This window comes from Copadichromis virginalis, linkage group LG14, assembly GCF_057382275.1.
Source record: "Copadichromis virginalis isolate Kocher_CV1m ecotype Utaka linkage group LG14, C_Virginalis_male_GT1.1, whole genome shotgun sequence".
Lineage (NCBI taxonomy): Eukaryota > Metazoa > Chordata > Actinopteri > Cichliformes > Cichlidae > Copadichromis > Copadichromis virginalis.
Genome location: NC_140631.1, coordinates 35279249 through 35528809, shown reverse-complemented (window position 1 = coordinate 35528809; position 249561 = coordinate 35279249). Strand labels below are relative to the sequence as shown.

General features: G+C 39.2%; 14 protein-coding genes and 1 long non-coding RNA gene across 19 annotated transcripts in view; 4 read left to right on the top strand and 11 right to left on the bottom strand.

The window, feature by feature from the left end:
* The window catches only part of tenm4 (teneurin transmembrane protein 4), a 147307-nt gene extending 147045 nt beyond the window's left edge, over positions 1 to 262 (bottom strand). The window contains exon 1 of the mRNA XM_085430647.1: positions 1 to 262. This exon is cut by the window's left edge and continues 204 nt beyond it. The gene's annotated coding sequence lies outside the window, so the exon portion shown is untranslated.
* Positions 263 to 85681: 85419 nt separating this feature from the next.
* Positions 85682 to 87501, bottom strand: fam181b (family with sequence similarity 181 member B). Its single transcript, XM_085478882.1, has one exon. The coding sequence runs from the start codon at positions 87346 to 87348 to the stop codon at positions 86386 to 86388; it is 963 nt and encodes a 320-aa protein (XP_085335008.1). The 5' UTR covers positions 87349 to 87501; the 3' UTR covers positions 85682 to 86385.
* A 3736-nt stretch (positions 87502 to 91237) lies between these two features.
* Positions 91238 to 101502, bottom strand: prcp (prolylcarboxypeptidase (angiotensinase C)). Its single transcript, XM_085430646.1, has 9 exons — positions 101118 to 101502; positions 98020 to 98160; positions 97837 to 97938; positions 97394 to 97575; positions 96818 to 96975; positions 94370 to 94542; positions 92417 to 92584; positions 92119 to 92306; positions 91238 to 91751 (listed from the first exon to the last, which is right to left on the bottom strand). Exons 1-9 carry the CDS (start codon positions 101289 to 101291, stop codon positions 91529 to 91531), a joined length of 1509 nt encoding a protein of 502 aa, XP_085286772.1. The 5' UTR covers positions 101292 to 101502; the 3' UTR covers positions 91238 to 91528.
* Positions 101503 to 103114: 1612 nt separating this feature from the next.
* rab30 (RAB30, member RAS oncogene family) lies at positions 103115 to 107859 on the bottom strand. 2 transcript variants are annotated; one of them, XM_085430642.1, is made up of 5 exons: positions 107696 to 107859; positions 105569 to 105667; positions 105396 to 105479; positions 105124 to 105307; positions 103115 to 104844 (listed from the first exon to the last, which is right to left on the bottom strand). In XM_085430642.1, exons 1-5 carry the CDS (start codon positions 107735 to 107737, stop codon positions 104594 to 104596), a joined length of 660 nt encoding a protein of 219 aa, XP_085286768.1. In that variant the 5' UTR covers positions 107738 to 107859; the 3' UTR covers positions 103115 to 104593. The 2 variants fall into 2 exon arrangements, with proteins under 2 accessions (XP_085286768.1, XP_085286769.1); XM_085430643.1 differs by having other exon boundaries at positions 105569 to 105662; positions 107696 to 107842.
* Positions 107860 to 108570: 711 nt separating this feature from the next.
* ndufc2 (NADH:ubiquinone oxidoreductase subunit C2) lies at positions 108571 to 111064 on the top strand. Its single transcript, XM_085430645.1, has 3 exons — positions 108571 to 108854; positions 109676 to 109819; positions 110877 to 111064. The coding sequence occupies exons 1-3, from the start codon at positions 108716 to 108718 to the stop codon at positions 110924 to 110926; spliced, it is 333 nt and encodes a 110-aa protein (XP_085286771.1). The 5' UTR covers positions 108571 to 108715; the 3' UTR covers positions 110927 to 111064.
* A 200-nt stretch (positions 111065 to 111264) lies between these two features.
* On the bottom strand, positions 111265 to 111941 carry thrsp (thyroid hormone responsive). The gene has a single exon (XM_085430644.1). It carries the CDS (start codon positions 111825 to 111827, stop codon positions 111408 to 111410), a length of 420 nt encoding a protein of 139 aa, XP_085286770.1. The 5' UTR covers positions 111828 to 111941; the 3' UTR covers positions 111265 to 111407.
* A 1391-nt stretch (positions 111942 to 113332) lies between these two features.
* On the bottom strand, positions 113333 to 115263 carry guca1c (guanylate cyclase activator 1C). Its single transcript, XM_085478881.1, has 4 exons — positions 115003 to 115263; positions 114391 to 114540; positions 114071 to 114158; positions 113333 to 113874 (listed from the first exon to the last, which is right to left on the bottom strand). The coding sequence occupies exons 1-4, from the start codon at positions 115195 to 115197 to the stop codon at positions 113738 to 113740; spliced, it is 570 nt and encodes a 189-aa protein (XP_085335007.1). The 5' UTR covers positions 115198 to 115263; the 3' UTR covers positions 113333 to 113737.
* A 1768-nt stretch (positions 115264 to 117031) lies between these two features.
* On the bottom strand, positions 117032 to 123072 carry c15h3orf52 (chromosome 15 C3orf52 homolog). The gene is made up of 7 exons (XM_085430641.1): positions 122539 to 123072; positions 120838 to 120909; positions 120547 to 120609; positions 120117 to 120249; positions 119777 to 119937; positions 118268 to 118338; positions 117032 to 118167 (listed from the first exon to the last, which is right to left on the bottom strand). The coding sequence occupies exons 1-7, from the start codon at positions 122611 to 122613 to the stop codon at positions 117975 to 117977; spliced, it is 768 nt and encodes a 255-aa protein (XP_085286767.1). The 5' UTR covers positions 122614 to 123072; the 3' UTR covers positions 117032 to 117974.
* Positions 123073 to 124277: 1205 nt separating this feature from the next.
* Positions 124278 to 139760, bottom strand: LOC146694454 (capZ-interacting protein). 2 transcript variants are annotated; one of them, XM_085430639.1, is made up of 6 exons: positions 139521 to 139760; positions 127662 to 127745; positions 127454 to 127519; positions 126830 to 126898; positions 125884 to 126096; positions 124278 to 125358 (listed from the first exon to the last, which is right to left on the bottom strand). In XM_085430639.1, exons 1-6 carry the CDS (start codon positions 139524 to 139526, stop codon positions 124948 to 124950), a joined length of 849 nt encoding a protein of 282 aa, XP_085286765.1. In that variant the 5' UTR covers positions 139527 to 139760; the 3' UTR covers positions 124278 to 124947. The 2 variants fall into 2 exon arrangements, with proteins under 2 accessions (XP_085286765.1, XP_085286764.1); XM_085430638.1 differs by having other exon boundaries at positions 127662 to 127748; positions 139521 to 139757.
* Positions 139761 to 139861: 101 nt separating this feature from the next.
* On the top strand, positions 139862 to 141177 carry LOC146694453 (uncharacterized). Its single transcript, XR_014914889.1, has 2 exons — positions 139862 to 140205; positions 140880 to 141177. It is a non-coding gene; the product is annotated as an uncharacterized LOC146694453 (long non-coding RNA).
* A 6264-nt stretch (positions 141178 to 147441) lies between these two features.
* Positions 147442 to 151497, bottom strand: mlnr (motilin receptor). The gene is made up of 3 exons (XM_085478880.1): positions 151439 to 151497; positions 150255 to 151077; positions 147442 to 147749 (listed from the first exon to the last, which is right to left on the bottom strand). Exons 2-3 carry the CDS (start codon positions 151018 to 151020, stop codon positions 147442 to 147444), a joined length of 1074 nt encoding a protein of 357 aa, XP_085335006.1. The 5' UTR covers positions 151021 to 151077; positions 151439 to 151497.
* A 2811-nt stretch (positions 151498 to 154308) lies between these two features.
* fndc3a (fibronectin type III domain containing 3A) lies at positions 154309 to 203314 on the bottom strand. Of its 3 annotated transcripts, none has more exons than XM_085430635.1 (26): positions 202764 to 203314; positions 195534 to 195677; positions 182113 to 182188; positions 172122 to 172198; positions 171768 to 172014; positions 171261 to 171551; positions 170729 to 170787; positions 169377 to 169543; positions 169200 to 169259; positions 168954 to 169092; positions 168494 to 168547; positions 168271 to 168395; positions 167926 to 168100; positions 166956 to 167042; positions 164668 to 164806; positions 164050 to 164118; positions 163799 to 163917; positions 162651 to 162756; positions 162234 to 162409; positions 161971 to 162084; positions 161739 to 161888; positions 160707 to 161053; positions 159961 to 160170; positions 159500 to 159666; positions 157768 to 157892; positions 154309 to 156814 (listed from the first exon to the last, which is right to left on the bottom strand). In XM_085430635.1, the coding sequence occupies exons 2-26, from the start codon at positions 195642 to 195644 to the stop codon at positions 156491 to 156493; spliced, it is 3714 nt and encodes a 1237-aa protein (XP_085286761.1). In that variant the 5' UTR covers positions 195645 to 195677; positions 202764 to 203314; the 3' UTR covers positions 154309 to 156490. The 3 variants fall into 3 exon arrangements, with proteins under 3 accessions (XP_085286761.1, XP_085286762.1, XP_085286763.1); XM_085430636.1 differs by having other exon boundaries at positions 195534 to 195674; XM_085430637.1 differs by lacking the exons at positions 195534 to 195677; positions 202764 to 203314 and adding an exon at positions 183357 to 184118.
* A 2395-nt stretch (positions 203315 to 205709) lies between these two features.
* Positions 205710 to 217237, top strand: rcbtb2 (regulator of chromosome condensation (RCC1) and BTB (POZ) domain containing protein 2). The gene is made up of 12 exons (XM_085430634.1): positions 205710 to 205932; positions 206880 to 207014; positions 207672 to 207822; positions 208606 to 208772; positions 208852 to 209010; positions 209358 to 209465; positions 209572 to 209714; positions 209971 to 210161; positions 213521 to 213647; positions 215164 to 215303; positions 215411 to 215541; positions 215654 to 217237. The coding sequence occupies exons 2-12, from the start codon at positions 206889 to 206891 to the stop codon at positions 215792 to 215794; spliced, it is 1584 nt and encodes a 527-aa protein (XP_085286760.1). The 5' UTR covers positions 205710 to 205932; positions 206880 to 206888; the 3' UTR covers positions 215795 to 217237.
* A 5003-nt stretch (positions 217238 to 222240) lies between these two features.
* Positions 222241 to 224700, top strand: lpar6a (lysophosphatidic acid receptor 6a). The gene has a single exon (XM_085430633.1). It carries the CDS (start codon positions 223037 to 223039, stop codon positions 224090 to 224092), a length of 1056 nt encoding a protein of 351 aa, XP_085286759.1. The 5' UTR covers positions 222241 to 223036; the 3' UTR covers positions 224093 to 224700.
* A 12051-nt stretch (positions 224701 to 236751) lies between these two features.
* nek3 (NIMA related kinase 3) lies at positions 236752 to 244897 on the bottom strand. The gene is made up of 13 exons (XM_085430632.1): positions 244560 to 244897; positions 244134 to 244227; positions 243924 to 244021; positions 243758 to 243841; positions 241667 to 241734; positions 241499 to 241585; positions 239354 to 239408; positions 239075 to 239284; positions 238764 to 238878; positions 238459 to 238626; positions 238252 to 238371; positions 238040 to 238157; positions 236752 to 237822 (listed from the first exon to the last, which is right to left on the bottom strand). Exons 1-13 carry the CDS (start codon positions 244689 to 244691, stop codon positions 237756 to 237758), a joined length of 1416 nt encoding a protein of 471 aa, XP_085286758.1. The 5' UTR covers positions 244692 to 244897; the 3' UTR covers positions 236752 to 237755.
* Positions 244898 to 249561: the final 4664 nt, after the last annotated feature.

The window sequence follows — 249561 nt, the reverse complement described above, 5'->3', positions numbered from 1 at the left end:
AGGTGCCGCTGCTGTTGCTGCAGCTGCTTACAGTGCTCTCAGAGAAGCAGCACACATGGACGAGAAAGGCAGCCGTCCAAGATGCCCATTTACATGCACAGCCCTAATTGAACGCCTTCAAAATCCTTAGGGAGAAATATGTTAAACAGTCCCCGAACACAGAGTGGGAGATAAGGTGACACGCCAGCCGACGTGCTGGGGAATGGCAAGCTGCGTGGTCCCTCACGATTTACAATTACGAGTTTGGAGAATAGATGAGTGAGCGACTGTGCGTGGTCGCCCCCTTCGGTATGGGCTACTGGCGCTATATCTGCCCGTTTTTCTCCGCGGAAAATCGCTCTAGTAATAACCCTACAGGGGGGGGGGGGGGGGGGGGGGGGTTGTCCTAATGTTATTTACATTCAACACATTGTGTTTCATCCTATTCTCCACCAGACACGGAAAACCTAAGAAACATATTCGATAGATAACAATTTTAAAGGAGACTTCCGAAACATAATTAGGACTTAATAAGTTAGACGTGAATGATGTCCTCCTATTAAGTTTTGGTCAAAGCGCATCGTTTTTAATAATTATAAAGGTCATAATTAAGCAGAATTAGTGTTGCACACTGCAAGTGCGCCCTTCCATATGTGTGCAGGGTGCCAGTTACTGTTACTCAAAATGTCCATGTGTAGTGTTTTATTTTGGAGGGAGATGCTTAACCATTACAAATATAGTCGATGAAACATTAAATAAGGTTGCCTACTACTCGTAAAATCAATGGAATGGGAATAAAGAAACATTAAGTTGCGATTTAAAGGTAAATGGTAGATTTTGTGTTAAGTCGCAATTGCTGCTGATATGATAAAGCTGAATTGTTTCCAATAAAGTCAAAACTACGATGTTTAAAATGGGCTTTCATTAGTAAATGCAACCTAAAATGTACTAATAAAGTTGTACAGCTCAATATTGCAACATTTGAGAATGAGGGTGTTTCCCTCAACCTGTGCTGAAACCGCTGACACTAGAGTTTGGTAGGTTAACGAGGAGACCATCTGTCTTGTTTCATCTGACAAAACTTTTGTCTGGCCAGGTTCTGATCCTAAATCCGCTGCCCCATACTTATCTCAAATTCCTAGTTTCTCCTCCTTGGTTAAAAAGACTGGTCAAGAGTTCCTGGCCCTGGAAGTGTGTTTGGTCACCCAGAGAACAAGAGAGGGGCCATGTGTGGCCTTTAATTCACTGCATTGTCTGCCAAAAGCTAATCTTGGCCAGGCTCAGAGTCTTACTGCTCATGGGCTGTGAATGGATGAGTGAAAAGTTAAATATGCTTTCAAATGTAAAACTGAAGACCAGCCTGGTATTGTGGTTTGTGTCATTGTGGGAATGTGAGATTTGCCGTTGACCCAGGCAACAGGAGGAAAAGTGCCAGTTTCAGTTTGAGATGCTGCATTCAGGCTCATGTTTGCATGCGATAGGCTGTAATTCAGTGGTCATTACATTGATTTTCATGCCGCTTCATGTGTAAAAAAAGAAACTGACGGCTCACAGTGGTAGCCTTTACTCAACCGTCACACAAAATTGATGGCACACTGTATACATCAGACACCCAATCCATGTTGTTCGAGCTCCATGATTTGACCTTCATGATATACTATGTTTGTTTTGGTTAATGCTCATTGCTTTTGTAACATAAAATTCATGGGAAACAAACTTTTTAAAAATCAAATGGACAAGACACGCTCGTAACAACAGGCAGGCAGATCAGTGAAGTGATGATCTTAACAGAGATTTGGTAGAGTAAATAAAGAGGAAGTATCTCTACCAGGAGTTGGTGGAGACCAAAATCTGAGCTAAAAGATACCCAGTACCACACTTACATGTGCCACATTGCCAGACATGTGACTATATTGCTTTTAACTGCTTGGAGGTATTGCAAGGAGGTATTTCTGTAGTCTATTGATACTAGATAGTGGAAAAGGGGTGGGATTAAATAAGCTTATGCTTCTTCCTGCTCCTTTTTGAACATGGACGTTATTTGGAGTTGTGGTTGCTCGTTTTCCTTTTGTTTGCTTTGTTCATTTGTCTCTTTTAATTCTATTTTTTTTATACTTTTTCAACATGTTCAAAATAAAGATTCAATCAATCAATCAATCAATTTTTAAACAACTGTTTGTTAACAACTTTGCCTGAAAATAGCTGCTTTAGCCCCTCCCCCTTTATGCACACTTGCTTCTGATTAGCTGTTCTTGAAAACCACAGCTCTAAGAAGATGAAAAATTGTCTCAAGTGATTGGAGCGGTGTGAAGCCAGATCTTTTAGCTCAGTAGAATTACTTGCACATGTGCTGACTGCAATACTTTAAACTTTCACGTGGAATGTGAGCATTCACTGTGATATGACTAATATATGCATCAAACACATGACTAATGATCTTTGGCAAAACTGGGTTACACCAGCAGCAAATAAATAAATGCTTACATGCACAAATAAAAATAACACAAATAAAAAATATAGGATACAGAATACAACTGATCATGTGAAAATGCAATTTTCTTTAGACTAAGATAAATTAAATGTACATATCTAACATACTAGACTGGTTCTTGTGAAATAAAATTCACATTTATACAAAACAGAGAATATATTCCTTTGCAATGAAGAATTTATTATCACAGCTATGCAGCTTATCTTAACTACAGATGGAGATAGCAATACCTGTTCAGAGGAGTGACAGTCATGTTAATGGCTGTCGACTCTCATAATCTGTGTTATAATTAGAACATGCTGCGCATGTGGTTGGAGACAGAATGTGGTAAATAAATAAATAAATATCTTATGGAAAATCCATATCTCATTGCTGCCATTAGATAGTGGGCTTGTGAAATATGAGATCAATAACTCAGTTGATCTCTTTTAACAACAGAAATTCTGGACTGTTTAAAACCATATAGCATTTGGCGCTGTTATTAATCAATTGCACAACAACTGATTTCAGTCCCTTTGCTAATCACTTGGTTGTCATATAAGCTTGTGAATGTTCAGTCTCCAGCAGTGCATTCTTGTAATATCAAAGAGAAAAATATGTTAGTTTTTGAATTAAGGCTCAGTGCTGTGACTCAAATTATATGCCCCATAAAACTCCTAATTAGGGAATGTTGGGCTATGCTGTCCTCTTACTTTCCTACTTTTCTTCTAATGAACAAAGGGAATCATTAGAAAACACAGCCACGTGGTATGTGCGGTTCTCCACTATTCTTGCATGCTGTAATGCTGTTATAAAGCATCTTATCAGTCACAGCAGAACACATAAATCACAAAATATTCAAGAAATCCTTTTAATTGGACCAAAGCCCTTTTTCTATATTAAAAAAAAAAAAAAAAAAAACCCCAACAAAGCTAAATGAAAACAGTGGTTTGTAAAGACAAGGCTTCCATCACAGTCAATGTGGTGGAAGGCTGTTTAGATTCAATCATTTCATTTTATTTACACTCACAGTAAGTGACTAATTAGTAAATACTTTGCACTAAAACAGTGGCCCTCTGTTGAGCTAATTTGGTTTTATTCTCTTTTGAGGAGAATATGAGGCAGCATATAGTCATAACCTAAACTTCTCTGAACTTGAATGTTTTAGCCATCTTTCTAAATCCTCAGTGTCAACCACCAGGTATAAATTAGTTCTAATTTTAATATTCAGAAGCTTTAGTGCAACCGTAGAAAAAGTTAGCAATTAACAGACTTACGGCATTTTCAGCTTGCTGAATTTAAACCCCAAATTACCCATAAACGTGTCTCTTTTACATTCAGACTCACGGGGCATCAGTGTCACACAAACATACTACAAAAAACACTAGACAATAAACTCTGACTTTGAAGCGATGCCCCCAATGCCACCCATTACCAGTCAAAACTCCCTTTAAAAATTATTTTTTGATCATCAGTTGTTCAATGAACCTTTTTATTTTGGTAAAAGTCAGGGAAAACAAAACTGAACAATCTGACATACTTTGGTTCAAAGCATAAAGCTCATTATCATAAAATAATTATTATAATTTAGAAAATAGGTAGAAAAATTGTGGGATTACTTTGTTTTTCATATTACAGGGTGATATGCCCTCTTGTCGGGCTGGAAAATAAGCAATCAAATACAAAAACGTAATGGCACAAACTCCCAGCTCTGATTCCTGAACCCTTCACAGACAACTTTAGAGTTTATAGGAAAGAAAGCTACTGTACAATATTAGTAGTATAAAGAGGTCACATGCACACATGTAATGATGGCACTAAAACACAACAGCTGCACAGATAATCCAACATTCAATTTTTAAAATTCAGTAAAAAGAGTTTTCATATATTATGAAAAAGAGAGGATGGTAAAATCTGTTCCTACATTTCTTTTTGTGTCACAATCAAAAATCTCGGCTTCCTTCACTTTTCAAGTTGTGATGTACTAAAAGTAGCATCAGTGTGTGACTGCTTACTATTTAAGCTTATTAGGAAGATATACAAAATGTTTTGTTGTTGCAACCACTAAATACTAATTAGATTTGGATTTTATAGCACTGATTGAATTGGTAAGGTTATATTTTATATATATATATATATATATATATATATATATATATATATATATATATATATATATATATATATATATATATATATATATATATATATATATAGTTACGTTTCTGAGTTACGTTCTGCTATACAAACCTGGGGCAACAAGTATGTGAGTTGGAATTTACTGCGATATAGCAACACCATCTCTGTGTAAGAACACAGTTATTTACTCTAAATCACTTTTCCAGTTCACTGGTCTTGATTTGGGTGCACATTTGGACCTAAAATGTTTTCTAAATTACCATCAGAGCAACTTTAGAGTGTGATGAACCTGTCGTTATTCTTTAGTTTTATTCCTAAATTGGCCACTTAAGAGCAACGTGGCCCGCAGACTTTCTAAATTCAAACCATGTTTCAGGCTTGCATTTCAATAGTCCTTATTGCATTGTGATTGCCACTTTCAGAGCGAGTAAAGAAAACAATTTTTAGAACCTTTTCCCATTTTTGATGGTCTTTCAAGATCACTTTGTTGACATCAAGCGAATTACCACTCCCAGTTTGTTTGCTTTCAATTTTAGCAAACCAGTTTGAGGATTTTGTCGTCAAATTACCGAGCCAAACCCAGCTTCAATCACAACTTTCTCGTGCGGCAAACTTTCACTGCAGTTCTCATGCTTGTCAGTTCGAAGCTATTTCCCTCAAACTGTAATAGGATCAGGGCTCTGAACTGCTTCCACATGATTGATGAAAGATTAAAAGGATTGTTGAGATTGAAGGCACATTTAGCTCCCTACTGAGGTCCAATTTCTTGTCCTTGTGCTGGCAGTAGGGCTGCCACCATGCAGATGAGAAGATCACTGCAGTGAATGCCAATAATGTGAAATGGTTGTGCGAAAGTCTTGAGGACATGGCAACAGGGAAAAGCTGGCAATCATTTTAAATCTGACTGTTCCTCAGAGGGTCTAGAGTCAGTAATGGTCATAGAGGTGAAAGAAAAAATAAGAAACTAACGAAAAATCAAGACAACAGTTGTGACTTTAGCTGTTACTGATTGTTTGCTTTCACCCTCAGGAAGCATTTGACAGCTTTTTGACTGAAGACACAAACCAAATTATAAATTTTTCCTACTTCAATCTTTAATAATTGAGAGCACATTTATGTGCTTTAGCTTTGCCCTTCATACACAAATATATTTAGTCATGATTTGCATTATGCAGTATACATGGGTCTGAGTTGTTTTCTGTAATTTTAGTGCCGTTAACGTGAGAATTTTAGAACGCCCAACATTAAACATATTTAAGATGTGTCCACGAAAAGCATTACACGACTGAACCTTCCTACATATTTTCAGCTGTCAGTTATGTTTTCCCACAGGGTATCCATGTCAAGTTGAATGTGACGGAGCTCTGTAATTAGAGGTAATACTAAATTAAGAAGTAGCAGCTGAATGATATGAGGCAGCAAATTGTTATTTTAGTGGGAAGTTCTCAGCTGCATCACACAGTTACGTGGGTTGTGACATACCCCAAAACCCTTAAGTGTCAAGGAGTCATTGCCGTTGGACACACTATTCTAACTGAAGCACTTTTATCGCATTTATTTATGTTTAAAGCTGCAGAATATTTCACCTTATGTCTCCTGTTGTCACAGTATGTTTGATGCGATCAGCACACTAGCTGGCTTATTCATGTGAAACAGAAATGCAAGAAAGGCAAGTTTTGACCTTGAAACTGTGTCATCCTGGTGTCCTGACCCTCTATTCCATGGAGGCATATGATTAGTGGTGACCAACAGCGATAACGACTGCATGTCTGTCAAAATCAAGCTGAAGCTCAGTGCCCTGACTGCTGTCTCATTATGAGCTGAAGTGTGGTGTCAGGGTCTAGGGTCAATTTACCAATTCAGCAGTGCATTAAGTCATTGCCTAAGCTAGCTCGCCTCTACAGTTATTAATATGTTATCCTAAGCATAAAATAGTTGCAACATGTCACCACAGACACCTTCAGAGACAAGCTATTTGGAAAATGTTGGCAGCTGATGCCCTAATGCATGCACATGTGTTGGATGCTGTGCAGCTGATGAATTATAAAGTAGGCTTACGTTGCAATATATTACACACATCTCATACAAGGGTGTACACAGACAAATGTCGTCATAAACCATAAGTAGCGGAGCAATATTTTTTATTTTTTTCGGTTATCCAATTTCCTTCAATTGTTGAAGAAAACTGGAGCCTTGTTGAGTCATCTGCAATTGATCAAAACAATTGAAGGAGACAATCTCCAAGCAGAGTGCCGCCTCTTTCAGATGCAGAGAAGAGGCTCTTGATCAGATCACGGTGTATGGTTTGAATACGATTGTAATCAGCATGTTTTGCGTGGATCCCACTCTGGAGTCCACTCAGAGCTGTCAGCTATTATCAGCCAGCGAGCAGCGGCTGCGGTGTGACCTCATCCACTGCACTGTCCCTCACAAAATGGCTGAGTTATGACTGGCACAGAGGCGAGCTGAGCTGCTCACTTGTAAATGAGTGTGGCGCAAAACAGAGTGTTCATGCGTGTCACGAACAGCCCATCATTACTTTTACAGGGGTTGATTTGAGTCACAGCCCAACATATGGGTTATGATGCCTCAGATCGCAGACACGGTATGCATTATAAGAACAGATGCATTCTAAAAATACAGTGCTGATATAAGACATGAGTCGCACTAGATAATTGAATAGCAACCCTGTTTTTTTTTCTAATCATAACATAATAATACCTGTTATCATAATTGTTTAATGTTATGACATTTTTATTTCAATTTTGATCACCCACCAATGATAATTTGCCCTTGTTTTCATATTTCTGTAATGCAACTAAGTAGCATACATTTGCATGTAAGCACTTTGCAATGCACTGCATGATTCTTTGCTTATACTTGAAGATAAGTGTAAGTATTTTCTATTATAAAATTCTTTTTAAGTACATGCGACAAAATAACGTAATTATACTGAAATGCTTTAGTTTGAAATAACTTTGCTCTAAATATTCAGCATTCATCATAAAAGGTCATGCCTCTGTTTATAGTTGAACTCTCCAGATTATATTTTATAATCCACCAAGGCCACAGATCAGTTGCAAATTTCAGGTTTGTGATCCAAACATTTGGAAAAACTATGTCAGTATAACCAAACCATGTAGCAACATGTTTCAAACATTACTGAGGTCCTCCAAGACCTTGTAGACGATTTCACTGACTGCTTTTTGCTTCTAAATCCAAAAGCATGTTTTCAATAATCACGGGGTATTCAACACCGCATCAGTAAACATCACAAAACACTAAACTCAACAAACCAAGCTTTGCACTTTACACCTAAAGGATTATTAATCCCTCAATTGTGAAAAAAAGAAAAAGAAAAAAAGAAAACCCTTGATCATTGTCATTTTTGAGTTCTAAGGCAGAAATCTACATATAGCATCTCACCAAAAACAGCTATATAACTAAGCTAAATGCATGCAATCCGATTATCCCCATCTCTTTTATCAAAAGTTTCACTTTCTATCATTAAATAGCTGGCTTTGACTTCCACTAGCTGGAATCAATAGATTCAAACACTGCTATTTTATCTACAAACTCTAAGTAGTTTATTGCTTTTTAATGTTTAAATGAACTTGATTTTTTTTTTCCATGTTATTGCTTTTACTGTGTTTAACTCCTTTATGAGAACATTTCACTGTGCTTTTAATGTATTGGTTTTCATTTCTTTAGTTTAAAGTGGTTAACATTTATTCAACTAAGCTTTTTATGGATTGCACTGTCTCACTTCTTCCTTTTGTTTTTGAATTTTTAACATGCCAATTTTGTATTTGAGCTTTACACACACAGGTACGTTATTATATTCTTGACTAGAACAGCCTGAACATAGCTTCTTAGAGCCAGTCTATATCTGGCAGGCTCAGTTATTCTCATAAAGCATTCAGCTAGAAAATATCCCATGAAATTCATATGAGCCTCAATGTGTCTTCTGCCTTTGCTTTAATTCTTTGAAATACCTTTTGCAAAGTTTGTGTTATTCAGCTTGTACTAACGAAAATTAAATGTCAATACTAATATCATAGTGTTACAAGGAAGCTTTTAGCTATATTTGAGTTGTTTTAAAAAAAATTACATTTACTGTTTTTGCACTTGTGTTTGCTAGTTAATCTGTTTTACAAATGGTCCTAGTAACTGCAGTCAGTGACTTTTTCTGCCTGTGCTACTATAAATATGCAGTATCCCCCCCAAAAAAAACAAAACCACACAATTTGGCATGTGTGAGTGTGTAGCAGATTGTGAGTATAATTTTATCACTGCAACCTGCTCCCTTTTATAACTTTCTTCTTCCAAATTGTGAGGGGTCATTGCTAATTGTCACAACTGTTAGCAAATTCTTGAATTCCAACCAAAACTATCCATTAAGAACCTCTGTCCTTTGTTAAGTGGCTCATTATCATCTGAGATGTTAGCAGATCGTGTAAGACTTCTAAGAATTCACTGTGTGTGACTTTAAGATAATGCAATAATAAGACTTGCTTGTAAGGTTTTTAACTGTGAATAACATGTCACCATTTAGACATACACAGTAACATTAAATGTTTTGAATGCAACGATTCAGCAAAGGTATTACCAATCAAAAATGTGACAATGTGACGAAAGTTTGATATTAACAAATTGCATTTTGAGTCATTTAAAAACAGTAATATTTTCAGAAAACTCACTGGGATTTTAAAATGACTGTTTTTTTTAACTTTGAAGAGTTTTGATTTTTGCAAAATAATAATATTAACCTGTAAATGCTACATTTATAACATGACAAAAATCCAAAATGAATCTTTGCTAGAAATCCCCATAAATAGTTTATTCTTTAATTGTCCAGGGAGGTTGTCTTACCTTGCTGCCTGTTGCTTGTTCCCTTGTATTCTGACTACAGATGCTGAATGTTCATTGAACGACATTGCCACCACTTCAACCCACCATAATGCAGTCTGCAATTCAATGGCATACATTAAGGAATTAGATAAGTGTTCTGTCATTAAGCTTCATTCTGTACGGAGTTGAGATTATTTTATTATTAGATCCAATGCAAATTAATGCGAAATCCTTTCTGTGACAACCATTATAGACTGTGGGGTGCACTAGAAAATCCACAGTGACAATACGTTGTATTCTTCTGTGGTTCAGTTTTAGCTTTTAAATGCAAGTGTCAAAGCAAGGTATAGAGCAAGACTGATATTTATATGAAAACTTTGAGACTGGCTGAAAGTATGTATGACTTTATACTTCAGATTTGCTGCATCAAGGTCAAATACTCTAATGAGTCAAATGTTCCTGTGAAAACTAATGAGAGATTGACAGAAAGTGCCATTTTCCTTTATAGAGCAGCTGGTATCATGATTTTGCCTCTGTGCCAATTAACACCGCTGTAAGAACTCTTCTATTTACCATAGACCGGTGAGGACTGTGTTTCTGCCCACTCGCTCATCGCCTCCAGCCAAGATTATGTGAGATGACCCGACATGTCATGTGACCCCATCCAGGGCAGCACCTGTGAGTTTTCTGAGAGAGCGCTGTGCCTGATAGATGAGTCTGAGGTGACGAGCAGCTGATGGAGCGGCTACCAAAGGTCATGATGCTTAGGGAAGCACCATTCTGCTTTCTGATTTTGATTTTGGACCAACACTGCCTTTTTCAAATGCATGACAACCTCTTCCAAAAAGGTCAACCTCTTAAAACCAAACTCATCCTTTGGTTCACCCTCTTCTATTGTAGAGTTCAAATGCAACTTGTTGGTTGCAGCAACATTAGTTTAAAAAGGAAGCCATCTAATTTAGTGCACTGTGTCTGCCAAATTGGGTTGCATCCTGCTTGCACTTAGGTGAAGCTGCTGACTAACAAGGCCCTGCAGGCTGGTTAGCAGCAATAGATGACAGAAGCATGCAGTTCAATTGTGTATTTTTTGTTAGTTGATGGATATTTTTTCTTCATTTTAATTTACCCATCAAGTTTAATTTCCTTGATATAGTTCTACTCACCATTCTGTAGGACTGCTTTCAGTGTTAAAGAAATCTCCATCTCAAAATAGGTCATTTGTAAAGGTGTTTTTCTCCAATTAGACCAATAAAGGCATATTATGTCCTATACGATATGCTGTGGGAGTATGTTCACATTGCTTCTTTGCCACAATCTGCCTTGTTCATACCATATTTTTTCTCTCTGTGTGTGTATGCATGAAAGAACCAGGGAAGTAATGGAATAAAAGGAGAGGGAGACTACAATTGCATGGCAGTGTGCACACCTTGCAGCCCATATGGACACAGGAAACAATTGACCTGAATGCTGTCTGCACTCACCCGTACTCACAACTGAAGATGGTCTTGATAAAATGTCATCTTTGAAATTGTCATGTGGCAAGCTATGGCCCTGTAGCTACACCCCTACTGGAGGAGGCAGATGTGAATACTTTGAAAATAATGCCCTTTGCCAACTCCTGCCGTTAAAATTTGCATCACAGAGAACAGCAGCAAAATGTCAGTGGTCAATCAATTCAAATAATCTTGGCTACGGAATATAAAACACAGCATATACTTGGTGTTGATAGAAAATGTAATGAAATGACCTCTTGTCCCCAAGAAAAAGAGTGAAAACTCATTTGCTTCAGTGAGTCAGTTTTAGGAAGTAAAATTGTGAGGGGCAATTCATCCATGGAAATTAAACATATCCCTGGGGTAGCATATCTAAATATGCAGAGAAAATTGTTTTCTTTTTCCTTTTTCTTTCAGTGTTTTCTAGCATTGCAAGTGGAACAACATGTAGTTATAGGGGAGGCTGCTCTATTTTCATTTGTTCGCATTTTAAAATAAAATCCGACTTGGGGCAGTTGAACATTATTCACAGGATTTACAAAAGCACCATAAGCTATACATGATAACAGTACAGAGCTGTTGAACAAAGCCATTTTACAACAGCCTATTGAATTCTGCCCAAGTTCAGATCCTCAGGTCATTAGGGAGCCCCGCGTGTGGCTGGCTGTGCATTCCAAAGCTAGCTGGGTGCGATTGTTTGGCTCAGTTCTTTACTTCATTAATGCACATGAACTGCTTCCAGGCACCCTTGCCAATGTTAATGAGCGTATTAGTTTGCTCCGAGGCCAGCCACTGTCTTTTGATCAAGTTAATATTGGTCGAAGATACAGGGAACCTAGCGCTAAACAGGACAGAAGGAAGAGGATGATCTCAAATCTGTATCTTCTGTAAGTCAAAGAGTTAGTTTTCTTCACTCTCTTTTTACCACGGCTGCCTTATTAGACCAGGTGATTAAAAATAAGGCAGCTCCGGTGGATTTCTTTGTGCTATAAAGCAGCATTTTGAGTCATTTCCCCTGCAAGTGAATTAAACAAAATGCTTTTTCTATACACCCTTTGGTGAAATAGGAAGCAATCTGTTCTGTTTAATGGTGGCACACTTCATTAGCATGTAATTTGAGCTGAGGTTTTGCAGTCATATCCCAAAGCATGACTTCAGTGCCTCATATGTTTTATATTTGCGCCTTACACCCTAAAGTGCTACCCACAGTGTATCCTCTGAGACTGAAAAATTCACCAGATGAACAGTTGTCCAGTGAACATGTACCAGGCAACACATGCATCTTTCCCCGCAGTCAACAGTTGCCTCGAAGAACTGAAAGAAGGATGTTAGACGCATTTGGTGAAATTATGAGGGTTAAACATACTGATCAAATGAACAAATGGCGGAAAAGTCTGGTGAAATCCATTGTAACTGCTGTCAAATTCAGCTGACTACTGTGATGTTCCTTTGTGTTGTAATTATTATAAGTGAACTGCATAAAATAGGAGGATTCGATATAGTATAAAGAATAAAGTGTACATATGTTGACATTGCAGAAGCTGTTGTCTTATTTGTAAGTTGTTCTCTTATTATTATATGACATGATTAATTACAAATATTTTGAGAGAAAAACACTCCTTTCAGAGGGTGTGAAACACTCAATTCTTTACAATCTGCCCACACACAGTAAATCTCAAAAGAGCAATGTTGCCATAGGTGGGAGCGAAAATGCACCATGAACATTGTGCTGAGTGCTGAGCCAAAATATTGCAGATCCATCTCAGCTACTTAAAAACACATCTCATTAATAAAAGTAAAAAGTGACTGATTAGTCAGATTGCTTTTGATTTATTTTACTCCTACTCACATTCACAGTTGTGTGCGCTCAAGTACACCCACACACACACACCATAAATGTGCTTATAGTGTAGACCACAAAGCAAAACACACTTTTCATATCATAGTAGGGAGTTCAGAACCTACTTGGCTTATAAAGTGTGGCAGTTCACTCAGACAGACAATCTGTCTCCCACACAGTTAGAAATTGGTGAAGGTGCTGGGTGAAATACAGCTATGGTGTTATACTATTGTGGAGGACTGCAAAGTTTACTTTGATCTTTTCTAACTCTTACCACACAAGTTATATGTGGCTTGGCTTGGACAGAAGGTAAATAAGCAAACAGAAGAAATCTAAAGTAAATGATAAAGATGGAAAATATCAATGCACATGGACATTTGGGTGGTTTATTACCTCATGTGTAAAAATCAGTGATGATCAAATTGTGTCCAGAGAGAGAAGAAAAAGCCTGTAACAGAAATAAAATGGTGCAGTAGGGAGTTTGAGTCAAAAGGAGCTGTGGGTGATGATAGATGGGGGTGAAAAAGCATATGAATCTGGCCAGGATCACAGGCATCCATCCTCACCTGTCAGAGAGTGACTAATTTCAAAGAGGGAGCTGGGCACTGGCAAGCTGAGTGCCTCAGGTCAAAAGAGCCACTTGGGTTACAGTGAGGTGCTTCTGTACTGGCTGGAAGATAATGACTGGAAGCTTACATGACATACCATGGACACCACCTTATTACACAGACTGTCCCAGCAATGGATCCACACATCTGATCAATCTCGAGCTAGTACTACACCGTGGCATTGTATAGTACGTGCATCTTCCACAAGGGGATGAGGTGTCTCAGAGTCAAGAGATTATTGAAAAGCTCTTCGGTTTGAGTAACGCAGTCACATTGCTATCCCTAAAGAACGCCAAGTTTTACTGTTCATGCTGGAAAATGGTCACAGCATTCTTTTTGTGTGGTTCAGCAGTTAATAAAACATTAAATATTACTACTAGTGTCATAACCGGCATTTATTAGGACTACTGCTCTCAGCCGTTCTTACTGTACTTGTCGCTAATGCTACTGGAATAAAAATGGGCAAGGGCAAACAGTATTCACCCAGTCTCTTGGAAATATATGAAGAATAAATTAGTCCGCACGTATAGTAATTACTTTACAAAACATTCATTTTCCCAGTCAGATCTCTTTCCGATGTGCTATTCTAAAGCCACTGGGACCTTTTGTTCACTGTCTGTGTAAAAACGAATGCAAAGGCAGAATAATAACATAATGAAGCAACTCCCAACTCATTGAATCAGGGTTCTGTAACAAAACAAAAATCATTTTCAGCACTACTAGAATAACACAGGATAATGATCTCTTATAGTACTGGGTCGTGTGACTGCCATAGTAATAAACTTAAGCACTGGATCAGAGGTTGGGTTGCTCTCTGAACTGCACTGAAATTACATCCCCCTCTTCAGTACCTCCACGGTGTCTGCTATAATAAAAAATTAAATGTGTTTGACCTCTGCTCTCATTATGACGAGTTGCTTGTAATGACGGGCACAGATGAACTAAAATCAGGACTTCATTGCAAACTGAATCAGCATGTTGTTATCTTACAATATATATAAACTGTAATAGTGAATTTGAAACATGCCGTTTATTGTGGGCGAGTTTGCCTTTTCTACAACGTTGCATATCATAGTTTATGTCATGCTCATAACATTAATGTCTGAATTGATCCTTTGGCTCCAGATGAGGCTGCCTGTATTGAAAAACATACTATAAAAGTCTGAGTAAATGACATGGGTCATGGTGTACGGCCAGCACAGAAATCGGTTGAAGGGACAATATGAGCTTAGGTGTCAGCAGCCACTGTGACACAAACGTTAATAATCTGGTTTACAAGGGCATGTGATTGTATGTATGTGTAAAGAAGACACTGTTCCATCATTTAATAGCATGCAATTTCTAAGGCTCAAAGGTCCCACCACATGTCAACCAGAATTTTATGAATCTGAAATGAGGCAATCTGTCTCAGGTTCAGTGTGTACGAAGAAAAATACATGTGTTTGGACCTGAAAATGATTAGATTTGACATTTTGACCTAGTGTTTTACAGATATCAAGTGAAACTGAAGACAGTATCAGGACAGGATGTTGTTTTTAATAGACTGTCAGGATTTTGCTTTCGTGTTTTAATTTGCAGTGTTGAAGTCCTTTATCCCAATCCTTGCTTGGCATTAAAAGTTACACTTCCTGCCATTCGTGTAGACCCATTTTAAAGGATTGACTGGCTCTTCAAAGCATTAACACAATGCACGTCTCGCGTAGCAATCTTTTGTAAATCGTTTCACTGAGTTTACAATTTCTTTCCCCTGGAAAACTCTATGAACCATTTTCTCAGCCATCTATGAACAAAGTCAAAGCGAGCCACAGAATGCATTTGAGTTTTTTAAGATATGTCAGTTCTGAGATATGTTGCAAATAGAAATGCAGACTAATTTTTTATCATTGCAGGAGAATGAGTGTGGAAAATTGCAGGCTTATCAGTATGCCGTTGACACTTAAACTGTGTATTGGTGATTTCAGGTGAGAAATCATCTGTCAGCTGTCATTCTCTGCTAATATATTCTGGAACTTTTTTTTTTTCAGCCTGTTTATTGTGCTATAAAAACCACCTCAGTTCTTGGGACAACTTTACAAAGCAGCAGATTGTAGAGTATTTTCTCTGATGCAGGGTCATAGTTTGCTAAAAACTGTTTTTCCTGCTTCCTTTTTTGTGTCAACACATTGTAACATTTAAATTGCACAAGGAAATATCCCACCTTAAACACAAAAATGAAGCACAGAATCCTTACCACTAAACACTGGGGTCTGACCTTGGTTGAAGACTTCAGTGATCACTCTCTGCCAACAGTCTACAAGGTTTCAGATGGTCATGTCTTCTTCTTAGAGACACAGCCTATTCCCCTTTAGTGGAGTGATTGCAGCCATTCTCAAGGTGTCCTTCTGTCAGGAGCATTCACTGCTGTGTTTTTAAGCCTTTTCTGTCAGGTTCTGCAAATATTAAAGCTGTGTGATATTGATGAAAGCATTACGGTATCGTTTTGAAAGGATATTTCCTTAAGGTGTAAATTACTTCCTCATAATATGAGCTCCAAATTTTACTTTCAAAAATTGTTCAAGCTGTAACCAATTACACTGGTAAAATAGTCTTCATGTGATAAGAGCCTGTGCCCGTTTTTAAAAGCAGATAAGTGAATTGTGAAAACCTGCTGAATGACTGCAAAATTCAAGATACTCTATAAATGCATAATATTACCATGCCATGGATGATATTACCTTACACAATGATACAAAGTATCTCTTCCACTGGGCAGCTAATCTAAATGGAGTTCTGGCACTAGGAAAAAAATGGAGAAACATGAGGAGTTGTCACTGAAAACAGGGTATTGCCGCATTCTTTAACCTATAATTTAAAGAATACAGAAGAACCACAAACAGTAAAGCAAAACTATCTCCATTACACAAGCTTGTTCTTGTTCTCGCTTCTCTGAAGAACAATCCCATAAATACATTTTCTCCAACAGATAACATACCTTTTCCCCCGTCTTCTAAGGTCAAACTCTCATGAGGAGGGTGACTCTACCCAACAAATTGTGTCAGTAGTGAGGTTAGCAAACTCGCGAGGAGAGTGCAGAAGAATTTAGCCTCGGACAGAAAATACAACATCCTTTAAAGCAGCTTAATAAGCTGCCTGCATTCAGGTTGTTCCCGCGGGTGGAAGCCAGGGGCTCATCCTGACATGGGGGAATAGGTCCTGCTTGTCCACTGCCTGGGGAGACGTGTGTAATGCAGAGCGAGCAGCTGAGAAAACATTGCAGTGGAGACAGACCTCTCCAACCTGCACCTACCCAACAGCTGTAATAATAAATGGTCTGATTTAAGATGGTTTAAATCTACCTCTGTGGAACACAAATAAACTTTGACTAGAGGGAAATATCAGTGGAGTAAAGCCTCTGTTAGCTCCTTAAATCACCAAACATTAGAGGAAGTTTTATGAAAGATATTCTAATAAAAAAAAGAAAAAATAATAATAATGATAAAAAAACACTATAACCCAGAATAGAAATAAATTAAATGTGTTTTGATAATTTGATAAAATCATTTGCAATAAAGTGTCACTGCTAATAACCAACATCTCAGCTTAATTAATAGCAACAGAGGAAACACAACATATTGCTGTGTCATAACATTTTTCTACTTGTTTCAGTATATGTTATACAAATAAAGAGTTGCACTGATTTATCAGCAAATGTCAGACCTTAGCCCAAAAAAAGACTATATGAAAAAAATAAATAAGGTAATATGTGATATACTGTAGAAACTAATGTGTGTGTGTCATTAAACCTACACTGTCTAGGGGACGTTTTAATGATTTAACTGAACTCTACTGACTTTTTATCATTACAATCTTTCTCCCTTTCAACCTCACATTGAGATATAATCCAATTCATCACCTCGTTAGATAACCAGCCAGACTCTTCCCAAGCAATAGTCTAATTAAAACACTGGGAAGTCTGATGGTTGTGGTTAGACCAAGTCAGCATCAGACAAATCTAACAGAGGAAGAAGAAAAAAAAAAAAAAAAAAAAAAAAGAAAAAAAAAAAATCACAGAATGATAGTTAAATGAATCGCTGAGAGCAGCAGGACATTTGAGGCACCACCATTAATCATGACGCACAACAATAACTAATATTATTTGCAGAGGCTAAGAATTGAGGGTAAATCACCACAAAAGCTGGTGTTAGCAGCTGGCCTCTGGTGAAGCATCCTGGCGATGCATTACTTTGGATACAAGCAAGCTCTCAACCTGATCAGTTGTCAGCAGACTATTTTGGCATTCACAAATTGAAAGGCTACATTAGGCAGATGGAAAATGGACATAGAAGCAGACTGGTAGGCCAAAGGAAAGAGACTGAATGAAAAACTGTCACTGGGTCCCTTGAAACAGAAAATTACTCACATATCGAGTTCATTTTCATCAAGATGTTCATAGCGAGCGCCACAAACCTTTTAACTCTCCTCTGATCAACGGAGATGACAAAATACTACACACATACTTGTCTGTGAAAATCATGGCATTAAGTGCTCTTTTTGGTAAGTGCATTACTGAACTCTTCAGAGAGTTAAAAGGCAAATTAAATGTGAAAAACCCATAGCACTAGTTTTTAATTATTTTCCATGCAAAATAGATCTTTGGGAATATATTCAGTGCTTTGCTTCCGTGCAGGTTCAGGGAGAGGCATTGGTTATTAAACTGACCAAACAGACATGCACTGAGCAAAGAAGGAGAAATAAATATATGAGCACTGAGGCAAAATGTAATTAAGGGACAGAAAATGGATTTTCACCCTTTGTCTTGATGATCTATTGTTTGCCAACATTTAAGGACTTCTATTTAAACAGCCTGTTAAAGGTCCAGAAGCAAAAGGGACATCCATGAAATGATGTGAATTAATGCAAAATTTGCATATTTCTGTCAGGAGTTGTAAGCCAGAGGTTACTTGAAATGACAACATGAAAGGCAATTCGTGTTTAGGAGAATGACGATGTTAAGAAAATTGATTGCTAGAGGTTCACGTGTCAAATTGTAAAATTTTACTTGAGCAAGTACTTGATATTTGCATAATATTTTCTATATAATTACATTCATTTGTGGGTAATTTTACAGAGGTGATGCTGCTGGTACAAAATGGCGCCGGTGAGGTCGGCTGCCGTGCTGGATGCTCTGCCCTAACTTCTCCAGTTTTTGCAGTTTTTCGTCACTTTTTGCTATATCTGCGATAATCTTGCATGGGCATCATGCAAAACACACAAATCCGCTACAGTAGAGACACTTTGGTTTCTATTGGTCTGCAGTACACGAACATTTCACCATGTTTAACTCCGGACCCAACCTGGCCAAAGGAGATCCTGAGAGAGAACAAAGGACGCGACCCTAAGCGACGGCCTCGAGGTAAAAGAGCCGGCATCAGGAACAGGCTACGGGCTCGCGCACACCGCGCACCCATGCCCAGTATCCTGCTAGCCAATGTTCAATCCATCGAGAACAAGCTTGATGACCTCAGAGCCAGAATCAAGTTCCAGAGAGACATTCGGGACTGCAACCTCCTCTGCTTCACCGAGACTTGGCTGAACCCAGCGATACCAGACCACGCCGTGCAGCCGACGGGGTTCTTTTCGGTTTACCGCATGGACAGGACAATGGAGTCGGGGAAGAAAAGAGGTGGTGGAGTGTGTTTGATGGTGAACAACAGATGGTGCGACAGCACAAACATCTCCCCACTCACACGCTCTTGCTCGCCCAATCTGGAGCTTTTGATCGTTAAGTGTCGCCCTTTCTATCTCCCTCGGGAATTCACTGCGGTCATTGCCTGCACTGTTTACATTCCGCCTCACGCGGACTCGGACACTGCCTTATGTGAGCTACATGAGGCTCTCACACATCAACAAACACTTCACCGAGATGCCGCACTCATTGTTATGGGAGATTTTAACAGAGTGAATCTCAAACGGACATTTCACAACCTTCACCAGCACATCAACTGCCCCACCCGGGGCACGAGGACATTAGACCACTGCTACACCCCGTTCAAGAACTGTTACAAGGCTCAGCCCCTGCCGGCATTTGGAAAATCGGACCATTCCGCCATCTTCCTCATACCTGCTTACAAACAAAGGCTAAAGCAGCAACCACCAATCAGGAGGGAGGTCGCTCGCTGGACGGACCAATCGGTGGCCGCGCTGCAGGACGCACTGGATGACGCAGACTGGGACATGTTTCGGCGCAGCTCTGATGACATCAACATGTTTACGGAAGCGGTTGTGGGATTTATCGGGAAACTAGCGGACGACACAGCAGAAAGAACTATCATCCGAACGTTTCCCAACCAGAAGCCGTGGGTGGATAAAAACATCCGCGACGCTCTGAGATCACGCACCGCTGCCTACAATGAAGGGCTTGTCTCCGGTAATATGGACCTATACAAGGCTGTGTCCTACAACGTGCGCAGCGCGGTCCGAAAGGCAAAGCGGAGCTACGGGGAAAAACTAGAGTCACAGCTACAACAGTGCGACTCTAGGAGCCTGTGGAAAGGACTGCGGACTATAACGGACTATAAACGACCAGCTTCTTCAATGATGAATGCAGATGCTTCACTGGCTGATGAGCTGAACACGTTTTATGCTCGCTTCGACGCCGCAGCAATTAAAACAACAAACGGCTGTGCGCGCTCGGAGTGCACCAGTGAAGAAAATGCATTCGTCATCACAGAGCATGCCGTGAGGAACACCTTCAGGAGGGTGAACACCAGGAAGGCAGCAGGACCAGATGCAATCCCTGGCCGGGTCCTTAGAGCCTGCGCTGATCAACTAGCACCGGTGTTCACGGAGATCTTCAACCTCTCCCTGGCCCAAGCTGTGGTTCCCACGTGCTTCAAACGGTCCATTATTGTCCCTGTTCCAAAGAAACAACAGCCCGCTTGCCACAGTGACTACCGTCCAGTAGCACTGACTTCAATTGTGATGAAGTGTTTTGAAAGACTGATGAGAGATCACATCACTTCTTCACTTCCTCCCACCATCGACTCACTTCAGTTTGCTTACCGGACTAATCGTTCCACAGACGATGCCATATCTCACCTGCTCCACACATCCCTGAGTCACCTGGACACTGGCAGAGGGAATTATGTTAGGATGCTGTTCGTGGACTACAGTTCAGCATTCAACACAATAATTCCCTCTAAGCTTTTCACCAAGTTGACGGATCTAGGACTCAGCTCATCACTGTGTCAGTGGATCCACAACTTCCTCACAGACAGACCCCAATCAGTGAGGGTAGGAAAACAAGTCTCCCCCTCCATCTCACTCAGCACTGGAGTGCCTCAGGGCTGTGTTTTAAGCCCCCTGCTGTACTCACTGTACACTTATGACTGTGTAGCCACATCCGACACCACCTCCATTGTCAAGTTTGCTGACGACACTGCTGTTGTGGGCCTGATCTCCGACAACATCGAGACGGCCTACCTGGAGGAGATTAGGAACCTGGAGACCTGGTGCCAGGAGAATAACCTCCTCCTAAACGTCAGCAAGACTAAGGAGCTGATCGTGGATTTCACTACAAAGCAGGCGAGGAATTACAAACCCCTCATCATCAGTGGCATGCCAGTGGAGAGAGTGGACAGTTTCCGATACCTGGGTGTCCACATCACTCAGGACCTGTCATGGTCCTGTCACATCAACACCCTGGTTAAGAAAGCCCGTCAGCGTCTCTTCTTCCTCAGAAGACTTAGAGACTTCCATCTGCCACTGAAGGTGCTCAAGAACTTCTACTCCTGCACCATCGAGAGCGTCCTGATGTCAAACATCTGCACCTGGTTTGGGAACAGCACCAAGCAGGATAGACGAGATCTGCAAAGGGTGGTGCGCTCGGCAGAACGCATCATTCAATCAGAGCTCCCTGACCTGCTGTCCATCTACACCAAGCGGTGCAAGTCCAAAGCTAGGAAGATTATGATGGACCTCTCCCATCCCAACAATGGACTCTTCTCACTGTTGAGGTCTGGGAAGCGCTTCCGCTCCCTTAAGGCCAAAACAGAGAGAATGAGGAGGAGCTTCTTCCCCCAGGCTATTCGGGGCCTGAACCAGGTGTAGGACTGGACTCTCCCAACACGTCACTATAAGACTGGACTCTCACACACGTCACCACACGCACCACCACACATTTCCTATAATCCTATAATTCCTATAATTTATAATCCTTATCTTTATAATCTCTTCTGCTATTTGCACATTCTTTACTGTAAATTCCTAAGTTAATTTGTAAATTTTTGTAGTAAATTGTAAATATTGTAAAACTTTTCTTCTGTCATTTAATGGTCGGGCATTGTACAGCTACAAGCATTTCACCCCCATGTCATACTGTGTATGGTTGTGTGTGTGTGACAAATAAAATTTGAATTTGAATTTGTTAGCCACTGAGGAGCAACTCCTTAGTGTTGGACCCTCCATAGCTAATCTTATGTGAAACAAAAATCCATCTTAAGATTTTCTGCTTCCCCTGGTTTACGATAATCACCATCGGTATCCAGAGCACATATACCAGAGGTAAGAGGTGGGGGAGAGATGGAGGGAGAGACAAATACAGAGGAAGAGAAGGAACATGAGGGAAAGAGGAATAGTAGAGATACTGACAGCCTTGGAAGTGTAGAAATGGATGGCGGGCAAAGCCTTCCAGCCCTCAGGAAAACAGAAGTGGGATTTTCAGGTGGGTGGTGAAATTGCTTCAGTAAGGTTGGAGACAGGCCTTGCTCACAATTGATGTCCCTCATCTTTGAAACTTTATTCAACTCTGATACTCTATTCAACACTGTCACAGAGTGAACTCAAAGTGCCAGTAAAAAAAAAAAAGTTCGTTATACATAACAGAAATATCTCAAAAAGTCATCCCACAAACACCGGCCAGGTTTGAAATGACAGCACAGATAGACATCGCTGCATATAAGCATAACATTGTTGCATAACAGTGCAAATCATTTTCCCATCATATGAACAGAGATGTGTGCTTTCACACAGTTTTTCATGTATTAGCACCAATTTAAAGCACTCTGTGTATATTTCCAGTACTCCCCTAATACTACTAGATCAGCAGATAAACAAATCAATCATATTGATGCCATATATAGTCAATTGTAATGTAGTCGGGGTTGTCCTACTTCTTAATTCAGACAGTGCTGCCTTAAGCATATCTTGTTCTGCACGACTAGTCTGAGTTATTTAGTGTCTGTGCATGTGACATATTTCAAAGCCACAGGCAGGAGATCTCAGTGTATTGTGTTGAGTCTAAATCCAGAGTTCTTATTACATTTGCAATCTTTGCTGCCACTCTCATGACATTAGTCTACAAGTAAGTGCATATTTTAAACATACGCAGACATTACAATCTATTTGGACAGGCTCTTCGGGTGTGACATGGATAGGAAAGTTCCTCGTGGAATAGAAATTTCAAACGTGAGAATTTGGGCCAAGCCAACAGTTCCTAAATCTGGACAACGATCTGGTTTTCCTTGTCTAGTTCCTCACTTATTCTTTCTCTTCCATCTTAAAAAACCATGATGCCTACCAATATATTACACTCCACACTGCATTACACTATAATGCACTCCATGACAAACATGTTCTTTAAACTAAAAATCTGAAAATAGAGTCGACATTTGTTGTGTCCCTTCTTTCATTTTAACCAAACAACATGTAACCACAATATAGTATTAATATTTGGTCAACATCAAAAGATCCTGTTATATGCATCTAATGATGTATGTCGCATAACGGCCTGTTTTAAACGTTGACAGTCTCAGCTTCACACTGTGCAGCCACTGCAGAGAGGTGGTGCGTGGCTGACACAAGTGTGAGAGACAAATCAGTGTAGTAGTATTAATGGGAGTTGCTCTGACAGGGAGCCTTGCTGACCTTGGTCTTATCTGAGCGACCTCATGCATGATTGATAAATAAAAATGAAACTCAAGATGTCTTCCAAAGCTGGGGAATCTAATCTCATTACGAGCTGGTTCTTTTTGGCAAAAATAAGAACAGACCTGTTTGGTCTTGGCTGGCGAGGCAATAAATTTTGAAGCACTTTTAGGGTTTACACAGGGAGTAGAGATAGAAAATAATATTTCTGCAATGTGTCTTTGTCCCAATGACAACTGGATTCAGTGACAGGCAGCAGAACACAGGTACTAGCTTGTGTCACTTTTTGTTATCCGTATACAAAGTGATGTGGAAAAAGTTATTTCATATGGCATTTTAAACATGCCTCTCCACTTTCCTTGAGAAAATTGTTTACAATAAAGGTTATGAACTATTCAAAAAACAAAACCCCACAGTGTTTATCTTTGACATCACAAGATCCTTTGAAGCTTCAGTTCTGGATTTGATCTGTTAATGTCTCAGCTGCATGAGCTCCAGCGCTTCATGCTGCAGAATAACAGGATTCCTTCTTTGCTTTGTTTTTTGGATGTGACTTGTTACCATTTACAGCTTTAGTTGAAAAACAGCTATTGTTGGAAATTGAGTCTCAGTTAATATATGCTCACGCAACATTAAAGATTATAATAGTAGAGTACAGTGTAGCCCATTTCATAACAGGGAGTATTGTTTTGAACTGTTAATCGATAATGCTCCCAGACTGGAAATGTTTATTCATAGATTCTGGGTTTTTCTTTTTTTCCCCGAAGCTATCTCAGATCTCTGATAACTTCAAAATGAATCACGACACAGCACTGTGTGTGGCTATTAGTAGTCCATGCCTGTGACCTAGCAGAGGGTTTTACCGGGCAAAGGGTAACATAAAACCAGAGGAATTGTTTTCATGTCTCTTTCCATGGTCTGTCTTTGAGGGATGATTATCCGTATAATTACTTCCATGAACACAGAATAAAACCATGTGCCGTATATTATTTCACCAAAGAAGACTGAGGTAAACTTTCTGGAATGGTTACAGCAAGGCTGTTCAGTTATTTTTTTTACCTGTTGTTAGTGAGTTTTAACAACTTCCTAAATGTTAAGCATGTATGTTCAACACCTATATAAGCTTTAAAGTGGTTCAGAATGTACAAATTGGTATTTGAACTTTGGCTGTGGAAAATAATAATAATAATAATCAGGACTGTACGGTGTTTCTCCAACAACAAACCTTGGATTACCCCAGAAATTAAAACCGTCCTCAAGCAGAAGAGGAGGGCCTTCAAATCCAGAAACAAAGAGGAGTTGAAAAGGGTGCAGAGAGAGCTGAGGGGACTGATAAGGAATGGGAAGGAGAGCTACAGGCAGAAGATGGAGAACCAGCTTCAACAAAACAACGTTGGTGAAGTCTGGAGAGGCCTCAGAACCATCTCGGGCCACAAACAGCAGAACTCTCTGCCTGGGAGGGATGTGAGATGGGCAAATGAACTGAATCATTTCTTCAACAGATTTGACTCAGCCATGAGGCAGTCTGCAACATCGGCTGCAGACTCACCCACCCCCACTGCTGCTGTTCCACCTCAGACACTTCACACCTCCTCTATTCACCCTGCTCACTCCCCCCCACCCCCAACAACAGCATCCAATACACACTCAACACAAGGCTCCAGCCTGTCTCTCTCAACCACCCAGGTTAGGAGGGAACTGAGGAGGATTAATGGCAAGAAGGCAGCGGGTCCAGATGGCATCAGCTCGAGGGTCGTCAGGTCCTGCGCGGACCAACTGTGTGGGGTGATGGAGCACCTCTTCAACCTGAGCCTGAGGTTGGGAAGAGTTCCACAGCTCTGGAAAACCTCCTGTGTTGTACCAGTGCCAAAGACTTCACGCCCCAAGGACCTCAACAGCTACAGGCCGGTGGCTCTGACATCCCACCTGATGAAGACCCTGGAGCGGTTGGTCCTGGCTCAGCTTCGGCGCCTAACAAGCTCATCACTGGACCCACTTCAGTTTGCCTACCAGCCTGGCATTGGAGCGGATGATGCCGTCATTCACCTCCTACATCGTTCCCTCGCTCACCTGGAGACCGCTGGAAGCACTGTGAGAATCATGTTCTTTGATTTCTCCAGTGCCTTCAACACCATTCTTCCCTCGGTTCTAAAGGACAAGCTGGTGAACTCTGGAGTGGACCATCACCTCACTACCTGGATCCTGGACTACCTCACCGACCGACCACAGTATGTGAGGACTCAGGGCTGTGTGTCGGACAGGGTCGTCTGCAGTACGGGGGCCCCACAGGGAACGGTTCTGGCTCCGTTCCTCTTCACCATCTACACTGCAGACTTCTCCCACAATTCCACCCAGTGCTTCCTGCAGAAGTTCTCTGATGACTCTGCAATAGTCGGCCTCATCACTGATGGGGACGACAAGGAGTACAGAGGTCTGACCCAAGACTTTGTGGACTGGTGCCAGCTGAACTACCTCCAGATCAACGCCAGTAAAACCAAGGAACTGGTGGTAGACTTCCGCAGGCACAAGCATTCTCCACTGCAACCACTGAACATCCAAGGTATGGACATTGAGGCTGTGGACAGCTACAGATACCTTGGTGTTCATCTGAACAATAGACTGGACTGGACTCATAACTCAGACGCCCTCTACAGGAAAGGGCAGAGCAGGCTGTACCTGCTGCGGAGACTCAGGTCGTTTGGAGTGGAGGGCCCACTCCTGAAGAAATTCTATGACTCTGTTGTGGCTTCTGCTATCTTTTATGGTGTGGTCTGCTGGGGCGGCAGCATCTCTGCTGGGGACAGGAAGAGACTGAACAGGGTGATCCGAAGGGCCAGCTCTGTTCTAGGATGCCCTCTGGACCCAGTGGAGGTGGTGAGTGACAGGAGAACGGCGGCTAAGCTGTCATCCCTGATGGACAACATCTCCCACCCCATGCAGCAGACTGTGACAGCACTGAGCAGCTCCTTCAGTGGGAGACTGCGGCACCCACGGTGTGGGACGGAGAGATTTCGCAGGTCTTTCCTCCCCACTGCTGTCAGACTCCACAACAAAGACTTTAACTGAACAAACACACACATCCACACATGTGCAATAACACTAAGTGCAATAATCTTTTCTGGCATCGTTGTATTTTTACTCAGTTGTATATAGTATTTGTATTCTATTTTTATCTTATTGTATATTTATTTTATTTTATTCTACTGTATATAGTATTTTATTTTATTCTATTCTGTACAGTTGTGTACTGTATTTATTCTTATTGTATTCTAATTTTTGCCTCATAACTTTTGCACTGTCCACTTCCTGCTGTGACAAAACAAATTTCCCACGTGTGGGACTAATAAAGGTTATCTTATCTTATCTTATCTTAATCACACAATTAGCCTCCAAAAGTCCTCCAGCTAATTCTTTTTTTTTTTTTTACTAAGGATATGAATATACTCTGACCAAACCAAAGGAACATTTTGTTTTGCAAGGGAAGAGGGCTGTTTAAGAAAAACAGTGTTTACAGTAGGTGGCACAAGTTACTGTAAAGAGTGCAGATAAATCCATTATGCTTGGCTTAAGTTACCGCTGGCAAAATATCTTGTTTCAGAGATTTACAGGTTAGCAAAACTGTGTGATCACAGCCTATAATGCCATGTAGAATCAAAAGTCACAGCAGAACTTTGGTGTCTTTTGATATCCAAACATAAATCCAGATGAAACAGGAGTTTACACTTGATCTGAGCTTCACAGTGCCCACAGTGGGGAAATGCATGATTTATGTATATATTCCTTCTTTTGCTTCTTGATCTATTTATATAAACACAAAACACACATGTACAAATAGCACAGAGCTACTTATAATTATGCACGTGTTTTCTTCATCATTATTCTGCCCAACACAAAAATTTGCGAACCATTTTAATTTGTATTTTTTTTCTTCTTTGCTTGTATCTTTCTGAGTCACTCCTCTCGTTTTTATTTTGAAAGTTTGTGTTCCTTCCTCGTGTGAGCTTTATGTGTAGGTTGTGAAGTAAGATACTATAAAAGGGCCTCTGCTCTAGGTGGAGATAACGAGCATTCAGACTCATCTTGAATTTTTTTTGACTCTATTGCCGCAGATATTCCCACTTTGCCTCTTTTTTAATGATACATCTCCGTAAAATTACTTTTAGTGGACAGAAAATTGTAACTTTCATTAATAATTAATATGCTGGCTGTCATATAATACACATCATATAAAAAATAATAACTTGGGTAAATATTTGAGTTAACATTTCATCTCCTGCATGAATATGAAATACAGTAGAATCAGAAAGAATAATCTGGTTCTAACTTAAGGTTTATTGTTATATTGTTAATCTATTTTTGCAGATCTAATATAGTGAATGCTTTGCATGCTTCATTTATTTCACGCAGGTATTAAAAAGCTCTGTTTGAGAACCCAGAAATCTTTTCAGTGCTACAGAGAAATTGATACTGCCGACAAAATTAGAACCTCCAAATGTCACCATTTTCAAACAGACAGTAACATTCACAAATATCAAAAACTGAGTATTCAAAGTTTATGGTATAAAAATACCTATCAAACTCCCTGCATGACAACGGTAGAAATAAGTGTTTAATTAAAGACTGAAACATCAAATTCAGAGTTTTTTAAATAATAAAAACTTTTATGACTAATTTTTTTCAGTTATTAGAGTACATTTCTTAATTTAACTGAATAAGTTTGTGGCATGAAGGCACCAAGACTTCCCACATCAATACAAGTTTTCTGCAAGGTAATAATGCTTTCATGTCATTTTAAAACTATACATTCGACATGAAATTGAATAAAAGGAAGATTAACCTGATCGAATGATTAATTAATTAATGACTGTCTGGATAAATTACGTTTTCTGTAGAAACTGAATTGGAAAAATGCATGGTCTATTAATATGTTAAAAGTCTGGAATACTTCTACTTCTAAGTGCATATGTAAACTGCACAATTTAAGCTGAACACAGAATCTTTCCCCCTTCAGCAAATGGCTTTAAAAACAAACTCTGCACATATATTATTCTGCAGCGTGACACCCCAGTGAAGTAAGAATAAGAAAAAAATGATTTTTGCCTGTAGATGTGCAAGCGAGCAAGTTATCAAAAAATGGCTATAAATAATACTTAAAAAATAAGCTCACTTATATATTCGCAAAAGGAAACTATCCACTCAATAGACAATTTGGGTATATTCGCAGCTAATCTCTCATAGTGTGTCTGATCAATATTAGTGACAGAAAAAAAATCATTCTTTGTTCCTGCCTCCATTTTCTTCCCTCAGTGTGCTGCCTGACACAGTAGGGAAAGGCTTCATGAAACATGTGGTGGTATATTTAGCTTTGATGCTGAGCAAAAATACTAGATTAGTGGACTGAATATAGGTGATGCAGTGGTTAGTACTGTTGCCTCAGAGAAAACTGGTCTTGGCTTAGAATCATATGCATATGGGGCTTTTCTCTGCATGTTCTCTATATGACAACTGGGTTCTCTCCAAGTATCCAGCTTCTTCAAACAGTGCAAAGACATGCATGTTGGGGTAATTGATGATTCCATACTGGCTGTAGGTGTGAATGTGAGTGGTGTGAATGTTAGTTTGTCTCTGTGTGCTGGCTCTCTGATACACAGGTGACCTATCTATATAATGACACATGTCTTGTACATGTTGTGGTTCTTTACTGTCACCAGGCAGCAAGTGCCAAGAACAGGGGGTCTGTGGGCTTGTCTTGCTTGTGCTCCTGTTCATTCTATAAACAGCCACAGAGAAACATGATGTTACAACATATGAAAAGCTGAAGTGAAATAAGTGTTAAAAACAATGAAAAGTATCCACAGGTGTCACAATATTGTTTGCAAAAAACTCATTTACAACTTGTGAGCTAATTGAACAATTATAATAATTATAATGATACCACCAGGATTTACTAAATAGACTTTCAAAATATTATTCAGTATGACTCAAAAGATGGAACTGAGCTTATAAGCTCAGGAGGAAAGTGCTTCTAGAGGTCAAGTGTTTTTTCACTTTTTGGGTTTCCATACAACCATGAGACTTTTGCAACAACTGCTATGGCCATCTGCATGTCCCGCTGCATTGGCTTCATATTTCTGACATCCATGCTTTATACTGTCTGTGGAAGTGAATTGACCAGTTACTCCCTTTGCCCACGTCGACGCCTCAGCATCGTAATTCTGCCTTTGGAGTCCAGCCCCCCAAAACCATGAAATGGATAAGTGCTTACAAAAATAGATGGATAAAGTAAATGCACGTTTAACGTTTAATCTATTTTTACAACAAAAATAAAAGATATCTTTGTAATTGTGTAGGGATAACTTCACTGACTAATACCACGTTGCTAGCCAGGTGTTGAGAATCATTGAACAAATGAATGAGTGCACAGGAAATACAGTTTGTTAAGAGATTTTCTACATTATACACTATAATCAAATCTCTATAATACAATATAATCAAGTAGGCCTTATATTCTAACCAAGTATGCCTTACATTTTGTGTGTTCATATATTTTCACATAACCAAGCCTATTGTTGAAGAATTACCTAATCAAGTTTATTGTTAAAGAGAACATAATGCATTCCTTACTTAAGTGTCTGAAATGTTTGAGATGTTTTGACAGCATGATATAATGATGCATTCTTTCCTATAATGTCTGTGATGTCAGATAAAGCATGATATACTACTGTATTTTTAATCCCAGTGTGTGAAAGATCAGATAAGCTGATTTCATGTTTAACCTCTTCCCTGACTGTTAAAAAGAGGAAGTACTATGTAACCCATTTTTGCCTTATAAATAAAGCAGCGAGCCTGTGCTCGGGGTGTGTGTCTTCTCAGAGGCATTCACCCGTGCGGACGTTTTCTAATTACACTCTGAGTCGGTCTGCAGTTGTCTCATTTCTCTTACTTGTGTTCTGAACAAATGTCTACCCCTGACATAGTTATGTCGACAAATGTTTGGACACGGACCCAACTGTCAGAATATTGGTTTTTATATGCCACCTCAATAGATTTAAAATAAAACAAGTTACAGCTGAAGAGCAGAGTCTCAGCTTTAGTGGATGAACAAAAATATTGCGATAATTACAGCCATTTCCCCCAATTTTCAGGGGCTCCAATATAATTGGACCAACTGATATAATCATAGATGTTTTAATACATTGTCAAGAATCCTTGACTGTTGGAAGTTGTTAACATCAAGGATTTTTTTTTCCTTTACTGCAGCTGTCTTTAGCTGTTGTTGGCTTGTCATTCTGTCTTTAGTTCCATCTTCAAAAAATAAAATGTATGAAATTTTGTGAATGACTCAGCCACTGCAGAATTTGATACTTTTTCACCCTCAAAAAAAAAAAAAAAAACTTCCAGGGTTTCTTTTGCAGTATGTTTGTGGTCATTGCTCAGACATTGCTGAACTTCATTGTACATTATAAGCATTGAACAGAAGAGAATGGGCAAAACTGAGGCTGAAAAGTAACACTGTGTGGGAGGACTGAAGTCTCACAAGGTTGCAGATGATATTAACAGCAACAGATTGTTAACATGCCACTTTAATAATAATACCAAGTGGGATTTGTGTTCTGGGATATAATGAATGCTCGAATGCACTCATAGTTCATTCTTTCTATAAATCTGGAGGTTATATCATATGACAAAATAAGAACAATCACCTACTACGAAAACAAGGTTAGCCTACAGTGTAGAGCAGGGGTGTCAAACTCAAATACACAGTGGGCCAAAATTCAAAACTGGAACAAAGTCGCGGGCTAACGTTAATATTTATTGAAATATATTTATTCATCCAGATATAAGAATGAATCTTTTCTTATGGACTCAAACACGTTTTGCTGAAAATCTGAATGTGGAACAAGCAAAGCTTAATACTAAACAAAATATATATTAGCTGTATAATACCAGTAGGCCAGCTCTAATAGTAATTTGGTAGGGCTTCGCGGGCCAAATGTAATTAGGCTGCGGGCCAAACTTGGCCCGCGGGCCAGAGTTTGACACCTATGGTGTAGAGAATTCAAAAATTAATAAGACTTTGAAACAGCAAAAACATTTTTCAAAAGAAGAATGGCAGCTGTTGTGTATAAATGACCAATTATCAACTACATTGGACAAAATGAAAATGATAAAACCAAGGAAATAATTATAACAAAGCTGGACTTCAAATTTGCAGTAATAACCAGTTTATAATGAGAAGAAAATGCTGCAGCTAAGGGTAGACAGCTTTTTTTTCAGGGGTCTGCTCGCATTATCCAACCTAGTCTATCCTTGACTCACCCAAAATTGTTATTTTCACACTGCCAAAAAAGAAAAAAGAAGTGAAAAATTTCAAATGATATTCACATTGTCTCCAACCAGGTCAGATGCAAAGGACTGCAGTTAAACATGGGTGCACCAGCCCTCTCAGAGTATGGGCCAGTGAGGCTTTATAATAACCCTGCCATTGTGCCAATCCCGAAAACTCATCTGTGACGGCCAAATTGGCAGCCCCATCGTGTAGTTAAGTGCCTAGCCCCAGAGTTCGCTGGGTGGTCCATTTACCAGTCAGCCAAAGGTGATTACTTTTAATTAGAACCAAATTTTTGTTAGAGCCAGCTGCACAGATGTTGCTGCTGTATATAAAAACAGCAAAACCAGCAATGTGCAACAGATAAATAATAGAATATTGCCCTCGTGTTAGATGCCTTGGTGATATCTAACCAATGCCAAGTGCCAATTTCTTTTAAAAAAAGAAGCATTTTCACAGCTTTATAAGTTAGCTGTAATTCAACAGGTGTTTCAGGCTGATTGGAAACTTGGATCAGGGAAAAGAGGAACAAAGAGAAAGAAACTAAGACCTAGCTAAAAAAATAAAGGTTTATATAGGTCTTACTTTAGCACAACCACATGTGTTATCCCACCTCTCAGATCATACTACAGGGAACAGGATTAATAAAGTCGTCTCTGTCATTAAATGAGCACAAAGACTATAAAAGTTCAAGATCTAACTGACAAAATTCTCTTCTAAGGTGAACTGAAAAACAATCAAGCACAATTCTGAGCACACAACCTTCAAAAACTTCTTTTTAGTACTTAATATGAGATGTTTTTCTGTGCTTGAAGAAAAAGAAAGTTATTTTATATTGTTTAGCATTGTGTCTCAGCCATATGCACCACTTAGTGTACTTTATCACTTGCATACCAGTTCAGGAGCCTGTCACCTCTATACATGCACTAATTAGAGTGTAAGGCAGTGCTTTCAAGAACAGCAATTTACACTGTGTTCAATGAATCAATGTGATAAGAGTAACATTTGCTACTTAAACACATTTTCAGTGAAAGGTAACACTGCTTTACAAAAGGATCCTATGCAGCTTTGCTAAGCCTCTCATACATGACTGTAAGTCCAGCAGATACAGAGGAAGATTAGGATTCATTTGAATTTGTGTTGCTTATCATATTCTATTCTAGTTGGAATATTAAGTCTAGTATTCACCCCAATTTAGCTCTGTTTTTGGTCTCCACCAAGTCCTAAGGGATATCCCCTTCCAATTAGCAGCAAAAGTGCCACTGTGTTCAAAAGCAAATTCAAAACAATGAGTTGCAATGGGCTATAAAGCACTATAGAAATAATTGTTCACATCTTTGGGGGTCTAAGACCTAATGTAACTGATTTTAAACATCATGAAGATTTTCTAAAGCTCACATTAATAGACCATTTAATTATTATCATCATCTTGTAGACATAGACATAGACATAGAAACTACTTTTAATTTTTATCTCATATAATTGTTAATAGAAATTCTTTCTCCTGTGCTTTGAAAACTCAATCGCATCCCCTGTTTCACATCCAGCAGTATGAGGAGGTAGAATTCAACTTGTGAAATTTAGCAACTTTAAATTCTGTTGCTGCCTGCGGCCTTGAAAACAGAACCTTTGTCATATTTATTTTTTATGTGTTGCAGAAAAATCATGGAATGAGCCTACTATAATTTGCAGAGGCTGTGTGAAAGGCTCTGGAGTGACTGGATAGCTGATATAGCAGCCTATTTTCTCCCTTGTCCTTGGTGCAATCACTTTAAATGGAGGTTTCAGTCAAGTATTTCAGATGTAAATGTGAGGAAGCTACTCATTTGCTAAATTCGTAACGGTTACCTAAACTGAAATGATCATGCAAACTTACAATATGTCTCTTCAACTCACTTAAAATGCATTTGGCACAGCAGGGCAAAAAATATGATTTATCACTTTTGGAAAAGGTCATTGTGTTGCAGTGTAATTTGATGCAGAGTCTTTGACAATACTTTTAATGGCAATTATCTGGTCATCATGAGGGAACTCATCTCACGGTTCAAGACCAATTTAAGATTTCTAAATTAGACATTAAGAGTTTGTCGTCTTATCATTATGTTGACTGCTCTAGAAACAATGTGTGTCCATACTGGCTCAGTAAACTGTCAGTGAAGATTGTAGCTGTATTTGAATTCTGGTTAACAGTATCTTAGCGAGATAGTAGATATTTTTCATCTGGTGGTTCAATGGTCTGACCTTTTAAACAATTGCAATGTTGCATTGTTATGCATTTCTATCAGTAGCACAACAGCGCTGACTAACATTTCTGCACTCAGATTTGTAATAATGCCTGTGCAGTCTTCAGCTTGACTCATTTGAACTTTTAATTTATTAAGTAGAATATATATACTTTTAGTGAAGCAGTAGAGGCAAAAAATAATGACTGACCTTGCAGTATGACCTCACATTTCAATATCAAGTTACTTTTTTCCCAAGAGGAATTGTTTTCACGGGCAAGTACAAAATGGAGACCACTTAAAGTTTTTTCTATTACTATTCTTACTTGAAGATATTTGGATTGCATTGTAATTCCAGCCAGAGTGAGGAAGGGTAACAGGCAGTATACTTGTTGTACTTCTACCAAGGAGGGAAATTTCCATACTGGATTGGTTTAGGCTCAGGTTAACAACTACCTCTGTTGGTCAAAACTGTGCCAGTGGAAACTGTGCTACTATTGGCCAAAGACAAAGGAAGAAGAAAGGGGGAAGGTGTCTTACAAGGCTGCAAGAGCGAAACAAAGGCAGGAATGTGGAGGTAAGTGTAGGGACTTATTATATAGGGGCAATGACTGGCAAAGAGAGAAAGCTGATATGGAAGAGAGAAGAAAAGTGTGTGCAAGAGACCAGGTGGAAGGGAAGCAAAGCCAGGAGCACTGGAGATGGATTCAAACTGTATGCGAACAGTGTTGTGGAGCTGAAGAGAGAGTGTCAGGCAAGATAATGAGTTTGAAACAGGAAATCAAAGATGTGATATTGAATGTTGTCAGCATATATGCACCACAAGCCAGAAGTCAGTTGGAAAAGACAGAGAAACTCTGTTGGATAAAGTGATCGAGAGTGTTCTCAGGGGGAGAAGGTGGTGATTGGAGCAGACTTCAGTGGACATCTGGGTGAAGGGAACAGAGGTGATGAGGTGGTGTTCGGTAGGTATAGTGTTAGGGAGAGAAATTGGAAGGGCAGATCAAAGTGGATTTTGCAAAAAGGTTGGAAAAGGCTGTGTTGAACACATACTTCAAAAAGAGGGAGGAACATGGGTTGATGCATGAGTCAACACACGGGTGGACTATTTCTTATGCAGAAGTTGCAATCTAAATAAGATAAGAGTTTGCAAGGTGGTGTCAGGGAGAATGTAGTGAGGAAGCACTGCATGGTAGTCTGTAGGATGACATCGTGGAGAGGAAATAATGAAGGCACAGATAAAGATTAAGTGGTGGAAATTAAAGAAGGAAGACTGTTGCATACAGTTTAGGTTGAAACAGGTTCTGAGTGGCAGAGAAGAGTGACTGGATGACTGGAAAAGTACAAATGTAGTGCTGAGGGAATCTCCCAGGAAGCCATTTGATGTACTGTAAGAAAAAAGGAAAGAAGGCAAGAACACTTGGTGATGGAATAAGGAGGGATGGAAAGTATTCAAAGGAAGAGGATGATGATGAATGGGTTGACATTCATGTTCAGAGATAACGCTGTGATCTGCAGTGAGAGAGTAAGAGTAGGGAGCAGGTGGAAGAGAGCCTGGAAAGGTGGAGTAATGCTATGGAGAGAAGAGGAATGAAAGTAGTATAAGCAAGACAGACATATGTGTGTCTGTGGTGCATATACATGCACCACAGACAGAAGTAAGGAAGAGAGTCAAAGCATGATTGAGTGGAGACAGGTGTCGGCATAATTTGTGACAAAAGGATGGCAGCAAGAGACAAAGGGAAGATTTACAACATAGTAGTAAAGCCTGTTATGTATTTGATTGAAAATGGTAGCATTGACAAAAAATAAAGCAGGCCAAGCTGTCAAGCAGAGTTGAAGATGTTGATTTTTAGTGGGAGTTAGACAAGATCAGAAATAAGAATATCAGAGGAGCAGACAAAGTTAGAGAGGCAAGTATGAGATGGTCTGGACATGTGCAGAGGAGGCATAGTGAGTATATTGGACAAAGGATGCTGAAGATGGAGCTGCCAGCCATGAGGAAAAGAAGAAGACCACAGAGAAGATTCACGGATTGAGTGAAAGACGACAGAGGTTGATGTGACTGAAGAGGACTGATGATCTGATGCACTCTAGCAGCACCTAAAAGGACCATTTAAAAGATGTTTTCTTTCTTATTATAGAAAAGTCCAACTTTTCTAGGACATAGCATTGCAGACATTTAGAGCTTAAAAAACAGAAAAAGAGAGCTGACAAAAGAAAGAAAAGCAGAACACTTACATAATGCAGAATACTGTATAGCAGATACGTGGTACTTTACCTGGTACAAAGTAACTATACTTCAACACATACTCTTTTATCTGAAATCCAGTCTACACCGCTTAAATTACTCAGTTACTCTGGTGCAGCGTTTGTCAATGTGTTCCTTAAGTGGGAAAATCACAAATCAATTTTTTCCCAATTATAACAAAATACCAAGCATCACAATAAACCAGTCTAAATATGCAAGTGGTCCTTGACAATCTTTTTATGTTTGATTTTTAACAGAAACCAGAATTGTTGTTATTTGGAAAAGCCTATAGGCTGTGTCCTATAGTCCAAAAAATATCTGATTAGAAAACTCATTTTGAAAACTTCTTCCATGCTGTCTGTGATTGTCCTCCAGCAGCTAACCCTTCCAATGACATTCCCAAAATACACAGTAATGATTTGCTCTTTCAGTCCCACAGTCTCTCCAGCACCCACTGGAGTACCTATTTTTCTAACTAAGGCAGCGAGTAGGTTGATTTTCATTGCCTGTTCTTAACTTGTTTCTTTCCTTAAAAAAAAGAAAAATACACCAACACTGCAACGATTTGCACATTGGTTATGATAAAGTACTGCACTGACTGTAGCAAACTTACACCATTACACTGAAATATGCACTGGAAAAAGAAGCAAAACAGAATAATTCGACTCTTGTACCACTTCAGAATTCACACATCTGGCTAAGGGCACGAAAAATAACTTGAGCAGAAACACTTTTCAAACTCATAACAGCAATGAATATTTTCAGGAATTTTTTTCTGGTAACTCCAAAGTCCCTGCTGAGGACATGGTGCACAGTGTCAAATGAAAAGCATGGACGCCAGCAAATTTCAAATTCTTTTTATTGTTGCCCATTTTCTGCTTGCTTGCTTATCAATTTTAGATCACAAACACTATGTACCTTTATTGTCAAGATTTTGCATCTGGAGACCACCCAAAAGAAACCAAACCACACCTGCATCAACTGTGGGTCAGTAAAATAAACACTAAAAGCTAATATTACTGTCATCACTATACAAGTTTTGTGCACCACAACTAAAATCCATAGTTTAGACTTTAAAGAATTAGCAATTAAAAGCAACACAATTGTCACATTGGCTGTACTGTAATCAACTTCAGGGTCCTACAATGTTGAGATAGCAGAACTGCGACGGCCCAACTGTTTGTAAAAATACATCCAAGTGCTACAAAAAAAACAATAGTCATTGTTATTTGCAATATCTCAATTCGTGCTCTGCCATTTGTTTTTTACTCTGTTTTTAATAGATGATATATAAAATGGTGAATGAATATATTGTGTTGTTCCTGTCTAAATGCATTCATGTTGCAAAATATAAAATGGCAACAATATAACCCCCCCTACAAGAATCCCAGCAGTGAGGATCAGTAATATGTTAATCCCATTGAACTCGAGACACTGTTTCATGGGTTTTAAACTTTAAGATGTTTATACTGAGCACAAACACTGCCTTTACAAAGCATGGAACTCAATTCAAGGTCATATTTAGCACACTCGTTTTCCATCAGAATGGCCTATAGTGAATGGATTTGATCCTTTGAATAGTGCTGACTCTATGTGACCCTAACTAAAGAAATAATTTTGCATAATCCTTCATCTTAAACCGTAGGCTAAAGCTTCCAAGATTCTATTTTTACAACTGTTAATTTTCTGTTAGTTGCTAGAGCTCAATCAATGTTGGTAGATGTTTGACATCTTAAGTCATCACTCTAATGAGTGTTGTTAATTAAGGTAATTAAGGAATATCTGCCAGCACCTATTTCTGTACAGTCTGCTATTAAACTTGAAATAAGGATGTAACAAGTAAAACAAAGCATATGTTTAGAAAACCACAAAAATGAAAAGGTTCTTTTATGTAATCAGTTTCAATGACGTGCTTTTTTAAAAAAAACAAAAAAAACAAAAACATTGCAAACTGATTGAAAACACTAGAGATTTGTTCCTGTATTAAGGATATAGCTGCTCTATCTCTGAAGAATGCTGCCAAAAGTGTGTAAAAGAAGTTACAGCTTGTTAAGTTTTGGCTTGACAAGAAAATAACTAACATCTACAAGGCCATACTTCACATATGCAGGACAGTTTACATGCACAATGCTTTTGACCTCTCTTGGCTTGAGCTAGAATATTGATCTTTTCTTCTTGATGACAACCAGGAGTCAGCTGTAATTGATCCAAATCAATTAAAGCGCAAAGTTTCCTGATAGCCATCAGGAAACTTCACGGTGTGAAAGCCAATAGTATCTGAGAATGCACTCGTTTACTGCTCTGCACACATACACAACTCTTAGCTGATGCCAAAGCACTAGCATTGATAAATTATCTATGAGGAGCGCTCCGGTCTGAGCACAAAGGAATAAATAACTGTAGCTTTTTTGTTGATTTTTTTTTTTTTGACTCACCAAATCCGATCCAGGAAATTAGAGATTAGCGCAGCACCTACAAATGCATTTCGCCCTCCTAATGAGGATCCTATAATATTTAATTTTGAAAAATAAGATTAATATTTTTTTATTTGCTTTGGTTTTTTTTTAGAGATGGACAGAAAAAGAGCATGTCTGATATATACGCTCACATCTACACATAGTATGTGCCTTGACCGACCTGTCAGAGACTATAAGAGTGGATGAGAAAAACACAATTAGACATTTTCTTCAGTAAAGGTCACCTTCATAAATATATAGTGCACTAAACACTGTGCAAAATAGGAGCAGTTGTATAACTAAATGACAAACGATCTGACACCTGTAACTCTGACAAGCGTCTCACATGAAACAATAAATGATATTAATAAATTATGTGCTTTTACTACGTCGTGACCTCCTTGTATCCCTCCTTTACAAATACAGTTTATTTTTTAATGGTTACAGACTGCTTCACACACAGTAGCAGTGAAATTTCTCATGATCCGATGAGGCCATTATTTGAAAACAAATCTTTCGTTTTTTTATTAGAAATTAATTTCCTAATTAGTCTGGTTTAGTCTGCAGAAATACACCCTGAAATCTATGACATTATAAAAACAAACTGCAGTTTCTAGTTTCTAAAAGCACAAAACAAAACCTAGTGGTTCACTGCCAGAAAAGGCATACTCTGTTTATCATTGCCAAAAAAATAAACTGTTTTTGGTTCCATGATTCATCTCCGCCATATGTTAATCAGGACTGCATGCACAAACATTTTCACACTTACTAATATTATTACTCTTAGCGCTCAGATTACTGTGGGTTCCCAAGGGACCTCAAGCATCTCAAATATATGATTGGCTAGGATTGATATTTTTTTTAGAAAAAAAAAATAACAACATCTAACTAAGAAATATCTCTCCATTTCCAGCGAGATCATTTGAGTACAAGTAACAACTATGCACTGCACAAACACAGATGCACAATGCAGCAGAAGCATCGGAGACAAAGGCAGACCTCTACAGGCTGTCCATTATCGTTGTTTTTGGCTGGTTTCACACGTCTTCAGGCACAAAATATGTTTACAGGGTCAATCACCTGCCACCTACTCAGTCTGAGTAATTGGAAATGACAACTGTTACATATTGCATCTCCAGCAGAGAGGAAATTTAGTTAGTGCTTCTGTGCTTCAGTAAATACTTATTGCATCAGCAGGGTCCCTTTTCACTTTACATAAGCAGCTGCTCAAATGACCTCAAGATGTTGCTGCAATGAATTTACATTGCAACTTGATCTAATGGTAGCCAATAAAAAAGCTAAGAGGAAATCTTGAATGTGCGAAATGCAGCGAGAAGTGGCTAAGAGTGTCTCTACTTTCAGGAATACTGAAATATTTACAGTACAATAAATGCAGATACTGTCTGAATGTAGAAACATCATACAAGTACGGTGCAGAATTATGGTTTTATATTGCATTCGGAATCTTGTTTGCTTTTAAAATATATAGCCATGTAAGGAATAGCAGTCAGTAAAATCAATATCAACATTCTGCTGCCACTGTAATGAACACTTCAAAGGTTCATACAAGTAAATATTTGAAAGAGCCAGAGTGATTCATAAATAAAAAATAAAAATTAACTTAATGCAGCATTACAGAACCTTAAAATGCCAAATGATGACTGAGTAGTTCAGCATCTCTCTGTGCTGCAAGAGTCTAGCTAGTTCTACTTGTACAACAACAAAAGCTAATCTCAAAGGATGTTATGGGTCCTTCAGCCTGCTTCCCTTAAATAACATAAATAAATAACAGCACCACCCAAAGTGAACAGCAGCGCTACTTGCTTCAATTACTGCTGCAGTAGAAGTAATGAGAAACACTCTTCAAGTGTGGCCAATATACACTATAGGGTAAGAAAGAAAACACATTTTTAAAATCAAACTGAATAAATTTACCAGGTTATCTTTACGGGAATTGATACATAAACAAACACAGAGGCAAACCAGATTTGCATGCTTACTGCAAACAGAAATTACGATGTGTGATGTACAAAATTACAGAATTATTAAACGTAACGTCTAAAAATACTAGGGTGAATGTTATGCGTAGACATGTGTTTGATATGGACATTTATTCATTGCACAAACTCAAAGCTATCTTTGTGCTGCAGCTAATTTTATATAAGGCATCGTAAAATAAGGTCTCTAAAGTAGCACGTGTTTTATAAAAATATACACGATTAAGAGAGGGATCAGATCAGAAATCCAGCATTACAAAACTTGGAGTATCATCAGTATCTTGGAGTATCTCCACTGGACTGCTGCATGTGTCAGTAATATGTCAGTGGTGTGAGCTAGAAGACATCATTTCACTGGTTCTTAATATATCATTAAGTCCTGTCACATAATATCATGTGTCTCTGTGACATCCTGGAGGACTGGTTGTCTTGGGTACATGTCATGCAACTGCCATGTCATACAAGTGAACTTCTATTGCATACTGGGCTGTCCTTTCTCTGAAAATATCTCCTGTTTTTTTGCTTTGTTTTGCCCATTTTCATGTAACCACTTAAACAAGACCACCTACAAGAGAAACTTGAACACTAAATATCTTGAAATCGATTTGTCAGAGGGAATTTTTTTCTCACTGCAATAATGAAAAATGGAAGATCAATCGAGGACTGAAATGGAAGAATGCTTATTGGCATCTGCGGTGAGGAGAACTGAGCATTAAGTATACAATGGCATTTTCCTGCGTATGGTGATTTGACTTTAGTGTTTAGTCATTCAATAAAAGCAGTGTGACATCTCTGCCTGGCTCACGTTCCCTAACACTTACGCCGGATAAAAATAAACAAACTTTAAGATGAATTTACACTGATAGCCTCAAAACAGTTGTCTAAAATGAAGACCTCCTTTTAACTCTCTGAGGCTTATAGATTAGAATCAGGCTTTTAAATAGATCTGTAACTGTTAGATCCACAATAGGATTCATATCTCATCTTATATAAATATTAGCACAAGGCTGATAACATCAGTATAACAAAATGAACCTCAATGGTTGCAGCAAGGTCACAGCAACCCTTTCAGCTGAATTGCTTGTGAAATTTTAAATAGCTCAGTGAAGGGTCAAGCTCCCCTGATCATACCAACAGGAAATGATACAAGTTATGTTCCATTATTTTATTTTAAAAACAAAGCTGCTTTTAGGTTTTGTTTTTTGAACTGTTCCACAACTCATCGTCCACAGCTCTGCCACTTCTCTCAGATGCCAATGGGCATCCAAGCGTGGAGTAACAGTGTCAATCAATACACCACCCAAACTCACAATGTATGCAAGTGCAGAGCTTTATTTTAAAGCTGATTCACTGGAATTAAGACATTCCTGCTGTCATTTTCTTTGACCTGCTTGTCTGCTTTATTATTAAACATACAACACAGTTAGCATTCTTGCAAAAGACTGTGAAAAGTAATTTGTCATCTTTAAACACTGGTGTCAACCCACACTTGAACAAATATACAAAATAAAATGTACACATATACCCTTCATGTATTTATAAAATATGGCTTGCATTATGGTCCTTATCTACAGCTGTTCAATATTTATACCTAGCAGTTAGCCTACGGCACATATTTTGTGCAATGAATCCCAGAATGCAAATGCAAATGTTTTCAGCTATGCCTGAGCATTCCAACAGGCATTGCTGGTCAAACATAAATGAAAAGAAATCAACTAATTTATGCAAATTTTCACATTGTTAGCAGTCTAACGAATTTTAATGCAGGTTATCAATTCTAGAGCGAGGAATTCACAGGAAAATAAGAGGCTTTGGCTTACTAAGCTGCTGTCTGCTGCACAAGCTATCAGTCAAAGAGGATATTAACAGAGTACGGGGACCCTCTTTAATCAAATTTTGTCCAAGGAAGCACAACTAAGATCATCTGCTGTCTCTCTTTCATACCAGCCTTGAAACAGTTAATGAGTTTGTGCACATATAAAACAATTAATGTTTTACCTTCATCACAAAACTGATATCTCTTAATATAAGTCGATGAAACATTTAAATAAGAGGCGATACAACACAGCTGTGAACATGTCCCTGCTCCTTTTTTTTTTGAATATGTCGCTAGCATCAGTTTTATGATATAAAAAGTAAACAACTTAGATGTTATTGATTATATGTCATTTTTAAATGGCGCACAAATCACAGGATCCTAACTTTTTGGAGGCAGGTAAATATTTTGTCTCAGCTGCAGCATTAAAAAAAAAGACAAACAAAAACAAAACTGACTTAACAGGCACAAGTGAGCTTTCCCTCCTAATTGTATTTAAGCTCAGATTTTGCTATGGATAAAGAACTTTATCTTTTTGTAGAAAGAGTTCCCTGAAGTGTAAACAAACAAACAATAATTCATTTTCCAAACAGAAAGTGCTGATTACCTATTTTAATTAGCTCAATTTTTTTTGTCTGACTTCCCTGGTGGCCTTAGGAGCAAAGTCTTTCTTATTTACCCACTAAAGACCAAAAGCATGTAAAGAAGGAAAATGTGTCTTATAAAGTCTGTGGTGCACTGGTCCAGAATATTTAATGTAAATAAAGCTGCCAACCGCTTAATCCCAGGGGAAAATGAAAAGTGACTTAACTGCTGCGGGGGAGAGAAATGGGCCCTCAAGTTGTGACTATGCATGATTATCAAGTGTGATTGAGGTAATGCATTATTGACCTGAAACCGCCTGTATTATTTATGTGGATTAATTATCAGGTTTTTAATGGAAACCATCACTTCATGTTATTGTGATAAACAGGAAAAAAACACTTATTTAAACCCTGAGCTTAGAGATTTGTTTTGTGTAAATATTAACTCATTAGTGCATGAAGATAAGCATCACTGGGTATTAAAGCATAGGTCTGTATACAGTTTTACCAATGCCTATGATTACAGAGCTGCTGAGAACTGAATAAACTTTGCATAAGGTTAAAGCGACAAGCGAAAGAAGCTTTTTATAGTTTAAAATCTTATTAAAATGGCATCTGAGGTAAGGCATTGTTTGTATTTGCTGCTTGTTCTGTTACTCAAGGTGACCTGTACGCTTTAATCTGACCACTCTTGCAAATGAAAAAGTGAAAGCATATGATGGCTAACAACCACAGGCTCAAACAGCAAACTGGAACCGTAACTGCATCAAGTCATAACACATTCTCATATTGCGAAGGAACATCTACGACTTATTTCAAGCTACACTAACCATTCTCTAATCTCTTACAAGTTCAGCAGGTAAATTACATTTATATGAGAATATTTCTGTTGTTTCGTACCACTGACTCTGAAATGATTTCCACAACAAGAGCAGGCCTTACGACACATGCGGTGCAGTGACTGGATTAACTATTTAGCATAATGCAAGGCAGCAACACCCATGGGTAAAATCACTTCTAACAACTGTGTGACCAGACATATCTAGCGAATGGTGAAGCTGCTATGCCAGTGAGTAACATGTTCAACCTGAGATTTATCACTGCTTCTTTGTTTGCAGCTTACCCCTCTGAAGATGATAAGCAGTATCTGAAGAACACTTACCTTGCCCCCCAACGCTTACCTTAACCAACCGTGTGCAGCAGTGAAGAAGCAGCCACTTGAGTCTGGAACGCCCACTCTTGATCTGTAAAGACCTCTGCTTGAATGAAGTATCTAGTAGTATGATACATAACAGGTTAAGATTCATCATGCTGGTATATACTGCAAATCTCTAAGCGAATGCTGCACTTTATATTAAAAAACTTTAGGAAAACAGTGACAATATAAAAAACACACCCCTATTTGTAAGAATTATGAGTAAAACCATGAGTTATTACTTTGTGGTTGTATAACTCTGCCAAGCATTTAAGTTGCAGTTTATATTCATGTCTGTCCAGATGACAGACAGATTTAGTGGCAGATTTTATTAGTGTCCCAATTCACTATGAGACGCAAAATGAAATATGGTCACAATCTCCCCTTCTGCTCTTTAGTTATGGCTTTGAGTAATGGCCAAAAAAGGACTTTGGCAGAACATAAAGAGGTTGCCATGAAGTTGACCTTTGAACTTTTGCATATAAAATTGCTACAACTTTTTTTTGTCCTCTCAGACATTTGTATGCAACTATATTCTCAACGGCATCATATAAGGTGTGAAATCTGGAGTCAAAATGAACTGTTTTATAATCTTGGAGATTATATGTTTTGTTGGAATAAAGCCATATCAGCTTTACTTTAAAACAAAATAAGGCTCTTTGTGCACATTTATCACAGATCTTCTAATATCCAAGATCATAATCAATGCAACATCAGCCACAGCAATAAAAATCAAAAACTCAAGTGTCTCCATTATTGCAAAACACAATATCCTGATTTTCTCACACGTGTATTGCTGCAAACAAAAAGGAAATACTCGTCTGTCTCTCTTTTAACACTGCTCATTGTATATGGTCCCTTCCATTCTTCTCTGAGGACGATATTTCAGTTTTATGTTTTCGGTACTGAGCAGTGAAGTGGGAGGAATGTCTTTGTTTTGCGCTCTAAATAATGAGACTGAACATCTGATTGTGTTGATATTATAAAAACCCTCTGTATGCATTTCTCGTACTGCCAACTTAGGACTGATAAAGTCTCTTTCCTATACTTGTTAAGTGCAACTATGCAAATAATTGTATTTGTCCTTTAAAAGTGTAGCTTTCTCACAGCGTGTGACCTTTCAGTATATGTAAAGCCATTCATCTGTAGCTCTGTGTCCGACACAAGAGTCGAATGATAATGTATTTAACCTGCCAGGCAGAACCTTATATAATAAAACTGAACCACAATACAGGAAGAATCTAAGGGTTCCAGTTATTTTACATTAGATACATTTGTATCCAACCGTGATACTGCTTTTTACTATGTTTCCATTTTTCACAAATAAAGAAGATGCCAGAACATACGCAGCACACATGAAAGTATTTCCAGCTTGGCCCTGCTTCCACATGAAGATTTTAAAGATGCGCTGATGTGTATTGATTGATACACTGTTGTTGTTCACAAAGTCGTGTCCCCTGTGTCTTATGAAAACTGTTCTTAATAAGGACACAGAAGGTGCCATTATTGCTCAATCTGATGGATGAGGTGTTGGCTGGAATGTGAAACTGCCTTGGCCTCCGTTTTGGTTCAAGAAAGTGCTATTCCTCAAGGGGAGACATGCTGTGATTGAAGTATTTACAACAAGACAGAAATGTGATGGCATAGAGAATGTGGGTGACAGTGACGCATGACTGAACAGATTACTGTGTACAGACTGTAGAGCGGCCCTTTGAATTGTGATGCCTCACTTTATTGTGCCGAGGTTAAAAGGCTTACCTCTCAGGGAGCTGCATTACTCTACCCCCTGCTCGTTTTGATATAGCGGTCCACAGAACAAAGGCCATGTCAGCACTGCCAGACAAACCCCCAGTTTGGTAAACTCAAAAATGTACTCTGACAGGACAATGACCAAGACTGATAGAGAGATAGTTTCTTTAACATCTACAGGTCTCCTACTGCATGATAAAACACGTCTGCCTCAAAGCACTCATTATTTTCCACAACAACCAAAAGTCTGTTCGTTTAATACAGCCAGAGGAGAGAAGTGCTCTTGCACAACTTGCTTTAAAAGCAGGAGACGCTACTTAATGCAGTGCAGCACTTTTAGCAAATGCAGATGACTACTTGAATGTGCAGTTTCTCCCCCTCTGTAGTTAATATTAATCATGGTGAGTAGCTTTAGTGTTCTTCATAAAAGCACAGAGGAAAAAAAAGAATGAAAAATTTTGCTGCCTAAATTCATCCAACTCAAAATTCTGCATTTCCCCTTCTGAATTCTTTGTGCACTTAAAAGGATTTAATACAGAATAATGTTTCACAGTCATCACGCAGAGCTGCAAAAAAAAAAACCTTTTACATTTGCATTAGCCAAGTGCAGGAAGTGATCAAGTGACACTGGCTACAGATCGTGGCTCTGTAAATGTTCATACAAATGAAGTGATATGATTCCATGATGTGCACTTCTGCTCCTTCACAGCTCCTCTAAAATACTGCTAACTAACTACATGTACACTTATCTTAGCCTGGGGTCGGTTTCTTGGAGCTAATGACATTATTTTTCACATAAATCCCATTGGTTATTTTCCCTGCATCTTTAGTTTTTAAACCAGGCTTTCAAATGTAAATTCAAATTTATTCAAATTTATTACCTTGATCTTTTGTTCAACAAGAGCAACCTTTTACAATATAGAATGTATGAATTAAATGCAAAAGTAAAAGCAAATTCTGTGCATTAATTAAGAATTAAATCATTGCTCACAGATGCTGAGAGGGAAAATAGTAAAAGCACAACTTTAAAGGTGTAAATCCTCTCATTTCAGGATCCATTGCTACATATATCCATTCTCTTCATCGCTTTCCATAGCGTCACAGAGGGGAGGTATCCTATCCCAGCAGACATCGGGTGAGAGTCATGGTACACCCTGGACGGATTTCTAGTCTATCACAGGGCTAACATGCAAAGACAGACACCTATTTACACTCACATCCACACTTGGACAATTTATGATCTCCTATCATTTGGCTGTAGGAGGAGCATAAGAGAGAAAGAAAATCCATGCAGCAGCAATCTCCACACAGAAAAGCGCCGGCCAACCAGAGAGTTTTAACTCATAACCTGGGGAACTGAGCCCCCCTATCAATTTTTACATATAAAAATGATTTATCGTGCCTCCTTGCTGAGTTTGCTCACGCACTAACTATTAAATCAATCCAACAGATTCTCGGTGAAACTGGATCTGTTGGCTCGCAGAGTGAAATCACAAGGAAAAGAAGGTGATTCTCACTGTTTTGGTCCTTGCATTTGCTGTACATGGATTACTCAAAATGATTATTGCAATCCTTATTCACGCTAAATGGCATGAAACAATTACTATATTGGCTAAATACAATTTGGATAAATACAGGGATACACTCTGCTGTTTTCAAGGCACTTGTTTCCTTACTGAGTTTGACGACAGTAACTAATTAGGCTATATGAAGAAATGGAGTAACAGTTCAGTCTCATCAACACAATCACAGTATCAATGTAAGACAAGAGTAAATATTTCCTGACACTACCTTAATGTCACCATTAACATTGTATTAATACTGAAACAGAGACGAGAGCTGGTGCTAACTGACTAAATATATGTTACACCTGTCTCAGGATGGCTCTGATTTTGCTTCATCTCATGTGTCATAGAGATGTGAACTATAATGCCTTTTATAGTACTGTCCTCTCCTCAAGAATACGAGTGCACCTCTTGTGGATTTTACACAGCTGCAGACACATATCTGTCTGCTCCGTTTTAAGGAAAGCTGATACAGAATGATGTATATATCAGTGTCTGGATATAAATCCCGCTGTCAGTCTCAGCTGTTGTTATCAGTTTATGTCCTGTGAAAATGAAATGGTAACCAGAGATCCTTACTTCTTACACTGATTGTACACACTGTTACGCAGCTGTGAAGTCATCTTTTTCCTTTACTGCAGGGCCCATTTTAAATACACCGACAGTGATAAAAAAGGGCCTGCGGGAGTTGCAACCACTTTCAACATTCACCGAGGCCATGCAGACTGTAACTTGGCCATTGACATAAGCCTTCTACTGGGATGGTTTGTTTTTAAGTTTCACAACCATATCTGCCGTACACATGTATTAGCAGAAATGCATTACATCTATTTTATAAAATAGAACAAAATAAATCACCTGATATAAGTCAGACTCAGCAAGATACTGAATTAATAGACTCCATGGCAACTGATTTATCAAACAGACATCCATGTCTCGTTGACCCGCTTTCTCGCCATCCTTGTATAAAAATAAGTTTTCGTTCAAAAACAGTGGTGTGGTTATTTATCACTATTCTGTGTTATTCAGTGAATTTCAGGAGTTATTTTGTCATTTGTTTTGGCTATGCAGTTTTTTTCTTTTACTCAGTGTTCCTAAGCCTGTGCTTCATAGTGGTAGTGATTTTACACATTTCCCACACCTGTGAACTTTTTTTTTTAGCTTTGAGTGTTATGTGTAAGTTGGAGAGTAATAGTGAAAGTGATAGCGATAAGGATATGAGAGCAAGAGATCAAATTTTCTAGGAGAAAAAAAAGGTAAGAGTCATGTCCCTTTCTCAAACTGTATTAAGTTGTGTGTCTGTATTGGTCTACTAAAGCTACTGTCAGCAGAGAGATTGATATCTCTGCTTCTTCTGCCACAAAAACTCCTTTCTGCATGATAACTGAACAGCACAGTAGTGAAACTCAAGGAAAAACGTTGCTCTTTTATTAGACTTGAAATTGGTCTTTCCCCGTTTCCTCCTATCAAGCTTCATGACAACTTGGTAACTCCTACCAGCTTCCAATAAAATCAGACAAAGTTCTTCTTTCAGTGTATTAAGCATTCTACTCTGCAGAATTACAGTGTTCATTCTGTCTAATCACTAAGTATTTTTTATGTTGCAACAGCAAATTAACTCCAAAAACCTGTCCAGCACAAAACAGCTAACAACATGAGCGCTGATTACAAATCCTGAAACCCCAGCCCACAAAGACAAAACAAATAGCTAATTTAAATATGTCCACCGGCCTCCTCAAAGCCAGCTCCTCATGCAGCGCTGCACTGCTTTTATTTCTTCAGTGTGGTTAAATTGCACCCTGATAGTCCCCTTTTGGCCACTTGCAAGAGTGTAAGTGGTTGAGAAGTAAATGTATCAGTGTGAAACTTGATACAAATCAACTTCAGTTTCAAACGGATTTAAAATTCATGTCAAGGTTTTATGTTCCTCAGGAACATAAAATTCCTGGGGATGTGAAGAAATAACAACAAAAGTATCTGAGTTGAAAAAGGAAACAAGGAGACAGGATGTAAAGAATAGGTTCTTGTTTTAATAATGACACTAAACGCGACAGACAAGCTGCTTTCCCCCAGACAGATATGGTGCACTTTGACAATGGGACTCTCTTACCTTATCCCTGGCCCAGTTGCTGAGTAGAGTCAGCAGCAGTCGTTGGTACCTAAGATAGGAGAACAAGCAAAAGACAAAACATCCACAAAGGTAGAAATCACAGTGGGCCCCACGGAGACTGTTATGCAAGGTCTATCACGTGTGATGAGAGCTGGGTCACTGACCATAACCAGAAGAACAAACAGGAGTTTCCAGAGGATGAGTCCACAGTATCAGAGCTTATAGATGTTATTTTTATTTTTATTTTTCCCCACAGTTCCAACACTTTTAGACTGTTATTGCCAAGTTCTTCCACAACAAACTGAGAGGAAAAACAACCTGAATTGTGGCCTGTGCCATATTTTGCCTGCTCAGAGCAATTTGAAAAGGTATTTTTGGCAACAGCAGCACAGTTGTCACTCTGCTGGCCTGGTTTGCCTCACAATTTGCCACACAACTTTTTGGTGTTCTCCAGAATGAATTTCAAGTTGCACTGTTGACAAAGCAGAGTGAGATCCAGAGTACATGACAAGTGCTCAAGTTCAAGGTGAGATCAGGGTTTCCAGGGAGTGAAGTAAACCAAGTAGTGAGGCACTGATACAAGTTTCCCTCAGCAGACACTGAGCCAAAACCTTAACAACAACAAAATCTGACTGAAAAATAGGTCACAAGACAGACTGGCAATCTTTCCAGGCTGTACCCTGCCTCTCGCCCTATGGTACCTTGAATAGGCTCCAGTCCCCCCATGACACTGATGAGGATAATCGGCAGAGACTGGATGGAAGGATGGAATTTACCAACACTGTTTCCAAGTAGAAGTAAGTAAGTACTGGTTTAACCCTGTAAGGCCAAGTGTACTATATTTGATACATCCGTTTTTGTGATGCATGAGTTTTTCTACATCAATTATTTTGTGTTTCAGGCTTTACAGGGTTAATAAAGACTACCGTGTGTTGTGAAGAGTCATCATAACATGAAGTCACCAAACATAGATCCACTGTGTTTTGGTTCTCTTAAGCAAAAAGCTGCTTCCTTTCTTGTTTTAATCAAGTAAGATGACTCTTCACAATGCAACGCAGTGATCAAAACAATTTAACAGAAGCAGCAATCTTGTACTACTGATGACCATAGTTATGGGTCCAACGAATGATCTTGTCAACTCTGGGGAGAAAACTCAAGATAACACAATCTGTCATGTTACCTTGCGATTTGTCACTGTTCTCTTTTTTTTCCACCCTATTTCTCACATTGTGACAAGCTGACAATGATATTTTTGGCCCCAAGACATATCTCCAGGTAATTGGTTCCTCACCTCTCACCTAATGTGAGGTGTGAGCAGTTACGCCATCACATGCTCAAAAGTTTAAGATGAGCTGCTGCTGGTCAAGATCACCTAATGTCACTAGATTTAAAGCAGGGGTTCCAGAGGCAACTCAAATATAACATTTTCTCCTTTCTTTTTCAAGGGATTACTCTTGCAAGAGCAGAGGCAGACAGGCATACACAGGAATGCATTACCACTCAAGATGAGCCTTCAGAATATATATCCAGTGAGGGTTACCTAGTCAGGGTTACCTAGTCATGTTCTGTTGGAAGAATTTGTTTTGAAAATTCCAGGTAGGAACCAGGATCTGATCAGATCGAATGAGTGTGAATGGCTGTTCTACTCTGATTCTGACTTGCACTACAGGGACTGAATTATGCATTAGCTCTCAACAGGATGCTGTGATATACAACACTGTCTGCCAAAGTCATATCTGGTGGGCCTACCCACCTGATTCAGCCTTCATTTGTTCAAAAGTATTTGCAGAGATACGTGTATTTGCAATATAACCTCTATCTAAAAACAGGGAAGTGCAGATTAGTTATGCTACATTTTAAGAAATCCATCCATTCATCCTTTATGCCGCTTATCGGGGTTAGGGTTGTGAGGGCAACAGTCTAAGCAGAGACTCCCAGATCTCACTCTCCTGGGCTCCTCCAGGTCATCCATAAAACTGTATTATTGGAAAATTGTGCATAAAGTATCAAAAGTAAAAATATGTTATTCTGCAGAAATCATTAATGTGTTCATTGGATTAATATTGCTGCTGTATATGTTTAAGGTTCAGCTCATTTTAAATACCTTAATCATATGTTTGTGGCTATCCTGTGAGGACCACATATTTCAAAATTTTAAAAAAAAATTGATGAATTAGCTGAGTTAAAATATCTACAATAGGGGTTAAAATATGATTGGAAAATGAAGGTGGAAAGTTGGCAAAATAGCTGGTTAAACTCACAGATGCCAATCTGAAAGGACTGCTGAGCCTGCATCTGGTCAACTAGCCTGCTTCATTAGACCAGACATAGTCAGAGCTGCCATCCGCTCTCCATCATCAGACTTTTCCTTGCTGTACTAAAGGAATTTTAAACAGATTTTTTAAACTCCATCTTCTCCAAATCGCACATGGCCAAGGTGGTTAGCAAGAACAAATTCATCTGTCACAATGATAAATTACTGAAGCCAGTCCAGTTGCTAATGCTAGCTGCGTTTCCATACAAAGCCTAGCTCATAACTGATCTAATAGCAGTGAAAGCAGAGCCTGCAGAAGCTTACCTTGTGCTGGTCTCTAATCAATTCACCATGAAAGACCAGACCCAGCCAACACACGTTTATCCACAATGTGCATGCGCAAACCACCAAGGAAAGAAAAAAAATCTGCTGACCTCTCAGCTTGTCCACCTCAAGTTATTGTTAATTGAGAGGGACACAAGGTAAAATAGATTTAGATTTGTGTAATCAGTAGCAAGCAGTGTTTGCTACTGCCTAGAGGACATCCAGGAGGCATTATAATCAGATGCATGAACCACTTCAGCTGGCTCTTTTTAATGCAGAGGAGTAACAGCTTTACTCCTGAATGATGAAGCTCACCAATCAAGCCCAGCCATGATATAGCCTATTTTCTACTGTATGTATTCATTCATTCAGATTCCTTGTGGTCACTACCCAGAGCTCATAGCCAAAGGTAAGGGTAGGAAAGTAGATTGACAGCTTGCTTTCAGAATCAACTCTCTCTTTATCACAGCATACCAGTACAGCATCCACATCAGTGCAGACGCTGCACAAATTACTTTGTCAGTCTCCCATTCCACTCTTACGTCACCTGTAAACAAGACCCTGAGATATTTGCAGTGTATTGCGGCTTAAGGCAGCAGTTGGAACTTCAGAAGTCCAAGTCTGAATGTTCGTCTGAAATGCTGCTTTAACTCAGATTTCTGACTCAAAAACTTGGAGCTGTCCCACCAACTACAAGTTAACAATCCAAGATATTGGCAGTTAACAAAAACAGTAGTAAAATGTAATCTGTGATGCCACTGTTGTGTATTTCTGACTTGCTAAATAAGCTATGCGCAGACAACTGAATTAAAAACCAAGTATTGTGTCGTATTGCTAGTGATGCATGATTTGGTCTACCTTGGTAAGAAGCAAAACACATCCAGTAAATCAAACAGGTTCGATTTACTGCTCTTGATATGGTTGTACAGGGACTAAATGGCCTGTAGCAATGGGCTAGCCACTGACTCCATACTCCTGAACAGCTTCCCCAACAGTATGCCCAGAGTGATATGGTCAAATGTCTTCTTAAAGTCCTCAAAACACATGTTGACCATATACTCTCACACAACCTCGAGAAGATAAAGAACTGGCCCAATTTTCCTTGGTGAGGACACAAATCAAATTGCTCCTCATGGATCTGAAGTGGATCTGAACTTGTCACAGTCTGGCAGAGGCAGACTATAGAGAGTGGAGAGGGTGGACCCAAGTGCGTACACGCAAAATAAAAAGACTTAATATTAACTGAAAACAAGCCGTTTATTGAAGGCTGATTTTAGCAAAGAAAAACTAAAGCAAAGCCAAAACTAAATCATAACCTAAACTGGGTGCGCTAAACATACCAAAACCCAGGAACATGGACTCAAGGTAGGATAGCAGACGGTTGGACAAGGCATGAATGAACACAGACTAAAAGCACACAGGAGGTGATCAGGGGAAGTGGAAACACATGGGGAAAAACAGCTGACACAAATGAACATAATGACATGCAGTAGAAGAGTAAAACTAAACACAATGAACACAGGAACACATGACCTCTTCAAAATAAAACAGGAAACACAATGAGACAGACATGACAACATTAACTTGACAACAAATGACATGCAGACGTGAAACACATAGGACAGGGGAGACTTAATACAGGGGTAGAAAACACAGAGGGAAACTAACAAACAAAGAACTATAATGACAACCTAGGCATGATAGAACGAACTTAGAAAACCTAAAGGACTTAAACATAACAAACTAAAACCAAAATGCTGATCGTGACAGAACTCTCTTCTCCAGCATCCTGGCATACACCTTCCTGAGCAAACTGAGGAGTGTGAGCCCTCTAAAATCGCAAAACACTGTGCAGACCACGCAGTGCCACGTGTCAACAAATCCAGCCCTAGATTTTCAAGAACTATAAGAATAAGAATTACATTCACCCCACGGACCTGGCCATCTGAGAGCTTTTTGACTACTTCAGTGACCTCAGCAACAGTGATGGCTGAGTGTTCTTTCCACTGCCAAATTATATCCTTATTTCAGATGAGCCACACTCCATCTCCACTATATACAGTGTGAAAGGGAAGTTGCTCCCCTTTCCTAAATTACCTCATGGTTTGTCATAATTTCCTCAAGGCTGACTGAAAGCCTTGCTTAATGGCCTCACCAATCTCCTTCTGCACCCAGGTTTCTACTGCTAGGGCCACACTTCAGTTGGCTTGTCGTTATCTGTTAGCTGTCTCCAGAGTCTCACGCCAACTAAGCTAAACAGGATTCCTTTTGTATGAAAGCATCTCAGGTTTAAACCATATGGTTGGGTTGGGGGAGTGTGTGTGTGTGTGTGTGTGGGGGGGGGGGGCTTACCACCATGACAGGCATCAACCACGTTGTGGTTGTACATACAGCAGCTTTGGCAAATGAGCCTTGGCTTTCTCAAGCTCCTTTTAAGAAATGGTAATTGTAAAATTGATTTTTCATGTATTACATGGCATAACTAGAAATTCAATGCATTGCTCTTTCCAATTTGCATTACAGCAGTGCTGCAGAAATGACTGCAATCTGCATCTCATCACTTCCTCTGTAATCCCTTTACAACTGTCTTATATTGGCATCCACTGACCCACTCAGGTCTGCTCTCCTTTCCTCAGACAGTACAGTCTTCACACCCACAGGCAGCATTTCAGCTTGTCTGGCAGTCCTACAGTCAGTCATAAAGTATATACCAGCTACAGAGAATTATAAAAAGCCTCTGGATCCATTCTTAATACCATTATATTCAAGTTAATAACATTCAACACCTTTCATCTGATTACAGTGAAATGTTTAGCTGGTTAAAAAATAGATGCTGGCATTTATTTGGATGTTATTTTGACATGTAACAAAATACATGTACTGTACTCTGAGAAGGACCCACCCCAAAACCCACAGGCCATAAATGATCTGCTTCTACATCTTAGTGCTAGATGCCACAGTACAACACCTGAGGTCCATGCACCAAACGGTCAGAGCTATTTTTGCAGAGTAAGGAGGACACATGATATTAGACAGGGTTTTAACATTGTGGCTGAATATTATATAACTGCTGTTCAATTTATCATACAAAACAGCTGGTTCAGCTGCTGATATCATACCGTAGAATTAAAAGTGTGTTTTTTTTTCAGCCATCAAAAGTAACATTAAAATTCCATTATTATTTCATGTGACTAACTAAAAAAGACCACAGTCTGAATATCCAATAACAATACAGTATGTAAATATTTGCCACAGTATGGTTGACACAGAAACAGTTGGCAGCAAAATGATTATACTCAGTAAATTTAGGAATTTTAACTAGCTGTTGTCCAGCTGTGATAACAGATAGTAGAAAAAAACTTTGGCTGAAGGCATTTTGTCTTCCCCTGCATCCTGCCAGTTTTGTTCCACTGCCCATTTGTCAACAGTGATGTCCAATCGCTCAGTGCCAGGCGGGCAAATCAGCACCTTGTCACTTTCAAAATGGCAATTTGAGTCTCCAGTTTGTGCCTTAAAGCCACTCACTGCCTCAAAACAAGCACTAAATTTAAAACAAGCCAATCCTAAAGTGCAGACTCGCATGCGATCTACAAAACTGACCACATTAGGGCTTTGAGGTGGCTTTGAGATTGAGGACATTTCTTTTCATTTATCAGAAGCAGTGATGCTAAAGTTGAATCAGAAGCCTGAAAAACCTCTGTGGGAACTTATTACAGAGCCTTACAAAATGTCAGCTTCATCTCATAGCAAAATAATCTAGAGCTAGAGGATCTGTCATGGTCAATCAGCCATGTAATAAAAAGAACCTAAGATGAATACAGAGCTCCAGTAGAGTTAATGCACAAAGTGAAGATTTACAATATTCCACATGATGCAAACCCCATCAGAAAGCAGATTGTCTGGTGTTAATTAAGGGCGATGCTGTCCTAGCATTACTGTATCAGTCATTTCACAGAGTCATTTTTATCGCTGTTGCAATTCATGGCTTGTGACTGTTATCATAACTTGTAAATATTCATTGATGTAAGCACGTTCAGTAAAGTTAAAATTAATATCAGCCCAGCAGTTGCACTAAAAAGAAAATCAGTTATCCTGAAGACAGCATGCAAAATTGCCCCGTGGAACAGGTTTTGATCATCTGACAGGTAGCTCGTTAAAAAGTCTCTGGATGTGCTTTATGTTGGAAGCGTTACAACATGTGTAGCTAAAAAAAAGTCCTGTTGTTGGAAAAATATCAAGAACCATGCACAACCATTCGATATTACATTGCTAAGCTCACTGTCTTTTTATATCAGTCTCAAGTGTATGAAAAGAGAGGATCCATCTAACAGTCTTTTCAGTAGTCTTCCTTTGATTGCTTCTGTCTGAACTTCAGACCTATAGCTTTTCCCCCATCCACCCACCCACCTGTATTCATTTTTGAAGCAGCTGGTGTTCATAATGCTCATAGTGATACAGTGAAAATAAAGGTAGCATCATTTTTTACCACCTAATACAGCCCTGTGCTTGCTTTCATGAGTGGTCTCATTTCAGTGAACAGAGCTCCCACACCAAATCGAGTGTGACTTTGTCTTGAATGCTTTCTATTGTTTTTCATGATTTCCCCTTAACTTTGAGATAGCCTTCAATCGCCTCACAGCGCGTAACTCTGTTATTTGCAGCTTAAAGCAGCCTAAAAATCTTCCAACAGGTCTCCCAATATCAATGCTAAAATATTAACACGGACCAAACTTAAAAAGTTCAATCCAAATTTACCAATGAAATCTATCGCCTATAGGCAAGAATAACCTTAAGCAAAACAAATCATCCTTTAATCTTAAAATGCTATTCATGAAAGTCTGGAAAACAAAATTCACATCCAATTCCTTTGTAGCAATGTGACAAATGTACACAATCACAGCACGGTCTTCTTTGTCTTAGGAAATAATGTTAATCACTGCTTAAAATCTTAAATGTGTCCCACACCTTGTCATTATAGATTTTAACATACCTTTGTAATACGTAATTAACACAGGTGAATCAAACAAATCCTGCCTCCCCTTTAGCTTGCTTTGATAAGTATTCTGTGGAGATGGCTGTGTCATCTGGAGTGAAAGCTGTCTTGGGGTAAAGGTGATCTTTGAATATTTCACCTGCTGAAATTAGATTTATGTAAATGTATAATGGGTGCCAAACACTCAGCCGAGCTGTTTATTCATCAAGTGAATTGGCTGAAAATGGATGACGACATGTGCTCTGGCAGTCAGCATGGACCCTTGAAGAGACCAGATGATTGATATTTTCAATCCCACTATATTTGATTAACTTCTGTTCCCCCACTTTAGAGAAAGACATTTGAAATCTCCTCAAATTAATGAAAAAGGAAAGAATACAATTGATTATTTCTGTTTTGTACTAAAATGACCACCAACATTTCATAAGGCTGTGCAATCCATTGCTGACATTAAAGAGCATAGCAAATCTGAGTAGCAGAGGAGAAGTCAATCTCTCCATTTCATCAGCCTGTCAGACTTGTGTCTGCTAGATTGAAAGGATGGAAAAATAAGAGTCCCTCTTCTTCAGAGTTTTCAATTATGTATTATGAAAATGCACAGCCATAATAAAACATCTCTGTCAACACACAGAAATAAAAGACAAATTAAAAAGATTATACCATACTGCCATTGTCCATACTTTTACAGATAAAAGACGTCAAACACCGCAAACAAAGCCCATTTGAAAACTTTATCAAGAAAATATATTTTGGTTGTGTTTCTATTCATATCAGAGAGATTTTGAGAACATTAATTAATCACTGGTAGCATTTTGTTCCAGTGAAGGAAGAAGTGTAACATATTAATTGGAAAAGCCAAAGGTGCCTCTATCTTGTGACAGGTCTCTCCAGGATATCATTTGTGTCACAAGACACTCTTTGATTTTAAAATTGGTTTTTGTTGCTACATAAACTCTGATGACTCTCGACTTCTGCTGCAAAACATTCAGATGGTGTCAGACATGAATGCATGGCTCCATCCTGCCTTCTATCAGGGCTTCTGGCAGTTATTAGTGGTGTAATGGTGTGGGTGATATTTTCTTTGTACACTTTGGACCCTGTAGTACCAACTGAACATCACACAGCCTACCTGAGTATTGCTGCTGACTGTGTTCATCCTTTCATGACCACACTTTACTTATCTCCTGAAGACTGCTTATAGAAGGATAATTCACCATACCAGTGGTTTCTTTAACATGACAATAAGTCAGACACTTTTGGGAATGCTTAAAGCACCTTGTTGAATCAATAACACAAAGAATTATTGTGATTGTGATTATTCTGTTACATACAGCTAAAATGTCCTTGTTCAAATTATGACTACAGTGACATTGTAGGGCATGCAGAGGCATTTGAATGACAGAAACTCGCCCAAGAAAAAACATTATTCATTCGAGTCTCATGTCCCCTGACTGCTTAACCTTGGATCCTAGACTTGAAATCAGCCTGACCTACATAAAGCAAAATATAACAACACATAGACATCAGGATAAAGAGCAGTTGCTTTGTTGTACTTAACTAAAATGCATGTATATGCTGCTACATGATAAAATACAGACCACATTGAAATAATTTGTTGTGTTATTTCAAGAGGTTGGCGAAAAATTCTGTTGAAGAATTACTGTTAAGCTATCCAGTGTTTGAGCTTCTCAGATTTTATCCTTCCTCGTGTGGAGTCCCACATAGCTAACTAATACCACACATCTGCTTTCTTCAAAGGTAAATCCACAATGATCTTTCAAAGATGTCTTTTAAAAACACTCACAGCTGTTTTGAAGGCACTGACAGGATCCTCTAACCATCTAAAAATACATTTGAAAAATCCATTCTTTTTAATCTTTTCCCCAAACAGCAGCAGCATTTTCTTAATCTATCGAAGGAAGGCATGATTTCTATGACCTCACATTACAATTTTTAACTTTTATTATCATCCAGGCTGCATTTTGATCTACTGCTAATCGTTGACATCATTACAGAACAAACCCATATTTGTGTTTCTCTCATCAAAATGAGGAGGAATGTCAAGCTCATTTTATTTTCAATGGAAAAATAAAAACACTTACCTGTGGATGTGATGGAAGGAGTCTACACAAAAACAATGCTGATATTAATGATTCATCTTTGCATATGTAAAATATAAAAAGCCTATTAGCTTTGACATGCTCTTAGATCTAAGCCGCCCAATTGTTTTTCTTCAAGTTTTCGTTAATTAACAAGCTCTTAAGGAAAACAAACTAAAGAGCCACAGCCAGAAATTTGCATATCTGCAAAGTTGAAAGCATCTCGACAACATAAACAATGTGAAGTATGGCTGAAAGGGTTCAGCTTCCTGTCACTCGAAGGCAGTTCAGTTCAGTGATGTGTTTTTAATGATAATTCAGTAATAGCCTACAGTCTATTAAGGTTACGATCTCCACTCTCATTGCAATGCACTTCAAGCTGTTTTCTACATGACAGTCTGAAGTAATGTGCTGATGAATTTCCATTCTATTAAGATGGCTAAATATGGGAGTCGGTATCATTGTCACAGCGCATCGAAGTTTAGAACCCCACACGGGATACAACAGGAGGCAAAAATAAATAAAATGAGGGTAATTTTGAATTCTAAATAATAACAATAATAATCCATCCATTTATTTTATTGTCCAATTCAGGGTTGCTGGAGCCTATCCCAGCTGTCATAGGGCAAACTAGGCCATACAGTGGACAGTTCGCCAGTCAGCGCTAACCACCACCCAGTCAAAATTCAAAACACAGGCTCACCACGGTGGCACGGTGGTTAGCACTGTTGCCGCACAGCAAGAAGGTCCTGAGTTCAATTCCAACATCAGGCCGGGGTCTTTCTGTGTGGAGTTTGCATGTTCTCCCCGTGTTTGCGTGGGTTCCCTCCGGGTACTCCGGCTTCCTCCCACCGTCCAAAGACATGCACTTAGTGGGGATAGGTTAATTGGATAACCCAAATTGTCACTAGGTGTGAATGTGCGAATGAAAGTGAGTACGAATGGTTGTCTGTCCCTGTATGTTGGCCCTGCGACAGACTGGCGACCTGTCCAGGGTGTACCCCGCCTCTCGCCCTATGACAGCTGGGATAGGCTCCAGCGCCCCCCGCGACCCTGAAAAAGGATAAGCGAATGGATGGATGGATGGATGGAGGCTCACCAACATACATTCGGGGGTGGCTGTAGCTCAGGAGGTAGAGCAGGTCATCTACTGATCCGAAGGTTGGTGGTTCAATCCGTGGCTCCTCCAGTCTGCATGCCAAGTATCCTTGGGCAAGATACTAACCCCAAATTGCTCTCCGATGCGTTCATCGGAATATGAATGGTAGTTAGGAAGCACTAAGAAATGCTGTATACAGTGCTTTAAGGACTCCGGGAGAGTAGAAAAGTGCTATATAAGAATAAGTCCATTTACCCCCTGGCCAATCAAATTGATGGCACTATTGCCTCCAAAACTTTTTATATAGGGATGGCCTTATTGGGGCCACTAAGAATAGTGGGGGGGTCACACCAGAAACAGAAGAAGAAGTGTTGGGGCGTAGCAGATGGGAGGGGGTGACAATGGGAAATCATGAAGGATATACAAAATGACACAATACGAATGAAAAAAAGTTGTATATGCAGGAAAATGGCCAGTAGTCCTTCCTCGCCCCTCACCTTGGTGGCACCCATGATTGGTGGACCTTAAAAAAAGACATCAGAAATCATACTTTAAGCCAAATGATTCTTGTCTCCTCTCAGTAAATGATTAAATCTTTATAATGGTACCTCAGGTCAGTACCTAATCGTAGCAGAGAACATCCTACCAAAGTAACACTGGTGTTTGTAAGGTGGTGCTTTGCCCCAGCAAATGTGATTCAGAAAAGGATTCATAGACCCTTTGTGGCATGGTTAAAGTCTCAAAACTAGAACTTTCTGGCCCTAATGAGGCCAGTCTCACTGTGTATGACTATGACCATCCTTGATCTCTGAACACATCACACTTCTGTGTGATCGTGCACATCAGAGTGGAGAGATACTCTAAAAGGAGCCAAAGCACTGGAGCCAAGTCTCCTGCTTGATATGCTTGTTATGGCTGTGCTGTAGAGGTAATCCTTATCAATCACACTGCAAGGGATGGTAGCTCGATGTTTTCATTGCATAATTCTGAATGTCATAACATCAATATTTAATTTTCTGTTTTGAAACTGACAAGTCCAGTGTTACCATCATTGTATCTAATGATTCAGTTCAATGTGGCATTTAATATGTGATGCAGATGCAACACACTGATGAGGATAATGCAGTGATATTTTCTGTGAGCAAGCTATAGCATGTTGTTATAGCATTCATGTATTCAGTGCCAGGTGTTCTTTTTTTTTTTTCAGCAGGGACCTTGAATGAGAACAGCACCGGTGTCCCTTGGATCCAGCCTCATTAAAACATCACTTCGTTAAATTGGAGAGCCACCAGACAGGCCCAGAGTACTGGTGAAGGTCTGTGTGGCCTGCCATGTACAGGTTGCCTGCCTCAGTACATAGCTTGTTGAAGTGCGCTACAGCTTTTAGAAATTCAGATCAAAACCTTGTTCACATGCCTTTGTTATTGTGCAGATCTAAACCCATAGTTCTCATATAATGGAAATTATTATCACAAGGACCTGCAACCGTTCATATATTTTTAAAAATATCATGAAAAACTATGTTGTCGGGGTTTTTTCCAGGAAAAAATATGACGATGTGAGTTCTGATGAGAAAATAAAAAAATGTTTGTTTTTGCTTTTTTTTATTGAGGAAAATTGTACATGTTGAAATTTAAATAGAAAAAAGACTGAACTGACCATCAACACAAGCAGCATATTATAATGAAGGAATTCAAATAGCTATGCTGAACTTGCACAGATGGAATGACAGGGCAGAAAATAGGCTTGTCAAGGTGAATGACAAATCATATTCCTGTGTATAATTCACAGCAAACAAGCACCTGAAGCTTCACAGGAAATTAATATTTTAGTCTTCCAGATTGGCAAAATGTGTGCTTTATCATTACACGGCATTAAAATTCCACATATTCTTTCACTGCAAAATTGCACGATTCCGATCTATTGCGTAAAACCAAATAGGCTGTTTACTTTTTTTAAGAGGAAGCTTCGCCGTATTGGTAGTTAACAGCTTTTTGGTAAATGCACAGATTTAGAGTGACAGCACAATCTGGGCTCTCTGACTGGTGCATCAACGTGCTGTCAGTCAGCCTGTCAGCAGTGCAACAGTGCCATCTATGGTGTTCTATCAAATGAGACTGGTCATCCATGACATAGTAATGACTTGACTGGACTGCACTCAGTTTCCCAATCATTACCATGGCAATGAAGAATGGTTTGTTCATATTAGTAAAATGACTGTTTTTATGCCTGACAAAACCCAATGACATGGAGAGGTGTATGTAATGTGCTGGAACCCCATTATGCCTTGGCAACACATCTTAATAATCACTAGACATTGCCCCTCTCTTTCCAAAAAGGACGTTCACCCTCAGCAGCCTTTATGAAAAGCTGCTATTAACCCCCTGATTACAGGAACCATGAGCTCTTTTTTGTGGACACAGTAAAGGAAATGTGAAACGCTGTAAGGAGACTACAAGTAGTAACGGAGCATAAAATTTTGCAATTTGCATGCTTTGATAGGTAGAGAGAATTGACCACCATTGTCATTCACTTATTTCAAGGTCATGGAGTTCTTTAGGTGAACTTTGTGATAATTGTGCTCATGCAGGCTAAGAAATTGCTTTTACACTCTGGCCCACAAAAGCCATTCAAACCGTGCTCCCATTGGGGAAGGGTGTTTTTAATTAAAACAAAGTTACATAGTTGTGTAATTAAAGTCATAATAATAATGCATTCTTTAATTATGAAGTTCACTTGGAAAGGTCTCACTGATTAGATGCCCAAACATGGATGAGATAACAAGATGTGACATGGAAAGGGGGGGAAAGGCTCTGGAGGTGCTACAAGTATACCAGGAAATATTCTTTCTCTGGGGTTTAAAGGCTTATAAGGATTTGGGGGGATATTAGCGATTCAATTTTAGAAAAGTGTGAAATCCCTCCTCATGTAAATGAAACAATCAATATCAAATTAATAAACCCTTTAAGTGCATACTTCTTAATGATTTGCTGAAATTCAGGAGAAAGAACAGAATTTAAAATCCATATTAATGCATTGTATTAAGCCCCTCCTCACACCTCAGATCCTAGTTTTGAAATCCAATTTGAGGTTTTAATCAGGAATTGCTATGCCTCCATGCCTTAGTAATCATCAGTACAGAACATAAAGCAATTATCAGCAGTTCACACACACTGGCTTCTTGGAAAATCATTCAACAGTGATTACTTAAGAAAAATGGAAAAAGCTTAGCTGATTTAACATCCGTCAATATCACGTTCATGGAAATACAAATGCCAAAAGGTCCTGCACGCAGTTGTGTAATGACAAGCTGAAGACAAAAGCAGGATTCATATCCTACTTGCCAGTGCTCATTTACCTTGGTGACCCACAAGCTCTCTCAATTTATGATGGCAATGAAACCACAAATAATTGCAATATTTGTCTCATAATGGAATTTGGGGGCCATTGGGGGGCAAGGTGTTGCCCACCTCATGGCAGCATGAAACAAATCCTTCAGCAAAGAATGGCTTTGCTTTAATTCAGTCCCATAACATACTGAAACCCAAGCCGGCTTCCAGTGAGGGAAAAGAAGTCCATTAGGCTGCAGCAGATGTATTTTAGCAGCTTGGAAACTCTACCAGAGACATTTTTATAAGCATACATTTTTGCAGTGCATGCTTTCTACCAAATGACCTTCCCTTCGCACTTCGAGTCCAGACTGAGCAGCAGCTTTTACGCTCATATTCATGAGGCCTGTTTTATAGCACTCATAAGGCCACCTTCATCCAGGAGCATAATATGTTTGTGTGAGGGATGTAAAGCACATAATGTGCAATAAAATATGTCCTTTAATGAACATTATAGAAAGATTGAGGCATCTACACAGCCTTAAGTATGGGGCACATAAAATTGGCTAATGGCAACTTCCTGTAAAGCTGCTATTAAGGAAAAGTGATCTGTCTGGTCTTCACTTCTGCACTGCTTTCCATTTGAAAAGCTGGAAATACAAACACGGTGCTTACCAAGCATCATGCAGCCCAATCTCGCATGAATGAGGTCCCCAAAACAAGCTGCTACAAAGGATACCGGGGTAATGCTGTGGTTTGTATACGACTACGAGGCTTTCAAAAGTTTGAATAATAAAACATTAAAACAAAAATAGACTAAAAACACATCAAAAAATCTTCTGCTTAAAAATGTCTTTTACAACTCCACTTTATTCAAAGCTCTCTTTCCAGACCTACTAGAATCTGTTGCGTTGTGTGAATATGGCCTATATTTGATGGATGATAGTGGCGAAGGAGCTGAGAGGACTGCTGGACAGGGCGGACCCTTACACCTGAGCAGCCAGGGATGGCTTGGCCACATGCTGTTCGCATCATTACACAGCCTCAGTTTAGACCTCTGGTGCTGCTCTGATTGATGGGCTCCACCAGGCCAAACAGCCCAATGGAGGCGTTCCATCCAGACTATAGCCCAGCCCATCCATCTTGAGTCCCTAGTAGAGAGTCATGTTACTGTACGTCTTGTCTGGTGCAGGGCTGCTCAGCCTTAATCCTACTCCCTGATTAAATGGGCTGCTGGGTGCACTGAGGGCAGGATTCAGCATTGTACACTAAATTGCCAGTGACAAACCAGGAAGGCTGGATGAATGCAACGCAAAATAATGAAACAAAAAATGTCAGTTTATTGTGATCATTACTTTCACCGTGCAGTTTGTCGTATTAGACGGGGTCTGCATATGCTCTATATATTTACTGGTAATGTGGGTAACCTACAATGTGATGCACGTATCATTGCACGTGATTTTAGACTTATTGATCAATCAAATGTGGGTCAGGACCATTCAGGAGAGCCTCATGGCAGGACTCGGGTTAGAAAAAACAGTTAAAGAGGGAGATTAAATTGTTTACATCTTTATCTTAATACTTTAAATGATTATATTGTCAGTTCAGTATTTGCCATTTAAAAGTGGGATTCACTGCTCCTATGGTCAAATGCATGGGAGACTCTAAAATGCTTGTGATGATAGGAGCGATAAGCATGTTTATTAAAACTAAGCATGCGCTGTACAAACCTTCCTCTCCGTGTTTCCAATTAAGATAGCTTTCAAGCATTAGACATTCTGCTTCAAACAAAGTTAGATGGCCGCATTGTTTAAATAATAACATCTGTGCCTTGTGCAGAGCCAAGTTTGGCCACTCTCTGTGGCTGTTTTTGCCAAAATAAAAAAGGAAATCTTATCTGCAGTTTATATCTATTTCAATACCTCTCTTGTGCTCATTTCTTAACACAGAAGGAGGGAGACAAATTGCCAACTGAAAGCCATTCCCTCGATTTATCCGAAATGACATCTTTAGAATTTCTGACAGTGCACTTAGTGTCCATAGCAGTGCGTGCATCAATGTGCAGCCTGTGAGATCATTTTCAGTATATGACAATTACTGGCACGTCGTTTCTCGATCCACAGGAAAGAAATGGCCATAACAAATGAACGCCTTTACTCCTGCCCCTTTGGATGCTCCACCACTGCAGCCAGATGCGGTAACCAGATGCACACAGCTTGTGTGCTACCTTGCCGCTTCAATAACTCTCATTACGGTAATTGTTGCTTAATGTTTTCATAATCTGCTGCTTACAGGAAACTGTTTTCCTTTCTCTAATACCATAGCTCCCTCCCTATGGTCCTATTCTGAATGCTATGTTAATTTTTTTTTCATGTTTATAATGATTTGGGAACTGTCCCAACTGGCCGGTCTCCCTGATGGAAGAACATCTCAAAGAAAAAGTGCTTCTGGTTTAAATGAGTGAGAGAGCCAACAGAGAAAGGCCGATGGACTCCCTTCTTCTGATATAATGAGCCATGGTTCTCACTTCTTCCCAGCATCTGGACGTTTACTGGGTTTACTTACATTTCAGGTCTGCCATTCCTCACGAGGACTGATTGTCTTCTTAGCCGTACCCATTCTTCCCTGAAGACATACACATGCACATGTACTACAGACACCTCGAGGTACTTCGTTGGAGTGATAATCTGAATATTGGGAGGTAAAGTTGATAACAACAGAGCCAAAAATTGCTTCATTTTAGGTGCAAATTTGCATTCACCCTGGAGGGTTAATTAGTGGGAAATTGCTGTGTAAACCTATTAACGGGTTACTGACTGTTATCACTTTGTCACCCTCACAATCTGTGATTCAAATTTTGAAATACTCCAGATATACTAAAGAAAGAGTGGCTAAGGCTTTTGATTTGCTTCTTTGAGGCAATGTGGAACACATATTGTGTTCAGAGCTATATAGAGGAAAGTTTTAGTGCCACAAGTACGAAACATATGCAGGATCATTTCTTGGGGTTTCTTGGGGTTTTTGAGGTCAGTGCTGATAGTTGTAGTGATTATAGTTTTGCTTAAAAACCAGTGTGGTATTTGAAACCTATGACTGTGTGTCCAAGAGACCTGTGAGTTTGCTATCAGCAATAATTTTGACTGACCAATCAATCTGTGGATCACTCGCTTCTCTCTAATTATCTCACACGTGCATTCTGCCTGCCTGTGACATTTAGCAGGAGCTTTTTCAGTAAGTCACAAGGTGGGCCAAGATGCCATTAGGTGATATGGTTCATTTATTGTAGGGACCCTCATCAGCACATTTTCCTGCCTTGAGGCGTAAAATACAATCCACACTGATTAGCATCAGCCCCATATCAGGAGAAACATAATAGTCCCAGTCTGAAGGTGAAGCTTTTTGAGGGCACACTCTTTGCTCAACATGGGCAATTGTCACAGATTTTATTGCAGTTGGAGGATTATCTCTCAGGCGCTGTGTCCTCAGTGTTGCTCACATGGGTGAATGGAGTTGTTTTGCATTCGTAAAATGTCACTGTATAATTCCATAATTAAATCATTAAGCAACAGCATGTCCTTCATACATTTAGTTTGTACCTTGATGTAGTTTTGCTGTCAAGGTTTATTAATTGATATAAAGACAAATTATAATCAAACCAAAGTGCTTCACCAGACTCAGTAATTGAAATGACCCGGTGCCCTGTTTGCCCTTGGGAACTGGTAGGTTTTTTTAAATAAAAAAGCTCAAAGTTTGTTTTGGCCTACAGCACTGCTAAAAGGCTCCCTGTATTTATATGTCACTCAAATATGGCATTACAGGGAATTTAATGACACAATGTGCCTTTTCTCTCCTACTATGCTCAGCTGGCTTATTCTCAAATGTGATCCATTACAAGATGCAGCGAAACAATCCAATAAAGAAGTTGATTATGTAAGAGAAACCTCCTCCAGCAGTTGTTAGTAGATGTAATGGCTAGGACAGCTAATTAGTTGGGTTGGTTGTCTTTGATTTATATAGTCTTTCCTATCATTCCTTAATCAGCTGAAAGCAATGATCCATGTGCAGACAAAACCCATTCAATTACAAAGCTGCGATCGTGACAGAAATGCCAAGCTCCAAGAGGGGTGTTTAAAACCAACATAGGATTTTCACATTTTCTACATTGATAATTCAGATAATTGAGCTGTAATTAGACACATCACATTGTTTAGAGAGTATCAAGGCAACATGCAAGTGAATCGTTTACTGAGAGCATGAGATCTAAGCGCAACATTATAATTCAGTTATGCAAGTGTCTCTGTTCAAGATGCACAGTAGGTGTGTTTACCAGGGCAAGTCCAGTGTGAATAGCATGGGCAGCACAGTGCATTGATAAACAAACAGATTTAATTATGCCATCGTGGATTTAAGTAAACGAACCTTGAACCGGTAGATGTGTTGAAACTGCATTTGAAAAGTGATGGCTGCTATAGTTTGGTTTAATGACTGTGGGAGGAAATATGCTTCATTGTGAAATGCAGCTGTTTTACATTAATCACTGGCATATGGACAAGTGTCATATTGTAATGATACACAGATCTGCGATCATTATGCTACTACAAATGTAAAGCATACAGAGCACCAGCTGCCTGGGAAGGTCTAAAAGAAGCAGACAGACGGATATCAGTGCGATCAGCGACAAGGGACTAGAAAAGGGACAGAAACCGAAGAGATTTTTTTGACAAAATCAATAAGCAAAAGAGCTACTGTGAGCAGGTCATGACAGACAGATACACACACACACAGCCCCTCTCTTTCTCTCTGTTCCTGATTGTGCAAACATTATTATCACTGTTTGCTGAGACAAGTTTTTCCAATCCCTTTTGAAGTACAAGTACAATACAGCAAAACAATACAAGTTTCATTTTGGAATATTACAAAAGTCAGATGAAAGTAATATTGTCCTTTTCTAAAAGCTTCAAAAGGCTGTTGGAAATGGATAAACTCAAATTTCTTAGCATAATGGAAAACTTTAATATTACATCTGCTCCCAATAATTTTGATAATGGAGATACATATTACATGATTTGTGATTGGATTATATTAAAAACTCAGACAAGTTGACAGTTAAAAACACTGCACTGGGTTTATGCATATTCTTTGCACATCTAAAATGCATAAATATTTTGCAGTAATATTTCATTTTGCTGTTTCTTTTATTCTAAGAGTGTTACTTGGAAAGTTTTTGGACAAAAAAGAGGAAAACCTGCACCCATATGTTCAGAGTTTTTAAATTTCACAGAAAAAACAAACAAAGACTGAGCAAGACTGATTGTGCTGAACCCACTGAGCCCACTGGTGACATATATATCTGAAAAAAGAATAATGTATGCAACAATTGCGTGATTCATTGGTTTTTTTCCCCCCAGATCCTTTGGGTCCTCTGTTTTCAGTTTGCTTTCTCCTTTGGGGAGCTTTAGAATCACATCTGCTTCACTGCGTTAACAACAAAGTGTACGTCTGCTCCCATTGTGACACATACAGTGAGCCCCTGCAGCTGCTGAAGCCAAAGTGACTACAAGCTTTCGTATTATGTGAATGCCATTTAATAGCCTTTAAGAACACTTTAAGGTAGATTTTTATAATATGCCTCAACAACCTCATGATATGCTAAACACTGCAACAAAATAAGTCTAATTGAATACAAGAACAGGCAGTTTATTTGTGCGAGAATCACAAAATAATCAACAATAATATCAGGATATAGCAATTCTGCGATACTTGACATATTGTAAAACAACTCTCAGCACATTATTGTATCTGTGATAAACTATAACAGTAAATGTAAGAAAAAATAAAATAAAATAAAATGACAAGGGATAAGGCTGCAAATTGAGTCTACCATTTTCCCTCTATGAGGTTATTCTTCACTGGAAGTTGTTTTCACCACCACGAGGAAACATAAATACTGAATGAAACTCTGAAAAGTCAAATAGTCAGGGATATCCATTTTTTAAAAATAAAAATGTACCATCGCAAAGTTATCAATGCTGTATTACTAGAAGAAGCAGTACAGTGCATTACCATTTAATTTTTTTGTCCTACATTTAGTATTGCATAAAGTCTTTGCACAGAGGATCATTTTTGCATGTTGATTACAGACAAAAAAAACAAACCCAAAACATTTTCTTATCAAATAGAGATGGCTTGGTGCTGGGCAGACAGCAAAGCGGTCTTCATCATCGTGATAAAGCATCTCCCATTCCCTGCAGCAGGAAGCAGCAAAGCATGGAAGGACCAGCAGACCTTGAGTTCTGTGTGCTCTTCAGAATACAAGGGCACCTCTGACCAGGGGCCAGCCAGCCTGTGAAACAGCAAAACCTCGACAGAAAACTCTTTAACACCGCCACGACTTTTGGCATTTACACCTTTGCACCCCTATTTGGACGTGGAGTATAACGTGTTGTTAAGAATTTGAATATTAACATGAGGATGTCTACTCTGCTGAAGCACAGAATACATATAAATACGTTTACTCATATAATTTACTTCAGTCTTACCATTGTGAATTATTGGTCAGTTCTTTGGGACTGGGTATGGTTTTGGCATGGCTGAAAGAATCATTCAGCCATATAGTCACGATATAATGTACTTTTGCTCATTTTGTATGCGTAAGTTTTATGAAGTATTGATTTGAAAAGAACTACACAATAAAACAACCTGCGTTTGACAGTGCCACGCAGAGCAGAACCCAGCTGAGCCACAAGGCCCTGTACTTTGAGTGAAGGTGTGGTTGCAATCATACACTGGCTAGCGAGCTATATCTGTGCTCTAATCCCATGCAAACACCTTTGATTGAATGTAACAAGTTCCCTCCAGAGGCAATTTCAAGTTCTGCAAAAATCACATGAAATTACCACCTGAGTAATAGTTGACAGAGCATGTGGAGGGAATGTGAGCTTACCAAAAATAGTAAACTCCAACGCTTCATCACAAAACAATACTTTGAAAACCACAAACTGATTATCTCTAATAACGTAATGAGTATCTGAGCGTGGACCCACCCACCCATTTAAAGCTGCACCTCAGAGGCTGTTCCCTTGATCATTCTTTGTCATCCTCTCAGTTGATGAAGCATTATTTGTTCGTGCTATTATTAGTTCACGCTTTCAGCTCCATCAGTAACTCCAAAGCTATTTCACAATAATCTCTGGGATGACATTGAGATGATATTACACAGTGTGTCCCTCACATGCACAGCCTCTGTGGCAAAGCAGTACCAATGCATTACAGTGCGTCTAATACAGCCTGCATGGCACGGTTATCACAGAGATTACATTCATAGACATGAGCTTCATTAAAGTGTAATGTCATGTGCATTTGGAGAATTATTCCAAGTGAAACTATTCACCTCTGATATTGTTTTCACCTTCTAGAGCAGACGAACTCTTGGCCTGCCGCTTTGATCTAAATCTGTGTGGCAAAAGCACCTTTCCTGTTATTATCTTTTCTGTGGATATGCAGTGGAATTGTTCTCTGTCAACTATAGCTGTGTAATTTCTATCAATCATAACAGATGGAGCATCAAGCGAGGCAAGAAGATATGAGAGAAAGGGATCAGGCAAAATCCTAGAAGGACAAGGCCATGTGTATTGGTTTTTATTTTGTTTTTCATTGCATGTCAACCAACTGACACAGTACATTTCTGTAATACGGTTCAGCCTTTCATTGTTATTAATTTACCGTTTCATCTTCAAGCATCTCTCCGAATCTATTTAATTCAGGGAGAGGTATGTTCATTTCCCCTGCCCTCCTTGCATTTATCAGACAAGGAGTGATACCAGCGAATCCCATTGTAGTTTTAAAATAGTCCTTAATTAAAACCCAACACAATTCGATTAAGATGAGCTTAAGATTCATGTATGTTAATTACAAAATTAAAAAGTAAGTAAGCATTATGTGCAAAAAAGCCCTTTTGTCCTATTCTGTTATCACTCATTGTGCTTTGTTCTGGAAACATTAAATGTCACGATAACACCTACACATACGAGACAGTCAATGTGCAAATATCACAACTTCAAGTACAGGATGTGCCACAACAAAGAGCTCCCTGGTGTTATCATTTGGAAAATATCCTCTTTATAAAACTGACATTTACCAACATAACAGCATTTTACTTCCAAATCAGCTAAAACAGTAGTGGAATTCAAATATTTATTCTAGTTTAAAAAGTAAACTGTTTCCTCAGGTAAAAATGTGTTTATAACAGTAAAGTATGTTCAGCCTCACCTTTGACCTTGCCTGCCTGCCAGCCAGAATACACCCACCACAGTGTAGTTATTCTCCTTTATCCATGAATGGCAGCTGCGCAGTGTGTCCACAGTTCACTATATGTTAAATGTCACATTTTGCACTGAAGTGTTGTGTAAATATTCCTGAATAGCATGAATTTAACATGCAGCAAAGGGTGATGTAAAAAGTGACTCGCTGTGAACAGTGAAGTGGTTAAATGAACGCGCCACACTGCCGAGGTCACACGAAAGTGGTACAAAAGCATCTACTGGCCAACAGATGGTGTCCCGCTGCCGATGGTATAAAAGCAGTGGCGGTGATAGACTGCATTTTAATGTAATGTTAGTTCTAGATTGTTATGTTCTTTGCTGCATAAAAATGGCTTTCAGTAGAGCTTTAAATTTGATGTCACACCTGGCTGTAGTGTAAAACTCGTTTTAGTTTCATTCATAATTATGAAATATTTTGCCTCATTTATTAAATGTTTGCAATACACATAGTTGGGCAAAAAGCTTTGTAATGAGATGAGAGATACATTTAAAGAGAAAGAGTTCTCTGCAGTAGTTTAACCGTTGCTCAGATGGAAATTATCCGATTAATAAAAGGTAAGTCGTCAGCATCATTATAATGCTGGCTGCCACTATAATTTTGTTGTACATGTACAATTATCAATATTCTATTCTGTTCTATTTCAAGTAAAGACGCAAAGATTGAAGGAGACAAATCTCACAGGGTTTGTGGACAGTAGATGGCTGTTAGTTGGCTGGCTTTACTGGAATAAAACTATGCTGGAATAATAATATACTGAAGTATAACTAACAGTGTCACCCAGTATTCACTGTAAATTAAATATGCATAGCTAGGCTAATTCAAGCTGCACTAATTAACATATTTAAGACAAACATATTTCCAGATTCCTAAATTCAACAACCTTTAAGAAACTAGAGTTCAAACTACTTTAAATAGATAGAAAAAGAACAAAGGGATTGCACAAATCCACTCTGTTAACCAACTGTCAAACAAAGAAACTCATTATTCTTCTCCTGAAGATCAGGAAAAGTACTCGAACCTGAAATCCATCTTTCTTTATTAGGCTGCTCATCACCCAGTTTCAGGCTCTTTCTCCCTCCTTCAGGATTTTATTAATAGAAACAGTAAAGGATTCCCTTTCAAGCTTCCTTCTTCTCGACATCTAGCTCCAGCTGAAAACAAAGACATGAAATAAATCTGCTCCACCATTAGTGCTTTTTATTTATGTGGATCCAAAACACGTTGGAGTTTTTCTTTCTGCGGTGTGATAAGATTTCCAAAAAAACAGAGACGTTATGAGAAAATGTTGCATTACTTGAAGGTTATGTTGCAAATATGCCCCAATTTTAAGAGCAATGCAAGTGGCCTGGGCCATTAGGTTAATTTAGGATGTTTCTTTAATGCTCCAGTTTTTTTCCCTTAATACTGAAAGACATTTCAATCATTCCTGAACTGGTTCCTATGCATTATTTTGTTAAACTGTTTAAAAGACTTGTCCCCTGGCACGTAGTTTTCCTCCACTTCTTTTAATTCACATTGGGACATACTGCCTAGTTTATAACAACAAACATTGTAAACATAAACCATCATGCAGTCCTTTTTACCTTGAGCTGTTACGCCACTTTGTTTCTGCGTCTATCAGCGATAGACAGACAAATTGAAATTCGTTTCAGCAGCCCACGGCTCTTCTCTTCATATTTGTATTATATTTACCCTTAACATACACCAGCAGCTCTATTCAGCCACTGTTTTGCAATCAATAAAAAGTCCCCAGGAAATTAATTAATAAAGTCAAAGCTGGGGTTGTTTTAAGTTCAGCCTTACCTGACTAGAATTAAGTAGCTTAGGTGAGTCAGAGCTCTCAGTTTGTTCCGTAGATAGAGATGCTGTGGGCAAATATATATTTATGAAGGCAGAAAGAACTCATAATTTGGTGTTAGAGTTCAGTTGGGGAGTCAGAAAAATTTCTGTTGGAGTAAGTGTTTAGCCTATTAATGAGGTGGTTTGTTTTAAAGAAGAAAGCACAAATTCTCAGTAAATTATTTACCATGTTGTTTACCCGGAAATGTTATAAATATACATATTTTCCATTTGTTTGCTTTAAGCCAAGAAATGATAAAGTCTTACATTAAACTTATGAGTTCAATTAGTTGAACTAAATCGGTCACAATACCTGAGACATGATAATCGCTTTATCTTTTGTGACTTATGCCAGCTCAGAACAAGCAGATTTCCACAATAAGAAATATTAATAGATTGTGTTTTATTTATTTATTTATTTGCAGTCTGCCCACAGATCAGACAATGCAGTACAATAATTCTTTCACATTTACAGTATAACTCACACCTGTGCGCCTCAACTAACTCGCGATAGGTGAAAATGCTCGATAAATATGCCACTTTGGACTCTCTGCTGTGTGCTCGTTTATGTCAGCTTTTCTGCATTGACACATTCCTCAGCTTTCTCTCTAATATCTTAAATTAGAGCAGCTCACACTGTGCTATGCTTCCTCCTCTGAACAAAGAGGACACACGCTGACCTTCTCACTGTGTTCACTATCATAACGCAGTCTGAAAAGGTCACAGAAGACTACACTCATACTGATGATATTTGTCCTGATTGATAGAATTAGAGCTTACATGAAGCTAAAATGCTGTAGAGTGCTTAATGAGAAGAGATTACTATAAAAAAGACTGCTATCATGTAGATAAAAATAAAAAAATCAACTGTTCTCCATTAAGAGAATGACTTTTGCAGTTGTATGTTTTGTAAAATGCATTGCTCTGCATGTGAATATTTCACTTGGAAACCAGCAGGTAGACCTCGACTGAAGCGTGAATGTGGCATTGTTTGTATGCAGATTTGCATTTCGGTGTTAATGTCAATAGAACACATTAATGAGTCCTCGTGTTGAGGATCAGAATCTATTGATTGGAGCTCCAATTTGATTAAATATTTGACTCATTAACAGGTTGGGGTTGGAGGTTTATTGATGAATCCATCATTATGCTGCTGCGCATGCAAATCAATCCTTACATTTACTTTTACAGCCAATCATCACACCTTGAACCTAGTGCACAGGTTCATGTGAAGTAGTTGGCTTTGCATAAGCTACAAAGCTGTGCATAATTGTACCATTTTTATAGAGTGCAGGCATTAGAGCAAGAGGTAAAACAGTGGGATGACCCACTAAGTTATACTCGCTTTATCCTGCAGTGGGTTATGAGGGGCTACCATCTATCCCAGCTGATATTGGTCAGTTGGTAGTGTACACCCTGAATCAATCACCAGGCTATTGCAGGGCTGAAGAGCAGAGCGTTACTTGTAACGTGTTACTGTAATCTGATTACTTTTTTCAAGTAACGAGTAAAGAAAGGGATTACTATTGCAAAACGGTAATTAGATTACCGTTACTTTCCCGTAGGAACGCTGTGTTACTGCATTACTAAAACTGTGATTTTTTTTTTTTTGCGAGAATGTCTCATGACAAGGACGTAAGCGAGTGTGACTTTCGTGACAACAGCTGTGTGCAGATCAACAATGGATAATATAATGAGTGCGGGAGAGAGTATGAGCGTGCAGCGTTTAAAGCGTGGAAGTACTGTCCTTACTTTGAGTTTGATTCCATAAAAAGTGACAAAAACATTAGTGTCCGTTGTGCGTGGGAAGAAAACTTCTTTTTACAGAGAAAAAAACCCCTAAACAAGCACCGAGTGCGCAACGACGTAATTGGAAATTCACAGAGAAACTCGCGGATTCTTCCACTGACCGCGGCACACCTGCACCAGGGTAAACCTCTGCCTACCCCGCTCCTGCTTTACAGGTGAAAATAGAGCAAAAGGACCTCTAGTCTTTGACTTTATTTATTTTCTTCTGTGTTTTACTTGCATCTATTTGAAAGAGTGAGTGTAAACACAAAAAATATTTTATTTTATGTGCTGGAATGTGCAGAAAATAGGTTTAAATGTTAAACAAATTTCTTCAAGTCAGAGAATGTTGCATATAATTTAATTTTTGCTTGATGCATAAAGTTAAAAGATTAAAACTGATAAAACAAGTTAAAAAAAAGAGACTTTTCCATTTGATTACATTTTGTATGATGGATTATGCAGAAAAAGTAGAATTGGGCTGAAAGATCTATCACTTTATCACCTATTCAGGTTGTAAATCTTGTTTTTAAAAAGTAACTAAGTAACTAAGTAACTAATTACTTTTGAAAATAAGTGATCAGTAAAGTAACGGGATTACTTTTGGGGGGAAGTAATCAGTATTTAGTTACTGATTATTTTTTTCAAGTAACTTGACCAACACTGCTGAAGAGACAGACAATCAACATTCCTGCCCCTACATTTATGCCAATCAGGGCAGTCAGGGCACACAGACGAAAACTGAGAAAAGGGAAAACGTGAAAGCTCCACACAGACAAAGAGTAATAACAGGTATAATAACATACAGCTAATCTTGTTGGTTTGTGTACTCTGAGTGAGCATATTGTGGGGGTTAAATAGTAGAGTGTACAACAAAGAAGAGGAATACAGTAAAACATGAAAATTCACCTGTAGAGAATGTGAGTGCAGCTAGTCAAACAGCTGTTAGTCATTTGTCTTTGTATGGTCAATGAACCAGTATTGAATGCAGCTGCTCGAGAGGATTTCACCTATTACAAACATCTGCTTTGGAGATGCAAGCCAGCACGGTTTCAGTGAAAGTTTGAGATATTTGCAAACTTCTGAGAGGATGTGATCATGCACATGCATTCCTGCATGGGAAGAAATTCTACTTGTTAGATTTTTCTGCTGAAAACAGAAATAAGATAAATGCTGTTAATTTTATTTTTTCACACACATAGACACACAGAGAGACACAAGCGTCACAGACAAAATAGATTCTCTTGCGATCTGTATTCCACAGCACAGAGCACTTAGAAGCACGTCTTTCCAACATGTAATTGTGTTGTCGGAAACTAGTAATAATTATTGATATCGCTGGAGAATAGGCTGGCATTTGGAAAGCCTAGAATTATTTTTCGGCGGAAGGCTAATGGAACAATTTACCAGACGAGGGAAAATAAGAGAAAAAAATTTCAGCTTGTCTATATGAATTCTCTGGCCCCAGAAATACAATCAGTAGATGCAGACATATCTCATGGGACAGAGATGCTAATGGACCCTTGATATACATACATTACCATATCACAAACGTGAACAAGGACATAAAGAGGCATGGTGTCTTTATAATTTCATTGCTTTATCACTGACTGCATGGAAATAGTGATTGGGTAAATGTTACTGAGTACTGGAAGACACATTGTTACTTTCATATGATGCAAACAGAGCAAAATATCTACAGAACCTTATTGGATATCTAAATGTTGTCAGAATTGATGGAAAACTAACTTATAGGAATGACTTTGGCCAACTTGCTAATAAGGAATAATCTATTCCTTGTGTTTTTGGATGAAAAATTTATTGCATCAGGTGCACTTCACAACAACAGCTGTTTAAGCTTCATTTAAAGATTTGATTTTAAAGCAGGGCCTATGCAGATGGACATTATAGTCCCCAATATCATAAAAGCTTGTTGTGTAACTTCAGTCTCTACTAAACCATTCACTTTCAGTTGGAGTAAAATATCTACTCACAATGGTCAAGAAAAGTGAAATCTTTCCTGCAGCTGTAACACATGCCCAAATTACAAAAACACACTCAAACTCATTATTCAGAGCTTTTTTTTTCTTTCTTTTTTTTTTTAAAATGTTTGCTTCTAAATTGTTGGGCTAAATTGCCTAATTTCTGAAATGTGTTTAACAGTGTAAATTATGTACTTCACCACTAGACTGGAAATATCCTATTACTACCATATTTGTGGCTGTTGCAGTGACCTGATTTTTCCTGAAGGATCGGTAAATTTGATCGTACTTTCCTGAAGGAACTGTTATGCGTCATACCAAAAGATGAAAGATCTTACGAGGGAGATCACAAAGGAAATTGAAACAACATTTGATACCCTGCAACTTCTTATAAATCCTATAAATTATTTGAGCTAATTCCGCTTTCATCTTTCATTGCACTTTTAAAGTTTACAGAACTGTGCGGATTTCAAATGAGACACAACAACGTGTCACAAGAAGGAGTTCTCGCTCTCGCTCTCTCTCTCGCCGTCACTGTCTCTCCATGGGCAAACATCAAACATTTCCAGCAACCAAACAGCAGATAAACAGTTCATTAAAAACAGGGGCATGCCATCACTCACAGAATTGCAGCGCTCTACCTGCACCCAGATGCACAACAAATACCAGACAAGCAAACAGTCCGCTCAGCCAAGCACACGCCTGGACAGAACAATTTCTTGGACATTAGTCAGATCATCTAAACAAATGAGGGGCTCAAAGAAAAAGAGAGAGAGAGCAGGAGAGAGATAGAGAATCTGTCATAACATGAAAGAACAATAACGAGCTGGAATATGATTTATGCTGGCTGGTTCTGAATGATTTATGCTACTACAATACTGTCAATTGATTCGTTAATTTAACACATTTGCATTGTTGTGAAAAAGACAGAACCCGCTATAAAGCGTACAAGTACTGGAGGCTTTTGATGATTATGTTCAGTTTTCACCAGCTTGCAGTACCTTTTTGCTTCAGTTGATTCGTGCCTTGTTTATTTATTTTCTTTCTTTCTTTCTTTTTTTTGTCAAGGGAAGAAAGAAAAACTCGGAGCCATTTAGTGGACAAGAAGACCCAAGGTATTTTGATGCTCTGTAATTGGGTTGGCTTGGAGATAAAGCTGAACAAACGGAGCAGCAGGAGCAGAACAAACAACTGTACGGACCGTGTGATCTTTGGTGACAGAGAGTCTCTCAGGTCAGCTCACAGAGGTGCTTTTTTTCTTTTCTATTGCTGATCTTGAAAAGTGTGAACAAAAGTGATTTGCTTTGACTGCCTTTGTTAACCACATCTGCTTAGTCAAGACAAAATTTGCTCAGCCTGCTCCCAGTGAATGGTTGACTAAATGGATAATTTGGTAGCTGGATAGCCATTAAATGACAACTGGTAGATAGATAGTCATTACCAACATTACATGTCATTTTAGCACTCATTTAACACTTTATATTGTATTTTTTCCATTAAAAAAAAAAAAGAATCTTTTTTGATGTAAATTTAACAGATTAATCAGGTCTAATGCCTTGCTCTGTACAAAAACTAATTTTTTCTTGGCCTGTTGTCCAACTTGTTATCAAATTTCATGGATGTTGCATTTAATAACAAACGGACATACAAAGATTGTAAACTTTGTATTGTCCAGGGAATTAAGCCTTTACATTTTTTAAGTTTTAGGCTTACCCCTTCATGCATGAATTATGACAACCTCAATCAGGATTTTTTCTTAAGTATTTTTATTCATCTTTAGGCATGAACAGATGAAAAAAATACTGAAGAAAAAAAATCCTGATTGAGGTTGCCATAATTCATGCATGACAGGGTTAAATAACAATAATTACAATGACACACATCATACATCTATAGTAACATTAAACCACCAGTGGGTGGCAGGGTGTGGAATGACACATCCTCCTGGTTTATGTGCAAGTATACCATCAACAATGACACAAATACAAGGAAACAGCCTTTGAATAGCTGTCCACTGTAGTGTCCACTATGCATGAAAGGGCTAATGTACTGACTCTTACTATATGCAGGATAATATTAAATTAAAGATCAACAACCGATATTACCAGCTGTAGTGTGGTGACTGTTGAAAGTATAAAGTCTTGAGGTTTGCTGGTCTTCAGCATCAGGTTTCGATGCATGGGTGTTATTGCAGCACTGTTTTATACCAAAAATCCTTTTTCAAGGTTTTGAGAACAGCCAAACGATGCTATGGGAATGATAAGACTAAAATAGATGTCCCCTAGATTTTTCCCGAAGATAAGTCTGGTATCAGTGAGTCTGCTGTCCTTCACCCCCTATTCCTCCCAAAGGGAAGGCTCTGGCAATTATGAGGGAATAAATCTGTGACAGGTAATGGGATTGTCTCTGCTTTTAAAGATTATTATGCTTCTCAGGGGATGTGCAGGTGGTATAATACAACTTGCTCTCCTTAGGATGATAGGCATATCATTTATATCTGCAGATCAGATCATGTCCTCAGTGTGATACAGGGAGCCCAAACAATGTACTCTCAACCTAACATCTTTGACCATTTTCACATGACAGTAGCCAGAGAGAAATTTTCTTTTAGAGGATGTTAAGAGTCATAAGTTGGAGAGATTATTTCTCCGAGGCAGTTAGACACGCTACAACTCAATAACTGAACAGCTCTGTGGGCCTTGTTGGCAGTCAGTTTTGATGATTTCACAAAGTAACATCTATTTTGAGGTGAGAATGTTACTCACGTTCGCACTTTGCATGAAGACAAGCAGAATTTGCACGAAGAAGTGTTATCGTGCCTTGTGCAATGACAGACTTGGCTACATTGCATTACCACAGAGGGTTATACATATCCAGCCTTCAACAGAGGTGTTATGCAACAACCTTGTTTTTCAAATCTGCTACTTAAAGCCAGTAAAGGGATAATAATGGAAGAAAACACAGTTGTTGTTTTTTCTTTGTTCTGTGCTCTAAGGTGTTGGACACAAGCACAAATGGACTGCATTTCAGAGTAAAAACTGAACATGGCTGCAGGGTAAGTGACAACTTGCAGAGTCTCACAGCTAATTCTGTTAATTTTGCAATTGTGCCAATTATAACGAGTGGTCTTTTTATTGCTGAGAAGCTCTGAGTATTAATAACAAGGCCACAGAGGAATTACCTACTATTACTAAATAACTTTATAGCTGTAATCACATTTTGACCACCAGATATTGGTCATTGTGCCAAATCGGTTTGTCACTCCTGCTTTGTGCTGATGTCTGGATTTCAAATTGCCCCAAAAGACGATAATTAAGCATGAAAATGTTTCATTAACATTAGTTTAAACAGTGTTGTTTCTGTTTTGCTTGTCTTTTCCCCTTTGTTAGGAAGTAACAGAACATGTAGAGCCAGCCCATCAGGTAAACAATGTTAGTAAAGACACTTCACAGCTCATGCCGTTGCTGTATCTACATGGAATTTTATTTACACAGAGCTACTGAACATCGACTGCCACCTCAATTCATTTTCATACAGTTAACACCAACCTCTGCCGCACAGTGCTGGAGAACATCAGAGAAATAAAACAAACAGACAAATAAATAAATAACCAATTGTGATTTGTTTTATCTGGGAACACTCGGGTGAGGCAACACACAGAGTCTAGTTGCTTTGGACAGCTGTTTTAAAAGCAACATAGCTAATTGTTTGTACGTTTGAAGCTATCTTTATTCTAGCTGCTGCCCTGCTGTCTGTCTTTGAAGTCATTCGGAGCAATCGTACATCAATTTCAAGTGAATGTCTTATTTAGTTTATAAAGGAGTCTGTATTTCTCCTCATTAAGAGCAATTACAGCAGTTATCAAACTTTGCGTTTATTCCTGTTAACGGTGCATGGGCATGCTTTTTACCCGGAGGAAAATGATGAGATGGCTACGGGAATATGCCAAACCTGTCAAAATGTGTTTGGCGTATTTGGAAATGGCTAATGACCGTGTCTCCTGAGGTGGTGTTGGAGTAGCCCAGCAGTTACACCCTGCTGCTTCTCCCGTTTGCAATTATCAAAGACAGGAAATTAAGAAAGTTTGGGAAGCTAGTACACAGCAGGGAGCATTTGCCCAGTTTGGGTTATAAAATAACAATGTGGTGCTGTTGTTCACATTGTCAAAGATTTGGCGCAGAAGTAAAACTGATGAGTCTTGACCCATCAAGCAGAGTATGTGGTAGGACAACATCAAGAAGGTTTTTTTGATATCCAGTTAGTAAAAAATCTAAAGTACATCCACATCTGTTTTTTCTTTTTTCTTTCAACCTGTCATCCTTTGCTTTTAATAGTGACTGAAATACAGGAGCAGAAACTGACGCAACAAGGGTGACATCAGTAAGTGTTTACTGACCACAAACACATACCTTGAATAATTCAGGGGGCCAAGAGCTGGACAGGCCCTTGTAAAATACCCAGGATATTCATTGTATTAAAGCTTCTGTTTAGCTGTTGTCAAGAGCCACAAAATCTCTAGCTGTGACTCTGATGGAGCGTGACCAACTATGAGTGGGGAAACCTGAGGAAATTGCTTGGCTAAAACATGCTATGGATACTTAGCTCCCCCAAGCGTGACCCGACTTAGATGGATGGATGGGTTGTTCAATGTGAAAGGGACTCAACAAGTAACACACACGCACATAGACGTGTATGTGTGTGTGTGTATATATGGAGTTAATCAGTAGTGCAATATTTTGTGTTTATTCTGTGTTAATTATTAAGACATGAGAAAAAACACCAAGCCATAATTGCATTTACTAAAGTGACGCTATCATTTAGCTTTTCTGCAGCCTCTTGACAGCCCAGGTTTTAAGTGAAAGGTCAAAACAGCAGCAGCAGATATCAAAATCTGTCATCTGAGCAGGGAGTTGATTTTTGATTGATATTTATCAGTGTGAGAGTTTTGTCTTTCAATATGAGTAGCATCTGCTGGCGATGAAGAATTTTGAGGCAGTATTGTCTTTAATCTAGCCAGGACTTTTGTCAGCTGCACAGCTTGCAATTGTTATCACACTGACAAAAACACAGAGATGTAAGCAAGCATACCCACAACACCCTCGAGGTAGAAAACAGTGCGTCAGAGCTACTGAAAATGAATGCAGACTTAAATGGAAAGCGGTGAGACATGACATGCATATGGAAATAAATATACTGTGCTGAAAGCAAACCACTGTTTTGTTTAATCTTACAACATGGACAAAAAGGGGGTCAGGCAGGAATTTCCCATGAGTTAAAATGAATGTTAACTGATCACTTGTCTTTTCGGTAGATATATATTCATTTGTTTTTATTTGCATAAACACTAGTTACCCTCTATTTCTTGATTGACACTCCTCGTATGTGTACGTAAACCTGTTTCTGATTGTAATTCTAACTGCTCCCGCCGGTTGAGCACTTGCAAAATAAGATGTGAGAACTGCAGGGCGTACTGTGAAGAGATCTCTCAGCACTGACCTTGTTTACAATCCTTAAAGAACTTGCAGCATGATGCCCTTGAAAAGATGGGAAGCAGCCTACAACATGCTTTGTGATAAAATAGCATTTCCAAATTTAAGGATTCAAAGTTCAGTTTGTTGCAGGCAAAAGATCTATTTGAAGACTTAGAAAGGAAATCTTTGGAAGAATGAATACATCAGTGGCTCTCTGTACTGGTAATAGAAAGGCACTTGTTGACATTGAAATATAGAGGGGCTTTTAAAGATATAGTACTTTGCATTTGAGAGAAATGTCAAATAAATATGTAATATTTACAAGCAAATAGGGTATAACCTGATACGAGGAGCGATTCTCAGTTAATTTCATCTAGCATTTTTTTTTACATAATTTGTAAAACTTAAAATTATTTTAAGATAACGGTGATGCTTCAGCAACCTACATGGAAAGTCTTACTATTACAGTATTTATTTGCCCTCAGTTGTAAACATGCAATGGTTATTCTGTGAGTGACAAAAGTTGTCATGGAGAGGGGTAAAAAAGGCTCGTGAATATCATCTTCCACAGTGCTTTCAGCCTTGTGGTGTTAACAAGACACGAGGACAAGCTGTGAAAGGTCAGTGAGAGGGCAAACATGGAAGTAGATTCTCAATTTCCAGTGTTGCACAGACGTTATTGTGCACACTGGAAATTGAACTTCTGCAGTAGGGTTTTCTTCAATACAGATTCTGTTGAGTTCATATGTGTGCATGCACTTGACATTATGAGCTCCTGTATTTTTGTTTTTCCTTTTTGCATCAAAGGACCTCACACGCCATGCTAGATAATCTGCTGATTGTTATTTCGTTTACCAAGATATCTGCCTCTTGGTATTCAGGTCAGAACTAACACAGATCTTGTTAATCCCTTTGACAAACATTGCTAGTCCTGTGTGCCACAAATGAAAGCGAGGCTTTCAGCAGTGGCTCCATCATCAGCGGGGTCTAATCTGAATGTATCAGTTGATGTTAACTCAGAGACAGAAAATCCATATGCCTTCTGTGAGCATAGTTTGCTGTATTGCAAGTTGCCAGATATTGTTTTTCCCCACATATGGCAGGGGGTAATGTTGACCAGTTTCCAATAAACCTAACTGGCAGGAGGTAAAACAAAAGACTGGCAGACAATGTTAGCTTCATAGCAGAGGGTGCATTACAATGGATATATGCACCATAATTGTTTATGCTTACAGCATCTTATTGGTGGTGAGTGAGGATTCTTTTAAACCAAAAATGAAAAAAGACCAAGAAATTAAAAAATTACTTTACAACTATTCATTCCAGTGCAGCTTACTAAATCATGACAGATTCATTTTATGAGCAGGTGTGTGCAGAACAACTCAGCATAAGAGGCTAGAATTACATTCATAATGCCATATATCATTGGTGTCTGGATGGGAGTGGTGGACACTGGGTTTTCAACAGAACAATACTGCCATCTAGCGCAATTGCTAAATACCTGCTTACAGACCGAAGACATATTTTTGATTTTGAAAATTGAGAAAATGAGTCCACTGTGGTCAGTAAACTGGGGTTAATTGTGTCCAAACCTTGTACTCGATCTAAGCTGCCAAGAGGTGAATATCTTTTACATGTGTGTACATGTAAAGAGTGTGACAGAGACCAGAGCTGAGACAGATTGTGCATGGTTACTGAAGTAAAAATAAATCAGTAATTGTGCTTAAAAAATATGGGGGCAAAATGAGTAAAGAAAAAAGTTTAAGAACTTTCCTTGACTTCAAATTAATCTCTCGCCTTGCACTGAAATGCCTCAATGTCACGGCAAAACTTTTATTGGGTCCTCGAAAACAATCTTGAGTAATTGCAGTTCTGTCTCTAGTATTTGTGACCCCAGAACAACAAGGATGTTCAAGTTCTATTAAAGAACGCTCAGGTTTGCAGACCCTAGAGTTCCGCTATGGTTTACAGGACCCTCGAAGTCACCATTTTTCATGACACAATTTCATATTAAATCTTGTTTGTTTTTTTTCAACCCCTGTCATTTCATGCAGACTCTAGGGTGATACTTCAAGACAAATGTCTGGGCCGGGTTGAGGTTCGATGTTAGAATGCAAATGAATGAACCTTTAGCAGCCAGCAGAGGGGGTTAACGCTGTATACCATTAAGAGGATTCTGGCATTCAAATCTCCAGAGACCTCCTTTGCAAAGGTTATGCTTTAAAGGGTTTCAAGATTAAATCGCCAGTCAACTTGAACTAAACATATGGGCAAAATGACAATATTTAGATATTTTTCCACCTAATGTTCCAGTGCAGTGGTAGTGCAAAGTAATCAATGTTACATGTTTAGTAATTGTGTTAACTTCAAAATCACAAAGGTAAAGTGAAGCTTTTCATAGGTTTTATTATTTTCTGTCAACAAAATGTAGCACATAGTTTTTCCAAGCATCTGCCCCAGAAGAATTGTAAAAATGCACCATGCAGCAAAGTGTGTGTATTTTTATACAGATTAACTCTGTTATATTTTACAAACATACATCTTCAGTCATGGACGTTTTCTGCTTTGTATCCTCATTTCATCATGATAATTAAACCTCGCCTTCCACAATGAGCACAACCAGACACAGTAATAAAGGCCAGCTTTATTTCCTCTTATTACAATAGCTAGATACATTAAAGGCTTTTCCACAGACAAAAGGGCACAAGTGAAATTCTTCCAGCTGAAAATAACTTCAGAGCTATAAAACTTCATCAAGCAAACACGGCATCAGACATTACTGTTTGAAAATTAAAATTAAAATTAGTAGTCCCTTTTATGTTGCTGCACAGAAATGTTACTAGCAGGAAAAGTGCTCCATTTGTTTTGTCAAACAGTCCTATGATATATAAAAAACAAACAAAAAGAGATGCTTTGTGGACTAAACCAACAAGTATTTGTGCTGCTTGTGTGATTATTTTTGTAAAATATATAAATGTTATAATCTGTAGTCTGATTTGCACATTCTCAAGTGGACAACTTAACTAAAGCAACAGCATAGCCAGAATCAAATGCATTTTCATCGATTGCAATATAAATTGCCTGAGAGAGACGCAATCATATACATGTGTGAAGCTTTTTATCACAAGTGGAAAAACTATGAGTGAAAGAAGCACTTGGTATCCAGTTACTTTTTTTTCCGGAAGTAATTGCATGACACACTTTGTTGAGTAGGGATGATACTACGTGTTTTCCAGTTGCAACACTGCTTTCACAACAAACCTGATATGATAAACTACTGTTAAACATAATTATCTGCATATTATAAGCCAAAAGAATTGTCAGCCTCTCATAGAGATGAATAATTAGCCCTGTTATAACCACCAGTTAAATCGTAGGTGACCTGAGGTATGGGGCAGTCTGCGAAGAAGTTTGGAAAGGCTAAAGTGCACAGCGCATTGTCTTCTATGGGCCCCGTAGCACCCTCAGACTGACAGTAGACAGGAGGCTGGGCTGGGCCTGTACGCATACTCTCCCCTACTTTTTTAGAGGGTCCTGAGCAGCTAGTCCAGGGTTCCGAGTAGAGGAGGCCACCAACTAAATGATGAGTATCGTAGGAAGCTGGATCTGGCCCTCCCAACTCTGGCTGCACCCGGAGAGGCATGCCTTGATAAATATCCTGATCGCTGACCATGTTGCAGTAATCGGGCCCCAAGAGCTCAAAGAACTCTGTAGCCTCTGGATTGCCTCGCTCCAAGTCCTTCAGCGTCATTCCAGATGTTGAACTGACTTTGGAGCAATTAGCAGGCTCGGTAAAGAAAGAAGGGGGCAGGTTGCGATGCCTCAGCGGTGGTTTCTTGGGTTTTTCACCCCTTATATCCTTCACAGGGCTGAAGAGAGCTGCCAAGCTTTTGCTCTGCAAGTTGGCCTGAACACCATCACGCTTAGGTAGAGTTTTGCTCTGCAAAGTGCTTGGCTGAGTCAGTGGAGAACCCTGTCTTTTTACTGGGGCCTCTGCAGCATTTCCTGGTGTTATAATGCCAGTGCACCTTTTGATCTGCTTTTGCAGATACTTCCGGTGGTTGACTTTCCTTTTAGATTTCACTGGCTTGTCCAGAGCTAGCTTGATATTGCTGGAGGCTGAGTCTATGAAACTCAACAAATCCCTCGTCGTCTCTTTGTAGTCCTCATCATTTTCTGTCTCACCCAGGAGACTTCCATCAAGACTTTTTTCCACATCATACTCCATCACAGAGCCAGGGAAGCAGAAATTCATGAACTGAGGGTTCATGATTGCAGTCTGAACAGCCATTACTCTGTTGAGCCCAGCAGCTACACCTGTGGCATCCACTGTGATCCTTGAACCCAAAATTTCTTCACAGCATGCCCTTTTTCCTCTGATAAAAACTTGGTCCTGATGCTGCTCATGAAGTTCCTGTAAACATTCCAGAGTAGAAGTGACGCGCTCTGAGGAAAGTAAGGAGATCTTTCGGGGGGCTGGACAAATGATGTCAGAACATCAAAGAGGAGGGGCAATGGGACCGCTGGACTTAACTCTTTGCTTGTGCCCGACCACCTGCATCTAAGAGGGATTTGTCTGAAATTCCCTGCTGAGCCGAGGACAATAACCTCTGTCAGAACTCTCCCCCTCTAGTTTAACTGTTTGTGTGTGCTCTGAACCAAAAAAGCTTTCATGAAACTCGAGGATATTACTGTTACAGTGAGAAGGGGAAAAAAACATGGTGGATAGAGTACGGAGGCAGAAATGTAATACAAAATGATCTCTGTTAGACTTAAACAACCATATCCTCCTTTGTTACGTTCATGACTATCAAACAAACTACGCTTAAACCCCCCCCAAACAAAGAAAAAATGTAAATAACTTTCAAATCCTCAACTAGCCGACACCATTGTTCACACGTTCCTCTCGTCTTTCTCCAAACACTAAAATAAAAAAGGAAAAATATACTAATATTTTTGTTTCCTGTGTGGATACCCAAATAAAAATGTATTTATAATCTTAATTTTCATTTAGGCACAGGGACAAACAGCTAGCACATCACAACATTACAGTACAGGGAAAGTTTTGGGGGGTTTTTTTGTCTGTGGGAAAATCTAAGCGTCTAAACAGATGCCACTATATGGGAGAATCTTCCCAACTGCTTGCTTGTGTCTTAATCTGCTCATGGCAAAAGTTGATTTCTAGTGCATTCCCAGGCCAGTGGGAATTTCTGCCCTGGCCTGACAACTATTATGGGCTGCCTTTGACATAAAGCCCTACAGGGTCTAAATAGCCTCTATTCTTCGCGCAGCGCTGAAAGGGAGCTTTGTGCCAGAGATTCATTAAATTGCACCTCACAGCCCCTTCGTAAAATGGGTCTCAATAATGAACAGTCGATTTAACTAGAAAAGCTGCCGGAGCTGTTAAATTAAAGGGGAATAAAGTGCAGTTCAGGCTTAGTGTGCCAGAAGAAATGTTGACCTTAAGAAATCCTGGGTATGAAACTTCTGTTGTAAACAATAACGTATTTACAGGAAGTTTCTTGGCCAGCAGTGAATACAATGGAGGATGTGTCCAAGAGCCAGATTGTTAAGTTGCCAGCACTTATCAGAATTTAAGTGGAATTTTTTTTTTTTTTGGAGTGATCAAATTGGCAGCCACTTTTTCACCCTGCTTATATTTTTCAGTATTTCGGTTTACAAGGCAATGCAGCAGTTTCTATCTGGCACATCCTTGAATCACTTTAAAGCTTCATTAATTATTTGAAGTGATGCTGAGGCGCATAACTGAAAAGGTAACAAGTGAAGATCCTTCCTCTTTCAGAAGATCCATTTGAGGTGAAGCGGTGACTCATTAGGGTTTTTGAGACATGAAAAAGTCTAAAGTGGTGGCAAATTCTTTCTTATGGTAATTCCAGGGAGAAAAGGGCCAGTGATACTGATAGCACTAATTATCTGTAGCCACACAACACAAATCAAGAAGAAAAAAATATTAGAACAGCAGGTGGATACAAAACAAAGACTATCTTACTTGTTATACAACTGCCAACTATGTGAAAAAAAACAAGAACTTGTGAAGTGCATGAGCAATTTCATCCGTTTCCATAAATCTTTCAAAATAAATGTCCAAAAAAGTTTACATTTATCTTAAAAACAGGGGGGAAACAGCTGCAGCCTTATCAGGGCATCACATGCATTCAGTGCAGGGGCTTTTAATGCCTGCCCAAACCGATTTTGTCTCCTCTCTTTGCTAACGGCACAGTTTTGGCAAAGTGACATCATCACAGTCATGGCAGCTATATCCCCCTTTTTTTCCAAGTCGGGGGGTCTTGGCTTTTGTGCTGGTGGGTCATTCACATGACAGAGCCTGACGCACAGATCCCGGAAACAAGTTTCTATTGTTGAATAAAGGCTGAGAGGGTGAGAGGGGATGGGGCTGGAGCAGAGCAGCTCAAAAAGTTGTGTGTGTGTGTGTGTGTGTGTGTGTGTGTGTGTGTGTGTGTGTGTGTGTGTGTGTGTGTGTGTGTGTGTGTGTGTGTGTGTCCTTTAATATACCAAGATTTAGAGACAAATTATTAAACCACTGAACTTTAATACGGGAGGAAGATAAATTTCCTAAAACACACAAGTTGTTCCGTATTGCTGAGATATTGTTAAACATTACCACCACACCCTCTGGGCTTCTGGGAATTTACTTATTCAGCAGCACCCAACCCCAAGGGAGTGAGGTGCTCACTACAACGTGATGTGACATGCACAGGCTTAATCTCTTCCTACTGGTGTGTGGTCCCTGTCTGAGCAGGGACATAGTCAGAATTTGGGGTTGACTGAATACTTAAAACAGCTCTGATTGATGGCCAGTGTCAGAGACGTAGAAAATGCTGGCAAAATTAATGACCCCTCAAAGTCCTGAGAAAGGTTTAAGGAGAGCATTTAGTGGCCGAGACCCCATCCTCCCCCATGTTTAGCCATGTTTCTTTCTACCGAGGCGTCTGAAATTCAGTCAAGCCTGTGACAAAACACTGAAAAGTCAGGCTTTGTGTCTCCTGGTTGAAAATCAACCCACATACCAGTCCAGGACATGTTTCCCATCTGCATCACAAGGTCATGTCATGTCAGGGGCTTCTGCTTTAAAAGAAGAGGTTTAAAAAAAAAAAAAAGTATTGGAGAGAGTAGTTCAAAGAAAATTACAAAGCAGGATGACATGTTTTCATTAGCGGCGGTGGAGTTTAGTCTTAGTTCTTTCATGACATTTGAGTCTTTTATCTTGACATTTAAAAAAAAAAGAAGAAAGTAAAAAGCCAGTTCACAGAACTACAGAAAGCTTCTTGGGATCCCAACTGATTCCTGCAACTACTCACCGCCTCACTCTTAACCTTCCATCAACCTTTCTCAACTACTCTGGCACCACAGGAATTGTATTAATAATATTACTTGCAGGGGGGACAAACCAGAGTCTACAGGCTGCCTTGGTGCCACAATTTAGTGCTTTAATGGCAGCCAGTGAATTAATGCGTGTCGAGGGGAATCCCACAGGTTGGTCTGCAGGGGTAAGGTCAGCAGGCAAAACTGCAATAATCTCCCACCACTCACTTTATTGGCCTCCTCCGATTGGGTTTTTATTAAATCTCAAGCACGTGCAATTGTTCTTGAGAGCTGGAAATGAAAGTTAAAGTCCCCAGTCTATCTAAAATATGACAAAGGGTGTGCTCGGCAACAGCACATCTGTAAGTGCTCAAAACATAATATGAAGGCTTAGACGACAGTAAACCTGGAGCTTTTTAATCGGTTTCATTAGAAGCAGTGTTATTTGGGAATTCAAGCGTATTGAGAAAATGATAAAATGCATGGAAGGCAGTGTCCTCCTGTGAACAGCAAACAGATTAAGCTTCATATTACACCAAGTGCAGTGAAAGCCTTCAAAAATGCATTGCCTTTGTATTTGGTGCCAAAATTTTCCTCTGAGACTTTTTAATCTGCATATTACAATAACTTTAAGAGATGCCTGAATAATAACCACAGCAAACTGACAAGCGTGACAAAAAACAAACAAACAGAAACTCTAAATTTGCAATAAACTTGCAATAAATTCCAAAAGAGGAAATTATTTTTAGAAAACTTTACATGAAAGACAAAATGAGAATGATGCAGCTTTTTGATGATTAGGATGATAATGCGATTGCAGAAATAAAGAACCAAAATGTATTTACCCTGCAGCTTTATTTTCAACAGTTTGTACATGACAAACAGGTCAATTGTTTTTGCAGCAACATCAGTACATTTTGTCATCAAGCCCTTCAGATTTTAATGTTTGACCCAAAGAAGCGGAGTGTTTCTAAATTGGTCAGAGAAAAAACAAACTTTGGCATCGTGATAGATAAAGCACCGAGAAAATACCCCACAAAACAATCAAAAACGTGTCGCACAATTTAAAGCTAAATCTTGGACATCATGAATATCCTCGTTGGGTAGAACTGTGCTGCTTTTGGAGACTAGCCGGTTGGTGCAGCTCTATGTGTCTTTTTAGCCTTCTTGATCCACTCCTGAAAATACTTCACCTCTAACGCCCGGGCAGCACGGACTGAAGGTGGATCAAGGTCATTGCTGTAGCGGAGGTCTAAGTGGTGGGCTCCATCGGGAATCATAATGGAAACCAGAGAATGTGAGATGTTGGAAGTCACTCCACCAGATGACCATGGATCGAGTCCTCCATTACTGAAATGTGAAAGCAGAAACAATGTTGATAGCTAGAAATAGTTAAGCCAGGAATTTTCTGCCATGGACACATTAAAGTGTCTTTGTACTCTAATATCTGATAATTCTGTGAATGCACAAGAATACTTTGAAGTGACTGAACCAGTGGCAGTCTTATCTGTCAGTGCTGGGATTAAAGACTGACATATATATATTTTTTCAGAGCCATTTAGGTTTAACATGTATCTTCCCTGCGTGGCTACCCACATGTGGACTTACCTGCAATACAAGGCAGTCAGAATCTGCACTTAACTTACTTTTGCATCCCTAGACAAATCCCGAAATCTCAAGAAATCCCTAAATCTGGTATTTTAAAAGCAATGTTTACCTGAAGATGATGTTGCTGTGAGAGGAGATCTCTTTCCCCCCGTAGACAGTGCCTGCCCAGTCAGCCCGTGGCCTGATACCAAACATGGCTTTGCACTCATCAGAGAAGGCCTGGAAGTTCCACTCCTCTGGTTCAAACATGTCCTGCACGCCATCTGTGCACATGGGCATCACCATCTCCGTGCAGGCCTGGGGACAAGGGATTGAATACATATTCATTGTGACAGGAAAAGCTGCCCACTCACACCTGTGTGCACAGATTTATTCAGCATGACTGAATCCCGCGCTGTTTTATGCACCTGGTAAAACCAGCCGAGGTAGCCAAGGCTGCTGGTTGCTGTCTGTGATGTGTTTAGACAGGGAGAGCTTCCGGTGTAGTTATAGTAAACCTTTGCCGCTTGGGCAACACCTTGCAGCAGCTGGTAGTCAGACACAGTAGAATCGAAGCTGAGGTACTTGCACACCACCTTAAAACATGTTAAAAAAGCCAAACAAGAACACAATTAATTACATTACACCATAAAAGCTTCTTAAAAAACACCCCAAAAAAACCCATCAGCACATCCAAGTTGTTTACAGGACTAAAGATTGCTTTCTTGTAGCCCATAAAGTGTTTTTCCACATAAAAAGTGGTGGCGCCTGATTTGCATATGAAATTCCCCAGAATGAACTTGAATTTATTGTTCTAATCTTGGCACTAGTGGGAAAAAAATCCATTTACTTAAAGCCAATGATCTCAAGAACTTAAAATGTAAAGGTTTTGCTGTCCTAAACTATTTTTGGTGTGACCATAGGTTGGCTTTCAGAATTAATAGCGTGAATGATCAATATTTTAGCTTTAGCTCTTGTCTGATCGCACTTTGTGTTGTTATGGTTGCAGCAGTAGAGTTGGCTGTTGTTCTGGACTCTTTGTGCAGCAGAGAAAGTGGGCTTTCTTGGTTGGAGGTTGGAGGGGAGCTGCACTAGTGTGGAGTCTGTTACTAAGGCCTTTGTCTGCAGGCTGGGGAGGAGTTGGTGGTCGATGGATGAGGAGGGCCACAGACATGTCCAACCAAAGATTTATATTGTGGAAAAAAAAAACACCGCAATAGCTCTAAAGCATCTTCTCCTTACTTTTCAGATAGGATTAGGCTTATACATTCATCTCTGCCAACAGATTTCCCTCCTCTAAGCCCTCAATACCCCGTTCTCACACTCACTCAGATAATCACATTAGCTTTGTCATTAAAAAAGCTCCTCTTTGCACCCACTGCCTAAACCGCTTAAACCACCCATAGGGGTCGCATACATTAAAGGCAAAGAGCCAAAACAACTCCAAATGGCCATTTAGTGTTTATTTCACCTACAATGATGCTTCACAGTCTATTCATTGGCCAAATGGTAAATAACGAAAAATGCCCCACAAGAGAAGTATGCGCGGACCACTCCCAAGGGTATGAACCGCCGCAAACACAGAGTCGGGGGTCAGCAGTGGAGCTTGGTTTATACACGTGACGTGCCAAGGTGACTGGTAGAATACACTTCACTCAAGTCAATCAGCCTCGGGAAAACAGCCGCTGTAATGTCACAAGCTCTTTTACATTAAAACAAATGGCATTTTTTGTCATGTCAACAACACCGCGCGATTAAATAAATAAATAAATACGATGCATTTTTCTTACTGTTAAAGCAATTATTCTTCCCCATCAAGAGTCTTGTTAAGTATTTTTTACAACCCCATTTAAAGGGGACCAGTGAACTTTTGTTCAATGGCCTCACGAGCTGCACTGGGCAAATGACCTCTTTCTGTAGTGCCATGTGAGCGTCCTAACAGGAACACCTCAGAGATCTGACGGAGTGTGCAAATGAAAGCACTATTGGTGCGACAGAAGAAAAGAATAGCGGCTTACTTGTAGCTGCTCATCTAAAGAATACTTTAAATCTAAAAGAAACAAGATCCTTATGAATATTAATGAAGTTACTTGACAGCTGTTGTAAACAAAAGCCTGGAAGACCACAACAAACACTTGTATCACAATCGGCTGAATCGCACATTCATTTCAATTAAGGGCAGGCTGTTGGGCTAAATTAGGCGCTTAACCAAAGACAAACACAATTCAAAGGTGCAATAAAGTAAAAACCATTTGTCATATAAAGGGATAGATAATATAGAGCTTAACCAAAGCCTTTATTTAATTTTGTGACAAATTTAAATAGTGATAACTAGAATACTAATTTGGATCTCAGAGTGTTTTACAGGAGGGTGCTTTTACCTGGATGGGCCAGCGAGGCAGCGGCTGGAGGAAATTAGCTTCATATGGGTAGTCCACCATTGCCAGATTCACCCAGGTCTCTTGAAGCCAACTCTTGAAGGTGAGGACATCATTTTTGTTTTTAAGAGGGGCACACAAACTGAATTCTTCTGACAGCCACTGAAGACCGGACGCTTGAGTAAACAGAGAAAAAAAATCTCAATAACTCTGACTGAGAACCTTCACAGACAATTACGGCATTAGCTCAATAACTCTTCTAATGTGAATGATACTGTTCATTTCACTACTGCATTAACGACACTGGTGTATACTAAAATGAGACAAAATATCTAAGAAAATATCCATCAGTTTAAAGTCAAATCTTGGTTTACTTGACAGATTGGAGACTCATGTAGTCAAATATTATTTAAAATAGGCACAAAAAGCCTCATTATCATACCGTACTGTGAAGAAGTATTTGCCCCCTGTGGTGGGGCGTGGTCTGTGGTGCTGCCACGTCCCCTTCCTGATTTCTTAGGTCTTCGTGTATTTGTTACAATAAATGTTTCAGATCGTCAAACAAATACTAGACAAAGATAACCTTAGTAAATAATACATTTAATTTTTAAGTGATGATTTAAATTCTTAAGGGAATAAAAAGCTATGAACAGCTATGAAGCTATAAACCTACCAGGCCTTATGTAAAATCACAAAATAACTGTCATTAATTACATTTTCTGGCACGCTGTTCAATTTCACTAGCCTCACCAAGTCCTGCCAGATGAACTATGAATTTCGCTTTCTACCAGAAAATCCTAAAGGAGAATGTGCAGCCATTGGTTCACGTCCTGAAGCTCAAGCACACTCAGGTTATGGAGCAGGACAATAGTCCAAATTACACCAGTGAGTCCACCTCTGAAGGGCCAGTCAAAATCCAATTGAGATGCTTTGGCGTGACTTTAAAAATCCTCCAGTGTTGCTGAATTAAAACAATTCTTCACAGAAGAGTGGACCAAAATTCCTCCTGTAAGTTATCACAAAAGTGTGATTGTAGTCCTTGCTGCCAATGGTGACACAACCAGTTATTAGATTTAGGGGGCAAATATTAAACCTAACTTAGAGAGAGCGAAATCAGGAAGGGGGTACATACTTTTTCGCAGCACTGCATTCATAGCTGTGAGGTAAACGTAACCACTTAAAAAATCATTTTCGGTGGAACTCAAAGTGTTTTCAGTCAGTGAGACATTTGCTTGGGGACTGATATAAGAAAAAAAAGAAGAAAAAAAAAACGGCAGCCAAAATTCACACAATAGACCAACCATCATCCATCTGTCTGCTGTTTCTGAATCACTGAACAAAAAAACATTTATTCAGAATATTTCCTCCAAAATCCATTTCAGATGAAAATGACAAATAACAGGCTATCTGAACACTTTCATGCTTCCACTACATAATTGATTTAGCCTTGAGCTAGAAATACTAACAACAAAATCTAACAACAGTGAACCATACCAAGCATGCAGGAAGTTAGAAGCCCCTTCCACAAAAGAATAGTAAATGAGAACCAGTGCCTGTTTATTAACCTTCATGTTTTCTCCTTTGGAAAGTCTCGTCAATAAACTATCTGACCACTAAAATCCATTCATCAAAAAATGTAACATACCAATTTAATATATTCCATTCGCTTCCGCTTGTCCTTTTCAGGGTCGCGGGGGGCGCTGGAGCCTATCCCAGCTGTCATAGGGCGAGAGGCGGGGTACACCCTGGACAGGTCGCCAGTCTGTCGCAGGGCCAACACACAGGGACAGACAACCATTCGCACTCACATTCATTCGCACATTCACACCTAGTGACAATTTGGATTACCCAATTAACCTATCCCCACAAGCTGCATGTCTTTGGACGGTGGGAGGAAGCCGGAGTACCCGGAGAGAACCCACGCAAACACGGGGAGAACATGCAAACTCCACACAGAAAGACCCCGGCCTGATGTTGGAATTGAACTCAGGACCTTCTTGCTGTGCGGCAACAGTGCTAACCACCGTGCCACCGTGCTGCCCCCAATTTAATATATTAAATCATATATGGCTGGATAAGCGCAGGAACAGGGTTTCAGTGTTGACATTGTGGGGTTGCGGTTAACACTGTCGCGTCACAGCAAGAAGGTTTTGGTTCAAATCCAGGCTAGGTCTTCTTGTGTGGTGCCTGGGTTGTTTCTAGATATTCCAGCTTTCTCCCCCAGTCCAGAAACATGCATGGGGTTAACTGGTGATTCTAAATTAATTGTAGGTGTGAGTAGGTGTGCAAATAGCCATCTCTCTCTGTGACAGCCCTGCGACAGAGTAGTGACATGTCCAGGGTGTAGCCAAACCTCTGACCCTATGACAGCTGGAAAAGGCTCTAGCACACCCACGACCCTTAACTGGGTTGAAGAAAATGGATGTTTGGATATTTCTGACAGCAACTTACCTGAGGAAGAAACATTATTTACAGCCTTCCACGACTTTCTGATGTTTGCATCGCAGTTAATGCCACTTTTGGCAAAGTCTTGTGTTACTGTTTTGTAAAAGTCTCCACATGGCACCATACCAGGGAACTGCCATATTGGTGCAGAGGATGCCAGCGCTCTGAAATAGAAGAGGAAGCAAAATCTTTTTTTTTTCTTCTTCCAAATGACTCAAACTGCATATTCACACTCATCCTTAATATTCAGTCTTCACTGTATTTGTGAATATGTTTGCTGGGGGAAAATGGCAATTACAAAAAGGTAAAGAAGTCAAAAGAATGATAAGTCAGGCTCTGCTGCCTAATGTCTTACACACAGCAGACTGCACAGATTAATCATGCTAGCTCAAATAAACATCTGGTGTTAGACATTTGGGAGATGAAGGCAAAACCCATTGAACATGCACTCTGTCTAAAGAATTCTCCCTTTACCTTCCTCTGATAGGTTGAAACAACGCCACAGTTAACATTCATATGATGTATTGGGTACTGAATCAAATTTTTATTTAATGTTTCCTAATAACAGAAATAACATCTTACCCAACAACTACATGGGGGTATTTCATCCTGAACCAGGCAGAGAGCATTCCTCCATAGGATCCTCCAACAGCGATGACGGGGCTGTGCTGAGCACCAGGTAGAGTACCCTTAAGGTTCTGAATTAGTACTGCAAAATCTGCTAGGGCTTGCTCTGAGGTCAGGTAGTTGAGATGTTTGCTGTCCTGCAAATGCAAACAAATAACAACTGAAGTAATGTTCAAAATGAAGTGCCAGCACTGGATATGAGAATTTGTTTCAGCTCATACCCCAGTTTTTAGAAAAAAATGTGTTTGTGACTGCAGAATTATCTACTTCAATTCTTGTTAATGCTGTATTGAAATTATTGGCTTAGAGCCCTGAAAGGAGAAAAATTATGCAACCTTACATATTTAATCAGATTTTAATTAGACTTAGTGCGCGCGTGACTCTGCAGATTCGCTTACACTGTAAGAGTCTTGTCCAAATGGCAGGGACTCTCCATAGTAACGATGTTCTGCAAAAACCAGCATGGCACCTAACTCCTCCGCAATTTCCCACATGAAGCCCTAAAGAGAAAACAACAGGTGCTGAATTAGACTGAGGATTATGCGCAACGCAAATACACTAGAGAACACCTGGGTATTTACAGTGTTGTTGCAGAACCAGGTTATGTCGCCTTCATTTCCAGTATAGAACAAAATAGGTCCTCCAGGCTGCTGCCAGTATTTGTCAGACAGAAGGTATCTCTGTTTGAAGGTGCCATCCTCAAGGAATCCAAAATGGTCAATCTGTGACAATTTTAAAAAGAAAGCAAATAAAATAATCACAATCACAAATAAGATAATCACAAGCATCTGTACTTGGCAACTGTGCGAGAAGCATCTTGAAAAGAGCACCATGAGGTATAGACGGAAACTAGGAAAATATGAAAATAGTGATTAGCATTCAAAGTGGTTTTAAATTGGTAATTTGATCCACAAACTGGCAAAAGAAAACCTTTGGGGGATTGGTCACACTTGTCATCAGACTAAAATGATGGGGATGCAGTCCAGTGAGCAGAGCCTGCTTTGGGGTAGGTGTAATCACTGGATACCTGGCTGTGTGCCAGCTATGATGTTTGGAAATGACAGCTCTGAGGTTGGATTCTGGGGTAATTAGCCCCAATTTGTATTTAAAAATGCTGGAGCCACTTTAAGCGATGCTGCATTAGTTCCACTTAAGATGAGCTCTGAAATATCCTTTCATAAAACCTCAGGGATTCTGGGATATCTTCTCCTTTCAACCATATTTCCTGTATTCTTTATTAAACAAAGGCAGAAAGAAACCAACAACTTCACAGAGAAGACGGCCCCATGAGGCTACTGAGTCGTCCAACCCTTTAAACAGCCCCCCATTCTTACATACAAAATGTTTCGGTTTTGTTTTTCCCCTCGTTCTCGCTCTGTTCCCTCCTCGTTGGATACAAAGGAGGCAGCAATTTTATGAGCCAATGACAGCAAAAAGATTCTGGGGCCACAATGTGTTCATTCAACCCACGACTCCTTCACACTTGGCAGTGCTTTAAGTGTGAGGGGATCATGAGACAGTTAGTTTAAAGGAAAGGTTCAGCAGCTTGGCAGGAAGGTAGTAGTCAGTAGTATTGTGCAACTGAAGTGTAATGTTAGACTTTTTTGGTAAAAGCATTTGAGTTACCTTGTGAGTTTTCATTTATTCCTGCTTTTCTTTTATAAAAGTTACATGTCAATCTCATGTAATGCAGAAAAACCCCCATAAAGAACTGCTCTCTAAATGGCAAAACTAAAGTGGCTGTATATATTAAGACCAAAAGAACCCCTGGTGAGTACTGTATCAATTGCACCCACTCAGTATGCACATCACAAAGCCTATGAGACTGGTTTCATAAGAGAACCCCACCCTGGTAAGTAGTGCCACCATGTGGTGCGACCAAGCAGCAACTTGTTTTTTTGAATTAAAATTCAAACCATGTGCCGCACATCTATGAGATCGCTATGTTAACAACTTGACAAGACAGGAGGCTGCATCTGTTGTCCGGCAAATGGAGACATGAGGGAAACAACTTAAGAACAAGCTCCGCTAAGGTTCATCAAAAGGATGCTAAATGACATTTCCATTCATTGTCTAACGGCAGACTGCAGTCCAGAGGATTTCCTGATGATGAATGCTGGTGCTCTCTTCACATCAAGTTTCAAAGAAAAGGGAATAAAAATCAGCATGGCTTGTTTCTTGTTTCTTGATGTTTCTTTTGTGCTAAAAGAGACTAGCTGCTAGTACTAAAAAGTGGTTTACAGTAAACGGATTTCATTTCTCCTATTTGTCCAGAAGAAGCATACAATCTCTTGTTGCTTGGCTAAATAACCCACATCAGACGGGACAGTGGGTGTCAGAAAGGAGGAAATGGCCCTTATCTTCTTGTCAGCTCGGCTGATTACACAGGATGCTGTGGGTGGGACCAGGTGTGGAGCATTGTCCTCTAACCCAAACACTCTTTAGCACAGACACATTATTTACAGTGTGTACCTACTACTTATTAATACATCTACAAATTTTCTTCTTAGTCTACATGTAGATCATGTTCTTGGCTAACTGGTTGGTTCATTGTTTTATTAAATATTAAAAATACCCACACTAATGTTCACTGTAACAATTCCCTAAAGAATAAAGTGACATCACTACTTTCCTATGTTTTTAGCAATTCATAAAAAGAGGATTTAATTTACTATATTATAAAGCAAACAGTCACATCTGAGAGCCTAGCCATGGCCATTTTTTCTTACGTATTTAAAAATTGCCACAACACTCAAAACTTTTATCAGTATTGTAACTTTCTTATATGGGTTTTGGAATGGGTTTAACTAACTGTCATGCTATTGTAAATATAACCTCATTAAATAGGGGTAAGCACATATGAAACAATTATAATTTGTATTACGTTTGTGTAGCATCTAATAATCAGTGTATCAAAGTATTTGTTTTATGGTCAATAGCGAACAAGTCATAATGATTCTGACTAATCAGAGCACCAAATTGTCCAATACTATTCAGAGGTTTAGCTTCCATAGCCTGACTACAAGGGCAGGAGAATGAGACAAGCAACCTGATGGTTGTTGTGTAGCACTGCATACCTGCTAAATGTAACCTTAATCTCTATAAAGTAAATAGTGGGAACATGTAAAAGCTGAGTGAAGATCTTTCAACCCCCCCTGAGGTAAAATGTTTCACATTCACTGAGCCCTAGAGACCTCTTTAGGCAGGGAGCCAGGAAGGATAGTTACAGATCTGCTGGCAGGAACAGAGCCAATTGTGATTTGGTTTTCCCTTCACTACAGGAAGCCAGATGAAAACACCTATTGTCTGCAAACACAACACATGGACCTTATAGAATTAAGTGCAGTGGGAATTTTAGAAAGAGCAAGTGGTACGATTATTTGCACACTAAACAATCAAGTAACATACTGTAGTGGCATAAAAAGGTGGTCAATGAGAGTAAGCATCATTTGATGAGGTTGTTTGTTTGTTTGTTTGTTTTTAGAAAACTTTGCTTTATCTACAAAGCAGTGGGATCATTTCTCTTTTGCACCATTAAATCCACTCCCAATAAGGCACAATTTGTGTATTTCATGGGGAAGTGAAAGATAAAGAAGTGAAAGAGGAACACAACAGTGTAAAATTGGACAAATAGGTATAAAATAAGACAAAAGGTACATTTTGATCAATTTAAACTCACCTTCTGATCAAAGTAAAATGTTTTATAGCTGACTGGAGGCTCAGTGGAGTAAGGCAGCCCACCCAGCCTGGTAAAAAGTTGCGTTTTGAGAGCGGTCACGTGTAAACAGACAAAACACAACGTTAGGATGCAGGTAGCTGCGGCTCTGTCCAAAACCTTCTCTCCAGTCCTCATTGCTGTAACTGTCACACTCAGCGCACAACAAACTGGTCTTCAGCGCATGATTAACGGGGTTCCATGAGCTGTGTGTCTGTGCCTGCAGTGGGATAATTGAGGAAGACTTGTCCCGATAAAGAAAGGAAGTGAGACTACCCTGTCAGCAGATCCAGAGAGGTGTTGCTGTGCAGCTCGTGTTCTAAATTTAGCATCAGACTTGAGGCTGTCCGGAGATCAAAGTCTAAAAAATGTTTTTAATAAGTTTGATTTAGCTGCAGTCAGCTCGATGTCTTGTGTTTATGGAGCAGACAGCAGATGGTTCCTACTGTAGACAGTTCGCAATGGCTGGTGGGAGTTTGAGTTCTAGTTGGTCACTCAGCGGCTGATGGTTTTAGTATACGTATAGTATAGTTTAGTATAGTTTTCAGTATACGGAATTTACACTAGAAACATTCTAGTAATAATACTACGTATATTTTCTCTCTTAAGAGAGCGTTTCAGATACCTGCCAAACATAATGCGGCTAATTAAGTCAAACATGATGATGATTCCGCACTAGGCACGCTTAAGTACCGTGTGAAATTGCCGGAAATACGTCACAAAATTATACGCTTGACTACCTATAGTTATTCCAATTTCTGAAGAAATATTAATTACTGTAATAGTGGCAAAGTACTCGTTACGTCCTCAAAGTTACGCTACATTGATGGCTACTTCCGGCCGTGCTTCGTCATAATGTCCCGACCTTAAGTTGAACTTCCGGTCGAAAGTTAAAACTAAGAATTTCAGCACTAGTAATGAAAGATACATTTAAATTCTTTAACGTCTTGATGCACGCTCAATCATCCAGGTAAGAAAATCCCTAAAAGTTGATTCTGTGCATCTGGACGTAGAAACATTTCATTATTCAATTAAGTGACTTCTTTAGTCTCAGCTAAATGCAGGCTTCTCCAACCTTATAAACAGTACATTTGCATAATCACTAAAGATAAGATAAGATAAGACTTTATTGATCCCACAATGGGAAACTTTTGCGTCACCTCAGCTCAGGTACAGATATATGAAGAAAATACAAAAATACAAATAAGTACAATCAATGAAAAAAAAAAAAGTAAGATAATACACTATATATAATGGTAGCATACACAGTATGTGATTATGGATATAGTTGGAAATATGGAAGACATAAACTATATAGCTTGGAAGGTCATGGAAGGTCCATTATGCATGAAGTGGTGACCGTGGATGTTCACAGTGTCCAGTGACTTATGACATCGTGATTGAGGAGTTATAGAGTCTAACTGCTGTTGGGATGAATGATCTGCGAAAGCGCTCCTTCCTGCAGCGAGGGTGTTTAAAACTAGCACCACTGAAAACCAATGGGCTCAGGTCAGTTTAATATGCGAATTGTTATGACCATTGATCAAAGACAATAAGGTTGGAGAAAACTATATTAACCTGAGATAGAGAAGTTACTTGAATGAGTAACAAAACATTCTCCTACTGAAAACGATATGTCCAGATGAACAGAATCAACTTTGTCAATTCTTTTCGTTGGGGTGTATTACTCTTAAGTAGTGAAATGATCGGAAACACGTCACAAAGCATGGGCTTGACTAATCAAAATGTCTCACGCTCTAACGAAAATTTAAATACATATATTCACAGTGAAGACTGTACCACACGTACTGGAAAGTAATTGCCTACTAGACAGAAATGTTGCAGTAACTACTACAACCTGTTGTTTTAGCTAGCTGTCGGTTTCTCCCTGCACTGGTCCACCAACCTTCCGGTGAAATTTTCAAAATAAAATGTTCATGAAAAACAACATAAAACACATCTTAAGAGTATTTAGAGGTTTAATGTTATACAGAATATTCCAGGGATCATTTTGTACACATAAAGGAAAAGAAGCACAACATCCCAATGGTGTTTCCTTTGTATTTCCCATAGAGACTTCACAGGAAGATGCAAGGGATTAGTTATAAGCAACTGCTGTTAAAGGCAAAACAAAATGCTCGCTAGTTTTACAAAGGGATTATGGAAAAATACAAAATTATAAAAGCAAAGTGCTAAATTGTACTACTGTACAATAAAAGACAACATGTTATAATAAAAATAAGTGTGCAGTATATGGCATTGTGCAATACAGTACTTTACAGTTATGGCAAATATAGGAAAGATAAATTTAAACACTACAAAAAAAATGGTTAACCATGCTGAACAATTGAGAAAATTTTACAATAAAAGCATATGAAATACAACACGTAATACAAAACTACATTAACATAACCCTCCAAATAATTTCATGGCTAGGCAGCAACAACAGAGGCAGAAATATTTACGCCTATGGGTAAGAAAAACATGACCAAAAAAAAAAAAAAAAATCTAATTTAAATAAACGGCTGACAAAGTCTGCTGATGATGGCCTTTCCAATTGCGTCATACTAAATAAACGGACTAATCACAAGCACTGCAAGTATACTAAAATAATAATAATAATAATAATAATAATAATAATAATGGCGTCACAGAATACTGTAGCATTTATACGTGTTTTTCAGTTTATTTTATTTGACAAACACATTTTAGCAGCAGGTAAAATCATATATTGGGAACTAATATTTCACAGTATGTAACAACAGGTGCAAACAATGATTCAGAAGTAAAATTATAAAAGTTACACAAATTGTACACAAATCTCAGCGCAGAAGAAACTGCAGTGGACAATAAACGATTGTGCAACAGATTTTAGGGTCATTTTTGCAACGTTTTTGTTTACAATTTAATCAAACCTGTTAATCGATGAGATGTACTGTATGTAAACACATTGTTACCATTAATCTATCACCTCCAATGATTCATTATTCTTTTGTAAACTATGTGGGATCTGTAACAAAATACCTGGCAAAGCTTTTCACTCATTTGAATACTGCTGGTGAAAACTGATTTGATGAAAATGGATTCTAAAATCCCAAAAGGAAAAAAAAAACAAAACAACAATCCTGCCATTTCACCGTGAGGATCATAAAACTGAACTTTACTCAGATTCTCGGCTGTATCAGGGAAACACTTTACATCCTGTTGCACTGAGGAAAAACGTTCTCCATAATGGCAGCATCTTAAAATGCTCGGTCCTGGAAGGCCAAACTAAGGTAATAAATTCCATTGTACAGCTTAAAAAAGGCATGGGACTAGAAATGACCAGACTAAGATGTGGCTTTATGCCATCTTAGTGGGACGGAGGCATTGGGGATCAGTCATCTAACCTCTACAGTCAATGGCTACTCTGTTAAAACGGCCCCATGGCTGAGCTTTCTCTAATTGATGTTGCAGCAGCTCAAGTAACTGATGGTTTTACCCTCTCCAGGCATCGGGGCAGTGTCACTGTTATCCAGCTTGTTCTGCTTCGCCTCTCGAATGAGCTCGCAGGCCAGGTCGAGAAAAAGTTTCTCAACGTTGTCAGACTCTTTGGCTGACGTCTCCAGGTACAGCATGCTCTGAGCCTCGGCAAAGTCTTCAGCCCTCTGCCTGAGGACCTCTCTCTTCTCTGCCAGATCTATTTTATTACCTAAAATAAACATACAATGTCCATTTGTCAACAACAGGGGAAACAAAACTAAACAAAAACAAACCACAAGTCTGGCTTGTTGCAGTCTGACTAAACAGTAGTGGGTGTTTAATGAGACAGATGAGAATGGGGAGGGATATGTGCATGCGAGCATGTGTGGGATGCATTTGAGAAGACTGCGTTCTCAAAATGACAAGAATAAAAATAAATAAATCTTACCAAACAATGCTGATGACAAAGATAAGCATGAGTTATTCAAGTACAAAACAAAGTTCTTACCGACTAATATAGTCACCACTTGGTTGTTGGCATACTGCTCGATCTCCCTCAGCCACTCTGGAAGGCACCTGAAGGAGTCCTCACAGGTAATGTCATACGTAAGAATGAGGGCGTTGGCACTACGGTAATAACTCTGAGTAATGGAGCGAAATCTCTCCTGTCCAGCTGTGTCCCATATTTGTAGCTGGAAAACATAATATTGTCAAGAATATAGGCAACTGTCCAAACTGCTACAAAACATAAATGCAAACAAAAATGTAACATTGGCGCACCTTGACCTTCTCCCCTTTGATTTCCACAGTCTTAATCATGAAATCTACTCCAATAGTAGCCCCTTGTCCAGGTGGGAAAAGGCCCTACAATTACAAGCAAAACTTATAATTTAACACTTCTGTACTGTGTAATTCAATAGCTACAGACTCAGACACACAGACAGCATACGAACCTGAGTAAAGCGCCGGACGAGACATGTCTTCCCAACTCCAGCATTTCCTATCAGAACTATTTTGAACAGGTAGTCATAATCTTCCATGCTCATACTAAACTAGAAAATAAAGACAAGGAGAAAAGACAGAGGTGAAGCGCTAACGCTATAACTGTAAAATTGCTAACATTTTTCCCCATGTGCTCCAAGCCACAGACATAAAGTCATGAGACACACACACCAAAGATGCTGATGACACTAAAAACTGTTGTGTAACCATCAGGGCTCAGACAACAAGTAAAATTTGAGCTGAATAAGCTTGGGTGAGTAAGCTGTGCCCTTCAGTGTGTGATCTGAATTCATATTGTGCTCATTAGCGGAATTATACCCGACACTAATTGCACTGAAAAAAATGTATCACAGAGAGACATTTCCTTTTCACTAACTATAATCCTATTTCCACAGAAAACAACTGGGCCTACCTATCAAATGACACAACTAAGAAGCTTTATAGCTTTTCTGTAAATACACAAATTTTAAACAGGGCAGTGGCAGGATCATCTCTCTCTTTAACAAGATTCTGCAAGCAGCTGAGAACTTAGGAGCATACCTGCTGCAGCTTTTTAAAGCAAAATATTTTCCTATTGAGCTATATTTTCGATTTCAGCTGCTCAAGAGTTAGATGCTTTTCATTTCATTAATGTTGTACATATTTTTAGATGTCGTGCACAGGCCACATGCAGGCCAGTTAAGCACCCAGACTCTTTTATAAAGCTATGGTGTTATACGTGTAGAATGTGGCTTGTTATTTTCTTGCTGAAGTAAGAAACATATTCCCTGACCAAAGAAAAAAAAAGTGTTATGGCAGATACTGGACCAAAGCCTCTAAGTATTATTGAGAATCCCGAGATTCTGGCTGATCCACGTCCAGTTTAGGCCAAAAGTCACGGGACTTATGACTTCAAAAGATAATTTAAAATTTGATTTGCCTGACCAAAGAACAGCTTTCCACTTTGCCTCAGTAAATGAAAGTTTTCCTGAGCCCATGCATGGAACCATATCACCATCATTCAATGCTAACCTTGCCCCTCCAGATTATCTGAATCTTACTTTTCCACTATGCTGCAGATGATAGCATTTTAAAGTTATCTGCAACTTTAATTGTTTTTAAGAATTTGCCACTTGAAAGCTTCTGTTAGATGTTTCCTTATACCAGCTGGCCATGGTACTTATTCACTAAAATAGCTGTGAAATGTTACACTGGAAAGCGTAAAATGTGTCTTTCTCAATTAAATATAAGCTTAGTTTGTCCAGTCTCATTTCAATGGAATAGTTTAGATCACTGTAGGAAAACTGGCATTTTTGGTAAGCATATGACACATGTGTTTCAGACAGTGCACTTAAGAAAATAGCAAACATTTATGTTTCACTCCTCCACAAGATCTCATTTTAGATATTTGATATCTTTTATTTTCTTTTTAGCTCCCGTTTTTTGGGGCCGTGCATCACTTGCATGGAGACATGGAGATTCAAACAATACAACCTGCACAAAGCACAAAACGCAAAGATGCAAGAGTTACTTTGGTCGATGCCCACAAAACAGGGCGTGATCTGAAATGTATGTAAACAATGATAATATAGCACAAGTTTAAATTCTGCAATGCGTTTCTATGTGTGCCCCTACGCTAGAATGGAGAACCGGGCCTTTACGTGCGGAGGAACCGAACATATCGCTGTAAAAACAACATTTTAAGGAAACAAACTGTTGCTTGCAGGAAGATGTGAATCTCTGGTTGACAATGCTGGTACAGAGAAGAAGATTTTGAAGGAATAATTTAACCCTTTCTTGTAGTGATTTGAAACACTTCTTTCCGTGTCGCAATCACATCTTCACCAACATCTTATGCCCTGAAAGGTAAGGAAAAAAAACTGCAGCATCTCGCACATTTCGTAATCTGAAGTAGCTTTATACTTCTGGCTAATTATCCTTCATTTTTAATCTGAGTTGAAAGCCATTCGGTCGAAGCTAGCAACGGTAGCAACTAGCGGCTACAGCGTGTGATTCTGGCCATTTTATCTGCAGATGCAGCAAGGAAAAAAAATCAAAGTCTGCCCTCCGCACCGAGTCAAGAGATAATTCATACTTACCAAAAACACGGGGATATCCCCGGACTTAGAACTACTTGGCATGCATAGGTCACCTCTTCAAATGGGCAAAGCCGCTGCTGGGCAGGGCTGTGTATCCTCAGGAGCTCAGCAGCAGCAGCCCGTCTGATAGAGAGACGATGAGGGAGGGGGGGGCTGCCCTCAATGATGTCATCAGTTCACATGCAAAGTAACGCGTTACATGTACTCACTGCATTCAGAAAAGTACTTGATGGAGTGTGTCTTTTCCCAGTGAAGCTTCAAACATTCAAACGGATGCAGACATCCGTGGGCTGGAAAGGAAAGCATTTTTCTATTTTTCCACTGGTTGTTCTGGGTGGATGCAGCAGAATTCATGGGAAAGAAACTCGGAGGGAATTTTAGATATTAATATTTTTGATCTCTCTCTCTCATGCTGCAATTTTGTTCCATTCTACAGAGCTTCTAGTATTTATACTACGTGGACACTGCAGTTTTATAGATTATAATTCTAACAGGGAAACTCACACAGAGCAATGATAAACAAAAGAGTGAAAGTACAAAGCTACAGAGTTTTGCAGTTTCTACAACATTAGTATATTAAAAGCACGTGTCCTCCTCGGTTATTACCTTAAGCTGAATACGGACTATGTTGTTTTTTTATTATTGTTTAATTTTTTCTCTTTTGTTTTTCTGATTCCATTAATCTATTTTCCCATTAAGATGTATTTTATGATATTTCTATATATGATGCTAACGTACACATTAATGTAGTAAATATTTTGAAGCGGACTGAACTGTAATATTAACTATGTGGCACATTTTATTTACAAAGACTTTGGCCTACTGTGACTCATGGGCTTTTGTTGCTAGGAAACAAATAATGCGGAACTCAAGCGCTAGTCGTTGGTTGCGCCCGGACCAGTAGTTCGGTTGCACGCCGTGCCCTTGACTTCCTACGAGAGGTGATAGCCGATGAATAGTAGTAGTAGGTATCTCGGAAATTATTAAATAAGGTCTGAACTAAGGGGCACATTTCTCGCCATGGGCTTTATTCCAGAAGAGGGGAAGTCTCTGCCTCCTCCGGGGCTCGTGAACAGGAATTCACTGTGGCTGGCGGGTGTAGGCTGGGTCTCCGCCGTGCTGCACAACGCAATCAACCACAAGCCGCCAGTGAAATCAGGTTAGCATTTTACCTGTCTTTCAGACTGGTGCACGAACGGACGCTTTCCTTTCAAGCATATGAAACACTTAATTTTAAAAAAGAAATCCGAGTATTTAGTAAATAAATGTTCTCTCAGATTAGTAACTGGTTGTGAGCTGTCCACAGTGGTCGCAGCGTATTTACGTTTCCTTTAGCATTAAAATAGCGATAAATATCAAAAACAGTTAAGAAATTTGGACACCATAAAAACAAGATCTTTCATTATCCAGCACATGACACAGAGGATGATTAAAATAAAGTTTTAAATTGAACAAAAATACATGCATAATTTCCTTGGGGATTAATAAAGTATTCTGATTCTGAAATCTAACTAAACAAAATAAACAAAACTGAAAACTAAATGTTCGTTTGTTAATTTTTTTTTTAAAGAAGTCTAGCGTTAAATTTTGTCGTTATTGTTTCTCCCTATCTGAAAAAGAAAGTAGTATTAACATTGGTTGTGCCACATTGGGTTTTGTTTTGTGTTTCCTGTCGTCTTTGTTTTGGTAATATCTAGCTATGAAGTGTTGATATAAAATGCGCTGTCAAAAAGCTAGGTGCAGTAAGCTAAAGTGTAAGCCTCCACCTATTAATTCAATTTGCTTTTGTTTGCATTTTTTGCAATCCTATTTTTTTAAGAGAAAACCTTATAATGTGCAAGCTTTTGGTTTCTCATAACCACAGTAAGATTTTATTATTGTGCTTTGAAGTATCTTGCAAATATATCTACTTTAGTTTGCTGTATGCTAGTTATATCTGATCAATAAATGTTGCATCGTTTTCCATGTTTTCTCTTTAAGGTGTTCATCGACAGTTTCTGCTGGCAACCATTGGCTGGTTCATTGGCTACCATGTTACCAAATATGAAAATTATACTTATGCTAGACTCGATCGAGACATGAATGAGTATATCAAACTCCACCCGGAAAAATTTGTACCAAAGGGTAAGTTCATTTTTATGTCTTTGCTCTAACCGAAGACACAAGAGCCCAACACTACCTATTCTTTATTATATGAAACCCTTTTTTTTCATTGAAAAAAGAGCTTTTAAACTAACATTCACACACACTTAAGTGGATGCATCAGAAGGCAAGTTTCTCGCCCAAGGATACTTTGACATTCAGAGCCGAAGAATCAGGGATCAAACCACCAACCTCCCGATTAGTAGTACAGCCACAGCCAATGCAGAATTTGTGCTTTGTGAGTGGGCCACCATTCACCGTTCTTCAGCTGATGTAGCTTTCATGATTTTCTTTCAAATTAAATTATACATAATAATCTATTTTCATACATGCCCTTGTTTTCAAAAAACACCAACACAGAACAGGCTCAGCACCACACAGGTGGGAATTATGTTTATGCACACACCACATCGGATTATTTTTTGTTTGTTTGTTGTCTTTGGATGATGTTAAATCCTGTGCAGTGTAGTTGTGAAATAGTTTCTTTAGCGTTTAAGTATGTAATATGTACCCTGTTACAAATTCAAATCCCAGATTGCCTGAAAGCAAGAAAAATAATGCTGTACCTTTTAGAATGTGTATCTACATAATTGAAATGTGTTCAAAATGTTCAAAGCTTGAGAAATCCATAATCTTATTTCTAATATTTCAGTCACCTGTCAGTGGAAAATCAACTTTATATTTGATGGCCACCAAGCTTATCCATACAGTAATGTTACGGGGTGATGCAAATTTATTGCAAATTAAATAAATGTAACAAAAAGTAAAGATTACCTCGCCTGTGAAAATGGCTTCTTTCTGAGTCACATCAGATTTTCAGTAGCATTGATGCTGATAGTTACAGCTCCCATGATCCCACACTACTTTCCGGTGCCATCAAACTAGGCTTGATGTTATTGTTTTGATTGAGAAATGCCACGGGGGAAGAAATTAGACTGTGCAGTGCTGTAGGACATTTACTCCGATTAAATCTTATGAAACGTTGGGTCATGTATGTTTGTAATCAAATTGTTGCTTTTGGTTTCTTTTATCTTACCAGAGCAAAAGACCTTTGCTGAGATTGTTGAGCCTTTCCATCCTGTGCGCTAAGCATCAGTGGCTGAGGAGAGAGGAAACATTCACAGTTGCCGCCTGTGTTGAGCAGCCTTTTTGTGAGAGCATTCTGTCATATATTGTTTGAAATATAGATATGTAAATAAAAAGAATAAACTCAACCCACAAACTCAATTTTGTGACTGACTTTATAAGTGAAAACAAAAAGTTGAATTCTTTACAAACGTAGGAAACTCTGATATTCTTTAACAGGTCATCTTTCTTGTGGTGTTTGTTTATATAAAAGGGATTAGAGCAGGGCGATATGACCAAAAATATTTATCACGAAATTTAAAAAGAGATCATTACAAAAGCAAATTAAGAGACACAATTGATTAATTTTGACAATGTATATTTATTCCTTATTCATTAGGTTTGTCTGGGGTCACTGAATGTAAACATTTCAGACATTTGCAATGGTTGGGTGTCTTAGATGACTCTCTTAAAAACAGATGTCCACATATCTTAGGTTTTGTGACTAATTTGCTATCCCAATAATGTCCATGTATTTCTCAGTGAGAGTCTGCGTCTTCTTGGTGAGGTCACTCATCACAGAAAACAGTCCTCTCACGTGGAAGTGGAAGAGGGCTTCAGGATCTGTGTCCAAGAGAGGCTCCAGGGTCTTGTTTAGTGCTATGTTGTTTTTGGCCTTGTGATCGTCCAGGCGAATTAGGCCACTCTCCACTGTGGTCCGTATGGCTTTGAGCATCAAGTAGTTGCTGAACAGGTCTTTGCAGGTCTCTTCTGCAGCTTCACAGTCCCACACCTCGTCTGAGGGCATGTCTCTCAGCAGGCTTGGCAGAAGAATGGTCTGCTCCATTTCACTGACGGCTGAGCTGTATCGTCTCAGAGCCAGGAACAGGCTGTTTCTCTTGAATTTGGCGTCGGCAGACTGCATGGTTCCCGCTGGATGTGGTCAGTTGTTTGCTTGCTGTCGTGGCAAACAAGTGGAAGCAGTGTGCACTGCAGCGCTGTGAGATGCGAGTTTATATGATGAACCAAGGTGGGTTGAACAGTGCAGTTGTGTAACTGCATCATCCGATACATTTAGAAAGAGGCCGAGAGTTATGTGGAGTCAAACCCTTATCTTTATTTGATTTACACCACCCAGTTCAAAATAGTGGGGGCAGTGTGTACTGAAATGAACCTGCTAATGCTCTGTGTGGTTAATGATTAATGTTGAAAGTATAAAGGAATGTCATGCTTTGATTTCCAAGTACAAAATGAGTTTATGAAGGTACAATAGGCCCAAAATAAAGAACCCTGGATTATTCTGGTATGGTTCTGAAGGCTGTTTTAGAGGCTTTAAACCATTACTTTTCTGTTTCTTTCCCAATAGTTTCTGTGAAACACAAAGACTAATACATCTTAAAAACAAAATCTAGCTTTCTGTTGATTTAAAATGAAGGAATGCAAGAATAAATGGTTCTGTTAGGGCCTGGTTCCCCTTAGAAACTGCATGATTGCTAAATATATTCCACAGATTCTGGGTTTTTCCTGCTCAAGTGGAACTGAAAGCTTTGCAGCCAGTTGGCAGAATTGAGTGTGGTGCCTGAACATGTGTTTTGGTTCTCTCACAAAGATAAATCAATGTTGAAAGCATACTATAACTTTAGGTTATCAGGTGGGATTAAAAAAAAAAAAAGAATACTCTTTTTAATAAATAATAATCAGGATATTCAAATAATCAGCATTTGGCTTTCTTTTCATTTTATTTTGAAATGTGAGTGATACAACAGCTGGCATTGCTGAATTACACCATCAGTCTCACCACACTAACATGCACTAGTTCTTCATCTTTTTCTCACAAGGTGGCATCCTTGAGCTGGTTCAGTTGTCAAGCAGTAAAAATGAAACAATACCTCTAAATGCTGCATCTTATTAAATAACTGTGCTTGTTTGTTTCCTCAGTTTTTAGCTTTTCTAATCTATATATCTTATTTTTATCTATTTTCCTAATTCTCTATTTGAAGCTGGTTGACGCAACAACAATGTGGTAAACTTTGCATGTTACTCTTAAAGTTACTTCATTGATTAAAGGAAATTATTGCAGGTTTTGCAAAATGGAATCTGTCATGTCTATGCCTGGATCTTTGGTAAAAACCAAAGAATCCTTTGCTAGTGTAGGGGGTTATTAAAAAAATAAACAAATGTACTGATTTTAAGGCAACCTTAATTGGAAGATATTTTAAAACTTCGTATTTTTTGTACATAATCACAAATATTTTAGTGTCCATTAGTGTTTTTAACCAATAATGGACTTTTCTTTCAGATTTTACAAACTCGTCAACACAAAACTACCAACAGTCCCTGCGAGTGTTGTAGACTAGACTGTAAATACCCCAATACTCTGTTTATGCTGTAACTATTCAGAAACTGACCATTTGTTTTAGGAGTCTTTAGAATCATTAGTCAGAAATTAGCTCCTTATAAATTAAATAAAAGTGATTCTTTTAACCTTACTTTGCACACTCTGCTGGGCCCATGATGAGACCCTAAAAGCAGTTTTACTTCTTCTTTTTTTCACCAAGCCTCGCCACAATTGGTAAAGTGTTTTTAAAAAAATTAAAAAGTAAACTGTACAATGACTCTGAGGGCACATACAGGTTAACAGAGTTGAGGAAGTTATCTGCTTCATTCTGTTGCTTCATTCTGCATGTTATCTGGTGATATGCAGAGAGATATTTGTGTGCTCCTGCTCTGTCAGTTTGGGTTTTTGCAGTCTGAGGTGGGACTCTGTGCATCGTCAAGTCCATACAGTCTTTAAAGTCTGGGTGATGTCAGTTCTTCGGCTTGTTGTTTACTGACTCAGTTCAGAGCTTTCCTCCGTTGACCCTTGACAATAATTTCCAAGACATGAGTTAGATCCATCATCTTAGTGAGCATATCCATGATGTCAGGGTGCTCCCTTGCTCCACTGATGAACTCTTCCAGCGTCAGCTCACCTGAGAGAGAGAGAAGTGGCACTCTGTGCATTTAAAGCTGTGATTTTATGGAAATAAATCACAAAGCAGAACATTTCACAACTATCAGAATGTTTACTCATGCTTTGTATTCATTTCACTCTGGTCACGGTGACAAAAGCCTTTTATCACTGGTTTCATTCTTGATACCCTTTATACACAATCATGCGTTTGTTACCTTCTCTGTTGACATCAATCTTCTCATATATAAGATGCACAATCTCTTCTGGAGGGATGTTGTAGCTTCTGGTGATGTCTTGAATGGCCTAAAAGAGAGTCATGTAAACAAGGTGATCATTGTATGGCTTTAGTCAGGAGTTAAGAATCAGCCAAATTGAAAACAGAGGTGAATTAGGAAGCCGTTGGATTTAGGTGCTGTGGCTACTTATGTGCGCTTCCAGAGTTAATCTTCAAGGCACCATTCAGAGAATTCTGAGAAGCTCACTACTTTGGATGCAGAAATCTGATTAGGAAGATTTCAGAGAAGGCATACTCTACCTTAAATATAGTTTCCAGTTCATCCTTGTCAATTTTTCCATTTCCATCCTGATCAAAGAGCTTGAAGTACCACTTTAGCTTCTGATTTATTTCTCCTTTCAATAATAAACTAATGCCTGCAATATATTCAACAAAGTCTATGTAGCCATCCTGTAAAATAAAAAAGGGAAAGGAGTGTAAATCTCAGATCATTTACTGAAAAAGCAAAACTTGTTTACTTCAAAGAATAATTACCAAATTCTGAATTAAATAATTAAGTTTTTTATCTTTGCAAACAAGGGCTACAAGTGCAGCTAATTTCAAACTAAGCTATATCAGATATTTAGAGACACTAAATTTAATACTTATAACTTTTTATCCTTTAAGTTGGAACAAACTAAATGATTCAGAGCATAAAATGTATTTTCTTTTGAACTCTTGTAGAAAAGAAAATCTGAGATCTTCATAATAATTGATGCATTCTACAGTATTACATACTGATAAAGACACCATTGAACTATTTGCAAAACTGGTCCCCCCTGATCTGCATTACTCTATACTTCAAGTTTCCTGGTATTCTTCATGTGTTTCTTCCACCCAGTTCATATCCTCCAATATTAAATGTTTTCATACCCCATCCATGTCAAAGGTGACGAAGACCTGGTCCACATAACTGCTGGCCTCCTCTGTCATACCGTTCATTTCGAGCATTGTCTTCAGCTCAAAGAGCGTGATGAGCCCCGAAGGAGATTCCCTCATGAACTTTGTGTACCAGTGGTGCATGTCCTCCTCCAGGATATCATCCAGGTTGGAGCCGTGGGCACCCATTTTCACTCCAGATGATTGGGACTTTTGTCCAAAAACCCGTAGAGAGCTGCTGATAAAAGTGAATCCACAGAGGAAAGTGTAGCACCTACTCTGAGCTCTGAGTAACAACAACCTCCTTAAGCTTTATGTGTCTTGAGGCAACTAAAAGGAGACATAACCCTTTAATAGGATAAGCAGAGAATCTCGCTAAAACGTCAGGGCAAAGCGTGTGCTCTTTGATTGAACTAGTTTCCATTGGCACAAAGGAACTTCCTGCAGGGGTCACTTTCAGAAAAAGCATAGAGCATAACTTTCGGAGAATGGGTTTGTTTTTGGTTCGTTAAGCCATTTGACGGCCATCTATGAATAATTCAAGTATTAAATAAAGCACCAAATACTAGGGATGAACCCATGTTGTGTCTACATATATCAGAAAATTTAGCAAAAAATTATTTGAAATTGTATCTTTAGGTACTGTGTTACTAAAAGCCTATAATAAAAATATATGTTATCTATCTTGTCATCTAAAGATCTGGAAACCTTATCCACGCCTTTATTTCCTCACGTCTTGATTACTGTAACTCTCTCTATTTAGGTGTCTGTCAGTCAAGCCTGTCCCGTCCCAAAGTTTGGTATTATTTATGCCAAATATGTATGCATATGAATGTACGTTTTGATTTTGGGATTTTCTCCTACAAGTCGTGAATAATCAAATCTTGTCATTTCTATGGCTTTCTGCCACCCCAGTGTTTGACGCTTATAGGCTAATTGTGCTTGCATTTCTAACAATGGCGAGCAAAAAGGAGCTGCCTTTGCCAAGACTGATATTTTTAATCATCAGTCAGCTAGACTTCTTCAAGCATAAGTTTAATAATGATGCATTTTCCATGTGAATTTAATCTCAGCATGATCTGAGTTTTTAAGAATACAGAAAAATGTTGCACACACATTATACGCGTTCTTCGAGCACTGTTGACCTGTCACTGAACTCTGTGACTGGTCTCTGATCTACCATGAAGTAAAAAACAAAACAAGGCTATCAAAGCTCAGCGTGCCTGTTAGAGTAAATCTGGCTTTGGATGATTACTGATTCTTAAAATAGCATTCAGAAGAAAAAGCTCCTTTACTACAAGCAAGACATGCAGTTGCTACCTGTTAGACATAGACAGCCAGAATGGTGCCCATGAGCTATCACTGCTGCCAGCATATTTAGTAAAATGTTTACTTAGAGAAAAAAAATCCCCTCCGCGACTCTAAATACAGCACAGAGCAAAGTTGTCCAGTCTGGATCAATAAATTCCGTCTCAACAAAAATGTGCCAATATCTGCAATATTTGGGAATTTCAAAGAGCAAACAGGGCGGTGTGGTTTTATGTCCAGCTGTTGAAAGGTTTTGGATCCCACAGATGCGCTGCTGTTTAAACTTAACCTTTTGACCACCATGTGACTGTCATGCAGGATGGCTGTTTGTGAACATGTAAAACTGTATTTCCCCGCTAGGAAAAAGAAGAACAAGAAATAAAACTCAGCATTTCTTTCCATATAGTGTTATTAGTAATTCGTGTAATACATAATACTTCCTTTTCTCGGGAAGTCTCTTTTGTCGTTTGAGAAAATTGCTGACGTAAAATTTGTTTTAGTGAAATGTGCAGCTGTGTAAATGATGCAATGTAAGTTCCATGGAAGCAACACCACAGTTGTTAAATCACATATAAGTATTTGCATTATTGCATCAGTTGTAAAAAGGGGTTAGCCTTTTAAAGGAATGACTGTAATATCTTTATTTGGGAAACACATTCTTGGAAATTCAACAAGTTAAAGTGAAGAGAACTGAATGTCTGGTGTGGAGCAACTATCCTTGGAAATACAAACATTTATTACAGCTGTCATCTTAGACATACAGACATAATCACTGACACAGTAGCCAAAAAATAAATTAAAAACATACAACATAAACTGTTGCCAAAACCGTTGCAATAACCTGCTCCCTGCTCTGTAGTATTTACAATGTGAATTCCCGTTCTCTGCAAACTGAGCCAGAGAAAGGAATCAAGAGAGAGACAAAATCCCTCAACTGTCCGGTGGAAAATGCTCCCCCTAGTGTTCAACTACCAAAACAAACAGTGAAGGGGAAAACAGGGTCCCAACTATTTGCTTGCCCAATAAAACTGTTCTCGTGCTATAGTACACAAAACAATTTGTGTATAGAGTGCACAGTTTATAAGGGATGCGCAGCCTTTATGTAATAATAAGCAAATGACTCATTTTCCTGTTCATTTCCTATTAAACTGTTGATTGAATTGTGTTTTAGGGCTTTGCAAATGAAGTCGCAAAGCCCAAAAATAACAGCACAGATAAATTCAATACTTCCATTACAAATATACACCAGTTTTCTTATGTACAAATATCACAGTGAGAGTCGAGGAACTTAAAGAACTGACATGTAAATGCAGTAAACTATGAACAGTAAAACACAGTGAAATCTTAAGTACAATATCTCAATGTATTTCTTTCAATAAAAATATGTTTTTTGTGTTTGTTTTCCATTTTTTGTGAGTTTGACTATAGGTTATATTTTAACCTTAAAAAAATATCCCACACACAAACACACACATGACTACCATTACTTGCGGGGTGGCGCAACAATGGTCATGTAGCCTCCTGTGGTAAAGACGTCTCATATGCAGACTCATGAGAAAACAATGACATCGACGTGACATCACGGATGTTTAGTGGCTCATAAAAACTAAAAAGAAACCAAGAACTGGTTTTCTGGTCTCGCTGTAAACTTCTTGTCCTCAGTTTCCTAAAACCATTTTTAGGGAAGCTGGGTCAATGAACATTGGGTCCGATTCAGATTCCTGGTCATAAAGAAACTGTCTGAACACGTTGTACACCATCTCCCTGCTCAGAGTAAAATTCCTCAGCTGATCCTTCTCCTCTTCAGGCATGTGAAATGTCAGCTTGTAGTCAGCAATGACTGAACCGTTCCTGCGGGGGAGGATTAAACATTTCTGAAGTTTAACGCACAAAATTCAGTGGTTTCACCGAAATACACAGTTCATAAATTCTGAGTGTGACGCGTATTTACCTGAAAGCGCGTATCTCTGCGTTGATGAAGTATCGCCCCAGTGCATATGAGGTTTTGAAGAGGTCAGAGAGCTGGGTGGGGCAGAACAAAGCATGCAAGAGAAAGCATTAGCAGGAAATTGTTTTGCCTGGCACTCCCCTACCTACCTTTCTCTCAGCTCAATTTTAATGCTAATTGCTTTTACATTAAAATTTCAGAAGAAGATGAAAGCATAAAGCGCACACACAGGTTTTTGGGGGTTTGTGTAAACCAGGGGTGGGCAACTCCAACTCGAGGGCCGGTGTCCCTGCAGGTTTTAGATGTGTCCTTGAACCAACACAGCTGATTTAAATGGCTAAATTACCTCCTGAACATGTCCTGAAGTTCTCCAGAGGCCTGGTAACGAACTAATCATGTGATTCAGGTGTGTTGACCCAAGGTGAGATCTAAAACCTGCAGGACAATACTGCTCTTTCTTTTTTTGTGTGTGTGTGTGTGCGCCCGTGGGGGGGGGGGATCGTTACTCCACTATTCATAGTGAATGAAACAATAACAATCACTGTGTTTATCTTAAAAACATGCTGTAACCTGAACTGGAATGTTGTCATTCATCTGTTTCGTTTCTTTGGTGCATTGCAGGTGGATTGCACAGAAAACTACTGAGCTGAATACCATGAAACTTTGGCTCATTTTGCTACTATCAGTGTGCAGACATCGGCACATCTTCTATGACATTACCCTCTTTTACAACGTAGCTATTAACTATCCTTGAATTGCCTTATATAACAAGGGCACGTGGACTGCGCCGTGTATACACCAGCTAAGCACCATGGTTGCAAAAGCCAATGCTACACTGTTTGCCTGTAAATCTAATATAGCCACTGTAAAAGATATTTTGTACATTCACTATAAGGACAAACGAATTGGGCCAGATCTCCTAATCTTTGAATTTAGGTGTTTTCAGTCTCATTGCCACAAGTGCAGAAAAATCCAGCACTTGAGAGTCTGCCTTTACAGATATTTGTAAAACAATGAGTTGTTCTAAAAAGCGTAGTGCTGTAATAGGATGCAGTTGCAACAAGCCAGTTTGTGAAATTTATTCCCCTCCCTTAACTCTTAAAGTTTAATTTCCACATTTAACTCTAAGTGGTATTAACTACGTTAATACCACTTAGAGTGACCATCCATAATTTACTTCTTAAAACAGTTTTTAGGAACCGCAACTCAGCCACAGAGGGGTAGACCACAGATACCGGTGGTAACGTTGCAGAGTAGGGTCACCGACTGCTGAGGCGCCGATGTTCTTCTGACTAAATGCAAAGTTCCAAAACCTTCCTTGACCTTAACATTAAATCAAAAACTGCACTCCAGGATCATCACAGTATGGGTTTCCATAGCCGAGCAGGTGTCATCTGTAGATGGCCCAGTGATTTTGTCCATACAGAGTATGTAGCAAGTTCTAAATACAACCAGCTAACACGAACAGATCAAGTACATCGTTTATAAAATATAAGTTATAAGTGGTCCAACCTTTGTTCCTAGTTCTGTAGCCAGTGTTTGGCTTTTATTGGAGGAATTGGTGGCGAGTTCGTCTGTGAAGACCTGGTTTGGCATCTGGAAGCTCCCACGGAAATTCTGAATGACTGCAAACGATGAAGGGTCAAATATGTCATCCTCATCCTGATGGATCGCTGCCCAAAGAGAAATCAGTGAGTGAAAAATTCGAATAGTTAAAAATGCTGCATTGTAGCTCCCTGCAATATTCATGCTTTCACATAACATAAATTATATTTTTTTAAATTTCATTCATTTCCATCTTAATGAATGCGCCACAACGTAGCACTAACAAGTAAAAAAAACATAACCTTACCTGCACATATAGCCAGTGAAGTAAAAATCACTGCAATGATGACAATGAGGATGAATATTATGACCATCCATAATCTAATTTCCCAGAAGACTTTCTCATTCAGCTCTTTCTTTATCCCACGCTTAGTGCAGTCCTAGAACATAATATAAATAATGAAATGGAATACACTTTACAAGGCAGCAGGTTTGTCATTAACTTAGATTTCTAGTCAGTTAATATACAGGCACTCAAACCTTTTCCCAACATGCACCAATTCAGAATACACATATTCATTTTTTCAGTCATTCACATAAAAAAACAAAAGATCAAAATTCATTTTAATTAAATTAAGATGAAAACATAAAAAACTGGGACAAATACCAAAAAATAATGCCTCTTTATTCCAAACCACAAGAGGTAATACCCAAGAAAAAAAAAGCCCCTTTCATACCTTTCCAGATTTTTGAGACTCTACATCACATGAAGATGTCTGCACTCCATTAGTACCATTTCTCTAGCAGGACACAAAAAAAGATGGCATCATCACTTTGCTCACTTCCTTCACTAAATATAGAAGTCAAGAAGGGAAAGTGAGAGGTTTCTTTTCCTTCTACGGTTGCTTTTGTCTTCTGCTCAAAAAATAGAAAGGTCATACTCAAAAATATGTAGTTCTCATTCTGTAATAGAGAATAAAATAATAGTTTAAAATAAATAGAGCACAACTTTAGTGAAAACTGCTTACGGGTTGCAGGAGACTCTCTGCTTCGGTTGGACTGGAATTCGTGTTGGCATCACCATATGTAACACATGTCCCCTAGAGGGTGAAAAATTTGGGGATATTTATAAAAGATACCACAATTCTTGAGCCAGCTCCCTCTTTTTTTAATTTTACAAGGAAAATGGGACAAAGGTGCAGTGATTTATTGAAACATGAGTAAGAATAGAAAGAACATGGAGTACATAAGGGAAGAACAGAGTTTTTACAAATTTGTAAAAGCTTGAAAATCAATATTTGCTATGGCCACCTTAAATCTTTGTCACAACTCTCTTAGGATGCTTTCTTCCCATTTCTTTAAAGGAATAGATCTCCAGGCTTCTTGAAGGATGTTCAGGACTATTCTTTGGATGTTGGCTGCCTTTGTTTAATCCTACCCTGCTTTAATAATGGTGAGGTCCATACTCCAGGGAGGCCAGTCCATGACTGACAGTATTCCATTGTGTGTGTGTTTTCTATCCAGGTACCAGAGTGTTTGGGATAACGGTCACGCTGAAAAATGAAGCCACTGCAAGACAGTTTCCAGATAGTATTGCATGGTGGATCAAAATTGGACTTTTCTGTATTCATTTCTTAAGGACGTGACTTTAAGATAATAATAATCTGCTGTAGGTAGTTTTTATGCCTGCTGTTTCTTGATTGTCCTCCACTTTCCCAGTTTCCTCAATTTAATAAGGACACCCTGCACATCATGCTGAGATATTCCATGTTTTCAGTTAACAGCTCTTTCAGAATCACCTTGTACTATTTCATGCCTGTTAAACTGTGTTATTGTTGGCATTTTTCATAGAGTGTGTTTTAGTGACAGGCTGCTAGAAGCACAAGATGCAGTTTAAAATTGTTGTTGTCTTTAAATATGTTATCTGTAGAGAAAACACTGGTTCATCCCTTGAGTTAGTTGCCTTTTCTATGCTTGAATGATTCATAGGTCAGTGTTAACCCCCCAAAAATCTCTTAAATTAGTTAGGCAGAAGGACTGGATTGAAAATGAGTGGAAAAGCAGCCAATGTCCAAAGAATACTTTGAAAGACCTTCAGAAAATGTGGAGAAGTACTGCTCGAGACAGTTAAGAAATACAAGAAAATCCAGTTCCTTGGAAGCACAATATAAAGAAGTGAAGTGATGACTCAATACTGTGTTGAGCTGTGAGTTTGGGTCATATTTTCCTCACATTTAAAAGCACTTGAATAGAATTACTTTTGTTTTGAAGCTACTTTTCATTGGATTTCAAAAACTGGTTTTTGATCCTTTAAACTAAACTTTCACATCAATGAGTGAAAACAAAGTTGCTCAAGAATTGAGTCTGTATTATGACTGGAATCCTAAGCCATGTTACACCCTCAAGCACACAGGAGGAGCATGTGGGCTCCTTCATTTCATGCTGTTAATGCATTCCTGCTCTTCATACACACAGTATGAAAATACATAATTAACTCGTCCGTCTACATAAGACGTTAGTATAATTTTAGTAGTATTACAGAGTAGAGTATACAGGAAAGAAGGAGCATTTTGTTTTACTTTCTATTCGCACAGAGAGGGCTGGAGGACTTATTACAAGGTGATTAAACATACAGACAGTATTTCATAAAATATCATGACCAATAACGCTATTATTCAAAATAAGAATGCCATTAAACAGAATTTCACATATTTATACCATTTACTCACCCCATGAGCACGTGAAACCGGTGCTCCATCGAATTCAGCTTGGGATTTCAACATTTCCATCTGAATATCAACCATGGTGATCCTGGGCAAGATTCTTTCCAACCCGGAAGTGCCTATGCGCCTCAACTTTTAATGGTAATAAATACAAGCTGACCGCGGTGACATTAACGTCCCAGCTGAGATTCTCAAAGTATATTAACAGTTCCTGAATAACACCAGTCAGTGACTTCACATCGTTACTCAAGACAGCTTCTGGGAAAGCTTTTCTTCAGACGAGCCACGAAATCTTCCTTCCCTGCGTGTCCTTCTCAAGTCTGACAGGTGAGTCTTGAAGTTTCGGTGGAGCGGAGAGGCGGCGCGACTTCGAAACTTGGGAGGAAACATTGGAAGGACTCATGACGTTATAACAGCTGGCCAGCGGCACACCAATGCGTGATTGATAAGCAGCTTCTCTGTTGAATTACGTTACAGAGTTAGATATAATGCAGATGTACCCGTAAGCACTGCTGTTTATGCTTTTCTTTGCAGCCCACGTGATTTTTTTCAGTATTCTTCAATCTGTTGGCAGCTATGCGCTCGAGTGCTTTTTATGATACGTAAGTATTTGCTTAACCAAAGCATGGCTCCACATAACGTTTATTGTTTGGTTTATCTCTTGATGACCCATATATTTACTCTGTCCTTGCAGGAGTGGTTCAGTTTATCAGTGGTTCGGATCATGTGAACTTATGACCTTTCAGAAAGCTGTTTTTTTGTTGTTGTTGTTTCTATTATTGTGATTTGAATTGAACAACGACTTCAAAAACGGTCGATACAAATAAACGAGATATTTACACATTGAAGATAAGTTTTATTCCACTGCTGAAACAGGTTTAGGAATTACTGTAACCTCTTCCGGATTACCACCAGAGGCCGACATACGCATTCTTATGTACACTTGTTAGCAACTCAGTGTTGTTAGACATGGACAAGGCACATGCTGAAGATCAAGCTGAGCATGAGAATAGGGAAGAAATATGATTTAAAGTGACTTTGAACGCGGCATGGTTGTTTGTGCCAGATAAGCTGTCTTTTGGTCCAAAGATAAAAATATCCAGTGAGGTGCAGGCCATATCAAGGCCACTCCACCCCTCACAACCAAAGTATTCAGAGTTACACCATGACACAAAGCTAAAATAATAAGATAAGAAGATAATAAGATGCACCTAATCTAAGTGAAAGTGTCCGGTGAGTATAAGTCACGCCTTTTGTGTCAATAAAGGAGCTTTTTTTTTTTAAAGACATGTCAGATGACATTCTTGGTATTTGTTAATGCTTAAAGGAGTATCCTCTGGCTTTTGTTTTCCATTTATTCTGAGCTTTGTTCAAGCTGAAAATAGAGAAAGCCAATGCAGAAAATTACATTAACTTCACGGACTAATGCTAATCGCCAAGAAGCAGTTTGTCTCATGTTAATTGGTGCAATGACACTATTAGTCAACAGTTTACACACATTAACATTACTGACATGAATTCTAAATAGAAATTGTAAGAGCGCTATATAGGGGCAATTCTGCATTTGGTCAAAGTACAGTTTCCCTTTATTAATGACAGTGTCTTAATATAAACTCTGACTTTTTGGCTAAAAACTCCTCAAGACCCTCCTGTATTCCTTGGAAAACAGTTTTCTTTGGATGTGGTATATTCACTGATACATGACGATCCAACAAAAGGAAAAGAAAAAACAAAACATAAAGGTATTTGTTATGTAAGAAAGAAGCAGTTTATTTTCTTAACATTTCTGTGCATGATTTCACAGTAGCACTGTGATTTCTATATTTTGAAGTATACAAAATAAAAAGACAAGCATAGATCAACATACATTAATAACAAAACAACTAAGTTAAAATTACATACTTTGCTTAAAGTACTTTGGTATGACGTCAAAGCATTTATATATATCTGCTTACATATATATGAACTATCTAATACATTTTTGCCTCTTACCAACCCACAACGTGGTAGCTTTAAACACTTCTGTGGATGTGTCAGGTACTCCTGATATGGAAGTGCACTCTTGACATTTCGACAAAGAAACATTTGCATTAAAAAAGAAAATTATAAAACAGGAGTCTTACAGACTTGGTACGACATGATGGATGTTTCCTGTGCTCAGGGAATACAGCATTAACTGCCATACTCATTTCCATGTGCACAAGCAGCTGCTTCTCATGACTCTCCAGTGTTTTGTTTTGTTTTTTAACTTATCAGCCAGTAGTAGGCGACAGAGGGACTTAAGAGCTGATATAAAGAGATAAAACCTGAATAAAATAACTCTTAAGGAGGAGTATTTCTCTAACAGTTTCTCAGAAAAGCACTGAATAACTTATTCATATATTTGGTATTTTTCATGTAAACATTCACACCCTCTCACTTCCCTCCTTCATCTGCCTCCTGAGGTGTCTCTCCCTGCCTTTCTTCTGCCCTAATGTCACCTTCTTTCTGCTCGGCAGGCTCTGAAGCCTGCTGTTCCTCCTTCGAAGCATCAGAGCTTCGGTCTTGTTCTGCTTCATGCTCCATGTCTTCCCTGTTGTCGTGGTCGCTTTTTGTCATTTCAGCGTTTGCAGTTTCACAGTCCCCTTCCTTGTTTTCAGCTTCTTTAAGACTACATTCAGCTTCCTCTGATGGGCTGTCCAAAACCTGGTTCTTGACCCCATTTTCTTTTGGGCTGCACAGTTCACATGGGGACAGTCCACTCCCGAAGCCTTCCGCCTCCTCTCCAGCTGATCTCCTGTGCTGTCTTGTGGGCAGTCGCCTTTTAAATGACAGTCGTGCGCGGGTCTGTGTGGAAAAAATAAGCAAAAGGATTAATTTTACATCTGTAAGAGTGTGCAGGTTTTCAGCTTTAAATGATGCAAGTAACTGTTTAGGTTTAATCAGCATATGCGTGACAGCACCAAACAAATGACACCCAGGGACTCTAACTAGGCTAAGGGGATTACATCCTCAATCCACCCAGCAGGAGCACACATGAACTACAGGAGCATCTTGCTTGAGCTTATCCAAGGCCGGCCTGTTTAAACAGACGTTGCAGAACCCCCACTGAGAAGCACGTCAGTAGGGATGGGGGGGAAATGTACCTGGCTGTGGTATCACAGCTTATTCGGCAATTAGCGTGAGAAACACGGGGCTTCAATGTGACAGCAACTCATGTTGGTCATTTTGTGACAAAAGTCACACAAAATTCACCACGAAACATAAAAGAAAGTTAAAGGTGTCATGTAAGGTGCATTTTGGCCTTCTGAAAGTTCAAAGTAATAAGATAAAAGTAGCCTAACTATACTATAAGGAGGAAGCACACAGCACCTTGTTGATGCTTGGCAATGGGGTCCCTTCAGGAGGGCTGTCGAAGCTGATGGGTTCCTCCTCTTCACTGGATTGATGCGAGGGTTGCAGGGTGGGAGTCAGAGGGCTCAGGCGGCTGCAGGGCATGGTGGGGGACAGCGGTGCCTGTGGCAGTTTCACCTCTGGAGTCTTTGGTGAAGGCAGCAGAGCAGTGGGTGACAGAGCGAGGTTGGCCTGAAGGGCAGGAGGGAAGATCCTGAAGCCAAGATACTAAAATTCTTCCATGAATTTTAAACTTCAATAACTTATAAACATACCAGAATAACAGTTTACTGAAACACAGAACTTGCTTTATAAGGAGATTAGGTGAAGCAGAAACTAAACTCTAGCATTTCTTTGAACATGTGTAAATAATATTTCCAGTCACAACGTGAGCATCGTTCTTTGAAAACTGAATTTAACTCATTACTTTACAGGCCTACCTACTTGATATTGCTCTGCGTACAACTACAACATTCCGGTTTTAAAATGTCACTGCTATAAGTCTGTCCTTGAAAAATCAAAGTGCTACAAATAGCCGACAAATTAACCCCGCCAACTGATGTCCTACCTGCACCGGAGAGAAAAGAAAGAGGGAGAATCGGCAGCCCTTTTGTCCCATGGCTGCCCACCGTGTGAAATTGCAAACCAAAGGAACTCAAGTAGCAAGTTAAAGCCTCGCCAGAACCTCTGTAGTCTGTGATCCAATTAGCTCATTAATCTGTGCAGATTGCTGCATAAGGCACAAGCCTCTCCCCTTTTACCTCCCTGCATGTGAGCGGCTCAGGCACCAGTGAAAACAGAACAGCGGGTGGCAGTAATGCTTTAAAAAACAGACTCCTGAATACTCACTGCAATAACCCATCATTAGTGAGCTTTGCAGCTTTTTCCCCCCCTCCTTCACCAATGAACCATGTGTTGCACCAACCTGCAGTTTCTCAATGACGGCAGAGTTCTTCAGCTTGACTTTAATGGGATTTGGTGGAACAGCAGATTTCTGCCAGAGAACACAGTTAATGAAAGACAAACATACAGTGGATTCACAACTAATATTTGCTAAAAGCTAATATTTATCAAAAGTTAATATTTACTAAGAGCATTGGTTGATTGTGCTTTAAGGCGCTTTTTCTTATAAAGTAGCCCATTAAGGCATATGTCCTACCAGATGCTAAGAATTGTTATATACATTTAAACATATTTCAGTTTTGTTACTAACAAAATATAAATTTTTATTGTTTTTTATGCTTATGTAACATTTCTGTTGTGCTTTTTATTGGCCCATAACTCAATGATAGATTTGCGTAGTTTGTTTGGCATGTTGTCATTTTACTGGGAGGAAAAACAACAGGCCTTTCCCAATGATTGAGGCAGAAGAAGAAAACCAAAAACACAAATAATAAAATACCACATTTATCAACATTACACTACCCACTATGTTGAAACTGTGAGGCTGCAATGAACATGCACAGTAAACAAATCCAAGTCTGTCTTCTGGGGACTTTCAAGAAGCCAAACGTAACACGCGGGTCAATGAACGAACGCGGTGACTCACATCTGACTCGTCGTTATCATCCGTTTGATTTCGCAACTTCAGGGAACACGGAGGTCGTCTTCGAGGCTACAAATTTAAGGGAAGAGAACGAGCAATGATTCACTAACTGCTTCCTTTAAGAAAGCACATATATTTGAATAATGTTCTGCACGGACATACATGTTTGTAGACTTTTGTTTTGTTATACAGGACAAATAAAATGCATTACCTCGCCATTTGAGTTGGGTATTGGAAGAATATGACCTTTGAACTTTCCGGCCAGCTCAGCCACCGACGGCTTGGATGGAGAATTCTTCTGAAAGAAAGAAAAAAGGAGAAAAAGTGAAAAATACTGTATGAAAACTTAAATATACTGAAAAAAAAAAATAATTAGTTTTAGTATTTCACACACAGACTTCAAAGGTTAATGACAATTCCACAATCGTGACACAAGAACAGTGAATAATATGATAATATTAAGCAATATTTCTATATAGTGTGTATATACTATAACATGAAAAAATCAAAACCTTAAACATAATAGTGCATCAAGACTTTGTCATGGAAACCAAACTGTGGAACTGAAAGGCACTTTTAATTACACCCCCCCCTACTTGTCTAAGCTGAATGTTGTAACAAAGGGGTATAACTTGCTGAACAAACAGAGCTAAAACATCATCCATTTTAATAAACATGGCATGTGCAGAAGGCAGCAGAACACAAATCATGTTCTAAGATTAAATAAAAAAAAAAAAAAAAAATTAAAAAAAAAGAAGTTTTTCGCTTCCTTCTTCTTAACAAGACTCCATCAGCGTGCCGGTTTAGTCAGGTCCTTAGAGGATCTCATCTAGAAAGCACAGGAAGTGAGCCCCCCCCCCCCTCTTTCGCTCGGTCTCTGCAGCTGTTCCACATCACGCTGCAGCCTGTGACAGGAGGGACCTGTCCTCTGCTTCAAACTGTTATCACTTCTTGGCTGCTTTACTTTCAGTCTCTCCCACTATTCCCAAGCTGATTGCTAAACATCCCTCCTCCGCACTTTGCTTTGATGGCCAGTAACTCCACTCTACCGTGGCTTAAGTAATAAGTTTGCTGACTGTGTCAGACCTAAATCTAAATTGAGAAAAACAACATCAGTACTAGTTTTTTTCCCAGGGTCTAGGTGCATGTTATACCAAGTATTGGAACCGTGCATTAGCTGAGCTATTTGTTTGCATAAGTTGGCAGTCGAAGTTATGCCAGGACTGTGCAAATTCCAGTGCATGATGCAGCCTTTTAATGGTTTGCATTATATTCACTGCTTGTGGGACCCCTCCTTGTCTCTTTGTGGCTTTCATATTACATCTCATTACCATCATACTTTTATTGACCACTAAAAAGCTCGTGCCTCTCCTCACATCTGCGATTCCAGTCACATTTCCTGGGTGTGCACTCGCAGTTCACCCGCCTTGCACATTTTGAACTGTGGCCCATGAAAACATGGATCTCCCAGGCTTCATAGATAGACACATTCCACATTTTAATCACACGCCTTATTTTCCTTCCCCCCCCTTGTTCTCAGCATGACCTCACCACCTTGCTCCCTCCACCCAAATACGTAATGGCACCAGCAAGCCTCGCAGTGCCTCTCGTAACATTTCTCTGCATTCTAATCCAGAGCCAGCCCTTTTCCTGAAATCTCTTTTGTCATTCACGATAAATAATAATTACAAGTGACCACCCACTCGTCATGCCATTATTTTGTAACCTCTAATTGTTTAACTATTTCCTGTCCTTCAAAAACAAATGCCTCCTTGAGAACAAAGTCAAAACACGTGCAGGGGACAGGAAGTGGAACTCTTTGTTTTGTATATCTATGCGCTGATGTTTTAGGTGAAGAAAGTCATGATTGCAGTTGGAAAATTGAAACTGCTTATGTGCAGGAAAAAATACTACAAATTATTAAAATATGGAGAAGCAAGTAAAAGTAAAATTGATATATGTAAATGTCAAGAGGGTCTAGGAGTGTTAGTTATTTAACATCTGCACAGCTTCATAAGAACTAATTGGAGGTGCATTATTATTCTTTCATCCTTCTTTTATGTAAGCCCTTATCTTTAATGAGCTTCTTCATGTGGAACGAAAATAAATGTCACGCGCCATAAAAACTCCCGAATTTAATGACACTTAATACGCATTTATATAAGATGATAAATGTAATTCTGTTCATGCATAATGTAAAAATATCCAAGACGTGTATTATCAACACATCAGCAGTTACTTTAAAACTACAGTCTTGCATATATTGAGGTAACACCCAAGACCATGCGACATACTGTCTGTGGACGTAAAAACAGTGGTTTTATTAGGTTTCTCATCAGCTTTGAGTTTCACAACATTTTACAGATACAAAGTCAGCACTCTTATGAAAAATGAAGTGCATCTTAACAACGCCAGTGACAAAAATCTTTTTCCTCTCAGCTCATGAACACATATAGCTTCATCAACTGTGTCACCAAGATGACAAAAAGGCTTCTGGTGGGTTATCACTACTACACATGCTTAACTTTGGTGGGACCCCAAGCTCAGTGGAAGAGTGGGAAACTATGTTTCACTATGAGCAGGGCAAACTATTTCTGGGGCTCTAGGCCTGGGAAAAAGCACCAGAGCTGTGTAGGCTTCCTGGATCACAGCTCTACTCTGTAACCCCCCGGCTCCTAAGAGAGTGTGTCCCTGGACATGCTAGACCACATCTGAAACATACCATAATCTAGCATACAGGGCAATTGAACATATCTAAAAAAGGAAATGCCTTCTAAAATGGTAAATGGCCTGTATTTGTATAGCGCTTTACTAGTCCTTAAGGACCCCAAAGCGCTTTACACATCCAGTCATCCACTCATTCACACACTGGTGACAGCAAGCTACATTGTAGCCACAGCCACCCTGGGGCGCACTGACAGAGGCGAGCCTGCCAGACACTGACGCCACTGGGCCCTCTGACCACCACCAGGCCCTCTGACCACCACCAGTAGGCAACAGGTGAAGTTTCTTGCCCAAGGACACAATGACCGAGACTGTCGGAGCCGGGGCTCGAACCGGCAACCTCCAATTACAAGACAAACTGCCAACTCTTGAGCCACGATTGCCCCATGTGTGACACACACAAAACCAGGCCTAGCTTAAATCCAAGAAAGCTTCCTGGAAATAGCTCATTTAGGTTCGCTTTTGCACAAATTAAAAGTGTTCTTACCATTCAATAGCTGCATTTTGATGCTTTCAGTAAGACTGGCGTTTAATGGATCAGAGGTAAAGTGTATCGTCTTTAAGTAAATGACTGACCGCAATAATATAAGCAGACATATGCACTATAGCCCCCACCCCAGCAAATATCTCCACACTGAACAACCACCAGCTTTGCAGTCTTTTTGACATCTAGTAGAGTTTGTAAAACAATATGAAATTGAAAGGTGTGAAGGAAAGCCACTGATGAAATATACTTCTCAAACATTGTCTAGATGTCTTTGTTTGGCTTTCTATCCAAAGAAGGTTTCGTTCCCCCCCCCCCCCCCCCCCCCCCCGTATCAAGTAGGGGGGGGGGGGGGGGGGGGAGTCATCGATCGAGTGGACAGTGAGAACATCAGGAACTATAGCCACTGAGTAGACAATGTACTGCTCACACCACAGCTTTGTAAGGAGAGGATATCTATGACAGTGTAACATATTTACCATGTAACAATTTAAATAGATTTTAGATAAACATCATGGCTGCTGTAATACTTCCGGAGAACACCATGTAAGAGGATTCACTAAGATTTAGTTTGTTTAAAAAAAAAAAAAAAAAAAAAAAAAAAAAAAAAAAAAAAAAAAAAAAAAAAAAGGTTCAATTTGTCTGGTTTTGTCAGAGTGAACCTGTATAATACTTGGAAACAAAATCCATTCATTGAATTCTATTATTGTAGGATATTTACCTTATAATATAATGTGCGCTATATCAATAAAACTGAGTCTTTGTGGTCATATGGTGACCAGTTTTGACCTGAGATGTAACGTCACCATTTTAGTCATGCTGGGACAGTACTTAATGGATGAGCCGTGTTAATTTCGTTGATTAATTCTTTTAGTCATAGTTTTTATCAACAAGCTTTTTTCCCCCTGACGATAACTAAATAAAAACTAATGCACAAGGACAAAAACTATGATAAAATGTATTCACACTTGCGTAGACATATAAAAACAAGATGAAAATGTTCTGGTCAGACAAAATCCAATCAGAGTTCATCAATTTGTGTAGAAAGGCGGGACGAGTTTGGAAGTGACCCAGAAGTACTCTCCTTGTGCCGTAAGGTTAGACATGAATTTGATCTGCCGCCGACAAATGGAGCGGGAGGAGGCAAGCTCCCATGCTCCCTGTTTCTCATGAATACGTGATAAAATGTCAACACATGGGATGATAATAAGAGTAGACGCATTACACTTTTGATTTAAGGAAAATAAGACGCTTTGTAACTTTTGTAACACTTCGTTTTAGCCAGTCTACAATAATGTTACGATATTTAGTCAACTAAAACTAGAGTAAATGGGGGAAAAAAAAAAAAAAAAAAAAAGGAATTTAGATACTAAATTATGATTATAACTAAATCAAAATTTGCTGCCAAGTTAACACTGCCCGTGAGAACGGAAATATTTGATGCAGTCACATCAAATACTTTAAATCCTCATTTATCTGAGTGTGTGATGTTGGGGCACCCTGATATACAAAGAGCACGGCAAACAGTCAAATATCACTTCTGCTGGGTGGTCACAGGGTTGGGGTCGAACACGAATGCACCTGAAGAGATTTAGGAAAAATGTGGATATTATCTACTAGAGTAATCAATAGATAAAGTGAGAAAATTAGAAAAAGTAAAATTGTACTAACAGTGGGACCAAAACTGGAGACTCCCGTTTGCCATCAGGAAGACGTTTCTATGGTTACCTATGAGGTTTAACAGTGTCTTTAAATAACTAACTGAGAAATTAAGGTGCTACAATTTCTTTAAAATCAATATACTGCGCTAAAAAGATATTTTGAAATTGCTAAGAAAATTATCTACGAATTCCACATTTTCTCTGTGGGCTGTGCTTAGAGACACAAAGGTTATTGCTAACCAGTGCCTTAATTTTTAGGCTGTGGATGGAGACACGAGGTTTACTGTATGACTAGCAGAAGGAGAACAGAGAGACCACAGATCACACAAAACCAGTTATTGTCCGTTCCTGTGATTCCCATTTCCAGAGGCAGGAGAGAAGAAGCACATGATGTTAGTCTGCGTAAATCTTAAACATATCTGCTTGTGCAATTGTCTGAGAGCAAGAAGCCATGTACATAAAGGAGCTGATAAAGGTGCTGTCTGGCGCAGGATCTTTTAACTCTCAATCCTAATAATGTCTAACTGGCGAGCCTCAGGGTGTGGATCGGTGAAAATGAAGATAAATACAGCACACAGCTGTTCAGCAAGACTTTGTTCCATAGGTTCACCAAGCCTAATGGCTTCAGTTTGAGTCTGCAGACTTTTCACAAGTCAGCGTGTTCTGCCAGGGGGAAAACCACCACAGTTAGCAGCTCCCTTCTGCCTACACTTGTTAAGTGGCGAGAGAACAGACAGGCACTTTCTTGCTAGCTGCATTTCCAGGAAAACATGATGTGTTTTTGGACCAGACCTCATCTGAATATGTCAGTTTTCCACTGCCCATTACTGGCACCACCGTTGTGTGTTTTCACTTACGTGTGCTAGTGTTATAAAAGGTCCTGAATCAGAGGGATGAGGTAAATGGACAAACTCATTCACTTGTTGCTGCAGCCTCCGGGGAAATGGGAGGTACTGCAGACACAGCCTAACACTGTCGACTGAGGAGACAAATATTAAATAAGCATCCAGAGAAAAGGAAAACAAATCCAAATGACCCGAGAACAGAAAGCTGCAGATAAAGTTATTTTTCCCAAGAATACCCAGAAGGCCAGAACACATTTTTCTCAAATGTGATAAATGCACCAACAATATCAATATCCCAAGTGACTTTAACTGCGATTTGATTAAGAAATTGTTAATGTGGGAATGCACTGTTTAACAAGAATCTGAGAAACAAAAGCTACCAGAATATGTGAACAGCTCATGGTAGAGATTACAGCTCCCAAACATTTGAACTTATTCAGGAAAACTTTAGTGAGTCTCACAGGGCTCTGGTATTCTCATTCACTCTGATCCAAACAGCACAATGACAAGCCATCAGCATAGTGAATCAGATGGTTGACATTGTGGACTAAAGAACACAGACAGTCACGGGATGACATCATTCAGTGAAGTCACTTTAATTACATGGTACCTGCAGTGTGCCAGAGGATCTGGGATCTGTTCAGGCATAGCGATCATATTTTGGCAATAGCCTGAATAGTGTAGTGATGGAGTAAAGGGATTTGAAGTGGCACATAAGTATGAAACTGGATGTAGACAGTGACATTATATATGCTGCTTGTGAATAAAACATTATTTTTTCCCCATGATTTCTTTCTGTTGGGAATTCAATCTATCCTCCCACTTTTCCACTACTCTACCACTTCCTCTTCCCAACATTTTCTTAACTCCATTCCTGGCACCACAATATTCTGCTAATGAGAGTTGAACTGCATGCGTTTCTAGATCATTTCAAGCAAACTTAAGGCTTTCAGACCGGAGATTGTGCAACAAACAACCACCCTGTACAGCAGGATGTCATTTGTGTTTCAACTGAAAACCTTACAGTTTGACTTTACCCTACTACCACAACCACAGAGACCCGAGTAGTATCTACATGTCACCTGTGTTCTACACTAACTAAGGATAGTTTCAAATCTTATTTAGTGAATTTATAAAAATTTGATTAGGTTTCCAAACAGTATATGTGGACAGGTTAGCCCAGCATCAGCCTGCTACAACGTTTAAACTGAATCATAATTTTACTGGCAGTAGAAAGTCTCTAAAAAGAACATGGTGGCACAGTTTAGGTTTGCTAAGTTTAACTGAACAAACCACAAGACTTTTGATGATTTGGTCTTGTTTTGCAGCCAGATAACATCTTGCTGTCATTGACTCGTACAGCAGCTCCTATGTACACCGCAGTATTCTTGAGTCACATGTGAGGCTATATGTCACACAGCTAAAGGTTGACCGAATCTGGGTCATTCAACAGGACGATCATTTCAAACTTCCCAGAAAATCTGTAATGAAATGGCCAAACATCAGCCTGACAGAAACACGCTGGTGTGATGTTAAGAGCTGTGCATAAACGAATGCCCACAAAACTCAAAGAACATTGTAAAGAAAAGTGGGCCGAAATTCCTCCACAGCGATGCGAGAGACTGATAAAGTCATACAGAAAACAATTTCTTTGAATTTTTGCCACAGCAGAAAAAAGATATTGAATTGTTGGGCCTACATAGATTTTTACAAGACTGCATGAAGTGCTATGAAAACTCTTTTTCACATGACTGTACATGCCCAAACCCACAGGATGCACGTGTCTTCCAAGCTACAACAACCTAAAAATCTCAATACCTTTCACACAGTACATTCAATAATAAAGCAACAATGATGAAATCATAAATATTCAACATCTTAAAGAGGTTGCAAGATTTTCCTTCTTAAGAAAAATGCAAAAGTTGATGTGGGAAAAAGGGCAATTGCAAACTATGTGCATCTTGCAGCATTTATTGCATTTGCACTACTTTCTGCCAAAAAAGGAAATCAAGAGCATGGCTAAATGCCACATTTAGAAGAGGGTGGTTGAAGAGGTGCAGGTAGCATAGGTTAACAGTTCTGCAGGGAGATTTGTAAGAAATGTATAAACTCATGATGATAGTGTTTTTGTAGTTTCCACTTCCTCTGTTTGGCTCACTGTTCTCAAAATCCTTCTGCACGTACCTCACATTTTTTAGACTTTGCGCTGAAAAGTCAGCATGTTTGAGAAGCTGCAGATGTCTAAGACAGCACAAACAGCCCCCCCGGCCTTTACAAACTTAAATGGCTTTGACTGCAATAACTTGTACCCTGTCAGCTCTGTCAAGATGAAGATCTCAAGAACTTGCCTGCAATAACAAAGCTGGGCCAGAAGTTGTGTTGCCAGCATTCAAATTACAATGATTTCTTCATGGTGTACATGCATGCGTTCATGGTGTAATTTTTAAGGGCAAACAACATGCGTGTTTTGCTTCTACATATCAGTGTCCTCTGCGTTATCTCTTCTGTAGTTCCCACCCCACACACAGTATCTCTCTGCTTCACGCATTGCTTTGAACTGTTAGCTCTGACGAAGTCTCGTCCTGATAGCAGAACCTTTTGGTCTGTGTGGGCTGCAAATAACAACATTGTTTAGGAAAAGAACAAAAGTGTTGCAGTAAAACGCAGCAAAAGCATTTAGAGGATTATGGGGCTTAATGAATCATTTGATCGGTCGTAAAGGTGCAAATAGCCTCCTATGACTCGAGGTGCTATAATGAGGGTCGACGTGGAGAAGTAACTTCAAGCAGCAAAGCAGAGAGTAGACATATGCAACACAAGGAGACATAAAATGCCTTACTTTGAATTAAACTTGGGCAATTTCACATCTGATGGGAACAATTAAACTGCTTCAGCCAGCTGCAGAATCAAGCCCATTTGTCAACCAAACACATTGTGTGCATCCCTCAGGCGTGAAAAATATTATAAATTTACCCAGTTCTGATTTTTTCCCCTCCAACTCCATTTTTTAGATCATCTCATCTTTTATTGTTGCAGCTCACTTCTTGCTGAATGAACCGCCACCGACTCCTAGTATGATTATTGTCATACTAAGGAGGATGATTATTGTCTGCAGACAATAATCTTCGTCTCCCTCTCCAGACAATAATCATTGCACTCATTCATACAGTGCATCTGCATCTTCATCTGGGAACATGCACTGCAAACATTATCAGAGAATCTAAGCATTTTTAAGGAGTGCAAGTTACTTTTTTGTAATGAGCATAGTCCAACTCTCATGTCAACAACAGTTAAGTTAGGCCCCCCAAAAAAGTGTTTATTTTCACCCTGTTACTGTTATCCCCAGGGAAACTGCATGCATTGTGAAATAATCAAGAAAAACTGCAAAGAGCAATAAGATTCTGCATGAAATTATTTTGCGATTACATCCTTTTGGAAGTCAAAGCTTTTGTATAACAAAAATAAAGTTAAAATAAGTAATAAGTAATTAGCCTATAGAAAGCATAAGTTAACTACAAGATGCTGGCTGTTTGTCCAAATGTCACCCAACTCATCCCAACAATGCTCAAAACTGTTTTGGAAACATAAGTGAATTTTATTAACTGTAAAAGTCACAAAACATTGAACAGACACCCCACTGTGTGTGCTTTAAACGGAGATATAGCCATAACGACTCCGTGACTCAGAGGATAGGCCACAGTGTCTTCCACTTTCCTTGATCTTAGTGTTTTGCATTCCACTGAGTTTCACGGTCAGTTAGGTGTCTGTTTTATGTTTGCTACAGAGTGGACCATTCATTCGGTGTACTGAAACATGGCACATTAGCACTGGTTAGGAAAACAAGGCAAGGCCCATCAACAGGAATTAAAAAAAAAAAAAAAAAAAAAAACACTGTCCAAATCACACATATATGGGTTTATTTTACCACACATTGTCTAACATTTATGCAAATGAGTGTAGCGTATGTTTAGTGAGATAGTACCTCATTTGCATTTTTAAATGAGAAAGTAATTAACTCGGAAAGTTTCACGGTGATATCTTTGAGATAAACCGTTTTCAGATAAAAACCGAGGGTATATTACCACAGGCATGAGTACATTTATTTTTTGCCAACCATTTTTGAGCTGAAATGTCAGCAGTACATGTCCCAGTTTTATTCCTACCTATCCACTGAAGTATTTTTCCAACACATTCTTGGAGTAACAACCTTTGTTACCTTTGTTTGCAAATTAGCATGAGCTTAGATAAATAATGCCAGAAGTTTCTTCCTGTTAAAAAGGAGTTTTTCCTTCTCCCAGTCACCAAGTGCTTGCTCTTAGGCAGTCGTCTAATTGTTGGGGTTTGTTCTGCATCGTTGTACCATTTTTACCTTGCAGCATTAACCACCTTGAGGCGACTGTTGTTGTGATTTCGAGTTAAATAAAACTGAATTTAAATAAAGCCACAGGTGCATGTGAAAGTAAAAAAGTCACCAAGTTTAATGGTGATCGGGAATATACATGTTTATTTTCTTTCTTTTTTTACTCTTTTCGTCTGTAGTTGTAGTATACAACCTTTGACAATGGACTACATGTACCAGTGACTGCAGCGCTGCGAGCACCATTTAAAAAGACATGTTGTTGTAATGCAAAAGTGGAAAAACTAACTCATTAGCAAATGTCTGGCTGGTACAGACTGAGTTTCTGTGTTATTGGTCTCTTTACTTAGGATTACATAATAAATGTGCATGCCATATGGTTGGCAATGCGATCTCAAATACTCAGTCCTCCAGCTGTGGGGATGTTTTTCCATGAGAGGAAAACCACCACACATGCATATACAGTACTAATTTTCAGGTGTTTGTGCACATACACACAAACACACAGTTAGAGTTCCTAGAAGGGAAACACAAAGTTTAAGAACTTCCATGTGTTAATCTTCTCCTTAGGCTGGCTTGAAGGCGGTGACGTAAATCAACATTTGTGACCGTGACCCATTCTTTGACTATGCTAGAACCACACATTGGCCACCATTAGCATGTGACATCCAAAACTAAGCTAAAGACACTTTGATGACAAATTTCACTTCACTAATTGTGGTAATTGCGGAAAGACCAAATGAGCTCAGTCATCAATAGATCCATGAAACTGCTGACAGGTAATAGCAGAATATCCGGGTCTATATGCTGTTCACAGGCTCCCAAATCAAGTCACACTGGGTTTTTTTAGAGGGTACAGAAAATGCATCAAATGCACATCAAAGCTTTGCTTCAGGATGAAAGTTCAGTTTTTGATTATTTTTTATTTTAACAGTTTCATTTCACTGGAAGTATTTCAAATCATAAATACTTGTTTGTTAAACGCTCTTATCTTTCAAGATTTGAAGGTGGTCCCTATTTGCTACACAAAAAGTCGAATAAACTCGCAAGGTGAACAAGTCGAAAGCAATTCTAAAGAATGTGAGATCGGTTTTGTTCTCCGTCTTCTTCTGTGGTTGGAGAAAAGGGGTATTTCTGCTATTTTCCACATGAGATTAAAAAAACTTAATAATGATGTCTGAGGGAACAGCTTGTTTTGCAGGGAGGAGGCCGGGAACCTGTGAGCACACAGTGCAGGGGAAGACTGAACAGACTTCCTATACCATAAAGAAGAGCTCGTGTTCTTTCTTTTAGCTTCAGCACAAGTGAGTAAAGGAAAGTTTGGGTTCTGAGAAGTGGCAGGAACCCCCAAAAGTCCTTACAGAAGACTTAAAATTAATAAAATAGCAGTTTGAACTGTAAATTTGCCATCGCGGCAAAACAGCATCTGGTGAAAGATGTTCTAAGAGTTCAGTTTCCTTCCTCTACACTGCTGTTGTGTTGTTAAATTGTGACCACAAACCTGTTATTGAAGCATATCAGCCGGAGGCTCAAACACACAGAGCCAAATAGGTTAAAATTGGTGTGTCTTTAGTCTCTATGCTTCAAAAACACACACACACACACACACACACACACACACACACACACACACACACACACACACACACACAAAAAGAAAAATCCAAAAAGTGAGTCTGAGTTTAAAAGCACATCACGCTGCTATCACGTGCTGATTGCTATCACAAACCACACTATATGATCATCTTAGTAAAGACATAGGACACGCTCATAATGAACCATTGGTCAAACATTTGTTAAAACATTGCGCAAACAAGTCCCAGTTCCCCCACAAATATCCCAGTAATAATACTGAGCACAAATAAACTCTCCTATGATGCAATGCCTTAATTTCAACCACACAGTCTCTACACACAACCAGATTAAATGTTAAAAACATCTGGCTGCAGAGCACGGGCTGCATAACGACTGCGCTCGGAGTCATATATATAGTTTCTACCTCCATCCTGTTGAATGTGGAAAAGACCGTCCCCTCCTGCGTAATTCTCTCCTTTTCGGCCTCTTGGAGCGAACTGCTGGGTTGTGAGGAAGGTGAGAGCGGGGAGAAGCGTAGCTCGTAGATAGAAACTCTGTGTTTATATCTGGAGCCAAATCAGCCTCATGGAGGTGGGAGGAGCGGGCAACTTTCACGCGCATTTGGCTCCTTCAACGCCGTCAAGTCAGTCGGATTGAAAATGCCACTTTTCCCAAAGCCTTTCAAAATAAAACGCACTTTGCCGTCACTCAAAATTACTTTTGTCTTGCAGGTTTGGCAGCTGCAGGGTCGGTCCGTGGCATAGGCCGTATAGGCAAATGCTAAGGGCGCCGTCCATCAGGGGGCGCCACGCCAGTGCCACAAATGTTGAAAAAAAAAGAAAAGTTGGTACTATTATTTCTAAATACAAAAAATAATCCCACGTTAATTAAAATGCAAAGTAAAGCTTATTTAATAGAAATATTATTTGTTACAACATTACGCCCCCCCCCCCCCGCACGGTGCGCCCCCTCCCTTCCCGTATCATGGTTCCTTTTGGACGTCACCACATCAAAAAATCAACACAAGATGTCAAAACGGCCAAAACTGTCAGGTGGCCAGGGAAGAAAAAAGAGAAAAGAAGAGGAGGAGAAACGAGAAAAAGACAGAGGTAGGTAACGTTAGCCTACATGAAATTATTTGTCTGAATGTGATAGTAACCTAAATTTTTAGCATTAAGCTAATGTTACATGATTCGCTAATTGCTAATCAATAAATAGCTAGTTAACTGTTTTAACGTCAGTTAATATTGTGGAGGGGGCTAAATTGTTATGGAAAATAATAATGTAACGTTAGGTAATTACAGTACTCCCACCTTTCCCACCATTCCTCATTTGTATTCATCTTTTAAGCAGGTGTTTTTTGTTTACATTGTTATTGCCTTCTGGTTAGCTAACGTTTACCCTGCAGGTCACTTTTCCACCCCTGTATATATTATAGTTGTAAGCCTAGTTGTTAAAGTGCACATCATTAATGTTAATTAAGCAATATCACATGAGAGGGAATGCTGTTTTTTAATATGAGCACTGCTGTGATTCGGTCAAAGATAATCATAACATAACATTCTCATATGATATTATACTGTTACTTTGCATTCTGCTATTCAGCATTTCACTGTAATGATGACAATAAATTGAATCTAATCTAATTTGCATAAGAGTTAACATCATACATATATCTCTTTGGTTTTTCATTTATATTATATCATTTCATTTTATTCCTGGAATCATATGTTTTTATTATTAGACTTTAATACTCAGTGGTGTCACATACTCCTCTCTTCAGATGCACTGTTGAAGTTTCTAAATCCCACCCCTGGGCCATCTACCACATCTACCGCTGCTGCCTCCACTTCAGCAGCACAACCCACCAGTGATGCAGCATCAGCAGCACAACCCAGCCATGATGCAGCAGCATCAAGCGGCCTTCCTGTTGCCTCCACCTCAGCAGCACAACCCACCAGTTTTGCAGCAGCATCAAGCGGTGTTCCTGTTACCTTATTTATATTGTATTTTTAATTTCTTTTATCCAACTTGTTGACACGTTTTATTGTGTTTATGTATGTAAAATTTATTGTATTTCATATATTCATTTTTTATTTTTTGTATTCATTTATTTATTCATATATTTTTTTATCTTGTTAATTATTCTGATTGTGAATTTGCTTTCTTTAAGTAAAAAAAAAAAGGTCAAAGACAAAGCTATTCGGTTTCTTGTGAGTACATACACTACACTGCCGATGTAGGGGGGCGCCACCTAAAATCTTGCCTAGGGCGCCAGATTGGTTAGGGCCGGGCCTGGGCAGCTGCTATTACAAATGAAGCAGATATCCCAAAATAAATTTTGCTATGGACATACTAATAGATGTTTTATTCAAAGAAATGAACTTACCATTTAGTTCCAGAAGGCGACAGCTTTAATCTTGGGGGACAATCGTTTGCTTTTGCCACATGGCAGCTAAGAGTTGCTGTGACAAGGCAGCCAAACTGTACGTTTCAATCCTTTACGTCACAACAGCAGCAGATTATCTGCCAAATGAGTAAACTTATTTATTTACTCTTTTAGATCATAAATATAGTTGTTCTTGAAAATGGAGTACATGCACTATTTTATTGGCGAGAATTACCCATTTAAAGCCTTTATTTTGAAGACAACGTTGTCACGGATGTGGTGTTGTTTTTCTTTATTTTGATGTGGTTAAGCTGCGCTGGTAATCAGGTGGGTGGTATGTATTTTTGCTGTGCATAAGAAACATGTTTGGGTAGAGTTCAGTTCCTTGCTGTAGGTGGTTCTCCCACAGTATCCTGACAAATGTCTCATTAAACCACATGCACTTTTTCACATTGCTATTTAATGGTTGCTTCATTTGGTGTAAATATCCTGCAGGGTCTCTAAAAGTTAACTTGACAACTAATTAGAACAATGTGACAAACTTGAAAACAAATTTTAATATCTTTAATTAAAAGGGTGGTGTTTGGGGGTCATTTCTAGCTTTAAATGTGGACATTTGTAATTCGTTCAACGTGTTTGCATATCTTGTGTTTTCTTGACAATGCGAAGAATTACCATTTCTTTTTTCTATAATGTAAGTCACAGATACTCACATCTAGTAACTTCATTTTTAGTCTGTTGGCTCATTTGGAGTCTTATAAAATATATAGAAGTAACTCTACTATCCTGTCTGTGGCCTGAATGAAGACAGGTCAGTCACTCAAAGGGTTCACACTGCTGAACTGTAAATGCTTTATGGGAATTTCGCGCTTTTTTTTGGCCATGCAAAATTTGATACATGATATGAAACTCATGGCCATTGTCACTCATTCTGTTTTTGTGAAGTGTAATGGATAGATGGTTTTAGAGTTTAGATATATCTTTATGTTCAGCTGTCAAATAGTCAAAATCCAGTTTGACGAGTTGTAGAATTGTTAGAATTATGCATCTGTCATTGATTCAGGTGTGCAGAGCTTTCTAAATTAACTGTAAAGACATAAAGAAGAATGGAACAATTGAAAAATAAATGAAAGTTTATTTAAAGTTATTATTTTATTTGTACTTTTAAAACCATGTATTGTTAAACAATAAACATGAAAATGTTTCTTATATTTATGCGTTGCGTATAAGCTGTGTAATGTGACACTATAGCCTGTACAAAACTCGTCCCACAAGCCTGTAACATCATTTATCTTGTCCCTGCATCACTATCATGCACAAGGGATATATAGAAGTTTTCCATAATTAGTTATGGTATTGTTTATATTTACAAAAAGAGTAATAAGCACTCCGAGCACACTAACCTCCACCGAGGCAGCTCACTCTTTAGGCAGTATCTACTTTTTAAGGGAACAGTATTACATTCATTGGGTTTTCGTTCACACGTTTGGCTTTTGTTATTTGCATTGTTGAAACTCTATTTCAATATGCATGACATCACTTTGAGTACAATAATTTTATTAGTTCTTATTTATGTAGAGATGGTACATTTGCAGCATTCATTTCATTGTTATTAGAACTGGTTACTGTAATGTACATAACAAAGTCACAATAAAATAATGTGATATTTAGAATCCACATATATAATTTCCTATATGCCTGCGTATTGTCAAAACAAACAATGGCATAAAATAGCTCTATATAGCATTACTATCACTTTGACCTTCAGATCAATATTTTGGCCTTGAAAATCAAAGGTCAAGCATGACATGATATTTTAAATCTTTATATAGCACTTCACTTTATTTTAAAAATAACCCCTTTGTAAACTCATTTTGTCTATGCGCTATTTACCAATCTAAACAAGGATGTTAAGAGATCATAAAGAGCACATACAAATATCAGCAATCACTTTTTGACCACTCAAATCCTCAGCATATCCCTTTTCCTTCCCCTCCTCTTGATGCGTTCATAGTCCAGATATAGTGCAAGTTGCAATCACAGTATTGAAACATCTAACTAACTCCAGAAGAGGAGCATCTGTAGTTGTTTAGACATTACACCTTTTTTAACTAATTTCTAATGCAACTTTTCAAACAGCTCAAAAATCAGCAAGAGAGGAAGTTGAGAAATTATTTTCAAAGATAAATAATGCTTAGTAAAGGAGTCTTGCGTGTAATGTTCTGAGTCAGCTTCGAATTTTTAAATAAGATACTGAATCTGATGCGTTGCAGACTGTTTTTGCAATATGTCTTGTAAAACAAGAAATTCAGAGGTTGCATGAAAATGCTGTGCAGTTTAGTACAGGCTGGTTAGTTTGCTATATTGTGATTGAGTTTAAAGTACTGCATTATGTTTGACTACTTACATCTAGTGTGCTATTATTAGGTTACATCAAGGGTGGCAGGAGACATCTCTTTATATTTAAGGAGATGATGCTGATTAGATTCACCCTCTTAATTCTACTTTTTATATGAGTTTTATAGTAGTGTAGGGGGTGGAAATAGTTGATATATTGGCCTATTTTTTTATTTTGTTTAATTAGTTAAAGCCACAAATGTCAGAGTAGCAGCACAGGTCAGCTGATCACAGCATGTACACAAAAATCTACTGGAGCTCACAAAGCAAACTGGTATGTGACTTATTCCTAAATAATTATTTTCCTTACATTGCACGGCTCCGTCTGATCTTAAGGTTATCACACCTGCTAAATCCCACATTAACCCCTGAGCCCCAGGAACATCAGTGCAGTTTGTTAAAGTAAATGATACTATTTTGCAGCACCATAAAGTGGGCTGAATTAGATTTTCTGGCATATTTCACACCCGTGCTCTAAAGTCTCTCAGTTGACCAAATGTTGAATACTTTTTAGACACTTAAATAGACATCAAGTCCATAAGTCTATAAAATTGCAGCCTCTAAATTGCAGGAAACTACCCTAATTTGTAGAAAGAAGGAGAGTATTGACTCTTCTGTATGGAACATGGCTCATTACACAGTGGTGGCTGTTTACAAAAGGCTTTAGAAGATGAGGTGATTAGTAAATTAAGGTTCGTTATCACTGTCATTAAAGCGTCGTGGGAGTGCTTGGTGGTTTGTAAAAGGGAAAGTCGTATTTGTGTTTGTTGTGTTACTGTCACCCAGCTGTGACAACAAGAGCACGAGGGTAGCACTGCCACCCGTCTGGCTCGTCATGGCAGCAAAACATGATTGTGAATGGTTGAATTACCCGAGCCATTTCAGGCTTTTATGTTCACACAAGATAAAATGACTAACACCCCCAAATACTGTTGGTCACCAAATTCCCTCGGCTCTCCATTATAGCAGCTTTCAGAGAGAACATTTTTTGGGTACAGATGATTGACCTCACAGCCAGCTTGGGGTGGCAAAAGCTTTCTCTTTGGGGAGGTGCATGGAGAAAAAGAGATGGCATTAGAGAGCAGTCTACCTAGGAAGAAAGCCAGAAGGAAAGATAATGAGCCCCTGCAGGCTTTGTGGAAAGACTAGTCCTGCAGACCCTGCTCCTAAATAATCTCCATTTTTGCACAGCTTTCCTGCAAAGGTCAGTAGGCATAGGGAGCCAAACAGGAAGTGAATGCATTGCTGATAATTTGTGGAAATGAGGTAAAAAGGGAAGCTGATAAAGATTTCTTACAGGGCGAAGGTGGAAACCAGGAGCCCTTAACTCAAACAACATTGTTTATGTAGTTTAGAACCATCTAAATCTCAGGAAATTGCTGGAAATTGCATATAGCTTTCACACACTGTCTGTCTGAAGAGCAGTATATTCTGGCTCCCCCTTCTGGTGGAAACTACCTTAAATGATGTCTGTCACTGGTATCATGAAATTGCAAATTACAAATGAGGCAGATTCCCCTTACAGCATGCAACATCGAGTTTTACCTTTCATCAGGGGTTGCTCTGGTTTCCTCTGACAGTCCAAAGATATAGATGATAGCTTAATTTGTCATTCTAAATTGAAAATAGATGTTTAAAATATACTTGAGTGTTCTGTTAAATTACTGGTCCTTACCTTTTACCATTTGAGACAGAAAAATGCATTTAGGCTGCTGTAATTCGTTATTACCAGGATGCCCTAAAAACCCCCTGAAAAGCCATCAGCTGATCCAAAATGCTACAGCAAGAGTACTGACAGGGACTAGAAAGAGAGAGCATATTTCTCCTATATTGGCTCCGTGTTAAGTCCAGAATCAATTTTAAAATCCTGATCCTCCTCACATACAAGGTCTTGAATAATCAGGCCCCATCTTATCTTAATGACCTCATAGTACCATATCACCCCATTAGAGCATATGATCTAATTTCTACTTAAAGATGAAATGTCAGGTATTATTCTGTATTAACCATTCAGACAAATCCCTACTTACATATTTGCACAATGTTCGAGGTTTGCTGATGAAGTAGACATCGCAGCCTTAAAAGTGGAATCAGAACAAAGAAATTGTATATGTCTGTGAGTGATTTGAGGCGGTGTAAAGAACACCACAGGGAGGTGTTGACAGCTCCAAACAAACCACTCACATCTACTCTCTTCATTATCAGTAAAGAAAATAACCGACAGAGGAGCTGCGCCTCTTGTTGATCTTTCCCCAGGTGATGGCACGATGGTCTGTGCGATATAAGGTCGTTCAGCTTCAGCTCCTCTGGTTAAAAGATGAATGGTTCTCTGAAAAAAAAAGTGTCATGGGGATGAGTCAGCCCACAGCGACTATGTCTCTTTGTATTTGTACAAACCGAGGGCCGATGATTCATAGGCAAAATCATGACAGTTCCTTTTAGAGAACAAGATGTATGATAGACAGAGCTAAGAATAAAAATGGGTTTATTTTATGCTTAAGACATTGTTCAGGTTGAAATATATAACTTTGACATTACCTTTCTTTCCACAGAGTATGAGGTACAAAAGTGTGCCATTTCTAATCCAAAACCCCAAGAAGAATTGTACAATGTGCCAAGATTATGCAAGTGGAAGCAATAAAAGCAATAAGCTCCGCTACTGCTGACAACCTAATATCTTTTTTCCTCTTTGAAATGCACTTAGAGCAGCCATTACTTTGAATATGGTGATGTGGGGACATTGCCTGCCAGTGTAAATCTAACTCAGGGTCCATTTAATATAATAGCCACGTCATCTTACATGTGATGACCGGCACGTACACAGACCCAAAGCCTCAAGACTCAGGTGGTATCACACACACAGACAGCAAGTGCCCCATTTTCATACTAATCTGCTTTTATCGAATGTATGCTCCATTAACACACACACACACACTCCATACACAATGTCAGATCTGCTCATCTAATAGCCCTCAGCTAATAGGTTTCATTTTTTGTGTTTTTGTTGTTTTTTGTTGTTGTTGTTTTATTAAGATAACAGTTACTCACCATTGATTAAACAAATCTTACAGCAGACTATAGTTAGCTACAATTAAAAATTTCACATGAACATTCAGATGTGGCAACCTTCATTGGTCATTAACAAAGAGAGATTACTCGGTACTTGTGAGCTGAAATGATGTGTGTAATAAAGAGCTAGAAAAACGTGTAGCAGCGCACAATGCAGAGGTAAATACTTCTGCATGAGGGGCGTATGACTAAGGCAGGAAGACTGCAAATGGACTGTAAATTGACAAAAATGATAATGCGACATGGCAGAACATCATCATCGTGTGTCCGTGAACAGAATGTCATTGAGAAGTAAGAAATGTGATTTTTGCATTGAAGCGCAGCAGAGCGCTCAGCCCTGTCACCCCCTGCCTCCACCATGGAAAAAAAACATTTCTCCTCTACAAGCCTTCTCGACTCCTAACCCCCTGAACTTTAAAGAGACCTGCAGATTCCCCCCTGGCAGTGAAGTCAAACAAGCTTGTGAGTGCTCATTATGTGTTGACTCCTCTCAGACCCCTGTAAGGCTTTCATTCAGGGTGGAGATGTGATCTATTACGCAGAGCTGTCTCTGGCCACCGCGGGTTTGCCTGGGCCGCTGGTGCAGCAAGAAGAGCCGCTTGGCCGCGGCCCTGTACTTCCGAGACATCAGGTTATAGACGACGGGGTCAATGGAGGCGCTAAGGTAGCAGAGAACCATGGAGGCCATGTTGAAGTTCTGGCTCAGCATGGCTGTTTCGTAGTCGTCCACCTGGGCGAAGAGGTTTCTGCCGATGTGGTACGGCAGCCAGCAGATGATGAAGGCCAGCACCACCACCACTGAGAGGGAAAGTTTGGAGGGATAAATTAGTTTGATAAAAGTTATATAAGCAGACAGGTATCGCTGGCACTAAGGAACTGTCTCCTATTACAGTTATTTTTAGCTGACTGTGGACTCCTTTAAAAACCAGTTAAAAACATTTTGTTGATGTTATACTGATTTATTTTACACTAATTTATATACAGCTGTCTAACTTCCTGTTTTGTCCTGATGATGAGGTTAATACGCAGGCAAGCGTTAATGACTGCCTGCAGATAAGATTTGCCATAACATTACTGAAGCATTATGGGTCTCCATAAGTCTCAGCACATAACCGAGCGTTCCAGACGAGTGTTGTAAAACATTGCTTTAGATATGCATCCAGTGTTTCTTTAGTAAAAAATAAGGCAATAAAAAAGCACACTGGCACATTATCTGTTTTGGTATCCGGGTGGGTAGAGAGTTTCAGTGTTTATTAGTTAATTATTTTTACAGATATGCCTCCGTTTGTTTTCTGATTCCTGCCCAATACACAAGAGACATGAAGATATTAGCAGGTATGAATAAACTCCTTGAATATTTGTGAATGAATGAGCAAAACTTAAATATGTGATTGGAAAAGGGGAAAAAAAACCCATCTTTAGTTCTAAAAATAGTAAAATTCTCATAACACTCAGCTACTCTGCTTCATTGTGTGGGAGTAGTTGGATCAGATTTTATGAATGGCAGCAATCATTTCAGATTGGTGCACTGATATATCTGACGTGTTACAGCAAAGCCTTTTTTTCAGAAGACCAAAATAGAAATAGTACATACAAATATAGAAAACTCGTGTGGCAAAAAAAGCATCCAACTTACTTGGAGTAATTAAATTGTGTTCATGTTGAGCTCATTTATAACGAGAAGCTGATTAAGAAAATTGGTTTTCGGGATCTTTAAGTATTCTCAGATCTGTGGTCTACGCTTACCCTTGACATTTGTTAATGACCAGCGGCAATTACAGCTAAATCAAAAGAGCTTCTCTCCTTCTTCCCTGAAGTGACTGGAGACTGTAATTGGCTCCAACAATGAAGTCACATTTTTATGTAAGCAGGCCAATTAGAGCGCATATGCAGCAGAAAGCTTTGCCGAGAAGAAAACACGCCACACATCCAGCAAAGAGCAAAGTCAGAAACAGTGGGTGAGGTAATCACTGAGTCACCAGTATTGATCACGAAGCCCCTGCAGAATAAATTACTATAAACTTGTAATGGTGGAGCAATTTCTGTGAAGACCGTGATTGTTTGTTCAATAATAAAAATAGAAGCGGATGTAGCTCACATCGGCCTAAATATTCCTAAATTAACAATGACAGTTATCCATAAATGTAAGACATTAATTGTAGATTTAGTGTGAGACTCCTGAGATGTTAAAAAATGAAAAAAAAACCTTGCATGGAATTTTCCAATAAGGCTGATTCATGCAGGTCCCTCATGGTGACAGTCCAATTTGGGATTCAGTGGATACAAATGGCATTGTGTTTGATGACGTGAGCTCTGCACAGTGTATGCTCAGCTAATGAACTGCATTTATATCCTAATACATACACCATGATTAAACATTTAGTTAATGTGGACAGGCCTGGCCCGGGTCTTTAACTGTAAAACAGTTTCCTGCACAGTCTACCAGAACTGCAAATTAAAGCAAATATATTTGCAGTGGCAGGACGTGATTAGCTCCAGACAAAATAGAGTAATTAACCAGCTGGTATCAACAGCAGCACACATGGAACCAGCTTTTTATTGATCAAGACAGAAGTAAAACAAGAGCAAATGATATATTTTTAAGGTGAAACTACTGGCTTTTAAATCAGTTCACCGACATGTGCGGCAAATGCTGTGGCAAAGGCAGTGCAGGAAAGGAGAAAACCTGAATTCACACGTGTCCAATGTGTCTGCTGTTTGGCCTCAGCAGCAATAAAAAGGGAGACTGATGATATAAACTGATGCCTTCCTGAAAAAAGTGTTGGGTTTTTGTTTGTTTTCTTGTCTGTCCTGAAAGGTTACACTGAATTTGGAAAAAAGAGCAGCTCCCTCCTCCTGTAATCAGCTGTAAAATCAACAAAAAGTTAAGGAGCTGGTCTCATTTAAATGAATTTAGGTGTTTTTAAATGATTTGGAGACAGTTACTTCAGGCTGTTTTGCCCTGTTGTTGGCTCTAGACAATGATTTTTACATGTTTCGTAATTGAAATTCAAACACCTTTATATACTATTGCAGATAAAGCAGAATATGAAGATCATGGAATACATTAAATGCCACCGTTTTGTGCGAAATCAGTGATAATTATTATTTAAACGTTTATCTGCAGATGGCAAATGTGAGACTGAGTCACAGTGCTGGAACAGGTGGCTGTCTAATTCTTAAAAATCTCTCTGATGTACAAAATGTGACACTTTTAGAACCTGTAAAAATGTGCGTGCTCTGCTGGGATTCAGCATACCAGAGATATATACTTTCTGCATTGATGCAAATGTTCTTACTCACCCAGGATCTTGACTGTTTGTCTGTGTGGCCTCTCTCGGGCCAGTGCACAGGGGCCTTGCAGGTCATTTTTGCTCTTCCATAACTTGCACCCGATGGAGCCGTAGAGAAAGATGAGGCAGAGCATTGGGCAGAAAAAGTATGTGGTGGACACCCAGAGCATGATGTGCAGCTTTCCCGAGATGATGGCGTAGTTGGTGTGCTTGCACTGCCCCGTGTTGTAATCTGGGTGTGTTTCGTTGTCATACTCGACCCCTACCAAGAAGAGCGTGGGAGCTGCAGAGACCAAGGCGAAACCCCACAGGGCAAAGATGATGTACTGGACCCTGCGTCTGGTCACCACCGCCTTGCTTCGGAGGGGGAAGCTGATGGCCAGATAGCGTTCGACGCTCAGTGCCGTGATGTGAAGGATCGTGGCCGAAGTGCAGCCCTCAAAGATGTAGTGATATAAGCGGCACACGACTTCCCCAAAAAGCCAGGGCACATACTTCCACAGGCGGTACAGATCAAATGGCAGGCACAGGAAGATGATGAGGTCAGAAACTGCCATGCTGGATAGATAGAGGTTGGTGGTAGTCTTCATGTCCTTGAAGCGCTGGATGATGAGGATGGTCATGGTATTGCCTGTCACCCCGACAATGAAAATAAGGATGCAGATGACAGTGACAGGGATGAGGGTGGAGGTGGGGAACAGGGAACCCTCGTAGTGGTGGTCATCTATGTTGTCCATGTCCTCTGCTCCACCAGCATGAGGTCTTGACCAGGGCATGCCAATTTCATTAGGTGCTGGCACAGTAAAGATCAAAAATCTGGTTTCAGGGACCCACTGACAAGACAAAAATGACATATTAAAGAACCAAACCAAATGCTGTAGACTTTTCATTACTGCAGACATAATATGAATACTGAATTTGGATAAATCATAAATAAACTCACTGCACATAATAAAAATGCCACAACGACACTTGATGGTAATGAAAATGCAGACTGATTTCAAGCATTGCACCACATGTCAATGAAAAATATAAAACTAAACTCTAACAAAAATAAATACAAGATTTACGCAAAACAACATAATAAATAAAGCACTGCAGGTTATAGTAAGTCATGCAAACCAACTAGTACGATGCATTAAACCTTAAAAGGAAACTTAATGGTGTAAAATAGATTTTTGCTGGTGCTGGTACCTCGCAAATGGAGAGATCTTTCAAAGTTGAAACTTTTTGCAGTCCCTGTTGTGGTTCTGTGTGAGCCGAAGGAGAGCAGCGGTGGCAGGAGGTTTGCATTGAAGTGGCAGAGCCTGTCCTGGTGCTCAATAACTGGTTGAGCTGTGAGAGATGAAGAAAGGAGCTCCTCCTCCACAGCACCCTCAGGAGTCCAGGAGTAACAGCATGGGTGTCTGTTGTTTGTGTGTGTGTGCCTGGGTAATCTTTATAATCAAATGACAACAGGACAGATGATGGTAAAAGGCAAAAGACGGAGGATGATATTATTCTGGATTGAACATAAACCCACAAGACATAAACATATAAAAATTGCTCTTAATTCAATGATTCATGCGACAGTCAGTGTGCGTTTGCTGAGCTGTTTGGAAGTAGTGACTGAAAAATATGTTCTTTATCTGCTCCGCTGTCCACCAGCCCCATCTTTCTCTGAGTTAGGTATCATCTCAGGCTTGTTCTAACAAACCTTAAACTTCAACAACGAAGGTGAAGAAGGGACAGCGAAGGGTTTTTCTTCTTTGACTTTTCTGCTTAGTTAGGATTTTTAATAGAAGAATCAAAAGTTTAACTTGGGGTGACCTCCAGAGGGTATTGACCTCAGTTCTTGACTCCACGTCCCACTAATCCATAAGGTTTAGAGACCGTTTCAAGGCTTTGGAGAGTGCTGATAAGTATGAATATTAGAAAACTGCTACCTCTATGTGAATTGAACTGTCCTGATTCTTGTGGAAAATTACATTCCAGAAGTTAATTGCAGACATGAGAGCAGAGGGGTACTTTCACTTCCTGAAACACCGGTTTTCTGATATTTCTTCCAAGCTAACATTTATCCCAACGCTGCTTCGCTCTGTTGGTTCACAGCCACCACATCCATTACAACTCGACGAACCTTTCAGAAAAGAGACACACTGACACAAGGGTGTATTTGTGTGTTTACACTGAGCTGGCCCATGACCAGATGAACCAGTCGGACCTAAGAAAGGGTCAGTGTGAAGCTCTCTCCTCTATCATTGTTTGCGCTGTCACAGGGAGGCCTCGTTTGCTTGTTTTGAAAGGGTTTCCAATCCATCTTTCAACAGCAGCCAATGTTGTCCACAATGCGGCAACCGAGATGAGTAAGCACGCTTTCGCCTTCATTAATTACGCCATTTTTAGTTGTATTGTTTAGGTAGGTTTGTGCAGAGAACAAAAAGTCCCCCATGTCCACAACTTCACACACTACACTGAGCTTCAGTGTCCCTATTATTATATTTTATGATGTTTTATACGATAGAATTATAAACATAAAAAAATCAGGACGTTGAAGAATGTTAATAAACTTGTAATCTTTTAATCTTTTTAATATTTTCTGTTTTTATATTTAGCTGTAAATACCGTCGCCAACCATTTCATTAGAGATGTTAACATCTAATCAGCCAATCACATGCCACAATCTCAATGCATTTTGGCACTGAGGTGCTAAAGTTCAAACTGAGTATCTGAATAGGGGAGAAATGTGATTTTAGTGGTTGAAATGTGGCGTTATTGTTGGCGCCAGATGAGCTGGTCTGTATTTTAAAAACTGCTGGTCTACTGGAATTTTCTCACACAATTACGTCTGGGGTTTACAGAGGATGATAAAAGAAAGAGAAGAGGGTATAAGCAGTGAGTTGCAGCTCTCTGGGCAAAATGCCTTGTCAGAGGTCAGAGGAGAATGGCCAGACTGCTTCTAGCTGACAGGAAGGCCACAGTAAGTCAAATAATCACTTACTACAGCTAAAGTATGCAGAAAAACATCCCTGAATGCACAGCGTGTCACATCTTGAAGGAGATGGGCTACAGCAGCTAAGAATAGAAAAGCTACAATTTACAAAGACTCACAAAGCTGGACGATAAAAGGCTAGAAAAACATCGAATGGTGACGTTTTAGTTTCTGCTGCAACATTCAGGTCAGAATTTGTGCTATGGTGTGGGGAATGTTTTCGTGGCATATTTTGAGTTCCTTAGTGCCAAGTGAGAATCTTTTAAATGCCACAGCCCACCAGAGGTTCACTGATGAGCACACCCTTTTCTTTATAACCACAGTGTAGCTGTAATCTTCTAATGGCTGTTTCCACAGAGACAATGTGCCATGTCACAAACCTCAAACAACCCGAATCTGGTTTTGTGAATGTGAAAAGGAGTTTGTGTACTCAAATTGCCTCACAGTCACCAGACCCCAATTTAATAAAGCTCCTTTGGGATGCATTGAAATAGGAGATCCAACAAATCTGCACCAACTGTGTGATGATGTTAGAATGGGCCAAAATCTCACGAGGATTGTTTCCAGCATTTTGTTGGATCGATGCCACTAAGAATTCAGGCAGTTCAAGGCAAAAGGAGGAGTCTGAACTGTTATTTCGACTGATCGCTCACTCACAAGGTGTTGCTACAGTGGATGGATCCAGGTTTGTTTGGGCTTTTTTCTTTTTGTCCTTTCTGATGCAACCCTCCTAGGGATTGGTGTGTCATCCAGGCCTCTAACCAGTGAATATATTAACCACTACACTATTCAGCCACTAAGGAGGGTATAGCAATCTAAATATAGTCCCTTATAGCTTTTCCCATAATTCTGCTTCTTTTTTGAATGTGGCTAGAACAGCATTGAAATTTAGATTTTCACCCTTACCACCAGAGAAGCAGCAGTTCTTTACTGATCAAATTTTTATAACCATCAGGAGATATAAAGAAGGGTGTTGAGGTGCTCTTTCCCTCCCTCAAACACAAGCCAGTCGTTCAGAAACAAGTGCTGCCAAAGTCATGTTGTGCACAAATAGGTAATCAAACACTCACATGTACAAACTTGAAGCAGGACAAAGAATTATAAATCTTTTATTGTGCATGGATCCTTTGTAGATATCATGACTATACAGATACACTTTAGATACATATCTATGATTATACATTTTTCCCATAACGAACATTGTAAAGTGATATGTCTGGTAGTATGTATAGTATAACAAATTTTCATTTTGGAATGTACGGTGTATGAGGTAACTGCAAACATTAAAATTACATAAAAATGGTCTGTTTTGTGCATATTTTACTCATTTTTGTAGCATTTTGTTAATCTCCCCAGCCAAAGGTAGTAAGCCCCCGGGTGAAGAGGTGTTAAAATGGCACGCTTTGCAATTGCTATCAAAAATAGGAATTTTGAATCTTTTTTCTTCTTTTTTAAATGACAAAGAGGAGACATTTGCAGAATGTCTTAAGGACCAAATCATGTAATTATCCAGGATGTTTTGCAAGGTACCTGCATTTCATTTTGAAAGTTGCAACAGCAGTTATCTGCCCAAAACCAATCACTAGACTCTACAGCCAGATTACCACTGAAAACTCAGCTTAGCAACCTGTTAGAAATACTTAACACACAGAGAAAAGGCAAATTTAGATTCACAGGAAGTACATAACACATTTTGTTTCAGCTTTCAATGATTCATGACAGGATTTTTTTCTTCTTTTAATGTTCTGGAGAGTATTAACTTATATTACTTCAATATCATAAAAAAATATACTTCACACATGTATGACTTGAAAAAACAGAAACCAAAATAAATTTAATACATACAACTACTTTCCATTTCTCTCATGATTATACATGTTTACTAAACACCAAATGAATTTTGCAAAAGTAAAATGAAACACATTGTAGTGTTTTCTAACACTAAAAGAAAACCATAGGAACTGAAGAGAAATTAAGAAAAAAAAAAAAAAATCTCCCAAAGTTTTTTTCCTCTCCAATTAAGGCCTCTGAAACAACTTGTGATATTTTTCCCTCTGGTTTTCTTTTTTTAAATCCTTTTTTTATTTATTTATTTTTTTTTCATTTTTGCTGATTAGCTGTTTCAGTGACATGTCATGTGATTCAACAACTTTTAAAAACACCCAAAACACATGAAGGGCTTTCACAATCTCAAAGTGTGTTCTATAAAATGCATCACAAGACCAAGACGCAGTCAGTCTAGGTTTTCTTTCACTAAGGTGCAAAATCAATTACCGGGGAGAACGAAATAAAACAGAACATACGAGAAAGCATACATTTTTTGTGCTGAACAACAATATCTCAGAGTAAAGCAGCTGCATGATTGTAAAAACAAGCTACAGTATAACTATATGATAGTAAAAATAATTAGAATTCACTGTTAGTTTGGTTTTCGTTTTCTAACTTCATACTGAGCATTTTTCCCCCCTCAAACTTACAGATCTTCACTGTACAAAAATATACTAACATTTCTCCAGTCATTTTTGCATCCTTAAACATTCTTAAACATCAAAAAGGTTGGAAAGTGCTAAATGAACGTCCTACTAATGTGAACAAGGTTAACTCTTCAGATTCTTCTTTCCCTAGACTTCTCGAACAAACTCCAGCATGGGGAATCACGTCCCTTCGTGTGGCCCTGAGGCATTCCCAGCCGTGTACTGCAGTGGCACTAACTACATACAGTAAACACATCTGGACACACCTCACTGTGCAAACACTGGCCCACCAGGTCCCAGGATCAAATAGCACATAGGTTTACACCTACAGACTATTTTTGGAACACATCTATCAAAAAACTGTTTCTTACTGGACACTTAAATGGAAATATAAATGACTATTTCTATACATTTTTATATATATGCGCCACTTCTCCCCAGCCCTTCCCCAAAGCAAACCCTATCCCTATGCTTTCTGAGTTCCTTTTGCACAGGAAGCTAATCGTGATGGATTAGGCATTTGGACTCAACAGATACCACAACCTTGGAGCGGGGAGACAGAGGAAGGAGAGTCAGGAAGGTATCACAGGTGCCAAATGAGACGTTACATCCTCAATTTATAACTTCCATTTAGCGCCCACTCACCCGCCCATCCTCCTGCTGCGCCCCAGTTCGGCTAATGCAATTACTATTCTCCAGTTTCAACGGAGTAAGTACAAAATAAAGAATACAAAACAACAGAGAGACAGAGGGGCAGGGAAGAGTAAAGCTATAACCCTGAAGCTGGGGGGTGCAGACTGCTCATTTAATGACAAAATATTGGATGACAAAAGCGATGAGGATGGCGATGACGGCAAAAACCATGAGGATGAGGAAAGCGCACTGCTCGTCGCTCAGGCTCTGTCTGGCTCGGGTGGACTCTGTGCCGATCCTGGATCCTGAGCTGACCGCGCTGCTGGCCAGCGCCGCATCATTCCGCTGGGAGGAGAGGGTCACCGTGGGGCTGTAGGGACCGCTCAGCTCCGGGGCGTCCTGGCACTGCCTGATAGCACATACTCGGAAACGATAGTCACTGTTGGGCTGCAGGTTCTGAACATGGAAGGTTGTGGCAGAGCCTTTGTAAGCCTGAGAACAGGAGAGAGGAAGAGATTAAAAATAGTATATAAAATTATAGAAAACATGAAGCAAGAAGCTGTACTGAACAATGAAGATGAAAATTCATCTTTCTTACTGCTTCTGAGTAACTTCAGTGACAGAAATAATGAAAATACACTTGTATCTCTTTTAACTTTTATTATTTTTCCAGTTGACAGAGTATTTTTGATTCTTTTCATTAGACTTGTCCTGTTTTTTCGCCTTGGAAGACGTGGAAAGCCATCTGCCTCAGCCGTCTGTCCAGCTGACACACCCACAAGTTTTTAGAGGACCTCGTGAACCTGATCTGCTTGGTTGCCGTAGTGACACTTTCTTTGATTCTCTTTAATGAGTGAACAAACGTTTCATTTGAAGCCTAAACTTTAATTAAGCCCACCACATAAAATCAAAATTAAAAACAATTGCACACAAAATTACAGGAGGAGGATATGAGCAGTGTTATTTAAATACTGGATGTCAAACTAGCAGTGATACAAAAATTACTTTCTTAAATATGGGCTTTGAATCCAAGCCACCAAGACTGACAAAGAGGGAAACAAAGGGGGATGGTAGCCATATATTTCAGCGTCCCGATTCAATTGCCATATACGATGTGGTGAGATTAGCATAAGCCTGCAGAGACCATTATTTCATGTTAACATGGCCACAGGCCATTGAGAGGGATGAATGTGGTGGCAGGGGTTAGACACCTGGTATACCTCATGGATCAATGACCTTTGCATAATGGGCAATTTAAAGCCAGCGGTGAGTAATACAGAGTGCTGCAAAGCCACAGCAAAAGCATCAAGGCCCTGGGATCCATCTGTATCCCACTCTGCATAGAAAAAGGCCACTGTGATGAATGGTGGGTCACATGAAGGTAACACAGAAGGACATAAAACACAAAGGAGGGGTACAAAACCTTAACACGACAACATCTGTACCTGTTTAAAATCTGAATTTCCTATCATACACTGCAAGCTGTAGATTACTGGGTCCCCCTTCATAGGCGGCAGGGCCTCCCACGTGACTTCGCAGGAGTTATCATCCAGACGCTCCACTTTAGGGGCTGGAGGGTGAAGTTGGAAATGAAAGAGGGAAAAAAATGAGCTGTGATGAAGACAAGCAATACAGGCGACTACTTATTTAACTGCTTTAAAATAGACTAATAGAAATGTAAAAAAAACCCCACAAAAAACCCAACTACAAAAAAACAACAAAACATCACTGACAGCATTAGAAAGGTACACACATGCAACACCCTCTGCATCAAAAAAAATTAGGCCAGTGCTAAAATATCAAACACTGCAGTCAATCCACATGGACTCCCATGTTAAATGGCCAGATTTAGAGCATTTAAATACATGTTTAGAGCCTGACACAGTTTCCCCTTGATGGCAACTTTAATGTGAGTGAAATATCTAACCAATAATCAATAAATGCAGTGTTGCTGTGTGCCTGTCCAAGAAGTCTGCAACAAATTGCACTTGAGTTTTGAAGATTAAAATCTGGTATTTTATTAGTGTGTTACTTAACACTAGTTAGCAGCCATGTGTGTTTGCAATTAGCACAGTTTATAACAGTAGCCTGCTTTGCAAACTGATCCAAGTCCTCCCTCAGGTCCAAACACGGTCAATTCTGGCTACTCAACATCTAAAACGCTACCGGTGGTTATATCCAGGCTAAAATGGCTTCATTTAAACACAGGTAAACTGAACTGCTATTTATCTTAGATTCCCTTTGAAGGGTGGTACATTACTGCAATGGAGATGTGTAAAAAGGCTTCTCTGGATTAAAGTAACCAAAACACCATTTGAAGTGAACCCCGCATAATGCATATTCTGCAAAATAACGGGATGTAGCTTTGTTGACAAAATAGTAAGAGACATCAAAGTTCCCAAACACTTTTCAAACATGAAGTAAACTCCCACTTTGAATGCGAGCTTTGGGGGATTTCTGAAAATGGAACTTCTTCAGACACTCCTAGCTTTAATACAAGAGTACTTGCTTTTATATGAACTGTGACTCAAGCTGATGGATAAAAAAAAAAAGTGCATTTTAGAGAACTTAATGTGATTGTTCCCCCATTAGCAGAGTACCTAACTGTGAGTCACGCTGTTCCTTAGGTAGGTGGCAATTTGAGCAAAAACAATAAAAAAATACGTGGTTGTACTGGACTGGTTGAAAGTGGCCTGGTAATGCGTGAAGAGATGGAGCGGCAAGTAGCATTTTAGTCTTTTGTGCCTTTGTGATATCAGACGTTAAACTCAATGCTGAAATGGCTTGTCTAAATTCAAACTGTCTATATTTGAGAGTCCACTTCACTGTGTGGGGAGACCAGCAGTGTTGAGTAACACTGACAATCTGGCACATGACTGCTTGATTCAAAAGAGGTGCCGCACTGAGAATAAAGCCTACATCCTCATTACTGACTTCAACGCGTAGGATCAAAAGAGGCTCTGCAGAGGCTGGCAGAGACCAGACCACAGAGCTGATCTACACGACTTTTGATGAGAGCAGGCGAGTGGATCTCTGGCAGTTTGGTCTAACTCAAATGCAAGTCAAGTTTGGGTCACCTCAGGTTAAAGGATGAGCACACAGTGTCAAGCAGTGTCTGTAAAGATAGTAGGAACTGTTTAATGCTTAGGACAGAAAGAAAAAAATGTGGCACTGTACCTTTCAGAGGAGCTGGAGGAGAACGTGGGGTAGTGAATGTGTAAACATTGGAGAAGGGCCCTTCGCCCGCCTCATTAAAGGCCTGGATGCGGAACGTGTAAGAGGTAGACTCATTAAGCCTCTGGACTTTGTGTGTGTGGCATGGTCCTTTATACAAGGATATAAATCTGCAATGACAGGAACATGGAAAAAGAGAAAGGATTTAATGAGCAAAGGATAAATATTAGAAAAAGCAAATGGCATGAGTGACTTCTCTATCTGAAACTACAGAGTGGCAAAAGGCATATCATCAGTTCCTGTCTCCTTCAGCTTCCAACGCAATTTGTCTGCTGCTTTATTTTCAATCACCCCGCCCTCCTGAATACAGTTATCTGCAGCTTTTGCTCAAACCCCAGTCTCCCTTCTTATTGGTTTATCTCTTGTCAGATCGCTTTCTCCCACCTGAATAATGACCGACTAACCTGCCATTCTTGTCCCCCATGTGCAGCTGATACTGAAGGGCATCTGAGGTGGCTTTGGCTGGGCCGTCACCCCACTTGAGCCTGAGGGTCTGGTGGCTGAAGGCGGTGCACTCCAAGCGGGGGGGCTGTGGGGGCAGGGGCTTTGTCTTCAGCTTAAAGGTGTGACTAAAGGGGCCTGCTCCCAGGCTATTAAGGGCTTGGATTCGAATCCTGAAGAAGAAGAAGAAGACATGACACCAGAGAGCTGGAAAGGTATAGTAAAACACTGCAGTGACAACCAGAGGACCTTTATGTCCTTGATTTTACATTTTCTGTACAAATTCACTAAAAGTTGACAACAAATTCATTCATCTCAGTCCCTCTTAAAATGTTAATCCATGAACTCTGTCAGTATTTCTGTCTCGTTTAGAATAATAAAACACATTCAAATATCCAGCCAACAAAAAAATGTTTGATGTCTCGTCTGGAACCCAACTGCTTTCTAAACAGTTGCCAGCCCTCTTCACAATAGACAAGGTTTACAGATGTAACCAATTACATCTGCCCAAGTTGTCCCCTTTGACATCTTTTGGAACAAAGCATCACAGACCAAGTGACTCTAAAAGCATGGCGTGTCCAATTTGTATCACATGTTATTCCGCATGAGCACAGAGACATAATTTAAAAACTGCTCTTTCTGCCTTACATCTGGAAAGTTCTTAGTGGTGTAGCATAACTACGATGCTACCTTTAAAACTTGCACCAACCTGTAGCTGGTGTCAGGCTGTAGATTTTGGATGACGTGTTTGGTGACCGGACCAACAACAATAGGTTGTCGCTCTCCAATGTCAATCAGGTAGGAATTGATCTCAGAGCCGTGATCGCATGGAGGGTCCCAGCAAATACCCAGGCAGGTGGACGGAGAGTAGACCGGCTGTGGCCGGGACTCACTCTCCTCCTCTTCCTCATCTTCATCCGCATCCACTGGAGTATCGTAACTTCGCAGCTCAGACTCTTTGAGCACGTATATGTTGCTGACAGCAGCAGGCACAGTGCAGGGCGTCAGGCAAAACACTGCCTCGCTGAAGGGACCCACACCAGCCACGTTCACAGCCTATTAACAAGAAACAAGAGTGCGCCCAAGAAGTTGATATCAAGTACCACTTGTGGTGTGGAAGAACACCTGTGCAGCATTAACGTTTGACCACAAGATGGAGTTCCAATGTAAACGTAAACAATTTTACTCTTCAGTCAAGAATATGCTAAAAATTAAATGCACCAAACAACTATCCAAATGATAACATCCACAAAATTGGAGAAAACCTCAAATGATGACATTTAGTAACGCTGCAGAAATTATTACAAGTACTGACATTAAAAAAAAACACACACACAAAAAAAAAAACCACAAAAAGAAAAAAAAAAAAAAAAAAAAACCTGAAAAGAACTATTCCACTCCGGCAGAAAGTGGTGTCTCAAAGGATAAGGGAACTGATGCAGAACTGTTTCAGATATTTCCTACTGTGCTGGCCTAGTCAGCTTTATGTTCTCAAATTAAATTAAAGTTAAAATTATTCATTTTACTGGGAGTCCTTCGGATTATTATGAGATTCTCAGAGAATATATCACACTTAAATAAGGTCATAAGATAGCATAATAGTCTTTATATAGTGAAAGATGATGTATAATTCTGCTTTAGACTTTTATTTTAACCATGGTGAAGACTGAAAAAAAAAAAGGGGGGGGGGGGGGGGGGGCTAGAAATCGAGAAATAAAATCGGAAATAATGAAGCACTCACTTGCACCCGGCAGAAGTAGTTGGTTGCAGGCAGTAGGCCTTTCATTTCATGACTGAGGCCTGGTCCACTATAACAAATCTGCATGCTACCCTCAGCTGCTCCCCACTCCAGACGAAACTCTGTCACCGGAGCTCCATTACAAGGAGGGGCCTAGATCCCAAACAAGAAATGAATGAGTATGATGCATACAACACTCAATTTTGAACACATTACTTGGGGCAGCCAGTCTTACCTCCCAGCTCACAACAACACAGCTGGAGGACTTGCATGTGGTGGAGGGAGCTTTGCACTGCTCAGGGGCCCCGGGGCCAGTCGTAACCTCAAAGCGCTCCGAAAGAGGGCCAAACTTTTCACATGAAAAGAACAGAACTAGTTTATACAACCAGAAATTTCCAAATTACACTTTTAAAATGTATTTATTGAGACTGTTCAAAGCACACTGGGAAAAAATAATTAAATCCCTTACAGTGTTATTCAGTATTATTAGTCTCTCACCCCAGCCTTGTTTGCTGCCTTGAGCCGGAAACTATAGGTTTTGCCAGGCATTAACCCTCCTACAGAACAGTCCAGCTCTGGACCCTGGTAAACCTCTTTGCTTTCCTCAGACTGTGGCCCGCTCATTTCTATACTGTAGCAAGAAACCGGGCTTCCTCCGTCTACCTGAGGGACACCTAGGAAATTTGTACAAACAAGTATTTATAAAGATCAATACACTTTGGGAGAAAAAAAAAGAAGCACTGTCCAAGAAAAATAACAGTGTATAAACAAAGCTAAAATGCACAAACAGCAAAATAATAGTAACTGTACAATCAAAGATTAGTGCTTTGAGGTTTGTTCACAAGACAAATAAATGCATCAACAGAAGCCAGAGATGCATCCCACACAGATCTAAGTTGGAGAGGAATGACTCACCCCAGCGCAGTTGCACCTCCCTGGCTTTGGGCTTGCCCACCAACCGAGGGGGCTGGCATTGCCCCGGGGGCACTGCGGGAGTCTGGACCTGCAGGGTCTCTGACAGCTTGCAAGTAAAGACAACACACCAATTAAGACCCACAGAAAATAACAATTTCACACTCTTTACTCTCTCCTCTTACAAAACACACAGGACACAGATTGTCATTTTCACCGGCTTATCAGACCGACTCAGGCTACAGCAGTCCGGAGAGGAGACGAATGTGAATGCATCGATCAAAGGACACGAGCATACAGAAAAATACGCTGTCTTTATGGGTAAAGTTAGACATACTGCCTCACAAGTGAATTATACACTCAACTTCTGTGACAAAGGGAAAAAAAAAAGCCCATGTGAGTGTTATGTCACATTGCGCTGCACCAAAAAGCAGGAATTCGCCACCATGACTCATGTTTCTTTACCAGCTCCATCTTGAATAAATGCATGCACAAACAGCTGATGAAGAAATTAATGAAGAGCGTCTGTGAACTGAACTAATTAAGAAAAACATTCTCTGACACATGCAGGGAGGGTTAATCGATTAGCAGGCTTTGTCTTGTACTTACACACCAGGAAGCATAGTCTAATATCCAACATAAGCAACTGACTGAATGACAATTTCCTATTAAAACTTGCCATAAATAGATTGCATATCTAGAATCATTTGTGTCAAATTAATGAAATCATCACTGTCTGCTTACTCACAACACTTTGAATAACAGCTCAGAAATGCATCACTCATAACCAAAATAATAATAATAATGATAATAATAATAATAATAATAATAACAACAACAACAGGAAAAGGGGCTAACACCTAGTGTGATTCTGAAAGTTTTTATAAGATAAATAAGTGTCTGTTACATTTTCTAATGTTTCTAACAGTAATCTCAGTCCACGTGTATGCAAATCATTTAAAAAACAAAAACAAAAAAAGCATAACAAAACAAAAAAACGCCCAAAAAACCACAGCCATATCTTACCCTCCCTTTTCTCCCTGCAATCAAATAAATATGTAACTGATGCATCAAACTCTGAATTCCTGTGGTGAAACACAAGGCTATGTGCGCAACCATGTGCACACGTGTACTGACGTTGAATGACTCACCGGGCTCTGCCCCCCCTCGCTCATGCAGTAAACTCGCGTCTGGTAGGAGCAGCCGGGCTTCAAGCCCTCACACACATGTTCCAGAGCTGGCCCCGAGTACACCTGCCCCCACGGTGAGCCTAAGCGGAAAAAACATAACAAAAAACACACACGCACGCACAGACCATTTTAATTACATTAAAATTATTTCAATAAATGAAATCATATATTATTAAATTTGTAAATTATTACTGTCACCATGAGGAACTTACCACTTGTGCCTTCAGAAAGCTCCACAACATACTTAGTGATTTCTGAGCCACCATCATCTTTAGGGGGTTCTAAATTTTAACACAAGCACATAATTAAAATAATTATTTTTCTATATAAATCATTATGTCCCCAAAAGGGTTGACTACTTATCCACCTGAAATATATTAATTCATTTTAAAAGTGTGCTATGAATCTACAAAATTTGATTTCTGATTTCGGCATTAGAATAATCTCAGTTAAAGCATGATTGGCCAAGGATGTTGCCTTGTTTTTTCTTCTGAAACTCATTTTAGTGCACAGAAACATTTGAAAATATCTTCATAACTGCAGACATGTTTTTTAAATGGCATTTTGAAATCTGGAAGCACAGACACGTACAGCGGTGATGGATGTGTTTGTCCAGTGAGGTGTGCGTATGAAGGATTCATGCTTATGTCTGAAGAGAAGAGAATTGTCAATCATCTATAGTACAGACAGCCTGGGATGTCATCCGTCACATAGGTCCAGGCAGAGCTCAGTCAGAAAAATGAACTTGCAAACTGGACTTGCCAGGCTGTCAACTACATGAAGAGTGAAAGGTTTTAATAAGTCAAAAGGGCAACTAGAAGAAAACTTACCCCAGGCCATTTTGAAGCTGTTGGGCAGGACTCTTCCTCTGATGACAGGCTTGAAGGGACAGCCAGGTATATCTGGTTTTGTGATGAACTCGACCACCTGGCTAGGGTTGCTCTTGCCCTCTGAGTTGTATGCCGCCACCTGGAGGAGGTGCAGAAATGCAGAAATAAATAAATAATAAACCCCTATCAGGAAATTAATCCTTTTTTCCCCTCTAGGTAGTAAATGAGGCCAAGTGTATAAAGATCATTATTTTCCCTGATAATAACCACCAACCAGATCCATGAGACAAAGTAAACAGTATGCCTGCAACTAAAATGGCCTCAGGCAAATAGCACATTATGAGAGAGATGACTCTGCAGAGCTTGTGGTGTCTAAACAGGTTTTATTCTTCTCAATTCAAAAGGCAATCATGAAACGAGACAATAAGCTTTATTGGGATTTGCATTTCTCTGCCGCTTCTGCTATAATATCGAAATCTCTGTGAGCACGCTGAGCAGCGTTCATCCACGAATTGTACCAAACAAACCTGCACAGTGCATAGCCTGCCTTCGCAATGTGCAGCTGGAAAATTGGAAATGAGGAATTGAGGATTTCTTGAGATGGCTAATGAATATTTCTATCATTTAGCCATATGGCGGCTTGTTTATGTGATACTTTTCTGACAGTTTCATGCTTTGCAATGCTGTGGTGTGGATTTGTATGGCCATGTGAGTAAAGCTTATAAATTCTATTACCAGTCTATTAATTAATTTGGATTTCTTGCTCTTGAAACACAGGGCAGAAAAATAGCACCTGTTACTGTCACTTGCTGCAGGAAAATAACAGTTATTATGAGAGGGGAGACACACTGAACACCTGTGATCTAGTGCAAATGCAGTTTAGGAGTACAGCTACTTAGCTAAACTGAATATGACACACTTGTTAAATACAGTCTTATGGAGGAACTTATGTAATCAACTTTTTCTTTTTTCCCTTTTTTTTTTTTTTTTTTTTTAAAGGAAATACCACAAAAGCAGTTCACCTGAATTAAAAGAATGTCTTCTATATGTTTTGGCAATCAGCACTGCTGCCTCTAGCACCAAAACCAGAAACCCACCACTTCCTTCTGAGGACAACCAGTGTAGTAGAAACAACCACAAAGATGCTTTGGGGAAATTGGGAAGGTGTTTATATGTCTGAACGTCTGGATGTCTGCGGTGAAAATGCTGGGCAAAAATGATATTTTTAAAGATGGATTCGAGCTAAGAACTCACTAACGTCACAGCTGAGGTGATGCCATCTCTGAGAAATGTTTAGTTTAACAGGGCACAGTAAACCTCTTAAAAGTGGGCTCTATATCTTTCAGGCCTGCTCAAACAAGGCTAAACAGCATTTACAAATTGCTGTAATCAATACTAAAACAACGTTTACAGGATATGGAACTGTGTTTTAGACAAAACTCATTTAAGACGTCTAACACGCTACAAATATTTAGAAAAACGAATATTACAGATTTATTGAACACACACTATTTTATATAAAGATATGGATCATACATCTCAAGCAGGCGTCACATCTTCAGTTTAATTTCAACCAATTATTAATCTTTGCCCATTTTCTGAGCTCAAAACTCTTTAGTAAACATTCAAAAATTAAATAGGAGACTAATAATGTTGGGGAGAATGGGAAAGACTGGGAATCTGGGAATGTGTGAAAGAGAAAAATATATAGGGAAGAAGACACAGGCAACTATTTGTCCAAAGGTTCTAACATTACTGCCGGCCCAAAAAACTTGTGTAGCTCAAACACTTTGCACAACTAGGTTCTCATTGGCTCTTCCTGTTGATGTTGTCAGCTGCCCACCGCTTTGCTAGCAGAATCTTGCAAAACAGATGACTCACAGGGTCAACATTGAACTCAGCAACTTCCCCGCCTAAAAGCTGTTCCTCTCCATACACACTCCACAACCTTGTTTTCAAAAATCATTGGGACACTTGATATTATTATTAATAATAATAATAATAATAATAATAATAAGCAGCAAATAATTCCCAAGCCAACATATCAAATATTGAAGCTTTAAAAATAAATAAACAAATAAATACATGCTCATTCAGAATTTGTTAACCTCAACATTTTTCCAAAAAGTTGGACAGGAATGCTTCACTGCATCCCTGAGCATAAATTTCAGAAGTTCTACATTTATGATCTGCATTCTTTTAATATTTTCATTTAAAAGATATGATTTCATTTATTTCAAATTAAAGTACAACCAAAAGGACCAACGTCAGTCTTTGGGCTCCCTTACCCTAAACTTGTACTTGGTGCTCCTGTGGAGATTCCTAATGGTGAAAGAGAGTTCGTCACCGTTGTAGCTTGTCTGGAAGCCATATCCCTGAGACAAAGACAAATGACAAAGGGAGGAGGAAAACAACCAGGTGAGCAATGGCTTTCAAGACAACCACTGTAGCACAGAAAGCAAAGTGGTCTGCAGGAGCAATAGCTGCAGGGATTACGGAAGCTTTCGTCTGGTTCACGCCACCTACTACGTTTTGAGGGGCAAAAGCAACAAAGCTACAAATATGTCAACTTTTTAACCTAGAAAAAAAAAAGAAAAAAAAATCAATTGGCTTCTGTGTTACCTGTCTTACCAAGCCCTCTTGCTCCAATTTTTCTTTAAACCTTTAACCGGTAGCTGTGACTCTTGTGATTAAGGATTAAGGATGGATTTACCATTATTTTTAAAAGGCACGAGAAACCACCTTCAATGGAGACCATCTACTCTCGAGTACTTAACACTGTTTAAATGTTCTTGTATCCTTTCCTTCATCCATGGATTGAGTCAACCCTTTCTTGCAAGTCTATGGGCATGTTTTTTTGACCTCACTGCTTAGTTTTCCAACTCTGACATCATCAACTGTGAGACCTAATACAAACTGTTACATCTGTTTAATATTAATTTATTTCAATTAGGCACAGAACGAATCTTAGGAACACCAACGGAAGTAGGACACAATGGACAAAGAATTAAGGTAAGTCTAAGCACAACAAAATGTGGAAAATGTACATATTTTATACTCTTTCACAAACTCAAGATGGCAACACAACTGGAAACACAACAGTCTAAGATAAGCCTGTATGCATTAACGGGAGGCACTTCACGTGGATGGGAAAAACATAATATTTTACAGAAAACAGTGTCTGCATATACTGCTGTTTCATACATGAGCTACAATCTCACATGATCAGATGATTTTAGGTTTACGCAGGAGACATACCGAGCCTTCCTCCTCCATTTCCAAAATATAAAAGATGTCATCCTCCTTTGGAGAGCTAGCAGGCCTCTGCCACTTCAGACACAGCCAGGTCACCCCCGCCATCTCCAGCTCTGGAGGGAAGGGTGGCAATGGCACACTGCATGAGGTGAACAGGTCCACCACTTCACTGAACTCGCTGGGGAGGGCAGAGAGAGATGGTGGATGGGAAAGAATGGGAGAGAGAGACAGAAGAAACACAGTGAGAGACACACATGGATGAAGACAGTGGATGGAAGAAACAGCAATATAATAACGGACAACAGGGAGGGTGCCATTCAGGAGATAATAGGACGTTAATGCACCTACCTTGTACCCATGTCATTTTTGGCTGCAAGGCGGAAAGAGTATCGTGAAGCTGGAGAAAGCTTGGTCACTTTGTACTGCTTCTGAGGTCCATAGTAGCACTGTTCATAAACACCAGTGCCCTTCCCCTTTAATGAACAAAGTGTTTCACTTAAGAAACTGGAATACTAGTTGAACACAAATATCAATTCTTTAGAGATTAAAAAAAAAAAAAAAAAAAAATTACCTCATCCCACTGGAGTATGTAGTTTTGAATTTTGGAACCATTGTCACATGGAGCCTATAGATAAAAAAAAAAAAAAAAAAGCAAACAAAAAAAGGTTTTTAATATTTCAACTAACTAGTAGTCTGTGCAACCACTAGCATTAATCCTCACCATAGAACAGTTTGAATGAAAACACAGAAGTGGTACAACACTGATGGGGGCATGGTAACAAATGTGAAGGGAAGGTAATTATAATTATCAGGTAATCATAGAAAGTGCAGGGATCTTAACTCTTCGTCATTATTCCGCCTCAAGGGGCAAATATGTGTGCATCGTTTATTACTATCACCTACTATCATTCCTGAACACAAAAGAAATCGTAGTTTCAATATTTAGTAATCTTTTTTATATCATACATTCTTGCTGCTTCTTAATGTCCAGCTTTAAAACTGTGGCTTCATCAGGCAGTCTTTTCTTTTACCTTCCACTGAAGTAAAAGAGAATTCTTGGTCCCACTGATCTTCTTGGGAGGATTGGGAGGATCTGGCTCACAGCTTAAAGTGGTGAAGCTCACAGCCTCTGATGGGTTTCCCTGTAAACCGCTACACATCGCCTGGACCCTGGGAGGGGGCATGACACAAACAAACAAAAAAAACATGTTTATACATTATTACTAGGAGTACTAAATCTGGATTTGAAATAAGAGGTGGTGGAGTGTTGCACCAACCTGACATGATAGTCTGTTGCTGGCCGAAGGAGTTCTAAAGTTGCACTTAGTTCTTCCCCACTGCATTAAAGGAAAATGAAAAAAAAAAAACACCTTTTGAGTTTGATAAGGACATAGTCTATGCTTAATTTGTCATGACAACTGATGTTAAAACTTGTGGATGTTTCTTATACTCACCAGTGCATGCTCTGGTACTTCCCATCTTTACCACTAATTGAGATGGAGACATCATAGCAGAGAGGCTCTGAGAAGCTGGGGTCATCCTCCTTGCTGTCATTCTCACTTTCTGGCTTGGTGGGCGCACTCCAGCTCACTGTTGCTCCTCTGGCCTCGATGTCTGACACCTATCACAAGAAAGTACATTGGATGAGTATCAAGTTATTCCTTCTTCAGAGTATCTGCAGACTCTTAAAATACTGTCAAATTAATAATTTCCTACAACCCTTAAAACTCAGAACCAAAACTGGTTATGGCTGGTAAACAGCCATGCTTAGAAGTCTTAAAAACATAAGCATTTCTTATTCTTGCATTTTCCAAAACCAACATATTGCTTGGTAGTGGAAAAGAGTGTGGGATCAAAATATGCAAACTGACAGTGCATTGGGAAAAAGGTTTTCAGCTTCTGGCAGGGATGTGCTGTGCAACCCTAAGATATTTTTTTTCCATTCTGTCTGGAGAAGATTTAAAAATAGGTTGAGCTACTCTGCAGGGGGGGGGGATTCATATGTGGAAGAACTCAATCAGGTCAAGTCTGTACCTCCTCCCCTCTGCCCTGCAGGCCCACCTTAGTCCTTTTCCTTCCCGCAGTTTGACTCTCTGTTGAGTAACGGACCAGTATGGCAGCAAAGAGCTGAACTTCCCCAGTATTCTGTTAACTTTATCTATTATATTTCCAACCGAGTTGTTTTTGCTACTTTTACAAGGAGCTCAGACGGTACCAACGGTGACAAATCTTATCTTATAAGGTCAAGCAAATTCTATTTGCAGTTCTACTAATTCTGACCCAGCTGCTATTGAACAGCCATTCTCGTCTTCATTTATCTACAAAGCTGCTGGGCAGCTGAGAACCCAACACCATTTTAAAATAGCAATTTCAAAGGATTAAAAAAAAAAGAAGTATCTAGTATGAATATTTCAGTCAGATAATTTTGCAACTATAACATTTAATCATGTATTTTGGTGCAAAACAAATGGCTTTCTCATGTATATAATCTAACTATGTGAGAGCCAGGGGAAAAATGTATTTAACCCAGAGCAAATCCAAACCTTTCAGTACTTGTATAAATGCTGCGGCACAATTGGGAATAAAAGTCCCCACATGGATGGTAGTCAGCAGGTCTGACTCCATTAGTAAGATGCTAAGTAATAATTCATTGAGGTTGTTAATAGAATGTTTAATGATGCAACATAGTAGCATCATTACAGTTTCATTTTTTGTTAACGGAATCACATAAAATCATGCAAACTGCATTAATTAGATTTAAAAAAAAAAAAAAAAAAAGAAGAAGAAGAAAGAAGCAAACACCAACCTCTGGTTTATTGATGGTGCTCAAGAGCGCTTGTAGGGCCTGCGCCTCCTTGTCAAGTACTGAGGAAAGAAGAGAAAAAAGTAAATCAATTTATTAAAATACTTTAATAATAGCTACTGTTTTTACGTGCTGAACAAACAGGATGTGTCAGTACTACCAAAATCACTCTGTAAATGTCAAACTTCTTTTAAATTAATGATTACAGATCAACCTTCTGTTAGTTACTACCCTTAAGCTTTAAAGACTTAAAGAAAACTATCAAGTGAGGAATTCAGATATTTCTAAGCTGTGAAAATGATTCTCTAACTGGATCTTGAAAAATATTGTAACGGTTTTTTAAATGCTTCATTATTAGTAGTGGATTGTTTCTACATTGTAGCAATCTCCATCAGGTCACAATGTGAAACTATTCTTCCTGCACATTAAAACGTGACTGATTAAATAGTATCACCTTTGCCCAGCTATTAGTTTTCCCAAATACCATGCTAAAACCCAAAACCTATGATAAACCTCCACCCTTTAATACTCTTACCTGCTGACTCTCCAATTTTTCGCTTGCCTGTCTGCTTGTCAGGAGAGGACACTGTGTGCCTAAGTTGCCCCTGCTCTGCCTCCAGCCCTTTCCCTCCAATACCGTTATGAATGTCCACCGTTGGGGGACTGTTGCAGGACTTCTGTGGTGACGAGGGAGGGCTGTCCTTCACCTGCCCTCCTCCTTGACGCTCCTTCAGTTTCTTCTGCAGACGTTCATGTGTTTTGCTAGTTCTGTCATCTCTGTGAACCAACGACGGACGTCCATGTTGGGAGTGAGAATCTGTAGAGACTGTGGCACAAAAACATTATTCTTATAAGATGGACATGCAAATGCACATGATGAAAGTGAAGTAATTCTCTTAGATTAAGCAACTAAAAGAGTAAGACTTGACTCATGCCATTAGTGTGTAACCAGCCTATCCAAATAAAGTGCTGAGAACAAATACAAAAACAAACAACACAACAAGTATAACAGTATATCCAGGGACTCCTGACTCCAACTCACCCTGCTCTGGGTAAATATGAGCTGGATGGTACTGAGAGATGTACTGGGAGCTCATGTCGCCCACGCCCCCTGCCATGCCTGTATACAGGTGATGTGGAGGGGGCATCATGGCAGGGTGTGGGATGAAGGCAGGCAGGTGGGCATGGGGTGGTGGAGGAGGATGGTGGAGAGGGGAGTGCCCCCCTGGGTGGAACTCTGGTTGCTGAGGTAAAACCAGAACCCGCCGCACTCCGTTCTCTTCTATGATCTAAGGGGGGGAAAACAATAGCATTGAAAGCAGATATCAAAGCTACTCTCAGAATGATAAGATGCCAATCAGAAACACTGGGATGGAAATAGCGCATGAATGGCTACCTGTGAAATGTATCCAGGAGGCACATAGATTGGAGGCACTGAACCATTTGGAGACATCATGGGAACCTGAGCAGGACCTACGAAGAAGTTAGAAAGGCGCAAGATCAAACACCTTCCCTCAGGATAAACACTGTCATACATGGGGCTTAAGTTTAATACAAGCCCAACAGCTATGGCAAACCAGAACCACAATCCACAAATGTAGCACATTTCCGACATGCCACGCAGCAATGAATGAGTGATCAAAACTAAGCCAGAGCCCCCAATTTACATTTTTTAACTGAAGGGTCAGGGCTTTATTTACAGAAGACTGCACTCAATTAGTAAAGTCAACAATGCGGCCATTTACCTTAAAACTTCTATAGAAATAATAAACACACTTTACTTAAATCTAAGTCAGAAAAACTTCTCACATTCAGCTACTTAAAATTCCCATGCACAGGCAGTTTTAACTAAAGCTGCACCTCTGTAAGAGGAATATCCCTGTATATGATTTGTTTTTCTAAACCAGATGCATTTTCAATAAGTATTTTCTTAATACCTATGAGAAAAAAGGCCCAAAACACATTTTTAAAAATCCTGGCAAATGCAAGAAAACCACTTTCCAAAAGTGCTGAGGAACAAAGTTTCCTGCTCTGTTGTGGGGGGCAGTTCAACGGCTTAGCTCAGCTCAGAGAAGAGACAGCTCAGCAAAAAGCCTTGGAGAAAGAAAGAGACCTCTCAGCCAAGTTTGCACATTCACACATTTCTCTTCTTACAGACCAAAGACAAACGCCCCCCAATGCCATATGTCATGGAGGAGAGCAAAAGAGATTGCTTGATTAAGCATTTTCACTCATTTTGTCAAAAGAGTAATAAGAGGCAAAAGCTATTCTAATTCTAACGTGTCTAGGACTATAGCCTGCCACACTCCCACTAACACTTAGCACTGCCCTCCTTCAGCACTAAGTCCAGCCTCCAGGTCTCAAGGAAGATTAACAGCAAGTACGAGCACAAATAGGAACAGCTGCCAGTTTGCCAGCTACCTGTTTTGGATATTTCCACCACTATTACTTCCAAATAACAGAAGCATTGCCGTTAATACATTCGGGACCAAATTACAGTAACTGTGAGGCTGTTGCTTTAGACTGTAGTAGCATTTAGTTAAGTGTAAACAGATAAAATCTCAACACAGAATAACAGGTCCAGAGTTCACAGTTGTAATCAGCAGCTCAACACAGAGGCGGGTAATGTTTGAGAGGCAGTCGAGCAACTTTGTTTTGTGAGAAAAGTAATGCTGCACCATCGAAGCTGACACAGCAGTCTTTATCTGTGTAGGTCAATCCGTGTGTGAATGTTGCACAGCTTTGGTGATATTGCTGTTGCTATCAGGAAAGGAAGTAAATGTGATCATTTCTATGCTTGTATATTATTCTACAGGCTGTGGGAGAAATGTGAGAGGGGAGAAAAGTCATGAATACATGATAAGAGAAGGTAAATGTCCATATGGGTAGACAGAAATGTTAACTTTAATCTATAGCTGATCATGACGCGTTTGCATCACTTTACAAAGAAAAGTAGTACGACAGCTTAGAATTGCATCATACTCACATCCCCTTTCTGGTATTATTTGCTATACAAAGGGTTACAAAGAATTTTACCCCACTGACCCAGTGTACCGAGCCAAGACTAAATGCATCAACAGTAGCCTCCAGGAGACCCAACTACGTAAGCCCATGATTTTGCAGGGCACCTGCTCCCTGCTAATAAACTTTCTTGAATAAGACAAACAGAAGATAGGCCTTTTATACTGAAGTCAAAAGGGCAAACAGGCAGTGAGTCATTTCCCTGCCTAAGAACACAGGCTGTGCAAGGACAAAAATTCAGGTAACATGAGGAGACTTTGTCTGAATGAAGCCAGTCACACTGGCTCAGCCATCATAGATTTTTAGATTAACAATATAATTTGAGTAGGAGTTCAAGGGCTGCATTGTGAACTCTACTCACTTTTAAGAAAAATCTGTTATGCCACTCAGTACTAAGCAGCACATCAGCCTAACAACTGCCTAAAGCAATTCTAGTTAGTGCCTCTGATGCTGAGGAACAGGAAATCTGATTAATCTCATTAGCATGCTATACGTTGTTCACACAGAATGAAAAGCTTTGTGTCTACCAACTTGGAGTGCATGGGCTAGAAAGTACAAGGTAAGAGAGGCAGGATAGAAGTCCACGATGTGAGAAGCAGGGTGGAAAATAGGGGGAGACACCCACTCTTTTTACATCAAACTGACGCACGCGTGCTGACAAAGATCAGATTATTTGAAGGGAAAAAAAAAAAAAGGCCACATCCCCACCCCCCTCCTCCCCCTGAGTCAACCGAAGCACTGGTTGTGCTGACGTGGCCATGGAGTGCCAGCCTTCCAGAGGAAGTTGCCACAGAAAAAAGAAAAACTCATTAAGAAAAAAGAAAGTATCAGTATTCCTCTAGGAGTTAAAGACTTTTCAAAAGGCCGCATACATGTTCACATACACAAAAATGAGCTGAGGCCCTTTGAGCACCCACCTGTTTCCGCTTGTCTTAAAATGGGGCTCAATAACAAAAACAGTCAAGCGGAACTTCACGTGCATGCTGCAAAAATACAAAACTTGGCAGACGTGGTGTTGAAATAATAGATTATAAAATTTGCTTGCTATAATACAAGCAAACTGTCAGGTTTAATCCGATGTACGATGAACCCTCAATTACATTTGAAGACTACAAAGAAGCAGATAAGCTACATAGAGTCTGTTTGGGTTAAGAGACAAGTGTAAAAATCCAGGAAAGCATTCAGAGGGAACAACAGTCAGTATTTTCATATGGGCGCTCTCAATGAGCTCTCACTGGCAACACGATGAACTGTGGTCCTATAAAGATGAAGTGGGCTTGATTAATTAGAGCTAATAAATTGTCTCTATCAGCAAATAAAGAGGAGAGTTAGGGTAGGCAGGGGATGCAAGAACACTTACTGACAGTGGATAATAATTACACCCAAGCAAGGGAAAAGGAAGTACTGAACTGTCAATAATCCCAAAAAGTAATAATTAGAACTTAAAACCATAACCTGAATTTTTAGTGATGACACTGTGGCAAATTGTTCCCTTTTTTGCATGATATAGCATTTTTCTTTTAGGCAGGAAATATCTTTCATCAAATTAAGAAGGCAGTAATTTATAGCAAGCGCAACATTTTATTATCAGATTACAAAGGCTGCATGTGTACACCCATCCTCAGACACAGTGCTGATCCAAAATATGCCTGCTAGCATCCAACCATCACCAATCTATCCAGATAGAGGAGGAGAAAAAAAGGAGAGGGAACTGTGCAAACCAGAACTTGAGGAAGCTGTAAACAATTGAACATTTTAAGAAAAAAATAGACATTTTCTTGGGTATTTGTAAAGTTAATCTGAATATCCTAAAAATGTTAAGGCATCTGTGTGAGTCTTGCAGCCCCCACCGGTATGAATGACGTTTACAGGAAGGGAGGGAGTCAGTAACCTTCATGCTTGTGCTTATTACAGAACATCAGAGGCTTATACTGCTGTAAGCCAGACTAAACCAGAACAAGAGAGGGGCCATGACTACAGGGGGCACTTTTTTGTAAATAATGAATTATCTGACTATGTTCAGGAAATAAAGATTCCACTTTAAAAACAGTTTCCTGACATAAAGTTATGATGTCTGAAATGATAATTTCCCAAACACAAAAACAGCTTAAGAGACATGCAACCATCTTATTGCTATGGACATCCCCCAACTGCCTAAACGGGGGTGGAGGGTGGGGTTAAGTTGACACCCCCCCCATCATATCCTCTTTACCCCTTTCCCTTGGTATCAACGCAGCAGCGGGAGAATGACTCACAAGCTCAGTCATTCTTAGAGCTACTCACTGCAGAAGCTGTGAATGAACTGTCTGCATCCACATGTTTGTGTACATGTCCTTGGAGTTAGGTGGGGGAGGTGATGAGCATAAAAATAGTGCTAATGTGTTTGATGTTTGCAGCCCAATCTTGTAAACCATATGTGATGGCTGTGGTTTGGGAAAGGGTGTTGTGTATGAAAAGAAGTCCAACTACAGCTGTTCACATGGGTTTTAATTTTAAATGATGCAATTCATCCAAATTTCTGTTTATTTCCAGTTAAAATAATAGGCTGACTACTGGTTGCTGGTAGCCTGTGCCACCAGCAACCGTTTCATGATGGCCTTAGCTACTCAGTCGAAGACTGAGTAACGTTGGACCAATGTTGCACCAATTACGATGGGTTCATTCATTACCATTGTTTCATATAGATTTAACACTGAAGTATAAATTACACCTAAAGAGGTGGTGGAAAATTAAGCAGCGACAGAAAAAGTATAATCCATATTTGAAATTCTCATTTAATGTTTTTTTTTCCTGTTGTTGGGGGGAAAAAACGTGATGGTTACATACATACAGTTTTCTAGGGTAGCCTATCTGAAACAGTTTTTCTGAAGGTTAGTATGCACTAACAAGTAGAGCAGGGCGATATGGCCAAAAATATTTATCACGATATATATTTGAAAATTTGCGATAACGATATAACCGACGATATAATTGATGCGAGACAAAATACAACTCCACAACATTACTAGTGCAAAAAGACAACCTTCCATTTATTTTCACTTAAACAAGAAGCTGGTTTTTATGTACATTAAAGCTTTATAAAAATGTAACAGTGCAAATGCAAATTCCTTGCTGAAAGTTTAACCAAAAGGCATTTCCAGTAGAAATGGGCTGACATATCCTGAGCATAACCATGTATAATATCCACTGAAGTTAAAAAGAGGTGCTTTGCAACATTAAACTGCAGTGTGCAGTACACATTTTTCGGACCATAAGGTGCACAGGATTATAAGGCACATTAAGCGAAACAAAGCAGTCAGATAAATCAAACTTTATTAAACTCATTCTTCTTGCTTCCTCCACTTCTGTAACATTGATTCATTAATGTTGAATTCTCTGCAGCTGCTCTATTCCCATGTTGTTGCAGTATATTAATAACTAACCTCGTATTGTGGATGGATTATCTCAGTTGTTCTCCTGACTGAAGTTTGGTCCGTTTACAGCATCCTGCCATGCGATTGCATTTGTCTCTAACCATGAAGAACCTTCACGTTAACTTTTATAAGTGGAAAAGTGTTAGTGTTCGTCCTCCAGCTTCACTGCTTATGTTATGCTAACATAGCTGTGTCGCTAGCGATCACGTAGCACATCATTATATACCAGCTAGCCCAACTTCAGTAACCCTACAAACGTCACTGCTGTTTAGTTTCCTGTCTTCATTTATGTTGGAAGTGATAGCAGAGCTGTACGTTTGATTTTTTTTCAGAAATCTCTCAGTCAGAACATGCTATATCATGCTTAGGTAACTAGCGAAACTAGCGAGCTAACTTCCGCTAGCTTCCTGCTAACTTCTAACTCCGTTAAATGTAATAACTTTTGTTTTCATGGATGCCTGGAAGTTAAACTTTATAGTTACACCTGGTAAAGCAGCAATGCTGATCGTTTTATTAAAGATGAAAGAATTTAGACAGTTTTTAACTCTAAGTGATGCTGCAGTGTTGTTTGACATGAAGCATACGGAGCTTAGGACCCAGATTACTCCCAGATTTAAGAGCATCTTAGTCCGACAAATACGACAATAACGACGGCCGCTTGCATGTTCTGCAAAAAAATGTGCTTTGTTGTGTATCTGACGGACAAACACCAAACCAGTTCCACATCACTGAAGTTGCACCATTTTTACAAACCAATTCTGGTTCATCTGTTTCACTCAACGACCGGCCATGTGCGTATGAAAACAAAGGCACTGCGCATGCGCGTTTTACTCCCATTCTATCGCGATATTTCATTTTCCTATCGTTGCCTAACATTATACCGGTATTATCGTGAACGGTATAATATGGCCCAGCCCTACTAACAAGCTCAAAAAATTCAAGTTGATGATACTGCAAGTGAAGTGGATCAAATTAACTCAACCCCAAAAACTCAAATCATAGGAATTATTTTTGTAGAACTTCTTGAACATAGATTGTCATCAAAACAGTCTCAAAACGGACTACACCATAGTATACAGTGTAGACAGTTTAAGGCACAGGATATGATAGATGTAACTTTCTTCAATAGGGAAAAAGAAAGACTAAAGACACCTGCAGATCATCAGAAATGAAGTGAAGTGAAGTGTTTCATAGCTGTGAGACAGCCTCAGCGGAGATAAGGGACACGTAAGCAGAAGGACTGAATAATCAAACTGAGTAAGGTGTGTGTCTGCTCAGTAACATGAAGGTCTGTGCACACTATTTTTAGCTTCCCGTCACAATACCAAAATGACTGATTTTTTGTGAAAAAAAAATGGCAAATCACTATCAGGTTCAATAAGCCCTGTAGAACTAGACAGAGCTTTATGCCATAAACCACCGACTGAATCATCCAAAGTGATGGTGAATCACCGCAAGGCTATATCACATAAAGAAGTGGATCTAATCAACCTAGTGGTCCTGAAGCTGACTTGCCTCATCTGTCACCAAGCTTATCAGGTGGCTACAGATTCCAGTGATGCAGCTTTCTTCATCTACATCTAGATTTGGCATCTAGAAGTAGGTAAAGAGAAAGCCAAATTAGGGAGTGCTGGCCTGAAACTGTGAGGGCATGTCCACTCTCCTTGTGGCAAGAAAGTTACCCAACACAAGCACAGTAAATGGCCACTCCAATTAGATTCTATCATCTCAGGTCCCGCCTCCAACTTAGCAAAAAGGCAAACGCCTTCTATAAACGACATTTAACAAGACTGTGCGTTCCTATTAACCTGGCTGCCATGCCCTAACACACAGAAATTGTGCACATTAAGCTGCTAAAAATATGTGAATATATGAGCACACAAAATGATGTCGTATAAAGCAAAAAGTGCGTAAGCCAGATCCTTTTGGCTTTGTGATACCATCATACACACCAGGGTTAAAGATGGAAGCATACACGTGCACATTAAACACTTAAGTGAACAGAGATATTGTTGTGTTGTATGGGTTGTTCTGAACAAACAAGGGAGGGGGAAAACAAAACAAAAAACAACCCAATCAACCAGCACATACATGCATGCATGCATGCATGCATGCCTGCAAGCACAAACAGACACACACACACACTTCTTCCTCCCTCCTTGCACTGCAAGCGGTGAGTCATCCCTCTATTCACGTCACAGAGAGATGAGTGCACCCTGTGACAGGCCAGTTAGTAGCAGTCACACTGATCTATGTGGCACCTCTCAGCTCTTTGTTTCTCCTCTGATGGAAACTATGCATGCTTGCTCCCTATTAGGAAGGTTTACTAAGCTCATAATGGGGGACTGGTGTGAGAACTCAGAAGAGAGGAGTAGGGAGAAGAGCCCCTGCTGTGAGCACACTGTATTATGGCTTCCTGGCTGGGCAGTATCACTTTCTATAACTCCTTTGTCATTTAACTATAGATCCCTGGGGCATGTCATCTCATAGTTATTTCTATATGCCACATGGTATAGACAAAAGGCCCAGACACAATGAGACAGTAAGCAGCAGTCTATATGGAAATCATTAACTGTGTCCTACAATGCTGAATGCCTTTAATGGGGTCACAAAGGGTATCAGAAATTAATCACACTATGTTAACATCTTTTTCCTTATCATATCAAATTCACAATTGGAGAGAGAGAACGCAAGAGTGGCTATGAGCTCGAGGAAATGTCAATACAGGGCAGGATGTCCCGTGTACCAAGCCATAAACAAAGCAAATCATTTTCAGATCAATGTTTTCTCCGGGCAACTACAATTTATCATTTATAATTATGGTACCACGACGCTCCCTCCTACAACTACGCTGGCACTTTTTTCCCCTCCTTCACACTGTCAGCAACACGTTAGGGCTAGACTTCATTGTTGCTGTCACAAAGCCAGCGTAATCACCAACAATTGTGGAAAAGGAAATGCCATCAGGACAAATAAGCATGAGTAACACATCTTACTCAAACATCTTTTGCCCCAAGCCCTCTACTAAACACTGTAATTATGCCATATTTTTCTTTAACATTATGATATATAGATTACAGATGCACCATTCATCAGGACAATGGATTTTTAATGAGATGAGGGAGAAGAATATAAAGAGAACAAAATTACATATTAACTGAGCGTAATCAAGCATTTCTCATGCTAGATTCGTATAAATAATGCACATTTTGTTAACATCTTTTTTGTTAGTTTGTGTTAAACAATAGGCTCACTCATTTTTAAGTCTTCTAAAAACAGTACATGTGATCGTATGAGTACACAAAACCGGTTTTGCTTGCTTTAATCACTGCTCCCGTTTACAATGGTCACAGGTCTCTTCCTTATGTGTAAATCAAGTGATGAGGGACAAAGTCTGAAGGCTTTGATTAAATATAAAAAAATTAAAAAAAAAAAAGCTCTCTTCTAAAGTTCAGCAAACGTAATAGGAGCGTTCAGCAGTCTGAGTTTGACAAGTCAAATGAATACCTTCCAAACTAACTGTGCTTTTCAGTAGGCATCTAATTGTTCATGTTATCCTCTTGCTGCCATATTGACAAGGAAAACAGTGTCCAGATGAAGAAAATAAAGAACTTCATACTTAAACCACGGTACCTTTGGAAGATACCCATTTGATTCAACAGTCTCAGAATGCTGAAGCCTCTTATTAACTTTACAGACAGATGGAATGATTATAGTAAACAAAACACACTTAAATAATGCTTGCATGACCACATGTACATCACATACTACAGAACAAGAATCTGTCCTTTAAGCACGTTTAAAGATATTTGTCTTAAAAACATCTTGTCATATGCCATTCTTTGAACTAGTCACTGTTGTAACTGAAACTATACGTGCAATTATGGCACTGAGCAAGCTGAGAGCTATGACACATGACTACCATTCTGATATTTTTTCAGTAAAAATACGTCACTGCATCCTCACCAACTTCCTCTCTTTCAAGGCGAAAAAACCAAGCTGAATGACTCCACATAAAGGAAATAACTGACAAGAACAGAATCTGTGTTAATCAGATTACCATATCCTGAGAAAAAAAAAAAACCGCACTCATCAAGCACTTTATTAACACTACTGCAACCCTGTAATTCAATACAACCCCTCCTATAGTAATTTTTCCACCCCATTTACATACGTAACGGTGGAAAATATTATGGATGCTTTAAGATATGAAGCAGTTAAATGTACCACTACCAACCACCATGACTTAAATGACGAACATACAAGTAGAATGATCAGATTTACCAGCCCAACTTTGACTTTAGGCTCAACTTAATCTCCCTTTGTCCTACTCCCCTCTAGGTCTCTAGTTTTCCCAAGGCTAAGTTTATCTAAACATTTCAACTTTCATTTTCTCTTTGTAAACGTGATGCAGAGTGAAGATTAATATGATTATCTGACAGCCACGCCTTCTCTACCAAATGCCAGAAAAGGCTCTTCAGTTGAGTGACAGTCATGCAGGTGCCTTATTTTTCATTAGCTGTTGATGATTTCTGCTGCAAATGAATGAGTTTGAAGCTTTAACATTTTATATGTATTCATATGTACAAGGTTATGATGAAAATTAAACCTTGATCTAATACTGTTGCCGTGTTATCTATGCAGAAAACACATAGTCAAACACAACGCCTAATTATCTCTTTAAAATGCTGGGGAAACTATTGTATTCCAAAAATAGATTAACAGATGACATTGTATGAACTAATTTTTAAAGGCAAAAAACAGAACTGAGAAAATACGTTTTGTTTTTTTTTTGTCTCTATGCATTAATGAATAAAGACGGGTGAAAAACATCCAGTGAGGTTAAAAAAAAAAGAAAAAAAAAAAAAGTTAAGACTGACTTAACTGAACGTTATGTCATATTAGACAACACAGATAAAAATTTAGACTAAAAAGATCAACGCTTCTTCTTACCTGTGATACACTGAAACTGACCATCCTCTCGTCGAATAGTAAAGGCCTCACCTGGGTTTACTTGCACCAGGATTACCTGTGAGAAAGCAAACAAGATGACAAACAGAAAAATATGAGTTTCAAACTCTCATTTCAGTGAAGGCATACTGAATGACCTACAAAAGTGCCATGCTTAATGAATAACTTTAAAATAATTAAACCGTCTCATACCCTAAAGAAGGTATAATTCAGGAAAGTCAAAAAGGTAAAAACCACAATCGTAAAAAAGAAAAAAAAAGTATTAAAAAAAAAAAATACAAAAACCAATATGATAATATAAAATATAATTTGCTGGAAAACAGTTTCTCGCCACAGCTAAATCAAATGTACAGGAAAGACAAATTTGTTGATTAAGAAAAGACACAGCTACGTAGCCGACAATGAGTCACACTGCTTATGTCATTTACAAAAGACCAGGAAGAAAAAAAAAAAGCAAAAAAAACAACAACCAAGAAAGCACAAACTAAAAAGCACACTTTGGTCTGTAAAGACATTTCCAATCACCTTCAAGGTCTCTGACAATATAACCTTTCTTTTAAGAGCTGCATCCAAAGTGTTATTGTAAGTTTATAACAATCATTATTTTTCTCCTTTCAATTAAATAACAGGTTAGCTTAGGTTAGAAAATGAAAATATCAAGATCACAAACTGATTATTCCGTTAACTTGCCTTTTTAAAGTCTGAAACATGCGCAACTAGGCTTTTGTTGCCTGGCACTGTGTGTGGGAGCTAGTTACCTCACTCTTGTGGAAGTCGCTGTCATAGAATCTACACTCCTCTAGCAAAGGGCTTTGACTATGGTTCGCTTCAAGCACTGAAATCATCAGCACCTCCATCTCTGACACTGCTCCCATTCATGTGCTCAGCAGGGAGAGGAAAGAGCCCTTTGCCTGCCACACAGAGCCTCATATGTCCATACAAACCCACACAAGCAGCGTCAGCAGCAAGCGTAGATGATGGAGGTGGTGGGAGGGGCAAGGGAGGTTTAAGTGAATCAAAGTCTCGCTACTTCAGAGACGGCTGCATGTGTATGTTTGTTTTACACTCTCTTTGATTTGAAGCAAATATGCTTTGTAGGATATTTCCTCCCCCATTTAATTTTACACTGGAAATTACTGTTGTAATCAATACTGTGACATTCACTGCCAGCCAATAAAAATCAAACAAAGGAAATTTTGCTTGCGAAAGATTTGACTGCTACTTACTGTTGCCCGCATTGCTTTTTCTCATTCAAGCGTCTCTGTTCACGCAGTCACAGAAAGGAAAAGATGCTCCAGGGTCTATCAGACCCTCCACCATTTCACCCAACCCTCATGAGAAATCACATGACCTGCGATGCTAACACATCTGGCTTGGATGTTTTCTTTTAACATCCTCCACTTCCATGAACTCCTGCATAAAGTCCAGGAAGAAACTGACAAGATGCGAGGAGTGCAGTAATATAGAGATCGGTCTCTTGCACTGGACGTAGCATTTACACAAAGTAGTTCATAAATCTCATGCTTGCTTAGCGTGGTTCAGCCGCATCTGCTCAAACAGCGTCTCTCTCTGCAGCAGGCGGCTTGTTCACTTTCGCCTCTGGCTCTAGTGCAGCCTCCCTACCGTCAGTATCCACAGCAACCCCTTCAACAAATAAGCCACAGCGATGTCCACGCCAAACCTTCACAGAAGGGATTGAAACGTTATCAGCAGTAGCCACTCTCCGGAAAAGGAGGCAGATGAGCCCAAGAAATCAGGAGCAAAAATAAGGAGGACTTTAGATGATGCCTCAGTTCCCTCTCCAGTTCCCTTCTTGACTCTGTGACTGACTGCGTGCCAGCTCAGTTAACGCCTGCTGTGCTCCTTAATATGGTTAATTTCAAGAGCATTCCATCAGGGTGTGATCATGGCACAGCTGAGCCGGCAAAGGTATAAGGGGTCCACAGCATGGGGAGTCCTTTGTTCTCTCTTTTTCACAACAACAACAATGGCGTGAGGGAGCTGAGCGACCCACGCAGCTTCTGAGGCTGACATATACGACTACGCTACAGTCCCTTTCCCTCGCCCTCCCTTCTCTCCCTCCCCCTCATACTCTCCCTGTCTCTCTCTCCCATTCACAGAGCAACATGCCGTACATCCTCTTAATACTCCGATCAATTTGAGCGGAGATGAGGTGGTAGGAGTTCAACTGCAGAGCTCCTGCATTTGTGACAATTCCAGCCTCGTGTCATTTGTGCTGTCTTTAAAGATCAGAAAGCAGCAAAAATGAAACAAAACCGAGAGATTATTTGTATAGTGACACAACGCACACAGCTTGCAAGTACTCAGTGCTTTACTAACATCTGTCCTCATTTACTCCAAATGGATCGTTCCTTAAAGCGACAGTGCTGATCACTTGATCAGCGTATGTCAAGTTACCCAATATTCTGCGTCACTGACACTGCTGAACAAAGAGTACAACAAACTCTTCCACAAAACAAAAATCACACAATCTGACTGTAAAACATCAAAATCAAATAAAAAACACTTCAAAAGGTAAACTTTAGTTTATGCAGTTCACACACACTAAAAAGAAATGGATATAATCATTAGGCTGACACTCTTTGAATTATGGATTTTTTTTTTCTTTATTCTTTTTCCTTTTCCTGCAGGCAGTTATGGACTAAAGCACAAAGTGAAATATGAATAGTGAACCTTCAGCTTGATTTCACTTGCCTTTAATTTTTTTAATCTAAAATATTGCAGTCATTCAACCATGCAATTTGTAGACATTATTGTGTGTCCACACAAAATAATTATGGACAACTGCTTACTAAGTGGAGAGTCACTACAGCGCAAAAAGGCAAAATCTACTTATTCATCTGTAATAATTTATCCTTCATCATCCTCTGAATTTAAAACAAAATAAAACAAAACTGAAAACATCATCTTGCCATTAGTGAAACAAGCAAATGGATTTGGTGCGTTTTTTTGAGACCTTAGAACCTGCCACATATACAAGAAGCAGAAAAAAAAAAACAAAAAAAAAAACTACTAGTTTGAGAATAACTACATCTAACATTTTTAATGCATAAACTGACTTTGCAGAATGGGGCGGGGGAACGACACCATAAAAGATAAATCACTTTCAGATAAGACAAGTTCCTCTTTTGATAGTGCCACGTGTCATGCACAAACATAGCTCTTACATCCCCAGGAAGCTCAGATGTAAAGCTTAACTTAAAATCCTACTGTCAAATATAGCTGCAAACAGCAATGACAGGTTCAAGCAGTTCAGCAGTTAACCAGAGGTCCAGTGACGCTTTTTCAAAATGGGATGTTGAATGAAAATAAAATATGGCGCAAGAATGCTGTGAAGATGCCCAAATCCGAGCAATAACAATACAATACCTTATGTTCTGATCATTTACGGGTGTCCAAGTCTGTAAGATCCCGATTTAGCCCCAATCAGCGTGCCAAATTTGAAAGCTTTTGCAGGACTATATCTGCCTGACCATATAATGTACTACTCAGTAAATAAGCAGGGAATTCAAAAACTTTGTCTTGCCATTCAAAAATACAACTGTAAATATTACCCACCCATTGGGTGCCAGATTTAAACAGGAGAGCCATATTCAAGACTTTAAATGCTCAGTCTAAACTGTACATACATTTGTGATACATACTTAAGTAGATTACTTATGAAATATTTGCAATTTGCAACTTGAAATGGTAATTTTCTTTCATAATTAGTGTATTATTATTATTATTATTATATAATAACGCAGTTACACCTGCAGTTTCCATCATACTTTACTTTTTTAGTTGCAAGTTTGAGGTGCGCATGGTCTACAATCTCAGCAGCAGTACATACATGTAGTGTCTGAAATGTATAAACAATTGTCTCCAGTTATGTCCTAGTGAGCCTACAATACAGCCAACACTATATAGTGATTGAATGAGTGTGCAAGTGAATTAATTAATAATTTGAGCACAGCCTAGGTGCTACCACAGACAATGGCAGAACAACAAAGATTAAGGAGAAAGTTATTTTTAAAAAACAAAGCAGAAAGATCCACAACGTCACTGCTTGGCTCCAAAAACCTCTGTGCCCATCTCCAACCCAAGCTGGCTGTCTGTATTAAATGTCCAGATGCAGTAAAGACCAACAGCGTGATGACTTTATTTGTAAGTAGACAGACTCTGAAGAAGTGCTAGGATGCTGCAAAGGTTACTTTTCACACAGATGACTAAGCACTGTAATGTGCAATGGTTTCCCAGTTACATTCACAACAGGGAACAACACAATTCAGTTAAGCTGCCACAAATTTATATAACCAGTGTGTCCAAAGGTTAAGCAGTATATCTTGTTCTCACTGCTATAAAGATCTGCATCCAAGTATGAGCCCTATGCAAAGAGATTGAGGATCAGTACGCACACGCTGTCACACAGGTGGCCACTGCGGTGTTTTATTACCCAGGAGAATGGGGCTGTTCTGTGTGTTTGTGGCTGTTAGCTCTGACGTTTTTCTGCCGTTGGTGACTCAGAGTTCAGGTTTCTCACTATTTGTTCCTCTTAATTGTTTACTGTGTGTTGATGCGAGATAGCAGCTGGGTGGACAGGAAGCAGGAGCCAAATGACACAGGGAAAAATCCTGCCAGTGTCGGAACTAGCCAGGAACTAACGCAGTCTCCCTGCAGCTGATGGCATACACTTGCGTGTGCAATGATGATTCAAACCAATTTAATGATTCTCCACCCTCCAGGATACCCTGGAAACGTTACATAAGGGGATAGGGGGGGGGAAAAAACCCTGAAAAATAAAATAATTTAAAGAGGTTTTCATACTGTTGTAAATAACCGTCTTCTTCTCTGTGCCATTAATTTAGAGAGGATAATCTGTTATATGTATTAGAGCAACTACAAAGCATTACCAAAGCACACAGTCAGTCATACAGATTCATACATCTCATTTACACAACAGCTTCCACTGGCATCTTGTTTACAAAGTTAATTAGTTTTCATTTCTCTACTTTATGCCTCATCATATTTCTAAACGGTTGATCTGATATCCTCGTGTTGGTGTTGTTCCCAGATCATCATACTAAATGTTGTTCCAGGATCAACATTGCAAGTGACCAATCAGAATGTTGTGACGTCATACTTTTGCGACTTCGGGAAAAACCGGCGTAAAACAAAAAACTGTAGTTAAGCTGCGTCAAACCGCCTCTGTCCGCCGATCAACAGACCCTGACCCTAACCCTAACCGTAACCCTTTAATAAACAGTAAGCAGAATTGATATTGTCCTTGCAACATTGGAATTTCATAAATGCACGAATGGCTTGGCGCGCAAAGGAATAACGTCACAACAATGTGATTGGTCACTTGCAATGTTGAACCTGGAACAACATTTTCATGATGGTCTGGGAACAACACCAACACGAGGATATCAGATCATCCCTTTCTAAACACACATCAATACTGACCAAACACTACTGACTGACAGGGTGTTTGAGCTTTGCATTAAGTCATTATATAAAATGATATACAGTAATAGCTTTTAAATGGTTTTGACCTATATTAATCTGTACTTCAATTAAAAAAAAAATACAAGTATATATTTATATTACAGTGCACAAAAAACAGACAACCTTTTTTTTTTTATTGTCGTTTTCAAACTACATATGAATATTTCACAATTCAGTGGAGGGGATAATTGGTGTTTGAAATTTGTGAATTCAAGACTTTTACCTTTCAAAATCTACATATTTAAAAAGTTAATTGGCCAATAATAAGAATTGAGCAATTAGCTAACTGAACTGAAATGCTGGTATGCAGACAATAAGAAAAACAAAAAAATTCAAGTAATTCACCAGTGACTTCTATATGCAGACAAAGGCAATTTATACCTGATCAACTTAACTATTATACCAGCAGTACTATCAGAGCAAAATAATGATGCATTCTATTTAAATGGGTGCACTGTTGGGATCACCGTTTTGCAAAAATCCCAAATAAATTACAGTACAGTTTGTTTCTTAAGCTGATTTGGATTTTCTCTCTTCCTCTTTTTTATTTTGACAGCCTGACTTGAAGATTTGACTATTCTCACTATGTAACTGTAACATTAGGCTACTCTCCAGCTATGGTAAACACAATATAATGATAACATTTTAAATTACTGACTGCCATAGTCTCAACGATTTGAAATGACTTTTTAAATAAAGGAGTGTAATTCTATGCAAAGATCATTTTCTTTGGTACTAAAACCATGTAATTCTATTCATACGATGTACTAAATTTCTGGTATCATGACATCCCTACAAATAATAATCAACTGAAAATAAATGACAGTATATCCTGATAGGTTTGTAGCTTGAACCCATCCGCTGGAACGTTGAAGACAATATAATTACACTGCAAAGCAAGACACAAGTAGGCAAGCTTCTTCATGTTTCTCGTGCACGGGAGAGAACCGGACAACCGCTTGACTCCAGTTGGTCTCGTCCGTTCTCCCGTACCACTGTTCTTTTATTGAGGTTACATGAATATGCATAAGTTCATTAACATATGACGTCTACATACACACAAAGAGTACCTTGCCTGTGTGTGTGTGTGTGTGTGTGTGTGTGTGTGTGTGTGTGTGGACTGCTGATCAAAGGGTCAAACATCCTTGGTCAGGAAGAGGGTAGACTAGACCCCCCCGGTAAGGAAGTCCAGCAGGTCATCTAAACAGAAAAGCACTCAGACTAGAACAGACGCAACTACGTTAATCCTACCATAAAACAATAAGACACGGTATGACCTCTCATGCTCCCAAAGTGCTGTCCAATACACACAAAGTTTGCAGACTATCAAGGATCAAAACCTCTACCAATCTACAACTAATTACAAAACTCTAAGCATATATAAGTAAATATTTCTAAGCATAAATGACAATCAACAATACAAATCTAACATATCCCACATGTTTTACATCTTTCCATCACTCTTTTATTCCACCTCCAAATACTACTGGGTCAACTGTTACTGTCCAGAGATTCTATGTGCATTTCAATCCAGCTGGAGCTAATAAATTTAAAATAGTCTTTTTAACTGAAGCTACTGCAAAGCAATAATAGCTCAACACAATTACAATATAGCACATTTTGTTGTTGAAATCAAGTTGCCATGTTTATAGGGCCTGGAAATCCTTTACTACGTCATTCTGAGATGTAGTTACATTTCTGGAAAGGTTCTGGGCTGCGTATAGTTTGGAGTCAATTTTCAACCAATTCCAACAATGGCTGGGAAATGAGTGCATAGTTACAAATAAAAAAAGGATGTCAACAGCATAATGATAGTCAAGAGAGATTTTCAATAGCTGGCTCTCATCTTTTCTTATCACATATTTAGGAAAATCACTGCCATGCTTCTACCACCATGCTTGACAGTGAAACTAGTGCTAGGCAAGTAATGCACAGCCCTGTTACTTTTGGCTTGTTTTTTTCTCCCCTACTCAGGAGCACTTTCCATCTGGCTACTTTACCACATAGCCCACACTTGTGAAGTGCTGTGCTGAGTGTACTGCTTCCAAAGCAATCTCTCATTAAAGCGAAGGCACTTTGTTCCACTATCAAAACAGTCCTTGGACTCAAAGTCTGTTTCCTAGCTGAGATTTTCTAGCTTGGTCACTATTTGGTCAGTTGAAAGCCCAGGTAGTTTCACAGTTTTGGCCACATTAAAATCCATGTGTTATTCTTTTCCACTGCCCATGTTTTCTTCTAGATTTCTACCAAAAACAAAAAACAACCAAAGTTAAAAGTTTAAATTTACCTTAGAAACCCTGCTACATATTTATGCATTTTGTTGTTGGGTTGTTTTTTGTTTTGTTTTTAAAAAAAATACTGTCTCAAGATACCTAAAGAGCACAATGTATCATATTACATCACCCAAGGGATTTGTCTTCATATTTCCGAATGGGGCCATTGACTAAGATTGGCTTCACCTATTTCCCTGACATAACGGCCAAATTCAGTGTCGTCAAAAAGGGGGCAGAATCTCTGCTACAAAAACTACTTATGGCATTTTAGTGCATAATAACAAAAAAGCTTTTTTTTTCTACAAATCTAGTTATTACTTCCTTCCACACCTTTATCAACTGTAGTTGTCAACATGCAATTTGCTTTTGCATTTGAAAGCATGTTTTGATAAAATGCTGTAATTATTTCAGTAACCACTGCAATGTGTGTCAAGTGTCATTGTATGTCTGCATGAGGGTGCGCCAAAGCTCTTCACACACAGCAGATACTTCAAAGCAAAGGCCAGAGTGGAAAGAATGAAGCTCACCAACAATGCCCATTCGCCATAAGTACAAGAAAATCTAGAACTAGAGGAAAGCAATTAATCAAAAACCTGTTAAGCAAGCAGAACAAAAACTTGCAGATGTCTGCAAACTCTCTGCCAGCAGTCATCTTGTGCCCTCTTAAACCACAGCAGGTAATGAGCTCCATATAACTTATCACCAAATTGTTAACACCATAAATGCTAGTTACAGAAAGGCAAAGCCTGATTTCCTGTGCATCTTAAAAAGGACGCAAAGGCGAATGCTTGTAGACAGTGAAGTGAAAACCAAGAGTCAGCTTCCAACCAGCAGTAACTGTCAAGCAGTGGGTCTCTTCACATCAGTAGCAGGGGGAAGATGAATGATGCCACAGGTCTGTCAGCCAGTTTATTGCAAAAGCTTTGTAGTCTCTTAAAACATGGCCAAACCTTTACTTAATCCAGGGTTATGAAGTCACAGTAATATTTTCTTTTTTTTATAGCCTACACATTTGACAATGGGGTGCAGTTTTTAAAAAATTTACAGGGAAGGCATTTGGTAAGCAGTGACTAAATAAGATTACAACACAACAAAACAGGGGCTTAGTGGTTGTGATGTTGAAACAATAGTGTCGTGTTTTTTTCTTTTTAACTTATTACTATTTAACCTTTGGCTAACGGCTTGTCAATTACAGGATGTTAGTTGGTGAGTGTACATTTTTACAAACTGATCCAGCCCTTGTTCTGGTATCTGGTTTCAAAATACACAGATGGCAAATAGGAAAATCATCTGCACTGATAACTGGATATTTTTTCTCAGCTCAGAAATACTGTGCCTATGCTTAACTAGTACTTGTGTCTCTTCTGAATACTGGTGCAGCAGTGATGGTGGTTCATCTTACTAGCTTAGAGGAAAGTGTCCTAAACACTGCTGAGTCACGCACTGTTCACCCCCTCACAATAGTTGACAAATAGTGGGCTCACCTTCATCTTCACAGATGATTCAGTGGCTGACCAGGAGACAAGCAGAGTGGGTTGCATTTTTGTCACAACATCTCAAGCCCTCTGGCAACTTATGAGAGGCACATATTCAAGGCCCTGTCTCCTGTGTCTGGCCGACACTAGAGACAGCTGAATTGGGAGTGAGGTCTCACTATCCCACAGTAACAGTAGCCCACGCATGAGACACAGCCACAAGCAGACCACAGACTCATGGCTATGTCCCCGCTTCAGTTTTTGTATCTACCATTTAATACTGAGTATTACACTTGACCAAAGTCGACTTCTCATGTTTAAAGCTCATCTCATGTTAAAAATGGAAAACTGACAAGACTGCATCTGCACAGACTACAAGTGAAAGCAATTTCTTCATTCAGTGTTCTTTCAAAGCCTTCTCTCAAATGTGCTACTTTGTCTTGAATTAAGCAGCTATTATATACATTTCCCAAAAGGTTGGATGGTTCCTTGGCAGGCTTTCTAACAGAAACTGCACAGCAAGACGTCTGTACCAAGGACTGATACTAATTCCCTACAATCTGTTAGGTTACGAACAGACCTAAAATCCATCAAAACACAAGAACATAAGCACAAAGAGCACAGAAACATTAAATGGCAGGTCTAATGAAAAGGAGTAATGAACAGAAAAAGAACATATATCCATCAGCACAGCCAACAGCTAAGTACATAAGCCATTAGCTAGGCTTAAACATTGACAGGAAGACTGATTCATCTGTTACCAATTTAGCTACAAACCAAACGGAAAAAGCAGAAAAAAAAAAGGGGGGGGGGGGGGGCTTAAATGGAAAGAAGCAGTGAATCACACTGTAGCCAAAGTTATCTCTTAAATAGAATCATCTCAGGTAATGACCTCCAGACAACAGCTTCCTCTGTGAGTCAGAATAATTGGTCCAATAGAGCGTTAATACCAAGCCAAGACCGGCGAAAGAGGGGGAAAAAAAACTAAACAACAACAACAAAAACAAGAACAAAGAAAGAAAGAAGTGTTCTTGTAGCTTCTCTAACTTAAAGGTCAGAAATAAAGGGGTCAGCTATCGCTGTGAATCCTCTTCACTGTCACCTCAGTCCTGCCTCATTCTGTCAGGGCCCAGACCCCTCCAGTGGTTCCTGCTCCTCACTCTGCAGCTGTCATGATATTTATGCACCTCCTCAGACACAACACTACACACATTAGATTTACAGCATCACTCAAACAATGATGGGTTGTAACCCCTATATGAAATATTGCAAAATGCCAGTATTATTTTCAGGTGGCCACAAACTGTGCCACATGTCATCTGCACAATGTACTAAAACAAACAAAACACAACAACAAATAACCCCAGAAGGGTTTTTCTTACCTACAAACATGTTTGGTCCCTCACAAAAGAGATTTTAGACTATAGTAAAATAAAATCACCAGCACAAAAATGATAAGAATCAAGACTACAAATAGCACTTTAAATGTTTCTGACATTTGTGTTTATCAAATGGTCAAAAATAAGATAAAAATAACATGAAAATGCAAAGATTAGGGTCAGATAATGTCATAAAAAAAAACCAACACTGAAGGTGGGTGTGCAGACAAATTAATTTGTATGAGGGCACTGATATAAAAGTTGAAACTATTGATGGACTGACTGAAAATAATCAATAGATATTAATCATAGTTAAAATAAATTACATGTAGTTGCTGTGCTCTGGGCGCCACAGTGCTTTGTGTGTGTGAACCACCACTATCTGCTCTTCAAAGGGAAAAAAAGAACAGTAGAACATCACCAGCAGGAAACCCACTGCAAGCATGACACACCCATGCAAGCATGACATGTACCCATACAGCATTGCTAAAAATGATAGATATAGATGGAATAGGTTGACCTTGAAAATGTGCCGCATAATATCCAGTTTTGTCACCCTTTCATTGAAAAACACATACATAATGGATGCTATCCAAAAGGTTACCTTGTGGAACATTTCCTATTTTCAGCACTGTGTTCTCAATATTTAGTTTGTCATTTTTTAAGCTATTGGTTAAAAATGTTCATCCACAACCCAAATCTATTTTTTTATTGTGTTTGTTTTTTTAAATATACTATTAATAAAGCAGTTACTCAGCAGTAACTACCACACAAGGTCCAATTTTGACAACAGAAAGAAAATGGTAGGGAAAGCAAAGAAAAAGAAAAAAGAAAAAAAAAGTGCCATGTTGATTTCTGCTGCCATCTTTCAACAGCTTCATCCACATTCCAAACCACCTACCCAAATAAGGTTTACCAAAGGGTACACAACCACAAACTGCTTGCATACAATTTAGAATCACCAATCAACTCAACATGCATGGCTTAGGACTGTGGATGACCTGGAGTACATAAGCGAAAACTGTGCCGGTACAGGGAGAACATGCTAATTCAACACTGAAAGGCTCTGGCTGAACAGGAAGTAGAAATCCAGAACTTCCTTGCTGTGGTAAGCACTGCACTATTGTGCTGCCCAAACATAAAATTGTCACATTAAATGGAAAACAACAGTTTTTGTATAAAGTAGTGAATGGTATTTGGTTAACCCCTGGCCATGAAACATGCCCCCAAGTTAGTCCCCATGGCATGCCACACCTTGCATGGAAGCTCTGTCGCCACTAGTGTGTGAACAGAGAGTAAAGATTACATTATTGTATTTTATTCATGTTTTATTTTCATTTACTCTAATGTAACTTCTGACAGGGCTCTGTAAGATTTTTTTTAAACAACTAAACAAAACAAAATTACATATTTTTGGTATTTGTTTTTCATATGCAAGTAACATGTAAGTGATTTTCAAGGAGCAGGGGGTGTAATTATGTAGACCAGGCAGAAAAAGTGGCTTTTTATTTCCTCACATTTTTAAACAGTTTAAACATTGACACAGAACATGTTCAGGTAATCAGGTAAGGTCTTTGTGGATGATGGTAATGTAACCGAATTCCCTGAGGACAACAGACCCATAGCTGAGCACCGCAAGCAAAATTTGATCTCTGTTTGAACAAAGCCTGATTCAGGTGAGGGTTTTTCCACTGTGGAAAATGACGGCAATGGCTAGAAAGGCATGTTTGTAAGGCAGTGCTAATATTAGCAAGTCTTATCAGGACAAACTGCATAAGACTGGGGAAGTGACAAAAAGATATCACTGTGGATTCCCTGCCATCCCCCAGGAAGTTGGGGAAACTTAAACAAATTGGACTGGTGACCATCAAAATGACAGGGATATCACAGAGGCTTGTCAGGACCGCTCAATCTCACCCTGATGCTGACAAGAGATGATTGAGGCAGGTGTGGGGTCCAATCCATTTCCTGTACATATATAGCAAAACTATCAAAACCGAGAGAGGAGTGGCACCTCTTGCCTGTGAAATTTGTTCAATGAGCAAATGAAGTGAGCACAGCAAAACCCATTTTGGCTGTTTCAATACTGAACTGAGTAAGAACTATAGCGGTATAGTTTGTTTAGCATCTGAAACAAGCCTTCAAACAAATTGCAATTGACAAGAGGTGGATCTAAGTTCATCTGATAACAGTTTCTTACTAAAAAAAGCAAAAAAAAGCAAAAAAAGAAATATAATTTCATATAAAATATAACAGTCAGCCATAGTAAATAACTCTACAAATGTAGGGTTTCAAACACTTTTTGGATTTATTATTGCATGACACAGGAGTCACTGCTGGACTGTAGATATTCTGTAAAAATCCCACAGAAGTGCGTCTCTGCCATGCTGGTCAAAAATATTACCATCACTGCCTCCAGTGTTACTACTTGCATAGAAGTGCTTTAAGTGCACCAGTGAAAAATTCTCAATTTCACTGATGGAGTTCATTTATGTAGTGCGATCAATGGCATCAATATCTCTGACTCAAGTATTACACAATAGCTAATCCTCCCAACACACACAAAGAAACACCTTTAGCCCTGAAATGAAATCAAACTCACAGCAGCTCTACACCTGAACACCTAAATGCCAACAGATAAAAGTAGAAGCACCATTTAGAACAAATTTCCTCAAATGTAATCCCAAGGCAGTTTTGTCAGAAATGAACTTGGGCCCAACAGACTTAAGTCAGTAAGTGTGACTAATACTGGACAAAAATTAGTGTACCTGCTGGGGGCCCTCCCCGTTGACCATGGCTGGGGGTGGTGGTGAGGCCAGGATTGGGAGTTCAGGGCTGAGAAGCTGGCCAGACTCCAGAGGTGGCGTGTGGTCTGCCATGTCTCCCTCATTCACACCACTGAAGAGGTACTGCTGCAACGAAGACAGAGTGATCAATGGAAATGTACAAAGTGTACCAAAAAGGTTTATGACGTCAACATCTAAAGTCTTGGGAGTCATTCAGCCTGTGCTGAGAAATACATTTACCTATAATGTCTGCAGGCTGCAGCTTTTTTCTCCTCTCTGTCTGTACACACTATTAGTCCTTTTCCACTAGTACCTACTCGTCCTGGCTCAACTCAGCTTGACTGGGTTTTTGCGATCTTGCATTAAGTGGTAGTAACTGGTAACAAGTACTTTTTTAGTACCTACTTGGCTGGGTTTTCTGGGCAAGCTGAATTGACCGGAAGATGTAATGTCAACAGACTGCATGCCACTGTCAACGGCATTACTTGACAAGTCACGAAAGCAACTCCATCACAGAAATCAAAACCGGCATTTTGGATGCCTATAAAGAAATCATGGTACCTTTATAAGCTACCAAGATGCTTGACAATTTTGAGCTTGCAGAAAACGCATAGCAACTTTCTCAGAAGAAACAGTAGTAAGCATGAAGGACCAGGGTTGATCCTTCTGGGTCCCCACATTCATAAATTAGATCAAATCAAATCATCAGTCACCTTTTAAAGACTTATTAGTAGAGCTGGGCGATATGGCCTAAAATCCATATCACAGTATAATTTGAAGCATGTGTGGTAACGATATATATCGCGATATATATTCTTTTCTTCTGTATAACGTATTTTACACACTATAAGGCACACTTAATATCCTTTAATTTTCTCAAAAATCGACAGTGTGCCTTATGTATGAATTCTGGTTGTGCTTACTGACCTCAAACCAATTTTATGTTGTACACAGCGCGCAGAAATCTGTCAAAAATGTTTTAGTACGACTTTGGTAAGCTATGAAGCCGCACCGCTTGATGGATTGCCAGAGCGTTACGGCTACCGTAGTCAGGAGTCTGTAGTGACTTCTGTAGGGTTACTGAAGTTGGACTAGCTGGTATATAATGATGTCCTACGTGATCACTAGCAAAACACCTATGTTAGCATAACATTAGCACAGTGAAGCTGAAAGATGGACGCTAAACCTTTTCCACTCGATCAAAGTTAACATGAGGTTAGGGACAAATGCAATCACATGGCAGGATGCTGTAAGCAGACCAAACTTCAGTTAGGAGAAAAACTGAGATAATCCCTCCACAATACGAGGTTAGTCATTAATATACTGCAACAACATGGGAATAGAGCAGCTGCGAGAGAATTCAGCATTAATGAATCAATGGTAGGGAAGTGGAGGAAGCGCAGTTTTTGTCTTTCCCCATATTCCAGAAGTCCTTCGTCTCTTTGCTATGACTGTTGCCTGGCATAATTTGCAGATGATGTTGCAGCCACTGAAATGCTTTCGACCAAAACAGGCGCAGCTTGATGACACCATCAACATGCGCTATCGCCGTAGAGCGGTATAGTCAAAATCTCTACTGTTGGCCAAATTTATATCGTTTCTACCGGATATCATTTATACCGCCCACCCCTAGTTATTAGATCAAACTAACTGAATTCTGAATTATGTCAAGATTATCACTGATCATTTTGGGAGTTTCTAGTGACATGGTTTTTTTTGTTTGTTTGTTTGTTTTTTGTTTTGTTTTTTTATGTACACAGGGGCTAAACTATGGCTACGTCCACACGTACACGGGTATTTTTGAAAACGGACCGAAAATGCCGTTTACGTGTGGACGAAAGGTGCAAACGCATAGAAAAATCTGCGTTTTCAAAAATACCCGGGTACGTGTGGACGTAGCCTATGTTGGCCACATTGTAAAAAACATTAAACAACCAAGTTTAGCATCTACAGTTGACTTGGGATGACAATTATTTAAAAAACAAACAAACAAACAAACAAAAACAACAACACTACCTTGCAATGACAGAATTGGCTGTCTGGTCCAAAATGAAGAATATTCATTACTCTAATATTCTAATGTCTCCATGTAAACCATTCATTGATAGTCACGACTGACAGCTTGCTTACCTACTCTCATGAGCACCAGTGATTCTGACTTTTGGGGCGTTTGACAAAAACTGTGACTACTCTAAAGACACACAGTTCCCTTCTGTTTGCTAAGGAGAAACAATATTTTGCAGTATTTTATCAAGTTTATTGTGGTAGCTTGATTACTTGACCTGCTATGTGCATAAATTTGCCAATGGTGGCTCAGTGTGTTTTCAGTAAGCTCATTTTTGCTTTGCTGAGAGGTTTAGGGACATCAAATCAAGCTCTAACTCAAAACAGTGGGTCAAATCACAACACTTGACACACATTTTGTAAATTAAGACACAGACATGTCCTAAGGAGTGGCCTTAAGATGAACTAGTGGCAATTTGGTGCAAAGCTTAATTTATTTCTGGATACATCCATCGTTTCTCACTTCCAGCAACATAAACTCTATTGAAAGATATTTCTCTGATGCGTGAGTTGAGGATGGCATCTTGTCTAAACCCAAGACTAAATGCAGAGTAAAAAATGTCGTGCAATTAAAAAGTTTTTACAGTCTTTATTGTTTCTTTCTCTTGATTAGAGAGTGTTCAATGATTCACACTGAAACTGTATATACACACACACACAAGGTTGGTGGTCGATAACCACCTCCTCAAGTCTGCGTTCAACATGCTGAACACCAAAGTGCTTAAAGTGCAAAGACCAAAATAGCTTTATAAATTATGTATGTGATGTTTAAACGTTGTCCTTAACAGTCTGTACCAGAAATTGTATTGGGTTAAGGAAATTATTGTTTTATTAAATGTACAATGCCAGTTACATCTTTACTGATTCTAAGACGTTAGGTCTGTGACTGCTGATGTTGGCACTGTTAATGGTAGCCATTCAGCAAACAAATAATCCGCCATGATGTTTGTACAATTTGGTGCACGTTACAAAATGCCACACATTTCAGTGACATTTAAAAGTCAATTTTATTACTGGAAAATGTGACTAACAGTTTCAAATGGCTTTTAAATATACACACAATCTTTGTATAGCCAATATTTGACCCTCATCCGTTTCAAAAGGCTCAATTTTGGCTGTTTACTGAGTACTTAATTACATCACACTAGCCAACTAGTCAGATTTTTTCCTCGTTTAATAACTTTTTAATCAGATATCAGGAATATCTTGTGTGTGTGTGTGTGTGTGTGTGTGTGTGTGTGTGTGTGTGTGTGTGTGTGTGTGTTGACCTCTTACTATGCATTTTCGTGCACCGTGAATACATACAATAACAATGTAATGAAGCAAATTTAAATAAATCTGTGCTGGGTGACACGAACGGAGAGGAATCCTAATTCATGCAAGTTAAAATATTTCAAAATTAGATGAAAAATATGCATCATCCTGTGTCACTAAAGACCATCAGCTGGACTTCTCTCAAGGACTGTGGATAAGCTTATCATTGGAATTTGAGGGCAAATGGAGTTCTATGGTTCAACTTCAGTTTTATAAAGAAGGAGGGCTTAAGAAACTTTGTAGTAAGCTGTTAAAATATCTTACTGTAACTTGCTTCCAGCTATTGGTCATTAGGGCTGCCACAATTAGTCGACTAGTCACGATTACGTCGACTATCAAAATCGTTGACGACTAATTTAATAGTCGACGCGCCGTTTGAAGCTTTGTAGGATCCCAAAAGACGCAGGAATAAGTAGTAGGATTTAAGAGTGTAATAACGGACTGAAACATAAGATGGCAGCACTGCATGTACAAGGATGCCAGCTGCCGTTAAACCTCGAAGAAGAAGAAGAAGCTGTGTCCGGTATTGTAGCTGTGTCCAAATTCAGGAGCCGCATCCTCCGGTGCCCGCATTTGGAGGACGATTACGTTACAGCGACACGACAAAAACTGTCCAAATTCGAAGACTCTGACAAATGCGCCCTTCATTTCCCCAGATTTGAAGGATGGGTCGGGTGTATACTTCGTGGCCCAACCTATCCCAGAACTCATAGCGCGGCCCTGCTCAGTTTCCAACAATGGCAGCAGCTAGTTAGTTTTAATATTACTCTTATTATTCTTTCTGGGTCACAAAATAAATGTTTAACATATTTTCAGGCGAGAATGTAAATATGACTCTTTATGCTTCAAATAACTGCTCAGTTTATCAAGACACCACATATTTTCAGAAGCGCTCCAACATTTTCGGAGAAGTCTGTTACCCACCAGCTCGAAAGCTAGCCGGGGTTCAAGGCTCACTATAGCCGGTGGGAACACCGGACTCCCGGCAAATCGTTTTCAAACCCACCGCCGTCTTTCGCTACTCAGGTTAAACATGATATACAAGTCACTTAGATAACTTAAAAATGTTATTGTTTGGCTTTTTTCAGTATTTTATTTGTTCCTGAGTAAATCGGTTTGGCTGAGATTAAAGTTATAGTTTTTACACAGCTGAATAAACGTCAAGCAGACAACTGATTATCAGAAGTGTGAGATGCTCGAGAATATACTCCGGTGTCCTGTTATATTTTAGATAGCAAGGAGCAGACGGCTGAGTTTATTAAACTTCACCGAAACAATCTGCAAATTTCATTTAAATTTAATAAACTATCATCTTGTCTTTATTTTTAGTTAGCACATAGCTTAAACACTTAAAGCTGTAAGCTAATGATAGTTATATAAGAGCAGATGCATGCTGGTGCAATAAGCTGTAAGTTTTACGTCCAATGGATGCATGATCTGATTAGTCAACTAATCGCAAAAATAATCGGTGACTAGTTGACTATCAAAATAATCGTTTGTAGCAGCCCTAATAGTCATCCTTGAACCATTGGCTATAACAGGCAAATATTTGTAGGCTTCCAATGGGACCAGATTCACATGAGTAATACAAACGCATGCAGTTGATCTATGAATGCACCATAAAAGCACTTTGAGTACTCAGTAATAGCAGAAGTCTGGTATATAGGAGTCCGTTTATCAGTCACCTTTATCAAATATCAAACCAAAAGCCAAGATATACGCAAAAGCGGTACATCTGTACTATAACACATAGTTTGTCAACACAAAGCAAAAAAAATGTGCAGGGTACAGGGTGCAGAAATGAATAAGAGTGATACTAAAAAGTGGTTAAATGTGCCACATGCCATTTTTTCTCAGACGTTAAATACCTTAACTAGTTAAGAAAAGAAGGAAAGAGGCAAATTCAGAACAAACCTAATGAGCCTATTATTGAATTTAAAATCATTTGCATCACAATGTGATAAGAAAGTACAATGATATAATGTTTTGGACATGACTTATCATGTGACACATATCAGCATTGAGATAAGACCAGGGCTGTGAAGGGTTTACACAGTGACTACGAGAGAGGAGAAAGAAAGTGGATGATGGCAAAGAGAAAAACCATTAATCTGTTCTTTCAAAGATTCCCTTCTCATCTGTCTCCTCCAGTATACTGCATTGGCAAACACAAACCCCTTGCATAACAAATATACCCAAAAGCTGACCATTCAGTGATTAATTACTAAACTCTAACACTCAAAAAATGCATAATAAAGTTAGACCATGTGAGAATTTCTAGGGAAAACAACAAAACAATACAGAACAAAAATATTTTTTATTCAACACTCCACTGACACGGGAGTAAAATACCAAAGTTATACACTGAGGATTTCCCAACTGTAAATAAAATGTATACAATCGTTACATGGTTAATAAAATTCCCGTGTAAAGCAACAGAACAGCATGAAAGAAATGTAACGTGTCCTTGAACTTAATTACTCTCTGGCGCATGCGTGCCTAAACCTTACTGTGATCTGGCTTATCTGTTCGCTTTAGTCCCTCCCCTCCTTAAGCCCAAACAACAAAGTCAGTTTACAGTGTGATGGTCAATGAACTAGGCCTGCAGAACCATTTATACAGCCATGAGAGATTGCCATGTGGTTAATTTTTGTAACACTAGCAGGCTTTAGATGAATGCCAGACTTGTGTGGCTCTGAGGCCTCCAAGCCAATCACTGCAACCAGCTGGTAGGTTGTCTGGTAATTTTATTCTAGTTGTAAATTACTTGCCAGCACCACAGTGACAACAGCTACCTGGAGGTCAGTAAAATGAGAAGCAACTAAGGGAAATCCCTAATGACAGGCAATTCTTTATATTTCCTCTGACCACCCACCATTTACGCAGTTAAAGTCAAAATTTCTTTTTTTTTCCCCTCGTATGGGAAAAGATGATCTGAAAGTTCATTACACATTTTCCAAATTTGATTGTGGTAAGTGGAACATTATGATTTTGATTATCAAACAGATGCAGTGACAGCAGTAACATATGAACAGATGTATACTTCAGTCTTTTTTGCTCCTCTTTCTTTAACAAAGTTATCTGAAACTTTCAGAACTATAGCCTATCAGTAGTCACCACCTACGACTAGAAAACAGCTGTAACTTCTGTTATAGTTGCGCTGCAAGAAATCTGTATCGAAATAACAACAGATGTTACATCTGTTGTTGCCCTGATTGTGCCTCACATTTGTTTGTGGCTACAGAGCAGTTGACAAGGACACACCAGCTGTTTTTCAGTTGCAGTTTTAGAGAAAACGGGAAAACACCTTGAAGATTTGAACTAGCTTTTCATTTTAATTATCAGCCACACAAAATTGTGGTAATGATATTTCTTGTCGTTGTTTAATAGCGCTGGTTTTTTCTCAACTGTAATGCGTAAATTTAACTGTAGCACTATTTTCGTACCAGACATCTGCACACGGGGTAACAGCTGGTTATCCTTTGACTGAAAGTATTTGACGTAGCAATGTCGTTGACTCTCGTTTAACATTACCTGGCCGGTCAACTACACGCACAAGCTCCTATTTTATGTCACAGTATCGGTTGGTATTTTTTTTAGCTCCTTTAACAAGGTTAACTATCTCGCACCCGAGACTGTTTACTTTGGCTACAGGTGTGTGTGCTTAGCGTTATATCATAGCTAATAGTTATCTAACTGCAGCCTTATTGTAGCCAACGTACTGACAAACAATAACCTTACAGGTTAGTTCGACTTCCTTAAAATGATATCGTCAATGTTGTTCGCTGTAGCAAAACAAGACTTATTACCAAAAGCGCAGCTAACGTTACTCACCCAGTCAGTTGGCAGAGCAGCAGTCTTGCTGAACAAGCCGATGCACAGTGATGAGTCTTATGCAGCTCTTCCCCGAAATGTTTAACGTCAGCAACCTTGGATGACCAGCAACTTTCTGCAGAACCTGAAGCTGATGAGAACTTGCTAGCTACCCAGACAAACACAAGACAAGGCAAAGTGTGACATACTAGCGTAAGCTACCTAGCTAACAGTTAGCAAGATAGTATGCGGTCTTCTCATGAACGACGCAGGCTCGCGTTAACAGCACCTTAAAACGGTCGAAGTAGCTAGCGAGCGACTGTGACGATGCAAAGTATCGATAACGTTTGTCTAACCCTCAGTTTTATCGAGATAACTTTCCATCCAACCCTGTTCCTCGCATAAAAAGCAGGAATGTCGCCATCGCTTACACGACTTAGTGCGCATGCGTATTCGGGCAATTCATCACGAATCCTAATTTACAAGATAGCAAAGATAAACGCTAAATAATGTTACTATATTTCATTTTGTTTGTTGTGAACCCGGTCACTATCCGGTGCAGTTATGATGAACTTCATTTGCCTACCTATTTTTTTTTTCCATCACTTTAAGAAAGACCTTACGGTTGACGTGTCTATGACCGGTTCGTCCAACCAAGTCAGTCGGGGGTGGGGGGGATCTAAGAATGCTACGTGGTCAGTCCAGGGACCACCTTGCTGTTCTCCATATAAGACTACACTGCTACTTCTACCTGGTTTGTAACCAGAAGCACACAGTTGTACTAAAAATTAACAAGCATGATTGAACTGCAGTATTTTACACGCCAGAGAGCCAATACGGAATGTATGGAGAAAGAAAAAAAACAACCCTTTCAAAATTACACACTGAACGGCACAAGTGATGTCAAACCTACACAAGACACACACAGACAATTTGAAATACAATATCGCTTTTAGCAGAAAGAAAGTGTGGATCACTGGTTCTTGTAAACCGTGCAGTCTTGGGTTTGTTACATGTTTTGAGTGAACACAAAGATATTTTTGTAGTATTTGTGTACTCCAAAAAAGCTTATTTTAAATATACATTGGTATATATCAAAGAGATGATCGTTTTTCTGATTGTTTTGTGTTCCTTCTGTTTTATTGATTTTTTTCCCCCTGGTTTGTTTTCTACTTGAAATTTACACTATTAGAAATTCATGTTGCCTGGAAACTGTAATATTCCCTTCATTCATGTGCCTTCCAAATTTGATTTAATTAAAAAGTATCTATCTATCTGAAATCTTCTTTCATGTGCTAGTCCCTTCTGCATATTAAGTCTCAGACAGACAATTGCACAAACATCACAGACAATGTATCATACACAACCTAATGTAGCTACCTACATACGAAACTTCACTATGCTATATATCATATGCATATAGATGTTGTTGAAACAATGTACACACTCACCGTTCTTGCATAGGCGGTCTTTAAATCTTTGGCAAAAACATGTGCTATCCCATCCACTGATATACACCAAGATGGTTATCAATGACTCCACCTGCTGGACTTAATAAAGGAATGCCCCATTGTGTCTGCTATAGTTCTCAATGAAATATGCAGTGGAGAGTCATCTCTTTCCAAAAATTTATTTGACTCTTTAAGACAGACTGATTATGCAGTAATCAGTGAAATATGCAGATTATAGTTGTGTCATTGCAGGGACTGAACCAGTGAACAGCGAACACATCACATATTTTATTTTACACCGTGCATTTATTTTATGTATTTATTTTTTTTAATGTAATAACATAAGACATGTAACTTGGGATGCAGTGTTACGATTTCAGAAATGCACATAGACTTGTTGTTCAAATCTGTACTCAACAAGCTCACACTCAGCAAAGTTATATGCAAACACCTGCACACACTCGAAGATGAAGGGGCATATATTTTAAGACTTGAGAAGAAGTGCATGATGAAAAAGCAACATCAAGGACTGCAGCAGAACACAAAATATAATACAAAGTAATGAGAAACATAATGAGGAAGTAAATGTAAGCGGACAATGAAGAGGGAGCAAATTTACAAGGGCATCATTATGCAGTTGGACATCGTTTCTGGAGGCAGTAATTCTAAAGCAGTGGTTTTCAGCTCCCCGAGGACTTCTTGTTTTAGGTGCTCTCTTGTCTGATTCAAATGATCTGTTTTTGGTTTTTTTTGTTTGTTTGTTTGTTTGTTTTTCAGGCAGCTGCAGCATTTAATACTCATTTTATCAATTGAATCACATTTTTGGAGTGGAGATTGGAGGTCCTTATGAGAACCTTTGTGTTTTGAGAGTACAGAGTGATGGGATAATAAAATAATTCAAACCACGCAATAACATGAGCTTGTACTAACTTAAACAAAATGCACCTTTCATGGGTCAAAAGACCGTGATTGGTCAGTTAGGGTCAAATATGTGATGTGTGTGGGCAAGCAAGTGTGTGTATTTGTGTGTGTGTCAGGAGTCAGGTGTCATTCTGTTTACATTCTACTGTTTTAACTTAAAGGAGATTAGCTCTCCATTGATACTGAAACTGTGCCTGTAGTTGTAATGGTACAGGACGACTCAGCCAGAAATGTATCACCCACATCTGTTTCACACCAGCAATTGTTTCCTAAAGTTCCACACAAAATTGATATTGGTATATCAACAACTCCTGAAAAGTAGGGTGAAATATTTTTTTTTCTTAAATAAATAAATAAATACAATGTATGCCACAGATGTTTAAACAACATGCAAAAATATTCTCCATTAAACTTATAACCCATGTGAGTCTTGGGTCGTTATGGTCTATTGACCAGTAATGTAACTTCACAAATAAAAGACTATTGGATTTATTTAATCTTGCATAATAGATGTCACTAATTACTGTATAATACCAATTTAACCTTGAAGCTCCCAGGTCCGATTTTCAGTAAACGCACCAAGTGACTACAGGAAGTGTGGTGTTGTGTGTGTATGTTTTTCAGGCGGTGGTGTAGCGATTAAAGCTAGCTACAACAAAGTGCAACCATAGGAGCTAACGTGAAGCTAGACCTACACCAGTTTGTCGGCATGACGTCCCCGGCAAAGTTATTTGAAAAATATGTTGGGTGACATGTTTTAGTATCTTTTTTTTTTTTAAATCAGAAAACGACCTCGCGGACTAAGCACTAGCTAGAAGGTAACGTCAACACTTGGAAGTACCAGCAACAACACCGCTCTTTACGCTAATTAGCTTGATAGTTTTTGTGGGATAATTTCAGGTAGTAGTTTCATTGCTGACAGTTTATATATCAAAACCAACACACTTAGTTTTGCGGTGCTTGTTTGTGTTGTCTTCGGTATCTGCTAATTTGACGTATGGGACATCTTACCAGCAGCAACAGCAGCTGGTGGTCATGGTGGTGTATGTGTGTGTTTAAGGAGGTGTTGTCTGGGTTCATGCAAAGTGCAACTTCATATTTCTGCAAGGCAATGCAACAGCACTGTAAATTTGTCAGACGCGGCAATAAAAACAGGTTTTTGTGTTTGTTTGTTTTTGTGAATAAAAACTGAGCTGAAATATATTGTTAGCAATACAAGATAATTATCTTTTATAGGCGTTACAAATAATGATACACAGAAGATCAGACGAGTAGGTTTTACTGTTGATTGCAGTTTTCCATTTAACACACAGCCATAGACAGCTGTGTGGTTTGATAATAGAGAGTAATGGTGCAATCATTGAAACCGTTATATTTGAAATATTATGTTAGACTTTAGAGATGACATAATTTTGACTTTACTTTCTGTGGTAGTAAAGGTCACAGAACAGATGTACACGTTTTAATCTGTCTGCCCATCTAAATCTGAATGCTGCTGGTCACTCAAGAGGGATGATAAAGGTGGAAATTTAATAATCTTTTCTTTAACATATATGTATGCATTCCATGATACAGGGCAGAAAGTTCCTATTATCCAGTTTAATAACCATTTGAATACAATTAAACAACCAGACCATCAAAGTATTTAACATGAAAACATACTCCTGCTTTTATCTGTGTTTTTCAGTTTATCTAATCAACCTTTCCTTTATTCCATAGTGAGTTAGATTCATATGCTTCTCCATGTTTTTTCTTTTTTTCACAGCTGAGTAGTATGCTGGACGTGGGAAAGTGGCCAGTGTTTGCACTTCTTCCTCCTGAGGAACTCCGGCTTATCCGGCAGGCTTGTGTATTTGGCAGTGCTGCAAATGAAGCCCTCTATGTCACAGTTAATGATGAGGTAACATTTGGAGTTTAAGCAAGGTTGCCTTCTTGTTCTTCTTTACGTGAAGCTGTCCTGAAGCACGCATAGAAGTCATTCATTTCTCTGTATTGATTTTTGAGTAGTTCTTGTTTTGAAGTGGATATAAAAATGCTCCAGGCCTTCTTGCTCTCTGCTTGATATGAGGTGCAGTTACAGGCACAGGGATAAGCAGATGGAATGAGGCTATCTTTAGCCATATGAGCTTAATGCCTGAGCCTTTGGAAAGGTGCAGTGCATGCCTAATCTTTCCACCCTTGCTTATTTGTTTGATGTTATGGAACAGCCAACTGTACCGTTAAATTGTATTTTGGTGGATTTCACTTTAAATTATGCCGTACATCACATTCAGCAGTCCCAGCATGAGCATGCTTGCTGCCGTTTTTTTTTTTTCAGTCATAATTTTAGAAAGACAGTGTCTCAAATTATTATAGCCTGGTTTCAAGTGTAGTTAGTTAGTTTGTTTTAGTGTACCGGTGATCATAATTTGCAATTTGCCATCTTAGACAGATTAGATTAAGACAACTTCACCATTTTGTGATATAAAAAAAAATGCACAATAAATATGATCGAGTAATTCTTATTTGTAAATGTATATATTTTAAAAAAGACATTTTTAATGTTTTTTCTTTGCAGGTCTTTGCTTTAGGGACTAACTGTAGCGGCTGTTTAGGGCTTGGAGATCTTCAAAGCACTATTGAGCCACGCAGGATTGATGTCTTGTGTGGAAAGAAGATTGTGTCTCTAAGCTATGGAACGGGGCCACATGTGGTTATCGCCACTGCAGGTAATGTAGCTCCAAAACCTTTTTTTCTGTGTGTGTCACCAAGGAGAAATGTCTTCAGGAGGCAGAGGAATAAGATCACAAGCAAATGAGTCCAAACATGCAAAATGCATATTTTATTTGATATTTTATTTTTATTTTGTGCCACCATTGGCTTCATATTGTATCTAGTTTTTTAAGTGTGATTCTTTTTGGTCAAAGTGGACTTCTTGGCCAAGAGATGTGGTTGCATGCATACTTAAATTACGATTAAAAAATGCATTCAAACTGTTAAATTTCAAATACACATTCAATTTTCACTTATTCCTGTTTGGAATATTAAATTAAAATGTCTGAGAGTTGCTTTCAATGTGATTATTGCATGCTTATTTATTTGGATAATTGATTGCACCTTTAACTTTGATTAAAGCAACATAAAGGTATCTGTTTTCCTGTAATATGTGGTAATGATTAACTAACTCCACATCATCTGAGGGAGGCCAGTCAGTTTGAGGGTTTTTTTGTTTTTTTATTTACATGTGGAAAAATCTTTGCTCAATCTGCATTTACAGTAAAAGAAGTTGCAAAAAAGTTAATTATGGATATGTTCTCGTGTACTTCATTTATACTGAGTCAATGCAACACTAAACTAAGTGAATCAAGGCATTTAATCGATATCTGTGATGTCTGATAAAAGTATGGCTGCTTAACTTGCAGTATATCATGTGAAATAGACTGCTTCTTATCTTTTAATGAAATATTAACTTCTGTGACAACATCAATAAACTTGCACTTGTTGCTGTGTAGATGGAGAAGTGTATGCCTGGGGCCACAATGGCTACAGCCAACTCGGAAATGGCACCACCAACCACGGGCTGACCCCTGCCCTGGTGTCCACTAATCTCCTCAGCAAGAGAGTGACAGAAGTGGCCTGTGGCTCCCACCACACTATTGCCCTCACAAATGATGGAGAGGTAAATTTTCCTCTACTTGCTTTGTTTCTGTTTAATCTGAGAATTTTTCTGGGTGGTGAGCATTCATCTTTGTGTTCAGGTGTACGCGTGGGGTTACAACAACTCTGGACAAGTTGGTTCAGGTTCTACTGCCAACCAGCCGACACCGCGTCGGGTCAGCAGCTGCCTGCAAAACAAGATTGTGGTAAACATAGCCTGTGGACAGCTCTGCTCTATGGCTGTACTGGACAACGGAGAGGTAACTGGTCACACCCATCTATACATGTTAACCATGATGAAGCAGAGAAAAACAAATTGGATTTCTAACAGTGTCTGAAATGAATTTGTGTTTACGCTCGATCTGAATGATGACAGCTTGAAGAACGGTCCTGGAGTATGAGTGGAGACAGTATAGTTTAAAAAAATTAACGTTCAGTCTCTGTCAGAAGACCTAAAATAGTATTGCATTTGTTTTTACACACAAAATCAGAATCTGAATTTCAGATTTAATTTAACAAAAAACCCAAGAATAAAAGTACTGTGATGTTCCGCACACTTATTGATAACGAGGTATGTGCATATCCCAAAATCGTCCATTGTTTCCAGATCTATGGTTGGGGCTATAATTGCAATGGACAGCTAGGTTTGGGCAATAATGGAAACCAGCAGACACCATGCCGAATCGCTGCCCTCCAGGGTGTAAACATTGTACAGGTAAGAGCTTAAAGAGGGATAAATCTAACAAAATATTGTTTTTGATTACTTATTTCTGTTTGCATGCATCTTAAATACCCTCTTTTTTCTTTTTTTCCAAACACAGGTCGCTTGTGGATATGCACACACGTTGGCACTGACAGATGAGGGATTTGTTTATGCTTGGGGTGCCAACTCATACGGGCAGTTGGGAACAGGCAATAAGAGTAACCAAGCGCTCCCCACTCCTATAAACACAGACAAGGAGAGGTTAGTACTTTGTTACTTTGTTCCCATTGTAAATTACCAGCAGTACTTTGCTACCATAATAGGTCACAGATCCCTAGAATAACCAAACGTCTCAAACTCGTACAAATTCTTACACTTGTGGTTTTATGCTACGGAGTAGTAAGGGACTGATTGTTGACTGTAAAAGAACTTTATTAGAGAAATGTTCACTTTTCATATGGGCCTTTTTCTGTCTTAAGTTCAAATGTATATCTAGATTTGTGATTTTTCTCGGTAGGATAGTCGAAGTGGCTGCATGTCACACCAGTCACACGTCAGCAGCCAAGACACAGAGTGGACAAGTTCTGATGTGGGGTCAGTGTCGAGGTCAGGCTGTAGCCAGTCCCCATCTCGCACATTTCAGCAGCACTGATGATGTGTTCGCTTGCTTTGCCACACCGGCAGTCACGTGGCACCTCCTCTCAGTAGGTAAGAGTTTTATAGGACCATACATTTTTAAGTTATTTGACGAACACGCAGAAATTCACAGTGAAATACTTATATGCCTATCCAGCTGTATATAATTTTTTTTTATCATTAGACTGTCACCCAACATGATTGCCTAACAGTAAAAGTTACTCCCCGTTATTTTTGTGGGAAGGGTGGTCTTAATGGCATCCATCTCTGTCGCCCATTTCAGCTGTTTCCTTGTGGGGTCAACTATTAGCTCCTTGGTCTTACAAACTTGCAGCTGAAGGTTTTTCTCCCTACACCAGTCACTTAGGTGGTTGATCTCTAACCGTCAAGCAGAGTCACTGTTTCGAGATCAAGTCCGCTACTGCTCTTTCGTCAGCGAAATTGGTGATTTGATTTTGATTTTGATTTATTGATTAGCATTCAAATTCAAATCTCAGTGAAAACAGTGAAAAAAACAAACAAACAAACAGTGAAAACAGAACAAAAATCTACCATAAAGAAAGAAAGCATGAGACAAGGCTAATCAAAAGGTATTGGCTGAAGCATTTGCTTATTACGCCAACCCTTTTCACAAAATATCTTTTTGTATGCAGCTCCTGTACACAGGGCTTGAAGAAAATAATAAAACAAAGCAAAAACCAACCAAACAAACAAACAAACAAAAAAAAAAAAAATTATGGGAACTTGACGAAGTGGCCACACAGTCGTAGGTGTAGAGGAAGTACAGGAAAGGAGGAAGCAGATGAGACTTTGTGGTTTACATGTACCACCTGTGGTTTGCCAGTCAGGAAATTAAGGATCCACTTGCACTGAGAGAAGTGCAGGCCAAGGTCACATAGTTTAATAGCCAGCCTGGAGAGTATTTGTAAAATTGAAAAAGAATCCCAAAAGTCAAACTTTTACAATAATTGAAGGATTTTTTTTATTACATTTTTGACACTGACATTTACTTGTGTGTCTGGTTAGAGATAATTATGCAGTAGGCATTTATCAGTGTACCATAGGTACACATTCCTGCAAGTGGTCTGAGAAATAAACAGGAAACTCTGTTTGCACTTCATTTGCGACAAATGTTTATACAAACTCAACACAAACTGAAGAGCATTAACCTGTAACTGTGATAGCTTCATTTTTTTCTTTACACTCCAGTTAGGAAAGCTAATGTGATGAGCTAAATTTAAATATTGACTTAGCATTTAGGTGGACATTTTTTTAATGTTGGTAATATTTTATTGTCACCTGTGGCCTTAAAGAAATATATTTTCATTCCCTATATATAAATACCTCATAGAACTGTCTTTTGAACTGAAATGTAAAGAGAAGTTGTTTAAATTAGGGCTGAACGATATATCGCATTTGCGATAATATCGCGACATGATCAAGTGCAATTTTCTAACCGCAAAGGCTGCGATTATACTCTGGACATGTCCAAATTCATGGGCTGCATCCTCCTTTTGTAGACCGATTACGTCACAGCGACGCGCCGAAGGCTGTCCAAATTACTACCATATCCCAGAATTCATAGCGCGGCCCAGCCAAACTCCAGTTTCCAGCAATGGCGGCCGCTACTAAGTTTTAAAATTACTCATACTAATCTTTCTGGGTCACAAAATAAACTTTTAACATATTTTCAGGCGAGAAAGTAGTTGTGTAAACATCAAATATCTGCTCGGTTCATCAAGATATCCCATATTTGCAAAAGTGCTTCGACGTTTTCAGAGGCGTCTGCTACTAGTGATGGGCAGATGAAGCCCCATGAAGCACTGAAGCTTTTCATCCAATTGGTTCACCCCAACGCGAAGCTTCATGAAGCTTCATTTGCTCTAGCAGGACACCTACTGGACGTAAAAATAATAGCTGGCATGAATTTGAAGAGTGTGGCATTTTGCACACAGCCTGTAAATGTCAACAACAAAAGGAGTGTGTAAAACACCTATAGTGTAGTGATGGCAGTATACTGTGTATATTTATGCTGGCAGTATGGAAAATGATTATTTGCGGCAAAGTTCGAACCGCTTCATGAACCAGTCACGTGGTACAGCCGGGCAGCGAGGCTTCGGACGTCATCATTTTCAGCTCCTCCCATAAATGAAGCAAGCCTCGATACGCGCTTCGCGGAAACGCCCCCTCCATTACTCGACACACGCTCCGAAGCCTCGATACAGAACGTCCCATCACTATCTGCTACCCACCAGCTCGACAGCTAGCCGGGAGCTCGAGGGTTACTGATGCGGCCGAGAACGGCACAACTCCCGGCACATCATTTTCAGATCACCGCGGAGTTTCGCTGCTCGGGTTAAACGTAATATATAAGTCACTTAGACAACCTAAAAATGTTATTGTTGGGCTTTTTTCAGTGTTTTGTTTGTTCGTGAGTAAATCGGTTTGGCTGAGATTAAAGTTATTAGATTAGATAAAATAAAACTATTAATCCCCCGGGTGGGTTCCTCCTTGGTTTTCACACAGCTGACTAAACGTCAAACAGAAAACTTATTAAACAGAAGTATGAGACAGTCGAGAATTTACACCAGTGTCTGGTTATATTTTAGATAGCAAGAAGCAGACGGCCGAGTTTATTAAACTCCACCGAGACAGCGGTGACGCTAATCAGAACTAGACCGTCCAATTTCACGCCTTTAAATTTTAAAGGCGTGTTTGTGTGTGTGTTTATACAATTGCTATTATGTTTGAACTTTATGTGTAATGTTACTGACTGCAGAGATCAGTAAGATGTGTGTATTTTTTATTTATTAGTTTTATTTATTTAATATTATTTTTTAATTGAATGACTGTCTAGTAGTTCACAGATGTCGAAAAACTGAGTGTGGTAAAGCCACTGATTTTGTTTATGTATATTTCTGCAATCTGCACATTGTACTGACTTTCATTTTAATGTTTACACCAGGGTTCCTTGTCAGCACTTTATGCTCAGATGTTTGTAAGCTAAAAATAAACTATTGTGTATGTTCAAATATACTGTTGTGATTGAAGAAGTTAAATAAAAATGTCAGTCATCAATTCATGCATCACCTCATGTCATCATAACAGAGGTCTGTCTTCCAGGAAAGAACAGTTTAAAATTAATGTAATATAGTATTGGCCATACTATATGATGTATTGCTTGTCTTTGTTTAATAATACAGAAGACAAAGACCTTAAAAAATAATCGCATATCGCATCGCAATCGCAATATTGGGGCAAAAAATCGCAATTAGATTATTTTCCATAATCGTTCAGCCCTAGTTTAAATGTATGCTTAGCAAATTTATGTTTATTTTTAAGAGCAAAAAAACCCCAAGACCAAATGCTTGTATTTAACAAAAAATAAAATAAATAGTAATAATAATTTTATGTTGTTTTTTTTTTGCCAGATGGTGATGATTACCTCACAGTTGCCCAGTCTTTGAAGAAGGAGTTTGACAGTCCAGATATTTCTGATCTGAAGTTCTTGGTTGATGGGAAGTGCATCCATGTTCACAAAGCTCTGCTAAAAATCAGGTACAGAAAACAAGAACATTCAGAGTCCTTTAGGTGATTCTTTTTTCTTTTTTTTTAAAAAAAAGGACAATGTAGACTCATTAACCATGGAAGTCTGGAAAAGCTAATCCAGTCTTGTGGCATTTTGAGCAGCTGGTGTGTGACTGGAAGGGTGTAACATGCAGTGTATCGTTATCTTTGAGTGCACATAATGATCTGTGGAATGGAGACAATGTCTGCAGCTCTTCCTTTCTATTGTTGGGCCACCACACTCTGACTGTTTAAAAAAATTATATATATGAATGCACACTTTGCTTCTCTAACCTCTACTTTCAGCTTGGTCACATGGGTGTATTTTTTAAAATCCAGACAACCAATTTAGTCACTGCAGCAAAAACAATGAGCCATCTTTGTGTGTAAATATATATAACAAACACTTAATTTGTGCTGGTTTCCCTATATTTAAACTTCATATGCTAAACAGTTTCCTTATCTTCCTGTTAAACTCACGGGGTAGCAAAGACAAGCCTATTGTTTCCCATGTTTCTTTTTATAACCACACTTGAACACAGAGTATCTGCATTCCAGTCCCTTGCTCTTTTGCACCGTCAGTAGGAAGGAGCCAGACTGTCTGCAGCTTTAACCTTAGTCCACTGGCTCACACGAATATGCAACAGTGGAAACTGTCTGCTTGCGCAAGATCACATGCAAATTATATGTTTAAGATGCATCAGAGAGTGAAGATTCAGTTGTTTTTTCAACCGTGTCCTGAGAAGCAATGGTAGAGGCACTGTTTTGAGCCATCAGAGATTTGCAGTGTGGAGAAAATTGAAGCAAAAAAACAAATAAAAAGATAAATGGTAATTAGTGGTAATGAATGCAGGCGCTTATAAGGAATAAAAGGTATTGCACTTGGCCTGTATTAGTAGGCATAGTCAAAAAGAATCTGTTAAAAAAAAAAAACAACAACACAAAAAAACACAACAATTTTTCTTCTATTCTTCTATCCATCTACCCTTGTGGTTGTTTTTAACTGGTGGGTATTTAGATTAGATGCTGTTGAACACTAACAGGCATGGTATAGTCTCTGAATTCTAGGCTCCATGCTGGTAACCACATGCCTACCAATTCTGTGACCATGTGGACTCACCCGCTAAGACATTAACTTGCAATGCACTAAACATACATGTACCCTTCTAGCAGAATTCAAGGAACTATCAATAAGTAATTTCAACAGCAGAGTATAACTGCCACTACAACAGAAAACATGTTTTCATTGTAATGTATGATGGTATAAATTATTGGAAGTTGAAGCTGCTTTTTCTAGTTCAGTATGAAAATTGTGGATTTTTTTTTAAACCTCCTTTTTTTTAAAGTTTCTTGCTAATTTCCTTTTTTTCATTTGGTAATGCAGTTTCCTGTTGGCATAAGACTATATTTTGTCACCTGCACATGATAAAGTGTGATTGCCCATTAATTAAGTTAGTTTGAGTTAAACGTGCTTTTGTCACAAGTCTTCTGCTGTCTTTCTCGATAGGTGTGAGCATTTCCGAACACTGCTGAATGAATCTGACCAGGATGCTATAGAAATTCATCAGTTCTCATACTTGGTGTACAGAGCCTTCTTGGAGTATCTCTACACTGACACTATAAACCTGCCACCAGAGGACGCTATTGGTAAGGATAGACATGGATCACAGTTCTTTACAGCCCAGGAAATGCTGCAACAAGTCAGTGCAGAATCTCGAACACAATCACGTGTGTTTTTGTTTTTGTGTGTGCAGGGTTGCTTGACTTGGCCACGTTCTACCGAGAAACAAGACTGAAGAGGCTGTGCCAGGAAACGATCAAGAGAGGCATTTCTGAAGAAAACGCCATCACTCTGCTCTCTGCTGCTGTCAAGTATGAGGCGCGGGTAAGCTTATAGCCCCTGATACATAGTCAAAGCACCATGTTGGTGGAGGCGTGCACAGTAGCTAGTCAGTTATACTCCTCAGCACTGACCAGACAGCCCTCTTCATTTTTAGGACCTGGAGGAATTCTGCTTCAAGTTTTGTGTCAACCACCTAACGGCTGTCACGCAGACCCAGGCCTTTGCCGACATGGATCACGACCTGCTCAAGAACTTCATTAGTAAAGCCAGTCGCTACGGGGCCTTCAAAAACTGACTACTGGGCCCCTGTTGTGATGTATTCAGCACATTAAAGTTTAATCTCAGTGACGAGAGTCCATTCTAGACCAAAGTAAACACCCAGCAGATCAGCGCCTCAAACACGTGGCACTAAGGATGTAAATACCTGAGAGGTAAATGGTTTAAGGCCCCACTCACCAAGTGATTCTTCTTTGTTACCTTTCTGAAGCTAGCCCAAACACGGTGCTTGGTTGGAACATAGATACAGGTTTATGCCACTAGTCCTGTAACAAGCACACAATGCTGAGGCTGAATAAAAGGATGTGCCACACTGGTCAAGGTTTACCAAGACAGCCAGTACGTGGACATGTCACAGTAATCAGCTTGGACTGGATACCTGAAAATGCTGAACATACTAAACGTAATCTGTTGTGATAGAATTGTTTGATTTGGTATTTGAATCGTTTTTATCATGCTGCCCTTTTAACAGTTCCTAATGCAATCAGTATGTCGTAAGTTATCTGCGGTCAGCATAGACAGGATCTAAAAATTTACCAAGTCAGCTATAAATGAACTCTTCACATTGTGCTGCTTTTCTTTGAAGCCTTCATTCTAAAATGTTCTGGATTTGGAGGCATTTTATGAGGGAAACACATGTAAAACTGCAACCTGTTTCCCCCCCATTTGTTTTTGTTTTTATCTGCTTTATGATTATATTTGTTAAGCTCGCATAACATATTTTGCCACTTTTTTAAAGTTTCAGTTATTCTTCAGTTCTTCATATACCATCCAAACTTGTGGTCTGACATTTGTGTTCACTAACTTTTGCACTTTTTTGCTGTAGAAAGTTGTTTTTCCCACCATATGCTGACTGATAGGAAAAGGAGCAGTGAGTGAAAAGAGAGCATGCTATTGCATGTGTACTTGTACAGTTGTTCAGACTAACCCTCTCTATGCAGCTGGAAACAAAGTTTGACTTTCACAAACGTGTTGAGTCTTGTGTACACTGTACAGTAGATGCAGCTGATTTTTTACAGCTGCATTTCATTGTATGTTTACAGATTTTTTTGTTAATTGTGTTTTTGTTTTTTTTAATTATTGCTATTCTTAACATATTGGCAGCAAGCTTCTGTTCCCTTTTTACAAGATTTTTGCTTTTTTAATATGCATCTCTGGATAGTAAATAGTTGTGCCAACTCACTTCGTTGGAGCTCAAGTCTAATAAAGGGCCTCATGGTCTTTAAATGCAGTTACCAGATAATTACATCAGGAATTCCCAAATCTGCTTAAATGGATATAACTAAATGTGATCACTTAAACAAGCTGATTGGAATGTTTGTTTGTTTTTGTTTTCTTTTTTGGAACTTTTTGGTAATGTTTTTAATTTGTATGGAAAGCAAGCTGCAACCTGCTAACTTTGGCACTAATGGGAATATAGGAAAATGGCAATTATAAATACATATTAAAACAAATAACAACATATGTTGTTGAGGGTGTTCTTAAAAAGCTCTTGTCATGTCATTACCATGCAAATGCTTTAGAAACATTTGACATGAAGTAGTGTTTTTGTTTTGTTTGTTTGTTTCTTTGGTTTTTAGGGGGTGAGAGTGAAATGTATGGAAATGAAAGTCACGAATTTAAAAAATAAAACATGCGTTACTTCATGTAAAGTTGTAACATTGCAGGTGCCATTAACCAGTAAGTGGTTGCTATGATATCAACATTTTAAGACACGCACATGCAGTGCACTTTGGCTCTTCATCTCCACCAAGAAGCGGAACAGGCTCATTTTCACTTCTTCCTGCAAGAGAGAGTCTAACGTCACATGTGCCTGCGTGTTTCCTGAAGGTATGTCTTTAGTACCATATCATCAAGTGAGATTTCATATACCTTCCACAGAATAACAGGATGTGGTCAAAATTAAGATGCTAGACAAGTTGGCAGAATCAAGTTTAATAGAATTTGTTGATTTTTTATCTTGACACAACTCTACCCGACAGAAAATGTGTTTGAGGACATGTTATGATGAAAGGCAGAGATTCCAGTTCAGTTACTTTATCCCACCTGGTGGCCACAGAACAAATGATGTTCAATTTATTTCCGCACGGCTTTGAAGATCACTGTGATTGTCAGTATGGCGATTATTTTGCGTCACGATCCTGCTGCCAAACCGCTCATGGAAATTCCAATATCTAATAGGTTCCATCCATGACATTTAAGTTGTGGAATTACTAAAAGGTACTTTTCTTTTTTCATGTGTGTGTATTTGTGTTGAATTAACTTTACACCTTCCAAAGGACTTGTACATCATGTACAATTACTCAACGTGGTTTTGCACAGAATGAGGAAGGACGTGCAACAGCTAACAGTAACTGGCCCTGTGCCATGTACAAATCCTCCTTTACTGAGGCTAAATGTCATTTTAATTTCTGAATTATTTTGGCATGATATGACCCTCTGATTAGATGAATACCACATGGAATGAAGCAAGAAAGAAAAGATTTATATAAAAGCAAAAAGTGAAGGACCTCAAAATTGTGCCTTAGTAGATGCCTGCACTTAATATCATTTCCACTACTTACTTTCAGTAGTTCAAAGTAAAGGGTAATCTACAGTTTGTTTACTTTTCCTCTTATAGTCTACTTGGGGCTAAAAAATAAAGCAGTCTCTCCAGTGATGTATTTTGTAAGTGGAATAAGCTGTTGGTTTGATAGAGCTCTTTAACTTGTCACAGGGCTTTTTTTCAATATCAGTTTGTGTGGTTGGTTCATCTACCCACTTTGTTTACATCACAGTTGTAAAATTACACACTTTGTGTACATCAAATCCTTGCTGCAGCAGAATGCTAGCACTTTCTGATAAGTCTCGTGACTTAGCATCTGGGAAACCTGTTTTTAAAAAGAAAGAAAGAAATGCAGGCAGGCCTTTGCCCTAGAAACAACCCAAACACCACTCTGCATACCTATTCAGCCATGCAAAATAGCTTGTTCTATTCAAGCTTGCAATAGAGTTGGGGGTTTTTTAACCATGAGCCAAATTAAACGCTGTGGTTTTATCAGCTTCCTCCCAGTAATGGGAGATGGCTATGAGGTTTGCAAATGAATAAAAACACAGAAAATTGAAAATGGCAAATAAAATCTCTGTGCACTGCTGAGAGTGTTACTTAGTTCATACAATGTCAAGACCCCAGTAATACTGGTTTTTGAATCTCTTTAATACTCGTACTTGCAGTTTTCTTGCATGCAACACTGTTTAGTTAAATTTAGGACATACAGTGATTGCATGTGACACTGTGCTGGATTCAGCATGTAGCGGTTAATGAAGAGCTGTAGGTTGGTTGATAAACAATCAAGCCTCAAACGCTTTTATATGCAAGTTGTTCACTGTCACTTCATATTCTGCTGCATATTGCATATGTATAAAGCTTGACGGTTTGAGATTATAAATTTAGCACTAGAAAGACTGCTAACTTTAAAAAAAAGACATGGGTTACAATGACTTTATTTTTTCAGTACAGTACAGGCCACTAAGTTTCAGTGAGGGCAGAGGTTGGTGGGTGGGAAGTATTTGTTTTACAAAGTAGACGAAAGCTTTAGCTGATAAGGCTGCGTGGGGGAGCATGCTGCCCTTCATTCTGCCACAGACCTACTGCAAACTGTGTATTCTAATATCAAAGCTGGCATGGTTCAGCATACGTAGGAAGAAAAAAATTTCCCAAAAAGATGACGATTATGATAATGAAGTTGTAATTACCATATATTTCACTTACATCATGCAGGCACTGGGGAAACTTCTTTCTGGGCGTGCTTTGATCATCCACTTAGCCTGATAAGACATTTGTCTTGAAAAAAAGGTTTTAAAACAGTTTCAAAAAATATGTTTTTAATGTGACAGAATGATTGTGTACTTGTTCAGGTTTGTTGTGCTGGGATGCGTCAGTGGTTTGTGTATATCCACTGCAGTTCTGCTGTGGTTTAACGTACTTGTAGATGGCATCACAGCGTTTGTAAAGTCCCTGTTTCCAGAGAGAGAGTGGAACACAATTAGATGAAAGCCGTTTCACTCTCAGACTAGCCACTCATCAGAATGCGCTCTTGCTGAGACATTAGACATTATTTTCTTTTGGATTGCTCTCTTTTCATCTTGAGGAACTCAGAAACAAAGTTTTGTGGCTTACAAAATGTGTTATTTTAGATATTTTTTAAAGACTTTGAATTAAAACGTGGCCAGGCTTTCTGATTTGGATCATTGTTTTCAATGTATTCTAAAATGATACAGCAATTTAATGATATTTAAACGTCACTGAAGTGAGCCCTAGTCTCTATCTTTTGATTCACACAGACTTTAGGCTTGTGACGTGATGTGATAGACAGTTAAAAAATAAATTCAAGTGGTATTTAATTTTTTTTTTTTTTTTTTTTTTACAACATGTGGTTGTCATTGCTACTCCTGACCACATTATACAACAACAACACGTGTCATAAAACTGCTTTTATTTGAAGACTTGGCCTTGGGGGTGCCAGACAATTTCCTGGCATTGTGAGAAATTTAACAGTCCAGGGATTTCAGGCGCATGTTTTTGTTTAGTGACCACATACTTGCATGTGAAGAGCTTGTTTTTATGTGCTCCATGGAACAACTTTGAGAGGGAAAGACAATAGTACAGGTTTTTCTATTTTCTCGCACATTGCATTCTAGCCTTGATCATGTTTGCTTTGTGGTAGGCTGACAAAGAGACGCACGCTGAGCCATAAAACAACCTCTTGTTGGACTATTTTTGGTAGCTCTCAAGTCTAAATTAACCATCTTTGGGTTCTGGGTCATGTTTTTGTCAGTAATATCAGGAAAATGTTATGGTAACAGTAACGAGCGAAGTAGGTTATCTTATCTTTGCCTGAGTGTTTTGAATTACAAAGAGTACATCTGGCAGAAAAACAGTTGCTTGATCTCACAGACAAGCATTTGTTTACTGGCAGGAAAACTAACCAGGTACTCAGTTTCCTATTTGACACAGTAGAAGCCAACACAAATAGACTCAAAGGGTTTATAGCATTTGCTCACCACAGGCCTGATCAAGGGGCTGAGAACTCTTTTAACCCTTGTGTGGTGTTCGTATTTTTGTTACTCAGCCAGTGTTCATGGGTCTGGTGGACCCGCTAGAGTTTTGGCTTTCCAAATTAACACTATCAAACAATTTTATGTTAAATTACTCAACAGATGTTTACTTCATCCCAATTACAAGACATATGAACAGCAAACATGGTTAATTTTTTCCCTTTACCTTTGTTAGATCACATTTATGAATTAATGTGCTTCTCGTTTTTCTTTTATATAAAATGTTATAAATAAATCAGTTATAATCAAGTGGAGTGAGTGGAAAGACACAACACATTTACACGTGAAAAAATAATTAATTGTTTAATTTTTCTTTTGAAAAAAACTGAACACGGGTCTCACAGACCCGAACACCATACAAGGGTTAAGTTGCCTGAGAACAGTTCTAAACTGCACATTCCCCCGTACTAAGCTACTTCATTCACAACACATACCCCAATGTTTTTTACTGACTGCCAAGGAGAGAGTTACTGCAAAAGGATAGCCAGAATGCCCCAAGAAGAGAAGGTTGTGTCCATGGAGTGACAGGGGCAGGAGAAAAAAAACCTGCTGAACAGAAGGAGAGTTTTCTGTTCGTCCTCATTACTAATGTCCTTTTGAAAATAAAAATCGGTTCTTCAGCAGAAGCTTTAGCTGCCCACACAGGTCGTCACAAACAAGAAGAAGACAGCTGAATTTTCCCATACTTTCTGTCAGATGAGTGGAGACCCTGTGGGGTTTCAGAGAACTTCTCAGGCACTTTTGGCCTCCTGCTGTTATTAACAGCTTAACTAATGAGGGGAAAAATAATAAAATCAAGCCTTTTTAAAATGAAAAAGTATATTAGCAGTAAAGTGTTACAATAACAAAAGTAATAGCTCTTATTAAGCTAAAAAAAAAAGTGTTTCCAACATCCCAACTCAATTTCAAAGTAGGTAGTGATGAGAGGAGGTGAAGTGCAGTATTTTTAGCTGTAGACATGTTGTAGCCTATGTTGTACAGCGTGACATATTTTATTATCCAAACATGTAACCCATTTGTAGAAAGCAAATATTTTACCTATTTTTCTTGTCTCAATAGATGAAAATTTTTATGTGCTTTTACAAAAACAAATATTCAGCAATTACAAACTTAACATTTTACTGAAAAACGGGTCAAGAGAAAAACTTGAACCTTTTCTTTTAAATGTATTTCAGTGATCTGTGTTTCAAATTCTGTGACAGTATTTTAGAGTAACTATGAGCTCATTTTTTAAATTAAGTTTCCTCTCAATGCACTTCTGTTTATGTGGTTGACTGTAAAAGCAGACAAAGGAGTAGGAGGACCAGAGGCAGTGGGAGGAGTTACTACAGCTTCTCTCTCTTCTACCCAAACTGCAAAAAACTGCCGGGTACAAAGGAGTAGTCGAGCCTGAGTGGTGTGATGAGTGGTGAGCAAAAGACCCCGAGGCTGTATGAAGAGGAGTGAGAGAGATACTGGTTGAGCAACTAGGTTAGTAAAACAAAGAAGGGAAAGGAAAGAGAAACTGAGGGCAGACAGAAGACAAAAACACATTGAATTGTCACGCTGAGAGCTCTGCTTGGAAAGAACCATGGTCATTTGTGGTCATGACCATGTGGGAGATGGAAAGCTTATGACGACTTCACTGATTCGGAGCTGAGAAGAACAAAACCACAAGGCTGGGTTTTGACAAAGAACAAGAATCCTGCCATGAGGTCACTTCTCTAATGGACCTGAATGTGGATTTCCCATTTCTCTCTTTGTGGATTGAGCAGCTCGTGATTATTTGGGACCTTGAGAGCAAAAAGGTGGCACATTCATGTGACTGATTTATCTGAGTAAGTAAAGCTAACCCTCTAACTTGTGGGGTGCTGTCTGGCCGAGAGACAGGGCAGGGGGAGGGGAAGACACTCCAGCCTGGATCTCTGTCCTCTGGGAGGGGTCTTTTCAACTGAGGTAACCCCCGAAATAACATCCAGAAAAGGGAGGGAAACATGCAGCAATATGCACCGCTGTGTTGAACAAAAAAAAAAAAAGTTGCTCTAATGGATTGAGCATCTCTCAGTACTGAACTGTTCTCTTCTTCATAATTCATTCATGGTCAGTTGATCGTGCTGGAAATACCTTTCCCTGAAGAGCTATTGCATAACAAACACTTCCCATCCCTGCAATCTTAAAACTGATAATGATAATGTACAACAACTCTTCAATATCCAACTCATGCATCAAGAATGATGGGTTCAAATATCCACTATACAGTACGGTCTTCAGCATTGTATTTGTTGTTGGACTTATCACCAACGTTGTGGCCATCTATATATTCTCCTGCTCTCTGAAAATGAGGAATGAGACCACAACCTACATGATAAACTTGGTATTGTCTGACCTTCTGTTTGTCTTCACCCTGCCGCTACGGGTCTTCTATTTCATCAACCAGAACTGGCCTTTTGGAGGGATTCTCTGTAAATTGTCTGTGTCACTTTTCTACACCAACATGTATGGCAGTATTCTCTTCCTCACCTGCATTAGCGTGGACAGGTTTTTGGCCATTGTGCACCCCTTTCGCTCAAGGACGCTCAGGACCAAGCGCAATGCTAAAATAGTATGTGTTGGTGTATGGGTGCTGGTGCTTTCAGGCAGTATCCCCACAGGATTCTTGTTGGATACCACCTCAAATGAAAAAGGAAATGCCACTTACTGCTTTGAGAATTTCTCATCCAAGCAGTGGAAATCATCCCTCTCTAAAGTGGTGATTTTCATAGAGACAGTAGGCTTCCTCATCCCCTTGCTACTCAACGTATTTTGCTCCATCATGGTGTTACAGACTCTGCGCCGTCCCCAAACTATCAGCCGTGGTGGGAACATGAACAAGAAAAAGATCCTGCGTATGATAATCGTGCACCTTACTATTTTCTGTTTTTGTTTCATCCCCTACAATGTAAACCTGGTTTTCTATGCTCTAGTCCGTACTAAAATTTTAGGAGGCTGTTATGAGGAGTCGGTGGTTCGAACCATCTATCCAGTAGCCCTCTGCATTGCTGTATCCAACTGCTGCTTTGATCCCATTGTTTATTACTTCACCTCAGAGACCATTCAGAATAGCTTCAAGAGGAAGTCTCAGACCACTTGTAAATATGACAGCAAGTTCTCTGAGGCTCTGCACTCAGAATCCACCACCAATCTGCAGTGTAGTCTAAGTCATCTAAAAGCTAAAGTCTTTCACGGTGAGTCTTCAGTGTGAAAATGGGGTCGCTACGTCCAGGGTAAAAGATAAAACTCATCCATCCATTAAAAAAAAAGACAGATCTGATTTTTTGTTGTTTTTTTGTTTCGTTGAGCGCTTTATCTGTTTTAGTCTCAGGGCAAATGTCCGGATCTGGTCTTCACAGCCTCTGTTTTGCAGTATTAACATATGAACTTTTTCACAACTGTGGTTTTAATGTTACTACTTTCTAATTTTCATTTCCTGTGGAGTGAAATGTAATTATGTAAAGCACAATTAAAGTCGTCTATGACGTTTAAGGGAAAGTGATCACTGAACAGCAGGACAGTTATGAAACTGACTGCTTCATATGCTTGTGCGTTTGTACATTTCCGTGGTAAGTTGTGGTGCTAACTTTAGACTGTTATCTATTTAATTAACATAAAGGTATATCAAGCTATAAATGTGCAGGGCTTTTTTTTTCTTTAAATGTACAGATAGATCACATAAGCGCCCTGTTGTGTTTGGCTGGTATTTCATGTTTGGACTCGATGTCTTTAATGACCTTAAATGCACTGACTGAGTTCCTCATGCTGCACTCATGCCACAGCAATGAATAAAAGTTATGTAATACCTAAAACAAATGATTGCATCTGAAACTTTTTGTCATTTGAATCAACAACATGCTCTTAATGCTAAAATTTCTGTGGTTTGTATTGTTAAACGTGGCAGCTCCGGAATATACAAATATGTTACTGGCACATTACACGCTTATTTGCATTTAACTGTCGTGACATCGGACTTCCAGTTCCAGTTCCAGTGGTGACTAAAAAGTTAAAAACTGTTGTAGCATCCTGCACCAAGCAAAACAGAGCAAAACCTCTTGTTGCTAAAAATGTTTCGAGGATTAGTCTTGCACGCAAAGAGGTTGTACAATTGTGGAAGCAGAAAGTCTTTTGGAGATCGGTAAAAAGAAGAAGTGTTTTTGTTGCTAACTGACAAAAACATACTCTTAAAATTTGTCACCAAACAACTTGTAAAAGAAATACAAGGAAATGTTGTATTCAGAAGCATTAAGAACATCAAAGCTTGTGTGTGCCAAAATGATCAATGTTTAAACACTGTAAGAGGATCAACAGGGGTTCAACGAATGCCATTTAGGCTTTTTTAAAGTTAAATAGAGATTACATTTTATCATCTTGGAACATTTTATTTTCCTCATCTACAAGGGCACAAAGTGACTATAATACAACCCAGAGGTCTGCCACAGAATCGTGCAATTTGTACAGTGAATCAGGATGTCTTTGTTCAACATGAGATTACATTTCTACCAGCCAGGCAGCATAACAAATAATCGCTCACACATTTGTGTAAATACAAAGCCTGTGAAATATTTTTCACACATGCTCACTCTTGCTGTGAGCAACCGCACCGATGATAAGACATGAGCGAGGAGCACGCACAGCATGTGAGAACAGCCAGCACACAGCCCCCTAACTTTATTGACATAGCCTGAATTCGAAGGTCAGTCGACTGCACTTTATTTATACGCCCCATACCCCATCTCCGCTTTTGAGGCCATGTGACTGAGTCAAGGCCAGGATTAAAAACCTGGGATGTTATGAAGACAAACAAGTATCTACGCAGAAGGCCGTCATCATGAACACATGACCACATGCTTACTGAGCAACATTGTAACAGTCAAAAAACCACAACGGCACGTTATGGATCTGTCACTGTGCGTGACTGTATAAGGTTGTGTAATTAGCTAATGCACTCTAACCATCAGGTTTTCACAGCACTTGATAGACGAAGCAAAGGTCAGCACAGATAGAACAGTGATGTAGGAAGCCATACAGGAAGTCACATATTTAAACCTGATTTAAACGTCTCATATTTTTATAAGCATACATTTTGCACATTGCTTCACACCTTTGTCTTTCTGTATCAGTGACTGATGCAACTTGCCATTTTATTGAAAATTTCTAAGCATGCTGCTTAATCTCATGGGTTGTGTATAAGAAAAAAAGTCAAACGCCGGTGCAAAGTCACTGTGTCAGGGATTAAACCCCTCACATGATCCCAGCAGGATCCTCTCCACAGCAGTTATCTAATCAGCTTGACCTCTCCTTCCCAGCAGGCTGCAGGATGAGAAAACACAGACACGGCACTGCTTGTCAACACAAACTGTTCAGGATTGCTCTGGTAATTTTGCATGGGAGCATTCATCAAAGCATACTGCAGTGTGACCTGTGAGTTTCTTATGCCATTGATGCAAAGATAATGCATCAATAGCAGTACCACTGAGTCTTAGACTGTAACGTGCAAAGAAAGTTTGACAAGTTTTCACATTTACCATAAAGTAGAGATACCATAATGTAAACAAGTAATTTAGGACTAGTGGTATCGTCCAAGGTCATACAAAACAGCAACAATGTTTGGGCTGTTGTACTGCCTGCATCAGGGTCATTACAGTTAATGTCAAACTGCAAGTCTTAGTAGAGACAAAAACGAGTCTGGATCTACACTTTAGCTTTAGGTTCATGTTCCCATGTGAGAAATCCAACTGTTTTTAAAATAATCCTCTGAAGGGGCTGTGTTGATGTTCTCTCAGTCTGTTTTGAGAGTCATTTCTGCTCGGACACCTACAGAGGCTTCACTGTGTGTATGTGCGTGTGTGTGCTTTTTGGGTGGGGTTGTAGTGAGATTTGGGTGAAGTTGTCACATGACAGTGACTAAATGGATGTGAGGAAAGAGGGTCTCTGTTGAGGATCATCAGCCGTTTTCCCCCCTGCATGTCTTACAGGAAACATTTAAAAAGGAAGTCGCTGTCGTGATATGGACACTGCCTGTTGTATCTACTCCAGTTTCCCACAATTCTCTCTGAATCAGCCTCATATACCATATATATCATATTTTATATTTTCAAACTCATCTTGGTTTGCTTTTTTTCTTGGAAAATTGGCATTATCATCATTATAAGAGAAGGTGGGGTGGGCACCAGGCTACTTGTCTTCAAGGCATTTTTCCTGCCTGGGAAGGAGATGGTAATAAAAGCAAAGTTTTAGCTAATGAGTTGCCAGGATGTGGTTTGAAAAAAAGAATGTTACTCATAACTACACAAGAACTTCACTCACTTATCTAAAATCAGAAGCAGCACTTAACTAATAACCAAATGTGGAATGAGTACAGTGTGTGCAGGGAGGCAGGCAAGCAGGCTAAATAACCAGACAGAAATTATCTTCCTTCACTCTCTTGTCACCTTGGACTATAAACAGGCGTTATCAACCCTTGGAGGAGTTCTGTGTCCAAATCAGCTTTTGGTTGAATAATGTCTTGGCAGTAACGTCTTGGGAATGAAACAAAGCATGACCAGCATGTTGATAAAACACTCCCTTCGTCAGGGTACCATGGTGTCTAGCAAAACATGCAGCACAAATAGCATTTGGCTCATTAGGGGAGGAAAGTTCATTCTGGTCTCCCGTATATTTCAGGAATGAAGGCAGGAAATTAAATAGAGACAATTCGACTGGATTTAACTGAAAGCGTGTGCACAAGTCACATCACTGTTCTTGTCTTTAATGACTGCATGAGTCTACCTCTAGGAATGAATACAGCCTGTTGCAGCTTGTTTTGCATTAGTACAGGTAGCAGGAACCCTGATGCAAGATGATTCATGGACAACAAAACTCTATTGCTCAAACTGGGAAAACCATGCCAGGAGGTTTGGGAGAATACGAAAGGGTTAGCAAATTCTGTTACTACATTTCTTTACTTTTTTGTTTCTATGTGTGGGAAGATGCTGGTGGAAGTGTGATGGTCCCTTAAAAAATGTTGAAATACATTAGAAATGAAGCCACAGTTCAATTTCCTGTAAGACCAGAAGCAAGTCCCAGCAGGACAAGAGACATTTTTGGGAAGGGTTAACATTCTGACAAATCCTTGCAAAATCACCTGGAAATTCCTGTAAACATTAAATCACTTGCTTAGACTGGTTGGTGACAATCAAGTATTTCATAGTTTGGGCTGACAGATTAATATCTTGGACACACCCTACTGCCTCTAAAGCTCAGTAAAGTTTGTCCCTTTCCCATGCAATAAGTGCACATACATGTAAGCTGTAACAAAACATTCAATTTTCAGCCTTTGTGTCTTAAGCCTGATCTAACATGGTGTTACAGTGTCTTTGAGAACGATAAACAAGACATTAACACTGGGTGTGTTCTGCTTGATGGGATAAGTTTGGGTTTCCTTTGCTGGAAGACCTTCCCCTGGTGACTTCTGGGGGCACGGGCAATGTCTGATCAGTCAGTGTAAAGGCATTAATCCCCACCTACAGCTTCTAACCAAAGGAAACTGCTTACTGTTGCAACTGACTATCTTGTGGGAGAAAGTAAAGGTCACTGGGCCATGCCACACACAAGACTGTATGTACTTTTAAAGTGCCCATATAGCAAATAATAATGTGCACTTAAAGACATTCAAAATGATTTCATGTCGTTATTGAATCCTTTTTTTTAACTGTTGCAAACTATAATTTTCTGTTAGAAAAAGCAAAGTTTTCCTAAAGCATTACAATTTTAAAAAATAATAGTAGCTCTGTCCTTTTAAATTCTGTCAGTGAAGTGAAGCAACCTCTGTGGTTCACGAATAAAGCAAGCAATCACATACAAGAAACTTTAGTTCCTCAGCCTACTATTTGAGGAAGGCTCCAAAATGAGTGACTGCACATATGCCCAAATTTAGAGCAGACATAAAACAAATTTTCATTATTCAGGTGGCCTGCTAAGCGACAGGTGCACGCTAACTAGGTATTTAGCTGTCTGCTAGGCTTCACCTCAGCTAATTCATTAGAGTTACTGGTACTAATTAGCAGGTATCTGGAGCACATCTGTGCCATGCATCCATGTATTCTATGGATGCAACTTACTAATCAGCTTGCAAACTTGGCACACTGTACTCTCATTGCAAAACTGGAAGTCTAAGTTAAAAAAAAAAAAAAAACAGCCCACAAACCTGTGGGTGATGTCATTTGTTCATCATGTGCATCTTTCATTTCCTTTAATCTTCTGTATGTATACTTATCAGCACATTATTGAATTTCATAGTACATTCTATAGATTGAACATATATTAGTTTATTTAGCTTTTTGTAGTAACAGGTTTATTTAGTTTGGAACATTTTTTTAAGAAGCATATGGTTACTTTTTTTTTCACAAGTTTGTGAAATTGAGAGCCCTGCTATACACTAACAGCTGTGGTAAGAAGATTGCATGTGCTCATCACTGGTGTGAATGTCCTAATATCTGTGAGCTTTTTAAAAAATAAATTGTTTGTGGTTTGGTGTATGTTGCCCAGGCTCATAGAAAACAGGTCTGGCCTGAATCCGGCATCAAGCTGGCACTGCTGACTGACTGGTGTCATGGCAGGGTGTATGTCAACCAGACGTGGGCCAGGTCTGACAATGATGGCACTATTTATGTTCCTATTTTCTTATTTTAGTTAGAAGACTCAAATGCCATGTTGCAATACTATAATGATATGGTAGCCAACGTTTCAAATGCTGCTCCAGTCTGCATGTCAAGAGTGTGAATGTGTATGAATGTAGTTAGGAAGCACTCAGTTTAGAGAAAGTGTGTGATTGGGTGAATATGGCATGTTATATAGAGCACTTTGAGTAATCCGGGAGAGTAAAAAAGCGCTATATAAGAATTCAGCCATTCACTGTCTGAACAGAGTTTCGTCATGTTTATTTTGCACTATTATGTTCCGGCACATGTTGTTATTACATGACTTGATTAAGGTACAAACTAGGCTGACATCTGGTTCCAGAGCTGAAACTGTTCTGGGCCAGCACAGGGCCACCAGTGTGTCTGCAACTGGCCCGTGGCTGCACACAACTTACACATGGCCCACATACCGCAAAGAATGACGGCCCTTTGGTGGCCCAGATCTGGTTTGCCAGAGGTAGTCCACACATGGGCCAGTACAGGACCACCAGTGTGTCTGCAACTGTCCTTGTGCTGGCCCATGTGTGGGCCACCTCTGGCAAACCAGATCTGGGCCACTAAAGGGCCCACATTCTTTGCAGTATGTGGGCCTTTAGTAAGCACATTGTGTGGGCCAGATCTGGGCCATACCAATTTTGTTATGTGGTTCAGTCCATGAGAGGACTCAAAATTCTAAACAGAGCTGCAAAAAGGAGATGATCTGCAAAAGTTATACTGACCTGAAATCCACCATGAACTTTTACACCTTAGTTCCATTACGCACATGACACTGCTATTATCAATAGCCCTGCAAATACCTCAGTAGGCATTCTCGAAACACATCCCTGTAGCTCATTCCCCAGTACATCCACACATAAAAGCTGACACTGACAGGTCAGCTTTGAGGTCACCGTGTTCCACATAAGGAATTTCCCCAGAGCCTCTCAGAGCACACAATACCTTCCCTCTCTTCCTCAGCAGAATTTAGTGTGCTGGAGCCACAGAAAATCACTATTCAATTCCACATTTAGCTGAACTGAATTGCTAAATTTAATTACTAAGAATTGCTACAGTTCTTAGTAAGATCCTGTTAGGTTTATTGTTTAAGTGTTGGAGTTATTTTTTTATTTTATTATTATTATTATTTTTAGCAATGATTCATTTGTCATACAAAAACATTTCAAGTTCCTCATCGAATTTAGCATGGAAAGCTTAAAATACAGCTTCCACACCCTTTTTAGCTGCGATCTTGCGGAGACAACAGATATTCTGACTTCAGATTGTGAAAATTAGGCTCATTGATCTTGCTGAGGTTATCGTCATTGCTTCAGAAACATGAGACACAATTAACCTAAGCTAAAAGACAGATGAGACGAAAATAATTCCAGCGGTCACAATAGTGACCTGAAGCATCATAATGCGCACGATCATTTCTGCTTGTTGTACATTTCCACTGCACGAGTAGCCTAGTCTGAGTTTTTCTTTAGCTTCTTCATTGCTGGCTTATATCATTTGAATAAAGTAAATTGTCTATGGAAATGGGTGGAGACTGAAGAAATACACAAGAAAACCTGAAACATTGAAGCATTCTTGTTATGCATCTCAACCACTATTTTTAAGCAAATCCTCACACAGAACAGTACATTCTTATTGTAAAACATTTGCTCTGATGCAAACACTACTCAAGCAATGTGTCACCAAAGTTACATGACTGATAAAAGAGCTTAGCCATTAACTGTCTTTCTTTACCAATTTGTGCAGGAGATTGCACTATTCTAAACTTACATAACACACATTGACACAATCAAAGCAACGAATGTTTCACTTCACACGAAGTGCTTTCATACTTGAATGGATCTGTTTGACACATTAAACCAACTTTAGTTTTTCTTAGCTAACAAAACTTTTATGTGAAAGCCAACCCAAAGCTTATTTAAAGGTAAATGAAAATTGTTACCTATAGTCAGATGAATGCACATTCTTAAGCTAAGCTTAAGATGTTTTAGCTAAAACTGTGTATGTCACCACCAGCTAGCATTATGTGGAAATCATTCTGACTTCAGATTCAACTTCAAGCTTTATTAATGTTTCATGAAAAGACTTGTGAACTGTTGGGACAAGATATTTGAATCAGTATGATTTGTGTCTTTGCAGTTCATGAAATGAACAAAAACACTAAATACCAGAGGCTGCAATCTTGCTGATGATGCTGCAATTACTGCTCAGTTTTTTCCCCTTTTAAGCTATCCCTGTGAACTGCAGACTTAACTATGAAGAAAACACAAATATGATTCAAATCCATTGTTGATCACAGTGATTCTATCACTATGATTAATGAGAGTATCTTAGTTGTGTCAGTAATTTGTATAATATTCATTTTTTAAAGTCCAGTAGTGTATGAGAATCTATGGGAATCAGTTGTTTTTCATGCCTGAAGAAATGTTTGTATTTTTCTCATTCATCGAATTCAGTGTCAAACATATAGGTCTGAGGCCCTCTTCACTGTGGGTGTTCACAATGAATCATCTTCACAATTCGGTTAGTCACATGATATAGGCTAAGCAGTGGGTGATACATGCTGCTTCATTCAAGAGATGTAGAGTATGCAAAAACATAAGTGTCACGTTAAGGTCAGTGAGGTGGAAAAAAAGAGCGTTGTTGAAGGTGTTGTTTCGACAGTGTTTTTTCAACAGTGCTGTTTCCGCAATATCAGAAGTGTTGTTCTTTTTTGTCAAGGGAGACCAGTGCACAAAACAACAGCCACATAATAAACATTATGTATGATTGCAACATGCAACATGCAAATATGTGAGTATTAGGGACACCTTGCTCATAATGGGTCGGCCCCTCTTTTGCCTTCAACAAACCAGTTGGTCTGAGCTTTGTGACACGGACTGTGCTGGAAGCAGTCATCGGAAGATGGGCACACTGTGGTGATCCATAAATGGATGGACATGGTCAGCTTTCGCTCAGGAAGTAGAGCATGTCATCTACAAACTGGGAGGTTGGTGGTTTGATCCTCGGCTGCTTCAGTTTGCATGCCAAATATCCCTAGGCAAGATACTAACACCAAGTTGCTCTCTGATGCATCTGTTGGAGTATGAATGTTAGATAAAAAGCACTTAGAATAAAAAAGTGTTATATATTTTTAGGTAGCATATATATTTGTGTTTATTTTGGACCATTCTCTCCAAACTCTAATTGGAAAACCACATCATTTTCTAAAATATTCAGAGCAGCCTGTCCGGCCCCAGCAACCATGCCACATTTAAATAACTGAAAATTCAAAATAATTTAAATAACCTTCCTTGCTCATTCAGATGCTAGCTTCAACTTCAGATGGTCATTTAAACCACGTTTACACACCTAAACCTACAGTTCTTCTGCCATATGATTGGCTGGTATAGATGTTCGAATTTAAGAGCGGTTGAACAAACGTGCCTAGCAGTGGCTGATGAGAGGATGAGAGAGGAGACAGCAGAGCCTATGACCTTACTTAAAGGTGGTCCAACTCATCAGGAGTTAACAGGCGTTTAAGTTACGAACAATAGCAGCATTTATAACAACAAATGACTCTCCAACCTGCCTGGAGCCAGCAGTGTCCCACTTCACATAACCCGGGATCCAGATTTAACTGTTCTTGACCTTTTTACTTTGAGCAGCTGATGAATTGTGCAGCTCCATGACAAAGCCCTGCTTGGCTACGCCAGTCTCATATTGTCTGATACATCACTACAAAACACAGGCAAAAGACAATGGAGGGTCACTGCAAAGGGCTTGAAATAATCATAACAATGACAGCTTCCATATTTATAGTTGCAAAGAGACTCCCAACTGCAGCGCCTAAGTGCTTTGTTATTAACAGGAAGAGCGGCTCCCCATGAAGAATAAACAATACTCCTCTTTACTGGGTGAGTCATGACAGAAGGTTTCATGGTCTGCTGCTATGCACTGAGGCTACAAATGTCCACTAGCTATAGCGCAGAAACGTTGCTACATTTATATAAAACAAACAAAGAGTAAAACAGCAAATTATTATTACTGTTTTTGCTCTGATAGTTTGCTCTGAATAAGAAAACTGAGAGAGGAATCTATCAGAAAATGCCTTTCTAAGCATCAGTAGCCAGACTGAGATCACTGGGTCATCTTGCATCTGCACAGCTCTTCCTGAGTGAAACTGGGGGTGTTCAAAAAGGAGGCCACAAAAACAGGGAGACAAAAGGGGAATAAGGGACAGCGGCAGATAGGAAGTCAATTTTTCATCAAGGGTGATGACAGCAGCTGAGGGTCGAAGTGTGGACAATCTCCCAACCAGGCATAATGAAAGGTCTTTTGTGCATCATTTGATAAGAATGGGTGGTACTGGACGATAATGTGTATAATGACACCACACCACACCACACCTTGGGTCATGTGATGAGGCACATTATCAATAACAGGTCAACGATTTGGTCTTGGAACTGAAGAAGCTTCTCAAATGAGAGTTAAGAAATATCTTGAAGAAACTTAAAGAAGTCCAGTCGCTTTTCTTGACCATGACCTGGATGACTGACAACCTACACAGACATACGTGCTTCTGGATTGTTTGCTATCAGGTCACCCGGATGAGCAGGAAGAAAATCGGTGAGGGAACTCAGATTAGGGCCTGAACAATAGCTAGAAGTGCAGCTTCACTACAGATCCGAGCATATAATGAAAAACCGGAAACAGCACGTTTCAAAGTGAGTACATTAGAATGAGAGCAAGGAAATGCTACATCACTATGCACGCCTCGGTATTTTCTGATGTTTTCATATGTGGTGCTCAGCTTGCGTGCAAGGAACAAACTAGGGCCTTGTGGTTTTGATCATACTTCAACAAAAAAGGTGTCACCAAATGTTCACAAACACACTGCACCAAGGTGGCAGGTTACAAAAGTGATAGGAAATCACTGTAGATAGTTGCCCTTCTCGGTGTATGCTTTAGTCAAACCACTGAGTCACAGCAGCAGACACACTATTTTCACAATGACCTCACAAACCCAATCTTAAGTGCAGGAGTTTTGAACAATTTATTTAAACAGCTTTTTTATTTCTTTTTTTTTCTGGCACATTTATACAGCAGACATGTCTGTTGGAGACAGCACATACGTCCTTCCTGCAAGAGGAAACCTCTGTTCATGTTCATTTCCTTTTGCACCAGTAGTTAAATGAGGTGGACAAATCAGGTATACCTGGCACTTGCAAACAAACAATGCTTTATTGTTTAGATTTCTTTGAAACTCTGGTTTTAAATGCAATTTTTGTTTTAATATTATAAAAAATTATACTGGCAAGAAACTTTTAAAAAATGAAATAATTTATAAGGAAATTTGAATACAGCAGGTAGAGGACACACTTACATGGCATGAGAAAAGAGACTGCAGTAACTTACAAGTGATTCAATGCAGTGTAGAGAATCATATCTCGTTGCTGCAAAAGTAGGTGCTCTTTTCATTGTTCAAACGTGAACATTTTTCGGGATTGTTTATATCCTTTTGCAGTGTTTCACATATTTCTTGAAGGCTGTTCCTCCTTTTCCCCAGACATTATTTCTTGCTTCAGGGCCTGTGTTAGTCTACCTTCCTCTTTTAAATACTGAATAATAATAATCTGATATGTATGGAAGTTAGGCAAGATACTTGCCCAATTTCACTTTTTTCTTCTTCCTTAAAACCTTTTGTGTGGTATTGGCAGCTTGCACTTGATCATAATCAGGCTCGGATATTTTTGTGGATATCTTTGTGGATATTTTTTTAAAAGACATGATTTAAGATGCAATCTCTGATCTATCCAACACCTTGAATGAATGCCTGTATTATTGCTCCCCTCACGTCCATACTTGACTAACTGGGCTATTATTTCCCTGTGTGAGGCCTGGCCAGGTTCCTGCCAAACATGTTTTTTATTTCCACTGAAGAAAGTTTTGTTTGCTTATAGCAAAGCTCAATTTTCCAGATATGTTTTTCCAAGCAATATTGTACATGTAATTCACTGGTTGTAAATTTTACTTTATGTGCATTACCACTGCTGCACTACTGAGCGGTACATTTACTTCACCTCCTTAGTATTCCTGCAACTTTGCTTCCCCTCTTGACTGATTTCTAGTTAGTCACTGATCTTCGTGCATCCTCTGTCTTTGTGATATCACTCATGTGAGATTAACTGGAAGTCATAGGTTTGCTCACCTTAGTTTCAGTAAACTGAAGTAAACTGAAACTAAGCAAGTGATCATTTGCTGCAAACCTCTGAGTTTCAGTCTGAGTTCAGTCTTTGTACTCATATTGGATGTTCATAAGGAAATACTTATATTATATTTATAGCTATTACTGTTAATCCTAAATTCTCAGAGGTGGCAGAAGTTCAAACAGCCAGTATAAACTCTTTTAGACAAATTCATACACCTCCAACCCCTCAGTTTATAAGACCAATACATAAAGACACTTCCCGGTTCATCATGGCCAGTGGTGGGAGACCCTTCTATCTGCAGGACACAGACCATGATGAAGTTGCAGCTCTGCTATGATACATCACATTACATGTATCTTTTCCAAACATGCACATCTATGCTATGGAGGTGCTTTTTTTTCTATTTCTAAAAAGCGGGGGGGGGGGAGATGAACTGTGAGCACTGGAGAGGGGATTCATTGTGCCCTCGTGATAAGGGTTGAGCTTCCTCAGTGAAACACATCGTGGGCAGATATCTGGTAAAAGATACCATGGAGCGCTCATGTCAGCCACTAGGAGTTCTAAGTTACTGAAAGAACTTTAGCAGCTGGATAATCCAGCTCTGGTGTGACTGTTGGTGAATCATTGTGGTTTTGTTGACTCAACGGGCTGTAGTATCCCTATCCTGCTCAGCCCAAACTGTAATGGGCAAGGCTTGGGTTAAGTCTGTCTGTAGCCAAACATGTGGCTGTTCTATTGTCTGGTCCTATTCCGTCAGGCTTCTCATTTGGCAAACCAAATACAGTAACATGTTCCACTTGCTCCTTTGTATTTATAACGTCTTTATGCAGCATGGGGACTCACTGATTTATTTCACTGCCACTGCTAATTAGAAGCTTAATCGCATCTGAAACAATGGTTATCATTTTGTATTTTCTAATTCGTTTTTATTTTTATTTCATTTTTGACTTTTTGTTTTCACTTCAGTTTAGATTTAGTATCCAGAGTGGGTTTGCTCGTTTCAGTTCGGGTTTTGTTTTGTTTGAAAATTGCTTCTTTTTTTTTGGTCAGTGTTAAGATAAGTAGTATTATTGTATGGAGTGCATATGTCAGAGGTAAACTGAGGAAAATCAGCACGGGGATTAAAAAAAAAAACCCCTTATGAAAGCAGTTGACAGACATCTTATAAGAATACAAAATCTCAATAGACAAGTCCATCAAAGCCTCATCAGGGGAACTGATAACAAATTTTACCAAACAAAGAAAGTCTGAAACTAAAGCTATTTTCTACATATTTTCCCATATTTTATTTTATTCTGGTTAGTCTTCTAAGTTCACAAAACCATTTCAGTTATTTTTTTCTTTTTCCATAAGTCTGGTTTTTAATCTTATTTTGTTACCTAAACACATTTTTTCACATCTAATTTTAGTTTTTAGTTTATTTTACCAAACTTTAATTACCCTGATCTGAACCACACGATAGCGTTTCCCATTCCACACAATGGGATCCCAAAGGGATTCCAACTCCACCTAGTGGTACATAAACCAAATAGAGTGCAGGAAGGATGGGCCCTGTAAGCACTCACTAGAAAATGAAAAAACAACAAAGCAGCTGAAAATACCAGATATGTGGTTTGTTTAGTCACAAGAATAAAAGCCATATAACAGCAACAAGATGTTTAGTCTGCTTTTGATATCGCAAAAGAAACAGACTTCAAAAGGTGCAGGCGGGCTCAAATTGGTGCGACTGCATGGAGACATAACCTTTCTGACTCTAATATTTCCTGTTTTCCGAACAAGCCAAACAGAAGCTTCCCAGTGGCCTCAAATTGCAAGGAATGTTTATCACTGCTAACCTGAGGCGAACACAACTTATTAAACAGAGCACACAAAACTTCTAAACATCTTTATGTGCACAAGGTTTTCTGACAGCAAGCTGAAAAATAAACACAGTTAAAATTTTAGTGTGTTGTTGCAGCATTTAAAAGTTAACCTTTCCTTTTTTACAGGCTCAGAAGGAAAAAAGGTCTTAGTGTTCCAAAAATATTTTCTCAGCTTCATCCATCCAGTCACATGGAGATTCCTCTTCAAAGTCCCTGCAGTGAGAGGACCAACAAAGTCAACACAATTTAAGAACTATACTTTCATTCAGTATCCTTCCCATTTCAGTCTTTTTCTCACCCTGTTCACATTAAAATCAATTAAAACACTGCTGTAACTATTTCCCTTTATGTCCAGATGCTGTACAACATCATCTAATATGCTCTGCATTAATGCTGGGATATTAAACAACAATATGTCAGGGTTACTTACGTGTCTTCATCATCAGAGCGTGGCTGCAGTCGGTCCTCGTCTATAACCAGCTCTTGTTCGGGCCCATCCGTGTCATCACCCTGAGGATGGGAGAGTGGTCCCAACAGAGGGTCTTCACCTGAACAACACCACAATGATGAACACATTAAAGATTTCAGTTGGGCTATCTACAGCTTATATTGAGATAAGAGTCTGCTCACAGATCAGCAGACCTCTGTTTATTATGAAGGTGCTGGAGGCTTTGCTCAGCTGAGCCTTCTCCAGCAGACTCAGAAGCCTCTCAGGAGGATTCCTTTCCCATCGTCTTCTCTGCCTGCTGTCCTCTGGCTCCCCTGCAACAGAATGCTTTGGTTTGGCATTTCAGTCTCCGCCGCTTATTTTTGCACCTTTCAGGAAATGAAATTCTGCTGCTACCATACCTTCATGAGTAGAACTTGTGAAGGTCCAGCCAGTTGATGTCACGCTGTCAGATGAAACCAGACTGGCATTAGCTAACACCTGCAGCACGGTGTCTGATGGCTCAGTAGACCACTGCTTTCGAGGGGCGGGGTCTCTGCTTTCGAAGCAGCTTTTTGATAAGTCCATACCTGATTTAAAGGGTTATTTAGGACATATTTTGATGACAAACCATACAGTCTTAAGAACAAATTCAGTAATGTAACCCTGCCAGCAGTGCAACAGTAGATCATTTTCTTCAACATAACATTGTTAGCTTTGACTCCACCTTCAGATGTTGATGTTTTTATTAAACTCTTCTCTCCCAGAAGACGAGCCACATTCTTTCCCTCCTCTCTGTTCCATCGACCTGTATGCCTCGCCTGCTCCTCCCTCTCTGAGGCCTGTAAAAGATTCAAAACACCGCCCTGAATCAAATGCACAGCACGAGCTCTGCGGCCATCTGAACAAACAAAGGGTCCACATTGGATTACCACAGCTGGCAAAGTTGCGTAAGAGTTTAAATTCTCATGCTACCATTAGGTCAAAACAGCAAGTGACTGTGATGAATGTGCAGCCCTAAAATCAGGTTCAACATACTGATTTTCCCTGGGAGGGCAGGTGTGTACGCAAGAGTTTAGAAACCCTGTGAGAGGTCAGGATGGTGTGCAGGGACGGTCTGTCTTTCGGGTTTGTCTTGAACATCTGCTTGACCAAGTACTGCAACTCATAAGGAAGATGACTGGGGAGGGGAGGGTATGCACCCCGGCACACCTTAAGAATCAGACTCTTCCAGCTGGATGCCTGGAACTGGACACAGGAGAAAAGCGTGAAGACACAACAAACCACACTGTGCATGAAGTGTGGAGGAGGGAGTACCGGGTGTCGCAGGGTGCAGAGCTCGTACAGGACGCAGCCTAGAGACCACACATCACTGCAGAACACACAAAGGGAGAAATGGTTATTCATTCACACCAGACATTTCATCATGTACTGGCAGAGTCAGAGAGAACTGGTTAACCCATGCATGAGTTACACAATCACTGCTGAGCCCCTTTAGTCAGAGAACTCAAACTAAATCAGAGACTGAAAATAACATGTAAATGTATGCTGTCAGGGAAAAAAAGCCTGCAGAGAGACTCTAAGCCGGGGGTTCTCAAAGTTTTAATGACTTAGTCCCACTTTAAGAAGCCAGAATATGACTTAACTTTTAGTTAGTCTTTGCACTGTCTCTCTACAGAGGATGACAGTGTTTTATGTTGCTATTTCTTCATTTTATTCAGTCACTTTTTGTTCTGGTACATAGTTGTTATTCATGTATTACTCAAGTGAGTGTTACAGTGCTTGATGCTAGCTGTATACGTCAGTGTTAGGAATGTTCAGTCGGCTATGATGGCAAGAACAGAAGAGTTGGGTTTGAAAAGAGATGATCCCTTGGTATCATTCTGCCCTGCTCTATCGTAACACGACATGAAGTGTGGCTGAATGAAATGTGCAGCGGCAGACTCGAGGGCCACTCGAGGGCTAGCACTTGGTGATCCAAGTCCTTTAAGATCTCTGGATATTTTTGTAGTGCAGATTTCACACATACTTTCAATAACTACTGTAGGCATTCCAATGAACTATAATTATCACATACAGTAATTCCGCATATACGCACAAATATGTACACACACTCTGCAGGTGCTCTACTGTCACCATAGTTTGACCAGATTTGGTTCTGGCATGTCCCTTTTTAAAAATAAAAACCACACAGTTGGTTAAACAGATGTATTATTTGTATGTACAGTCATGGCACAAAGTTGATTTTTCAGATTTTCTTTAGATTATTTTTACATGCTTTTTTTGATATTGTGAATAACACAAGGGTTCTGTGAGATTCAAAACATTTTTATTGGCAAACAAATAAAAATTTAGTATGGGCAGTGACAGCACTGCCAACAATTTTTGCACACAACTGTAGACTATTCTAGCATAGGTTCCTGTTTCTTTTCTCATCGATCTAGTTACTATTAATCCGTATTCACAAATTTTATTCATGTAGAAAACATGCCCAGAAACTCTTGTTAGCACATTTTAGTCAATTCATACACTCACTGGCTATTTTAGTGGGTACATGACGGCCTGCTGAAAACGGGAATCAAAATGGGGAAGAAAGGAGATTTAAATGTAAATGTGGCACGTTAGCGCCAGACAGACTATACTGTATATTTTAAAAACTGCTGATCTGCTGGGATTTTTCTGACACAACTACCTCTGGGTTTACAGAGAATAGTCAGAAAAAAGAGAAAATATCTAGCAAGCATAATTTCCTTGGGTCAGAATGACTTATTGATGCCAGAGGTCAGAGGAGAATGGCCAGACTGCTTTGAGCTAATAGGAAGGCAACAGTAAATCAAATAATCACTTACTACAACCAAAGTATGCTGAACAGGATCTCTGAACGTGCAAAATGTTGAACATGAAAATGCTGCGCCACAGCAGGAGAATAAATACACCGAGTGCCACTCTTGTCAGCAAAAAACAGGAAACCGAGGCCACAATTCACACCAAAATTGAACAACATAGATTAGGAAAATATTGTGCGGTCTTACAAGTCTCAATTTCTGCTGCCACATTTGGATGGCATGATCTGAATCTGGCATGAGCAGCATGAAAACATGCTAATCTCCTGTTCAGCAGCATGCTGAACAGGAGATTTGCAGCACAGGTGTTCAGTTGGCAAATCTGCAGCAACTGTGTTGCTATAATGTTAATATGGACAAAAACTTTGAGAAACCCTCCACCCTCCTATTGAATTAAAGCAGTTCTGAGGGTAAAAGGGGTTTTAACCCAGTCATAGCAAGCTGTACCTAATGAAGTGGTTGGTGAGTGTATATTTACATTTCTGCTTTTAACATTTCTTGTTACAATGGCACACATTTTCTAAGCACAGACACTGATCTATGGAGAAGAAACATAATTTCATCTTTATATTGTTTAATATAAACCGGAGGATCCAGCCGAACGCTCACAGTAGCATACCTCTTATTGTTGTACGGCTTATTGTCCCAGATTTCTGGTGCCACATAATACGGAGTTCCAACATATGCATGAGCGTAAGCCTTCGAGCTGGAACAAATTTACAATCAAATTTAAAATCGACAAACTCAACATTAACTTAAAAAAGCTGAACAGAATCAGGTTCTTTACCTGTTCAAAATACAGGCTGAGCCAAAGTCTCCAAGCTTGACTGTCCCATTATCGGTCAGGAAAATGTTCTGGGTGAGGATGAAAGATAAGTGATGATTTAACATGACACAAGCTATAAGTACAGCCAATTATGGCAAAATGAGATTATATCACATAGATGGGTTGTAATGTTTCTGATCTGGATCAGCAGTTTCATTTTTGTTCATTTCATTCAACACACAACCAAGCAAAATGATTCCGATTTGGATTCAATTGTGCTTGCCTGACATGAAATTCACTGATCCACACCACCGGGATATACAGCAATGACATTGGAATGTCATTCGGGCTGGAGAAGTGTACTCAGATGGTAACAAAGACTGGGAAGGTAGTCAGAATTGAGGGAATCACACTACCAGATGGCAACACTGCAGACATAGAGGACAGCTACAAGTATCTGGGGATCCCACAGGCAAATGTTTATCCATGAAGAGGCTGCTAGGAAAGATGCAACCATGAAGTACCCGCAGAGAGTCAGGCAAGTCCTGAGAAATCAGCTGAACAATAAGAACAAGATCCGGGCTATCAACACCTACGCTCCGCCCGTGAGCAGGTACCTTGCTGGGATAATAACCTGGCCAAAGGAGAAGATAGAAGCCACTGACATCAAAACCAGGAAGCTCCCCACCATGCATGGAGGATTCACCCCAAGTCCAGCACCCTGAGGCTATACGCTAAGCGGAAGGAAGGAGGCCGGGGAATGGTGAGTGTCAGTACCACAATCCAGGATGAGACAATGAACATCCACAAATACATCAGGAAGATGGCCCCAACTCACCGCGTGCTCAGTGAATACCAGGCAGCAGAAACCCAAGAAAAGGAGGAAGAAGAGGAACCACCATGGAAGGATAGGCCCCTGCACGGTATGTACCAGAGGCAGATAGAGGAAGTGGCTGACATCGAGAAGTCCTACAAGTGGCTGAACAAAGCTGGACTGAAAGCAGCACAGAGGCACTAATCATGGCAGCACAGGAACAAGCTCTGAGCACAAGATCCATAGAGGCTGGGGTCTATCACACCAGGCAAGACCCCAGGTGCAGGCTGTGTAAAGATGCCTCTGAGACAATCCAGCACATAACAGCAGGGTGCAAGATGCTAGTAGCCTGCTGCAATAGATGTAGGCTGCCGGGGGATTCCCATGATGCATTGAGTTTTTCCTTTCCAGTCACCTTTCTCACTCACTATGTATTAGACCTCTCTGCATTGAATCATATCTGTTATTAACCTCTGTCTCTCTTCCACAGCATGTCTTTATCCTGTCTTCCTTCTCTCACCCCAACCGGTCGCAGCAGATGGCCGCCCCTCCCTGAGACTGGTTCTGCCGGAGGTTTCTTCCTGTTAAAAGGGAGTTTTTCCTTCCCACTGTCGCCAAAGTGCTTGCTCATAGGGGGTCATATGATTGTTGGGTTTTTCTCTGTATCTATGAAGCGCCTTGAGGCGACTTTTGTTGTGATTTGGCGCTATATAAATAAAATTGAATTGAAATTGAATAGTATACAGAAACATCTGTGCCGAATATGGCCTGGAAGTTCCGAGGTCAAAATCAGACACGCCCCCTAGGGCGAGCTAAGATCCTGTGGGACTTCCAGATACAGACAGACAAAATGGCAGTAACATCAGGAAGAAGGAACACAAGAAGCTAGAGAAGTAGCACGGGGTCAGAGAAGAGCTCAAGAAGATGAGAAGGGTGAAGGTAACAGTGGTCCAAGTGGTAATCGGAGGACTAGGTGCAGTGACTCCTAAGCACAGTCACTGTCTATAGGTCTGTTGCATATTTTTTACACACTGGGCTAAAATATGCTGATCATGGATACCTTTTTTTAAGATGTAATTTAGCTGAAATCTGGAATTACAGAGCTGAATTTGTTCAGTAAATGCTACCGAGTGACATGAGTGTTCAAACTGAGAGAACTGAGAGAACAAACATAGGAAATCTGATTCTTCTCTCTATGTTGAAGGCAGGTTTGACCTGAATGAACCAGAAGACACATTCATTAATGTACCCTGAACAAAGTAAAATGCATAAGCTAGAAAACCTAGACGTGACTGTACCTTGGATTTCAGATCTCTGTGCAGAACTCGCTGATCATGGATATGCTTTGCACCTGCGCACATTTCAGCGAACCACTTCAAGATCTGAAAAAAGAATTTAAAAACCCAATGAAACACAAGTAGGGAAGGGTAATTGTGATCATGAGTGCAGGAAGTCAGGACGTACATTATCAACACTGAACTGGTTTGACTTCTGTTGCTTAATCCTCTGGAGCAGATCTCCTCCACTGCAGTACTCCATAACAATCCACAGGAGTTCATCAGCTAAACAAACACAATCACACGTGCTATTTTGAAATCCAAACAATCGTAACAGTATGCTCATAAAAGGTTTGCAATGACTTTTAAAGCGAGTGATATTCGTGTGTACGATTACCCTCGAATGCCTCCCTGAAAGCCACAATATTAGGATGTTTCATTCTGGACAGCAGGATGGCTTCCCTCCTCGAATTCTCCAGTTTGGACTGATTCTATAAAAATGCAAATGCAAACATGATTGTATTCCATACAGCGCGAAACAAAACAAACAAACAAAGGCAGGCTGACAACAAACAGCTTCCATGTCTCAGTGTAAGCAGCAATCTGGCAGGTTATCAGCAAGGCGCAAAAAACGAAACTAAACTCAAATAAAATAAAAAATTTCCATATCCGACCCCAGGCTGCAACATCACGCCTGGAATTCCAACAAGTCTTATTTTACTTGAATGTTTTATAATCATCACAGTTTCGGGGGAAGATTTGAATCAGACTGATCCGTTTGCTCCAAACAGGTGAGGACATTCCCTCCTTTCCTTGCACATACCTTTGGCAGCTGAATCTCCTTCACCACATATTTTTCCTGACTGCTTTTACACCGCACTAACACGGCCCGGCCAAACGAGCCTTCACCGATCACTTTAACAAGTGAGTATTTCTCCATCGATCTTCTCCACATAAAAGACAAAGAGGGAAAGAGAAAGAGCACACTGGGGGAAATAACTACAGCGGGATGAGCCGATGGAGCCGACCCTTCACATCACTGCTTTTTTTAAGCCGCGTGTGATCGTACAGGGATTTTTTTTTACAATACATACAGAAGAATACCGTCCCAAAATAACCTCCACCTAGACTAGTGCGGTTTATCTGGCCACTACTTCCTTATTATTATATGACGTAGGGCGAGGCGCCACTGTGCTACCCAGCGTGACCGCTAGATGGCAGAACACAACCTCGAAAACAGACTAATAGTTTCATATGTCGTGCAGTGATATTGTAAAAGCATTGTAACAAATTTAGCAGTAGTTTTTTTTAAATGTAACACTATGCATTTGCTTAAAGTTGTATTATATGGTATTATGATTCTATATTATATTTGTATTTGAGAAAAAATATTTTTAACTAATAAAAAGTGATGTTAATAGCTGAACAGCCATGTAATAATAACTCTTTGAATACCAACACTTGTTTCCTCGACATCATATACACTTCCATGGAAATATTAATTAATTAATTAATCAAATAAAGTGCTGGGACCCAGTTAGGTACTGATAGTGAGGCAGACAGCTTTACTTGTGAATCACAAGCATATTAAGCTGAAGTAAAACACATGTGTGTGCGTGCAGGGTAATGACATGGAAGAAGAGGTCCACAATGAATTAATGGAAATGAAACGGACTGTCACTATTCATCATAATGAAACGACTGGTTTGATATAATAGTTCTGATCAGGTAACTGAAGTTTTTGAGTTTAACCCCTCAAGCAAGGAAGTCCACCATAAATGATCCTGTTTTTCATTTCTTAGCAAATGCAATACAAAAAAACTGGCAACCAACCAACAAAAATGACTACAAAAACACATTAAATGTTAATAATCATGACTTTGCCCCCCCCCCCCTCTTTTTTTTTTTTTTTTTTTTTTTTAACGAAAACGCTTATTTGAAGGTAGGTAGGTATTTGTGGAGGACAGGGGCCTGTTTACTACTATGTTACATCATCCCTCCTTTTGACAACATGCAGTAAGGCTCTGAGCTGCGGTGGCCAGTTGTGTTCTAGTTTTGAAAGTGAAATCTTTTCCTATTCTTCCTATTTCAGTTTCTCAACAGTTCAAGGGCATGCTTGTGTCATATCTTTTTGTTTCATTATGCATCAAATGATCACAGTGGGTGACGGGTCTGGACTGCAGGCAGGCCAGCTGAGACTTGAAGTCTTTCACCACAGAGACATGCTGCTGTTATATGTGGAGAATGTAATTTGGCATTGCCTTGCTGAAATAAGCAAACCTGTTGCTGAAAATGGTGGAATCGTTTGGCAATAGTGATTTATCATTATGTCACTGCATCCCAGTACCAGGTGGTAGCAAGCTGAATGGGACCTCTCCACTTTGCGTGGGTTTGAGCTGTAGAAGGAAGCCAGAATCACAGACGAGAGGAAAACATGCAAAGTCCAGACAGAAAGACCCCAGCAAGATGGATTCAAACCCAGGACCTTCTTTGCTTTGAGGCAGTAATTCCAAATACAATTAATATTGACAGTAGATATTGGATAGCTTCCACTGCGCAGCTGTCAGTCTTCAGTGTAGTGCTGCCTCAGGATATGAAGCTGTGAAGATTTTTATTATTATTTATTTATTTATTTGAGCGTTTTTGGCATTCGCCTGCAGAGATTTTTTTTTTCAGATTCTCTTAATCCTTTAATGATATTATGTGCCACAGATAAGGAATTATTTGCCATTTTCCCATTTCTACTTGATAATATTACAGTCACATTGTTGCATTGTTCCTTACGCTGAATTCACAGGCTGGTGAAGCACCCCCCTCCTAGCTTTACTTCTAAAAGACTTGACGTCTGTATGATTTTTACACCCAGCCATGTTTCTAATTAACCTTGTTAGTTGTGAGATATTCCACCGGATGTCAGATTCTTTATAAAAAACAATGCAATCCATCATTTTTACTTGTTTACACTCATGTACATAAGCTATAAAAGTCTAAATATAAGATCCTGCCAGTACAGCGTTTTGAAATCAGTCTACAGAGCATCACACCAGCTTAAGCATCCATGTGAGAGTCTGCTAATTAACTTCCAGATGGCAATGAATGAACTGGTGTGTAAATGTGTAAATTGTGCAAGGAAAGAAAGTGTCATTTGTAGCTCAGGAGTTGGAAGTTGAGCACACACCTCTGCTGTGCTTTAATGATCAGCAGAATCCCCCAAACAGCATCTTCTGCGTTTACCATAGAACCACAAATTATTTGTTTCATTACCTTCTGATATGCTTCCCCCTCTTTGGTATCGCTCTGGTTGCACCTATTAGCAAATAGCTGATCCTCCTCAGGAGGAAAATAAAGACAGTTACGAATTATGGTCCAACAGTTTGTTTACAGCTTCTGGATTATGCTGCACAAGCTGTTTGGGGAAATGTGATGGACATTTTCCCTTATTTTGGCACATATAATGATGTCTCATTTAGTCTGGAAAGAAGCCCTGACAAACTCTCAGTAGAGCCTATACTGATAAATGGTTGGGGGACTATATGCAGCATGGAAGAGCTATCTCTTTATGACAAGCTGTTAACTTTGCATTACAGAATTTAAAGGTAAATCAGAAAACCGATGAAGTTCAGCCTCTTGCTGGTGATTTCATCTACTTCCACAGAATAGTGTTTCTCCAATAAAACTAAAAACATGCTTTAAATACAAAGTTTGTTGGCCACCAGAGGACCAAACTGTAAAAGTTTGTTTTTCTCTGACAGAGCTATTTTACATCACATTAAACGTTTGATTTGCGAGGTATTTGCTGATTCTATATGAAGGGCCTTGCTGTAGGCGTTTGTGGTATCAGACCGTATCAGATGCTGTGACTCATCTAATTTGTGCTGCTTCATAATTGATGGACGGCTGGCATGAAGCAGCTGTGGGGCAATAAAAATTAAAAATTAGCTTACAGGTTTCTCAATTCAGGATTTAGGCGCTGTATGATATATGGACAGGATCATGGAGGACATCAAAGTGAAATACAGTCTACAGTGCAATACATTTACATTTCATGTTCTTGAAAGAGAATACAAAAACACAGGCCAAGGAACAAAAATGACAAAGAAAACCTGTATTGATGACCTTCTTTCACTGTAATATATTTTAAGAGAAATTATGTCATGAAATTTAAGCTTCATTTAATTTTTTATGTTTGACATTATAAGTGGAATACACCTTTTGTAACAAAAAAAAAAAAACCTTGATGTCTTGCCAATTTAATTTCTAGGAGAAGCTTATAGTATATTGAAAGCCATCAAATGTTCGGTCGTGGGAACAATTTGAAATCCATTGTCAGTGAAGGTGAATGTTTAAGTCCATCAGGGAACCATAAACCTGCATAAGATGTAATATGCAGTGTTTAAATTTAAAAAGAAAAAAAGCAGGGCATGAAATACCGCTGCAATATATTGTAACAACAGTGCATTGCCCAGGTGGCATTAGTATGAGAAAGTTAGGACAGTAGTAATAAATCTTCAAAATGAATGCTCTGAGCAGCTTTGTTTAATAAAAACAGCAAATTATAAGGAGCAAGCATTTTTTTTAAAAAATATTCATTGATATAAGCTACTTCATGGAGGAAATATTAAAGATGATGAGTACAATATCTTCAAACCATTGTTTCATTACCCACAGCTGTAAGCTACTCAGCTGTTCAAACAGAATTGGATTGAATGAATTCAATCCAATGATCAGCCATCAAAGAAGCAAGACTATGATTCAATGCACCGTGTGGGTGATGAAGGGCAGATCTAAAGTTCACCTGAATTATAAAGTCCATTTGAGAGACATAAAGCAACACTTTATCACCGTCCTTTCCCTCAGGCCACAGTGCTGTCCTTCAGATAATTATCTGGGATATTTTTCACCTTGCCCCTCTTTCTTGTTACACTGTCCTCAAAGATAATTATCCTTCACATATTTTTGGATTTGAATCCTACTGAGTAAAAAAGGACAGGCTAAACAGTCTAAAGAGAATATATTCATTCACTTACTAAAGCCCCATATTCAAAATCCCACAAAATTAAAGAATAGATCCATTATAAGAAACTATTAATTAAAATACCGATTTCCTAGGTGGTTAATACCAATGCAACATTTTCAGTAGTAACTGCTTAGATGTTGCTGCCATCCAAAGAATCAAAATAGAAATCTGTGGATGTTTTGTGAAACACTGTGTATCATATTTAAAGGTGAATGGCTAGGAGATTTAAAGAAGCAGTATCTCTTTGGGCACTGAAGGAAAAAAGATACGCCTATGAAGCAGGAAAGGGAAAAATATCTACAAAGTAGTATAAAATGACCAAACTAAAGCTATGTAATCTAAAAATTGTACTTCATTACAGAGGTGAGTATATGTGGTGTGGTACTTTCCTTAATGCGCACTCTAATGTTCACATCATCCTGGGTGACATTAGTGGTTGAGAGCTTCTGTGGCAGTTCAAAGAAACTTAACAGCACATTTAAGACATACAGGAAGTGGGGAAAGACATAACAATATCATTATCAGACAACTAAATCACCTAAACAGCTTCAGTGGAATGCCTAGACCTATGTGAGCTCAAGAATGAAAGATAAATGCATTTTTCCCCCCAGAGATAATGAACCAAATATAGCACGGGCCACTTCTGCAAAATGAAAGAAAGTTCATAAAATGTATATAGTAGCGGGATAATGTTCGTAATCAGAGCAGACGTTCAACAAAACAGCATCCAAAAAAGGGAACACGTTTCTGAGTGTGTAAAGAGATAGACGCCAAGATATCGAAGACATCGAGATGAAAAGAAACCATG

Bases quoted from the DNA above. Each gene is read 5' to 3' on its own strand.
- mlnr (XM_085478880.1), bottom strand. From the start codon at position 151,020: ATGCCCTGGTCAAGACCTCATGCTGGTGGAGCAGAGGACATGGACAAC. The intron at 147,750-150,254 runs GTGAGTAAGAAC...TTTCCCTCTCAG, and splicing joins ACAAACAGTCAAGATCCTGG to TGGTGGTGGTGCTGGCCTTC.
- guca1c (XM_085478881.1), bottom strand. From the start codon at position 115,197: ATGGGTGCCCACGGCTCCAACCTGGATGATATCCTGGAGGAGGACATG. The intron at 114,541-115,002 runs GTATGAAAACAT...TTTATTTTACAG, and splicing joins TCACCTTTGACATGGATGGG to GATGGCTACATAGACTTTGT. The intron at 114,159-114,390 runs GTAGAGTATGCC...ACTCTCTTTTAG, and splicing joins AACTGGAAACTATATTTAAG to GCCATTCAAGACATCACCAG.
- nek3 (XM_085430632.1), bottom strand. From the start codon at position 244,691: ATGTGGAGAAGATCGATGGAGAAATACTCACTTGTTAAAGTGATCGGT. The intron at 243,842-243,923 runs GTACGTCCTGAC...TTCTTTTTTCAG, and splicing joins ACCAGTTCAGTGTTGATAAT to ATCTTGAAGTGGTTCGCTGA. The intron at 241,735-243,757 runs GTACAGTCACGT...ATCCTCACCCAG, and splicing joins ACAGAGATCTGAAATCCAAG to AACATTTTCCTGACCGATAA.
- LOC146694454 (XM_085430638.1), bottom strand. The intron at 126,899-127,453 runs GTGAGTCACCGC...GTTCTCTGGCAG, and splicing joins ATGATAACGACGAGTCAGAT to AAATCTGCTGTTCCACCAAA. The intron at 126,097-126,829 runs GTTGGTGCAACA...CCTGCCCTTCAG, and splicing joins CCGTCATTGAGAAACTGCAG to GCCAACCTCGCTCTGTCACC.
- lpar6a (XM_085430633.1), top strand. From the start codon at position 223,037: ATGATAATGTACAACAACTCTTCAATATCCAACTCATGCATCAAGAAT.
- rcbtb2 (XM_085430634.1), top strand. From the start codon at position 206,889: ATGCTGGACGTGGGAAAGTGGCCAGTGTTTGCACTTCTTCCTCCTGAG. The intron at 207,823-208,605 runs GTAATGTAGCTC...GTTGCTGTGTAG, and splicing joins TGTGGTTATCGCCACTGCAG to ATGGAGAAGTGTATGCCTGG. The intron at 215,542-215,653 runs GTAAGCTTATAG...CTTCATTTTTAG, and splicing joins CTGTCAAGTATGAGGCGCGG to GACCTGGAGGAATTCTGCTT.
- fam181b (XM_085478882.1), bottom strand. From the start codon at position 87,348: ATGGCTGTTCAGACTGCAATCATGAACCCTCAGTTCATGAATTTCTGC.
- c15h3orf52 (XM_085430641.1), bottom strand. From the start codon at position 122,613: ATGGTTGATATTCAGATGGAAATGTTGAAATCCCAAGCTGAATTCGAT. The intron at 120,910-122,538 runs GTGAGTAAATGG...TTCACCCTCTAG, and splicing joins CGGTTTCACGTGCTCATGGG to GGGACATGTGTTACATATGG. The intron at 118,339-119,776 runs GTTGGACCACTT...TGCCCCACCCAG, and splicing joins CTACAGAACTAGGAACAAAG to CTCTCTGACCTCTTCAAAAC.
- prcp (XM_085430646.1), bottom strand. From the start codon at position 101,291: ATGAGGACTGGAGAGAAGGTTTTGGACAGAGCCGCAGCTACCTGCATC. The intron at 97,939-98,019 runs GTAAATACCCAG...TTTTCTCTTTAG, and splicing joins CCTGGTTCTGCAACAACACT to GGCTTCATGTGGGAAATTGC. The intron at 92,585-94,369 runs GTAAAAGCACCC...ACATGTTTTAAG, and splicing joins TGCCTCGCTGGCCCATCCAG to GTGGTGTGCAAGTACCTCAG.
- fndc3a (XM_085430635.1), bottom strand. From the start codon at position 195,644: ATGGCAGACCACACGCCACCTCTGGAGTCTGGCCAGCTTCTCAGCCCT. The intron at 169,260-169,376 runs GTGAGTATAAGA...CCTTTAATGCAG, and splicing joins AAGTACCAGAGCATGCACTG to TGGGGAAGAACTAAGTGCAA. The intron at 160,171-160,706 runs GTTGGTGCAAGT...CTTCTTCTTCAG, and splicing joins CAGCCTGACACCAGCTACAG to GATTCGAATCCAAGCCCTTA.
- ndufc2 (XM_085430645.1), top strand. From the start codon at position 108,716: ATGGGCTTTATTCCAGAAGAGGGGAAGTCTCTGCCTCCTCCGGGGCTC. The intron at 108,855-109,675 runs GTTAGCATTTTA...TTTCTCTTTAAG, and splicing joins CAAGCCGCCAGTGAAATCAG to GTGTTCATCGACAGTTTCTG. The intron at 109,820-110,876 runs GTAAGTTCATTT...TTATCTTACCAG, and splicing joins GGAAAAATTTGTACCAAAGG to AGCAAAAGACCTTTGCTGAG.
- rab30 (XM_085430642.1), bottom strand. From the start codon at position 107,737: ATGCCAAGTAGTTCTAAGTCCGGGGATATCCCCGTGTTTTTG. The intron at 105,480-105,568 runs GTTCGTATGCTG...TTGTAATTGTAG, and splicing joins TCGTCCGGCGCTTTACTCAG to GGCCTTTTCCCACCTGGACA. The intron at 104,845-105,123 runs GTAAGAACTTTG...TGTTTATTTTAG, and splicing joins AGTGGTGACTATATTAGTCG to GTAATAAAATAGATCTGGCA.
- thrsp (XM_085430644.1), bottom strand. From the start codon at position 111,827: ATGCAGTCTGCCGACGCCAAATTCAAGAGAAACAGCCTGTTCCTGGCT.